Source organism: Leucopleurus acutus (genome assembly GCF_964270905.1).
Source record: "Leucopleurus acutus genome assembly, chromosome: 20".
NCBI classification, from domain to species: domain Eukaryota; kingdom Metazoa; phylum Chordata; class Mammalia; order Artiodactyla; family Delphinidae; genus Leucopleurus; species Leucopleurus acutus.
Window position 1 is genome coordinate 18,418,105 of NC_139162.1, and position 243,367 is coordinate 18,661,471.

Consider the following 243,367-nt stretch of genomic DNA (forward strand, 5'->3'; position numbering starts at 1 on the left):
TGCTGCAATAACAGGCAGCAACTTACAGATCTAATACTAGTCATCTCAGTCTCCTGTAAGCATAGAAACAAAGGATTGAAAACCACTCTGCCATTATAATGTGCTCACTGCTGTTTCTGTACTCATTTACAGTTTGCTAACATTAAAGGGCTGACAGCTTCACACACTGTACCCACTGCAAAAGGGATTAGCACACCAGGAAAAGGATTGAAGGAGATAAACAACAAAGACCTTGCAGAAATTAATTCCACTAGGAAGCTTGAGTGCTGTAAGGAGTCTCTGGCATCCCTCCCTCAGAAGGCTTCCTGGGAGAAGTCTGTATCAGCACAGAGGGGAAGAATGCGGTCACCATCCAGTAATGAGAGGAGGGTGACGGCTCACTAAGCAAGTACTAGGGCACCTGGAGTGTGAGGGCCTTGCTTCCCCCTGGAGCCACTGGGAGGCAACAAGTTCCCGAGATCAGCTGGTCATTTACTTCAATAGAGAAAACTAAAGCCTGGGTCAGGGATCCTTCAAAGACAAGTGTAGTCTGCTTGAAGAATTAGCTCCAGAGGATCCCTGGGATAGGTGCCAGATTGGGTCAGACAGGAGTCATGTTTACACAGTCTGGGCAAGTCAGCCTTTGCACAAGACTCCCTGTTGTCAGGCAAATCCCCAACCCATGACAGTAGGAATGTACTCCCATGTTCTCACAGATGCATGCATGCCCTGAACCAAAGGCAGCTGTGAGCATGCTCACCTAAATTGCCTTTATTGAGCAAGTGTGACCAAGGTTAGTCCCTCGTCTGCAACTGGGGCCGGTTTGGTGGAGAAGAATGGTCAGAAAGGTAGATTGCCTCATAGTTCCCGTCTTTATCATTGACCAATTTCAAAACCTAAGGACAAGAAGCCCATGGGGCATACCAAGCCAGCAGGTTCTTCTGGGTCCAGGATGACAGTGTCTAGAAGCATCACAGGACAGTTGTCCAATCCAGTGCAGCCATGTGGCCCATGAAGGAACATCCATTAGGGCAAACCTACCCCTTTGGCCAGACCTGGGTGCTAAAGCACAGCCTGAGCACCAGAATTAGTTGCTTCCGATCATGAATCTGCTGATGGAGGTTGAAGCAGCTTTATTTCCAGAGTCTTCACTGATCTCCACAGAGAAAATAGAAGTCTCCAAAGTACCAAGCTCTTCCTGAGACTGCAGCCCCACCAGAACTCAGGCAAGGGGAGGCAGGCAGGAGATGAGTGCATTATCCCGATGATCCACACCAAGGTGGCTCAGTTGTAAAACAAGCCTGGTGTCAGGGACAGAAGAGGAGGAGGATGCAGCCTGGTGTGAGGTTTTCAGAAAAATGACCACTTCTAGCACCAAGATGGGCTTGCATGGGCCTGCACAGCAGCCCCTCATACCGGCCCTTACAGAGCAAGCTACTTGTCAGTTTGGGTCCAGGAGATGTTCTCTAAACCATTGACAGCTAAAAGAATTCAAGTGATTCACCTGAATCCTAGGACAGTTTCTCCCCTTTTAGAGTTCATACCAGAAACCCAGGGATTTGCTTTTTGTCAACTAGAACAAAGACCTAAGGTCTCAAGTAAAATAAAGGATTATCTTTCAAAATAGCAATATTACCAGACCTCTGACTCATGAATTTGTTCACCCGTCCTTGTGGAACTTGAGCCAGGTGCTTGTAACATGTGACCTATCTGTATACTGAAGTGTAACTGGTACATGAGTAAAAAATCTTTAAAGTTCACCTCTGCAGGTAAGACTCAACAGAACACTGTGCTAAAACCGAGCAGAACAATCTGTGGTCAGAGTCTGACCCACCACCACCACATAGACACCTCTAAGGTCAGAGGGACTTGCTTTGGGATACTTTGAATTTTTAAACACAATCAGCCTACTGCATCCTGTAGATTAATGAACACCAATGCTTTGCTAGAACTGGTGTCCTGGATTAAATAATATCAATAAATAATAGAATACAACTCTTTCACCAGGGAAGGATTTTGAGCCAGAGGAAGAAAGGTAGCATTTCAGGCCTCTAATGTCAGATGCTTGGACCTGGTCAGAGGAAAACTTCCCATAGAGCAGCCCCTTTGTAGAAACTCCTGGTTCAAACCTCAAATAAATTCGGAAGCCACCAGCCACAGCTATTAACCTAGCACTCCCTCTTCCCCCAATGCAGCTCACCAAGTAAGTGTTTGCAAGGGCTGCACCTACTCACCAGGAACAAAACTAAGCAACCATTCCCCTATTCCCCGAGCCCTCTGCCACCACCACCCTCTGAAGTCCCCACCTTCGGGCTGGCCCCAGACTCTGAGACCCATAGCTTACCGATGAGAGTGACCACCTGAGCAGGCCATCAGCCCTGAGCCCCCTTACATAATGTGGGCCAACAGCCCTCGAGTATAAGAGAGTTGGGTCCACACAGTCTTGTCATCTGGACTTCGGTGGCTGTGGCCACAGGTAGCAGCCTTCCAGGCCTCAGGGGATATCACCTCTGGCCTCTACTCAGTTTTCCTCTCAACCTGTCTCTCTTCAGCTACATCTAGCTCAGTCAGGACACAAAAGCAAAGCTTCTGGGTGACTTTGGTGATAGCAGCTAAATGAAAAGAGAGAATAGAATTTAGCAAACTGACATTTAGCCACAGCCCCAGTCTGAACACCACAGGCTGATTGAAAGCATGTGGTTCCCAAAAAAAAAAAAAAAAAGCATGTGGTTCCCTTCTCACCTGTCCCCTGGGTACCCTGTACCAAGCTCACCCCCAGCAAGCCTCACTGACCTCCATCCCATGCCCCACCAGAGAGTCTGATGCATGACTCCTTGTCTTGCTATATGGACTGAACTTTCAGGAGGGAGTGTTTTAACCCCAAAATACGAATCTAAAGTTGGAATTAAAGTGATCATGTCAAGACCAAAAGGGGCGGCCAGGCTTCCAGCATATCACTAGTATGTGGAAGCTGTTAGCTACCACACCCACCTGTGCATGCATCTTTGTATACACACACACACACACAAGGCCAATGTGTGATAGGCAAAGAGAAGCTCACCAAGGACATTCCGAATAAAGAGTGGTCTCCGGGACTCTGGCAGATAAACACCCAGGAAGTAGATGGGGACCCCAGAGAGGGCAATCCCGATGCCAATGAGGGAATTGATGGTGTCACTGAAGAGGGGCACAACCACCAGAAACAAGGAGCATACGCAGAACACGATGGGAAAAAACAGGCTCAGCTGAAATGAAGGGAGGTGAGATATTAGATAAAGTAGGATGGGGGAACAGGAGAATGGGGTATGGGGAAGAAGTCACCTTGGGGAGATGGCCCACCCCTCCTAGCCTAGAGCCACTGACCTTGAGAGGCCGGGGCCGCTCGGGCTCCTTCCAGCGAAGGTAGAGCTGTCCAGCGACAGACAGGCCCACAAAGAACCAGTAGCTGAAGCTGAAGTAGTTGATGAGCAGGAAGACATCCTCCACAGTGAGGTAGATGAGTGTCATGGTGCACTGGAGGGGGAGAGGTTGGGGAGAAGTGGGCACTGTCACCACCAAGCCACCCAGGAGACTCCACCGTCAAGCAGTCAGCACCAGATCTGCTGACTGCTGACTTAGCTTCACCAGATTACCTCCAGGTCTTTTCAGTGATCCCTTGGCATCAGATAGGTCCATTCTTCACAATGGCCTTCTCTCCTTCTTCTTTTGGGGGCCCTTCCTGCACTCAATGCCTCCCTTCTTTTTGCAAGCACTTCAGTAACAAGCCAGACTCAGTTCCCCTTCTGACGGCAGACAGTGAGGCCCTCCTCACTGCAATGCACCAACCTCAACATGAATCACACTGTGCCCTCTGGAGACTGTTATACGTGGGTCCCAACTACCTGGCATACAAGTGGAGGAAATGTCTTCAGAACTATCTCACTGTCCTGGAGCCTTAGAAATGCAGATTAGCAAAATGGAACCATCCCCCTGGGAAGAAGTATGACAGGATTTGTCCTCTGGAACAAAAGAGTTCTGGAAGACAGGAGTCAGGGACTAGAGTCCTGGGACAAGGTTAGATTTGCTTTAACAGCCAAAGCAGTCTTGAGGGAAAAAAACGGAGCTGGAGGAATAAGACTCCCTGACTTCAGACTATACTACAAAGCTATAGTAATCAAGACAATATAGTACTGGCACAAAACCAGAAATATAGATCAATGGAACAGGATAGAAAGCCCAGAGATAAACCCACGCACCTATGGTCAACTAATCTATGACAAAGGAGGCAAGGATATACAATGGAGAAAAGACAGTCTCTTCAATAAGTGGTACTGGGAGGGCTTCCCTGGTGGCACAGTGGTTGAGAGTCCGCCTGCCGATGAAGGAGACACGGGTTCGTGCCCCAGTCCGGGAGGATCCCACATGCCGTGGAGCGGCTGGGCCGGTGAGCCATGGCCGCTGAGCCTGCGCGTCCGTAGCCTGTACTCCGCAACGGGAGAGGCCACAACAGTGAGAGGCCCTTGTACCGCAAAAAAAAAAAAAAAAAAAAAGTAGTACTGGGAAAACTGGACAGCTACATGTAAAAGAATGAAATTAGAACACTCCCTAACACCATACACAAAAATAAACTCAAAATAGATTAGAGACCTCAATGTAAGACCAGACACTATAAAACTCTTAGAGGAAAACATAGGAAAAACACTCTTTGACATAAATCACAGCAAGATCTTTTTTGATCCACTTCCTAGAGTAATGTAAATAAAAACAAAAATAAACAAATGGGACCTAATGAAACTTAAAAGCTTTTGCAAAGCAAAGGAAACTACAAACAAGACAAAAAGACAACCCTCAGAATGGGAGAAAATATTTGCAAACGAATCAACGGACAAAGGATTAATCTCCAAAATACATAAACAGCTCATGCAGCTCAATATTAAAAAAACAAACAACCCAATCCAAAAATGGGCAGAAGACCTAAATAGACATTTCTCCAAAGAAGACATACAGATGGCCAAGAAGCACATGAAAAGCTGCTCAACATCACTAATTATTAGAGAAATGCAAATCAAAACTACAATGAGGTATCACCTCACACCAGTTAGAATGGGCATCATCAGAAAATCTACAAACAACAAATGCTGGAGAGGGTGTGGAGAAAAGGGAACCCTCTCGCACTGTTGGTGGGAATGTAAATTGATACAGCCACTATGGAGAAGAGTATGGAGGTTCCTTAAAAAACTAAAAATAGAATTACCATATGACCCAGCAATCCCACTACTGGGCATATACCCAGAGAAAACCATAATTCAAAAAGACACATGCACCCCAATGTTCACTGCAGCACTATTTATGGAAGCAACCTAAATGTCCATCGACAGACAAATGGATAAAGAAGATGTGGTACATAGATACAATGGAATATTACTCAGCCATAAAAAGGAATGAAATTGGGTCATTTGTAGAGACATGGATGGATCTAGAGACTGTCATACAGAGTGAAGTAAGTCAGAAAGAGAAAAACAAATATCATATATTAACACATATATGTGGAACCTAGAAAAATGGTACAGATGAACTGGTTTGCAGGGCAGAAACAGAGACACAGATGTAGAGAACAAACGTATGGACACCAAGGGGGGGAAAGTGGCAGGGGCTGGGGGTGGGTGGGAGGGATGAATTGGGAGATTTGGATTGACATGTATACACTGATGTGGATAAAACTGATGACTAATAAGAATCTGCTGTATAAAAAAAAATAAAATAAAATTTAAAAATAAATAAAATAGATTTGCTTTAACTTCAAGAATATGGAGTTCCCCCTACCTGTCTTTTCACCCAAATTATCAACAAAGGATTTAAAACAAGAACAGCCCATTCTAGAGAGAGAAAGGAGACCCTATATTAAGAGGAGAAAAGTGGGGTGGAAGGTGATTAATTTACAAGACACAATGTCAGATTGCCCTAAATTTATAAATTCAGTGCTATTCCAATCAATATATTGAGAGGATATTTTGTTATTTTGATAAAATGATACAAAAGTTCATCAAGACAAATAAACAGGTGAGAATTGCGATGAAAATTCCAGGGGGGAGAGGGGAACTGAAGAAGTACCCTCAGCCCCTCTTTAGTTCTCAAATATTCAGTATAAAGCTAAATAAGGAAGCTTGGTGCCGATGCAAGGATGAGGAAAGATGAGTTGAGATGATTGTACATTTAAGGGGCAAATCACGGTACTTGGCACATAAGAAGCACTCTAAAAATTAGCTATTTTTATATGATAAAAATTTGAAAAATACGGAAAAGTGAATTGTTCAATAAATGATATTTGTACAGTTGGCTAGCCATTTGAGAAAAAAATTAAGTGAATGCCTGCCTACCTCACTCCATTCACCAAAATATAAATTCCAGATGAATCCAAAACATTAAGTAATGAAACCATAAAGGAAAGAACTAAATGACAAGGAAATGAACTATTTTTCAAATCTTGGAGTAAGGCCTTCCTCAGGGTCCCTGTTAGCTTTTACACCTAATAATACCTTAGTGCAAATTAGAAAATGACAGTCCTTCAGGACTCCTTCCATCTGTCAGAATCTGTCAGAATACTTAATAATTTACTAATTTTGTTGAAATAAAACACTTTAATGCTATCTGCTATATATAAATCTATGATGCCTATGATATGAACAGAGGCCCCTAGGTAGCTAGTGTACAAACTTGCCTGGCTTTTCTAAATATGATTTAAAAAAAGAGGAGCTAGAAGAAGGAGGAAAAAAGGAAGCCACTGACAAAAATAGATAAATCTTACTAATTCACTTTTACATTCTTTTGTAGTATTTGCCTTCCCTAATATAACTATGTTTTACTTTTATATTTTTAAAAAATTGTAAGAAAAAGGAAGAAACACTGAGAGGCTCAGGAAGTATCCCAAGAAGCTAGTACACCTCCCCTCAAACAGTCTTCTCATGAAGTTGGCAGGAGTACCACACAGATAACGTCCAATCCCCACACTCCCCAGCACAGCTTACATTGAACAATAAAGCAGGGATGGGTGTAAAACGCTCAACGTGGATCATGGAGAGAAGGTCCGGGAGGTGGCCCTCACGGGAGCCCACAAAAAACAACCTGGAAGGACAAAAAAATGTGTCAGGAGGATCTCTATACTCAGCCATGCAGCCACACTCCTCACTCAGACAAACCAGGCTCAGCTTCAGAAGAAAGCAGGGGGCAGTCTCTCAGGAACCTCCCATGTTCTCTATGCATGACCAACCCAACCTACCCCCATTTTACCCACAGATGTCTCCACCATTACCCATGAATGCTCAAACCCACTGTTACCCACTGACACCCCCAGCCCCTCAGCTATGCAACCCACCATCACCCAATGGATACCTCACCCTGCCATCACCCACTGGCATCACCCATTGGCACCCCACCCATTGGCACCCCACCAGGGTACCCCACTCTGCCACCCCACACATTTCCTACACAACATAATGGCTTTTTAAAGAAGGGCAGCCAGACTTCTGATGGTCTGCCCTCCATGTACCTTCCCTGAGCTCCTGGTATATGAAAAGTCAGGGAGAGCCTGGGGCTCAAAGAGACAACCCAAGCTTTCTCTCTGCGCATAATGAGCCCTACTGACTGGGAAACAGAGCAGCAGAGAAATGAAACGCCATCCAGGTAGTCAGCAGCATCATGGAGCACACAGCACCAGGCTTGGGGGTGGGCTGGGGAACAAAAAGCTTCACAAGAGATGATCACATCTGGACTGGGAAGAAGAGTTGGGGTTTTCCAGAAGGTGAGCGTTGGGTGGAAACACAGCATGGGCAAAGGCAAAAGAGGCTTAGAGGCATAAAAGAGTATAGCCTCTTTGAAGGTGGGTGCTAGAATGCCTGTAGTCCCAGGATAAGGTGTGTGACGAGAGTGCTGGGAAAAACCTGCTTATGAGGCCATGCTGTGGAGTCTGAACACACACCAAGAACCAGCTGTGGCTCTGAAGTAACAGCCTGACCGGATTTGACACAGAGACTCTGGTAATATCACTGAGGCCAACTAAAGCAGGGAGAGGCTAAGGTATGGGGGGATGGCCAGACATCTGTGACAAGGTCCCATAATAGAAGAGGTCTGAATGAGGGTGGACACCCTGGCAGAGGACAAATCTGCTGGTCTTCTGTGTGTGCCCACACGCTTGAGCTGGGAGATGAGGGTGGACTCCAAGGGAAAAAATCAAGAGGCCAAGAGGCTGGGAATTCTCTGGCAGTCCAGTGGTCAGGACTCTGCGCTTTCACTGCTGAGGGCCCAGGTCCGATCCCTGGTTGGGGAACTAAGATTCCACGAGCTGTGTGGTGCATCACCCCCAACAAAAACAAAAAGAGGCCAAGAGGCCAAGAAAGGAGGAATGACGGACCACAACCTCACAGTTGGAGACAAAGCATACGTGGGGCGCATGTGAAGTTTGAGATACTTATGGGCCATCCAGGTGGAGCCACAGGAGTTGATGGTATCATCTGGAAGGATGTCATAGGGCACGATGTTGAAGTTGGCTCACAAGGCTAATATCTGTACTAAAGTAGAGGAGAAATATGCAGAGGGAATGCTGGAGAGGATGTGAAGGTGAGGCAAAGGTGTCTAGTACAAAGCCAAAGACAGCTGCATGGATAATAGAGAAAGTGAAGAAGGTAACACAGGCAGAAATGGTTGTGCATTACCTCGACATTACTGCAGTTCACTTCATGTGCAGGTCCAGATTCTTACTCTGAGTTCCCTACCCTCACCCTCTCCCTCATCCTGTCAATGCCACAAGATAGCTGAGTGAGGCTAGAATATACCAACTACCTAAATATTTTGGGACAATTGGCAGAGTCAGTTGGGATGTCCTGGGCCTCAATAAGGGTGAGGCTATGGGAAACATCATCTTTGAGTGGGCAACGGCAGTGAAAGCCCAGAATACTAACCACTAGGCCACCAGGGAACCCCTGACACCATATTCTTTTACAAGGCCTTGATCTCTTTATTACTCTGGTTGCCCTACAGAGGCCCCAAGTACATGGACTGGGGTGTCAAAATTAGTAAGAAGAATGAATAGGACAAAACTCTCTCTTTCATTAATTCATTCTCCTATCTGTTCATGTGGCAAATATTTATTGAATGCCTATTACACTCCTGGCCCTGGAGACAGAAACATTTATAGGGTGAGTGGAAGAGAAATCAAGAAAGCAGACTTCCTCTTAGATATCAGAGGGTCACAGAAGCCATGGGAATAGTTTCAGAGGAAGAAGGGTGGTAAATATCACTTGCTTCAGGGGTCCAGTAGGATAAGAACTGAAAGCAGGCCAAGAAGGAAGTCACTGGCACCCTTGACAAGAACTTTTTTTTTTTTTTTTTTTTTTTTTTTTTTTTTTTGCGGTACGCGGGCCTCTCACTGTTGTGGCCTCTCCCGTTGCGGAGCACAGGCTCCGGACGTGCAGGCTCAGCGACCATGGCTCACGGGCCCAGCCGCTCCGCGGCATGTGGGATCTTCCCGGACTGGGGCACGAACCTGCGTCCCCTGCATCGGCAGGCGGACTTTTAACCACTGCGCCACCAGGGAAGCCCGACAAGAACATTTTTAAGGTAGTAGAAGCCTACCTATGGGTAGAAAGATGAATGACAGTCAAAATGCAAACCATTTCCTTTAGAAGTATGTCCAATAAGGAAGAGGGGAGATGAGAAACTGTTTTGTGATTTCTCTAAGTGAAGATGAGAGAAGCTTGTGCACAGCTGCCTCCAAATGAACATCTACCAAGGAGAAGGGCCAAGTGATGAAGTGAAGTGCTGAAGAAGAGGGGACGTGCCGGAACCCTGAGACCAGGTAGCAGAATAGCCTGAAAAGGCAGAACTGGTCCTCTCTATGAAACAACTGGAAGGACAGTGCTCTTACAGGTAAGTCTCTGTGCACAGAAAAGAGCTGGAGCCTACCTGTCGGCCGCAGTGTTTTCTGTGATGTGAGGGGCAGAGTCATCCTGTACCAGTACCCAGTATACAGCAAGTGCTCAATAATCATTTATTACAAGAATGAATCCTGGGCCTGCAGCATAATCTGCAGGAGCCTAGAGTCTGGTCCCCAACAGGATCCCTCCTCCAAGCTGCTGCCTTCTTCCCCTCTACCTCTTACCAATCTGTCCTCATCTCACATGGAAACATAAGCGACCAGCACACAAGTGTTGTACAAAGGCAAGGACACGCATGCACACATGCATTCACAACACAGAGTACTAACCACTATACAATCATGGCCACACATGCATACACACACATACACACCCTGCATGTCCGAGAGAGGGATAAGGGAAAGAAGGGCTCCGATGGATTCACCTAGAGCCTCAGAGAATTAAATACTGGTCTGTTATCGGTGAAGCAGAAACACAGTACCTTGATGAAGCAAAGATAGATGCGTTGAGGCCCCCAAAGCAGGACAGGGCAACAGCAATGGGAATGGTCCAGCTAAACAAGCCAAATGTCTGGTCAGCAAATGTCTGGGGACAGAGCACAGAAGGGGCACTCAGCACACGACAGGGTTTCCACAGCCTCCTGCATCTCTCAGGACAAATGCCATCACTGCTGAGCAGCCCACCCTCTGGCACAGACCCACCACCTGGCCCTGCAGAGCTGGAGTGGCAGCAGAAACAAAGATCCAGCCATTCAGTACTATGAGATGACGAGCAAATGGGGATCCCAACAGACTCACCACAGCCACGGCATCACTGCCAAGGACATCTGAAATGCTCAGCACTGTGTAATAGGCCACGTTGGTCAGGATGTAGATGAGTGTCACAATCGGCATAGAAATCCCAATGGCCAGGGGCAAATTTCTGTCAGGACAACAGAAATAGGACTACCTGGAACCAACCTCTCCTTGGGGGTCAAAGTTACCCAGGAATTCCCTGGCCTCTGGATCTTTGAGGCTGACTCCTCTTCCCCATGTAGCCTAAGGGAAGTATGCGCCCCACGCCCCGGGCTCTTTCTCCTGAGAGAGAGAGAGAGACACCCTTCCCTGTGAAGATGGCTCATGATCAATATTTGATCCTCACCCCAGTGGGACCACTGGGTCCCACTGAAGAAGGAGCACTGTCCTCTAGGGACTGGAGGCCAGTCTGGGAACCCGGCTGCCCAGAATAAGCTTCTGGCTCCCCAGGCTTCAGTGTCAGCACCAGAGTGCAAGGTCTTAACATCTCAGCCCCAGCTGCGTTAGCTGCTGCCCACTGAAGGACCTCTCCTCCAGGAAGGACCCTGGGGATCCTCCAGTGTGAATATGAGGCCAAGGGGCCAGGGGTTTCCCACCTTCACTCACTCCCGTCCTCGCCCCTAATCCCTCACAGCTGGTGAAGGGGGAACAGGAAGAAGGGATGAGAGACAGAGGGAGGAGGGGAGGGAAGATGGCAAGCGTGCCCACTATCAGCAGGAGTTCCAGCCAAGTTGGGGAGAGTGAGATCCCACCTTTACCTTTCTGGGTTTTTGATTTCTTCTGTTACAAAATTAAGGGTGTCCCAACCTGAGTAAGAGAAGAGGGCAGAGTACAGGGCGAGAGAGAGGTCTCCCAAGTCCCAGGAGGAACCCTTAAAGGCATCCTGAAAGTGCTCAGAGTGTCCTGTGGGGGCAAAGGCGGAGGTGGGGGGGGGGGCAGCGGGGGGTACAGAGAGGAGAAAGAGGAAGAAGGAGAAGGACAGGAGAGATGGCAGGTGTAAGGAGAAGAGGAAGGAGGGGAGGGGGAGGGGCAGCAAGAAAGAGGAAGGGGAGAGGCAAGAAAAGGAGAGAGGAGGAGGGTCAAGAAAAGAAGGGAAAAGCAAGAGGGCAGGGAGAAGAAAACAAAAAACAAAAACAATTTAATGCCAAAAGAACCACCACCACCAGCTCCCCACACCCCACCCACTCCCTCTGAATAGTTCATTTTCCTTTAGTAGAACTAGACAATCTCAGAAGAACAAAGGCATTCCTGGCTGCCTTCTGACCTGATAACACCTTTTCCAAAGCCCTAGTGAATTTCCATTTCCTGCGGGAGACCACACGGTAGGCCACAGTTCTTATTTTTAGAAAGAACCCTGTTTCACATAAAAGAGTCATTTTTCATTAACAATTAGATCTTCCTGTGGAACTACCTCTCATGGCCCAGACAGTTCCACAACTTGGTCAAATGGGTTTCTCAGTCTCATGGAGAGAACTCTGTTGCTCTACTCGCAGTGGCTATGGTTGTGTGCGGCAGGAAATCACAGGCTTCGAAGGAACTGGGATCTTATTTCTCACGGGGCCTGGGGTAGGCCTGGGCCACCTCCACCTTTGGAGAGGCTGCCTAGACATCTGTCATCCTCCTTGGAGGCCTCCAGAGACTGCAGACTTGCAAGCCAAGGGAACAGCACCCAGCTGTCCAGGAGACAGACCTTCTAGACACATTGGAGGTTTTTAATAAGACCCAGACTTCTAAGGAAGCCTGCTGTCACCCACTGCAGAAAGCCTAGACCCATCCCCCAATGTGGCAAAAAGGGCTGGGTGTGCAACAAAGAGGGGGTAAGTAGAGACTCCCGAACCCCAGGGGTGCCACTCATCACACACAGTAGCTGTTCCCTAGGGCACAGATCCTGGAGGGAGAATTACTCAACTACCCAATTAGACCCCAAGATGTTTCAGAGACTCTAGGAACATCCAGATGGCTGGCTGTACTAACTTGGCACACAGGCACACAGATACTGGACCAGCTGCCTAAGATTCACCCAGGGCGCTTCTTAAAAACACACCTTTTTCTTCTTTAGTTTTGTTTTGTTTTTTGGCCGCGCCACGCGGCTTGTGGGATATTAGTTCCCTGACCAGGGATTGAACCTGGGCCCTTGGCAGTGAAAGCCAGAATCCTAACCACTAGGCCACCAGGGAATTCCCCAAAACACATTTTTTTGAACTCCAAGCCAACCAGAGTTTGATCCAATAGGTCTGAGGTTGGAGTCTCAGCTCCTCAGGGGATTGTAAACACAGCCAAGTTTAGAGACAGATGACCCAGAGAACTGTGTTGTCTAATGATTGAGACACCCTTGGCCAAGGGCACCTCAGGACTTCTCTAAGGGGTCAGGGAATATTGGGAGGCCTGTTACCCTCCCTGTCAGCCTACTCTGATCTGGGAATGAAAAGCTCTCTAAGGCCAACAGGCAGGAAAGTCAGTGCCAACTTCACAATATTTTAATATTTTGCTGAGAGCTGACTTTGGGAGGAAATGCTAAATAAGAGCAAGTCCAGATGAAAAGTAAAGGCTGCAAAATAACCACTCATTTCCAGACCCCATCTCCCTGCCACCCACACACTTCCCACCCCTCTCAAGGAGGGCCAAGCCCTCCTCCCCACTGACTAGCGGTCACAGACCAAAAGCAGGAGCCAGAGCAGGGCTCACTCTATCTCCACTGATTACTTTTATGACCCAATTACAACCCAAGTTTCAAAAGCTCCTAGGCCTTCGGCTGGCTTCTTGCAATGCTCCCCACCACCACAGAGGGAAAGCAGCCCCGAGGGAGGGGCTAACTCATGTCCACTAGACCAAACCAGCCTGGCCCAAGAAGCCCAAGAACAGATTTCCTGTTCTCACTGACACAGTCTAGCACATATACAGAAAGAGCTGAGCAGTAAAGCTAACGGAGTCCCCACATCCTCCTCAGGGAATCCAGGGGAACTCCCGGAGTCACCCACCCTCCTTCTGACCTGGGGCCCTTCTTACCCTGGCACAGTTTAACAAGGCCCATGACAATGATGGCAATGAGTGCCAGGACCTTGGCGTAAGTGAATGTGTCCTGCACACGTGTGCCCCACTTGACGTAGGCACAGTTCACAAACGTCAGCAGACCTAGGAAGAAAACCATAAAGTCAGTGGCAGGCTTGAGCTGAGGGCACCGACGCCCAACCTCTCTTTACAAAGCGCATCATTTCTAACCTGTCTGCCTAAGGCAAAGGGGCCGATGGACCGGTCAGAACCAGAACAGGCAAATGGGGGACATCCCCCATCTGCCCCAGCTGAGAGGAAAACATCCCATCAATGTTGACAAGTAATGATACAAAGGCATGCACTACCACATATTCATGCATTCTGACAGCCCGAACCATTTTTGGAAACTCCCCCCAGGCCCAGGAATGGTGAACTTCACCCATTCTTCCCCACTCAGATTCCCAAAGTTTCAAACCACCTGGGGCACAAGACCTCTCCATGGCCACATTAGCGAATGGGGACAAGAGAGGCCCAACAACAAATAAGGTCAATTTAAATGCAGGTGGCAGGTCACCTAGCAGTTAGGGAGACAATGTTTTGCATGTAATTATTTTTTTAAAAGGCTATCATGTGCCTGACAATTTCACATACATCCTCTCAATTAATTCTCACAACCACGAAACAGACATTCCTATTCTCATTTTACAGATGAGGAAACTGAGGTTGACAGAGGCTAACTACCATTCCCAAGCTTACATAGACCCCCCCTGATCTCCCCCACCCCCATTCCTATCCAAACCTCCCAGTTCTCGGATAGGCCCATGGAAAAGTGGGCTCGCGTCAGCACTGCTGGCTTTCCGTTCCAGCTCCTCACGTACCTCAGTGATACCTGGGTCCTGTGTTAGAGGTCCCACCACCTTACCCCTGCTAAATAGGGACTGCTCTGATCCATGGAGAATATCAGTATCCAAGGGGCTCCACAGTGACACCTCTAGCCTCCAAAAATAGAACTTTTACGAGAACCTCAAATGTTATTACAAAATTTGGGGGCTCATCCTCCAGTCCACGTCTACCTACTTCTACCCATGTTGCACTCTCTCCTTCAGCCAGACTCTCTCCTTACTGATGCCGGATATACACATGAGAGAAATGTCCTCCCCTCCTCCTCCTGCCATAGGCAATAGCAACTCCCACTTTCAAGGTCTAGCTCAGTCCCCACTTCCTCTGTAAAACCTTGCTAAAATATATCAGCCAGCTCCTCCCTGAGCTCTCTCTCCCTGAACCCTACAACATTCTCACTTCACACACAGCTTAGTACCTTGTGCTCTGGTCATATGGACATATGTCTCAAGAAGGTTCCTCTCTCTCCCTCAGGCATCTGGGTGGTACTTCCCCAAGGAGATCACAAATTCTTAGGGGGATACAAAAGCATACTGTTTTCTTAAGCTTACTGCCAAGCAAAGATGGGAACTGATCAACCGTGGTTGGAATCAAGATGGTGATGACTTTCGCTTAACTGCCAATCCCCTGGAGCAAGGCAGTTTTCAGAAAGTTGGACATTCCTCCACTCAAATGGAGAGGAGAGCCTAGGGCCAGCCTGTGGATATAAACATGAGTGGCTGAACAGCCTCCATGGCACTTTAAGAGCTTTCATTCAGTACTTTGGCAAATGACACGGGTGCTTACTAGTCAGTCATATAGGGTGCATGGGGGCGGGGGGTGGGGGAGAAACGAGGCGGTGGGGAGTAAATAATGGCCAAGGGGGAAGGGATAAGACCAAAGGAATGCACACTGCTGGCAGGTCTTCCCGGGGACCTGCCCTGCTAATCAGAGTTCGCTGTGTGAAGCTAAGCCTAGATCAGCTAACATGAGGATTACCTAATAAATAGCCACCAGTAATCCACGGGCCTCTGTGCAATACAGTAAGCATATTTTGAAGTACCTGCCAGGCCCCTTCTTGGGAACTGCTCCCCCTTCCCTATCACGGCTGATAGAGTCCAACAACGGACCCAAGCTGAGCCTATTTGATTATCTCTCCCAAGAATATGGAGTCAGGATACCAAGAGACTGAACCTATCTAACAGCAGCGAAGTCAGGGGCCACAGCAAGTCAAAATCACCTACGAGCCCCTGTAATAGAGGAAGAAAAGCCACAAGAAAGCAGAGGAAGGAAGCAGGACTACAAAAACGAGCAGAAGTGAGAGCAGCTTGTAAGAAGCTGTGCAGCTTGTGAGAAAAAGATTGATGAAGGAGAAAAACAAATACTGTATGCTAACACATATATATGGAACCTAAAAAAAAAAAAGGTTCTGAAGAAACTAGGGGCAGGACAGGAATAAAGACAAAGATGTAGAGAATGGACTTGAGGACCCGGGGAGGGGGAAGGGTAAGCTGGGACGAAGTGAGAGAGTGGCATGGGCATATATGCACTACCAAATGTAAAACAGATAGCTAGTGGGAAGCAGCTGCATAGCACAGGGAGATCAGCTCGGTGCTTTGTGACCACCTAGAGGGGTGAGATAGGGAGGGTGGGAGGGAGACGCAAGAGGGAGGGGATATGGGGTATATGTATATGTATAGCTGATTCACTTTGTTATACAGCAGAAACTAACACACGATTGTACAGCAATTATACTCCAATAAAGATGTTAAAAAAAAAAAGGTTGACGAGGAAAAACACAGAAACATACAGAAGACAGAGGCAGAGGCAAGACAGACAAGAGACAAAGACAAGGAGGCAGAGACAAAAAGATGGAGACAAAAGCAATAGAAACAGAAGATGGACATACACACGGAGAAAGAGGCTGTCTCACAATGTCCTGGCTGTGCTTGCTGTGCTTCTGGTTTGTAGCACTGAAATGTGGCTGCAAAATGGGGAGAGAAGCTGACACACTCCTCAGCCCACTGACAGGCACTCCCTCCTCTGGGTTCTGCTCCTTTTCCTTCCCTCCATCCAGGTACAAACTGCCCCCATGGCTTGGGCCTCTCTGCACACAGTGGGAATTCAATGAGTGAAGGCAGCACCTCAATGGAAGCCCCTGCAGAGCCCCTTCTCAAAGACCGGATGGAAGGATACACAAAAGCCTGGTCACAGCAGCTGCCTCAGGGAGGAAGACTAAAGCTCTGAGAGGGAGGAGACTTTTCCACTGTATACCATTTTGTATAGTTTGACTGACTTACCATGCACATACACTTCTTTCTCAATAAAAGTACTTAATTTAAAACACTCTGTAGGACTTCCCTGGTGGTGCAGTGGTTAAGAATCTGCCTGCCGATGCAGGGGACACGGGTTCAAGCCCTGGTCCGGGAAGATCCCACATGCCGCCGAGCAACTAAGCCCGTGGACCACAACTACTGAGCCTGCGCTCTAGAGCCCACGAGCCACAACTACTGAAGCCCACGCGCCTAAGGGCCGTGCTCTGCAGCAAGAGAAGCCACTGCAATGAGAAGCCCGTGCACCACAACGAAGAGTAGCCCCCGCTGGCCGCAACTAGAGAAAAGCCCACGCGCAGCAACAAAGACCCAATGCAGCCAAAAATGAATAAATAAATAAAATAAATTTATAAAACAATAACAACAACACTATGTAGCCAGGGAGCAGGACCAGGAGTTGAGTAGGTGAGTAAGGAGCCCAGGGCACAAAATTTAAGTAGGCACTCACTGTCGGGGGATGACCTGGCAAACCTGAGAGTGAGTGCATCCTTAAATGCTGGCCCCAGGAGCCCTGCTTGCTTCACTGGACTCTCAGCCCTGCCAGAGAACAGAGAGCTCCGAGAACAGTCTACCAAGCAGAAGCCAACTCCCTCGAATGTTTTCCTGATTCTAATTAAGAAACAAAATTTCACCATCTGATCCCCCACCTCCCCACCCCACCCCCCACCCGCCTCCCAGAACTCCCATTCCCATCTAGCAGCAAGGACTACACCAGAGCTCAAATACAAGACAGCCAGGCTGAGCCTGGAGGCCAGGCACTCAGACTCAACTACCACAATTAAAACATCCACGCCTTCCCTCTTCCTCCAATCTCATTTCCTTGCTGCATGCCTGCACCAATGAGTGTGGGACCCCATGTGAGGGTCTTCCAGGCTCTCTAGGGGCTTGTTGCTGAGAAATACTCAAACAGCAGATCCAGATCCAATCCCTAAGCAGAAATAAATCCCCAAAGTCTCTCTGTGGCAAAGAGGGCTACATATCTTCTAATATCTGTTCTTCCATCTTTCCTTAGTAATAGAAATTTTAGCTGGAGTCTGGCTGCCCAAAATAATGATGACATTTCCCAGCCTCTTTTGCAGGCAGGTATGGCCAAGTAACTAAGTTCTTAACCCAGGGATATAAGCAAAGTGTCACATAAGTAAGACCTTATAGGAGTATCTTTGAAGGGTGAGAGGTGTCTTTCTTTGTCCTTCCTGTCAGCTACAAGGCAGACATGACCGGAGCTTGAGTAGCCATCCTGGACCACCAGCCAGAAGTCACATGCTGAGGATGGCAGAGCAGTAAAACAGAAGGAAGGAACCTGAAGAATTATGAAGTCATCCTACTAGCCCCACGCTGCCTACTTCTAACATGTGAGAAATAAATTTCAACATGCTTGAGCCATGCTCCTTTTGGTTTTCAGTTGTTTGAAACCCACACTAATCCTGAGTAATACATGTGCCCACAGACAAAACTGCAACTCTCATACTCTCCTTCTGATGAGGAGATGGCCTGGCATCTGAAGCCGTAGTTCCAGTTATGCTGACTGTTGCAGCTCCCTTCTCCTACAAGCACTGGGAGGAAAAGGAACCTTCCAATTCCTCCCACAAACAGGCCTTCAAGGACAGAGGAGTGCAATCCTTAACAACGACAACAAAGTGGGAAAAGAAAAAGAAGGGGAAAAAAACATCTACAATTCTCTTAGGAGAGAAATGTTCTACAACAGTCTAGGAGAGGTAAACCCTTCCAAGTGGAGATCCTGGAATCAGAAGCTACCTCTTGGCATGTGTGTGAATACATAATGTACATGTCTTTTTTAAAAGCCTCCTTGTTTTCAATTACACAAGTATACATATTTAATCTTATTATCAAAACATTCAACCTATACATAGGGTTAGAATCCAGGGTTTTTGAGCAACTGTGGTCAAGGCCAGTCCTCCTCAGGCCTGCCATTGTCAGAACATAAAAGCTGTCTATCCATAGCAACAACTGACCAAAATAGAGGAGAGTATCCTTCCTACTCAGAACCCTGCCCAGGCATGAGTCCAAGACAGCAAGAGGCAATAGGAAGCCATTCATACATCACACAGTGTTTCCTCACTGCAGTCTCACCCTTGACAGTCTCCCTTTCCTTCTTCCTTCCCCTCCTCTTCCCTTCCCTGTCAGCCTTACCAAACAAACCCTCAGGGACAATGGGGTCTCAGCTGTGAGCACACCTCTGCTGATGCCACTGTGTCAGTGCTGAACTGACTTCCATGTCAGTTCATGGCAAATACTCTCCAATGATGTATTTGAGGTTACATAACAGACAGAATCCCACAAGGATAAATGCACCAAGACCTAAGCCAGAAACACACACTTCTGCAGACAAATCAAGTACTCCTACAATGCTGGGCACCTGGGCTACTGAGAATACTGCCGGTCACCTGGTCAGAGAAAGGACCTATGGACCTCAAGAAGTGCCATTTTCCCCTACAGTCCCATAAGTGAATAAGAGCCCCTAAGCATATGGGGTTCAGCAGGCAGCCTGAGGCCCCACCCACCACAGAAGAGTCCAAGATCCCAGAATACATAACAGCAGAATGACAGTTTCTCAATCTCAGCACAATTGACATTTTGGGCCAGATAAGCCTGTCATGCGGGGCTGTCTTGTGCATTATAGGATGTTCAGCAGCACTCCTGACCTGTACCCACTGGATGCCAGCAACATCCCTTCCCAGCAGTTGCAACAACCAAAAATGTCTCCAAACCTTGCCAAATGTCTCCTGGGGGGGTAACTCATTTCCAGTTGAGAACCACTGTTCTGACGTAATGAGTACCTAAGACAATCTGAAATCCAAAAAAATAAAAGCTGCTTGGATGTATCTCCCTGCCATGTATAACCTGGGACTGGAGTGGAGGGCTGCTGGAAGCCAGGATCTGAAATAGCAACGCCTTCAGGGCCCGAGAAGGTAATATAAATGAGCAAAGGCAAGAATGTCTGGACATAAAACAAGAGGGAGTGGGGGACTGCAGTCAATGGGAGAATATATGCTCCATTTAAAGGAGTAACCACTACTCAAATGCAGCTGATTGTGTGAGGCTGGAATATGGGTCCAAGTTTCCCAGAACTTTTGATTTTTCAAGAGAAAGGGCAAGTCCTGATTTTTAAATGTTGGCAAGTAATTCAAAATTATTTAGAACACTGTGCAGGCCCAATATATCTGTGGGCCAAGGGTGGCCTGTGGGCCAACAGCTTGCAGCTCTGCCCTAGAGTTAGTTATATGGAGACTGCCTAGGCCCTTTCTTCTAGGATGGAACTTTAATTGTCTAGCTTAGCGTGGATATAACTTCTTTAAGCAGTCTCCCAACTAACCTGGACCCCTCTCATGTCTCAGTTTCAAGACTAATGTAATTCTCCTACCCAAGCCTCACCCAGTATTCAGTGCAGATCTTTGTTTTTTCCCCTAATTATGACATAGTTGTTTTCTTCCAATTTAGGTCTCTTGAGACCAGGCTGCTCTCAGTGCCACCTCTGTCCAAGGAGGCTCCCTACAGGACACCCCAGCTTAGCTGGATGATACATCAGCCTGATTCTACACCCTAATTTCCAAGAAGAGGAGTAAACTGAGCCCTAAACCCTAATCTGTTAGGATGGGACAAGGTTTTAATGACTTGGCACCACCTCTGACAAGTTTCCCGCCCTCAGGCCCGCTTTATGGAAATACCTTGGTTTCTGGAATAGGGGTTTTTGGTAATGCAAATACTGAGTAATCTGTGTAAAAGTACATTTGAATGAAAGAAGTTATATGATACCATAACTTTGCATTTCTAAGGTGTGAGGTCTCTCCTCCAATCAAAAGATCAGTTCCTAGTGTGGGGATGGGCTTCCTAAGAAAAAACAATGGGAAAAATCATAAAAGAAAAAAGATTTAACAAACAAAAATCTTCTTTATGTGAAAAATTATGTACAGAGGTGCCCTTTGATTTGGTTACTCTTGGAATTCATCCTAAGGCCATCAAGGGACCAATGCACAGGCACTCACAGGTGCTCAGAAAAGAGTACAAATTCACGAAATCTTCTAGAAAGCAACTGGGTAAAACACGAAGAAACTTAAAACAGTTTAATTCTTTAGACACAGGGATTTCTCTTTTATAATTTTATCCTAATAAAATATGAAGAAACTCTGAAAATGATTTCTACACAGCAGCATTATTTTTAATAATGATATTATAGGGCATTTACTGTATGCCAGGCAGAGAGAAGTATTGTACTTTATTTGTATTGATTCACTTATTCCTGACAACAATCTTTTCAGATAGGTACTATCAATGAAATGAAAAAAAAATGTTGCCTACCATATCAGTAAACAAAGAATGTTGCAGCCATCAAGCCATCACAAAACAGCTGCTCCACGGAGAGCCCTAAGGGAACTCAGGATAGAAACAGATGCCTGCCACCTAGCAGTCAGCCACCCACTAACTGCAGCCACCCCCGACAGTGCACCCTGAAGAGACTTAGGTTGAGAAACCACAGGACACTGCCCCCAGATAGCTGAGCTACATATCAAAGGAATGATTTCAATGAGCCCTGACTTTTGCATTTTTCCGTACATAGAAAAGAGCTAAATTCCTTAATGAGATATCTGGTTTTCTTTAATTAACAGTAATCTTTTGGGACTTCCCTGGCAGTCCAGTGGGTAAGACTCCAAGCTTCCACTGCAGGGGGCATGGGTTCGATCCCATTTTTTTGGCAGCGAAAAAACAAAAACAAACAAAAAACAGTAATCTTTTAATGTTCCAACTACCTGGTCTTTGTTGCAAAAACTCCTATATATCCCGGCCCCTCCCTTACCTCTTTGTAGCAGTGTCTCAGAGCTATCTGAGATGCTGTGCCCCAGGCTTAAGTCCTCAGTTTTGTCTGCTGAATAAAACATAATTCTCAACTTTTAGGTTGTGCATGTTTTTTTCAGTTCACAGTACAATCACTATTCCCATTTTACAAAATGAGAAAATTAAGGCACCAGTTAACTATCTCCTCCAAGGTCAATAGCTACTCAATGGTAAAGCTGGAATCAAACCCAGTCTGGCATGGGAACCTATGATCTTCCCCCTCCCCCCACCCACTGGCCATGCCGAGAGGCATACGGGATCCTAGTTCCCCAACCAGGGATTGAACCCACATCCCCTGCAGTGGAAGCTCAGAGTCTTAACCACTGGACCGCCAGGGAAGTCCTCTTTTTTGGAATTCTAACCACTAGGCCACCAGGGAACTCCCAAGGGAGGCTATGATCTTAACCACTATATTACACTGCCTGGAAACTACTTGTGTGTCCCAAACCATGTTTTCTAAGAATATTTGGTGAAAGGGATTAAATATTAAATTTTTTTAAATGCAGTATACAAACCACAAAGAGTATTATATCAAGGGTACTTTTTTAAAATGATGGATAAGCAGGAAAAAAAATAGCGGAAGGTATTTCACACAAATAGTAACAATAGTTCTCTGGGAGGTAAAATCATGGGTGATTTTAACTTTCTTTTTTTGCATTTTTCTAATTCTCTGTAGGGTCTATGCATCACCTTTTAATAAAAAAGAAGATATATATATATATATAACTTTAAAAAATGTTTCTTTTGGGACTTCCCTGGTGGAGCAGTGGCTAAGAATGTCACAATGCCACAATGAAGACCTAACACAGCCAAAAATAAATAAATAAAATAAATTTATTTTTAAAAAATGTTTCTTTTGAAGAACATTTCACAAAAAGGGGGGAAATCCATGATATACTAAGTTTAAAAAGCAGAATATCAAGTTATGTGCAAAGTATGATTCCAATTCTATAACAGAAAGAAATGAAGACGTAACTGAACTATTAAAAGTACCCATATGTCAGGCTTCCTGGTGGCGCAAGGGTTAAGAACACGCCTGCCAATGCAGGGGACACAGGTTCGAGCCCTGGTCCGGGAAGATCCCACACGCCATGAGCAACTAAGCCCGTGCTACTGAGCCTGTGCTCTACAGCCTGCGAGCCACAACTACCGAAGCCCCTGTGCCTACAACCCGGGCTCGCAACAAAGAGAAGCCACTGCAATAAGAAGACTGCGCACCACAACGAGGAGTAGCCCCCCACCCCCACCCCATCTCCGCAACTAGACAAAAGCCTAGAGAAAAGCCCACGCATAACAACAAAGACCCAACGCAGCCAAAAACAAATAAATAAATTTATTATTTTTAAAAAGTACTCCTGAGTTTCACTGGTGGCGCAGTGGTTAAGAATCCACCTGCCAATGCAGGGGACACGGGTTCGAGCCCTGGCCCTGGCAGATCCCACATGCCGCGGAGCAACTAAGCCTGTGCGCCACAACTACCGAAGCCCACGCGCCGTGCTCCACAATAAGAGAAGTCACCGCAATGAGAAGCCCGCGCACCGCAACGAAGACCCAACGCAGCCAAAAATAAAAATAAAATAAATTTATTAAAAAAAAAAAAAAAGTACTCCTGTCTAGGGACTTCCCTGACAGTCCAGCGGTTAAGATTCTGCACTCCCAATGCAGGGGGCGTGGGTTCAGTCGCTGCATGACGCGGCCAAAATAAATAAATAAATATTAAAAAAAATAAAAGTACTCATGTCTTGGTGGTAGATTATAGGTGATTTGAGGCTAATTTAAATTTCTCCTGAACAAACATGTTTTATAATCAGAAAATTATTCCCTTTTTTAGAGAGCTTAGTCAGGCTAGAGTACCCCTGGTGAAACCCTATCACATATACCGCTGAGTTCCCACTTTCTCTCCTCCCAGGGGTATCTGTGGAAGAGTTCCCTTTTAACATCTGTCTTTAATAAATTCCTTAAAGTCAGGAGTCACAGCATACTGTACAATCCTTTACGGCTAAGTCCAAGGTACTGTCAGTCTATTTTTAACACTGTGGATAAACTACACATACTGCCAACGCTTTGCAAGCAAAGATATGGAAAGAACAGAGTATAATTAAGTGCCTCTGGCAGCACAGTGCTAAGGAACACAGGGAATTCTGGGCCACTTCTCAGCTAAAACACTAGCTTTACTAGACTAAGTTCACAATAATCTTCTCTCCCTTCCAGTGTTTTCACACAGAATTCCTCCTTACAACCTCATAAGAAAAAAAGGAAAATAAAGAGAGATCCACTGGGATCTCAGGTTCTGCCCTCAGAAACCAAATACAGGGTAGAAGCCACCTTCCTCGCTGGCCGCAGGCAGAGCCTGTTTACAAAGTCAGCATAAAGAAATCTGAAACACCAGTGGGAAACAGCCATCTTGGTGTGGTGCCTGCTGCTTAGATCGGCCTGTGAAGAGTGGCACTGGCAGGAAGGAGTGGTCCTACTGTGAGCCTGTAGGACATAAAGCCTTGGGACCCCCACAGTCTAGAGAAGCCCATTTCCTCACTGATGGCTTTAAACTGGTCTAAGATTAAAAGCTGGGAAGCAAAATAACTTTTTTTTTTTTGGAGCAGCAGAATAAACGCCTCAGCACTGAGGGTTTTTCCTGGGTTAAGTTACAACTAGTGATGTTGACACCAATCAAAATAAGACAAATATAAGACATGCACCAACCTGTCACATAGACTGGGGAACAGAACTCAGGGACACCGAAGAAGGAAAGTGAGGCACCAGAAGCCACAAACAGATTCAGACTCTCCCCATTCCCATCCTTTACCCTTACTTATCTCAGGAACAAATGACTTTGGTGAAATTGCTTCTTCAAAAAGGTAAGATGCCTCTCTTCCCCACAGAAAAAGAAAAGCAAATAATGCTCTTCAAATATAAATTACCATTAGCATTATAAAAATAACCCACAGCCCCACGCATACTCCCCCGCTAAGCCCTCAGACTTACACATGCAGGCTGCAGCGAGGAGACGGCAGGCCAGGTACGGGGGCTCGCAGGTGGGAAAGGAGGGCTGGATGATGTAGTTGGCAAAGGTGATAGCGATAATGGCCTGACTGGTGGGCTCAACAATTAGCAGGGAGGCCCAGAGGCGGATAAAGGCAATGAAGCCCCCAAAGGCCTCTAGAATATAAGCGTAGCTGGCCCCCGACTTGGTGATGGTGGTCCCCAGTTCTGCATAGCAAAGGGCACCCACAACGGAGAAAAGCCCACCAATGGCCCATATGATCAGCGACAACCCATAGGAGGCAGTGTAGACCAGCACGCCCTTGGGTGAGACAAAGATTCCTGAGCCGATCATGTTGCCCACCACCAGGCTGACCCCATTCAGCAGAGAGATCTCCTTCTTTAGCTGCATAGTTTCTGTGGACCGCTGAGGCAGCATGCTGACATCTTCTTCCTCCCTGGGCCGGCTGGCCTCAGGAATGAGATGGTATGTGGGTGTGGGGCTCTCCAGCTCCCTGGCTTCCATGGCAAATAGTTCCTTCACAACTGTGTTTACTATGGCCTGGCAAAGAATATAAGTATGTCAGTCTAGGGTAGTGGCTGATAAGGCTCTAGTTCAGACCTGCAAGGCAGGCAGATTTCCCTGCCTACCTCTTGTGTAGGGACAGCATGACTCATACACAGACCTAAATACAATGAGCCTGTCTGAGTTCCCACCACAGGATACAGAGAAATGGAGGCAGGCTGACCTCCACTGCTCCCAGGAAAGACACCAACAGGGCTCAGACACGACATGAGGGTGACTTCTAACAAGAGTCTTGATGCCCCGGGTAGGCTGGCATTAGGTTTATCCATAGCATGGATTCTCCCTGAGGTGTAGGTTTTGCTCTGTTCTTACCAACTTAAAACCTATAAACTTGCCAGAGTCCCAGCACTAGGTTCACAGCACTAGCCAGCCTGATAGGCCTCTCAGTTTCCATACTCACTCACCTCCACCCAAACATAAACAGGGACTTCTGCAGTGTCCAGCCACATGTGGAGAGGTCTGTAGCTACTCTCAGGCCAGCAAAGAACATGAACAGGTGGTGGGAAGGGCTAGGAAGATGCTAAGACAAGGGCATACCGCTATTGCAGACTAGACCAAGGAGAGAACATCCATGAAAATACACACCCTTGTGTTGCTTTGTCCATTAACACCCACCTCACTTCCCACGTTGCTGCTTGCTCATTCAACACCTTTCTTCTTCTAAAGTGCCTAAAAGAGAGGGATGACATAATAAGACCAGATGAAGAAAGAACATTCAGAGGGCACCCTAATGTGGGACTCATCTGCTATTGGCTTATTTGCTTTCCTCCTCAGCCTGCCTCTCACTACCACCTGGGGCTGCAAAGAGATTCCCCCAAAACAGGACCCAGTAATCTTGACACCAAAACAAAGCTATAAGTCTCCTCTTATCCACAGATCTGGCATTGGAAGGCATCCTGTAGGGAGATGGTGTGCACACGTACATACATGCACACTGCTTCTTTTGGATCAGCATTGGGCCAGTCCAGAAACCTCAAGGAAGTTGGATCCCACACCAACCTATCTATGAAGGACCCAGAATCTGTCGGAGGAAGACAAGCACCTTCCTGACCCTGCACTCAGCAGGACCTTCTCTCTTCCTCAATTTCTGTGCCCTAGGAATTGGGAATTCAGATCCCCAACTCCTACTTCATCTTCTGGAGAAAGGAATCTGGTAAGCCACTTGATTCCCTCCCAGGAGTCAGTCCTTTAAGGTCACAGAGATAACTTCCAGGAATAAGAATGGGATCCGTACATCATCTTCCCAGAACCTTCTCATCTAGTCAACAACAACGGATGTGCTGGAATCTTGCCTCATGGAGCTCAGAGCAAGTGAACCACAGCCACTCAAGACTGAGTAGTTCTCAGGGAAAACTCCAATCTCCACAGGCCCCACTCAAAACTCCTTCCTTACCTGTCCCAGTACCCCTCCAGAGTCTAGACCGGAGCCCAAGTGAAAAAGCTCCTCTGGGGCCATTAATAAGCCTTCCCCCACTCCCAGAGGAGTTGAGCCAGCCTCCTTCTGCTTATTATGAGGCCTGGCTTTAAGGCAGCACCACTTTTCCTTTCCTCCTGGCACCAAGCCATGAAGGTGACTCTATGCAGGCATGTGGGAAAATATCTGTTTTCATGTGTCTGTCAGGTGAGCTCAGATATGCATGAAAACAAAACTAGGAAACACCTGAAGAGCCTGTCTCACATAGAGGCAGGTGCAGGGACTTCCCTAGTGGCGCACTGGTTAAGAATCCACCTGCCAATGCTGGGGACACGGATTCGAGCCCTGGTCCTGGAAGATCCCACATGCCGCGGAGCAACTAAGTCCGTGCACCACAACTACTGAGCCTGCGCTCTAGAGCCCACAAGTCACAACTACTGAGCCCATGTACCACAACTACTGAAGCCCGCGCACCTAGAGCCCGTGCCCCGCAACAAGAGAAGCCACCGCAATGAGAAGCCCACGCAATGCAACAAATAGTAGCCCCTGCTCGCTGCAACTAGAGAAAGCCCGCGCTCAGCAACAAAGACCCAACGCAGCCAAAAATAAATTAAAAAAAAAAGAGTCAGGTGCAGGCTTTTCATCAGTGAGTGCTTCCATGTGTATGCTCTATGCACGTTAATAAACTTGTTTTTCTCTTGTTAATCTGTCTTTTGCCAGTTTAATTTACAACGCCCCAGCCAAGGAACCTAAAATGGGTAGAGGGAAAGTGTTCCCCCCGGCCCCCCGGCACCTTACATTCCTTTAAAAAACAAAAAAGTCAGTGCACAGAGACTTGGGTTGCCCTTTTCCACTCAACCCAACATGGAGGCAAGCAGAGAAACCTGGCCCCAGTGGTCACTCCAGCCTCCCCCTATTCATCAGATCCCAGCTGGTGGGGAGGGGGAGGAGGTTACCAGGTATTCTATTTGGACTTCTGATACCAGACTCTAAGTTTTCTATCAAACAATTCTGCAACACCCAGCAGATCTGGTGTCTGCTACAATTTAATCAATTCTAACACCACCTACCTGGAAATAGCAACAGATTCCTCAGGTTAAGGGCTCAATCTTACAAAATATCCCTCCCCACCCAACTTAAGATGCCAAATCGCAAGTCCAGGTTTTTCCTGTGCTTCTGACCAACTGGCTATGAATCCGAGGTTCCCACTATCCCCTCCTCGGGTTCAATTAATTTGCCAGAGCTGCCCACAGAACTCAGGAAAACAGTTTACTTACTAGATTACCAGTTCATTATAAAGGATATAACTCAGGAACAGCCAGAAGGAAGAGATGCAAGGTATGAAGAGGCACGGGAAGCTCTCCAAAACCTGTCCTTTTGGGTTCTTTATGGAGGCTTCATTACAAAGGCATAACTGATCAAATCACTGACCACTGGTGACTGATTCAATCTCCGGACCCTCTCCCCTCCCAGGAGGTCGGACCTGGACTAAAACTTCCAAACCCTCTAATCACAGGGTTGTTTCCCGCGACAAGCAACCCCCATCCTTAGAGGATCTAGATGCTTTCAAAAAAATCACCTCATTAACAAACTCAGGTGTGTTGAAAGGGGCTGGTTATATGAATAACAAAAGACATCCGTTTAACCTTTACTGATCTGGAGCTATTTCAGGAACTGGGAACAAAACAAATGTTATAACAAAAGATGCCTCTATGGCTCTTATTAGGAAATTACAAGAGCTGTGGGACAGGAACAGTGGACAAAGACCAAATAAATAATCACAATATCACAGGGAGGGAAAAAGAGGTAAACTCACTTCACTGGAAAATTTAAAAATAGGATGAAATGTAACTGCCTTGACTTCTAACTTTCACTTAAGATGTAGAAATCTGGGAAAAGCATCACTCCGACTCCAATGACAAGAAAAAGGCACATAATCTACAGAATTGTAACTTTTCTTGAAATCATGAGAGTGCTGAGGTTACAGGCCAACCAACCAGACTGAGATTTAGGGAAAAACAGATACCTCCCAGAGAGATGCAAGTTCTGGCTTACCTGTGGAGGAGGGAGAACAATGGAACCACCATACAGGCAGGAAAGAAGAATTCAATTCGGGAACAATTTTTAATGAATTACTAAAGGTCAAGTTTGGTTTAGCAAGAGCCGTAGACACTTAGAGGGTTTTCTCCAGTGAGACCTCAGTGGGTGCTCACAAGAATTACTAGGCCAGAGAAAGCCTCTCAGAAGTGCTGGCCTGGAGAAGGAAAGCAGTCACTGCTCTGGGAAAAATATGAAGGTCCACCTGCTCCCTTCTCTAAAAATCTTAAACACCTGGGGAATGGGGAAACTGTCATTCCCAAGGCAGCTGGGACAGGGTGAAAGAAAAAATAAAACAATCCTCTCTGCCTGAGGGAGGAGCAGGAAATTCTGGTCCAGACAATTAGACATGGCAGGCTCACCCAGAAAGATCCAACCCCCCCCCCCGACCCAGGGAAACAGGGCCTGCCTAAGGCTGAGGCTGAACCAAGACAACAGAGAACCCCTCTACTCCCCACCACCAGGTTAGCAAGCACCCAGCAACAAGGCTGTGGTACACTGTGTGCTGAGGCACAGGTGTACAAAGAAGACCTAATGCTGAGGGTGGAGCATAAACACAGAAAAATGCACCCTCAGGGCAAGGAAACACCAGAGGAATTTGGAGCCACTGGTGCACCTAAGGTAATCATAGCAACAACAAAACCCAAACCCAACTCACCTCCTAACTGACTCAAACTCCCACATTAACAGGCTAGCAAAAGAAGATGTTGTACCCATTTCCCAGAATAAAGACTATGTACCTCAATCTCTACTTTTCCACATATTACATCTGACAATCAATAACAAATCACAAGCAACATAAAAAAAGCAATAAAAACAACCCACTATCAAGAGGCAAATTAATCAATAGGACAAGACTTAGAGATGATCCAGATATTGGAACTATCAGACAGGGAATTTAAAATAACTGTGACTGGGACTTCCCTGGTGGTGCAATGGTTAAGAATCCGCCTGCCAATGCAGGGGACAAGGGTTCGAGCCCTGGTTGTAAAAGATCCCACATGCTGCGGAGCAACTAAGCCTGTGCGCCACAACTACTGAACCTACGCTCTATAGTCCATGAGCTGCAACTACTGAGCCCGTGTGCCACAACTACTGAAGCCTGTGTGCCTAGAGCCTGTGCTCCGCAACAAGAGAAGCCACTGCAATGAGAAGTCCACGCACCACAATGAAGAGTAGCCCCCGCTTGCCACAGCTAGAGAAAGCCCGCACGCAGCGACAAAGACCCAACGTAGCCAAATATAAATAAATGTATAAAAAAAAAGAATATACATATATACATTTATATGTGAATCACTTTGCTATACAGCAGAAATTAATACAACATTGTAAATCAGCTGTACTTTAATAAAATAAATTTAAAAATAAATAAAATAACTATGATTGATACATTAAAGCCTCTAATGGAAAATTTGGTCAGCATGCAGGAACATATGTGGAATTTCAGCAGAGAAATGAAAACCATACAAGTCAAAATGTGAAAAAATCCAGAACAGAGCATCTAAGAGTTGTAGGACAATATCAAATGGTCTGAGGTAAATATTAAAGAATATACTTTTTTGATTCTATTAATTGCCTTAGAATATAACTAACTGCCTAAAGCAAAAATAGTAGCAATGCAGTGTTAATATATTGCATAGGTAAAAGTAAAGTGTATGAAAACAATAGCACAAAGATAAGAAAGAAGAACTGGGAGTTATACTACTGTAAGATTCTTATATAATATTACATGTGAAAACTGATGTAATATTATTTAAAGGTAGACTGTGATTAATTAAAGATGTACATTGTGAAACTAGGGCAAACACCAGAAAGTTAAAAACGGTATAAATAATAAGCCAACAGTGGAGATAAAACAGATCATAAAAAATACTCAATCCAAAAGTAGGTAGAGAAAAGAAGAAAAAAGCAAAGAACATATGAAATAAGTAGAAAACAGAAAACAACTAGCAAGGTGGAAGATTTTAATCCAACCATATCAATAATAACATGAAATGTAAATGATCTAAACACACCAATTATAAGACAGACATTGTTGGGTTAGATAAAAATGCAAAACCCAATATGCAGTCTACAGGAAACCCACTTGAACTATAAAGACATAAGTTACAGGTAAAAAGATGGTGAAAAAACATGTAAACACTAATCAGAACCAAGGGGGAGGGCTTCCCTGGTGGCGCAGTGGTTGAGAGTCTGCCTGCCACGGGTTCGCGCCCCGGTCCGGGAGGATCCCGGGCGGAGCGCGGAGCGGCTGCGCCCGTGAGCCATGGCCGCTGAGTCTGCGCGTCCGGAGCCTGGGCTCCGCAACGGGAGAGGCCACAACAGTGAGAGGCCCGCGTACCGCAAAAAACAAAAGAAAAACAAAGGGGAGTAACTATATTAACATCCGACGAGACTTCAGAATAAGAAGTATTGCTAGGGATAAAAGAGAACATTATATAATGATAAAGAGGTCAATTCAGCAAGAAGAAAATTCTAAACGTGTATTTCCCCCAACAGCATAGCTTCAAAATACATGAAGCAAAAAGTGATAGATCTGAAAGGAAAAACAGACATCCACGATTATAGTTGGAGACTTCAATACACCTCTCTCAGTCACCAATAGAACACGTAAACATAAAATCAGCAAGGATCTAGAACACCTGAAAATGGAATGTCCCAACATAGTTCTTGTCTAAAATTATGTGAATTCTGAGGGGAAAAACAAAGAAAGAAAGGCACTTGCAATAGGGCTTACCTCCATGCAGGAGATGGGGGCAGATCAGGGGTGGGAGACAGCCTTCCAACAGGGAAAAACTGCTTTGGCTCCTCAAGTTTCACAACAGAATACCAACCTTACTATCTACTGAGTTGGTTGCTATCAGAGCACAGTTAGAAACCCTTCCTCAGGTGCTGCCCGAGGTCTTTAGGATCAATTCCAACCTTCTTATCAGGGCCTTATCACTAGACCCCCTGCTGCATATGGTCCCTCCCATGGTCCAGCCACACTGAATTACTTACAGTTTACAGAACCTGGAGTAGTCCAGGGTTTCCAGAGCCCATCAGAAAAACACATCTTTGCTCATACTGAGTCCTTTGCCTCTAACACCCTTCTCCTCCCACCATTTTCCTCAACATCCTGGCTGACTTCTTTCTCCACACATATCCTTGTGTCCCTGCATGTGTGTGTCTAGTCTCCCTCTCTCGAAAACACAGTCTCTTGGGAATTCCCTGGCCGTCCAGTGGTTAGGATCTGTGCTTCCACTGCAGGGGGCCCAGGTTCGATCCATGGTTGGGGAACTAAGATCCCGCAAGCCCCTCGGCATGGCAAACAAAACAAAACAAAAGTCTCTAAACTCATTGTTGAAGACAGTGTTCATTAAACAATTCCATACACCCTATAAGTAATTTTCTGCCTTGAGAAACTAGTGTTAAACCCCACTTGTAAGGCCATAACACAGCTTTTAACAGGTTTTCATCATATTTTCCAAGCTCCTGTGCAGCAGATAATAAAGGAATTCACTAGACCACTAAAATTTCCTCATGAAAATTTAACCATGAAACTCTCATATGCAATTTTCAGGGAGAAAAATTGTCTCTTTCAAAGTTCAAACAAAGAATATTTTACAAGCTGTATTCTAAAACTTTTATAATTGATGACTATGAAAAAAAAAACGCTGTTGAGAAAGACACTAAAATCTTAAATGTGGTGAAAACACAGAAGACTTTTTCTTTTTTATACTTTGAGTTTTACAAAATTTCTACAATGAAAATGTATTACTCTTTTTATGCTTAAACTTAAATTATGTGACTCTTTACATTTGTCTTTTCACTTAGGACACCAGGAAACTCAATATCAAATTCAGCTCCCAATCACAGTGAACAGATACCCTCACTTTTCAACAGTACCTGATATCTAGTCTTTTCCATGGCTTTGGTTTCCTATTTTTACTTCCTCATTGCAAGTATCTTTAAATATAAACCACCACAATTATTCTTTAGAAAGAGATATAATAAATATATGTTATTTATATAATAATTATAGTGTTACATAACTGTTAATTATGTGTGAGCCATTCTCTTTACTAGCATTGTACTCAAATAACTAACTAAAACGGTTTACAACTCGCAAAGATCCAAGAAAATTAACGAAGAACAGAGCAATAATATCCACCTGTGAGGAAATAAGCAAACATCACACTTTCATAAGCCACCTCATCGTAAATGGTCAGGTACGAAGAAGAAAATGAAGTCTTCTTAGAAGCTCCATCAGACCCACAGTGGGGTGTAACTGAACACGTGTCTGAGAACCAGCCTGGTCCTTTCAAGTCATGCATGTCTAGACAACTGCTGTTCCCTCTGTCCCAGGTCCCATGAGCACCACTTGCATCACTTTTGTAGTAATGTATCCACACATTCTGGAGGCTACAGCAGGAAGGACAAAGGATAGAAGTCAGGAAATTTCCTGTGTACCAAGAAATGCCAGAGAGATCAGTCACATAACTGCTATTTATTTTTGGTTTGTAATAAAAATATGTCCACAGTCAGAAAGGGAAGGAGGCAGACAGGAGAATATCAGGCCTGTGGTTTCCCACAAATTTGTCAGGAAAGGAAAATCAAATATAAGAACTTTTAATGACAATCTGAGACCAAAGTTGGGAAGCAAAAGCCATTAGCACGCAGTGGGACCTCAGCAATGTAGGCAGCCTGGGCCGTTTCCTCAAGGGCCTCCCAACAAGAACAGAGAGTTGAAAATGATCTCAGGAAGCTCTCACAGGCTTTCGAAAGTCTGCTCCTCCCAGATCTTCAAAATCAGGGAGCAGCTCTCAGAGATAAGCACCAGATGGCTGCGCATTCTGCTAGCCCGGTAGTGCTTTTTCTTCCCCATCAAGGGCAGAGACTGAATTCTTTTTACCAAGCACACAGTCCAGTGCACACAAGAGGTACTCAAAAACAAATGTTAAATTAAATATTGATTCCTGCTTATCACTGGCTATAACACAAGTGGTGCCCAGACTGTTCACTCAGTGCTCTGTGAAGAATTCTCTTAATGTTTCACAAATATCGCCTTCCATTTACGACATGAGATGATCAAACAAGATGACAGGATGTGAAGACACTAAGAAGAGCCATAGAAGCAGGAGCACACACCGTCCTCCCTCCAACAGGCCAGTCTCCCCGCGGCCCCAGGAAGCTCTGCTCAGGTGCTCACATCCTCAGGCTCGTCCCCCGGGCCTTTACTCATTTTCAGAGTCTCTCCCACGCAGCACAGGTTCTTTCTCAGCACCAGACTCACACTGGAGTATCTCACACGGTCTCTTTCACGTTCACAGGGTCGCACTCAGGGCCACTCTGACCGCGGTCTCTCTCACACTCAGTCTCTCACAATCTCCCTCTCTCAGTCCCTCTCACACTCATGGAGTCACCTCCACACTAGGGTCTCTCTCACACACACACCGAGTCTCCGTCACACTAACAGCGTCACCCTCACACTGCGTCTCGCACACTCAGGGTCACCCTCAGACTGACTCATACACACAGACACACACACACACAGACACACACACACGGCGTCCTCCTCACACGCTCAGTCTTACACTCCTGGAGTCCCCCTCACGCTCAAGGTCCCGCTCACACGCACGGCGTACCCCTCGGGCACGCGCTCACTCGCAGCGTCTCTCACGTGCCCGCGGCCCGCCTGCCCCGTGCTGGGTTACGGGAACCGCATCCCGCATGCAGCGGCGGAGCAGAGAGTTCGGCCCCAGCAGAACGCGGCCCCAGCCCGGCTCCCGCGGCCCTGCTCCCACGGCCCGGCTCCCTCGGCGCGCCCGCCCGCGGCCCGTTACCTCGTGGTGGCCCGGCGCCTCCGGGATGCTCGGTCGCGCTGCCACCGCCCCCGCCGCGACCGCTCAGGCCCCGCCCCCGCCACGTCATCCGCCGCCGGATCGCGACAGCGCGCGCCGCGTCGGGACAGGGCGCCTGGCTCCGCGCGGGGCTCGCGGGCGGCGGCGCTTCCGGGCTCCAGGGGGCCGCCGTGGCCTCTGGAATTCCGCCGGCCGCGCTCAGGGGTCTGCAGGTGAGGTCCCAGCCCCCGGAGGGCCGCGACCCGGGCCCAGCCCCACTAGCCGACTGATTGGCTGCTCCGCGACCCTGGAGTCTCTCGGGGCCTCCGAGGGACTCAATACGGGGACGCTCCCGCGGGAACCTCTAAGTGCCCCACACCCGGTTCCTCTGTGGCTTTTGGCCTGGGCCGCACTCCCGGGGGACCCCATACAGCTCACACGAGGAGCTCTAAAGAGCCTCCATACCCCGTTCACAGCCAACGCTCCGCCTGGAGACCCTAGGGAGACAGACCCAGGATTCGTCCTCCAAGTCACAGCTCCGACCACCGTGCATCCTTTAAGGTCCCTGCAGACACATGGACACCGCTGAGCTTCCAGAGCCAACCCCAGGCCTACCTGGGGCCCAGGCTTGAGGACAGTTTTCAGTCCTCATCCTGCCTGACCCCTCTTGGAGCTGCACCCTCCTGTCCTCTTCCTCTCCCTGTGGTTGCTCCTCCTCCATCTCCTTCTAGGGTTCCTTTTCCTCTGGTAGCTCTGGGGCTCCGTCTAGGGCCTCCTGATCTCATGGAAAGCTGAGCCCTACCCCTTAGCTTCCTGTCCACACCTCAAGCCATGATTCTCTTCTGGGCTATGCAGTCATTTCCCCCCAGACACGTGTTCACAACTACACATCCTCTGGTTCCAGACTGCCTACACACAAAACCCTGCTCCCCACCACGTAGTGACCCAGCAGGAAATGTGCAGCACCCTGAACCCTTCCTCCTCCTGCTCCCCCAGGCCCTGCATCTCATGGTTTTCTTCTCCCCAGCCATAATAGCCTCCCAATCCCTATCCTGCTCTCTCTAACCCATCCCCACAGGGTAAGAGGTGCTCCTAAAATACAGATTGGAATGACTTCGTATCTCCTCTGCCTAAAAACCCTTCCATACTCCTACCTATAGACCTGAGGTGATGATCCTTGAAGAGCGTTCACTGGTGCTGCCCTCCTTGTGCTCTCTGCTTGGAATACTTTCCCTAAGTGTGAATGAGAGTACAGGCATAACATGTCTTATTGCTCTGCGCCTTATTGTGATTTGCAGATGTTGCATCTTTTATAAATAGAAGGTTTGTGGCAATGCTGTTTTGTCAGATGATGGTTAGCATTTTTTTGCACTAAAGTTTTGTTTTCTTTTGTTTATTTTTGGCTGTGTTGGGTCTTCGTTGCTGTGCACGGGCTTTCTCTAGTTGGGGCGAGCGAGGGCTACTTTTCGTTGTGCTGTGCGGGCTTATTGCGGTGGCTTCTTTTGTTGCGGAGCATGGGCTCTAGGCACGCGGGCTTCAGCAGTTGTGGCACATGGGCTCTAGAGCACAGGCTCAGTAGTTGTGGCGCACGGGCTTAGTTGCTCCGCGGCATGTGGGGTCTTCCCGGACCAGGGCTCGAACCTGTGTCTCCTGCATTGGCAGGCAGATTCTTAACCACCGTGCCACCAGGGAAGTCCACTAAAGTATTTTTTAATGAAGGTATGTACATTGTTTTGTTTTGTTTTTTTGCTGTACGTGGGCCTCTCACTGTTGTGGCCTCTCCCGTTGTGAAGCACAGGCTCCGGACGCGCAGGCTCAGCGGCCATGGCTCACGGGCCCAGCCGCTTCGCGGCATGTGGGATCTTCCCAGACCAGGGCACGAACCCGTGTCCCCTGCATCGGCAGGCAGACTCTCAACCACTGCGCCAGGGAAGTCCCCATCCGCATTTTTAAGATGAGCAAACCGAAGCTTAGGGAGGTCAGGAGACTCCCCAAGCTACTTGGCTAGAAGTGGTAGAGCTCAGATTTGAACCCCAGTCTGCTGGTCCTGAAGCCTGCTCTGACTCCATACCCTGTCTCTACAGCTGTGAAACTGAGGGTAGAAGTGGGGTTGAAACAGATCAGGGGTGAGAGGGTGGCGGCAAGGCCATGAGTGGGTATGTGTCAGGGCACTAAGAGGCTGGGCAGGATCTGGGGGTAAGGGTTTACTCCCTTTCACGTTGTCATCTTTTTTACCAAGGCCAGCGATGCGGCTGGACCAATGTATTCCTAGTCATCCTAACCCTCTGGGCCACCCATTTTTCCAGGTCTGGCCAATAACTGGTGTAGTGAGAAGATTCAGAGCACCCTCTAGCGGCCCACGGTGTATTGACACCTAAAACCCCGGCTGGCCAGGCTTCTGTGGAGGCAGGAACTGGAGCTTCCACTACCCCCACTGGCCCACAGCTCTGGGCTCTGCACCACAGACTTCTGGCCTAGTCTCCATCCTTACACACGTTTTCCTGTCTCAGACTCTTTGTTCCTCTGTCCTTATCCATCTCCTTTTGGTACCCAGTCTTTCAGTCCCTATCTCTGCCCATCTTGGTCTCTCTCCCTCCCTCCTCAGTCTCTGTTCCCAAAGAGGGACAGATGGCGGGCAGATGAACTGATGAAACAAAGTAGAAGGGTAGCATCCTGAAAAAAATTCAAAGGATGCTGAGACCTGCAAGCTGAGGGAGGACAGAAGGCTGGGAAGCAGAGTCCAGACAGCGCAACCGTCAGGATTGTCCTTGGCTCCCAGCTGTGGGGTGACATTTGGGGCCTGTTGACCACATAGGAGCGGCAGAGTTGGGTGGTGGGCAGGAGCTTCATTCCAACAGGAATGTTTCAGGTCCTGCTTTTCAGTCCTAGGAGGGGAACTAGATCCCAGGAGAGGGTGAAGGAGGATAAAACCCAAAGAGGTGAACAGGAGCCATGCTTTGGTGCTGAGAGAACCCATCAAGGCCCCAGAAAGGTCAAGTTCCAGCCTCTGATTACCTGCCTCGCTAGCCCCCTCACCCTTCCACTGCCTCCTTCCTCTCATGCTCAGAGCAGAGGCTAGGCCAGGGCACTTTACAGCATCTAGAATACTTTTATTGCCAGAATCGAGGTACAGCCTGCTCAGAGCCCCATGTGGGGCCCACCACTCAGGAACAAAGGGAGAGACAGATGCTGGCTATGAATGCAACAGAGAAAATTCTGCTTCACAGAAACCTTGTAGGAGCGAAGCACAGTCCAGCCTGACTGTGGCTTTGGGGCTCCACCCCAGAGGCTAGACCCAAGTCTGGGCCTTTAGGCACTCCCACTTGGAGACCACCAAGGCAGATCCACATCCTCCATCCCTGCTATCACAGGGAGATCCATGCAGCACCTCTGGAGCAGGAATAAAACCCCTAGGGGGCCCCTAAGGCACCTGGCTCTCTCAGGGGCCCACTCAAGTTTCTGGGCAAGTCCCTGCTGACTAAACACCACTGAGCTGCCTGGTGGGGATGGGTGCTGGGCAGAGTGGGCAAGAGTCCTACCTCCTCTCAGTCCTGTGCCAGCCCACATGAATGCTAGAGAGATCCTGGGCAGGGTGGCAATGTGGTGGAGGGTCAGCAAGAGGGCAGCTCAGGGTGGCTCTGATTGGCCTTGGCTGCTTCCTTGAGTCCTCTTTCCTCATAAGTACCTAAAGGGCATGGCACCAGGCTCTGCTCTCATTCTTGAACCACAGCCCCAGGGCAAAGGGAGGCAGCATCAATACTGTGGGCAACAGCCCAACCAAGGAGATCAGGGCTCCTGGGACACAGCCCTGAGAACTGGGGGTCCATCTGCTGCCCAGCCCTGAGCTAGGCTGTTCTTAGAAGGGAGGTAGGAGTGAATGCCCCAGGGCCTGGGAACCATGGAGAGCGTAACAACCCACCCCTGCCTGCAGGGGGAACCGGGCTGCCCCCAGAAAGCCACAGTCAGGCTATGTGAGCAGCTAGGCCACACAAAGACAGCAGCTCCAGCCACCCGTGGCCAGTAGCAGGCTGACTTGTGGCCAATGTGTGAGAAGGTACACCCTAGGGACCAGGAGCCCAACCTAGGGACCACAGTTCAGTAACATCCCTCACAAGAAAGCTGAGGAGCCAGGCCCTGGTGGGCGAGTGTGAAAAGGCCACAGGGGTAGGAGGAACACAAGGCCCCAGCACTGGGGATTGGGGTCAGGTGCCAGCCAATCCACCTGCGGAGCCAGTCCTGAGGTCACAATTCCACCATCAGCAGCATTCTTTCCAAGGGTCCCTCAAGTAACTTCAGACTATGTCTTCCTTCCTCATTCCCAGAGAGGAAGGATAAAAAACCCAGCATTTCCCCACTTCACAACCCAAGATCCAGGGCCTTAGATGATCAGTCACAAACTGCTCAACTCATGGGCCATGGTTGCCCCACAGGCCAGGAGAAGCAGTGGTGGCCAGGCCATCCCAGAGCCCTGCCCAGCATAGGAATCAGGGCCCGAGGAGCACGCGTTTCAGATAGGCCAGGGTAGTGGCGTTGGCCAGCATCGCGATGTGCTCGGTGCCCGGCAGTGCCTGCAATGACACTTCTTGCTCCTGGTGGCCACGCCAGGCCTGGCACTGCAGGGCGCTCTGCAAGTTCACAGTGCCGTCACCATCACCAAAGCAGATTTTCGGGTCACGGTCCGGGAAGCTTTCATAGTAGAAGGAGTCTGGCGTAGGGACACCAGTGCCGTAGAGGCAGTGCAGTCGCACGCCAGGTGGTACCATGGCTTCAACCAGCCCCTCCGTGTCCTGCCGCATAAGCCAGCCGTCTTCGAAGCCGATGTCCTGGAAGAAGCGGCGATAGTCCTGCAGCGTGTAGTTGGCTGTGGGTGTGTGCACGAAGACCTTTTTGGGTGACCAGGTATAGTTGTAGGGCAGCAGCCAGCTGGTGGAGACAGCAGACCGCTGCTGCTCCCGGATCTTCAGGGGCCCAATGACCGGGATCCGGTTGTTGTCTCCTGCGGATAGAGGACTCCAGTCAGTCTGTGCTCGGGAATGCAAGCCAGCTGGGCAGCATGCTCACCGCCAGGGCCCCTGCCAGCCCCCAGCCCGGGCCTGGCCAGCACTCTGGCATCTCTATGCTGTTAATGAGGTGACAACTCCCCTATTTCCCTGTATTTTTGCTCTATCTAGGAAGCACATGACCAAGATTTGTTTCTTTCCTTTTGCATTTTGTCACCAGGGATTTAGGCAGCTCACAACCACAGGGTGATTCATGGTAAAAACAATACCTTCCCCAGAGTACTTATCACCCGGCCTGTGGGTACTGACCTTGTCACAGGTGAATCAGCAGGTGGGCAGCCCAAAGACACAGTCACAGTCCTCTTAATCTTTTATTACATTGAGCTATGTAAACATTTTTCCCCTTCCTAGGCTCAGACCTACATCCAGCCAGCCCTGGTCTCATCCCACCTACCTGCCTGGCACTGACCTGGGCAGCCAGGCCTGCAGGAGACAGGGCAGGAGGGGAGGCTGCAGACAAAGTGAGAGTCTTTCTTACATAGGAATGCCAACAGCACAAACGCATCCACCAGCCAGTGAGATTGCCAGAGGATGAGCTGGAACTTGGGAACAGGGGCCTCTGCCCTGCTCAGGACCCACAGCCACCCATCACCCCACCACTGACTGCAGGCCTTCAGCTCTGCCTGCTGGGGCCTGGCTCTAGGAGCCCTCAGGAAAGGGAACCCCTAGCTAAGGGTCCACGACTACCACCCGTCCTGTCCCACCCCCACTCCCAGACTGCCAGAGCCTGACAGCAGTCTCCCAGAATCTGAGGCAAAGCTCTAACTAAGGCAGGGGTCCCCAACTCCCGGGCCGCGGACCATTACCAGTCTGCGGCCTGTTAGGAACTGGGCTACACAGCAGGAGGTGAGCAGTGGGCTAGAGAGTGACGATTTACCTACCGCTCCCCATCACTCGCATCACCGCCTGAACCATCACCCCTCCCAAGCCCCCCGCCCCCTCCGTGGAAAAATTGTCTTCCACGAAACCATTCCCTGGTGCCAAAAAGGTTGGGGACCACCGCTCTAAAGGGACTCATGGGGAAGCTCTGAAAGGGCCAGTACCTGAACTCCACCATGGTAACCTGTCTCAAACTCAGAAGGGCCCGCATCTCTCCTTTCAGGTCCAGGCTGGACAGAGTAGGTAGCTGTGATGAGTCCTCACTATAATTGGATTCACTGTCCAGCTAATCCAGGGTGACGACTGGGAGAGGACTGATCACAACGATCAGGTGACCAATAAGCAGGTCAGGCAGTGGCAGTCACTTGAGGAAGAAAGCTCATCAGATGCTTGGTACAGCCCTGGCTCACATCCAGTCCTAGCAGAGGGAGGAAAGCCCTGGGGCTACAGATGGTATGTTCTAACAGTCCTGAAAAGGCAGGTGGATTGGGGAGGAACAGGGAAGGAGGTAGTTTTCCCAACTGCCAAGCAAGCAGGCCCAGACAAATCTGCACCTGCTTCCTCTCTGTGTGGCCCACAGAGGCCCCCCGCTGCCACAGAGGGAGGTGTAACTCACAAACAGGAAACTGTAGCCCAGCCTTCCTTCTCTGGGGTGAAGGTGGGGATGAAGAAGTGAGGATGGGGGTAAGAGAGAGGGAGAAGGCTCCTCCAGAGAACTTTGGATCAAACCAAGTAAGGCCAGCCAGGACCAAGCTGTGTGTGTGTGTGTGTGTGTACACGTGTGCCCTATGACCAACGGTTATGCCACTCCGTGTACATGTTGTAAGAAACCTACACAGATAACAAGAGTCATTAGCCGGAGAGGTGAATTTAGTAGTGTTATATTCTCTTTTAGAAAGAGATGTTTGGAAAAGAATACAACTCTGGATAAGGAAGGGTCCTGACCCAAGAGAAGAGACGTGAGGGTGGCCCAGGAGGCCACTGTAGAGGGAAAGAGAGTGTGCCATCTGATACCAGCACCCCCCATGCTGGGCCAGGCAGGGTCTTACCTGAGGCCAGGACGCGCAGGGTCTTGGCCACGCCCCCCCAGGGCGGACCCAGTGCCACAAAGGCATGGATATACTTGTCCTTCCAGGCCTGTGGCTGCTGCTGCAGAAAGTAGAGCGTGTACATGTTGCCCATACTGTGGGCAGCCAGCACCACGGGGCCCCCATACAGCTGGTGCATCTCCTCGATCATCTCGCGGAGGGCCAGGAAGTAGGGCCCGTTTTCATCTGCAGGCCAGAGCCAGGCGGGGGTCAGGCAGGAAGGGTCCTTGGGCCTGAACCACTGACTGTGTCTCAGGCCAGACCCAGGACTAGGTGGGTGGGGAGCGTGTGAAAATCCAAGTGGGGAGGGTCTGGTTTCCCCTCAATTTCCATGAAGGGAGAAGAAGCTCCTTTTCCCCTCCTCAACCTCATTATCTCTCCCCAGGGCTCAGAGGCCCAGAAATCCTGGGCTGAGGGTGGGGGAAGGACAGGACCTGTGATGGCTGGGCTGGATGCCAGAGACACGGGAGAAGGGAAAGGCCCAGGGCCTTTGGTGGCTGTTACCTCCTCCTCTCCACCCCCCTCCCGCATGATCTCAGGGAGGAAATGAGAGCAACCACTTACTTGGAGCTCGGCGCCAGTCATAGGGGGCCCCCCGGACGTCCTCACCTCGTGTGTAGCCCCAGCCCACAAGGCTCTCCACCATGGTGTGGAAATAGGAACCTATAGACATAAATCCATAGGATTAGAGAGAGTACAGTCGTTGTCAGCTGCCCACACCACGCCTGCCAAGGAGACTGTGACACCTACAGCCGGGAGATCCCCGAAGGAGTGCTATAGGGCTCTGTGCCCACACTGATTAGAGACGGTTCACAGGCTACCCCCACTCAAACCAACAGGGCTCCTCCCACTCTCAGAGTCCATCAGAACCTCCATCCCCATTCCCTGGGGGCCATGAGGAAGGGCTACACACCCACACTGCTTTTGCTGGGGTCCAGGAACTCCAGTGAGAAGGTCTTCCCAAAGCCAGGGACACGCACATCCACACCATCAGGAAACTGGGTGGTGCGGGACGTTCGATTGTAGACCAGCCTGCCAGGAGGGGATATTGAGCCAGTGACCCAGAGGTGACACCTAAGTTGGTGTGTCCCAATACTGTCTTGTGTCCTGAGCCATATTCCCTTCCCATCCTCAGGTCTGGTCAGATGTATAGGGGAGACCAAAAAGTAACAAAGCAAATTTGTAAAGCACAGATCAGAGTAACCACATCCAAATGAGGACCCCACCAAGGCTCACTCCAGAGACTGATTCCAGGACCCCTGTGAGGCAATATTCCCTTCTCCTCAATGTCACCCATACTGTCTAATGCAGGTCTTAGATATGGTTAGAGAGGGATCTGGCTGCCAGGCCTGGCTCCGCCATGAACATCACACTTGACCCCAAAAGGCAGGCAGCCTAACTTCGCAGGCTCCCATTGCTCCATCTCCATGGATCCAGCTCCTGCCACCCACCATAACACAACACAGGGCAAAGGAGATGATGAATGCAACACACAACAGAACCAGACAGAGAAACCCCGAGCACCTGTGGCTGCTGTGTGAGTGGGTGGGCAAGGCCTGGAGACATGATGAGGACAGGGTGGTGGAAGACAGGAGGAAAGCCTTATGCCAGGCCAGCAACCCTGCTCTGGCCTCCCTTGATACTAAGGAGGCAAATGTGCCTGAGAAAACAGGCTAGACCTGCAGTCCCCAGTGGTCCTGAGTCCCACCCACCCTTAAAGATCAGCCACAGAAAGCTGACAAGATACCCAACACTGGCCCAAATAAAAGTCCTGGGGACCCACTCTCTCCAGGGCAATCTGTAGATCATCCCAATGGCCACTCAGCAAAGTTCTAGAAAGCCAAAGTACTCTGTGCTGGATGCAAGTCTAAACAGGTCAGAGCCCAACAAAAGTCGGTAAGCCCCTCTCAGTATCAGCCTGTACCTCCAACTGGCAATACCTGAGACCATGCTTCTGCACAAAAATAGAAATGCGGATCAACATCCCAGAAATAACCCTGATCGCACAAGGAGGAGGAAAGAGTCAACAAAGCAGGGGTCATAAACAACAGGGAAAGGCAGGGTGCCCAGAGAACCAGCTAGAACCAGCTAGTGTGTCTCCAGGGGAAAAAACAATCTTAATTTGAAAGACTCCATTCAGCTCAAATATTTATTGAAAAACAATTGTGTTTCTGGTCCTACAGCTTTAAAGATAAAAGAGACACAGTCCCTGCCTTCAGGGAGCTCAGGGTGGGCGGGAACCTTAGTTCAGAGGCACACAACTATGGGTTCAAATTCTAGTTTGTCACTTATTAGCTAAGTGACCCTAAGCAATTTTGTAACCTCTTTGAGCTTCCAGATTTCCTCATCTGTAAAACAGGTCTAAAAACAGCACTTGTTTCACTGGATTGCTGTAAGACTCAATAAAAGAAAGTATGTAAAATGTATAGTGTTTGCATTCAATAAGCAGTAAGTCTCATTACATGATTATCTTATTATGGAAGAAATATCCTAGGAAACAATGTTTGGCAGGCAGGGAATGCAGGTTAGAGGAGCAGGCATGTGGCCGGGGGAAGGGGAGGTTAAGAGCTCTGGAGATGGACTTCCCTGGTGGCAAAGTGGTTAAGAATCCGCCTGCCAATGCAGGGGACACGGGTTCAAGCCCTGGGCCAGGAAGACCCCACATGCCGTGGAGCAACTAAGACCGTGTGGCACAACTGCTGAGCCTGTGCTCTAGAGCCCGCAAGCCACAACTACTGAGCCCATGTGCCACAACTACTGAAGCCCACGTGCCTAGAGCCTGTGCTCCGCAACAAGAGAAGCCACCGCAATGAGAAGCCCACGCACCGCTCGCCACAACTAGAGAAAGCTCACGCGCAGTAACAAAGACCCAACGCGAGCAACGCAGCCAAAAATTAAATAAATAAATTTGTAAAAAACTAACACAGAAACAAAAAGAGCTCTGGAGATTGGCAGGGAGACTTCACAAAGAAAGCAGGCTTGGGTTTTAAAGAGTGAATAGGAGGGAGTTTATCAGGCAAAGGGTGTAAAGGGTGATTCCAGGCTGAAAGAACAGCAAGTGGAAAGGAATCCCCAAGCAGCTGGAAGGGGCAGGTGTGGCCAAGTCAGAGGCAAGGGAAAGGGTGGGGGCCAGGGCGAGGCTGTGAATAGGGGCTGGAGCATAGAAACCACAAATAGGGCCTGAGGCACTGGAGAGGGTAGGGACCGGAGCAGCAGGAAAGGGAAGAAAGTTCTGTCTGGGAGACTGCCAAGGTGGCGTGGACCAGACAGAGGAAATGGGAAGGGAGAGAGGTCAGTGACGCTGAGCCTGAGATCTCTTGAGGCACAGGTGAGATAGAAATGGGCTCTGGAGGCGTCTCTAGGCCGGGTCAGCGAGCAGCGCCCCACCTGTGCCCCGGCCCCCACCTGATATTGTCAATCCAGCAGTCAATGATGACAGGCAGCAGCAGTTCCAGGTTCAGCCAGAGTGTGAAGTAGCTGTCTGTCCTCTTGGAGCAGAGGTAGTGCACGACTGTCGGCTTGTCCAGCTTTGCCTCCAGCTGGTTGCCCAAATCACCGGGCACTGAAGGGGGACATAGAGCATGAATGAGACCCTGGGCCTGGCAGGCCGGAAACCCAAAGGCCTTCTACCCATGGCTATCCCAGGCTGCAGAGTAGGTGATATCTGTGGGGCTCCTAGGCACAAAAGCCTTTCTGTGTTCCCCATTTCTCTGATTACAGGAAATAGGCTTCATTCAGCCTCCATGACCTTTCCTGAGTTCCAACTGGCAGATTCATGCAGTTGTTAATTAGGGAAGGGAGGGGATGCAAGACAAAGGAGAAACAGTCATAGAGAAACCATAGTGCAGCCTTGGGGCAAGGTCCTGGTTCCCCATCAAGGGATACACACACACAACAATATCTTTGAGCTGTTTTGCAGATACTGAAACCCCCACCGGTATGCTGCAGACCCCAGACACGCTGGAACCAGAAGGTTGATGATGTTGACTCCCACTCACCTCACCACCAACCGATCAGAAGAATTTCCATGAGCTGACCACACCCTCTTGAACCATTACTATCAAGCTTCTCACTACCCTCTCCAAGTTGGGACACACAGTTTTGAGGGCATTAGCCTGCTGTGGCCCCCTTTGCCTGGCAAAGCAATAAAGCTATTCCTCTCTACTTCACCCAAAACTCTGTCTCCGAGATTTAATTCAGTGTCGGGGTACAGACGGTGGTTTCGGCTTCATAGGCAGGGTCTTGTATACTCTGAAAGAAGGATTGGGAAACAGGACAGAGCACTGGGCCACTTAACCAGCCAAAAATAAATCCAAACAAGGCACTCCAGGATAGGCTCTGGAGGGGGGCAATGAACAGAAACAGTTGAGAGAAGCAGGCACCTGCCAGCCTACTGAGGTCCTCAGGGCTTGCTAAAGGCCAGAGCCCAGATGCTAAACCCTTCTAAAGGTTCCAGAGTGCACCTCACCTGGAGGGCCCTAGCATCTTAGCACACTTGTGTTGGAAATGACTCTCTTGAAGCAACATACCATTCCAGCTACAGCCCAATGGGGGTGGGTGTGACCAGGCTCCAAGGATGACTTCACTCTACTTATTCAGTCTATACAGAGGCCTGGGGCCCTTGTGACACTCAAACCCATCCCCCGCTCCCCCCTTGCTTCAGTGCCTAACATTCAAGGCCCTTCACAGTCCATTGACTCCCAGTGACTTTTCAGGCCTCACCTCCTCCCGCATGCCATTCTCTTGACACCTTCCAAACCCCATTTAGGATCCAGTGTTTGGCTCTCTGGGGCATTCGCTGGCCTCCAGCTGTGAACACAGCCCTGCAGAGGACAAGCTCTCCTTGTGCACCATCCCACTGTGTCCTCAGTGCAGCCATGGAAGGGAGGTGTGGCACCTGCATTCACCTCCCTTCATGATGTGGTGCAGAAGTGGGGAGTCCCCAGCATGACAGCCTCTAGATGAGATGCTTGTGGACTAGACAGGGCAGTGAAGAAACCTTGGTCACTGTTTCCACCAGAGAGGAAATAGCTGAAAGAGGAAGTCATCTGATCTGCTTTGCCTGGATACCCTTTGCCTGGCCAGGCTGTGTGGCCTCTAAAAATACCAATGGTCACTTCCTGGGTCCCTCTGTGCCTAGAACTAGATAAGAGCCATCCACATGCCTTTCACCTCAAGTAACACTGGGAAGAATATCCTTATTAAGCCTACTTTACAGATAATGAAACTGAGACTGGGAGAGGTGGAAATAGCTTGCTATAGTCCCTTCCCCCACCCAGGGCCTTCAGTATCCCTTCTCTGGCCTCTGCTTCCTCTACCACCAATTTGAGTCCCACCCACAGAGACTGGTCACCCTTGGATGCTGATCCTCTGATGGCCAAGGTTAGGTCCCTGCTCTGTGTCCAGGAACAGCTTGTCTGCTGTCCACCATGGGGTTTCCCAGGATTAATGCCAATAGCCTCATTCTCTGAGAAGCTGGGCAGGTTACGATTCCAGTTGCTCAGTGCCTCTAGGTACAACCCGAGGCTCCTCTGCTGTGATCTAGGATAACTAAGAACTGAATGAATTAATGAGTGCATTTAGCACCAATACAGGTGAAAAGGCCTAGGACCAGTCTGGTCAGAGACCACACACTTCCCAATCCCACACCCTTCATACTCAGTACTCCTTAGGTCCACACAAGGCTCCCTGCAGGCTCCCAAGACAAAGTCCAGATGACCCAACCAGTCACGAGCCCTGCACCATCTACTCCTTCCCCCACTCCATTCCAGAGAGCCTGGACTGCTTAGCTCCCTCCCTCTGATACGTAGTTCCCTCTGCCTGGAACTCTCTCCTGGACTCAGCTCCAGCTGCGTACTCCAGGAAACCTTTCCTGACTGGGTCAGTGGATTCTCTGTGCCTGCCCAGCACAGACCTCACCTCTGGGAATCATCCTGCAAGCTTAGGGAAGGCAAGGCCAAATCTGCCCAAACTCCATGGTGAACCTGGGTCCAGCATTCCCTGGGAGCATTTCCTGGCCCAGAGCTCCTGGTGGAGGACCCCTGGGATCACACTGCCTGCTAACCCTACCCTTCTGTGATCTGCATCATCCCCATTAAAATACTCCCAGCAGAAAGAGCATGGGGGTCATGCTGCAGCAGACTCAGTATGTAATGTATACCTCGGCATGCCTCTGCTTTTAGGAGCCCTGGATGGCCACCAACACACTAGCTCTTCGTGGGAGTGATGGCCTGAATGAGGCACCCAAAGACCCCAAGACAGAGAGGTCTCATCCCTGCCACACCCACCACAAGGAAATACTACTGGCTCCTGGACAGTTGCCTGGGCCAGCAGCAAGGAGGAGGTAGGCAGGGGAGGTTGCCTAGCCCCAACATAGCGTACGGAGTCCAAGTAGGTCTGGCAGGAGTAAGGGTACAGTATGACATCTGTTCATAGCCATTGTCTCAACCCCTCCCTCTGTCTATAGCCATCCTCAGATTCCCTTGGGCCTCCTCCCTCAGGCCCAATGCCACATATTTGATAAGTTAGGGGAGAGCCCTGGTGGCAGGTTAGGAGAGCAATCCTTCCCCAAAGAGCTCCCTTTCAGTAATGCCCTCTGAAACGTGTCGGGCTGGAAGGGTGGAGGGAGACAGCGTCCAAGCCAAGCCCAAGTCAACGCTGAGGCCCCTGAGGGCCAACTCCGAAGCCACCCTACCTCCCACCGGCCCTCAGGAGTGGGGCCAAAGAGCCTCGGTCTTTCCAGCTAAAAAATGGGGATGAGGCGAGGCTTGGGAATGAGATGAGCAGGCGTACCGATGCGCAAACGGGTGGTAACCCTCCCACTTACCCCCATATTCTATAGGGTAAGGTGACAAGAGTTTGACCACAACCGCGCCCAGCATAGCAGGAAGTGGACGGGCCGACCCAGATGACAAGACAATCATACGCTCCCTCACCCCGTGCTTAGAGCAGATGCAGACAGCCCCGCCCGCACCCCATCCAGCCGGACGCACGAGCGAACGGACCCACGACTGGACGCGCGCCTCACCCAGCACCACCGGTGGCGGACGTCCAGCCGGGAGTGCCAGATCTGTGAGCATAAGGAGTAACAGGAGGCCGCTCGGGAGCAGGGCGGCGCGGTAAGGGCAGAGGCGGAGGCCCATGGCAGTAACTGCAGCTCCAGGTCCGAGGCGCGGATTCAGCTCTGGGGTCTCGCGCCTAGGCCCTGGCAGCGGCGACGCGCTTAACCCCGCCGCTCGCAGCCTTCACAGAGGCCGGACCAATCAGGACCCGCCTCCTGCAAACGGCCTGCCAATAGGAACTCTCCTTCCCAGTCGGAGTTCGCCGCCCAGCCCCTACTCATCCCTGGCCAACTCCCTTAACCGCGCTGCACGCCGAGCGCATCGATGTACCGAGGCTCAGCCTGGCTTTCGCGCACGCTCTCAGCTGATCAGACCCAGCTCGCGTCTGCTGGGTACCCAGCCCAGCCCTCGGTACCCTGAGTCCACGCAGCGCAGCCCTCACATCCCCGATTCCTGGCGCCTCCTTGACGAGGGATCTAGAATGCGCCGGGCTGAATGGGAATTCAGGGTCCAATGCTCGCCGCTACTGAACTACCCGGGTCAAAGCAAGAGGAAGAAGGGGAGAGGTGAGTCCCAGGCTGTTCTTGAGCCTGAGGAGACTGACCAGGACCTTTGGGCAACTCCCAAGTCGGTTCTTTGTACCCTGCCCCGAGGGCATCTGGGTTCAAGCTACACTGGCCCAGGGGCCACCTGCTGTCTGCCCGGGAAGGGGCCAGGTCAGCGTGTTTCGCTTCCCAGTGAGAGTTCAGTCCGCCTGTTTCAGGGGCTGGAGTGTAGTATCACCCACCGCCGCGCGCGCGCGCGCACACACACACACACACCCGCCGACTAAACAGTTTGCTCGCGCACACACACACACACACCCGCCGACTAAACAGTTTGCTCGCGCGCGCGCACACACACACACACACACACACACACACACCCGCCGACTAAACAGTTTGCTCGCCGGGTTAAGAGAGGGCTTGAGCCTCAATCCTGCGCCAGCCCATCGGTTAGTTCCCCTGAAGACCGGAAGGGGTGTTGGGACCTCATGTCACCCTACCACTCCCACCCCACGCAAACCGGGGATCCAGAGAGGACACAGACTCTCTGTGCATGGAATCGGGGCGGATAGAGTGGGCAAAGATTTGACAACCAGTAATATTCTGGTACCATGTGTCACTCTGGAATAGGGTGACCAGCATGTTTGGAGACTGGAGGTCTTGATCCTTCACACACCCCCTCCTGAGAGCCAGTCAATACCCTGGTCATCCCTGGCTGGTCCCAAGACCTCTATCCTGCCCCTTCCTTCCTCCCGCCCTCCTTCTCTTCCTTCCTCCCTCCTTCCCTCTCTCTCTTCCTTCCTTTCTTCCTCTTGGTCAACGGCTGACCCTTTCCAGCCTCTCTGCAGTGACCCTCAATGAATCTACTCACCATCTTGGCCTGCCCCTCCTATATTCTTTTAGTGAAACACATTCGTGGTTGGAATACCCTCCTCTCTTAAGGTCCAACTATCTCCCACCTCAGACCCTGGCCCAGTGACCCCCTTTCAAAACCCCTGCCTCCCTCACCTCCATCCCAGGCCCCAGCAGAGGGGCTGCTGAGGACCAATCTGGTGCAGGCCCAGTATGAGAGACAATAGAGACCCTTCTGCCAGGGCTAGGACAGGCAGGAGTCCAGAGCCACGGGTTAAGTGGGGGTAGGGTACGGATCGGGACAGCCTGGGCTGCCTTGGACTCTGGCCACAGTCTGAATGTCTTGTCAGCCTTGCAGCCTCAGATGCCCATGGGCTTCTCAAAGGGTGGCCCTGTTCTTGGGAGCAGTTCCCTGTTGCCCCACTCCCATAGGCCCTGAAGATGATAGGACCATGGCCATTGGGGCAGGGGGTGCCAAGGTCTGGTCAGTAATAACCAGTGCTGGCACTATGGAGAGGGGTCAGAGGGTGAGGTTCCCTCATTTTCACCATGACCCCATCATTCACATGATCCCCTGGGCTGCAGACCCCGGGTCATCCTGGACTAAAGATACCTCCTTGAGTCTCAGACACACAACTAGGTGGTCACCAAGTTTTGCCAGCTCTACCATCCCAAAGCCACATTACCCTCATCTCCATACTAGCCTCCTTACTGATGTCCTAACTTATGCCCTTATTCCTGTGGCATTAAACATTAAATCAGGCCCCATCACTGTCCACCTAACCCCATTTATGACCCTCTCATTGCATGCATCATATGCATCTCACTCACAGTGAGTGAGGACCCTGGCGGGTATTCTGGTTTCCCCCAACTTCTACTCTCCCTCTTCCCCAACTCTCTCATCTCCAGCCTCAATGGCTTCCTTGCTGCCTAGAACAGGATATCCTCATTCTCCCTCAGGACTTCTGCACTTGTTGCACTGGGACCACTTTGCAGACCCCACTTTTGGGGACCCAACTGATTTAGGTCTCAGCCCAGACATGATCACTGGCTTTGAAGCAGCTCCTGCCTAGCTCCCATTAGAATATAATTGCTGGAAGAGCAAGCCCCTCATTTGTCCTCCTCGGTTACCACCTGCATAATCCCTGGCACACAGCAGGTGCTCAATATATGTTGAATCAATGAGTGATGAACCCCCTTCTCTATAACCCTCTCCCTTTCCAAGATAGGGTCCTGGTGCCTGTCAGACCTAGAGAAGAAGATAAGGGACTGAGAGGTCCACAGGTTGGATGTGAATTCTGGGAAAGAGGGAGAGTGTTCCTGTAGAGCAGAACATTCTGAGCAAAGGCTAGAGGTGGGACTGAGGAGCCAGGCCAGTTGTGGTATCTTCCTCAGGTGAGAATCCAGCCAGCAGCCTCTGCCCTCCTCTGTAACTGGGCCCTCTGCAACCACCCCTCCCTCGCCCCAGCTCCAAGCTTCCCTACCTGAACCAGGTGGGTGGCTGGGCTTGGGGCAACCCAATCAACACCAGGGCTTCTAAGCTGGTGTGGTAGCCACAGCTAAGTCTATTTGGAGGCAAATGATTCTCCCTAAAGCTCACAGCTCAGCAGCCTCCTATTCCTCTGCTGCCAGAGCCTCCCTAGAGTCATGAGAGGCCAACACTGACCCAATAATGACAGAACCCTGGGGCAAGGGCCCCAGAACAGGGCCTCTAACCTGGTTTAGGCATCAAGGAAGGCTGCCTGGAAGAAGAATTATTAGAGATGGGTCTTGATGGATAAGTAGGAGTGTGCCAGGAAAACAAAGGGATGATGAGGTAGGTGGGTGCTCCAGGCAGGGAGCTTAGCGTGTGCAGCAGTCTGTAGACCAGAAGAATCACAGCAGTGTAGAGCACAGTGGTGGGTGAAAGTGGAACAGAGCAGTTTGAGGGCCCTGAAGACCAAGCTTAAAATCCTGGCCTATGTCCAGAGAGCCAGGAGCCTCGAAGACTCTCAAGCGGGAGCTAAGTGGCCTGGGGGGCGGTGTCAAGGGCTTCCCCTTTCACCTGGGGCGTCCTCCGGTCGAGCCTTCCAGTGCCAGCTCCTCCTCCCTGCCCCGCAACACCTGGCTCCGTCTACAGAGTCAGTGCGCCCTCTGGTGGGTACTCAGAGGCTATTCGGCGGCAAAGGCGTGGAGATGCGAACCCCAGGGGAACCTAGTGCGCTTGCTACTCTGGAGGCCTGGGAAGTAAGGAAGGGTCGCAGCTGGCCCAGCTGGGGGCCGCTGACCGCGAGGGTGGGGATGGGCCTGGGCCGGCGAGTGTGGATCGCCGCGAGTGTGGATCGCCAAGCAAGCACCCAGTGTCGAATCCTCTTCGATAGCGGAATATTTCCCAGGAGGGAACAAGGAGGGGGTTTTACACCATTCCTACACGCCCTGGAAGTCCACGAGAAGAGCCACACTCCCCTGGTGAGGAACTCCACCCTGTATCTGCCCAGACTTTCACGTACCTGCGGCTGGAGCGCCGGCTGCCTTAGTGGCAGGCTTCCAAGGGCTGAAGTGAGGATGGGATTCCGCTAGCTTGCGGGCAGGCTCGATGGACCAAGTTCCTTTTTCCCAGGTACCCAGAGTACGGTTTGCCGTTGGAGCCTCGCTGATTCCTCCCGCGTACCGTATCTCCGATTCATTCATTCGTGATTCGTGAACACTAGCTAGTAGCGGTGTGGGGCTGGGGGACATTTATCAGTGAAATACAGAAATCTCAAACTACAGTGGGGACCCCTGCTAAGGAGGGATGTGCCTTGAGAGGAAAATTTGGAGGGAGGGCAGAGGTTAACTAGGGCAAGGGTGTGTTGGGAGGGGAGGAAAGGGCACAGATGAGACTCTAGTGAAAGGCCCTGTGGCCCCAGGGAAGGTTACTTTTCATGGATACGGGAAGAGAGCTTAGTCAACCATTCATTCATTCTTGAGCTACTACTATGTGCCTGGCAGGCCCAGTGATAGGCTCTGGGGTTGAGCCTTTCCTCCAGGATCTGATATTCTCGCGGGTGGGTGGATGGTGGGGTAGGGAGACAATAAACGATTTATCTTGTTAGTAGCTGGTTTAGTGCTGGCAGAAAGGAGACGAGAGCCGGCTGGGGGACAGGAGTGCGGGTTGTTTAGCATTAATGGTGTGATCTGGGAGGACCCATCTGAAGATGAGTAAGGGAGCTCAGCAAAGCAGGGGGCCTAAGGTTGTTTTAACGAATTTAGTTTTTCAAGAGTCCAAACATCGGGAATTGTCATATAGTTGGAGGCGGTTGGACAGGTGCACGGGAGTTTTGGGGGAGCCGCCCCACGCTTGGGGTTACTACCCCGCAGGGACCTGTACACGCATGAATGCCTCTCCAATGGGAATGCGCTCAGGACGGCACCTCGAGGGGGAGGCTTCCCCGGGAACCCGGCTTTGAGACCCGCGCTGAAGGAAGAATATGGAAGGGCCCAGCGCGAAGGTCTGAAGGTTGAATGGATGGGGGGACCAGGAAGGGTGAGATTTAGATCAGGTAGCGCCGGGATGGCCCGGGGCTCTGTCGTCTTGGAGCAGAGCCCAGTCTGGAGCCTGACAAGGGGCAATGCACGCCAGGGAAGTTTTAGGAGAGGCTGGGGTGCTGTTGGGGTGAAGTGCAATTAGCTGCAAGGGCGTGGCCGGGAGGAAGGCCCGATTTAGCCTGGCGCACGCGAGCTCCTGGCTAGGTGGGGGAGGGGCCTTAACTCGCAGTTGCGCCCCGCCCACCGAACAAATATTTGACATTCCAAGCTTATCTAGAGGAGGGTGGTACCCGAAGAGCGCATTTCCACCTCCCCCCCGGGCCTGATTGGCTTAGCGCCTCCGGGGGTGGGGTCAAGCGGGTTGGCAGTAGGGTGGCGGTCTTACCAAAGACAGAGGAGCGTGGTTATTCGCCTACACCGCAAGGGGAAGGCCTGGTCGCTCGAAACCGCTGGAAACCCAGTCTACTTACCTCTCCCTTCCAGCCGCCGTGTCCCGGGCGCCCTCAGTCTGTTTATCCGCCAAATGGGGACGCGGTGCAGTTTGAATTAGTGGGCAAGGCCTCGGAGGCGCCTCCTCTACGCCGGGTTCTTTCGCTCTCAGTTGTCTGAAGGTCCGAACGTAGCGCCCAGCTTGTCCGAAAGCGTGAGGTGCGGCTCCCGCCCCAGTTCCGTCTCGGGCTTGGCAACCCTCAGTGTCTGCTCCTGCCGGGCTGGAGCCCCTTCTTCCCGCCGGATTCTTCTTCAGTTTCTCAGTCACATAAACGGGAGAATTCGGGAAAATCCGGGGCGGCCTGGAAACTCGCCGTAAAGGAGCTTCACCAAGCCCGACAGGGCGAAAGTGTGCTGGGAGCCCTCCACGAAGGGCTGTCCGAAGAAGAGATGGAGAATTTGCGGCTCCCTTAGGCACATTGCACTTTTGCCTCTAGCCCCCACCGGCCAGCACGCTCACATCTCCAGGCAACAGGCCTGTTGTCAAGGGGGAAGGGCGAAAAGAGGCGGCAGGCCTCACGTGCGGTAGGGGTGAGGCTTCTTGCCGGGACCATCCGGCTCAGCGCCGGGGAGCCGCTCTCGGGAGCTGGGGCCGGGGATGGGGGAGACGCGCTTCTTCCTTCCCCAGCACCGAGGCCTGCGCACCTCCGACCGCTCTTTGGCACCGCGGGCACTTCCTGGAGCCAGGCTAAGGCCCAGCCTTCGCACTTGTGTGCACAAACCCTTTCCACTGACCTCTGGTGAATACTCAAATGGGTTTAATGATCTCTTGTGCTTCCTGCCACCCTCCCCCCACACCAGTCGACCTCTGGCGACCCCCCTACAAGCCTTTGGGTGATACCTGATAACTCTTACCGGCCCCTTTGACCTTGGGTGACTTCTTTTACCCCTCCAGACCCACCGTCGTGACCCCCACAGCCTCCAGGCTGCCTCCTGGTGATTTTCACAAGTCCAAAGGACCCTTACGGACTAAAAAAGGCCCCTGGTTTTACTCTTTCCTTGGCGGAGGCCCGGTGGGGGAGCGGAGAGGGAAGGGGGTCGCCGCAGAAGTCAGGCAGGGCTCGCTGGGGGAGCGCGAGCCCAGGCCAGCCTTGTGAGTGTGCGCGTGTAGGGGTAGAGTCTAGCGGCCCTCCCCCATGGTTCCCGGGGGCCGCCCTCGGTCACGTGGCCGGCGGGGCCGACAGGTAACTCGCCCAGAGAGGGCGGGGGCCGGTAGCCGCCCCGCCCCGCGGGGCGCCTTGGGCGGGTCTCAGCAGCGCCCACTGCGGCAGCCGGGCCGCAGGTGCCGCCCATAACACACGGTGTCTCGCCTAAGCCGAAACGCGTCTGCCGTCGGTCGGTGAGTGTGTGCGCTTCGTCGGTCCGCGTGTGTCTGTCTGGTCGAGCACACTCTCTCTCTGCGGCCATGACTCCGCCGCCACCCCAGCCACCGCCCTCAGGCCCGAACCCCGCCGCAGACTCCGCTGCCGACCCCCGTCCCGGGCCTGGACCCCTGGTCGTACTGTTCGGGGCCACGGCGGGTGCGCTGGGGCAGGACCTGGGCTCCGACGAGACCGACTTAATCCTCCTAGTCTGGCAAGTGGTGGAGCCGCGGAGCCGCCAGGTAGGGTGGAAAGAGGGCGGTGGGATCTCCAGGGAGCTTCAGGATCCGAGGGGCGCAGCGGCTGATCGGTTTTCCCCGCCGCTCGCAGGTGGGGACATTGCATAAATCGCTGGTACGCGCCGAGGCGGCCGCGCTGAGCCCGCAGTGCCGCGAGGCGAGCGGCCTGAGCGCCGACAGCCTGGCGCGGGCCGAGCCGCTGGACAAGGTGCTGCAGCAGGTGAGCGCTGGGGCCGGGGTGAATGGAGGCCCGGCCGGGCTGCAGGGACATTTCTCGGCGGTAGAGGCGGCAGGAGGCGAGGCCTGGCGCACCACAACCAACTGGCCGGGGCGGTAGGACGGGTTCCTGTTGTTTGAAACTTTCAGCGACTCCCGCGTGTGCGTGTGTCCGCGTGTGCCGGCCATTCCTAGGGGGGCGTCTTTTCAGACTTTCCAGTGGTCCACTCCTACTGAGGGGGTGGAGATGGAGGCTGCGAGACCCCTCCCAGAGTCCCCGGCCTGCGGGAGAGCTAGACTGAGACGCCTCTGGGGACCTGCCCGGCCAGGTCTCTCAGAACAGCAGCTGGAAGCTGAAAGGGCCGAGGGGCCCAGACTTGGCCATAGGTCACGGTCCCTGCTGCCTGCGTCCTCGGCCCACCCATCCGCCAGGAAGACGCTGGAGCAGGGGCGTAGGGCGGTTTCTGCCCAGGAGGCAGGCGCCGCCAGGTGTAAGCTGCTCGTCCAGGCCTGTCTCGGCCGGCTGGCCAGGCGTGGGCTCTGTCCGGACCCCGCCTGGAGGCTACCTGCCTCCTGAGTGCAAAGGCCTGGGGTGCCTCCCGGCCCTGGCTGAAGTGGGAGTCGGTTCCCTTTGCTGTTTTTCATATCTTCATTACTGGGCTCACCCTGTGCCTGACTCTTGAGTGGAATGAGTGAAAGTGCTTTACTAGCACAAGTTCTTTCATCGTCCAACAACTCTGGTGGTTCCTGATGAGGAAACAGGCACAGATTGTAAAGCTGGGGTTAGAAGAGGTTCTTGGGCCTGTGGTTTGTGCTTGTACCAGTTCTCCAGCAGGGATAGAGGATGGGGGAGGGGCAAGGCAGCTTTCCGCCCCCTCTATGAGCAAACAACTCAGTGCCAGCCGGTCGATAAGATCTGGGTCAAAGCTCATGCCGCCCCTGGCGTCCAGGTGTGGAGCTCTGTCAGTTCTGTCCTTGGAGTTTCTCTGCCCCTCAGTTGGTCAGACCTAGGGGCGGGGCTGCCATTGACCATGAGCAGGCCTGCCTCAGGCAGGACTGGGCCTCCTCCACCTGAGGGTGGTGCCTGGTCAGGGACAGGTTTAACCTGCTTTGCCCCGCCCTTTCCCACCTGGCTTGTCCTACTCCACCAGGTGTTTGCTCTGGCCCCATTCCAGACTCCTGGAGTGTGTGATGGGGGCTTGGGTGATATGTGACTGCTCCCATTTGGCCTGGAGAAGGTGACAGTGGACTGGGGGAGAAGGAGGACACAGAGCCAGGCCCAACAGGCATAGCCACCTCCTCCCCAGGCAGGGTAGGGCTGAACATCTGGCTGAACCAGCTTTGCAAGCCTGTGCCCTCCCTCCCCCTGCCCGCCTAGCTGTGAGTCCCTCTGTCTCTCTCCGCTCCCTATTCCTAGTTCTCACAGCTGGTGAGCGGGGATGTGGCTTTGCTGGGCGGGGGCCCCTACATGCTCTGCACTGATGGGCAGCAGCTGCTGCGACAGGTCCTGCACCCTGAGGCCTCCAGGAAGGTATGCCACCACTGAGGGCACAACAGGGGGTAGGGTTCCTAGGACCCCTCTTGTCACGGGGGTGGGCAGGGCAGCTCAGTTTCCCCCATTCATCCCCATTCCCATGTGCCCCCAGAACCTGGCGCTCCCCGACACCTTCTTCTCCTTCTACGACCTCCGCAGAGAGTTCCACGTGCAGCACCCGAGCACCCACCCTGCCAGGGACCTCACTGTGGCCACCATGGCACAGGGTATCTGTGACCTAGCAGGATTACGGTGGAGGGGCGGCTGTAGGCTGAATGTCTCTGAGTATGTGCATGCTGGTGGGTTGAATGAACACATGCAAGTTTACATTACCTGCTGAGTCCCTGACTGCATGTCTCTGTGCCTGTGCACATTTGGAATGTGGGCATATGTCTACATATGTCTGGGCTGGGGATCTTTAAGGGGATCCATGAGCTGGGCCAAAACAAATGTGTTTGCCTGGATTCTGCATGTGTCTGTGTAGGGGACTTGAACCTCGGTGGGACATGCTAGTTGCCCTCTCATGCTGGGATTTCCTCACTGTGAGTTCTCTGCTCATAGACTTGGGGCTGGAGACGGATGCCACCGAGGACGATTTTGGGGTGTGGGAAGTGAAGACAATGGTAGCTGTCATCCTCCACCTGCTTGATGGACCCAGCGGTAAGGTTCCTCTCACCACCTTTCACCTGTTCTCAGGGCTGGGTGACTGCCTGCCTATTACTTCCTCCAAGTTCCCCTCCCCATTTTTCACCTCTGAGAGACCACAAGGTGAAAGCCCCTTTGTTACCTCCTCATCCCCCTCAACTGTCCTCTTTTTGCAGCGCTTGGTGGGGAGACCCCCCTCCACCAGACCCTGCTGACCCCCATGCCATCTCCTCTCAGGTCAACTGTTTTCGAAGCCCGAAGTGGTAAAGCAGAAATATGAGACAGGGCCTTGGTGAGTGAGGGGGCAGGGTTGGGGGTGACACCAGCTGGACAGCTCTGACTGAGCCCCGCCCCACAGCAGCAAGGCCGACGTGGTGGACAGCGAGACTGTGGTTCGGGCTCGTGGGCTGCCCTGGCAGTCATCAGACCAGGATGTGGCTAGATTCTTCACAGGGCTCAATATTGCCAGGTGGGTACAGCAGCATGGGTGGACCCAGGAGGGCAGTCCTACCCAGGAGGCACTAACGCAGCACTGGCTCCACAGGGGTGGTGTAGCACTGTGCCTCAATGCCCAGGGCCGCAGAAATGGTGAGGCCCTCATCCGTTTTGTGGACAGCGAGCAGCGGGACCTAGCACTGCAGAGACACAAGCACCACATGGGTGTCCGCTACATTGAGGTGGGGCTCTGGGCTTGGGAGCGGAGCAGGGCAGAGCTGAGGCCAGGCAAGCATGAAACTCATGGGCTATTCCCACAGGTATATAAAGCAACAGGAGAGGAGTTTGTAAAGATCGCAGGGGGTGAGTGTGCTCCCAACAGCATCTAGATCCCCCTGGTTCTTGATCCATGTCCTGCTTCCCCGACGCCCCTTGCCTTTCTGCTCCCATGTGTGCTAGGTGTGGGTGGGTATTTGGAAGGGCACAAATGAAGTCAGTAGGTGACTCCCACGCCCCCCACCAAGGCACTTCACTAGAGGTGGCTCGTTTCCTGTCACGGGAAGACCAAGTGATCCTGCGGCTGCGGGGACTGCCCTTCTCGGCTGGGCCAGCAGATGTGCTAGGCTTCCTGGGGCCAGAGTGCCCAGTGACTGGGGGTGCCGATGGGCTGCTCTTTGTGCGCCACCCTGACGGCCGGCCCACTGGTGATGCCTTTGCCCTCTTCGCCTGTGAGGAGCTGGCACAGGCTGCATTACGCAGGCATAAGGGCACGCTGGGTAAGCGATACATTGAACTCTTCCGGAGCACTGCAGCCGAGGTACAGCAGGTGAGCCACCCAGGGCTCCCCCCCTACCCCCGTGTGCTTCTCCAGGGTGTCCCTTCCATGCCCTCCTTGGCCCTGCCCTACTTGGCATAACCAGCCTGCTGCTTCCTTCCTTACTAGGTCCTGAACCGCTATGCCTCCAGCCCACTCCTTCCCACACTGACTGCTCCACTGCTGCCTATCCCCTTCCCACTGGCAGCTGGGACCGGGAGAGACTGTGTACGCCTTCGAGGCCTGCCCTACACAGCCACCATCGAAGACATCCTAAGCTTTCTGGGGGAGGCAGCGGCTGACATTCGGCCCCATGGTGTGCACATGGTACTCAACCAGCAGGTAAAGCTGCGTCCAGTGGGGGAGCACACTTAGTTACAGAGGGGTGTGTGATTGGGAGGAAGGCATTTTTGTACACGACAGACTGCTTACAAGATGGTGTGCACAGGGCCGGCCGTCGGGTGATGCCTTCATCCAGATGACATCAGCAGAGCGGGCCCTAGCTGCTGCTCAGCGTTGCCATAAGAAAGCAATGAAGGAACGCTATGTGGAGGTGGTCCCCTGCTCCACAGAGGAGATGAGCCATGTCCTGATGGGGGGCACCTTGGGCCGCAGTGGCATGTCCCCTCCACCCTGCAAGCTGCCCTGTGAGTGTCCCAGGGGGCTGGGGAAGAAGGAGGCATGTGGGGGCCAGGATGTTATAACCCTCACTTTCTACGGTGGGGACTCCCTTCTGGCTGCCCCACCCAGGGCAGTGCTGGGCTCCCTGCAGATACGCTCTCTACTTCTGCCTCTAGGCCTCTCACCGCCCACCTACGCCACCTTCCAGGCCACCCCAACACTCATTCCCACTGAGACAGCAGCTCTGTATCCCTCTTCAGCACTGCTCCCAGCCGCCAGGGTGCCCGCTGCCCCCACCCCGGTTGCCTACTACCCAGGGCCAGCCACTCAACTCTACATGAACTACACAGCTTACTACCCCAGGTACCCTGCTGCTAAGATTACTTCACAGTCTTGCCCCCTTGTCCTGGTTTGGGGGAGGATCATGATCCCCTTCCTGGGCCAAATAACTCAAGGTCTGCTGGAACTTCGACTTTACTCTGAGACGACAAGGGAGTGACAGATGTGGGCTGCCTGATGCCATCTACAAACTAGAACAGAGATGACTCTGTAGAGACAGGGGTATTAGGGAGGAGGAAATGAACCAAACACAAGGCAGAGGCAAGGGAAGAGGCAGGTAGGTCTTGGTCTAGGCCACAGGTGGCACTGCACTATTAAATCCCTGCTTTTCCTACCCTAGCCCCCCAGTCTCCCCCACCACTGTGGGCTACCTCACCACGCCCCCTGCTGCCCTGGCCTCTGCTCCCACCTCAGTGTTGTCCCAGCCAGGAGCCCTGGTCCGTATGCAGGGTGTCCCATACACAGCTGGTATGAAGGATCTGCTCAGCATCTTCCAGGCCTACCAGGTGAGGTGTGGCTGGAGGGCTTGGGAACCTGGCTGAGCCTGGAGCTCCCTGCCTAAATAATCTGTCACTTCTGCAGCTAGCCCCTGATGACTACACCAGTCTGATGCCTGTTGGTGACCCACCTCGCACTGTGCTACAGGCCCCCAAAGAATGGGTGTGTTTGTAGGTGAGGGAGCCAGGAGGTAAGAGCTGGCTGATGTCCTCAGCTAACAGGACTCTCCTGCATCCAGAGAACCAGCGCCCTCAACCTGGTTGGTAGCTTCTTTCTGGCTTGTCAAAATTCTCAGAAAGCCCCCAGAGGAGCTCAAGCCCCAGCTCCATCCCCCCTACTTATTACTCTGCGTGTTCATCCCAAAGATGATGGCTGGACCCTGAATGCAGGGCTGGGGGTGGAATGTCACCACCCTGCTCCCAGTGGTCTGATCTGGGCCTCTTAAGTAGCAGAGAGCCTTTGTTCTGTTTTGGCTATGGTCCATGCCTACAGATTCCATAGGGCTGATGTCCATAGCAGGCTTGCTTTCTTTTTAAAAAATGTAAACCCTGGTGCCTTCAGCATATGACTCCAGGGGGCTTCTGAGTAAAGATCCCAATGTTCTACCTTCCCCTGTCCCTTCTGGTGGGGGGCAGGGGGACAGAGAGCGCTGGCCCCAGTCCCCAGGATACTGACCTCCATGGTCACATTGCACCTGGGGTGGTCCCACCTAAGGATGCTAGTCCCCCTCTAGCTTGACACAAAGAATAACAGATGGCAAAAATCACAGGCTGTTTTGATGGACTGCATTGCAATATCCTCAGAGGACAATAGGGGGCAGGAGGCCCTCACACAAAAACTCAGGCTTGACTTTTAAAGGGACTTCTGCCTACTTTTCATGCACACCTTGGGCAGGTCAGTTGTCCTGAACTCAGCAGACACCTTGGAATGTCCTTTGCACCCATTAGAGGGTGCTGAACTGAAGCTTCGGAAGGAATTTGGAACTCTACCCTCTCCTCCGTAAAATAAACAAAGGTTCCCAACCAAGTGGACTTTTTAAAAGCCAAAGTGCCCTTCACTTTGGCACAGAGTGAGGGGCTCCACACCAGCCCTATGCAGAGGAACACTCAGGCAGATTTCAAGGAGACTGTTGACCTGTCACCGTTTATTATTTCAGCACTGTAACTGAGGAGCCTGAATTGCTGGCTCTTCTTCCCTTTGTATTTGTGTAAGGAGCACTGTACTCCTATAAAAGGTTTTAAAATACAAAATGTACAAGAAAACACAATGTCAAGTGCTGTAAACATAACTGAGAATCAGTTCCTTAATTGAACATCATCCATTTTATAAAATACAAGGTTTCAACTTGAACCCATATGAACCTTACAGATGACCATCTGTTCTGATTATCAAAAACAGGGCTTTACAGCCAGACTCAGCAGAGCTCTGGTGATAGTGGCTAACCCTGGGCAGGGGTGGGTTGCACCCCGGGGGCAGCAGCACCACACTTGAACCCAAAAACATCTGTTCCTAGCTGTTTTCAGCCACGTTTCTCTGTGCATCTCCAGTAAGCAGAAGGCTGCTCATCCCATTCCTCAACCCAAGATATAGCATGGGTTGGAGGGGGAAGGGGTGGGTCCTAGCACATGCCCAGTTGCTCAGTGCTGTTACTAGAAATCAATTTGCATAGTCCAATGGATGTGTGCTGTAACACCACTATGTTGCACAAAAATTAAGGTATTTATCTACAAAACCAAAAAATACTGTCTTTTACACCAAAGCTTTTACAAAGCTGATACAAAACTGCTTACATAGTATACAAAGCTCTATTTTAAAATTTAATTTTTATTTTAAATAGGAAAGAGCATTTCTAGTGCTACAGGCATCAAGGTATTTAAAAGGCATCAAAATTTGGTGCATAGCAACTCTGTATCATAGAGGCTTTTATTCTTGAGGGCAGCAGAGCAACCCCCAAAGGGTCTTGCAAGGGAAGCTCTTGCAAGAACCCCATGTGAGGCAGCTACACCAGGGACAAGAGGGTGGAGGCAAGTCTGGCCAACTCTCTGGAACTTCATCTAAAGGCGGCCAGCTGCCGCAAACCCTCCAAAGGAAACTCTGGGCTTCCAACCACAGTCCCCGAAGCAAATCTCACTATCCACACTGTGACACAAAACTCACTTTCAAAGAAAATGTGACAACACCAGGCTCCAAGAAGGACTAGAGTGATTTGCTGAAGTACAAGCATTTTTTTCTAACTAATTTTAGGGAGAAATCTAAAACATCATGGATTAAAGGGAAAAAAAAAGAAAAAAAAAAAGGACCTTACTTCCTCATCCTGGGTCAATAGCTCCTAACTGGTTGACTAGAGGTGGTAGGCAATGAGCTGGCTCCCTCCACCCAGGCCTCACTTGGCCTCAGTAGACAGTCCTGGCATCTAGGACCCACAATCTCCTGCAATAATAGCATCAAGACTTTGACCAGCCCAGCACACTGTCTCACATGTAGGCACTCAGAAAATTTGCTTCCTGAATAAAAGTACATTTCATTTGAAAACATACTGCAAACTTCAGGGGTGTTGAAATAGGCCCAAGCCTTGGAACAGGAAACTAATCCCATTAAGGGGACGGGTAAGGGCAAGGTTTGAAAAGAGCACCCAAGTCGGGCACCTCCTTTGGTAGACAGCAGGCTGGAGTTTCTTGCTGGCCCCGCCTTGGGCACCAGCCTTACCAGCAGCACCACCAGGACATCTTTGGTGTGGAGGGTCAGGTTTAGAATGCTATCTCAGTTTTGGAATTGCCTCAAAGCCTTTTAGAAAAAGGCTGTTTTTTAGGCCATGCAGATGGGAGGGTAGGCCAGAATCATTTTAGGCTGTAAACAGAATGAGGGAAAAGCCTTCCATGCCAGTGTAAATCTTAAATGCGTCCCATCTGGAATCCTGAATGTTCTCTGCTCCTGTCTTGAAGCATAGCTCATTTGTACTTAGCTTCTGACACAGCCTGGCCTCTAGAGAAGCTAGAAGCAGCAAATTTGCCTAAACAAATCATCACAAGATTGTGGCAGCCAAATGCAGATGCTTCCACTTGGAAAAGGTCTGGGACCAGAGGACACAAAAGGGAAGAGTACTCCACAGTCTACCTGTATGTAGGATGGCAGGAAATTAAAGCTACCAAGCTAAGAAACCCCACCTTTCAAAGTTCCCTTACATGTAGTTATCTTACCCAAGGCCCTGAGGAAAAAAAGCAATTTCAACATGGAGACAGCATGGAGAGATTGCAGGACGATTACCTAGAAAGTTACAAAAATGCTATGCTCTGGAATGTCATTTTATATTCCAACACTTCAATGACTGGAATGGTGTCATTTTATCTAACAGTTTACTTTTATAAAGAGGTATGAGCTACATTTGGCTTTACTTCCTATGAATCTATGAAAGGCTTCAGGACACATGCTGAGTTTCCGAGGCATAGGTGTGGGCTTGGAGGAATAATTTTTTTTTACTGTTTGCCTCTGGAAGGTTTTATCAAAAGTTTCTACTTTAAAAATATCATCAAAGCTAAAGAGTCCTTCAAATGACAATAAAGCAGTACAAATCACCAATCCTAGCTAAGCAACCAGATCACCTGCAAAAGCAGCACCTCTGAAATGGAGAGCCTGCTGCATTCACACTCAAAGCACCCATCATATAAAAGTATCCTATTTAAATATAAAAAGCAAAGCTCATTTCCCCAAAGATCAGACAGCCTGTGCTGCTCCTGTTCTTTTACAAAATCTACACGAGGCCTGAGTTGGAGGAATGCTGCTTTCCCCACATATGGTGATCCCAACTCCTGGCTCCATCCTGAAGGTTGCAGAGTTGGAAGCCCAAGGTCCAAAGAGAGAAACATGCTGAGAAGTACATGATGGTGGACACAAGGCTGCAGTGAACGCTGTTAGAGCCCGTCGGATCTTCCTAAATCCAGGGAATCAGGACCTGGGAGGGGAGCCTGCCTGCTCGCCCCTGTTCCTTGGGAAACAGAAATCTGGGACATGTCTCTCCCAATTACCTCGTTCACTGAAAAACAAGAAAGGGAAGAGTGATTAGTGACCTCTGTGTGACTGACCATATGATGCTCAATGCCAAGCACTATTTCAAAGACATTTTTTCCCTTTCCATTGCTTTCTATAAAGATAAAGGCAGTGCTTGAAGTCTGCTCTTGAACTGGATGGCAACATCACTCCAAAAGTTGTTCCAGACCCCCCCCTTCTCTACCTTTCAGTTCAATTTTGTTTGGGAAGGGGAATGGCTGAAGGAAAAGGTAAACGTTCTTACCCTCACTCTAAAGGCTCTTGCTCTAGCAGAGAATAGGATACTTTTGAAATGTGTTCACCTTAATCTAACTTTTCCTTAATTTCATCCTTTTAGGAGGGTTTTCCCTTTCTGATTCCTGCACTGCACCTGTATATAAAGTAAATGAAAATAAGTGCTTTGATGAGAGTAAACCACTGAGATTTGGGGGTTATTTTGTTACCCTATGCTAATGCAAACATCCTTTATCATGTGGGGGCATTTGTATTATTTCTGATCCTTTCAGAACAGGCTCTTGATTTTGTTGGTTTCTATGATGTGCCAAGCACCTCAGGAAGCACCACAGTCTTCTGTGAGGTCCAGTGCAAAGAGTTTTAATCTTAAGGAGCCAACATAGACGGGAACACCCCAAATAAGAAACTTTAGTTCTCTCACCATGAGAACTCTTTGCCTTGAAATGAAAATTCTTTGCTTTATCAACTAAAGATTCTATTCTAATTCCACTCCTAGGCATATACTCAAGAGAACTGAAAACATACATCCATATAAAAACTTGTACTCAAATGTTCATACCAGCATTATTCATAATAGCTCCAAAGTGGAAATAACCCAAACGTCTACCATTAATGAATGAATAAACAAAATGTGGTCTATTCCACAAAATGAAATATTATTCAGTCTTAAAAAAAGAATGAAGTTCTAATACATGCTACAACATGGATGAACCTTGAAAACATGCTAAGTGAAAGAAGCCAAACACAAAACATCATATATTGTTTGATTCCATTTATATAAAATGGCCAGAACTGACAGAAAATAAATAGATGGTTGCCAGGAGTAATGGGAAGGAAGGAATGGGGAGTGACTGCTCAGGGGTATGGGGTTTCTTTCTGGAGTAATGAAAATGTGTAAAAATTAGATACTGATGATGACTGCACAACTCTATGAATATATTAAAAAACCAATGAACTGTGTATTTTCAAGGATGAATTTTATAGTAATGAATTATATCTCAATACAGCTGTTATAAACAAAAATAGACCAAGACAAAAAAAAATCTCTATAATTAGCATTTGAAGTGATCATAGAGCAAAGGAGACACTAATGATTGTTTAAGAAATCTTCAAGGACTTCTCTGGTGGTGCAGCTGTTAAGAATCCGCCTGCCAATGCAGGGGACACAGGTTCAAGCCCTGGTCCGGGAAGATCCCACATGCCGCGGAGCAACTAAGCCTGTGTGCCACAACGACTGAGCCTGCGCTCTAGAGCCCGCGAGCCACAACTACTGAGCCCATGTGCCACAACTACTGAAGCCTGCGTGCCTAAAGCCTGTGCTCCGCAACAAAAGAAGCCACCACAATGAGAAGCCCATGCACTGCAACAAAGAGTAGCCCCCACTTGCCGTAACTAGAGAGAAAGCACACGTGCAGCAACGGAGACCCAACGCAGCCAAAAAAAAGAAAAAAAGAAAAGATTAAAAAAAGGAAAAGAGGACTTCCCTGGTGGCACAGTGGTTAAGAATCTGCCTGCCAATGCAGGGGACACAGGTTCGGGCCCTGGTCCGGGAAGATCCCACACGCCGCGGAGCAACTAAGCCTGTGTCCCACAACTACTGAGCCTACACTCTAGAGCCCACGTGCCACAACTACTGAGCCTGTATGCCACAACTACTGAAGCCCACGTGCCTAGAGCCTATGCTCCGCAACAATAGAAGCCACCACAGTGAGAAGCCTGTCCACCGCAACGAAGAGTAGCCCCCACTCGCCACAACTAGATAAAGCCTGTGCAGCAACGAAGACCCAGTGCAGCCAAAAATAAATAAATAAATTAAAAAAAAAGAAAAGAAATGGCTTCAAACCCCTTTAAAAAAATCTTCAAATATTAACATCTAATCTTTTTTTAAAATTAATTAATTAGTTAATTTTTTGGGCTGTGTTGGGTCTTCACTTCTGTGCGAGGGCTTTCTCTAGTTGCGGCGAGTGGGGGCCACTCTTCATCGCGGTGTGCGGGCCTCTCACTGTCGCGGCCTCTCTTGTCGCGGAGCACAGGCTCCAGACGCGCAGGCTCAGTAGCTGTGGCTCACGGGCCCAGTTGCTCCGCGGCATGTGGGATCTTCCTGGACCAGGGCTCGAACCTGTGTCCCCTGAACTGGCAGGCAGAATCTCAACCACTGCGCCACCAGGGAAGCCCCCCATCTAATCTTTTTATTGTTTAGGTAGTTAAGAAAAAAATTCTTCAAACTCATATACTCATCATGGCTATAAGGAGAACGGAACTAACATTCGCTCCACAAATATTTATTGGGTATCCATGGGTTAACTTTACAATCGAAATTTATATCTTATTTCAGTTAAATCTTCACATTATTTTAAGATCACTATTACCCCACTTTACATATCAGTTAACAGAGGCTTTGCCAGTTCACACAATTTTCTTAGTAAATGGTAGAATCAGTTTCAAAACACCTGTTCAACTTCTTGAAGGCCAAAAGAGTAGAAGAGCATGGAAATCATTTAGACAAAGATAATGCAAAGGACCTGGACAAATGTGGTGCTCACAGTGAGTGTGGTGATGGTAAGAAGAGGGAAAGAGGAAAGGATTGATTCGCCACTACCACCGTTTTAAGTCTAGGAAGAATAGTGCTGTCACTACTGGAAATAAGCTGAGAGGGAATATAGAGGAGGAAGGTGGTAGGTTAGGTCTGGAATTGGATTTGGAAATTAGAACATCCAAATGGAAAAATCCTATGGGTAAGGGACTACACTCAATGGTCAGAGCAAGAAGAGATGTATGTACCTTTTTACTAGAGACCTGGAAGTATGGGAGCAGTTTCATAGTTCCACTGAGGAGCAAAAGGCTGAAGAAAAAGTGGGAGTAGCCTTGTGATCTGATGAGAAAATAGGACCTGGGAGAGCAAATATGTAAGCAAAGGAATGGCCTGGAAATTAGGTTTAGCTTGAATACAGGCTCTGCCACTAATTCCATGTGTGTCCTTGGACAAATTACTTCATATATCTAAGACTCCCATTTCCTTAGCTATACAATGATGGTGTTAAACTAATAAGGTCTCTTTAACTGTAGAAGTCTGTGATTTGTCATCAGACAAATTTTCAAGTGGCAGTACTCAGAAGGGCAAAGAAGTGAAGGATAAAAATTTGCCTTGGGCTTCCCTGGTGGCGCAGTGGTTGAGAGTCCGCGTGCCGAGGCAGGGGACAAGGGTTTGTGCCCCAGTCCAGGAAGATCCCACATGCCACGGAGCGGCTAGGCCCGTGAGCCATGGCCGCTGAGCCTGCACGTCTGGCGCCTGTGCTCCGCAACAGGAGAGGCCACAACAGTGAGAGGCCCGCGTACCGCAAAAAAAAGGAAGTGGGACTAGTAAAGCAATTATATTCCAATGAAGATGTTAAAAAAAATTTTTTTTAGGGCTTCCCTGGTGGCGCAGTGGTTGGGAGTCCGCCTGCCGATACAGGGGGCGCGGGTTCGTGCCCCGGTCCGGGAGGATCCCGCGTGCCGCGGAGCGGCTGGGCCCGTGAGCCATGGCCGCTGGGCCTGCGCGTCCGGAGCCTGTGCTCCGCAACGGGAGAGGCCGCAGCAGTGAGAGGCCCGCGTACCGCAAAAAAAAAAAAAAAAAAAAATTTTTTTTAAAAAGTGAGGCAAAGAAGTAGGAGTAGAACCTAAAGGAATCTAACTACAAAAGGATGAAGATTAAGCAGTGTTGGCTAGCTCTAATAATCACTAATTGAGATCAATTTTTGAAGGTCATTGGTACAGACTTATGAAGGTCTTTGTCAGATAGAGGATGCTTTTCAAGTAAATTTTCCAGGCTAGGATTTATTGACCATTCATGATGGTTTGCAAAGAAGGACAGAATTAATCTAAACTGACTCCTGACTGCTAGAAATAACTCACTGAGATAGTTTCTATGTAAATGAAAACTTATGGGGATACTCTGCATAACAATACGTTTTCTCTTCAGTTTCCTCATAAGTATAATGGAGATTTTTAAAAAACCTCTTATATAGTAAATAAAGGGACATAAATAGACAAGGCAGCCTTTGGCACCTCTGTCATAACAAGGGAGCAGTGTTTTCAGTGTAGATTCTATGTGTGGGTCTATGGGGTAGTCTCCTGCTAAGAAAGAGCACAAGGATGGCCCGTGATCTCTGTGCGTGGCCTCTAACACTACTCATCGCATTAGATTATCAGTAGGCATCAGTATTACCTGTCTCTTGAATAGCCTGTGAACTCCTGAAGGACAAGGACTTTACTACCGAGGAAACATCAATTTCTAATGACTGAATAAATGGATCATAATCCAGTACAATTACTTGGAAGCTATTTGGAATAGTACCCTGAAAGTTCATTAGGTGGTGGGGTTGGAAAGGGACCAGAGAATGTTATTAAGACTAACACAAGGCATCTGATTTTGATTTTGGCAGTGTCTATTTTAAACAGGTCTCACAGCAGCAGTGGCAAAAAGCCAAATATAGAATCAAGTACCCAGCTCACATTCAAGTCATCTTTCCTGTCGCTTATTCCTTCCAAAGACGGTAACTTCAGAGATGTTCCAGGCTGCCATTAAACACACCTTTTTCAAATCTTGTCTCATTGTTCAAGTTTTAAAACAAGATGATTAAAAATGGTGCTTTATCATCATCGAAAACCATGTGATATATTTTTTTCCTGTGTCTTTATGAGGAAGTCAATGCTTACATTTTCTTGAGGATGAGGGTCTATAACAAACACTATCCACTCACTTACCAAGTACACTTTGATGATAAGGATAAACACATCATTTTCTGAAGAAGTCGGGTGGTGACCTTTATAGCAAAAGCCTGATCGAAGGTATGTTATCTCTGTTCCCCCTTACCAAAGTTCTGCTGTTCTTTTGCCTAGTGTGCGTAACCTCACTTAGTTAAACCAACCTGCAAGGTTCCTGACAGTTCAGGATTTTAAGACTAGGATAAAGCTAAGAAGATTTTCCACAAAGAAGCACTCAAGCCGACTATACTCAAATATACTTTAACATATAATAATCAGAGAGTAGATTTAAGTTCCAAAAGGGCAAGGAACTTGTCTATCTTGTTCTCCATTGACTCCTTAGTGCTTGGTAAATATTGAGTGTTGATTAAAATTCTGTGCCAATTGAATCTTTAATGTAATATGGGACTTGGCAAAACAACAACAAAAATTATGCTCAAGTAATAGCTACTGAATACGAATTTTAGGCCAGGGAGTCAGAACTGTAACAAAGCAGTCCCTTCACCATCCTTTAGCAATAACTTGAGCACAGTGTGGTATCCAAGCCCACTGCTCTCCTTTGCCCCCTCACTTCACACTTAGCCTGGGGGCTCTGGGCTCTGACTCCCACCTCTGGGTTCCTAAGATAGCCTTCTAATGTGACTGGCCAAACTTTGTCAACTTGAGCAAATTGAAATTATTACTGGTAAGCAAATCTATAATGTAATTTACATGTAAATCATTAGCAATCTTGATAAATACAGTACTAATTTCTTCTTTTTGCGGTACGCAGGCCTCTCACTGTTGTGGCCTCTCCCGTTGCGGAGCACAAGCTCCAGACACGCAGGCTCAGCGGCCATGGCTCACGGGCCCAGCCGCTCCGCGGCATGTGGGATCCTCCCAGACCGGGGCACGAACCCGTGTCCCCTGCATCGGCAGGCAGACTCTCAACCACGGCGCCACCAGGGAAGCCCAGTACTAATTTCTTTAAAAAATTAGTGCTTGCAATTTTCACTTCCTTTTGAATGTACATATGCATGAATTTATTGATTTATTTAAGTCCTACTCCACAAAGCATGTGAGTTGGCTTTATTTTTTTTTCACGAATTTAAGGTAAAAACATAAGGAGTTGTTTATGCCCCTACTGTACAATTTTATCACTTCCCCCCTATAAAGAGAAAAGTGAATTAAAAGCCTAGAACAAGGGTCAACAGCCCTCAACACCCGTGGTAACAGGTTATGTAGGTCACAGCATTTGGCCTACTTGTGGCAGCTACCGTCCTTGACTCCCATTACCCCAACACCTGGCTTGCCACAACAGAAGTAGTCAGAGTCATCAGCAATATCTGCTGTAAGAAAAAACAAATTTCTTTTTTAATCCAAGAGATGTTCAAATTAACAGTCCACTGTAATGCTATCTGTACACACAAGAATGAGGTGTGTGAGTAACGGCCTCTTATTTAGAGCTATTTCCAATGCTTACGGATTCAGAGTTAGAGCTGGCAAGCATGGTAGGGTATGAAATCTCACCACCAGGTGGAGGGGCAGGGTAACCCAGGGCACTGCCTTTGGAATAGGCGGATGCACATTGTCAAACACACAAAAGTTCAAAGGGCCTTCATAACTAGCATCTGAGCACCTTGATCACTTTTGTAAAGTATTTTTTGGTATAATCAGTCTCCATTTATGTATACTATTTCATTTTAAAGCTGCAATGAACATTCATCAAAGTTTAGCAAATTCATCTTTTCTTCCTTTCCTTACACCCCAAGATTAAAGGTATAATTCATTCTCTGGGTGAACAATTTTATGGAGATATTATTTTTTATAAAATGAAGGCCATATATAAGTATAATCATTTTCTGAATTTCACTTGAAATGAAGAAATAAGAGAAATTTGTAAGTAAAGGAATAGAAATTATTTTAAATGTATGAGAAACTAGTATTACTTTATGGTTTATTACTCTATAAGCATAGTTTCCCTAAGATTTACTTTTAGGTTATTAGATAAGTTATAAGAATACCATCTAAATGAAATACATAAAATACTGAATTCAACTATTTATAGAATGAGCTGAAGAATTAATTTGCATTTATCAAAATCTGATTAATTTGCCTTTTCGAGCTGAAGACAGAAAAAAGTTCCTGAAAACTTAGAAGGTACCTATGGTAGACTGCTAAATGTCCTAATTCATTCTTCTCTAGTAATTGAGTTTAACTAGTCACAGGGCCACTCAGCTACAGACTACACATTTCCTGGCTTCCCTTTTGTAGCAAGGTATGACCATGTAACTTGCTTTCTCTAATTAAGTGTGAGTAAAAGTGATGTGTGCATCTTCCTCATCACTTGCTCAGTAACCTCTTCCCCTCCTTTTCACACTCCTTGCTTTGGGCTAAGACTCAGTCAACGTGGTGACTCTGCTTTGACAATACCTAAAGAGGTAGAGGAACTAAATGAAACATCTGATCTCTGAATTACCGTAAGGTGTGAGAGAAAATTCCAGTGTAGTTAAGCCACTGTATTTTGGGATCTATGTTATAATAACCTAGCTTACATTATTAACAAAAATAAAACTCACCACCATAAAGGTAAGACAGAAAGAATATTCAAGCATTTTAAGCAAGAACCAAGATAACCAGCTTGAGCTCTATCATAACAAGTTTTTAACTAAGTTATTTTATTCTATTCTATTCCATTCCATTCCATTCTATTCTATTTTTTGGCCGCGTTGTGCGGTTTGCAGGATCTTAGTTCCCTGACCAGGGATTGAACCCGGGCCCCAGCAGTGAAAGCACCAAGTCCTAACCACTGGACCGCCAGGGAATTCCCTAAGTTATTTTAAGTTTTACACTGAACTCTAGATAGCTTCCAACCATAGGACAGATTGAAAATTACATGCACAATGATCAGAAGATACCCTTCACTTTTAACATTAGATTTAATACTACTAAAGGGAAATTATGACACTTTTTTCCACAACTGACTGAGGGGGAGATCAGTCCTGTTATTAAGGGTCCTTTCTTTCTAAGAAACCTCTTATATATGTGATACTATACTAAGTGTCATACAGATCTTTCCTCTAGAAAAAGTTGTAACTCAAAACATTCTACAAACATTAAGTCTCCAGCTGAGTAAACAGTACACAGTTACTTGAAAGTATATTCAAGTATCAGCACGTATGTTTTTGTATCAGTAAAAACTGAAATGTGGGGGGAAAAAAACCCAAAAACAAAAAACTTATTTTCAACTTAGGTTAAGAGGTGAGATTCTGGGGACCTCCCTGGAGGCGCAGTGGTTAAGAATCCGCCTGCCAATGCAGGGGGCATGGGTTTGAGCCCTGATCCAGGAAGATCCCACATGCCGCGGAGCAACTAAGCCCGTGAGCCACAACTATTGAGCCAGCGCTCTAGAGCCCGCGAGCCACAACTACTGAAGCCTGCGCGCCTAGAACCGAGCTCTGCAACAGGAGAAGCCACCGCAATGAGAAGCCTGCACACTGCAACGAAGAGTAGCTCGCGCTCACTGCAACTAGAGAAAGCCTGCGCACGGCAACAAAGACCCAACACAACCAAAAATAAATAAATTTTAAAAAACAGATGTGGGATTCTGAATTTTAGGCCTATCAGAAGACTGTCCTTTTCCTTATTTTTTAAAATTTTGTACGTTTTCTCTGAGTAATCTTGTCCATTTCTATATACTGTACTGTTGACTCCCACATGTGTTGTCTCCAGGGCCCAAACCTGAGCTCCAGAGCTGTAAACCCACATGACTCATTCCACACCTATGCTATGAATCCCATATGCTTGCCTCTTCAAGATCTTGCCCCACAAATTTCCTGCACTCTTCTCTTTCATCAATCTACTCACCAACCCTCTCCTCCTGGATTCTTTTCATCATTGCTTAAATATGGGTAAGTCTCTATCTCAAACAAGCAAGCGAGCAAACAAATAAAAACCCTAGACCCCACATGGCCCTCTATATCTAATTTCTTTCTTTCATTGTTTAACATCTTAAAGGAGTTATCTACACTGCCTGCTGTTTCTCTATTCTTACCTCCTGTTCATTCCTTAGTCATCCATTGGTCTCTTCACTCCACAGAAACATTTCTTACCAAGATCACTAGTGACCAAATTGTTGCTTCATACACAAGAAGGGCAGTGGGGTAAACACTGGAAGAAATAAGCTTTAATTTTGGTTCAGCCGTGATGTGACTAGGGCAATTTAATCTTTTTTCAACTGATCTTCTCAACTATGATACAAGGAAATTCATTTAAATCCTTCTATAACTCTCCTGAGAGTTTTATAGATATGTAGAAATTTAGTGGCCAATGATGTGAGACCAGGGTAGGCTGGCCCAGCTTCTGGGAGAAGCCAGGGTTTTGGTGCCTTATCAGGAAGCTTTAGTATCCTAAATATAAAGATTTGGGTAGTGGACATGATTTCTAAGTCCCCTTCCAAATCCAAATTCATTAAAATGAAATTCAAATGGCATTTTAAGAACTACAATCTATATGTTTATAATTTCTACCACAGACTTTCTCAAGTGGCTTTGAGAGTCTTTGAAGAAAGAAGCTGTGTGAGGGAGAGAGAGTGGTATGGTTGCTTGCTGAGGCACAGAGGACTGAGGCCCAGCCCCCTCCTCACAAGCACTGACTCCTTCCAAATGGAGCCCCAGATGAACTACCAGCGTGCAAACATGGGCCTGAAGGACAGGCTCAAGGGTAAACGATCCAGGTTGCCTCTGGCAAATGGCTAACATTTCCTGCTTTATTTCCACTCCATACTGCCTCACATCAAAACTTAGAGCACCTGACCAGAAATGAGTAGGCTTACACACCTTATCAGCAACCAAATTTACTCCGCATCCAAGCCACAGAATTCATATAGACAGGACTCCCTCTGCTTTGGTTCAATAAATCCAATCAACACTTGACTTTTATTCAATCCCAGACTAAAATTATAAGTGTGAGAGCCTGAGTGTAGTTAAATTTAAAAAGCACTCTTACAGTCAAAGTTTAGTTCCAGAGATGATGAGTGGGGCCCCTACCAAGAAGATGCCCATGTATACCCCCTCCTCTGCAGCACATGCAAATCTGGCCACTGCATGCAAATATCAGACTTGGGCAGAAAAACAGTGACACATTTCAATCAACACTCACCCTCTAGATTCTCCAGAAAGGAGGTGGACATGAGAGCTCACTGTGGTTAGGCCATTTCTCTGCTGAACCTGATGGCTGGTGTTCCAAGTCAGACATAAACTGGTCTGTGTCAAAGAAGACAACATCACTACTGAATGGAACAAACCAGAGGGTAACAATCTACTACATGCCCAGCTTGTTTTTTTCTATAATTAAGAGGAATTTAGTTGTCCTTTATCTGTCAATCACTGCATAAAATGGCTCCCCGCATTTTATTAGATAATATAAATATTGAAGTCCAGAGAGTTTAGGTAACGCTGATTTATTTTCTAAATTTAAAAGAGCAGTTATTTTAAAAAGTTACAATGGTGGTTTTCAGTGATTTTAAAGGACAGATTTAGTTTTAAATAAACTAGTTTTTATTAGATTAGATCTATCAGTGGTTCCCAAATACATGTCTGTGGCTACATCACAGTTATCTGGGCACTTAATAAAAAAAATAAACTCCTGGGCTCTACTTCAGAGCACAGAATCAAAATGTCTAAGGGTACGAGCCCAGAACACTATATGCATAGGTAAATTTGTGGGTCATGGAGGAATATTTTTTAAACTGAAGTTCACATCCATTAGCAGGCTATGAAATCAGTTCAGCAAGCTGAAATCAGTATTTAAAAAAATAAATAGAACAAAATAGAAGATAAGCTACATTTTTTTTAATAAAGGTTAAGGATTGGCTTGTGAGCCTTTCATGTTAGTTGTGTATGTTTTTTGTGTTTGTTTGTTATGTAATAGATCATGCTATAAAACTTACTTCTTATTGTTAGAAGCTGTCAAAAATGTTGAAAGTCACTGTACTCAAGAAGAGTCACTATTACCAGTTTTGTGATAATCGCTGACACACACAGATGCCCAGTTAAAGAGTCCAAAATACAATGAGGCAAAACCTCCTCCTGTGACCTATAAGGAATTATTTTTGGCCTTTGCTGTACGAATTCAAATAAAAGTACTTAACCTTTTATTAGATTCTAGAAGAATGATTATTTTATCTTGGAAGAGAAGAAACTGTAGTCTCTGTGAACTAATTAATACCCTCCTCTTAGGCAGATAAAAGAGGGAAAACAGGGCTTCCCTGGTGGCGCAGTGGTTGAGAGTCCGCCTGCCGATGCAGGGGACACAGGTTCGTGCCCCGGTCCGGGAGGATCCCACATGCCGCGGAGCGCCTGGGCCCGTGAGCCATGGCCGCTGAGCCTGCGCATCCGGAGCCTGTGCCCCGCAACGGGAGAGGCTACAACAGTGAGAGGCCCGCGTACCGCAAAAAAAAAAAAAGAAAGAGGGAAAACAGAGGAGGAGCCAATCTGTTCAAAATGCAGCCTCACCAAAGGGGTCAAAACAAAACACAAAAACCAGAAATCCTTTGTGCATAGGCAAAATTTTTCTGCCTTAAGCTTTTTTATTACTAAATTTGAGATCACTCACCTAGCTTTCAGGGGTGACTTAAGGATTACAGTGTGCATGAAGTATTTTAAAGACTCCAGATATATTGTCAAAAGTCTGCCTTCTGAGGATGCCCAATCTTCACAACTGAGTCCTTCAAAACAGATTCTAAAGTGTAGAACATGTGAGTCCATGTAAATCAGCACATAAATTAGAAGAAAGAAGTCCAGGCCAACAGATGCTGGGGGCTTTTGTGAGTTGTGTGATACAGTGGTAGTTTCAGACTGTGCTTATGGAAACTTGCAGTCCTCGAGACATTTTTCTAGTTCCTTGAAACACTGTTGACAGCTCCAAAAAATACCTGATTTCTCTTCCTATCACAAAAACTTTCACCAGACATTTAAAGAATTAACACTAACCCTTAAACTCTTCCAAAAGATTACAAAAGATTATCTCATTCTAGGGCCAGCATTACCCTGATATCAAGGCCAGACAAAGACACTACAAGAAAAGAAAACTACAGAACATCTCCTGTGAATATAGATGCAAAAATCCTTAACAAAAGTACTAGCAAACTGAGTTCAGCAGCATACTAAAACGGTTATACATCATGACCAAGTGAGATTTATTCCCAGAATGCAAGAATAGTCCAACATACGAAAAATCAATGAATGTAATATAGTATACATTACTAGAATGAAGGGAAAAAAACACATATGATCATCTCAATTAATTCAGAAGTATTTGACAAATTTCAATACTCTTTCAAGATAAAAACACCCAATAAACTAGGAATAGAAAGAAATTTCCTTAACATGTTAAAGACCACATATGAAAAACCCACAGATAACATCATACTCAATGGTTAAAGACTGAAAGCTTTCCCTCTAAGAGCAAGAACATGACAAGGATGTTCACTTTTGCCACTTCTATTCAACACAGTACTGGAAGTTCCAGCCAGAGAGATTAGGCTACAGAAATAAAAGAAAGAGGTAAAATGACCTCTGTTCACAAATGACATGATCCAATACATAGAAAGCTCTGAAGAATCAATATACAAAAAAATGTTAGCACTAATAAATTACAGGATATAAAATCAACACACAAAATTTAGTTGTATTCTATACACTTTTAACGAACAATCTAAAAAGGAAGTTTATAAATCAAGTCCATTTACAATACCATTAAAAAGAACAAAATACTTAAAAATTAACCAAGGAGGTGTAAGATTCATATACTGAAAGCTACACGTTGCTGAAGGAAACAGAAGATCTAAATAAATGGGAAAACATCCCATGTTCAAGACTTCATATTGTTAAGATGATAATACTACCCAAAGCAATGTAGAGATTCAATGCAATCCCTATCAAAATCCCAATAGTGTTTTTGCAGAAACAGAAAAACCCATCCTGAAATTCATATGCAATCTCCAAGGACCCTGAAAAGCCAAAACAGTCTTGAAAAAGAACAAAGATGGAAGACACACTTCCTGATTTCACAACTTACTACAAAGCTACAGTAATCAAAACAGTGTGATACAGGCATAAGGACAGACATACAGACCAAAGGAATAAAATAGCCCAGAAAATGCTCACTTCAGCAGCACATATACTAAAACTGGAATGGTACAGAGAAGATTAGCATGGCCCCTGTGCAAGTATGACACACAAATTCATGAAGCATTCCGTATTTTTAAAGAATCTAAAAAGAGTGGATATATGTATAACTGATTCACTCTTCTGTACAGCAGAAACTAACACAACACTGTGAATCAACTATACTCCAATAAAAATTTAAAAGAGGGCTTCCCTGGTGGCGCAGTGGTTGAGAGTCCTCCTGCTGATGCAGGGGACACGGGTTCGTGCCCCAGTCCAGGAGGATCCCACATGCCACGGAGTGGCTGGGCCCGTGGGCCATGGCCGCTGGGCCTGCGCATCCGGAGTCTGTGCTCCGCAACGGGAGAGGCCACAGCAGTGAGAGGCCCGCGTACCGCAAAAAAAAAAAAAAAAAAAAAAAAAAAAGCAACACCTGGAGGACTTCTGTAAATCCCTCTTAAAATTTATAAATCTGGGATATGGAATCTGTTCCTTTTTAAAAATTTTTTATTTATTATTTATTTATTTAGGCTGCGCTGGGCCTTAGTTGTGTCATGCAGACACTTAGTTGCAGCATGCATGCAGGATCTAGTTCCCCGATCAGGGATTGAACCCGAGCCCCCTGCATTGGGAGCATGGAGTTTTACCCACTGGACCACCAGGGAAGTCCCAGAATCTGTTCCTTTTATAAAAAAGTTTTGAAAAATTAAATATTTATAAATTATGAAATATGTCTGTGGGAAGATGAGCAAAATTTCCCCACTCATCCAAGCTGCCTCTTGACCAAGCTGCTTACTTTAGCCACCTTATCGATATATAGGCTTTTCTGGTTTATACAAACAGACAATGATCTGGTGGGTATTAGAAAAGAAAGGCTTTGGAACCGTAGTGTCGTCACTTACTGGATTGGTGACCTAAGGGAAGTTGTTTAACCCTTGTAAATCTGTTTATTTGCTTGTGAATTTGTTTACTTATTTATTCAAAGTCTCCTGAAATGTAAGTGTAGGCACTCTGCAACATTTTCTAGAAATACAATTATTATTACCTAAATTGATAAAGGCAAGACAATTAAATTATCACTTAATGACCTCATCTAGTCTGGTGGCTTTAACTACCTCCTGCATGCCAACAACCCTCAAATTTATATCTTCAGTCTATAACTCACTTCCAAACTCTAGACTTCAGCCAACTGACTACTTTATATCTCTACTTGAATGTTCAACAGATACCATAAACAAAACACATCCAAAATTGAACACCAGATCTTTCTCCAAAACCTGCTCCATCCAGGGCCTTCCCCATCTTACCTGACAGCAACGCCATCTTTTCAGTTGCTCAGGCAAAACCCCATTGGTGTCATCTTTAACTTCTTTCTCTCACATCTCACATGGAATCTGTCAGGAAATGCTACTGGCTCTACCTTTAAAATACATCAAAAATCAGTCCATCTCTTAGTCCAAACCATCATTTCTGGCCTGGATTACTATAATAGCAACTTAACTGGTCTCCCTGTTTCTGCCCTTGCCTCTCTACCCAGCAGCCAGAGTGACCCTGTTAAAACCTATATCAGGGGCTTCCCTGATAGCACAGTGGTTAAGAATCAGCCTGCCTCACAGTGGTTAAGAATCTGCCTGCCAATGCAGGGAACATGGGTTCAAACCCTGATCTGGGAAGATCCTACATGCTGCGGAGCAATTGAGCCCATGCGCCACAACTACTGAGCCTGCACTCTAGAGCCCTCGTTGCACAACTACTGAGCCCACATGCCACAACTACTGAAGCCCATGCACCTAGAGCCCATGCTCCACAACAAGAGAAGCCACCACAATGAGAAGCCCATGCACCGCAATGAAGAGTAGCCACTCCTCGCCACAACTAGAGAAGGCCCGCGCCCGCAATGAAGACCCAACAAAGCCAAAAATAAATAAATTAAAAAAAAAAAAACCTGTATCAGATCATGATGACTCATCTGTTCAAAACTCTACAACAAAGGCCTACAAGACCCTATGTAAGAGTTCTTAAAAGTGTGATCAAGGACATGTGGGGTTCCCTGAGGACTTTTAAGGGAGTCTTCGAGGTCAAAATTCTTCTTATAATAATAATACCAAAATTTTTTGCCTTTTTCATTATCATTCTCTCCTGAGTTTACAGTGGAGTTTTCCACTCGGAAACAAATTGTATGTGATGACTTCATTGCTGTGATGGGTGATGGAAAGTGTCTGTGTATTCTTTTTTTTTTGGTACGCGGGCCTCTCACTGTTGTGGCCCCTCCCATTGCGGAGCACAGGCTCCGGACGCGCAGGCTCAGCGACCATGGCTCACGGGCCCAGCCGCTCCGCAGCATGTGGGATCTTCCCAGACCGGGGCACGAACCCGCGTCCCCTGCATCGGCAGGCGTACTCTCAACCACTGCACCACCAGGGAAGCCCATGTCTGTGTATTCTTGTTTTCAAAAGTTCTCAGTTTTAACTTCTAATACAAATAAAAACTGATACATACAAACCACCTAAATAAAAGTTCTTGGGGAGCCTCAAAAATTTTTAAGATTATAAAGGAGTCCTGAGAAAGTCTCTTCAGCAAGTGGTGCTGGGAAAGTTGGACAACTGCATGTAAATCAATGAAGTTGATTTACACACCCTCACACCATGTACAAAAATAAACTCAAAATGGCTTAAAGACTTAAACATGAGACATGACACCATAAAACTCCTAGAAGAGAGCATAGGAAAAACATTCTCTGACATAATACCAATGTTTTCTTAGGTCAGTCTCACAAGGCAATAGAAATAAAAACAAAAATAAACAAATGGGACTTAATCAAACTTACAAGCTTTTGCACAGCTGAGGAAACCATTAAAAAAAAAAAACAACGAAAAGACAACCTACGGAATGGGAGAAAACATTTGCAAATGATACGACAGACAAGGGCTTAATTTCCAAAACATATAAACAGCTCATACAACTCAACAACAAAAAACCAAACAACCCAATCAAAAAATGGGCAGGGGCCTCCCTGGTGGCGCAGTGGTTGAGAGTCCACCTGCCGATGCAGGGGACATGGGTTCGTGCCGTGCCCCGGTCCGGGAAGATCCCACATGCCGCGGAGCGGCTGGGCCTGTGAGCCATGGCCGCTGAGCCTGCGCGTCCGGAGCCTGTGCTCCGCAACGGGAGAGGCCACAACAGTGAGAGGCCCGCGTACCACAAAAAAAAAAAAAAGGGCAGAAAACACATGGGCATGCTAACAGATGCTCAACATCACTAATTATTGGAGAGATGCAAATCAAAACTACAATGAGGTACCACCTCACACTGGTCAGAATGGCCCTCATTAAAAAGTCTACAAATAAATGCTGGAGAGGGTATGGAGAAAAGGGAACTACACTGTTGGTGGGAATGTAAGTTGGTACAGCCACTATGGAAAACAGTATGAAGATTCCTCAGAAAACTAAAAATAGAATTACCATATGATCCAGCAATCCCACTCCTGGGAATATACCCAGACAAAACCATAATTCAAAAAGATACGTGCACCCCTATGTTCATAGCAGCACTGTTTACAATAGCCAAAACATGGAAATAACCTAAATGTCCATTGACAGATGAATGGATAAAGAAGATGTGGTACACATATACAATGGAATACAACTCAGACATAAAAAAGAATGAAATAATGCCATTTGCAGCAACATGGGTGCAACTAGAGAGTATCATACTAAGTGAAGTAAGTCAGACAGAGAAAGAGAGATATCACATGATATCACTTACATGTGGAATATAAAATATGGCACAAATGAACTTATCCACAAAACAGAAACTGACTCATAGACATAGAAAACAGACTTGTGGTTGCCAAGGGGGTTGGGGGGAAGGAGAGGGATGGACTGGGAGTTTGGGTTTGGTAGATGCAAACTATTATGTTTAGAATGGATAAACAACAAGGTCCTAATGTATAGCACAAGGAACTATATTCAATATCCTGTGATAAACCATAATGGAAAAGCATATAAAAAAGAATGTTTATGTGTGTATAACTGAGTCACTTTGCTGTACAGCAGAGATTTGCACAACACTGTAAATCAACTATACTTCAATTAAAAAGAAAAAAAAAGGAGCCCTGAGACCAAAAAGTTTGAGAACTGTTGCCCTACACGTTTGGCTCCCCATTACCTCCTTGACCATATCTCCTACTACTTTCCCTCTAGATACCTCATATTCTAGCCACACTGGCCTCGTTGCCATTCCTCAATAAGCCAGACATGCTCTTACCTTAGGGTCTTTCCTCTGCTTGTCCCTTTGGCCTAGAATACTCTTCCCCCAGGTATCTACATTGGTAATTTTCTCATCTTCAAGGTTTTTTCGTCTCATCTTCAAGTTTTTGATCAAATGTTACCTCATCAATGAGGTTTATTTACTGTATTTAAAATTGTACAGACTTCCCTGGTGGCACAGCAGTTAAGAATCTGCCTGCCAATGCAGGGGACACAGGTTCGATCTCTGCTCCAGGAAGATCCCACACACCGCAGAGCAGCTAAGCCCGTGTGCCACAACTACTGAGCCTGTGTGCCACAACTACTGAAGCTCACGAGCCTAGAGCTCGTGCTCTGCAACAAGAGAAGCCACTGCAATGAGAAGCCCGCGCACCGCAACGAAGAGTATCCCCTTCTCGCCCCAACTAGAGGAAGCCCTCACGCAGCAACAAAGACCCAACACAGCCAAAAAAATAAATAAATAAAAAATAAGTAAATAAAATATTTTTGTCCCTGTGAATGATTCATTTCCAAAGGAACTCAGAAACAGGATAAGTATTTTAAAATAGAATACATCTTTAGACACTGGCTTTGTATCTTACACTTGACAGACATCAGAAAGTTACTATGTTTATTGTGTTTATAGAAGTGAGATTATATAAAGTAATCAACGATAGTTATTTCAGAAGCCACTAAACACGTGCAAGACAATCTAAATTTCAGACAGACCTGGATTCAAATGCCAGTCCCAGTGTCTGTGGTCATATAACACTGTGCTTAAACTCTCTCAGCCACATCTCTGAAAATAAGGTTAATAATTCACTTTTTACAGATTGGTGGGAAGAACTAATGAGCTACTAGCAAAGTGCCTACCACAGTGTTCAAAAAAAAAATTTTATTATCAAGAAACAGTAACCATAATTCATTATTATTATTTTTAGATTGTAAAACATTTATCACAGATACATCCAGGTTTCAAAGATGTTAACATGTTTGAAATAAAAAGTGCCCAATAGAATCAATGAAATACATACTATAAATAGTGTTGGGGCAACCAGTGAAGTATTTAAAAACTAAATTTAGATCCCACCCTCAATACCTTACAACTCAGTGTCTTATACTCCAATAAAGTCTAGGTTAAATAAAAAATTTAAATATTAACAGTAAGATCATTCAAGTCCTAGAGGAAAATATAAGTGGGAACTTTGTATAACATTGGGGTGAGATAAGCCTTTCTAAACAAGATTCCCAAAGCACAGATCAAAAAGAAATGCTGTGGAGCAACTAAGCCCGTGCGCCACAACTACTGCGCCTGCGCTCTAGAGCCCATGAGCCACAACTACTGAGCCCATGTGCCACAACTACTGAAGCCCATGTGCCTACAGCCCGTGCTCCACAACAAGAGAAGCCACCACAATGAGAAGCCCGCGCACCGCAACGAAGAGTAGCTCCCACTCACTGCAACTAGAGAAAAGCCCTCGCGCAGCAATGAAGACCCAATGCAGCCAAAAATAAAAACAAACAAACAGAAATCAAAAAGAAAAGATATATTAGGTTGGACCACCTAAATATTTTACATTTCTATAGACCAAAACACTATTTTAAAAACCGGTAAACAAACGAACTGGCAAAATATATATGCAATACATGTGAGACAGAAAATTAATTAATTATTTTTAAATACACTTTTTGAAGTGAATTTATTTTGAAGACTTCTGATATGCTGTGATATGCTGGCTATTTACTGGTAACCTCTCTTGGATTTTTCCCAGTTTATGTATAAATTTTAGTGTCAAGTTGATTCAAGGAAAAAATTTTGTTCATATACAATATAACTAATTTGTGCCATGTAAGATAACACAGACACACCTGATATGAGAAATAAAAGGTCTTCTCAAATGCTTGCTCTTGCTTCACTGGGTCTAAAAATTAAATTTTCTTATTATATGTCCAAGAGTGGTTGTGTCTAAGGTCCTGAATCCCCATCATGATCCATTCTGCATAAGCCATGATCCAAAGCCTACATGGGTATTATTTGTGGGACTTTTTGCCTCTGGAATTACCCATCATAAATATGTTTGAGGCTGGATGGTACATGTATGCCTCCCAGAAGAGTATTCATGAGTTACCCAGAGTCCTAGTTGAAAGAGAAAGTTCAGTATTATCTACCTCCCTTCACTACTGAGCCCCTAAGTGATTCAACACCTCATTTGGGACCCAGTCTCATCATTGGCTATGCATGGCTTTCTTTTGTTTTATTTATTTAAATACAATAAACACCAATAAAGGAGTATCCAACAGGTGGGCTAGCACACTGACAATAATATTTACCCTTCTGCTCCTCCATACCAGTCTCCTGATTTTCCCATCCAAGTTAATCACCTGAATCTTGTATTTATCATTTCCTTGCAACTGGAAAGCAGGTTCATCTGCTTGTCACCTATATAGAACTGCAGCAGCAGAGGTCACGTCTAGAGTCCCTGTTTACAGTCAAATTAGCAATTGCCCTACATTCAGGATCAGCATGTTACTGCACAGAGCCTGCAAGTGGCAGTGTCAGTTTTCACCACAGCAGCAGGTCAGGCTATATTTAACATGTACCCTCTTCTCTACTGAAGAGCTGTAGCTACGGTTCTGTTAGTCTGTGAAAGAAGGAGGACAAGGGGGAATTGAGGGACTCTAATGGAAAGTTCTTACTGGATTCAGCTCAATCACAAATTAAATGGGCCTGTATTTAAAAGTCTAAGACAGTCTAGTTTAACAATACTATAATCTTAATTAAAATGCTCAAAACACAGCTGTGACAATTTCTATATTTTTGTACTGTTTTAATGTATATCACTTGGTCCAAATCTGGGACATACACACCATAATGCACAGAAGTGTTTAGGAAAAATTACAGCTCCAGGCACACAAACTTTAACATCTGCGTAAACACTCACTGATAATTTTACAGAGTAGCACATGCTTTCCAAGCAGGGGCAATGGTACACTTAGGTAGCAAAGAAAAATGAAAGTAGCAAAAGAATTTTGAACAATATTCTAATTGGTTGAGTAAGTATATATTACAGCCTTCCAAGGGGACTGCTTGAAAGAGAACATCAATTGGTAAAGGTCAGTATTCTGCTGCTGCTACTACCCCAAGGAATAATCCCCCTGAGGAGGGAGCCGCATTACTCTGAAAACGAGAAATGCTTCTGGGACTCTTCTGAGTTTGGAAGATTGACATGAGGGGTCAAAATCACCTCAATGAAACTGAACAAGGATTCAGTTTCTGAACAAACTAAACTGCAAAGTTTAGTCCTGGGTTCCAAAAACATATGTAAAAATCCACAGTGGAGAGGTGGGGGGTGGGGATACAGAATGGATGTGATTTAGTTATGACTAATGACTAGCACTTATGACCCACTAAATTAACAGCAAGATGGAGCTAAGAAAATTCCCTGACCTAACACCAAACTGATAAATAAAGTCTTCTGAACAAGGAAGGTGACGGTCCCAATCCACTTTGAGCTGGCTAGAGTGTTCCCTTCTGGATACGCCCTGCGAAAAGGAACTAAACACCAGGGTTCAAACAGAAGGGAACTACCATGTTAGTGAGGCTGAGGGAAGGATGAAATTGCTGGAGTGTTTTTAAGACTTGGGAAAGAGATCAAGATTTCACAGATGTGAAGGATTATTACAGAACAATGATTAGATTTGTTCTGCATTATTCCAGAGGCATCAGAGCCCACATAAAACAAGGGCAGCTGGAACTTAAAAGGCCCTGAGATGTTCCAAAGAATCTGGAGATGAAGAGACCAACAGGAATATAATATCACTAGGGATACCAGAGTATGAATTCCAGTGTGAAAGACAAGGATGGAGCAGAGAGCCTTTAAAACTTCATCTATACTGAGAATCTAGAATTTTAAGATTGCCCTGGCCCCTCTCACAAACCAAGGCTCTGCTAAGAAAACAGCACTTTCTTTCATCTATTCTGCTTGCTCTACATCCACAGTCTCAAACCACAGACTGATGAAAAACATGATTGCAGATACTGAAAAAGCTCTTAGAGTACTGAATTAGGAACCAGGAGACTTGGGTTTTAGTCTTTACTCTGCTATTAAATCAGTGTTACCCTGGATGAATACCTTAAGCTCTGTAAAACTCAGATTCTTTATCTATAAAATGGGGGAGCTGTATTACAGTATTTTTAGTTCTACAAGTCTTGAATTTCTGAGCTGAGGTGCACTAATATCTTCTCTATTAAATGTCACTGAATTTATAATAAAAAATTAAGGTGTTAATGTCCGTATTTCTAAAAGTAACAGTCAAGTAATACCTGAATGATTCTTGACAGACTCCATCTTAATTAAAAATTTCAAAAATTAAAAGGATATTTTATTTGTCTTAATCTTTAATTTGATAAAAAAGGGGTAAATAAATATAAAACAAATAGGATTAATGAAAGTTATTAGGATTAGATGATAAGTATATTTAACTAGTATAACACAAATTTAAAGAAATTACTTGTGTCCTCTAGTTGCGGAGTAGAAATTACTTTGTACTTAATGCTTAGCACAATATAGAAAAGTTAAAATTAAACCTGAGCTCAAGCTAACTGCAAAGTTCACTTTAAGTATTTCTAATCCTTTTTGGTGTGTTTTATGGCTTACTTTTAAAGCTTATCAGAAAGGGGCCATTCAAGTACTACAGAGTTCCAAGTACTGGGGAGTTCAAGGCCTATGAAATATGTTATTATTGTTTTTTTAAAGAATTTATATTAAAACTCTGCAGAACTGTAGGATTTTCTAAGCCTCTAGTTTACCTTCAAAGGCAAATCCCAAAAAAAGAGGCAAATCCAAATAACATAATCAATGAGTCAGTTGGCAAACATCAAAAATTCATTTGATATTTGACAGCATCAAAATGTAAATTGCAAAAATTATACATCCAATAATCTGAGGTGCCCAGGAGTGTATTTTAGTTCTCCCACCCCCTCTTTAATTACTGCTAGCACCACTGAGCTTCTTTTTTTTTTAAGCTTTTTTGTGGCTGCACCGCACAGCATGCAGGATCCTAATTCCCCGACCAGGGATTAAATCCACGCCCCCTGCATTGGAAGCACAGAGTCTTAACCACTGGACCACCAGGGAAGTGCCACCACTGAGCTTCTATCAAGTCTCCTGATAGGTGGCAATAAGGGAATTCATTAGCCAGTCCTTGTCCTCTGTGGGGAACTTTGCTTAATTGTGAATGGAACAAAAATGAAATTGCTTTTATATTTGCCCTCATAGACCTCATTTTTCCAGATTCTCTGTTTCTGCAACATATCTTCACATATTCAAAAGAATCTTGACACATTCGAAAGATGAAATAAATAAAAATTCCATAAAGCCTTTCTTTCCAATTTGCTGTCCCCCCCAAAATCACTCAATCTGTGGTAAATTAGAAAGAGCAGGTTCCAGCTTTGGTCTCTTTTTAGAAAAACAGTCTTCATTTGGAAAGAAAATGAGCTGGAATACCCAGCAGCTATGAGACCTGCTTAATAAATCTTGTGTTTTCAGTGACATCACTGAAGTGGTAGGTTATCACACTCCAGGTCTCACCCTTTGTTTCAGGGATTAAAATTCTAAACACAAACCTTGAAAGCAATACAAGTGTGACAGATCAGATGCTGTTGTGAACATATATTCGTGCAGTGAAATTCTGCACATGCATTCCTAGAGAATGTTCCACTATTCTCTAGGAATTAAAAAAGCTTGGGGGATCCCCTTTAGTGCTGTGTTCTAACCACCACGGCCTGCTGTTGCTGGGGGGCAGCTGTAGTACTGCAAGAAAAAGACTAGACTGAAAAGACCTGCCTCCAGTCTCAGCTCTGCTACTTACCAGTTATGTGATCTTCAGAAAGTCTGATTCTCTAAATATAGCTATCTAGAGAATCAGTAAGAGTTAAATTAGATAACAATGCTATGCAAATTGTGGGTTTTGCTTGTTTACAGCTATACCTTCTGTCTATACACAAATGACCTGGCATATCCCCTTGTGGCTTTGAAAGCCGTCCTCCACTATGCCATCTGCCCTCCAGCCACGGAAAATCATGCTTTCCCAGACATAGCTCTATGTTTCTGCTTCTGTTGTCTGGTTTTCCCTTTGATTCTCATTTACTGATACTATACTTGTTCTTAGCCAAAAGGATAAGAAGTGATTGATCCTTATTTACTGAAAAATATATTCATCCTCCAAGACTGGCTTAAAAGTCATCTCCTCAAGGAAGCCTCTCTGAATCCTTCTAATAGAATCTTTCACATCTCTTTGCTGATCTCCCAATGTGCTTCTTTTATATCTTGGTTGTAAGTGACTAAGACCTACTGCATCATTGTATCCTCATATACTCATCTGACAGTAAAGCCCTGGTGCCAGGTCGGGGCTAGGGTGGGGGCTCCCACATTTTATCATTTTATATACCTTCCTTTTCCCTTATGTTTGGAATTTAAAACCAGCTTTGCAACTAAGTAGTAAACAGTCTCTCCAGATGTATAAAGGAGATGGCTGACCTAGAGTTACTTTTCTACAGATTAATACAGAATCAGAGAGAGAATTAAAATTCTGTGTCCATGTTTCAAATTTTTCATATTGTACAACACTTACACAGGTAGCTTTCACTGAATTCCTATTTCGACAAAATTTCACTACCATATAAATGACAAAGCCAAGAATAAACTCTAAAATTATTACCTGAAAATCCTACCTTGGGGGAATTTTCAATTATTAAAATAATTAATTTCCAGAGTTTGCTGTCCAATTTATGATTTCATAAAAACAGAGGTCTACATACCAACTTGCTACATTTACATAAATAGCTTCTTTTTATCATGGTGCCAACAGCTGTACCAGCAGCAGCAAACCAGTCCCGTCTTGTACCATCACCACTATCTGACTCAGCAAGCTGGCAGGGCCACAGAGAAGCAGGTTCTTTACTTGTGTGAGTCTCCTCAAGGACAAGAACTCTATCCTCATACCTTTCTAGTATTCCTAGCATTTAACTCTGTGCCTTGCAAAGGTTTAATGAATTAACACTTATGAATTCCATTCTCTAGACACTGTGACCTCACTGTATGTTCTGAAAGGAAAAATGCTCAATAAAAGCTCACATCTTCAGTTCCATCACAAATAGGTGGTAGGTTATTACTCAAGGTCTCACCCTTCCCAACAGATATAAGTGGTAAAATAGACTTTAAAGCATATATGTTCATGTCTATCTTCCGAGTCATATATCAACATATTTCTAGTAAAAACAACTTATTAAAAAGCCCAACCATATGCTAATAAACAATCCATGGTAACTTTCTCATGACTCTTAAGGGAAGGAAGTTCCTGGATCTTCACTTCTTCAAAGCATAAAGATGAACTTACCATCATCTAAAGTGATGTCCTGAAGACCAATTGTAGAAAAGTTAGGTTCCTGCTCTTCAGGTTCAGGTTTAATGTTCACAGTTGCCTCATCAGGTGGAAATGAAGCTGGATCGCACAAACTGTGACATAATAAGGATGAAGGTGCAGAAAGACCTCCCTGGCCTGTACTTTGTGCTTGAGTTGAGTGCTGTCCAGAATGCATTCTGGTGGCTAGAGACTGTGATGAGGCAGTTCCTGAGCTAGGAGACTGGTAAGGCATAGGCTGTAGCTGAGGAGATGGTGGCCCAGAAAGTGGTGAACTGGCCAAGGGATGAGAGGTTGCTTGGGAAGCTGTTGTAGCAGTCCCTGAATGTGAAGGACCATACGTAATGGGTTGTAACTGAGGGGAAGGCTGACCTGTAACCTGATCGGCCACTGGAGAAGAAAGAGATCTTTGTCCTGTGTTTGAACAACAGTATCCCATTGACTGCAGATGAGGCAAGGTCTGCACAGAATGAGGTGTGTGGGCTAAGAGGTGTCCTGTTGAGCCTGAATTTGAAGAATGAAAAGGTATGGATGATGGTGGCTGACAGCCAAGATTTATTAAATTAGGAAGAGCTGCATCCTGCTGAAACAAAACTGGATCAAATTCTTGACTAGAGGCAGCATTAACAGGAAGACAAGTTGGTCCATTGAATACGACATTAGTTTGCATAGGCTGATAGGAAGACCCTACAGGAGGTGTTGGTGCGACTTGAAAAGGCTGGTGCACAACTGAAGAAGGTATCACATGCTGTTCTTTACCAGCACTCTCATCCCTACACTGCAACTGTGGCAGATGGGTTGAGGTTACCATGGATGCATATGTTAGCTGGATGGGACAAACCAAGCTTCTCTGTGCAGACAGTACACTGTCATGTAGGTGTCCTGTATCTGAAGAAGGCCTCTGGGTCTGGACAGGATGAGGCAATGATGGAACTGAAGACAAATCAATCTCTTCTCTGTGTTCTTGCTTCATCAAAACTGAAAAGAAAGTTATTAATGCAAATGTTATTACATAATACATAAAATAATTATGAAAGGCCTTCATTCTAGGCTACACAACTGTAGTGCACACACAAGCCAGGGGTTGAAAACTCAAATGCCTTCAGGGAAGACAGATAATATAAAATATGTGAAACCAGTAAATAGAAGACAACACGGAGTGGTTCTTGCTTCAAAAGTATTCAAGTTAAAAAAAAAGAAAAAAACCAATACTGCATAGATCTCTATGAAGTGATATTGGAAAGATCTCTAAGACACGTTGTTAAGTAAAAAAAAAGTCAATTGCAGAACATGTGTATATGTCACAATTCGCGAAAAATATTGTGTATGTATATATACACACGCATATACACATGTACACATGTTTTTGCTTATATATGTGTGGATATCTCTGGAAAGATGCACAAGAAACTGATAACTGTTGTGTTTATTGCTGGGAAGGGAAACTAGGTGAATAGGGGATAGGAGCATGAGGAAGATTTACTTTTTACTGTCTAAGTTTTGGGGCCTTTTGAATGTTTTCCACCATGTATATATATTACTTATTTAAAAATAAATAATTTTTTTAAAACCCCAAGATCATTATGAGGTAGGGATTATTATTATCCCTGCCTTATAGATGAGTGAGTATACTGAAGAGGAGATTAAAGACACTAAGATCTCACAGCAGCTAAGTGGTATCATAAGGACTTGAACACAGGTTTTTCTGCCTCCAAAGTCCATGCTTTTATTCACTGCAGTACACTGTATTACCAATGGAAATTCTACTTCACCATTCCACCAAGCAAGCAGAGGTTACAAATACCAATCATCATCCTTTATGACATTAGAAAAGTAGCAGATCCATGAATTAGTTTGAGTCTACTTGATGAAAGGACTGCTTAAAGTAGGAATCAATGCATTTTGCTTATTTTATTTAATATGCATATCAAAACAGAAAAGAGCCGTTAATTTACTGTGTCAAAACAACTGATGTCATTGTTTCTCTTGGCAAGCACTTCAGTCCATTTTTCTAAAAATTATCTACTTTAGCCTCCTATTGAAGTGCTATAATACATTTAAAAATAATTTTCCTAAATTCACATCTCATTGTTCCTTCCAAGTTTGTACTAAAAATTAACATAATTAAAATTTTCATGATCTTCACAAAATATAAGAAACTCCATTTTATGTCAAAGGAAAATAATGAGACCCAAAGCAAGGTCAAATCTCATCTGTCCATTTATTAAACCTTTGCCAAGTACAAGTCTCTTCACATAAGCATGGTCTCAATCTGAGAAAATGAAGGTAAGAATTAAGATAGCCCTGATGGTATATTTTACTGTAGAAGAGGTAATTAATGGAGCAGTTGTTTGGGGTGCATTTGAGTTCTGCACTTTGCTCTGGCTTCCTAGAAGAACAGGATAGGTTCATTGTTCATCTGCTTTAGCCTCTAAATCTGGCAACTGGTGAGCTCACCTCTAACAATGAGACAACAACCCTAAGGACTGAGAGAAAGGTATATCACCAATCTTGTTGCTTCTGCCACAATGCTCATGTTCTTGACCCAGACCTCCATCCAGTTTCTGATTCTTGCTCAGGTATTTCAAGTATGGTTCACCGTGTCTATTGGCTCCTGACCTCTCTAATGTCTTTTTTTTTTTCGTTTCTTTTTTTTTCCCCCTAATGTCTTGATGCACTTACTTTTCTTCTGACTTTGGCAGAAATAGAACTTTGTCCTTGGACTACTGGATTTTTTTGTCTTCTACTTCAGCTCCTACTCTGGTCTTAAGAAAACTACAGTGAATCCTATATCCAGAGTCATATTTCTACATAAGGAAGGAGAATATCCAAGAAAGCCTACTCTCATCCCTTAATCCTGAATGGAACAGGTGGGGCCCTTGGTTACATAAGTGGTTGGTTATCATGCACTAAAAAGGAGACAGAGGGACTGAAAACTACAGCATAACATCCATCTTTTTTGCATGATCCAATCCTTATTTCTATGTTCCTGACTGACATCTGGGTAGCCAGATTGAGAATTCTGCTCTACTAAATCGAATGCATTTCCATTCTGCCAAATCAAGTATCACTCTTTTTGTCTATAAGAGATTCAGACTCCAACCTGACCAAGCCATAAGAAGTCCTCACTGCTGGTCTATGGTAATTTATTCTTGTTTGGAGGGAAATACAGTTAAACAGATCTTATAATACCTACAATGAGATGAGTTTTAGAAACAGAGTAACTCTACCTTTTGTATTATATATGCTAATTCTCAAACTTAGAATGTTGATGAACAGAGGCATCCAGGAAAAAAAAAAAATCAACTGGTCTAGTGGTTTTCAAACCATGAGAAGCCTCACACTCTTCTTGAAGTGGTGGATGTAGAAGAACAGGATGTAAAGAGAAAGAGCTCTGGATTTCCTTTTCCAGTGCAAAGAGAGCACCCAAGCTGGCTTTCATCCTTTTTCATATACTGGCTTTTTGCATAAGATTTTATTTGAAGAATAAACAACCTAAGCAATATGAAAACCACTGCTTTAGTATTATACCCTCATTTTATAGAGGTTAATCAGTAGGTACAGTCTGTGGCAGAGCTGAGATCTGATCTCCTGACTGTAAGGCATGCTTTTTCTCCCAATCAAAACAACCACAATACAAAAGTCAGTTTGTCCAGTCAACTATTTGGAACACAGGATATACCCTTCCACAGGCAAAATATTATACATAAGAGTTTGGCTCTAATGCTGCTCTGAAAAATCCCCATGATGCCAAAAACCAGAGCTCAGATGGTACCCCCAAGTACAAATAACTTCTGCTGGGCTTCAGAGGGAGACACATTTCCTCTAGGGTGGGGGTAGAGTCTCCCACATTGGAAGTTCTGAAGCTAGAAGCTGGGCAGAAGTTCAGACAGCACCACTAAGGAAGGGCTGTGGGCTCTATTACCATCTGTGGTAAGGGTAATTTGTGAATCATACACATATGCCGCTAACTGTCTTCATTCTACAAAGTAAATGGACTGTGGGACAAATAATACTAAACACAATCCCTAATTTTAAAAAAAAATTTTTTAAATCAGCCACTTGCAGCTAATGATTATTCCTCCATTGGATATTGATATTGGTCAGATCCCTATTGCTAGGGGGTTGCCAAAAAGGAAACAAATTAACAAATCCTTTAATAAAAAACATGCAACTTACAAATATCTAAAACTTTTATAAAATTTAAAAAGGAATTATTGCCCCAACATAAACAAATGGCTAAAATCTCTAATATAAAGAATTCATAAAATTAAAAAGACAAACACAATAATTCTAAAATAACAAAGGGTCATACAGTAGAATACTAAAAAGCTATCAAAATTCTGTTAAACTCTATCTGCTGATAAGGAAAAATAAAAATGTTCAGGTTACAAAATTAGTATATATAATATAGCATGGTCCCATTTCTATTTTTTTCTTTTTTTTTTTTTTTTGCGGTACACAGGCCTCTCACTGTTGTGGCCTCTCCCGTTGCGGAGCACAGGCTCCAGATGCGCAGGCTCAGCGGCCATGGCTCACAGGCCCAGCCACTCCACGGCATGTGAGATCCTCCCGTACTGGGGCACGAACCTGTGTCCCCTGCGTTGGCAGGCGGACTCTCAACCACTGCGCCACCAGGGAAGCCCCCATTTCTATTTTTAAAAGGATGTATCTATATATGGATCAAAAGGATCTAAAAGGAGATAATGACAGTGGAAGAGAATATGGATGTTTTAAAAAAATTTTTTCAACTTGTCTTTTAAAAAAATTCAGTTATGTATTTGCCTTTGTAAAAACTTTATTCAAAATTTCACTTCAGAAAAAAAGTGAAAAAAGCCAAATGTTACAGACAAAAGGCAGTAATCAACCAGAATAAGGACTGTCCAAACACTCCTGTGTGTCCACTCTTCCTTCATTAGTGTGTGCCACCTGATTTGTATTCTGTCAACCATAAAGCCAGTTATGACAGCTCCAGTCCAATCCAATATCTCCCTGCACTCTGGAGTCCCATTGATTTCCATTCTTACATGTAATGCCCTCTAGGACTCTGCCTTTATATTGTCCTCTCAATTCAAGAGCTGATAATGTAAAGGCATTATATTTGCTCCTTTCTGTTTGCCTATTACCACCACTATGGCGGTAGTAATCAACACCTCTAACATGTTGACCCTATTGTTTTTTTACCCCAATTCTAGAAGCTCTCTCCTTTCTTATTCAAGTTAGATTCTATAGTTCCTTATCTCAAAAGAATTTTCTAACATTCTTGGACCCTGTTGTCTTTAGTAACTCTCACCCTGGAAGAGCTCTACTATCCATATTTTACCACCTGCCCTGAAGAATCTGAGTGCTGCTTAAGAAAGTTACATAGCAGAGCTAATTAGTATCCATAAATTAACCAATATCAACATCAAAGGTGCCCTTTGATCATGCCTAGAATCCTATTACATGTCTGTGGTAACTTACTTTTCCCTCTTTACAACAACTTTTTCAAACTTCTCCATACTGTTAAACTGCCAAATCACCGACATTCCCCTCTCTCTGCTCAAAATAGGAGACTTCAGGTCATTCTTTACAGAAACAAAATTGAAGCTATCATATGGAAACTCCCTAAACTCTCCATTACTAAATCTGTAAACCTTCCTAATGTATATCCATCTTGTTCATCTCCTTTACCTTCCCTCTTGTTCCTTCTCCCATTTAAGGTCCATTCCAACTTGCATATTTTAAATCCTATCCTCTCCCAACCTTCCCAGAAACCTGATATTCTTTATCATCACTGATGCTCTCTCCTCTGTATACTCAAAATACTCTAGCTGTCTGAATCACCTTTTTAACCTTCTTGGGCCTCTCCCATATAAATCTCACCCTCCACAGTTAGTAAGTTGAGAAAAGACTAAACTGGTCAATGACATCTTTTAAAGTGACAGAAGAAATATGGGAAAAATTATTTTTGAATTACAAATCTGATCACATCACCTCCCTATTAAAACTCACTTCTTACAACTCTTTTAATACTCTATGATCCAACCAACCATAAGGCCTTTGCATATGCTACTGCCTTTATGTGGAATGTTCTCCCATACTTTATCTAACAATAATTAACAATATAGACTGTACAGCCACACTGCCTGGATTAAAATCTCACCTCTGCCTTTATTAGCTGTGTGATCTCAGTTCACTCACTTGCCAAATGGGAAGGGCAACACTACCTACCTTATAGGGTTATGGGAGGATAAATGAGTTATTATGTATAAACTGCTGAGAATAGCACCCAGCACACACTAAATGCTTTATATGTTTACTAAATAAATGAATAAACAGATGTAGTCTAGGATACGTTATGAGCCCAGACTCTGGAACCAGACTGCCTATGTATGATGTTTGGCTCTAGGAGACCTTGGGCACATTACTTAGCCACTCAGTCTCCTCATTTGTAAAATAAGACAATAACCTATCCCATAGGTTTGTTTTTTTTGTTTGTTTTTTTGCGGTACGCGGGCCTCTCACTGTTGTGGCCTCTCCCGTTGTGGAGCACAAGCTCTGGATGCGCAGGCTCAGCGGCCATGGCTCACGGGCCCAGCTGCTCTGCGGCATGTGGGATCTTCCCGGACCGGGGCACGAACCCGCGTCCCCTGCATCGGCAGGCGGACTCTCAACCACTGCGCCACCAGGGAAGCCCCGCATAGGTTTATTAAGAGGATTAAATGAATACAGAAAGGTCTTAGAACAGTACTAAAACAGAGTAAATGTTACATAATTATAAACTATTACTATTACTTTCCAGTTCTCAACTCCTCATAGAAGTCTTTTCACAACGAGTTAGCCTAGACAAGGGTCCCTCTGTTATTTTCACCCACAGCACTGTTTCCCTTTCCTTAACATTCCTTATCTCTGTTTCTAATTACAAATTTGTAAGTAATTTATTTATTTAGAGGTTTATTAGCTTCTATTTGTTCCACTAGATTATAAGCTCCATGAGAGAAGCTAAGAGAGGTTTTACCCAACTAGTGTGCACCCTTAAACACTTATTGAATTAATGAGTAAATGAAATGGCTAATCAAAATCTTTTGTTTTCAAAGGTTTATATTCTATTTGAAAATTATCTGAAATATTTTATTACCAAGTAATATATTAACAAGATCAAGTAATAATAATTTTCAGATTCTGGAATATAAGTGGCCTTCAGAGGCTCTAAATGAAATACAGCCAGGCTTTAAAGAATATGATGACAAATGAATGACTAATAACCAATACCCTCTCAAATTCATGTATTTGTTCTTTTCATTTACTATAAACCATTTAAAAGTTTTTACAACAAGTTTTGAAGAATAAGGTTCACTATGATTTTTTTTATCATTATATGTTCTGGTGACAAATGCAGCACCTAACACAGAGAAGACCTCTATAAATGTCTGTTCTCTAAGTATGTAAACATCAGCGTGAATTACTGCATATAATATTCATGTGTCACAATCCAGATCTGGAAAATTACAGCACTAGAACTGCTGCAGAAAAAGGTGTGAAAGCCTCCTTTGTTATGGTGTCTCTATAAAATCAGGAATTCTGCCATCAATGTTATATTCCCACAAAGTCAATATATGCTACAGTTGCTGCTTGCCAAATGAAAATTTAATGAGACATTTTCCGTTTTGATTGGGAATGGTTAAGATGAAGACACTATGAAACAGGCACACTGCCTTTCTGCAGTGCTAAGGGCACTGGAAGGGCACAAGGGAAGTTCACACATATTCATAAACACCTACTATTCCAACAGTGCTGGTGATTTTTGATAACTCCTGAAAAACAGACTTCAAATCTATTGATACAATCTTTTAATTTCCTTATAATAAGTGACTACAAAATAACAATTTCTATCAGATCTAATATTTAAAGTCAATACAAACTTTACAGATTAAGCATGCATTGGGATTTTTATTGATTATAGGACCCTACCTTTAAACACTCTAATACAGGATTCATTGAATAACTTTTTATTCATTATGAAAGAAAGCTCTATAGTAAACCATCACAACTCCTCGTACCTGGTGTGTAAGTAAAACGTTGAGACTGGCTTTTTTTCCTCTTGCCATTGCAAAGATAAAAGTGCACCTGCACTGCAGCTGTAACTGCTGGGTTATGATATGGAGGAACTTCAAGGACAATGTGAGCCTAAGGAGCATGGAAAGCAAGATTGTGTTACACTCAGAACTAAAAATGAAATGCACCTGCTAAACTCAACACGTCTCATGAGTCTTAACTATTCAGGCTCGTTATGCGAATAAACTGGTATATAAGTCATCTGGAGATTTACTCTATGGATACTTCAGTCTTAACAGAGAAAAGCTCTTTCAAGTAAACCATTAAGGGAGAAATTGCTTTTCACTCACCCACTTGGGTTTCTAGTTGTAGCAGAAATCAAAAGTCTTACATATTATACAGCCAGATATTTTGCTGTAATAAATATTATGTATTACTATACATCTTAAGTGGAAGTCTGTTCTCATTTTTAATCAAGTTTAATAGTTCCCAAGTTGTGTTACAGTTTAGATTTCTTATCTTAAATTTTTTTTGGGGGGGGGGGCCTCACTGTGCAGCTTGCAGGATATCTCAGTTCCCCAACCAGGGATTCAGCCTGGTCCATGGCAGGGAAAGCACCGAATCCTAATCACTAGACCACCAGGGAACTCCCTTATCTTAAACTTTATATTCAAAATGTTCTAAACTGGCAATACACAAAATCTGCATCTATATTAAGAATAATTTTACATATGCAGGGTGAAAACTTTTAGCCCCAAATCAACTGCAATCCTTTTTTTTTAATCTTTCGGCCGCGCCGCACAGCATGTAGGGATCTCAGTTCCCCGACCAGCGACTGAACCCACTCCTCCTGCATTGGCAGCGTAGAGTCTTAACCACTGGACCACCAGGGAAGTCCTCAACTGCAATCCTTAATCTAACTTCTCTAGGTCTTTGGAGAGCACTGTAGGAAGTGGTACTATCTAGCCCAGAAAAAATTCTGTCTTCATTCCAACCAGGATGAAGGGACCACAACTTTCAGTGCTGATTCCTGGAAGGCTTAATGTGAAGGAGTTGGAAGTAGTGTATTAAATACACAACCCCCCGAGGGCTTGTCCTCCTCCTATTTTTTGCCCACTGTATAAGTTCTTCACTGAATTTGTTTGATCTCTTCACTGAATTCAGAGAAATAAATCAATAACTTCAGTATAAGAACCTTCTAATAATCTTTCATTTCTAATTTCTCCTTTCCCATACACAAAATCGGGGAAGAAAGACACCCAACTGTTTATCTTTCTTAAACTTTAATTTTAGTACCAGGAAAGTATCTATCTCACATCCAAACTTCTAAAAATTCTAATTTACTTTTCCATTACTCAACAGGTAAGATTCCTCATCTATACCATAAAGCAGCATTATCCAATTTTCTCATTAAGTTTCTTACATATTTCTAAAGAAGTAAACTTCTTACCCCTTGACATTTTTCTTTGATTATTTTCCCTTCTACTTCCCACTGAGGTCGTCCATCTATTGACAGAAACAATTTACAGTTAAAAGGAATTCAAGTCAAAAAGCATACAAAATCTAATGTACTTAGTATCACAAATTTATTGGCAAAAGGAATCTTTATCTCGCTGACTTCCATGATGAAAATAAAATGTGTACCCATGGGGAAAAAATGTGGAGAAAGATCTTGGGCTGCCCAAGTTCACAGGGCCCAGAGAGTTTATTCTACTAAGTGATGTTTGAAAATCTTCTGAAAACACCTCTATCAAGTGGTGGTCAACTTCTGCTTGTATGCCTTAAGTAATGGGAAACTCACTCCCTAACCAAGTAACCCATTTCATCTTTGGAATAGTAACTGCTGCTAGAAAATTGCATCTATCTTCATGATAGACGACATCTGTCTCCTACTAGTATCCAACCCTGGTCTAAGCACTATTCCTTATAGCCATCACCCCAAAATCTTGAGCATTTCTGTGAGACAATACTTCAGATGTTTAAAAGCAGCTCTGTTTGCCCGTGTCTCCTTTTCTGCTGGCTAGTACCCCCAGTTCTGCATTTATCCCTTAAACAATATTTTAGCCTTCCTGGTTACTCTTCTTTGAATTTTCCTCCAGTGTGACCGTCCCCCTCCAAATGCACCAGGCTCAGGACTGAGTAGAAAAGGTGAGAAATGATCCAGAAATTATAGAGTGTGACTGAGGCTCTTGCCAAATTCTGTGGAGATGCTGTGTCTCTGTTAATAAAAGTTTTCTGGAGCAGCTACACCATGCTGACTCAAATACTTAGTGTGTGGCCAGCAGTGTCCCTCTGTCTGCCACATTTCCTACTGCCAAGCTCAAGTTCCCACACTGTGTATTTATGCAGCTGGCTTTTTTTTTTAACCCCCAACCCTTGTTACGTTAATTTCCCCCACTAGACTTCATTTTCTAGGATTGCTTGGCTTGTCAAGATCTTCTTAGATACTGATGGTCTTATGAACTATTTCCTAGGCTTTCCAGATTTGTGTCACCTAAAGATCTGGCCAGCACATTTTCTGTCTCTTCATCCCAAGTGAATTATTTACCTGCGGAAAGCCCCACCTGCTACTAGAGCTCTCACTCCAGCATTCTTTTTATGTCATGGGCATTTACCCAGTGACTAACCCATACAAGTATCTTCACAGCTAGCATGACTTCATCTGGTCTGTGAAAATATCAGAAGACTCAATGAAACGCTGTCTAGATTGTGACTATCACCTTCCAGTCCAATATAGCTAAGAGCTACCCTTGTGCACAAGAAATACTACAGACAAATGCTCAGAACTACAGCTCAGTTCAGCAATCATCTGCTGGGTCCCAACATGCCAAGCACTTTGGGTTGCTGAGATAATGGAGATAGGATACCCTGCCTTCAGTTTGTGGATGAAAGGTAAATATAAACAGTTCATTATAATGAAATGTGGTGGTTACAATAACTAATAAAGGTGCATTCTGGATGTACTAAGAGCACAGAGGTCAGGGTCCTTAACCTAGCCTTGGCTACTGTAAATACTGCTGCAATGAACACAGGGGTGTATATGTTTTTTCCAAGTTAAGTGTTTCTGTTTTTTTTCAGATAAATACCCAGAAGTGTACCACTAGATCATATGGTAGTTCTACTTTTAATTTTTTGAGGAACCTCCAAAATATTTTTTTGTAGTGATTGCACCAGTTTACATTCCCACAAACAGTATGCAACGATTCCCTTTTCTCCACATCCTTGCCAACACTTGTTTTTTCTAGTCTTTTTAATAACAGCCATTCTAAGAGGTGGGAGGTGGTATTTCTCTATGGTTTTGACTTGCATTTCACTGATGATTAACAATGTAGAGCGTCTTTTCATATCTGTTGCCCATCTGTGATCTTCTTTGGAAAAAAATGTCTATTGGGATCTTCTGCCCATTTCTTAATTGGGATTGCTTGCTTTTTTGCTATTGAGCTATATGAGCTCTTTATATGCTTTGGATAGTAGCCCCTTATCAGATATATGACTTGTAAATATTTTCTCTCATTCAGTAGGTTGCCTTTTCATTTTGTTGATGGTTTCCTTTGTTGTGCAGACGCTTTTTAGTTTGATGTAGTCCCTCTTGTTTATTTTTGCTTTTGATGCTTTTGCTATTGGTGTCAGACTCAAAAAATCATTGTCAAGACCTATGCTATGGCTTACCACCTATGCATTTTTCTAGTTTTACGGTTTCAGGTTTTACATTCAAGCCTTCAATCCATTTTGAGTTAATTTTTGTGTATGGTTTAGGAGAGTGGCCCACTTTCATTCTTTTGCATGTGGCTAATTTTCCCAATACCACTTATTGAAGAAACTTGTTCTTTCCCCATCGTGTATTCTTGGCTCCTTTGTTTTATATTAATTGACCATATACATGTAGGTTTATTTCTGGGCTCTCTATTCTGTTCCATTGATCTATATGTCTGTTTTGATGCCAATACCATACTAATTTAATTACTATAGCTTTGTAATATAGTTTGAAATCAGGGAGTGTGATGTCTCCAGCTTTGCTCTTCTTTCTCCAGATTACTCTGGCTATTTGGGGTCTTCTACAGTTCCACAGAAATTTTAGGATTGTTCTATTTCTATGAAAAATTCCATTGGAACTTTGATAGGGATTGCACTGAATCTGTAGATTGCTTTGGGTAATATGGACATTTTCACAATATTAATTCTTCTAATCCATGAGCACAGAATATCTTTCCATTTATTTGTGTCTTCTTCAATTTCTTTCATTAACATTTTGTAGTTTCTGATACATAGGTCTTTCACCTTCTTGGTTAAATTTATTCCTAGGTATTTTATTCTTTTTGATGCAATTGTAAATGATATTTTCTTAATTTCTCTTCCTGATAGTACATTATTATATAGAAATACAACATATTTTTGTATATTTGTTTTATATCCTGCAACTTAACTGAATTTATTAGTTTTAACAGTTTTTTTGACAGAGATTTATGGCTTCCTATATATAATACCACATCATCTGCAAACAGTGACAGTTTTACTTCTTCCTTTCCAATTGGAATACCTTTTATTTCTTTTTCTTGCCTAACTTTTCTGGCTAGAACTTCCTATACTATGTTGAATAAAAGTGGCAAGAGTGGGCATCCTTGTCTTCCTGATCTTAACAGGAAAAGCTTTCAGCTTTTCACCATTAAGATATTAGCTATGGGCTGGTCACATATGGCCTCTATTATGTTAAGGTACATGCCTTCTACAACCTTTTTGTTGACAGCTTTTTAAGGTTTTTTTTTTAATACATTTATTTATTTTATTTATTTATTTTTGGTGTGTTGGGTCTTCGTTGCTGCACGTGGACTTTCTCTAGTTGAGGTGAGCAGGGGCTACTCTTCATTGAGGTGCACTGTCTTCTCACTGTGGTGGCTTCTCTTGTTGCGGAGCATGGGCTCTAGGTTCGTGGGCTTCAGTAGTTGCAGCATGAAGGCTTAGTTGCTCCGCGGCATGTGGGATCTTCTCGGACCAGGGATTGAACCCGTGTCCCCTGCATTGGCAGGCGGATTCTCAACCACTGCGCCACCAAGGAAGCCCAACAGTTTTCTTTTTTTTTTTTTTCGGTACACGGGCCTCTCACTGTTGTGGCCTCTCCCGTTGGCTCTGGACGAGCAGGCTCAGCAGCCATGGCTCACGGGCCCAGCCGCTCCGCGGCATGTGGGATCCTCCCAGACCAGGGCACGAACCCGCGTCCCCCACGTCGGCAGGCGGACTCCCAACCACTGCGCCACCAGGGAAGCCCCCAACAGTTTTTTAATCATAAATGGATGATGAATTTTCTCAAATGCTTTTTTTAATCATGATAAAGTGGTGTATCACAATGACTGATTTGTGAATGTTAAACCATCCGTCTATCTCTGGAATAAATCCCACTTGATGATGGTATATGATCCTGTTAAAGTACTGTTGAATTTGGCTTGCTAATATTTTGTTGAAGATTTTTGCATCTATGTTCATCAGGTATATTGGCCTGTAATGGTTTTGATATCAAGGTAATGCTGGCCTCAAAAAATGAGTTTGGATAGTTCCCTCCTCTCCTGTTTTTTTGGAAAAATTTAGAAGGCTTGGTATTATTTCTTCTTTGAATGTTTGGTAGAATTCATCAGTGAAGCTGTCTGATCCTGGACTTTTGTTTGTTGGGAGGTTTTGATTACTGATTCAATCGCCCTACTAGTATTTGGTCTGCTCAGATATTCTATTTCATCATGATTCAGTCTTTGGTAGGTTGTATATTTCTAGGAATCTATCCATTTTTTCCTAAGCTGTCCAATTTTTTGGCATATGATTGTTCACAGTGGTCTCTTATGACCCTTTGTATTTCTGTGGTATCAGCTGTAATATTTCCTCTTTCACTTCTGATTTTACGTGAGTCCTCTCTTTTTTTTCTTGGTGAGTCTAGCTAGAAGTCTGTCAACTTTGTTTCTCTTTTCAAAGAACCCTCTCCTAGTTTCACTTATATTTTCTATTGTCTTTTTAGTCTCTATTTCACTTATTTCTGCCGTAATTTTTGTTATTTCCTTCCTTCTACTAACTTTGGGCTTCATTTGTACTTCTTCTAGTTCCTTGAGGTGTAAAGTTAGGTTGTTTGAGATTTTTCATGTTTTTATTTTTTAAATTAATTTTAATAAGTTAAAAAAAATTTATTGATTTATTTATTTGGCTGCACCAGGTCATAGTTGCAGCACATGGGATCTTTGTTGCAGCGTGCCTCAACGTGGGATATTCAGTTGAGGCATGCAGGATCTTTTAGTTGTGGCATGCAGGCTCTTAGTTGCAGCATGCGGGATCCAGTTCCCTAACCAGGGATCAAACCTGGGTCCCCTGCATTGGGAGTGTGGAGTCTTAACCACTGGACCACCAGCAAAGTCCCTAGCAAAATGTTTTAAGGGTCATCCATGTTGCAGCATTAATCAGTACTTTATTCTTTTTTATGGCTAAATAATATCCCATTGTATGAATATATCACATTTTGATTATCCATTTAGCAGTTGATAAGTATTTGAGATGTTTACATTTTTTGGCTATTATGATTAATGCTGCTAAAAGCATTTGTGTCCAAATTTCTGTGTGACTTATATTTTCAATTCTCTTGAAGAAATATTGGGGGATTCTTTTACTTTTGTTTTTGTTTTCTGTTTTTTTTTTTTTTGCAGTACGTGGGCCTGTCACTGTTGTGGCCTCTCCCACTGCAGAGCACAGGCTCCTGACGCCAGGCCCAGCGGCCACGGCCCACGGGCGAAGCCGCTCCGCAGCATGTGGGATCCTCCCGAACCGAGGTACGGACCCGTGTCCCCTGCGTCGGCAAGCGGCCTCTCAACCACTGCGCCACCAGGGAAGCCCTCTTTTACTTTTGAGACATCCTAAATGAGAACTTAATATTCATATGAAAATTTAATAAATGTTTGGTTTACAGTAAAATCTGTGTAAATGATGCCTATAGCTTTAAGAAAACTATTTTGTGATTAATGTCAGTGAAACATCTGAATAATTCACTTTAACCTTTTGCCCCTTAGTCTAAGTTCAATCAACTCAAATCTTATTTATCTATCTATCCATTTATTTATTTATTGAAGTATAGTTGATTTATAACGTTATGTTAGTTTCTGGTGTACAGCAAAGTGATTCAGTTGTGTGTATATATATATATTTATTTATTATTTTTCGGATTCTTTTCCATTATAGTTTATTACAAGATATTGAATATAGTTCCCTGTGCTCTACATTAGGACCGTGTTGTTTATACAGTATATATAGTAGCTTGTATCTGCTTATCCCAAACTCCTATTTATCCTTCCCCACCTCCTATCCCGTTTGGTAACCATAAGTTTGTTTTCTATGTCTGAGTCAACTCAGATCTTATATTATTTACCTTGTCCTTTTTCAAGAAAGATGATTTTGGATTCTGGAAGAAAATTAGATCCAGTAACAATCATTTCATGACCTCCATTTACAGAACAACTGTTGATACTGTACTTCTCAATATGAGGAAGTTCTTGAGCAGACCGCTGGGCTGTTTTTTTTTTTTAAGAGTTGAGAAGAAACAAAATATTAGTTTACACTCTTTCATATGTAAATGACAAAGTCTAGCTATAAAAGAAGCAACTCTGGATTTTTAAAATGCAAGGCAATGGTAACAATATCCACTAAAATAGCTAAGCTATTTAGAAAACAAAATAGATTTATTAGAGTCATGTGATTTTAAATAATTTTCTTAGACTACAACTATAGAGAAACTAATAAAGAGAAATTAATTAATGCCTACAACTTATATTGACTCCAACACATTCACCTCATCCACTTTTCTCTTTATAGCTTGTCTTATTACATTTCTTCCCCACAACTTGTCTGTTAAAATTGATAAATTTAATATAATTATAAAAAGCAAATTAAATCCGAAGATGCATAATTATATCGCATACAATTAAAAGAAGACAAGTTTCTAAAGGACAAACACCAAGCAGCTCTTTCATCAAGAAAATAACTAGATCATCAGTGAGGCATCAGGATTACATTTTGGACATCTTCTAAATAACTGAAGTATACATGAAGTACACATTTCAATACAGAATTTTGAAAAATGAACATAAATACTTCTTAGTGCACTATACTCTTCCTTCCCAGGGTATGGGAACATAATTTTTCTTAAAGCCTACAAGTCATTATGTAAACTATTAACTTTTCCTCGTTGCTGCCTTTTTCTAATATCTACTGATTTCAAGTTGCTGTATTTTCTGGAGATCCTACTTCTGGCTTTTCTTTCCTTTTTAAAAAATGCTTGAGTTTCAAGCTATACATTATACTTCTTTTGACTGCTTAGGTTCTCTAAGGGTTCATTCCTGCCAAATGCCTCAATAACTAGGTTTCTCTCTGGATTAAGACAAACAAAAAGGGTGGATTATACTTTCTTCTTCACATTTTGGAAACAGGTCTATTTTTAGTCCTACTACTTGGGTGGAAAATTGGTGGCTTTGAGGGTCAGCTGTGTTTTGTTTGGCCAGAACAACATTTTAAAGAAATTTAAACAACTTGACTGCCTTTATGAAGCATGCAGTCCCTGACTATGCCTCTTCCAACTATTTATTTTTTTGAAGATTTATTTATTTTATTTACTTTTAGCTGTGTTGGGTCTTAGTTGTGGCATGCAGGATCTTTCGTTGCCATGCGCAGGCTTCTCTCTAGTTGTGGTGTGTGGGTTTTCTCTTCTCTAGTTGTGGCGCATGGGCTCCAAGGAGCGTGGGCTCTGTAGTTTGTGGCACGCGGGCTCTAGTTGAGGTGTGCAGGCTCAGTAGTTGTGGCACACAGGTTTAGTTGCCCTGCGGCATGTGGAATCTTAGTTCCCTGACCAGGGATTGAACCCCCGTCCCCTGCATTGCAAGGCGGATTCTATACCACTGGACCACCAGGGAATTCCCTCTCTTCCAACTATTTAATACTAAGACACAAAAGGTATATGAATTAGGATCCCAGCCCTATTCAAAGAGAATGTTTCATAGGAGATGGGTCTGGGATTTAGGATGAGCTACAACTTAGAAAATACCAAGCACAAATCTAGATCTCAGAAAACACTTATGTCCTTACTTATGTTCTAAATGGCTCACAAAGAAGGGGCATAAAAACAAGCACTGACTAGCCTACGGAGTAAGACTAATTCAAGTTTTAGATATTTATAGTGGAAACTAGCTATCACAAGTTCATTCAAAGTAACAGCAAAAATGTGTTCACCAAGTGGCACAGCCATAATAAAATATTATGCTTGTGCCAAAAGCATTTTTGAAGAATATTTAACTATATGAGAAAACTCCCACTATAACTACCAAATATTGTGTGCGTGCACATGTGCACACACACACAGACCAAAAAAAAAAAAAAGGAAAAAAATCCAAAAAAGGTTAATAGTGACTATCTCAGAGAAGTGATATTACAAAAAAGATTTTAATGCTACTCTTTGTACCATTTTGCATTTTCTATACTCTCAACAATAATCACACAATAATTTAATAAACTAAAAGAGAAAACAGAAAAATTTTAGAGTAAATTCATCTCAAAAACTCAAACTACTCTATGAACTTAAATTATTTAAATTATGTTGCTAAAAATTAGAGAAATATGTGCTTAAATGGGCATTTGTCTGGCAGGGTAACAAAGATTGTGGCAATGATAGCTGTTTCTAAGAAAGGGAACTAGCTGACTTGAAAATTTACTTTTCACTCTATACTCTTTTACTCTTTTTGAATTCTGTACCATGTACCTGTATTATCTATTAAAAATTAATACAAAAATTACTTCTACAGTGATTCTATTACCATGGATTTGCTCAGTGATTCCCACAGTCGACTGGAAATAGAAAAGTAATACAGTAGGTATGATCCCAAATTAAGAATGCATGTGGTTAACAGAAATAAAATGATATAACATAATCAAAAGAGTACTAAGAAAACCTGTGTTCTAGCCACAGCTCTGTCACACCAACAAGCAAATAACCTGGGAGGAGCACTTCAGATACTTGTGCCTCAGTTTCCTCCTACACAAAATTAAGACATGGAATTAGAACACTTCTAAGTCTGTGCTCTAAAAATCTAAATTGCAATCTCAATATTTCAGTCCTATCAGCTAACCTGCCAGAGGTCCACAGTTCTCAAGGGCTTAAGTAGATATCAGGTTCTAGGCCTTTTCTCATTTCTTGGCTCTGAAAAACCAGGGAAAAAGCATTCACTTTCTCAACCTGGTGTTGTACATAAATTTATGGTAAAAAAAACAAAAACCAAAATCCTGTAAGTCCCTATTCAGCTGAAGTGTCAGCTTGCAGAGACAGGCATCTTCCAACATTTTAATGAAACAAAGATGACCAAGTATCAATGACACTTAATGTCAGAATCATAGCTTCATAATTTGGTCCTCAGGTGTCATCAAGCCCATCTTCCTCATTTATGAGTAAGAAAACTATGGTCAAGAGAATGTCTATAGCCACACAGGCTACCTAGGGTCAAATTATAATGAGAAGCCACTTTCTAACTCCAAGATCAGTACTCCTCCACCTAAACACATAGCTTATTTCCATATAAGAAAATCACACCAGCTATCCAGACCCTGGGCTTCAGTTTACTTTTTAAAAAATTTTATTTATTTTCATTTTTGGCTGCGTTGTGTCTTTGTTGCTGCATGCAGGCTTTCTCCAGTTGCAGCGAGCGGGGGCTACTCTTGGTTGCAGTGGCTTCTCTTGTTGCGGAGCACGGGCTCTAGATGCGCGGATTCAGTAGTTGTGGCACACGGGCTTAGTTGCTGCACGGCATGTGGGATCTTCCCGGACCAGGGCTCGAACCTGTGTCCCTTGCATTGGCAGGCGGATTCTTAACCACTGCGCCACCAGGGAAGCCCTCAGTTTACTTTTTTTTTTGGAAACATTTTGTTAAAAATATTAATTTTATTTATTATCATTTAGTTTTGGCTGCGTTGGGTCTTTGTTGCGCACGGGCTTTCTCTAGTTGTGGCGAGCGGGGGCCACTCTTCATTGGGGTGCGCGGCTTCTCATTGCAGTGACTTCTCGTTGCAGAGCATGGGCTCTAGGTGTGCGGCTTCAGTAGTTGTGGCACATGGGCTCAGTAGTTGTGGCTCGCAGGCTGTAGAGTGCAGGCTCAGTAGTAGTGGCAAGAGGGCTTAGTTGCTCCGCAGCATGTGGGATCTTCCCAGACCAGGGCTCGAACCCATGTCCCCTGCATTGGCAGGTGGATTCTTAACCACTGTGCCGCCAGGGAAGCCCCCTCAGTTTACTGTTGATCCAAACATTACATTATAAACAAAACAGAAAATAACCTATTATAAACAAAACTTTAAAATATCACAGGCTCACTTACAGCATTCAACAGGTATAGAAGCTGTCTGCAGAGAAAGGACTTTTCCATTGGGCTGTGGGATGTGTACACGAAACACAAGTCGTACTCTAGTATTCTTTCTGCCAATATCAGTTTCTCCTTTTCGAAGTTCTATATCTGAATTGCGGAGTTTCAAAATACCTGCACAGTCAATACTAGGGAAAAAAATATACAAATTTTATTTGCTTACTAGAAATTAGTGGTTCTAAACAACTCAGCAAACAGTTATTGTTAATTTGCCAGGAAGAACTATCACTATCTAAAATCAGGTCAAAAAAGAAAGATATGATTGCTGTTTTCTGCCATTTAAATTTTAGGATTAAAAATGTTTTTGTATGACAAAAATGTAATACTAAGTGTGGCATATTGTCTGTAAAGAGGGCTGACAATAATTCATCCCATTCTTGTATTCACATGCCACTTCTCCAATTAAGAGGTGGAGTAACTATTTCCCCTCTCCTTGAGAGTGAGCCTTATGACTTGCCTTGACAAACAGAATGTGGCCAAGTGATGCTGTGTAAGTTACAAGCCTAGCACTTAAGAAGCTCTGTAACTTCCAATTTTGTTCTCTTGGAGCCCTGAGCCACCATGAAAATGTCCAACTAGCATGCTGGAGAGAAAAGCCCATATAAACCTCTACTTGAGCTACCCCAGCTGAGCTCCCAGCCGAATTCAGGGGCATGAGTGATCCCAGCCAACACCACATGAGTGGATCAGCTGAGTCCAACCAACCAAAAGAAGCATGAAAAACAATAGAGTTACTACTTTAAACCACTAAATTTGGGGGGCAGTTTGTGTTACAGAACTAGATGAGTGAAATATAAGGTAAAAGACTCTAATTCTATAGATATAACTAGGCCAGAAAAGATTAACTTATAGGACTACAAATAAGTCATTAATAACATTTAAACTTTTATATGATACATTTATTAATAAAAACAATATCAGGCTTTCATTTCTTTCTTTCTTTTTTTTTTTTTGTGGGGGGGCACATTCGAGGCTTGCAGGATCTTAGTTCCCCAACCAGGGATTGAACCTGCGCCCTCAGCAGTGAAAGCACAGAGTCCTAACCACTGGAACACCAGGAAATTCCCAGGCTTACATTTCTAAGAAATGCACATATAAGATTAAAGTTTTGGCATTTAAGGTCTAAAATTGCATTATCTTCAAAATTTATTACTAAGTATAGCTGCTTAACACACAATCATGGTAGGAAACACCAGTACCTATAACATATCTTTGTTATTTACATATTAGAAGAATAAAGCAAGAGGTAACAAACAATCAAACATTCTAGTTAAAGTTTACTCTCTCTTATGGCATTCCTTATTATCCATCCTCTTACTTTATCTACCCACTCTAATGCTCTAATGTTCCAACTCTAATACTCACTGCCCAGAGGCTAGAGAAGTCACTTTGAAGGATAATATATGTTACAAAGCTAGGTTATCAAGAACCAGTAAAGCTCAAGGAAGAGTTTCTACCAATCTTTCTACCAATCTTTCCCCACCTTAAACAACAGAGCCTTTTTCTTTTTTTTTGGCCATGCCACGTGGCATGCAGGATCCTAGTTCCCTGACCAGGGATTGAACCCATGCCCCTTGCAGTGGAAGCGTGGAGTCATACGCTTCTAGCGTGGACCACCAGGGAAGTCCCCACTAGAGCCTTTTAATACATACCTACAACTCACTTGTGCATAAATTATTTTGAACAACGGTCTTATCATTCGCAATTTTTAAATCTACCACTACCTGAAACTATATTACATTCAGTCACTACAGTTTATCCTAGTAATTAGTTCCTGGATAAAACAGGCTCATTCAGTATTAGCTGCCCTGTTATCTAAGGTACTTAGAAAAGGTTTCTTAGATTTGGGTAACTTCCTAGTTGCTCCTTACTCAACCCTTTCTTGGACACACAGAATGTTGTTGTCACAAACCTTGGTTCCTATAGAATTCCTGTTCCCCAATCTAACAGTTCAGAGTGGACAGAGAGCCAGAGAAGCTTCAGGTGTGTGTATGGCAGAGCAGGGTGGGGTAAGGGGGCTAAGCTGCTTGCTACTAGTAATAATGGTATTTTTACAGCTTTGTTCTTTCTGGTCTGATCCAGGCAGGCAGTATATGCCAGCTCTGGCTGGAGAAGGGAACATGAATCTTGACTACCACCTCTGTTCCATGTGAAAAGGAGGAGGAAGATACATTCAGATCCTACTGCTCTGATTTGTTCACACTATTCTGTAGGTAAGGCTTTCCCAAGTTCTTGAGAGAATGTCTTAGAAACTCACGTACTCTGTTTTCTTTAATTTATTGATTTATACATTATTTTTAAAAAGGATATGAGGCATTTTACAACATAAATACAAATAAGGTCAAGAAGAAAGAAATAGAAAATATTTTTGAATAGAAGAAAGAGGAGATAAATATATCCCAAATCTAGGGTTATATGAACTACTATAATTACTATAATTGAGCTTGATCATGAACTTTGGGAAGCTGAGGCAAAAAGTAAAGATGATAGGGACTTCCCTTGTGGTCCAGTGGTTAAGACTCCACACTCCCAATGCAGGGGGCCCAGGTTTGATCCCTGGTCAGGGAACTAGATCCCACATGCCACAACCAAGCGTCCCACTGCCTCAACGAAGAGTTTGCATGCCGCACATGCCACAACAAAGATCCCGCGTGCCACAACTAACACCCTGCGCAGCCAAATAAATAAATAAATATTTTTTTAAAAAAGTAAAGATGATAAAGCTTTTGTAGGTCTCTCCTTGTCTGGTAAAACAAAATCTACTGTGTCATCAAATACCAACTTTTCTCCTTTAACCTGAAAAGACTGTGTGTGTGTGTGTGTGTGTAATAATGACCAACTTAAGAGATAAAATCTTTTTAACAGTCCGTTAAGTTATAAGCTTCTGGCGATTTCTATTTACTTGATTCAAGTCTACTGCTTGAACTATCCAGAGGAATCAATGGAAACATGGTCTGCAAACTGTCACCTAAGAATCAATTTTATGAGTTCTTAGAAAAAGATAGTTCAAAGTTGAGTTTCAAATTCCCCTCTGCAGCTGAATAATAGTATATTCATATTGCTTTTGATGCTAGATGAAAAAGTACGATCCTAGGGAATTCCCTGGTGGTCCAGTGGTTAGGACACTGTGCTTTCACTGCCGAGGGCCCAGGTTTGATCCCTGGTCAGGGAACTAAAATCCCACAAACCACATGGCGAGGCCAAAAAAAAAAAAAAAGTAAGCTCCTAGAGTAAAAGAGAGGAAGCCTTCTTGCATCCTCATTTAGAGGCTGGCTACCTCACCTTATTTGAAGATTGGTCAAATAGGATGTCTAGAGTCAATGTTTTTCTTTCTTTTTTTTTTTTTCAATTTTTTCTTAAGTGTTTTGCTCAAGTACCTGAACAAAGGATTGGCTGAGAATCCAAAGTTCTTTTTTTAATTATTACAGAACACAGAAATTTAAGAGTAGAGATTATCAACTAGCTGTCTACCTCTGCCATGAAAAAACTCTATTGTAGCCCGTGTAATGACTTAGTGGAGTTGAGTTCTCGAGTACTGTTCCTTTGAACAAAGCAGGCAAAGATAAGGTTTTATTTAAATCAATATTAACTTGTCTTTTCTGGAGATAAGTAGATAAGAGGCAATTCTTATTTTATAATAGTACAATTATGTTATAAGTTACTATGTCCTCAGGGGTATATTCAGTTTACCTAAAAAGTTATTTAAATATAAATTTAAAAGAGAAGAACTCGAGACTGAAATCTGATTTTAATAGGACTATTCTTGTAATAACCTGGGACAGATATCATTGCCATCTCAAGAAAGACCTATATTATAGTTTGAACCAATTTCTCTAACAAACTTCACTGTAAGTTTCACATACCTGGTTGTGGCAGAATAACAGTTGCCTACTAAATATTCTTTTTTTCTGTTTTTCTTAGTAACAGACCCCCATCTTGTTAGCGGTGGCAATGCACTCAGGTAAAAAAAAAAACATACCCAGGTCTTCCTTATATACAAGGATGATCAATGAGATGTAGTAAAGGTGTTGGATAAGTTTCTGGGAAAAGCTCTGTAAAGAGGTCTGACTCAGATGGAAGTTCTCTCTTACCCTTCCTCTTACCCGTTCTTCCTATTCCTTCCAGGATTACAGTTATGATGGCTAGAGCTCCAGTAGCTATTGTGGATCATGAGGCAATCTTGTGGATGGAAACCACATGCTAATAATAGCAGAGAAGAAAAAACAGAAGGAGCTTGGGGCCCCAATGACTTATGGAACCACTGTGCTAGCCCTAAGATGCCTATGTGTATATTTATTTTACGGAATAAAAAATTAAACCTCTAGCTGTTTAAGCCACTGCATTTCAGGTTTCTGTTACAGGTACTATATATATTCCTAACTAATCCACGTGAACAAAACTCTACTGCATTCTCATTCAGAAGCTGGCCACCTCATTTTATTTGGAAATGGGTGAAATGGGACACCTGGAAGCAGAGTTGAAGTTTTCCTCAAGGAAACTTAACAATCATAATTTTACTGCAATTGTTTACTTATTGTCTACCCTATTAGACTGTGAGCTACTTGAAAAAAAGTCCATATACTTTTGTCTCTATCACCTAGCATGATGCTTGGCTGGTACTACATGGTCATAAACTTTTGCTGAATTGAATTTTCTTTATGGAAATGTGGTACCAACCTTAGCAAATATACTATAATTATTTACATAATGTTATTCAGTTAATTTAGAACAATGACTTATTTTTGTACTATAAAAATAAATATACTTTTCTTCAAAGTTATTTTAGAAAAAGAAAGAACAGTCCATTTTGGGATATGTTTCAAGATACCTGGCTGACATATTGTTTTCAGGAAGAAGTGGAATTTCCAGAACCTTTGTGCTGGCAATTATTATCTCTTGGCTTGCAGTAGCAACTGTCTTCCCAGTGATCCGATGCACCTGGTAAAATGCATGAGGCCGTAAATATCGATCATCTGCTGTTCCAATAAACATCTGTAGATTTACCGGCTTTTCACTATAGCCCAGGAGCTAATTTGGAAGAGCAAACACAGAAAAATACAATTCATTATCCATGCATTTTACAATATGCTTACAATGTTAAGTCTATTATATTTATACCATATACTACTGATACATAAAATGTTATTTCAAAAAAGATAATAATAAAAACAAGTAATAAATGAATAGCCCTCTAAATCACAGAAATATTTTAAGAGTTATAAAATGCTGCAATATATTACAAAGGGATGAAGGAGTTTTTCTGGATTAAAATCTAGATCAACCTAAATTTTGAAAAGCCTTGGTAGAGTGCTGTGGAGAATACAAAAGAAATGTTGATTCTGTGCTCCAGGCAACATTAACCATCCAGACCAGACTTAAAGATCAGGGTATGTGGGAAGGTCCTCTAACGGGCTGCTAAAATCAGAGACACTTTTAGCAGAAAGGATCTGAAAAATCCTATTGCATGTTTCCAAGTTAATATTTCAACTGACTTAACAAGCTAGGCTACTTGACTTTCTTTGGTACCCTTCACTACTGTTGAGGTTAAGATGGCTACACAGGATTAATAAGGGTGATGACCAGGAGGTGCTGGAGGTAAAAACAGCGGCCACAAGAAAGCAGGCAGTTAAAAGAAACAGAGCCTAAAGCACTTAGGGAGACTCCTATGTCCAGTCTGATGGCTGAGTAGCACCCACTGGACCCACCTTGAAAGGACGGACAGAACACCAAAGTAAGCAGATACTGGAAACAAACTGACACATGTAAGAAGAGAATAACAAAAGGTGTGTTTCCTGTTTTTAAGGCTTTTAACCTGAGGGAAAGCCACAGTCCAGGCCTTACAGTGAGACTAAAACTACCAAAGAAACCTACAGTCTGAAGGGCTTGAAGAACCAAGGACAGACAGTCTGTCACAACCTCTGGAAAGAAAGAGGCAAATCCCAGAAAAGAGACAGCCAGAGAGGAGGAGCTCCAAATTTTATATATATATAGACTCCGCCCAATCCTTTGGCTGACCTGTAAACCATTCAAGAACAGGATAGATCCAAGCAGCCTAAGGCTAAAATAACTGAAATGAGATTATAAGCTACCACCAACCACAGGGAGACAGGTTTTACAGGTTGACTCCAACCAAGTTAAGTGCCTGCTTAAACAAAAAAATTCAACATTCTTTGGGAGTACATATGGGTGTGCATTTATATTAGTTTTGATGCTGAGTTGTACAAGTTCTTTATATATTCTGAATATTAATCCCTTGCAATTATGTGATTTGCAAATATCATCTCCCATTCTGCAGGCTGTCTTTTCACTTTCTTGGTTGTGTCCTTTGATGCACAAAAGTTTTAAAATTTTGATGGAATCTAATTTATTTTGTTTGTTTTGTTGCCTGTGCTTTAGGTGTCATACTTAAGAAACCATTACCAAATCCAATGTTGAGAAGATTTTTCTCATGTTTTCTTCTAAGAATTTTATAGTTTTAGGTCTTTGATCCATATTTAGTTAATTTTTGTATATAATGTAAGGTAAGGATCCAACTACATTATTTTGCATGGGGATATCTAATTTTCCCAACACCATTTGTTGAAAAGACTGTCATTTCTCCTACTGAATGGTTTTGGAACCCTATCAAAAATGAATTGATCATATATGTTAGGGCTTATTTCTGGGCTTTCTATTCTATTTCATTGGTCTGTCTTTATGCCAGTATCATACTGTTTAAAATACTGTAGCTTTGTAGTATGTTACAAGTCAGGGAAAGGGGGTCCTCCAACTTTACTCTTCTTTTTCAGGATTGTTTCAGCTATTTGAAGCCCCTTGCAATTCCATATGAATTTTTTTTTAAATAAAGTTATTTATTTATTTATTTACTCATGGTTGCGTTGGGTCTCCGTTGCTGTGCGCGGGCTTTCTCTAGTTGTGGCGAGCAGCGGCTACTCTTTGTTGTGATGTGCAGGCTTCTCATTGCAGTGGCTTCTCTTGTTAGAGAGCATGGGCTCTAGGCGTACAGGCTTCAGCAGTTGTGGCACATGGGCTCAGTAGTTGTGGCACATGGGATTAGTTGCTCTGCAGCACGTGGGATCTCCCTGGACCAGGGCTCAAACCCTGCTCCCTACATTGGTAGGCAGATTCTTAACCACTGCGCCACCAGGGAAGTCCCCATTATGAATTTGAGGATATGCTTTTCCATTCTGCAAAAAGGGTTGTTGGAATTTGGGTAAGTATTGCATTAAATCTGTAGACTGCTTTGGGCAGTATTGATATCTTAACAATGTTAATTAAGTCTCCTCTCCATGAACATGGAATGTCTTTCTATTTATTTTTGTTTCATGTATATTTGGATTTTATTTTCACTTTATATATTTCCATTTAGTTTTATTTCTTTCAGAAATATTTTACAGTTTTCAGCATACAAGTCCTTATACCTCCTCGGTTAAATTAAATCCTAAGTATTTAATACTTTTAGATGCTATTGTAAATGAAAACTGCTTTCTTAATGTCCTCTTACGGTTGTTGATCACTGATACACAGAAACACAATCGGTAAGTATGTGTTGATCTCCTACCCTGAAATTTCGTAAACTCATTTATTAGCTCTAGCAGCTTTCTTGGGGATTATTTGGGATTTTTAAAGTATGTGAGCATGTCATCTGTTAATAGAGATAACTTTACCTCTTCCTTTCCAATTTGGATGTCTTTTATTTCTTTTTATTGCCTAACAGCTCTGGCTAGAACTTCCAGCACAAATGTTGAATAGCAGAGGCAAAAGCAAGCATCCTTGTCTTGCTCCTGATCTTAGGGGAAAAGCTTTCAGTCTTTTACCATTAAGTATGATGTTATTAGATGTGGGCTTTTAATAAATGACCTTGATCATGTTAAGGACTTTCCCACTTTCCTTAGTTTGCTGTTTTTTTTTTTTTAAATGATATGCTGTTAAATTTTGTCAAATGCCTTTTCTGTGTCAATTGAGATGATCATGTGGTTTTTATGCCTTCATTCTATTAGTATGGCATATTACAACAATTGATTTTCATATGTTGAATCACCTGCATTTCTGAGGTAAATCCCACTTGGTCATGCTGTATAATCCTTTTAATGTGCTGTTGGATTTGGTTTGCTAGCTTTTTGTTGAGGATTTTTGTGCTTATATTCTTTACGGATATTAGTCTGTAGTTTTCTCTTCTTGTGTCTTTGTCCTTATCATTATCCTTTTGATTAAAAAAATTTTTTCCATGTCTCTATTGAAATTCCTTCATCTCTTCACATATTTAGCCCACCTTTTCTACTAGATAATTTAGCATTTTCATCATTGTTATGTTAAAGTCTCTTTCTGATAACTCCAACCCAGACACAGAGTTAGATTTAGGCCATCTTTGGGCCAGCTTCTATTGAGTGTTTTCTCTTAGCTGTGGTTCACACTTTCTTGTGTGTGTATGTATAGTTTAACATATACTAGCCATTTTGTATAGAAGAACTCTAGGAACTGAAGTAGCAAGTATTTACCTTCAGAAAGAGGCATGCTATTTTTTTTTTTTTTTGGTCAGGTCACAGTTCTTAAGCTGTATCAGCTTTACTGCAGTTTTAGTCAGATTCCTCTGCTTTGAGATGGTGGCTTACGTGCACTTGGTGGAGATCTTACAAATTTCAGACAGATCTTGCTCAGCAATCCCCACTCCTACTTTTGGCCCCAAATACCTCTGGGAGGAAGATGTGCTCTATGGCTGTTTTATTCCATTGAACCAGCAAGGGAGCAATATGATAACATAGACTGCCTAAAGTCAATTTTTTGGTAAGCACAGTGGAGTGCCCAGCTCTTCAAGACAGTAGTGGTGGAGTTTCTGATGCCCACCCAGTCCTAAGCACTGTCCCTGCAAGCTGGGGTTGTGAGTCACAGTGTCAGTGATGTTTTCACTAAAGCAAAACTGGGTAGGGTGGCTGTACACTGTTCTAGGCCACATAGCTTCCAAACCTGAGATTTTATGAGCTACCTAATAACCTTAAAAGAAATTCTCTTCTGTTTCTGCACTACGGTTTTGTAAAGTATCCTGACACATGATAGCAAGTATAGAGTGCCTAGTACAGTGTCTGGCATGTACCTAACAAATGTTAGCTATTAGTTTGCATCCAGATTCTAAGTATGGAATCTAGTCAGAGTTTCAAATATGTAGGAGTTTTATTTGATTATGTTGTCCTTCAGGTGACTGCTTTACTCCCTCCTGCTTGCTCATCCCTGGCTTTACGGTGGAGTTTGTAACCAAGCAACATCATAATTTATTGATTATCCTCCTCTACCCAGGAAAGGACATGAAGTCTTTTGCCTATTATCAGATAAAATAATTTACCCAGGATGATTTTCAGCCCTGTGCCTTTACAGAGAAGCAAATAAAGCCTGGACCATTGCAATAGTCTTATAACTGCTCTCCCTGTTCTTACTCTTGCTCCCTGATAGCCTATTCTCTGTCCAAGAGTCAGAACAACCTTGTAATATTAACCAGATAACTTTACACCCCTGCTCAGAACTCTCTAATGGCTTCCTTCCATACTCAGAACTAAATTCAAATGCCCTATGATGATTTACAAGTCCTGTGTGATCTGGGCCCTGGCTAACTTGTTGCCTTACCTTCTCCTACTCTCTCCCTTCCACAGTCTGCTCTGGCCACCTTGGCCTTATTGCATGAACCACTCAAGCTCATTCCTAACCTCAGGGCCTTCACACTTAATATTTTGTCCCTCTGGAATATTCTTCCCTCTGATCTTCATATTACCTCACTCCTTCAGCTCTACACTCAAAGGTCAACTTCTCAGAGAAAACCACCCTATCTAAAACATCACATTTCTATCCCTTTATCCTGTTTTATTATTTTTCATAGTATTTATCACTATTAAAAGTATTTTAGGGACTTCCCTGGTGGCACAGTGGTTAAGAATCCGCCTGCCAATGCATGGGACACGGGTTTGAGCCCTGGTCCGGGAAGATCCCACATGCCGCGGAGCTACTAAGCCTGTGCGCCACAACTACTCAGTCTGCATTCTACAGCCCGCGAGCCACAACTACTGAGCCTGCATGCCACACCTACTGAAGCCCGCACGCCTAGAGCCCGTGCTCCACAACAAGAGAAGCCACCGCAATGAGAAGCCCGTGCGCCGCAACGAACAGTAGCCCCCGCTCTCCACAACTAGAGAAAGCCTGTAGGCAGCAATGAAGACCCAATGGAGCCAAAAATAAATAAATAAACTAATTAATTAATTTAAAAAAAGTATTTTATACATTTGTTTATATCTGTTTTCCTTATTACCACATAAGTTCCCAAAATACAGAAACTTTGTCTTGTTCACCACTCCACCCCTCCTTCTTTTTATTGAGGATCCATTATGGAAATATCTACACCAAATGTCACTGCTTCAGCCAGTATTATATAGGTGACAATAAAAAAAAAGAACAAAGTGGCATGTATTAAATTTTAAGGAATTAGTGAAGACCTTAAAAGGCAGAAATTTATTAATAATAATAATATAGGGAAGCACATGATAAAAAGCAATTAAGGTCCTGTGAAGGAGAGAAAAGACGAAATCATGGAAACCAGCTAAGAGGCTGAAGCACTAAAATCATGTGTACTCAAAGTTTAAACAAGGGTAGAAGTGAGAACATAAATAGAAATGAAGGAGGATTAATGTAATAAGTCTTTCTCGTGAGATCCTAAAGAGATTTTTTGTAACTGGCTACGTATAGAATAATAAAGAGAAGGGAACAAAGAAATTAGAAGTTCTGAGCTTCAGTACTCAAGAGAATGATGGTATCACTAGCAAATAAAGAAATGAAGAAGTCACTGATTTAGAACAGGTTTGGAAGAAGATAATGTTTTCAATGTTAGTCATGGGGTATTCAAGGTAACAGTGAGACATCTAGATGGAAATGTGAGGCCATATAATACATACATTCTTTTAGCCCAGCCACAGCGTTATTGCACAATAACAAAATACAGTCTACTGTGCTTTAAAAGGATGACTGAAATCCTCTTTCTGTTTGTTTTGACATGATGAGTAGAATGATGACATCATGATGACATGAGTATGCACTGTAAAAGTTTCAGTACTCATAGCACTTTAAACACTACTGAGTTTTAACTGCATCACTGTGATTTGTAGCTCCCTGAGCAGCAGCGTAAAATGATGAGAGTGCCAGTATACTCTCTATCTTAACTACTCTGCCATTGTTGCCCCAAAACAGGCTCAGTCAATTTATAAATGAATGAGTATGGCAACATGATGAGTGAGGTGCATATAGGTATTTAATGGAAAGGGGCCAGAAATTCAAACTCCTATCAATGCACGAGATAATCATTGTTCTTCAAAGAGAGGAACTAGCCTATGTTGCACAGAACTTCAGAACGTCCCATCATATATATTCGTGTATACAGAAACGTTTACGAACTTGGAATCCAACTCCTTAGTATGTATAAATACCACCCAAATCGCAGTTTTAACACACATGAATTTTTCATGAATGCAACTGCCATGTAAACTGAGGTAAACTTTATTTATTTATTTATTTTGGCTGCGCTGCGCGGCATGTGGAATCTTAGCTCCCCGACCAGGGATCGCACCCGCACCTCCTGCACTGCAAGCACAGAGTCTTAACCACTGGACCACCAGGGAATTCCCGAGGTAAACTTTAGCAAGAGTTGATCATTTCAGAAAATCATGTCATTGCTAGTAATGCCACTCGTGGAATTTAGGTTGCTGATCAACACACTTGCCTATGTGCAAGTGTGATATAGTGATGCTGTAGGTACAAGTATCTAATTATTTCATTGTTTTCTCTATAGTCATTACCAAGCCTTTTCATTTTGAAATATAACTTTTTGTTATAATTTGTTTATAACCGTTTTCTAAATTTATTTCCTCTTAATAATAAAAGCATTATATTGGTATTTCTAAAATTATATGTGTAGGCTGATTATATTGTCCTTGAATTTCCATTTCAGGTAAATAAAGTATTATAAAATATTTGTTTAAAATTTTAAAAGAGTGGGGTTGGGTCTGATAGGGTTGAGAACCACTAGCCTTAGAAGATTTGCAAGTCAAGAGGCAGACTGGTATCAGTTTGCCTAAAATAAATCCTCCAGTCTCCTGTCTAGGGAACATAAACCCACTGCAAGCGTTTTGGGTGTTAAGAGGAGTCAAAGCTCTCCCTATTCAGTACACAGACTTTCATTATGCCTCCCCTTTCATCCCCATCCCATTTTCTGTACAGATCCCTCAAGCCCTGCTTTCAGTTATTCTAGAACCTAGAACTTCTATTTCATTCCCTCTAAAGAATAAATCTCCAGAATTCTCCCAAGGTAAGCCAGTGGTTATCACTTCATTATACCACAGAAGGGAGAAAAATCTGGGAAGTTTAACTGCTTCTTTTGTAGACCTTCAACAATATTTGTTTTCGGCCTCACCTCACATCCCACTTTCAGAGACACCAGTGCCTCAACCCCCTGAGCCTTTCCAAGGTTCTTTAGTATAAAATGATTTGTGCTTCTTAATTATTGGTTCTTTCTCTCCAACCAACAAGCTTGAGTTGTAACTGTTTAATGTCTAATGAAGGTAAACACATGTGTTTAACCTAGTATATTTAACTGGAAATTGCAGTTTTCTGTAAATATTTAACTGTTTGTGTATTTAAGAAATCTATCAATATTTCAGTTGTGATTTCTTTTTACATATTTTGGTATAAACAAGTTAATAAATGTTAAAGCTTGAATTGAATGGAAAATATTCCATAAAAAATAAAATGCCAACATGATTACAGTAAAAAAAAAATAAAGCCTAAATAAATCAATAACTAAAGAAGAAATAGTAACAGTGTGGGCGTATGTATGCATATGCACACAAATATGGTTCAGTCACTTTTCCCTTTTGGTTTGTATGGAGGCAGATGGGTTAAGTGATAATGTAGAATGAGAGTCATACAAATTTGGACACAGAGGTGAAAAAGTAACAGTAGAGAGTGGTGATATACTTTAACTAAATTAGTTTATGTAATTCTAAAACTCTTGTGGAGTACATGCCATTTTTTCCAGTTTATAGATGAAGAATCTGAAGCTAAGAAAGATTAAGGAACTACTCCGAACTCATGGCTAATCATCCTTTCTGCTATCCTTATTGTTGCTCTTTCATGTTTAATCCTACATTGAACAAATTATTCTATGGAACCAACTGTTCTTGTAGTGGAGGAAGAAGTACCAACAACTTTACCACTTGCCTCAAAGTACTGTGAGGGGGACAGTGTCATTCTTGTTATCTCCAGAGCCTAGTATAGTACCTACCACGTTATGGGCATTTAATCACTGCTGAATGAATGAATTTTGGAATGAGAGAGTACAATTTGGTGGAACAAAATAACACGAGGTTAGTCAACAGAATTATTTAAATAAGAATTATAACCACTAAAGTAGCTGTTTAAAATGAAGTAGTAAAATCTAAAATAGAAAATACAAACTAAAAACTTTATTGCTATCTATTAAGTTACCCAAATATCAAATAACATACCAGTAAGTACTATATTCCAAAGTATCCCAGTCATATTAGATGACTCATATTAATACCAGCTTGGCAAAGACATAAGCCACCTGTCCTTTATACTTTGATAGTAAAATGAGCCAGTGATGGGGGAAGGTAATCAGGCAGATAAGATTTCAAAGAGAATATATTTCATAACACGTATTTCAGCCAACATCTGCTCCAAGCATATATACTACAGCATAAGAAAAATAGGGCTTCTCCTTTGCAACTCAAGGACTTTAAAAGAACATCAAATAAATTAATTAGACTATCATTCCATCCCATCCCATTTGCTGCCAATGTTATAGGCAACAAATTATTGCTACTGTTAACACTATTCTCTAAAATCTTTCATCTAGTATCAGGATACTTCTCTTCAGGTCACCTTCTGCTTTGTAGAAGAAAGTAAGCCAAGTTGTTTGTTATGTTTCTGTACGTTTCCATAGCAAAGGTCTGTGCCTGCTTAATTTAACTAAAGCTGGAGGGTTAAAGCCTGAAGGTATACGACAGACTAAAGCAGCTTCAATAAGAGGAGTTCTATTATCAGTTCTGCTACATTACTTGGAGGGAGCGGATCTGAATATATTAGACACATGACAACACAATGTAGAGATAATAAAAATACAAAATTAAATTTCCATAAATTGCTTCAAACTGAAAATATACATATAACAACATCATACAAAAAATCATCACCTGGAAATGAATCTTGGCATATAATGAAATACAAAGTCTAGTTATGGAAAAAAATACTACAATCTCCATTTTAACTTTCAGTAACTTTTCGGATAAGACTCAAAATATTTATTCCTTCATAAAACTTATCGCTGTATAATAAAATATGTATGTAATTTTATGCAATTTTATCCCATATGTAGATTCAAGTAACCACCATAACAGTCATGATCCAGAACTCTTCCATTACCACAAAGGAACTCTCTTGTGCTACCCATTTACATTCACAGTCTTCAACCAGTTCCTGTTCCCTGGCAACCGCTAATCTAGTGTCATCTCTGTAGCTCTGCCGTTTTGAGAATGTTATATATATAAATGGAATCACAGTATGTAACCATTTGAGATTGCCTTTTTTTCCACTCAGCATAGTTCCATGGAGAACCTTAGAACTTGTGTGTATCAACAGTTTGTTCCTTTTTATTGCTGAATGGTAGCTAGTGCATTGTATGGATATACCAGTTTGTTTAACTCTTCTTCCATTTGGCTTGTTTCTAATTTTTGACTAAGAGAAATGACACCACTATGAACCTTAAAGGTTATTGTGTGAACAAGTTTTTATTTTTCTGCAATAAATGCCAAATGTGATTCCTGGGTCATCTGGTAAATGCAAGTTTAGTTTTTTAAGAACCTGACAAACTATCTTGCGGAGTGGTTGTACCATTTTATATTCGTAACAGCAGTTTAGGTGGGATAAAGTTTCTTGGCATCCTTGCCAGCATTTAGTATTATCACTATTTTTTTTTCCTGTACGTGGCCCTCTCACTGTTGTGGCCTCTCCCATTGCGGAGCACAGGCTCCGACACACAGGCTCAGTGGCCACGGTTCACGGGCCCAGCCGCTCCACGGCATGTGGGATCTTCCCGGACTGGGGCACGAACCCATGTCCCCTGCATCGGCAGGCGGACTCTCAACCACTGCGCCACCAGGGAAGCCCTATCACTATTTTTTTATTTAACTGTTCTATAAGGCATATAGTGATATCTCATTGTGGTTTTAATTTGCATTTTTCTAATGGCTAATAATGTGGAAAATCTTTTCACATGCTTATTTGCCATCTTATCTCCTCCTTGGCAAAATGTCTGTTCATGTCTTGTGCCCATTTATAACTGAATTGCTTTTTTTAAAATTTTATTTTATTTATTTATTTATTTTTGGCTGCACTGGGTCTTTGTTGCTGTGCACGGGCTTTCTCTAGTTGCGGAGAGAGGGGGCTACTCTTCGTTGCCGTGCGAAGGCTTCTCATTGTGGTGGCTTCTCTTGTTGCTCTAGAGCACAGGCTCAGTAGTTGTGGGTCACGGGCCCAGTTGCTCTGCGGCATGTGGGATCTTCCTGGACCAGGGCTCAAAGCCGCGTCCCCTGCACTGGCAGGCGGACTCCCAACCACTGCGCCACCAGGGAAACCCCCTGAATTGCTTTTTTACTGTTGAGTTTTCAAAGTTCTTTACATATTCTAGATACAAGATCTTTGTCAGATATGTGGTTTGCAAATGTTTTCTTCCTGTCTTAGCCTGTCTTTGCCATCCTTTTATATTTTTTTTGCCATGCTGTACAGCATGTGGAATCTTAGTTCCTCAACCTGGGATTGAACCAGTACCCCCTGCATTGGGAGTGTGGAGTCCCAACCACTGGACCACCAGGGAAGTCCTCCGTCCTCTTAATAGGATCTTTCACAGGGCTAAAGTTTTTAATTTTGATGAAGTCCAATTTATCTATTTTTTTCTTCTAGTATCATGCTTTTGGTTATCATGCCCGAGAACTTTTCTCATAGCTTGAGGTCCTGAAGATTTTCTCCTATGCTTTCTTCTAAAAGTTTTATGGTTTTACAATTCACATTTAATTTCACAATCCATTTTGAATTAATTTTTGTATAAGATGTGAGGTTTAGGTTAAGGTGGTTTTATTTGCTTAAAGATGTCCAACTGCTACAGCACCATTCGTTAAAAAGACAATGTAGGGCTTCCCTGGTGGCGCAGTGGTTGAGAGCCCACCTGCCGATGCAGGGGACACAGGTTCGTACCCCGGTCCAGGAAGATCCCACATGCTGTGGAGCGGCTAGGCCCGTGAGCCATGGCCGCTGAGCCTGCGCGTCCAGAGCCTGTGCTTCGCAACGGGACAGGCCACAACAGTGAGAGGCCCGCGTACCGCAAAAAAAAAAAAAGGACAATGTAAAAGCTCTTAAAGAATATTCATCTTGGTCTATAAACAGTATATTTTTTATTTAAATACAGTTGCCATTACCTATGCTAAATTAAAATTTGATGTAATTTCAAATGATTTTCACATTTTGAAAAATGAGAATAAAATGTTTCTGATAATTCCTAAAATACTAATACTTTTTGGACAAATGAAATCAAATTCTACTGTTGTATATTTCTTGTAATTCATTAACATGCCGTATTTCCTTTGGTCTCAGAGCCTTCTAAATCAGCACTGCTCAACAGAACTCTCTGCAATGATGAAAATATTCTATATCTGCATTGTAAAAAAAACCCCATGATCCATGTCATATCAATTGTTGTGTAAGGTGTGAAGTTTAGGTTAAGGTTTATTTTCTTGTCTATGGATGTCCAATTGCTACAGCATCATTTGTTCAAAAGGCAATGTAGGGCTTCCCTGGTGGCACAGTGGTTGAGAGTCTGCCTGCTGATGCAGGGGACACGGGTTCATGCCCCGGTCCGGGAAGATCCCACATGCTGCGGAGCAGCTGGGCCCGTGAGCCGTGGCCGCTGAGCCTGCGCGTCCGGAGCCTGCGCTCCGCAACGGGAGAGGCGACAACAGTGAGAGGCCCGTGTACCGCAAAAAAAAAAAAAAAACAAAGGCAATGTAACCATTACCCACATTGGCTACCAAGCCTTGAAGTGTTGTTAATGCAAGTGAAGAACTGAATTTTTAATTTTAGTTGCTTTAAATTTAAATGTGGTTAGTGGCTGCTGAATTGGACAGTGTAGCTCTAAACCCTCTCCTCTGCTTAATACTTTCACTTCCTTAGTATTTAGCTTTTCCCTGGCTAATGTTTATTAATTAGCTAGGAACTTCACTCAAATAAGCAGTGCCTGATTCAACCCCTTCATCTGGGTTTTAGGTCCCTATTTGCTCTCAGAGAGATCTGAATTTCCCCCATTAGGGCTTTATCATACTTTTGTTATTATCTTGTTTGCAAACTTCACTGAACTAGAAATTTCATGAGAGTAGGAAACATGTCTGATTCCACTCCCCCTCTTGAATCCCCAGCTACAGTAACAAACTACCCTGAGTGTATTACATATTTGCAGACCATATTAATGAATAAGATTATTTACTTTGAATAAAAGAAAAAGTTAGTTTATTAGTTGGCTAGAAAGTAGGTGGTATTTTTCAACAGCTTCATAGTTTGAGTTTTTAAAATTTCAAGAAATATATACTTCAGAAACTTCTTGGCTCTCACCATATAATTATATTGAGAACATCTGAAATCCTCCTTTGGGGAGTATCAGAAAGATTTCTAGAACTTGTGCTTAAGTGCTTTCTCTTTTCATTTTGATACAACACTGGCCAATGGAATGCAAACACAGCTCTTTAAAATGACAGCAATCAACCCAGATGAATTCTAAGATGCCAATGTAGATATCTTATTCTGCTGCATTTTCTCCATCAGGGTTCACAGAACATTGATCAAGCTGCTAAAAGAAGCCTAAGTAATAATAGCAAATAATATTTACTGAACATTTACTATGTTCTTTACATGCAATGTTTCATTTCATCCCCACATCAGCTCTTAGGTAGGTGATATTATTCTCATTCTACAAAAAAGGAATTGGAGGTAGTTCCCTCCATAATTAACCTCTATCACATCATATTCTAATTTCCAATATAGCCCTTAATACATTCTAATATTATTTTGTTTATTTGCTTATTGTCTCTGCTATTGTCTCTGTACCCATAAGGGCAGGGACCTTTTCTGTCTTTTATTTATCTCTGGATCCCCAGCATCTAAAATATTGCCTATAATGTAGTGAGCAATCAAAAAATATTTATTGAATGAGTGAAAGGATAGGTGAATGAATAAACTAAGCAATGAATGATTCAATAAAAGGTCTAGAAAAGTTAAACTGCTTGGCCAAAGATACAGTACAGCTCAGGATTCAAACCCAAGCAGTATGACTGTAGAGCCCATACCAGTCATTGAGCTACTAGTATTGACTCCTAAATGTACTTAAAGACCAACACCGTATAGCAAATGTGGACGAGAAGACAAGCTGACCACCAAAGATTTACGTATAGAACTGTATAGTATACCTTTCCTAGTCCTCTTGCAAATGAGTAGGGCCACTCATTTGCAAGTGATTACTCCTGGACAGTGAGTAGTAATAATTGGTAATAATTTCCAGGTTCATGTATCTTATGTGCCTTTCCTATACTTTCTTCCCTTTTCCCAGGGACCATGGAGGCTGTGTGCTGAACATGATTGTATCAAAAAATAGACAGACCTTGTATTCAAGAGTGACAATACAAAAGAAAATAAACTTTTCTGTCACAAACCAACAAGAACTAGAGATTATTAGTCATAGTAGTTAGCCTACCACAATTAATCTAAAAGAGCTTAAACTAAAATAATGGTAAACAAGGTCCAAGATTTTTATTAGGAGCTCCAAACGTTGTAGAAACAGCACTTGTCTTTAAATCAAACACCAGGATTTCTAAAAAAGCTTATTCAGAGAATTAAAAGAGATAATGTGAAAGTACTTTATAAAATGAAAAGCACATGAAATTATAAGATAACTATAAGAGGCAGCATGGTACAATGAAAGTGGAACAGCAGAGTCAAAAGACCTGGGTTTAAGATCTCTACCAATTACATTAAGTGTAATCTTAAATCATCTGTACAATGTACTTGCCTTGCCCTTTTCAAAAAACTTTAACAAATATTAAATATAAACTCTGAGAAAACATTTTGTAAACTACAAAGAACTACAAAAAAAATCAATTTTTGCAATTAGCAACAGAACAAATATGCAAAATGTCACTAAATTAGGCAATTTAAGAGCATGTTGGTGTCTAGCATTTTTTGGATAAATGTCAACATTAAACTAAATTCTTTTAAAATTATTTGTTCTACAACCTAAACATTATTCTAAAAGATATGGAGACTCTATACTATGTTAAACCATCTAAAACAAAATTCAGAAAGTTAAGACCTGCAAAAGTCTCTTTGAATCCTAGGACTGAAAATGTGTATTTTCATTAGAGAACTCCAATAAAAGTTATTGACTTTAATTAAACAGACAATTTTCCTAATTTGGATAAGAAAAATAATCTGATTAAGTACTCATTTACACTATGTTAACTTTATTAAAGATTAATTTCCTGACAAGTAAACAAGGTAGTTTCATTTTAAATTAAACTGCATCACTCTATTTACAATAGCCAGGACATGGAAGCAACTTAAGTGTCCATCGACAGATGAATGGATAAAGAAGATGTGGCACATATATACAATGGAATATTACTCAGCCATAAAAAGAAACGAAACTGAGTTATTTGTAGTGAGGTGGATGGACCTAGAGTCTGTCATACAGAGTGAAGTAAGTCAGAAAGAGAAAAACAAATACCGTATGCTAACATATATATATGGAATCTAAAAAAAAAAAAAAAAAAAGGTTCTGAAGAACCTAGGGGCAGGTCAGGTATATATAGCGCCACAGACATAGAGAATGGACTTGGACTTGAGGACACGGGGAGGGGGAAGGGTAAGCTGGGACGAAGTGAGAGAGTGGCATGGATATATATACACACTACCAAATGTAAAACAGATAGCTAGTGGGAAGCAGCTGCATAGCACAGGGAGATCAGCTCGGTGCTTTGTGACCACCTAGATGGGTGGGATAGGGAGTGTGGGAGGGAGATGCAAGACGGAGGGGATATGGGGATATATGTGTATGTATAGCTGATTCACTTTGTTATACAGCAGAAACTAACACACCATTGTAAAGCAATTATACTCCAATAAAGATGTTAAAAAAAATTAAAAATAATTTAAACTGCATCTATTTCTCTATTGTGCTTGTATATTAAGGCACTACAGAAGTTTTTTACCCCCACCACACAAAAACACTGTGGAGTATGTAAAACCCAAAAAACCCCCTAGGAAGTTGGAAGAAGTTTCTTAACAGTGCTCTATAATTCTACAGTCCCTAACCATGAACTATAAAAAGAAATAAGATTATATATATTTTTCATCTATCAGCCCAATTTGATAATAAAAGGACATTCAGTTTCTACTTTGTACTCTCCATCTATAAATTCATCAGATTACAGAAAATACAAGGAAGAAGTAGACACTGGCTGTATGGTTCAGTTTTTTTTTTTTTAATTTATTTTTTAATTTATTTTTGGCTGCGTTTGGTCCTCGTTGCTGCACACGGGCTTTCTCTGGTTGTGGTGAGCAGGGGCTACTCTTTGTTGTGGTGCGTGGGTTTCTCATTGCAGTGGCTTCTCTTGTTGTGGAGCATGGGCTCTAGGCACACGGGCTTCAGGAGTTGTGGCACATGGGCTTAGTTGCTCCACAGCATGTAGGATCACCCCAGACCAGGGATTGAACCCGTGTCCCCTGCACTGGCAGGTGGATTCTTAACCACTGTGCCACAAGGCAAGTCCCCCAGGGGATTTAAAGTAGTGACACCCGCACCTCATTTTTCTTTTTCCCCATCTAAAAGCCACATATTAAAGACTAGGATATTTAAAAAACAACTGAATATCTGGGGAAAATTAGAAAATAATCACCCATGCCCAGGGAAAGGCTCAAAAAAGACCAGAGAAGACCTTAAGTTTATACCTCAGGCTGATCCCTGGCAAAAAACAACAACAACAACAACAAAAAAAACCAGCTTACGACAATCAAAAAACAAAAAAGAGCAAGCCCTGTGGAAGGGGGAGAATCTGATTTCTAGTTGTGAACAAAACTTTACAACTTAAGGAACTAGAAAAAGAACAAACTAAACCTAAAGCCAGCAGAAGAAAGTAATAAAGATTAGAGCAGAGGTAAATGAAACAGGAAACAGAAAAATAGAGAAAAATCAATGAAACCAAAAGTTGGTTCTTTAAAAAGATCAAAATTGACAAACTTTTAGCTCAACAGACTAAGAAAAAAGGAGAAAATACTTGAATTACTAAAATTAGAAACAACACTATCAATTCTACAGAAATAAAAAGGATTAGGGCTTCCCTGGTGGCGCAGTGGTTAAGAATTTGCCTGCCAATGCAGGGGACACAGGTTCCAGCCCTGGTCTGGGAGGATCCCATGTGCCGCAGAGCAATTAAGCCTGTGCACCACAACTACTAAGCCTGAGCTCTAGAGCCCGCAAGCCCAACTACTGAAGCCCGTGCACCTAGAGCCCGGGCTCTGAAACAAGAGAAGCCACTGCAATGAGAAGCCCACGCTCACTGCAACTAGAGAAAGCCCACGCACAACGAAGACCCAACGCAGCCAAAAAAATAAAATTAATTAATTAATTATTTTAAAGAAAGGATTATAAGAGAGTACTATGAACAACTGCATACCAGCAAACTGGATAACCTACATGAAGTGGACAAATTCCTAGAAACACAAACCCTTAAAACTAAACCACAAAGAAACAGACAATCTGAATATTCCTTTAACTAGTAAGAAGATGGAACCGGTAATTAGAAATCTCCTCACAGGGGCTTCCGTCGTGGCACAGTGGTTAAGAATATGCCTGCCAATACGGGGACATGGGTTTGAGCCCTGGTCCGGGAGGATCCCACATGCTTTGGAGCAACTAAGCCCGTGTGCCACAACTACTGAGCCCTGGTGCCTAGAGCCCGTGCTCCGCAACAAGGGAAGCCACCACAATGAGAAGCCCACGCACCACACCAAAGAGTAGCCCCCACTCGCTGCAACTAAAGAAAGCCTGCGCGCAGAAACGAAGACCCAATACAGCCAAAAAAAAAAAAATTTCCTGACAAAGCAAAGCCCTGGACCCAGTGAATTCAACCGAACATTTAAATAAGAACTAATACCGATCTTCTTCAAACCTTCAAATAAATTGAAGAGGAGGGAACACTTCCTAACTCATTCCATGGAGTCAGCATTACCCTGATACCAAAGCCAGACGAAGACAATACAAGAAAACTACAGACCAATATCCCTTATGAGCACTGATGAAAAATCCTCAACAAAATACTGGCAAACCAAATTCTGCAGCATATTTGAAGAATTATACACCATGACCAAGTGGGATTTATTCCCAGAATGCAAGAATGGTTCAACACATGAATATCAATCAATGTAATAAACCACATTAACAGAATGAAGGGGAAAAAAAATCACATGATCATCTCAACTGGTTCAGAAAAGGCATTCGGCAAAATTCAATACCCTTTCATGATAAAAACACTCAATAAGGTAGGAATAGAAGGAAAATATCTCAAAATAATAAAAGCCATATATGAAAAACCCATTTGGGACTTCCCTGGTGGTCCAGTGGGTAAGACTCCATGCTCCCAATGCAGGGGGCTCAGGTTCAATCTCTGGTCGAGGAATTAGATCCCACATGCATGCCACAACTAAGAGTTCGCATGCACAACTAAGAAGTCCACATGCCACAACTAAAAACATGAGGCAATGAAGACCCCATGTGCCACAACTAAGACCTGGTGAAGGAGGGAGGGAGGAAGGAAAAGAAGAAGGGAGGGAGGGAGGAAGGAAGCCCCACAGTAAACATCATACTCAAAGGTAAAAGACTGAAAGTTTTTCCTCTACGATCAGGAACAAGTAATGATGCTTGCTTTCATCACTTCTTTTCAACACAGTACTGGAAGTTCTAGCCAGAGCAATTAGGCAAGAAAAAGAAATAAAAGGTATCTAAATTGGAAAGGAAGAAGCAAAATTATCTGTTCTTAGATGATATAATCTTATATATAGAAAACCCTGGGCTTCCCTGGTGGCACAGTGGTTAAAAATCTGCCTACCAATGTAAGGGACACAAGTTCGAGCCCTGGCCCGGGAAGATCCCACATGCTGTGGAGCAGCTAAGCCCGTGCGCCACAACTACTGAGCCTGAGCTCTAGAGCCCCCAAGCCACAACTACTGAGCCCACGTGCCACAACTACTGAAGTCTGTGCACCAGAGCCCATGCTCCACAACAAGAGAAAGCCACAACAATGAGAAGCCCACGCACCACGACGAAGAGTAGCCCCCGCTCACCACAACTAGAGAAAGCCCGTACACAGCAACGAAGACCCAACACAGCTAAAAATTAATTAATTAATTAATTTTAAAAACAAAGGAAACCCTAATGATTCTACCAGAACAAAAACAAAAACTGCTAGAGATAATAAATGAATTCAACAAAGTAGCAGGACACAAAGTCAACACATGAAAATCAGTTGCATTTCTATACACAAACAGTGAACAACCTGAAAAGGAAATTATGAAAACAATTCCATTTACAATAGCATCAAAAAGAATAAAATACCTAGGAATTAACTCAATCAAAGAGGTTAAAGTTTCACACAATGAAAACTATACAACATTGCTGAAAAAAATTAAAGAAGACATGAATAAATGGAAAAACATCCCATGTTCTTTGATTGGAAGATTTATTATTGTTAACATGTCAATACTACCTAAAGCAATCTACAGATTCAATGCAGTCTGCATAAAAATCTCAAAGACATTTTTTGCAGAATAGAAAAATCCATCCTAAAAGTCATATGGAATCTCAAGGGACACTGAATAGCCAAGACAATCTTCAAAAACAAAGAACAAAACTGAAGACCCACGCTTTCAAATTTCAAAGCTTACTACAAAGCTACCGCAATCAAAACACTGTGGAACTAGTACAAAGACAGACACAGAGACCAATGGGACAGAATAGAGAGCCTAGAAATAAACGCTTGCACATATGGTCAAAGGTTTTTGTTTTGTTTTCTTTACTTTTTGACTGTACCACACAGGGATCTTAGTTCCCTGATCAGGGATTGAACCTGGGCCCTGGCAGTGCAAGTGCCAAGTCCTAACCACTGGACTGCCAGGGATGATATTTAACAACAATGTTAAGACTATTCAATGAGGACAGGAGAGTCTTTTCAACAAATGATGCTGAGGAAACTGGATAACTACATGCAAAAGAATAAAGCTGGACCCTTACCTAACACCATATACAAAAATTAACTCAAATGGAGAAAAGGCCTAAATGTATGATTTTAACTACAAAACTATTAGGTAATCTTTTTTTTTTTTTTTGGGCCACCGCCGTGAGGCTCGTGGGATCTTAGTTCCTTGACCAGGGACTGAACCCAGGCCCTCTGCAGTGAAAGCGCTAAGTACTAACCATTGGGTAATCTTAATCAAAATCCCAGCAGGTTTTTTTTTTTTTTTTAATTTTGGGGGTGTGGTGGGTAGAGATTGACAAGCTGACTCTAAAATTCATACAGAAATGCAAAGGACCTAGAATAACCAATACAATCCTAAAAAAAGACCCACACTATCAAATACCAAGATTTACTATAAAGAAATTGTAATTAATGCAATGTAGTAATGGTACTAAGACAGAACAAATAGTCCAATGGCACAGAATGAAGAGTTAGGGAAGAGAGCCACAGATATATGGCTGGTCACCTGATTTATGACAAAGGCACCAATGTCGTAGAGTAGAAAAATGATGGGCTTTTCAATAATGGTACTGGATCAACTTCTATCCATAAGAAAACAAAATGTATCTTAATCTTTACCTTTAATTCATATACAAAAATTAATTTGACATAGATCACAGACCTATATGTAAAAGGTAAAGTAATAAAGCTTCCAGAATAAAACACAGGAAACTATCTTCATAACCTTGGAGCAAGCAAAGATTCTTGAAAAGGTATGAAAGCACTTTCCATGGAAAACAAGACTGATAATTTGGACTTCATTAAAATTAAAAACTTCCATTTATCAAAAGACACAATTAAGAAAGTGAAAAAGCAAGCAACAGACTAGGAAAAGAAATGTCATTTGCCATACACATATCTGACAAAGGACTTATATCCAAATATTAAAAACTCCTACAAATCAGTAAGAAAAAGAGACAATTTAAAAATTGGTCAAGAGATGTGAACAGACACTTCACAAAAAGGACAGCCAAGTGTCTGATAAACATATGAAAAGATGTTCAACATCACTGGTTATCAAGAAACAACAATTTAAAAAAAAAGAAAGAAAGAAACAACAATTTAAAACCAGTGTGATACCTCCACATCCCTGTCAGAATGGTTAAACTTAAAAGACAAGAACCAAGTGCTGGTATTATTGGTGAGGATGTAGAGTAACTGGAACTTTCATATATGGCTGGTCAGGAGTAAATACTGGTACAGCTCCTTTGAAAAACCAGCAATTCCACTCTGAGACATATAAACATATACCAAAAACATGTGAATGCTTCGTCCATCAAAAGATATGTGTAAAAAAAAGCATACAGCAGCTTTACTCATGATATTTGAAAACTCGATACAAACCAAGTGTCAATGAACAGAACGACAGATAAAGAAATTGTAGTAAATTCATATGATGGAATATTATACAGCAATTTTTTTCAAACTACAAAAAAACCCAAACTGGATGAATTTCATGCTCATGTGTTAAATGAAGCTAGACAGAAAACAGAACACTTTGTATGAGTCCATTTATTAGCAACTCATGAATAAAAAAACTAATCAATGATAATAAATGGTCAGAAGCACAGTTACCTTTGGTTGGAAGATATAAACTGGGAAGGGCACAAGGGAGTCTTCTGGGGTGCTTAAAACATTCTATACCTTAACCTGTTTGTAGTTTTACGTGTGTGTGAGTATGTGTGTGCGTGTGTCTGTGTGTGTATGAAAAATTCATTGAGCTACACATGTTAATATTTGTTTACTTTAATGATGCATTCCCATACAGCAGTAAAACATTTTTTAAAAGTCTGCACATACAGAAAAAAATCAAGGCATTTTTCCCAGGCTTGAGAACCAAGCACACCACTCTTATGTGTAATGGTCAGATTGGTCTGGAATGGCAATTGGTGTCATCCTCTTTCTCTTTCTGAATATTAAAAAATTCTCAGAACATCCAGTCCCTACCATCAGGAAACTTACACAAGCCGCTTAGATAGCCTCATCCACCAGAGGGCAGACAGCAGAAGCAAGAAGAACTACAATCCTGCAGCCTGTGGAACAAAAACCACATTCACAGAAAGATAGACAAGAAGAAAAGGCAGAGGGCTATGTACCAGATGAAGGAACAAGATAAAACCCCAGAAAAACAAATAAATGAAGTAGAGATAGGCAACCTTCCAGAAAAAGATTTCAGAATAATGATAGTGAAGATGATCCAGGACCTCGGAAAAAGAATGGAGGCAAAGATCGAGAAGATGCAAGAAATGTTTAACAAAAACCTAGAAGAATTAAAGAACAAACAAACAGAGATGAACAATACAATAACTGAAATGAAAACTACACTAGAAGGAATCAATAGCAGAATAACTGAGGCAGAAGAATGGATAAGTGACCTGGAAGACGGAATGGTGGAATTCATTACTGTGCAACAGAATAAAGAAAAGAATGAAAAAATATGAAGACAGCCTAAGAGACCTCTGGGACAACATTAAACGCAACATTTGCATTACAGGGGTCCCAGAAGGAGGACAGAAAGAGAAAGGACCAGAGAAAATATCTGAAGAGATTATACTCAAAAACTTCCCTAACATGGGAAAGGAAATAGCCACCCAAGTTCAGGAAGCACAGAGGGTCTCATACAGGATAAACACAAGGAGAAACACGCTGAGACACATAGTAATCAATTTGGCAAAAATTAAAGACAAAGAAAAATTATTGAAAGCAGCAAGGGAAAAATGACAAATAACATATAAGGAAACTCCCATATGGTTAACAGCTGATTTCTCAGCAGAAACTCTACAAGCCAGAAGGGAATGACATGTTATACTTAAAGTGATGCAAGGGAAGAACCTACAACCAAGATTACTCTACCCAGCAAGGATCTCATTCAGATTTGATGGAGAAATCAAAAGCTTTACAGACAAGCAAAAGATAACAGAATTCAGCACCACCAAAACAGCTCTACAACTAATGGTGAAGGAACTTCTCTAAGTGGGAAACACAAGAGAAGAAAAGGACCTACAAAAACAAACCCAAAACAATTAAGAAAATGGTCATAGGAACATACATATCAATAATTACCTTCAACGTGAATGGATTAAATGCTCCAACCAAAAGACACAGGCTTGCTGAATGGATACAAAAACAAGACCCATCTATATGCTGTCTACAAGAGATCCACTTCAGACCTAGGGACACATTCAGACTGAAAGTGAGGGGATGGAAAAAGATATTCTATGCAAATGGAAATCAAAGGAAAGCCGGAGTAGCAATACTCATATCAGATAAAACAGACTTTAAAATGAAGAATGTTACAAGAGACAAGGAAGGACACTACATAATGATGAAGGGATCAATCCAAGAAGATATAACAATTATAAATATAATGCACTCAACACAGAGGCACCTCAATACATAAGGCAACTGCTAAAAGCTATAAAAGAGGAAATCGACAGTAACACAATAATAGTGGCAGACTTTAACACCTCACTTACACCAATGTACAGATCATACAAAATGAAAATAAATAAAGAAACAAGCTTTAAATGACACAATAGACCACATAGATTTCACTGATACTTATAGGACATTCCATCCAAAAACAGCAGATTACACTTTCTTCTCAAGTGTGCACAGAACATTCTCCAGGATAGATCACATCTTGGGTCACAAATCAAGCCTCAGTAAATTTAAGAAAATTGAAATCATATCAAGCATCTTTTCTGACCACAACGCTATGAGATTAGAAATGAATTACAGGGAAAAAAACGTAAAAAAACACAAACACATGGAGGCTAAACAATACGTTACTAAATAACCAAGAGATCACTGAAGAAATCAAAAAATACCTAGAGACAAATTACAATGAAAACACGATGATCCAAAACCTATGGGATGCAGCAAAAGCAGTTCTAAGAGGGAAGTTTATAGCTATACAAACCTACCTCAAGAAACAAGAAAAATCTCAAATAAACAATCTAACCTTACACCTACAGGAACTGGAGAAAGAAGAACAAACAAAACCCAAAGTTAGCAGAAGGAAAGAAATCATAAAGATCAGAGCAGAAATAAATGAAATAGAAACAAAGAAAACAATAGCAAAGATCAATAAAACGAAAAGCTGGTTCTTTGAGAAGATAAACAAAATTGATACACCATTAGCCAGACCCATCAAGAAAAAGAGGGAGAGGACTCAAATCAATAAAATTAGATAAGAAAAAGGAGAAGTTACAACAGACACTGCAGAAATACAAAGCATCCTAAGAGACTACTACAAGCAACTCTATGCCAATAAAATGGACAACCTGGAAGAAATAGACAAATTCTTAGAAAGGTATAACCTTCCAAGACTGAACCAGGAAGAAATAGAAAATATGAACAGACGAATCACAAGTAATGAAATTGAAACTGTGATGAAAAATCTTCCAACAAACAAAAGTCCAGGACCAGATGGACTCACAGGTGAATTCTATCAAACATTTATAGAAGAGCTAACACTCATCCTTCTCAAACTCTTCCAAAGAATTGCAGAGGAAGGAACACTCCCAAACTCATTCTATGAGGCCACCATCACCCTGCTATCAAAACCAGACAAAGATACTACAAAAAAAGAAAATTACAGACCAGTATCACTGATGAATATAGATGCAAAAATCCTCAACAAAATACTAGCAAACAGAATCCAACAACACATTAAAAGGATCATACACCATGATCAAGTGGGATTTATCCCAGGGATGCAAGGATTCTTCAATATACGTTAAGCAATCAATGCGATACACCATATTAACAAACTGAAGAATAAAAACCATATGATCATCTCAATAGATGCAGAAAAAAGCTTTTGACAAAATTCAACACCCATTTATGATAAAAACTCTCCAGAAAGCAGGCAAAGAGGGAACCTACCTCAACATAATAAAGGCCATATACGACAAACCCACAGCAAACATCATTCTCAATGGTGAAAAACTGAAAGCACTTCCTCTAAGATCAGGAACAAGACAAGGATGTCCACTCTCACCACTATTATTCAGCACAATTTTGGAAGTTCTAGCCACGGCAATCAGAGAAGAAAAAGAAATAAAAGGAATACAGATTGGAAAAGAAGAAGTAAAACTGTCACTGTTTGCAGATGACATGATACTATACATACAGAATCCTAAAGATGCTACCAGAAAACTACTAGAGCTAATCAATGAATTCGGTAAAGTTGCAGGACACAAAATTAATGCACAGAAATCTCTTGCATTCCTATACACTAATGATGAAAAATTTGAAAGAGAAATTAAGGAAACACTCCCATTTACCACTGCAACAAAAAGAATAAAATACCTAGGAATAAACCTACCTAGGGAGACAAAAGACCTGTATGCAGAAAACTATAAGAAACTGATGAAAGAAATTAAAGATGATATCAACAGATGGAGAGATATACCATGTTCTTGGATTGGAAGAATCAATATTGTGAAAATGACTATACTACCCAAAGCAATCTACAGATTCAATGCAATCCCTATCAAATTACCAATGGCATTTTTTACGGAACTAGAACAAAAAATCTTAAAATTTGTATGGAAACACAAAGACCCCGAATAGACAAAGCAGTCTTGAGGGAAAAAGACAGAGTGGGAGGACTCAGACTCCCTGACTTCAGACTATACTACAAAGCTACAGTAATGAAGACAATAGGGTGCTGGCACAAAAACAGAAACACAGATCAATGGAACAAGATAGAAAGCCCAGAGATAAACCCATGCACCTATGGTCAACTAATCTATGACAAAGGAGGCAAGGATATACAATAGAGAAAAGACAGTCTCTTCAATAAGTGGTGCTGGGAAAACTGGACAGCTACATGTAAAAGAATGAAATTAGAACACTGCCTAACACCACACACAAAAATAAACTCAATATGGATTCGAGACCTAAATGTAAGACCAGACACTATAAAACTCTTAGAGGAAAACATAGGAACAACACTCTTTGATATAAATCACAGCAAGGTCTTTTTTGATCCACCTCTTAGAGTAATGGAAATAAAAACAAAAATAAGCAAATGGGACCTAATGAAACTTAAAAGCTTTTGCACAGCAAAGGAAACCATAAACAAGACAAAAAGACAACCCTCAGAATGGGAGAAAATATTTGAAAATGAATCAACGGACAAAGAATTAATTTCCAAAATATATAAATAGCTCATGCAGCTCAATATTAAAAAAACAAACAACCCAATCCAAAAATGGGCAGAAGACCTAAATAGACATTTCTCCAAAGAAGACATACAGATGGCCAAGAAGCACATGAAATGCTGCTCAACATCACTAATTATTAGAGAAATGCAAATCAAAACTACAATGAGGTATCACCTCACACCAGTTAGAATGGGCATCATCAGAAAATCTACAAACAACAAATGCTGGAGAGGGTGTGGAGAAAAGGGAACCCTCTTGCACTGTTGGTGGAAATGTAAATTGATACAGCCACTATGGAGAAGAGTATGGAGGTTCCTTAAAAAACTAAAAATAGAATTACCATATGACCCAGCAATCCCACTACTGGGCATATACCCAGAGAAAACCATAATTCAAAAAGACGCATGCACCCCAATGTTCATTGCAGCACTATTTACAATAGCTAGGACATGGAAGCAACCTAAATGCCCATCAACAGACGAATGGATAAAGCAGATGTGGTACATATATACAATGGAATATTACTCAGCCATAAAAAGGAACAAAATTGGGTCATTTGTTGAGACGTGGATGGATCTAGAGACTCTCATACAGAGTGAAGTAAGTCAGAATGAGAAAAACAAATATTGTATATTAACGCATATATGTGGAACCTAGAAAAATGGTACAGATGAACCAGTTTGCAGGGCAGAAATTGAGACACAGATGTAGAGAACAAACGTATGGACACCAAGGGGGGAAGTGGTGGTGGGGTGGTGGTGGTGGTGAATGAATTGGGCGATTGGGATTGACATGTATACACTGATGTGTATAAAACTGATGACTAACAAGGACCTGCTGTTTAAAAAAAAAAAAATTAAATTAAAAAAAAATTCTCAGAATAGTGTAGAAATCTTACACATATTCTTCTTAGTTCCTGGAGAGGGGCCACCTCTGCTGGTGGAAAAAATGTGGTCTCAGAAGTGGGCATGCACAAATAGAGTGTTCCATACAAAGCATACAGCTCTGCAAGTGTGGTAGAGTATGTACAATCAGGAATGTTTCTTTTTCAATTTGGCATGACCTGCTCTCATCATATAATGCTTATTTTCCTCTTGATATTAGAAAAAGAAAAAGAACTTCTGGATAAAGACAATGAAATGAAGTAGTATCACAATCTTCTTCCCCTAATACCTAACAAAATAAACAAAATGTATATGTGTGGGGGGTAGGAAACAGCCAAAAATCTACCAGTAATAACCAAACAAAGAACAACTTTGAGCTATAAACTTCAAAAGGGCAAGGGGGTGGTGAGGACTGTGAAACAGAAGACTCTAATGCAGTGTGGCAGAGCTGCTAACCAATCCATACCTTCACTCACCAGGAACGGTAATAGGAAAAGTGAGCAAATAAAATTAAAGAGTAAATTAATGGAATAAAAGTAATAAAGTGGGAAGATAAAATAGCAGAGAATGCTAACTAATTTGTAGCAAAGTAGATCAAAGTTCTAAGTAGGCAACTCTGAGGCAAGTCAAGGAAAAACTCTGCCTCACGAAGAAAAGATCCTGCATTCTGCTCCAGGGCCTTTGGCAGAGGCAAAAAAGGTCAGAAGTGCTTACATCTTCCAGAACTCTGTGTGGTACAAGAGGAACAAGCAAAGCTCATGAAAATATGATACATACTAACATACTGGGAGTGGGTCACATACATGATATTGTTCACTTTCTTGAGCCAAACCCAACAAGGCCTATCCTAAACTAATTCTCTACCTCTTTACCCCAATCGCCTCAGGCTATAGACCAAAGCTCTCAAACAAAATGGGAGGAAAAGACAAGGCAATTAGGCAACCATAATATACATGGTTTGTTTTTGTTTTTATTTAAGGAAAAAAGTAGGAAATTATGCAAAAGACAGTTGAAAATACAATAAAAATGAAAACAAAACCTCCCCTCAACACACACACACAGGAAACAGAACACAGAAATTGACTGCTGGTGAATGCTCCACACTAAAAGATTCAAGAATATAAATTCAATAAATCATGAGACCAAATATAATGATAAAATATCAAATGAGTGGTAAGTGGAGCCAAGGAACCAATTTAAAATTCAAAACACAAAACACAGTCGCAGGGGGCTTCCCTGGTGGCGCAGTGGTTAAGAATCCGCCTGCCGGGCTTCCCTGGTGGCTCAGTGGTTGAGAGTCCGCCTGCCGATGCAGGGGACACGGGTTCGTGCCCCGGTCTGGGAAGATCCCACATGCCGCAGAGCAGCTGGGCCCGTGAGCCATGGCCACTGATCCTGCGCATCCGGAGTCTGTGCTCGCAACGGGAGAGGCCACAACAGTGAAAGGCCCGTGTACAGCAAAAAAAAAAAAAAGAATCCGCCTGCCAATGCAGGGGACACAGGTTCGAGCCCTGGTCTGGGAAGATTCCACATGCCGCGGAGCAACTAAGCCCGTGGGCCACAACTACTGAGCCTGTGTTCTAGAGCCCGCAAGCCACAACTACAGAAGCCCGCATGCATAGAGCCCGTGCTCCACAAGAGAAGCCACCGCAATAAGAAGCCTGCGCACCGCAACAAAGAGCATCCCCCACGTGCCGCAACTAGAGAAAGCCCACGGGCAGCAACGAAGACCCAATGCAGCCATAAATAAATAAATAAATAGATAGATAGATAGATAGATAAATAGGTTTACTAAAAAAAAAAAAAAATACATTAAAGTATCCCGAGAAAAGAACATAGATATGGAGGACTGACAAAGAAGTCAACATGTGAATAGTAACTGGAGCCTCTGAAGTAAAGACAAAACATATAGAACAGGAAATATATAGATACATAATGTAGAAAATTTTTCTTGCAGGAAGGAAGAATCTCAATTTGAAAGGGAGCATCATAGGTAGTGGGGAAGACTGAAAAAGAAACATCAACCTCCAGACATACTCTGGTTAAGTAATTTCAAGTATAATGAATGATATAATTTCTAAAGAAACAAGTTAGAAAAAAAAATAAGTCACTCACAAGGAGAATATAGAACACTGATAATATTCAAAGTGTTAGTCTCCCTTTAAGCAGGGAGCCCTGGCAGTGGAAGGATCCGAGTCCTAACCACCAGACTGCCAGGGAATTCCCCCGTCCCAGCCCCGATTTTTTTTGGCAGGGAATCAGTTTTTAATTAAAGGAATACTGTGGAAACAAATCAGTTGTACTCCCAAAAGATTTTGTTCATTTAAGCACTTGTAAATAACTTCTTTCAAAAGGCAAAGATATAAGAAATGGGGAATTCCCTGGCAGTCCCAGTGGTTAGGACTCTGCGCTTTCACTGCCAGAGCCTGGGTTCAATCCCTGGTACGGGAACTAAGACCTCACAAGCTGCTCGGTGCAGCCATTTATAAACAAAGGTGGGGGGGGCGGGCTTCCCTGGTAGTCCAGGGGTAAAGAATCCACCTTACAATGCAGGGTACTCGGGTTCGATCCCTGGTCAGGGAACTAAGATTCCACATGTCGTGGGGCAACTAAGCCCGCATGCCACAACTACTGAGCTCGCGCTCCTCAACTATAGCCCGTGTGCAGCAAACTACAGGGCCCACGAGCTCTGGAACCTGCGCACGACAACTACAGAGCCGAAGCGCCCTGCAGCCTGAGCGTCACAACTAGAGAAGAGAAAACCCGGGCTTCCCTGGTGGCGCAGTGGTTGAGAGTCCGCCTGCCGATGCAGGGGACACAGGTTCGTGCCCCGGTCCGGGAGGATCCCACATGCCGTGGAGCGGCTGGGCCCGTGGGCCATGGCTGCTGGGCCTGCGCGTCCGGAGCCTGTGCTCCGCAACAGGAGAGGCCACAACAGTGAGAGGCCCGTGTACCGCAAAAAAAAAAAAAAAAAAATTACACTTAGAGAAGAGAAAACCCACATGCCACAGCTAGAGAAGCCATGAAGAGCCCGCATGCCACAACAAATGATCCTGCATGCCTCAACGAAGATCCTGCGTGCTGCAACTAGGCCACAACGCAGCCAAAAGTAAATAAATAAAATAAAATAAATAAATAACAAACATTTTAAAATAAATTTTTAAAATTTCTGAAAAAGAAAAGAAAAAAAGATACAAGAAATGAAGCAAAGAAACCTTCTCCTAAATTAAGCTGTCATTAAGAGCAAACTGTAACTCTGATAACAAAGGGTAAAATTCCTATGTTGAGTTTTCCTGACCTTTTTTTCTTTGTTTTATTGAGCTATAATTGACATACAGCACTGTAAATTTAAGGTATACAGCATAATTACTTGATTTACACATACTGCAAACTGATTACCATGATAAATTTAATTAACATCCATGACTTCATACAGTTATATGGGGGAGGGGGTTTTCTTGTGATGAGAACTACTCTCTTAGCAACTTTCAAATATACCATACAACAGTGTTAACTACATTCACCATGTTGTACATTACATCCCCACTACTTATTTATCTTATAACTGGAAGTTTCTACCTTTTGACTACCCTCATCCAGTCCCCCCACCAACCCCCTGCCTCTGGTAACCACAAATCTGATCTCTTTTTCTAGAAATGACATTTCTTGCTACAAGTCATTTTAAAACCCACCTAAAATGTAAAGGTTTGTTTGTCAAGAACTATAAAACATGTTTAGATAATGACAATAAATCACAAAGCACGGCTGATATAGGAAATGATAGCCCATAAACTGTATTAGCTCAAATTTACTTCAGATATAATTAATTTCTCCACTACAATACCCAATGCCATAAGACAAGTACTGAGAGAAAAAAATGAGTATCAAGATTATTACACATAGCCATTCTGATGTTTGAGTATATAAAGGCAACAAATAAACATTCTCAATCATGAAAGAATGCAAGGAATATAGAATCCAAAGCCCTCCTTAAACAAACAAAAACACTTGAAAAAGAAAAAATAAAAAAGAATTAGTAGTAATCACTGAATCCAACTATCAACACATATAGGACTAAGCTAAATAACAGGAGTGGTGGGACATGAGGCAGGGAGATGTCTATAGATCTGAAAGGAAGAATAATATAAGCATCAAAATTCAGGAGGTAGAGGGTAGTGTACGTAGGCCTCTCACTATTGTGGCCTCTCCTGTTGCTGAGCACAGGCTCCGGACGCACAGGCTCAGCGGCCATGGCTCACGGGCCTAGCCGCTCCACGGCATGTGGGATCTTCCCGGACCAGGGCACGAACCTGTGTCCCCTGCATTGGCAGGCGGACTCTCAACCACTGAGCCACCAGGGAAGCCCCCATATAGTTTTATTTCTGTTTCATTTTTTAAATGTTTCATTCAAGTAAAATTAAGGTTAATATTCAATTCTTTTTTTAAAAAAAATAATTTTATTTATTTTTGGCTGTGTTGGGTCTTCGTTTCTGTGCGAGGGCTTTCTCTAGTTGCGGCGAGCGGGGGCCACTCTTCATCGCGGTGCGCGGGCCTCTCACGGGCCTAGTTGCTCCGCAGCATGTGGGATCTTCCCAGACCAGGGCTCGAACCCATGTCCCCTGCATTGGCAGGCAGACTCTCAACCACTGCGCCACCAGGGAAGCCCAATATTCAATTCTTATGAGTCAAAACTTACATATTATATTTTATACACTCGAATATTATATAATTATAATAATTTCACTTTAGTTTTATTTTCTAATAAATTCAAATAAAAATTAATTACAAAGATGTTCAACATAATCCTATCCTTAAAAAAAGTCCATGCATTTTTCTAGTCATCCATCTAGTCTTCCACTAAACATACACATAGAGAATTATCTGGAATGTTAATCAAATGTTAACAACTGCTTATTTCTGAGGGGGTTAGATTTTAGGTATTTTATTGCTTTATTCTTTCTACTTTTCTGTATTATTTGGACTTTAAACAAGCATGTATTGTACTTATAAACATAACACAATTTTTTTTTAGATCAGAAAAACAACTATTTGACCATTATAATCTTTCCCCAGAGTTTCACCAGCTGGAGAGTCAGTCCAGGAAGAATATCTTTTAGCCTAGCAAAAAAAAAAACACCTCAATGCGGAAGTGCTATCAACAAGGACACAAAACCTCAATGTAAGCTTTCTAGGTTTGAAAATTTTCTCTCTTCGGGCTCAGCAGTACCTGACTGAATAGACCATATCATTAACAGATGTATGGTATCTGCAGAAACATCCCCAAAATCTCATACCTTCACAACAGGATGTCCCCCAGTAGATGCTTTCACTGCTCCTCGGCTACCTTCAGTTTCATAATGGGCTCGATGATGAGTTTTAGGTTGCACTTCTATTTTCAGTTCATATTGTCCAAAATGAGTTGGTAAAGGCCAGTCTAGTGGAGGTAATGAAGACGTGCTATAAACAAAACACACAAAGATGCATTTCACCACGCTAGTATTGTCAAGCAATGATTCAAATTACTTGCACCAACATTTCTTCCCATGATCATTGAAGCAAAGTATTCAAAAAAAAAAAAAAAACATCACTTAATAAGTTATAACACTGGATATGGTGGGTGTTTAAGAAATAATTCTTTAACCTGAAGAATAAAATCAATTTTATCTACTTTTTAGTTTCGTATATATATTTTTTAAAAGGATAAATTCTAACATTTCATAAACTGTCTCAAATATGTGTATATAATTACAAAAACAATCAAAATTTAAACAGCTTAAAGGGGAGAGGTTCATTTAGATATATTAGCATTGAAAATATGGCATTAGAAAAGAAACAACTTCTACGTCCACAGGTCAAATATTAATGGACCCAAACCTAGAATGATTTGTATTAGAAAGTAATATCTTCTTAATGATTGGTGAAATGGGACTTTAAAGGTCTCTTCTACCTTTGAAATGCTATCATGCCTACAGTAAATTCCTAAATCATTTCATTACTTCCTTGAATGTCCTCAGCCTAGCTTTACCAGCTACTCTGAAGCTCAAAGGTATTAATTTTTATTAGTCTGAAGCAACAACTCAACTTCATCAACTCTCAGCGAGTTTCTGCACTTGTTCAAGCAAACCCCTAAAAAGATTAAGATAATTTTCAGATGCAAAGTGATGGGCTCAAAGGAATCTTCAATACCATAATTCCACATTATATTTTTCTAAAGATCTAGGTCCAGAAATAAACATTCATACCAACAAAAAAACATTTTTAAAAAAAGTAAACAGACCCAACTCCATGTGGGGATTTAATACATGGTAAGTTGTCTTTTCTAATCAATTATAGACTAGATTGATTCTATAAATGGCATTGTGGTAACTGATAAGCCACTTAGAAAATAAAGTCATTACAATAGTCTTTACTCCAGTCCTTAGCCGGACTCACGATTCAAAAAAAAAAAAAAATATATATATATATATAAAATTTATAAATACAAATACTACATATGTTATGTACATATATTATAAAAATTATACATAAAAATTTTGTTAGAAACTCGTGAAAGTTAGATTTTTTTATTTGTAGTTACTTTAGAGTGGGGTAGGCTTTCAAATATAACATAAAATCCAAAAGCCGTGAAGGAAAAGACAAACCTGAATATATAAAATTTAAAAATTCCTCTACAACAACAAAAAAATCACAAACTTATAAAGTAAAAAGACAAAAAAAATTATGGGAAAAACCACTTGCTACAAATATAAAAAGCAAATTTCACTTGTATATTGAGTTCTTAAAAATATAAAAAGCCTATTCCCAAGTGGTTTTTTTTTTTTTTTGCGGTACGCGGGCCTCTCACTGCTGTGGCCTCTCCCGCCGCGGAGCACAGGCTCCGGACGCGCAGGCTCAGCGGCCATGGCTCACGGGGCCAGCCACTCCGCGGCATGTGGGATCCTCCCAGACCGGGGCACGAACCCGTGTCCCCTGCATCGGCAGGCGGACTCCCAACCACTGCGCCACCAGGGAAGCCCCCCAAGTGGTTTTATTAGTAATTTAATTTATACTATAATCAATCTTTTACAAGAAGCTTTTGTGGATAAGAAAATTCCTTCTAGGGATTCTTAAATGTAATTAATTTGCTATTATCTGCAATTCATTATACACTTTGAAAATTATAACTTTAGCCTATCTAAAGACACTTTTAAGACTAAAAGGAAAATAAATGTGGACTTTGTCTGCAAGAAATTGAAGAAAAAAAAAGGAGGAAGAAAAACGGTCAAATAATTCTATATAGATAATGTAGTTACATGCCACCAATAACACATAAACATGAAAAAAGACCATCATCTATTTCCATCAACTCACCGAAATATAGGGGTGTGACCAGGCTTTGGTTTGCTCCAGGTAAAGGGTGAAGGAACTGAAAGAAATTGGTCACCAGATGAATCTTTCTTTAAAGGATACTGAGATCCAAGGCCATCATCTATTGAAGTTTCCCGGGATGGCGAAAGATTCCCTTGGTCATCTGAACAGAGCTCTAATTTTCCTGGTAGTACGGTAGCTTGATCTTCAGAAGTCTTCCTTGTTTTCAGAGGAATATCAGTCTCTACACAGTACTGAAATGGAAAAAGTGCAGGGCCAAGGCCTGATCCACCCTGGACAGAAGCATTGAGCCAGGTATCTTCTGTTACACTTCCCCTGGGGGAGTGACCAGGAGAAGGAACAGGTGAGTGATGAGGCGAAAGGGACCCAGCATAACAAACCTCAGCACTAGAGTGCCGCCGTTTCCCACAAGGGGAAGTAGGCCTTGATGAGGGTCCTGAGGCTGGCCTGGGGCTCAGCCAATTCTCATCAGTGACACTAGATCTAGGAGAGTGGCAAGGAGATTGCCTAGGTGACAAGGAGTGTCCAAGTCCATACTGTTGATTCCAGGACTCTTCTCCAGGGCAGCCTCCTGGGGAGCCACCAGGAGAAGTCAGAGGGGATCCGAGAGTAAATCGGGCAGCAGCTTCATTCAACTCTGAATCCACATCATCATAAATATGTGAAAGAGATTCACAAGAAGACGCATCTGAGAACCAGCTCCTAGAAGAGATGCTGCTGGCAGGACTAGGACTAAGGGAAGACTCCCGGTAGGATGGCTCAAGAGGAAGATAGAGATGATCTCTAGAAGGCCTTTCCAAATATTCCCTTTCTGGGTCATTTATGTGTAGGTCATCTTCATGAGTATCAATTTCTTGATGACAGTTAGGAGAGATGGATGTAATTTGAATACTTGGGCACTCAAAGGGTTTGGGACCACCTAATGGGCTGTATTTAGATTCAGGAATTTCACAAGTTCCTTCATAGTTTTTGTGACCTTGGAGCTGAAACGATGATGACAAAACAGAAGAGTGAGACGGTAATCCATGATGTGGTAAGCAAAGTGGTGAGTTTAAAGTAGATGGAGGTGGATCTACATTAAAGATGTAAATGGATGCACAATCATCTGGCTCAAGATCTATGGGGGTTGGGGGGAGCAAAAAAGAAAAAAATTAACAAAACAAGAAATTAGAAATCTTAGATGTATAAATTACTAGATGAGAACGTAAATAATAATAATCTTGAGAGGAAGAAAGTGGGACATAAAATGTACATTAGCTCCACTGAAGAGTGGTGTATGTGTGTGTGTGTTTTAATGCATCTGATTATTTCTACAGATATACATAATTATCACATATTTAATTTTTTCTCTTTTTCTGTATTTCCGTATTTTCCAAAATAAGAATCTGAAAACAATAAATGCTTTTATAAAAGAAATAATCATATCCATAATTCTAAAAAATACTCACAGAATTATGTAATGATATGATCATATAAATTCAGCCTCATCTGGGGTCTGCAGGTTAAAATGGAGTAAAGGATAAAGCAGAGTCTCTGAAAGGTTTTTAATTATAATTATACACACTAGTTTATTAATGCAAAGTATTACAGACTGATATTCAGGAGACCTAGACACTAGCCTACCTCTGCCATTAGTTGTGAGCTTAGTCACATATTTTAACCTCTCCAAGGCCTCAGTTTCCTTGCAATAAAATTCAAGAAATGTTTATTATGAACAGAAAGAGTTCTTCCCTTCACAGTCACACCATCAAGAATTCATATCTTTGGTCATGGCAAACCAGGTTACAAAAGACACATGACCCCACTGGATCCTTCACCTCAACTAGAAAATAACTCAACAGGGCTTTTAACTATTGATTAATTGTTAAAGTAATCCTCATAAGGGCAGAACTTTTAAAATGTACCCCTTGCTAGAGTATTTAACACTAAACAAGTCCTGCCAAATTACCTACTGAGAGCACCTGCAGCAATAAGGGTATTTTTGCAACTTCACTTTTAGGAAGGAGCAATTATTTTCCATTTTCACAGAGGCAGAAGTAGTACTAACCCCTCATACAAGGTGTTGGTTGAACACCTTCACTTTTTCCAGAGATCATCACTGGGAAACCAAAGACAAAACTGTTCATAGATACAACAAAGAGAAGCACAAATCTGTAGCCTCTTCTCAAAAGTACTCAAGTAGATCACATTATTTAATTACATAAGTACCAGTGGAAAATAACAAACACATGTCTTTAGACTCTTGGTGTCATCATTAGCCAGCATCCTACAATTTAACTACCTCCATAAGTCCTAGATTTGGGAGCTTTTAAGATGTTCTGTGGTTAGTGAACATACTCAGTAAAGAGTTCTTACATATATTAAAACAACAAAACAAAACCCCCTAGGTTTAAACCCTGGCTCTGCCTTCCCACCACTGTGTGAACATGAACAAGTTACTTAACCTGCCTGAACCTCAGTTTTCTGAGGCACTTTTTTCTATAAAACTGGAAGGCTGTGAGTAGAGTATTACCTGAAATGCACGGGACCATTTTAAGGCAAGCAACCTAACACAATGACTAATATTTAGCAAGAACCCAATACATACCTTATTTTTTTAATTCTGAAATATTTCCTAATAAATTGAAACACCTTTCTAAGTATACCACTTACTCCACTCTCTCAACCCACTTACTGAATCAAGAGAAGAAGGAAATCCGAACTCCAAAGAAGAAAACCCATCTGTGACTTAGATAAAAAGCTGAAGGGGGCTTCCCTGGTGGCGCAGTGGAATCCGCCTGCCAATGCAGGGGACACGGGTTCAAGCCCTGGTCCGGGAAATTCCCACATGCCGCGGAGCAACTAAGCCTGTGCGCCACAGCTACTGAGCCCGCATGCCACAACTACTGAAGCCCGCCTGCCTGGAGCCCGTGCTCCACAAGAGAAACCACCGCAATGAGAAGCCCGCGTACTGCAACGAAGAGTAGCTCCCGCTCGCTGCAACTAGAGAAAGCCCACGCGCAGCAACGAAGACCCCAAGACAGCCAAAAATAAAAACAAATGAATAAGTTTATTGAAAAAAAAGGAAAAAAAAGCTGAAGGGAAAAGCTATTAAAAATAAACAACAAGGACTTCACTGGTGGCACAGTGGTTAAGAATCTGCCTGCCAGTGCAGGGGACACAGGTTCGAGCCCTGGTCCGGGAAGATCCCACATGCCATGGAGCAACCAAGCCTGTGAGCCACAACTACCAAGCCTGCGTACTGCAACTACTGAAGCCCGCACGCCTAGAGCCCATGCTCCGCAACAAGAGAAGCCATCGCAATGAGAAGCCCATGCACCACAGTGAAGAGTAGAAAGCCCGTGGGCAGCAAAGAAGACCCAACACAGCCAAAAATACATAAATAAATAAATTTATTTAAAAAATAAACAACAAAATGAAGAGGTCTGGAGGAAAATGGGGAGTGACTGCTAATGGGTATTGGGTTTCTTTCTGGGGTGATGAAAATGTTGTAACAGTGACTGTGGTAATGGTCGCACTATTCTGTGAATAAACTAAAAACCACTAAATTATAAACTCTAAATGGGTGAATTGTATGGTATGTAAATTATATCTCAATAAAGCTGTAATAAATATATAATGAACATATATGTATATTTTTCACAATTAAAAGTATTTTTTAAAAGTTAAAAAATTTGTTTCTTATCTGACTATAAGAAAATCATCAAAGAGATTGTAAACAAGTGCTATCACCTCACATTTAACATTTTCATGTATGTCCTGGTCTACATGGGTATATATTTTATACAGTTGTGACCATAACAGTTTTGGGTTTTTTAAAAACCTTTTATTAAAGGATAAGGTACATACACAAAAGTACACATATCATAAGTATATAGTTTGGGTAAGCTGTCACAAACATACACACCCTGTAATAGCTCCCTTTAAAAAAAAGAACACAGGAGGAGGGATAAATTAGGAGTTTGGGATTAGCAGATACAAACTACTATATAAAAAGTAGATAAACAACAAGGTCCTACTGTATGGCACAGGAAGTTATAGTCAATATCCTGTAATAAACTATAATGGAAAAGAATCTGAAAAAGAATATATATATACACACACACACACACACACACACACACACACATATACATATCTGAATCCCTTTGCTGTACACGGGAAACTAATACAACACTGTAAATCAACTGTACTTCAAAAAAAAAAAGAACATCTCAGAAGTCCCCCTTTGGCTCCCTTCCAAGTTATTACCTCTCCCAAAAAAGTAACCACTATATTGACTTCTAACAGTCTAGATTCATTTTGCCTATTTAACATACAACTTGGTCTTTCAATTTTTTCATATTATATTGGGCTTTATAAAGTTTCTAAACAATTTTCAAGGCCATATAAAATGTCAAGTCAATGATCATAGTTATTTCCTACTTTTTACTCTTATAAATAATGTAGCATTGAACATCTCTATACCTATAGCTTTTTATCTTCTTTTGAAGTAGTCTTCAAGGATAAATTAAGGGCAGAGTTACTAGATGACAGGGCACACACATTTTTAGCACTCCTACTACATAGAGACATTTGTTTCAGAAGACTTGTTTTAATTTGCAACACTGGAGGGACATAAGACAGTTTCTTCAACCAAGATGTTATTTTAAAATTTAGTGTAATTTAGGACTAAAATGGTTCTGTATGAAATATGTTTGTAGGCTGCAAGGAACAGAAAACTGAACTCAAAGTAGCTGAGGGGGAGGGGCAGTATTTTTCATCCAACAATAACACCAGGTCCAAAGGTAGAACATCCCCAGTGTAGGTGTTATTTCTTCAGTTCAACAAAGTCATTAACCAGTTTCTTTCTGTATTCCCATTTTGCCATTTCGCAGGTGCTAACTTTGTCCTATTCACTTTTCAACCATATATGTGTATTTTGCCCTAAAACCACAAGCAATGTGATCATTCATTTAATAAATATTTTTTGAGTAGCTACTATATAGCAGGCATGTTGTAGACATTGAAAACATGAGTAAGCTTTACATATGAGTAAAGTCCCCATCCTCTTAGAACTTATATTCTAGTAAAATGTCAGGTGGTGATATTTGCTATAAGGAAAAATAAAATAAAGTAAGGAGAATGAAGTAGGGAAAAGGGGAAGTTAATTTAGATAGGTCAGAAAAGGGCTCTTTCTCCAATGTTTGAGGAGATACCAAAAGGATATGAGGAATGAGCTATACAGAGATCTAGGGGAAGAATATTGTGGGTATAGGAAATAGTGAGTGCAAAAGGCCTGAGAACGGAGTATTTTTGGAGTTTATGAGAAAAAGCAAGAAGGCCAGTGGGAATAGAGTGAGGAGATAAAATGATAAGGGCTTGGTGGGGGGTGGGGCCACTGGCTACTCAAGTAAGGCCTCATAAACCAGTAGAATGACTGGTTTTTATTACGAGATGAGAAACCACTGGAGGGTAGTAAGCAAAGCAGTGTCATGACTTGATATATATATATATATATATATATATATATATATATATATATATATATATATATATAAAATCTGATATACATTTAAGAGACTTGTTATAAGCCAGGTGCCAAATAATGGAGCATAAGGACCCAGGAGGTGGTGGGTTGTAAAAGTAGAGGAAACATTAAGAAGTGAGTTTTTTCCTAATTATGGTAGAGCTGTCAGAACTCGCTGATGAATTAAATGGGAGAAAGAGGGGACTCAAAGATGACACCAAGGTTTTGGGCCTGAACTATTACAAGAACTGTATTTCTAATTACTGAAATGAAGGAGAAAATGAGAAAGAGTTGAGAGATATGAAATAAAAAAACTTCACTTTGTACATATTAAATGTGAGATTCCAATAAACTTTCCAAGTAGAGATATCAAGTACATAGTTACATTAAAAAGTCTCAGCCTGGGCTTCCCTGGTGGCGCAGTGGTTGAGAGTCCGCCTGCTGAAGCAGGGGACATGGGTTCGTGCCCCGGTCCGGGAAGATCCCACATGCCGCAAAGCAGCTGGGCCCGTGAGCCATGGCCGCTGAGCCTGCACTTCTGGAGCCTGTGCTCCGCAACGGGAGAGGCCACAACAGTAAGAGGCCCGCGTACCGCAAAAAAAAAGGAAAAAAAAAGTCTCAGCCTGGGGACTTCCCTGGCAGTCCAGTGGTTAAAACTCCACACTACCAATGCAGGAGGCACAGGTTCGATCCCTGGCTGGGAGCTAAGATCCTGCATGCCGCATGGCACGGCCTAAAAAAAAAAAAAAAAAAGTCTCAGCCTGGCCATGTAAACTTGGGAGTCTTATGAATGTATAGATAATATTTGAAGCCATAAGACCACAAGAGATGACTAGGGAGTGAGCTTAGATAGAGATAGATATAGAAGAAAGCAGGCCACAGGGAGATCAGCTCGGTGCTTTGCGATGACCTAGAGGGATGGGATAGGGAGGATGGGAGGGAGGCTCAAGAGGGAGGGGATATATGTATGCATATAGCTGATTCACTTTGGTGTACAACAGGAACTAATACAGTATTGTGAAGCAATTATACTCCAATAAAGATCTATTAAAAAAAAGAAGAAAGCAGGCAACTGAGGCATAGAGGATTCCAAACTTTAGCGACAGCGAGACAAAAAAGAATGGATAAGAAAGGAGAAGAGACAGTCAGTAAAATGGAAGAACCAAAAGTGTGGCATACCAGAACCCAAGTGAAGAAAGTGTTCATTCATTCAACAACTATTTATAATGTGATTAGTATTTTCTAGGAATTGTTCTAGATGCTAGGTATAAATAAGACATGCATGGTCCTTGCCCTCATGGAGTGTACAGTCTCAGAGGAGATCGACAAAAACAAAAATTAAAAATTATAAGTATTACTAAGTGGTGGGAAAGAGACTAAAGAAGGAAACTATTTTAAAGAGAGTACAGGGATGGCCTTTCTGAGAAGGTAGCATAGGAACCAGCAAGCAAAGAAAAGGGAGGTGGGGGTGGAGAGGCATGAGTATAAGAGCTCCAACACAGGGGGAAAGTATAAGCAAACACTGAGTCACATAAGACCTTGGCTTCTTTGAGGAAGCAAAAGGCCAACTATGGCAACAGTTAACAACTGAAGGGGGAAAACTGAAAGAAGCAAAAACCTAGAAGGATCATAGTAAGGAGTTTAAATTTTATTCTAAGGATAATATAAACCATCAAAGTTTTAAAAAGGAAATGCATGATCTCTATTATATTTGAGGATAATTTCATTCAGAAATATATAGCAAATCTGGGATTGACCAGAACAGGAGGGTTTCATTTTTTGGATCAAGAGTTTAAAATGGGGACTTCCCTGGTGGCGCAGTGGTTAAGAATCCGCCTGCCAATGCAGGGGACACGGGTTCGAGCCCTGCTCCGAGAAGATCCCACATGCCACGGAGCAACTAAGCCCGTGTGCCACAACTACTGACCCTGTGCTCTAGAGCCTGTGAACCACAACTACTGAAGCCCACATGCTACAATTACTGAAGCCCGTGCACATAGAGCCTGTGCCCTGCAACAAGAGAAGCCACTGCAATAAGAAGCCTGCACACTGCAACGAAGAGTAACTCCTGCTCGCCACAACTAGAGAAAGCCCGCGCACAGCAACGAAGACCCAACACAGCCAAAAATAAATAAATAAAAAATAAAAGAAATTTATATATATAAAAAAAGTTTAAAATGGCAGATTAAAAAACTCATGCCTGCAGGTGCACAAAAATGGGACTATACTTAATTCCACTAAACTATACACTTATAAATGGTTAAGATGGTAGATTTTATGCTATGTATAGTTTACTAAAATTAAAAAAACAAAAATATAAAAAACTGCTGGCACCTTGGTTCAAAGCAAGACAGCAGCACCCAACTATACAAACTGTCACTGAATTATTCACCACCATACTTCTGTAGTTAAAAAAAAAATCCAATTTTACTTAGAAATGTACTTGATAGGAACTTCCCTGGTGGTGCAGGGGTTAAGACTCTGCCTGCCAACGCAGGGGACACGGGTTTGAGCCCTGGTCCGGGAATATCCCACATGTCACAGAGCAACTAAGCCAGTGCACCACAACTACTGAGCCTGAGTTCTAGAGCCTGCGAACCACAACTACTGAGCCCACAACTACTGAAGCCCGCGCACCTAGGGCCCGTGCTCCACAACAGGAGAAGCCACCGCAATGAGAAGCCCATGCGCTGCAACGAAGGATAGCCCCCACTCGCTGCAACTAGAGAAAAGCCCGCACGCAGAAATGAAGACCCAACGCAGCCCAAAATTAATTAATTCATTTTTTAAAAAAAGAAATGTATCTGATGGGCTTCCCTGGTGGCACAGTGGTTGACAGTCCGCCTGCAGATGCAGGGGACACGGATTCGTGCCTCGGTCCAGGAAGATCCCACGTGCCGCGGAGCGGCTAGGCCCGTGAGCCATGGCAGCTGAGCCTGTGCGTCCGGAGCCTGTGCTCCGCAACGGGAGAGGCCACAACAGTGAGAGCTCCGCGTACCGCAAAAAAAAAAAAAAAAAAAAAAGAAATGTACTTGATAAAGTAGCAAAAATTATCAATGTATTAAACTTCAACCCTTTGAGGGGGGGAAAAAGGGTGGGGGAGAAGGGAAGAAAGTCACCCTTGGAAGATATAGTTTCATTAAAATGTAATTATTGTACCAATGCTATTTTGTGTTGAATAATGCTGAAATCCACACCCTTCCCCCAAGTAAACTGTAGATGAAGAAACATTCTATATCAGAATGATGTCTTAAAGCATTGCAGAGATTTGCATGCAAAATTTGGGGGAGTGCTGTTTTATCTTTTTCCTAAATGTCACCACAGTCCAAGCTCTGGAAATGATATGAGCAGCTACTACAATCTCACTATGATAAACAGTCCTACATCTAGATTTCCAACTCTAGAATTCTCAAATTCATGGTGCTTCAGTAATTTGACCATCTCGAGACATATTTGCCCCCTTCAGCCACCAGGGGGCCCCAGGCAAGCATGCAGTAATCTGGGCAACACAGGTTGCCTACAAATGTATTTGCTTAAACTGTAAAGCAGGGGTTGGTAAAATTTAGCCCACAGGCCAAACCTGGCCTACCACCTGTTTCTGCACAGGCTACAACCTAAGAATGGTTTTAAAATGGTTGGAAAAAATCAAAATAGTACTGTTTAATGACACAAAATAATGTGAAATTCAAATTCTGGTGTCCACAAATGAAGTTTTATTGGAATATAGCCATGCTCATTCATTTATATACAACCTATGGTTACTTTCATGGAACAAAAGTAGAGCTGAGTAGCTGTGAGAGATAATGCTTCCCACTGTTACTTGGTGCACTAACAAACTGCAGTGACACAGTTCTATGTGCATTCTGAGTGCAAAGCATATTGATGTATTGCAATATTTTTTAAAACTTACTGGTACATACCTATCACTAAAAAACAGGAAAGAAAAAAAAAACAGGAAAGAGAAAAGTGGACTTCAAATTGAATGCCATGCTTTTAAGGCACAGTAGAGTGTGAGTTATCTTCTTATCAAATTAGATGGCAAAGAATTATGTTTATTGTGCAATAACATTATGGCTGTGCTATAAGAATACCTTATACATCAGCATTACCAGTAAGCATTCATCACAATACTCCCAACTAACAGGAAAACAAGAGAAAAAATGAGAAAAAACAGAATACCTTATCACAGCAGGATTTCTTCAGAAGAAGAAAAAATTAAAATGAGGCTGCAACCAAAGAAAGTTTCTGAATGGCTCGTCTGTTAGGCAAGCAAAGAAAGCCACTTACTAATGGTAATTTACTTAAATTGTGTCTGACTGCAGCAACTGAAGAAACTTCAGAGAAAATAAACCAGTAAAGGGCTTCCCTGGTGGCGCAGTGGTAGAGAGTCTGCCTGCCAATGCAGGGGACATGGGTTCGTGCCCCGGTCCGGGAAGATCCCACATGCCGTGGAGCGGCTGGGCCCGTGGGCCATGGCGGCTGAGCCTGCGCGTCCAGAGCCTGTGCTCCGCAACGGGAGAGGCCACAACAGTGAGAGGCCCGCGTACCAATCAATCAATCAATCAATCAATCAATAAACTAGTAAAGACTATCAGCAAGGATGGTTGGTTGAAAAATTGAGGACACTGGTAGCAACATCAAGAGGTAATTACAAAACAAAAGGTTTCAAGGTTCTCCTTGGCTCCTGCTCTGTAACCAAATGTTACTGATTTTACTTAATTATTATTTACTTGAAGACTCAATGCAGAGTTTAAACTGAAAAATTCGCCTTTTATGAATAGTTTGCATGGAACAACTTCAGGCAAGAATATTTTCAAAGTTGAGAAAATAGTTTAGTACAATCTAAGTGTACTCTGTTAGGATGTGTTATAACTGGTATTGGTAGAAATATGTACGAGAATACTATGAACAACTGCATACCACCAACTTAGACAATCTACAAGAAATGGGCAAATTCTTACAAACACAAAAATTACCAATAATGACTCAGAAGAAACAGAAAATCTCAAGAGACCTATATCAAGTAAAGAGATTGAATGAGTAGCCAAAAAATCTCCCAACAAAAGAAGTCCAGGACAACATGGCTTCTACCAAACATTTAGATAAGAATTAACAGCAATCCTTCTCAAACTCTTCCAAAAAACAGAAGAGTAGAGAACACTTCCTAACATTCTACAAGCCCAGTTTTACCCTGATACCAAAACAAGACAAAAATACCACAAGAAAACTACAAGCCAATACCTCTTATAAATACAGATGCAAAAATTCTCAACAAAATACTAACCAAATCTAATACCACATTATAAGGACCAAATGGAATTCATCCCAGGAATGTAAGGGTGGGTCAACATACAAAAATCAATTACCACATTACCAAAATGAAAGAAAAAACCACACAATCATCTGAATTAACACAGAAAAGGTATTTGACAGAATTCAATACCCTATCATGATGAAAAAAAAAAAGAAAACTCAGCAAACTAGGAAAAGAAGGGAAGTCCTTAAAATGATCAAGGGTGTTTATGAAAAACCCACAGCTAACATCATACTTAATGATGAAAAACAGAAGGCTTTCCCCCCTCAAATCAGGAACAAGACAAAGACGCCTGCTTTCACCACTGCTATTCAACATTATACTGGAAACTCCTAGCCAGCAATTAGGCAATAAAAAGAAATAGAGGGCTTCCCTGGTGGCACAGTGGTTGAGAATCTGCCTGCTAATGCAGGGGACACGGGTTCGAGCCCTGGTCTGGGAAGATCCCACATGGCACAGAGCAACTAGGCCCGTGAGCCACAACTACTGACCCTGCACGTCTGGAGCCTGTGCTCCGCAACAAGAGAGGCTGCGATAGATAGTGAGAGGCCCGCGCACCGCGATGAAGAGTGGCCCCCACTTGCCGCAACTAGAGAAAGCCCTCGCAGAGAAACGAAGACCCAACACAGCCAAAACTAAAAATAAATAAATAAATAAATAAATAAAAGATTCCGCATCTTCCCCCAACGTTGGCTTTCCTTTAAAAAAAAAAAAAAAAAAAGAAATAGAAAGGGGCTTCCCTGGTGGCGCAGTGGTTGAGAGTCTGCCTGCCGATGCAGGGTACATGGGTTCGTGCCCGGGGCCGGGAAGATCCCACATGCCGCGGAGCGGCTGGGCCCGTGAGCCATGGCCGCTGAGCCTGCGTGTCCAGAGCCTGTGCTCCGCAACGGGAGAGGCCACAACAGTAAGAGGCCCGCGTACCGCAAAGAAAAAAAAAAAAAAGAAATAGCATCCAATTCGGAAAGGAAGAGGTAAAACTATCTCTGTTTGCTGATGACATGATTCTATATATAGAAAATCTCACAGAATCCACAAAACGCAACTAGAGCTAATAAACAAATTCAGGAAAGTTGCAGGATAGAAGATTAACACATGAAATTCAGTTGTGCTTCTATATGCTGCAATGAACAATCGAAAAAGGAAACTAAGAAAATTCTATTTACAATAGCCTCCAAGAGAATATAATACTTAGGAATAAATTTAACCAAAAATACTTGCACACTAAAAACTACAAAATTTTGCTGAAAGAAATTAAAGAAAACCTAAATAAATGGTAAGAGACTTCCCTTGTTCATGAATTGGAAGACTTTAATGTTGTTAACACTGCAATACTCCACAAAGCAATATACAGAGTCAATACAATCTCTACCAAAATTTCAATAGCTTTTTCTGCATAAATGGAAAGACCAATCCTCAAATTTATACATAACTGAAAGGGGCCTAGAACAGCCAAAATAATATTGAAAGTGAAAAACGAAGCAGGAGGACTCATACTTCACAATTCAAAACTTACTACGAAACGACAGTAATCAGAACAGTGTGGTACTGGCACAAGGAAAAACATATAAACTAATGGAACAAACAGAACTGAGAGTCCAGAAATAAACCCAAAACATCTACGGACAATTGATTTTTTTAATACCATTTTTAAAGGTTACAGTCCATTTACAGTTATTACAAAATATTGGCTATATTCCTCATATTGTATAATACATTCTTGTAGCTTATCTTACACCCAATACTTTTAACCTCCCACTCCTCCATTCCTATACTGCCCCCACCCCTGCCCACTGGTAACCACTAGCCTGTTCTCTATATCTGAGAGTTTGCTTCTTTGTTGTTATATTCACTAGTTTGTTGTATTGGGTTGCCCAAAAAATTCGTTCGGGTGGTTCCATAACATCTTACAGAAAACCCAAACGAACTTTTTGGCCAACCCAATATTTTTTAGATTCCACGTGTAAGTGACATCATATAGCATTTGTCTTTCTCTGTCTGATGTATTTCACTTAGCATAATGTATGGCCAACTGATTTTTTTTCCTTTTTTTAAAACTGAAGTATAGTTGATTCAAAATGTTGTTAGTTTCAGGTGTACAGCAAAATGATTCAGTTATACTTATATATATCTATTCTTTTTCAGATTTTTTTCCATTATAGGTTATTACAAGATATTGAATATAGTTCCCTGTGCTATATAGTAGGTTCTTGTTGTTTATCTATTTTTTTATATAGTAGTGTCTATCTGTTAATCCCAAACTCCTAATTTATCCTTCTCCACCCTTTTCCCCTTTAGTAACCATACACTTGTTTTCTATGCCTGTGAGTCTATTTCTGTTTTGTAAATAAGTTGATTTTTATCATTTTATTATAAGTGATATTATATGATACTTGTCTTTCTGTCTTACTATTTCACTTAATATGATAATCTCTAGGTCCATCCATGTTGCTGCAAATAGCATTATTTCATTCTTTTTTATAGCTGAGTACCATTCCATTGTATATGTGTGTGTGTGTATACATGTGTATATATATATATATACACACATGTTTACACACCACATCTTCTTTATCCACTCATCTGTCGATGGACATTTATGTTGCTTCCATGTCTTGGCTACTGTAAATAGAGTTACTATGAACACTGCAGTGCATGTATCTTTTTGAATTAGAGTTTTCGTCTTTTCTGTATATATGCCCAGGAGTGAGACTGCTAGATCATATGGTAACTCTATTTTTAATTTTTTAAGGAACCTCCATACTGTTCTCCATAGTGGCTGCACCAATTTACTTTCCCACCAACAGTGTAGGAGGGTTCCCTTTTTTCCACACCCTCTCCAGCACTTATTATTTGTAGACTTTTTGATGATGGCCATTCTAACCAGTGTGAGGTGATACCTCACTGTAGTTTTGATTTGCATTTCTCTAATAATTAGTGTGTTGAGCATCTGGCCAACTGATTTGTGACAAGGGTGCTAAGACAACTCAATGCAGAAAGAACAGTCCCTTCAACAAATGGTGCTGGGACAACTGAATAACCACATACAAAAGAATGAAGTTTAACCCCACCTCACATCATACACAAAAATTAACTCAAAATGGATCAATGACCTAAATATAAGAGCTAGACCCATAAAACTTTTAGAATATAGGTGTATACTTTCATGACCTCAGATTTGACATGTATTCTTAAATTTGACACTAAAAGTATGAGCAACAAAAGAAAAACTAGATGGAATGGACTTCATAAAAATTAAAAACTTTTGTGCTTCAAAAGATACTACTGGAGGAGGAGCCAAGATGGCGGAGTAGAAGGACATGCTCTCACTCCCTCTCATGAGAACACCAGAATCACAACTAGCTGCTGGACAATCATCGACAGGAAGACACTGGAACTCACCATAAAAGATATCCCACATCCAAAGACAAAGGAGAAGCCACAATGAGATGGTAGAAGGGGTGCAATCACAGTAAAATCAAACCCATAACTGCTGGTGGGTGACTCACAGACTGGAGAACATTTATACCACTGGAGTGAAGGTTCTGAGCCCCACGTCAGGCTTCCCAACCTGGGGGTCCGGCAGCGGGAGGAGGAATTCCTAGAGAATCAGACTTTGAAGCCTAGTGGGATTTGACTGCAGGACTTCGATAGGACTGGGGGAAACAGAGACTCCACTCTTGGAGGGCACACACAAAGCAGTGTGTGCATCAGGACTCAGGGGAAGGAGACATGACCCCAGGGGACACTGAACCAAACCTACCTGCTAGTGTTGGAGGGTCTCCTGCAGAGGCGGGGGGGTTGGCTGTGGCTCACCGTGGGGAAAGGACACTGGAAGCAGAAGTTCTGGGAAGTACTCCTTAGCATGAGCCCTCCCAGAGTCTGTCATTAGTCCCACCAAAGAGCCCAGGTAGGCTCCAGTGTTGGGTTGCCTCAGGCCAAACAACCAACAGGGAGGAAAACCAGCCCCACCCGTCAGCAGTCAAGCAGATTAAAGTTTTACTGAGCTCTGCCCACCAGAGCAACACCCAGCTCTAACCACCACCAGTCCCTCCCATCAGTAAACTTGCACAAGCCTCTTAGATAGCCTCATCCACCAGAGGGCAGACAGCAGAAGCAAGAAGAACTACAATCCTGCAGCCTGTGGAACAAAAACCACATTCACAGAAAGATAGACAAGATGAAAAGGCAGAGGGCTATGTACCAGATGAAGGAACAAGATACAACCCGAGAAAAACAACTAAATGAAGTGGAGAAAGGCAACCTTCCAGAAAAAGATTTCAGAATAATGATAGTGAAGATGATCCAGAACCTCGGAACAAGAATGGAGGCAAAGATCGAGAAGATGCAAGAAATGTTTAACAAAGACCTAGAAGAATTAAAGAACAAACAAACAGAGATGAACAATACAATAACTGAAATGAAAACTACACTAGAAGGAATCAATAGCAGAATAACTGAGGCAGAAGAACGGATAAGTGACCTGGAAGACAGAATGGTGGAATTCACTGCTGCAGAACAGAATAAAGAAAAAAGAATGAAAAGAAATTAAGACAGCCTAAAAGACCTCTGGGACAACATTAAATGCAACAACATTCGCATTATAGGGGTCCCAGAAGGAGAAGAGAGAGAGAAAGGACCAGAGAAAATATTTGAAGAGATTATAGTGGAAAACTTCCCTAACATGGGAAATGAAATAGCCACCCAAGTCCAGGAAGCACAGAGAGTCTCATACAGGATAAACACAAGGAGAAACACGCCAAGACACACAGTAATCAAATTGGCAAAAATTAAAGACAAAGAAATATTATTGAAAGCAGCAAGGGAGAAACGACAAATAACATAAGGGAACTCCCATAAGGTTAACAGCTGATTTCTCAGCAGAAACTCTACAAGCCAGAAGGGAATGACATGTTATACTTAAAGTGATGCAAGGGAAGAACCTACAACCAAGATTACTCTACCCAGCAAGGATCTCATTCAGATTTGATGGAGAAATCAAAAGCTTTACAGACAAGCAAAAGATAACAGAATTCAGCACCACCAAAACAGCTCTACAACTAATGCTAAAGGAACTTCTCTAGGTGGGAAACACAAGAGAAGAAAAGGACCTACAAAAAAACCCCAAAATAATTACGAAAATGGTCATAGGACCATGCATATCGATAATTACCTTAAACGTGAATAGATTAAATGCTCCAACCAAAAGACACAGGCTTGCTGAATGGATACAAAAACAAGACCCATCTATATGCTGTCTACAAGAGATCCACTTCAGACCTAGGGACACATTCAGACTGAAAGTGAGGGGATGGAAAAAGATATTCCATGCAAATGGAAATCAAAAGAAAGCCGGAGTAGCAATACTCATATCAGATAAAATAGACTTTAAAATAAAGAATGTTACAAGAGACAAGGAAGGACACCACATAATGATCAAGGGATTAATCCAAGAAGATATAACAATTACAAATATATATGCACCCAACATAGGAGCACCTCAATACACAAGGCAACTGCTAAAAGCTATAAAAGAGGAAATCGGGGCTTCCCTGGTGGCACAGTGGTTGAGAGTCCGCCTGCCGATGCAGGGGACACGGGTTCGTGTCCCGGTCCGGGAAGACCCCACATGCTGCGGAGCGGCTGGGCCTGTGAGCCATGGCCGCTGAGCCTGCACGTCCAGAGCCTGTGGTCCGCAACGGGAGAGGCCACAACAGCGAGAGGCCTGCGAACAGCAAAAAAAAAAAAAAAAAAAAAAGAGGAAATCGACAGTAACACTTTAACACCTCACTTACACCAATGGACAGATCATCCAACATGAAAATAAATAAGGAAACAGAAGCTTTAAATGACACAATAGACCAGATAGATTTCATTGATATTTATAGGACATTCCATCCAGAAACAGCAGATTACACTTCCTTCTCAAGTGCACACGGAACATGCTCCAGGATAGATCACATCTTGGGTCACAAATCAAGCCTCAGTAAATTTAAGAAAATTGAAATCATATCAAGCATCTTTCCTGACCACAACGCTATGAGATTAGAAATGAATTACAGGGAAAAAAACGTAAAAAACACAAACACATGGAGGCTAAACAATATGTTACTAAATAACCAAGAGATCACTGAAGAAATCAAAGAGGAAATCAAAAAATACCTAGAGACAAATTACAATGAAAACACGATGATCCAAAACCTATGGGATGCAGCAAAAGCAGTTCTAAGAGGGAAGTTTATAGCTATACAAACCTACCTAAAGAAGAAAAATCTCAAATAAACAATCTAACTTTACACCTAAAAGAACTAGAGAAAGAAAAAACAAAACCCAAAGTTAGCACAAGGAAAGAAATCATAAAGATCAGAGCAGAAATGAAATAGAAACAAAGAAAACAATAGCAAATATCAATAAAACGAAAAGCTGGTTCTTTGAGAAGATAAACAAAATCGATACACCATTAGCCAGAATCATCAAGAAAAAGAGGGAGAGGACTCAAATCAATAAAATTAGATAAGAAAAAGGAGAAGTTACAACAGACACTGCAGAAATACAAAGCATCCTAAGAGACTACTACAAGCAACTCTATGCTAATAAAATGGACAACCTGGAAGAAATAGACAAATATTTAGAAAGGTATAACCTTCCAAGACTGAACCAGGAAGAAATAGAAAATACGAACAAACCAATCACAAGTAATGAAATTGAAACTGTGATGAAAAATCTTCCAACAAACAAAAGTCCAGGACCAGATGGACTCACAGGTGAATTCCATCAAACATTTAGAAAAGAGCTAACACTCATCCTTCTCAAACTCTTCCAAAGAACTGCAGTGGAAGGAACACTCCCAAACTCATTCTATGAGGCCACCATCACCCTGCTATCAAAACCAGACAAAGATACTACAAAAAAAGAAAATTATAGACCAATATTACTGATGAATATAGATGCAAAAATCCTCAACAAAATACTAGCAAACAGAATCCAACAACACATTAAAAGGATTATACACCATGATCAAGTGGGATTCATCCTAGGGATGCAAGGATTCTTCAATATACGTTAAGCAATCAATGCGATACACCATATTAACAAACTGAAGAATAAAAACCATATGATCATCTCAATAGATGCAGAAAAATCTTTTGACAAAATTCAACACCCATTTATGATAAAAACTCTCCAGAAAGCAGGCAAAGAGGGAACCTACCTCAACATAATAAAGGCCATATACGACAAACCCACAGCAAACATCATTCTCAATGGTGAAAAACTGAAAGCACTTCCTCTAAAATCAGGAACAAGACAAGGATGTCCACTCTCACCACTATTATTCAACATAGTTTTGGAAGACCTAGCCATGGCAATCAGAGAAGAAAAAGAAATAAAAGGAATACAGATTGGAAAAGAAGAAGTAAAACTGTCACTGTTTGCAGATGACATGATACTATACATACAGAATCCTAAAGATGCCACCAGAAAACTACTAGAGCTAATCAATGAATTCGGTAAAGTTGCAGGACACAAAATTAATGCACAGAAATCTCTTGCATTCCTATACACTAATGATGAAAAATTTGAAAGAGAAATTAAGGAAACACTCCCATTTACCACTGCAACAAAAAGAATAAAATACTTAGAAATAAACCTACCTAGGGAGACAAAAGACCTGTATGCAGAAAACTATAAGACACTTATGAAAGAAATTAAAGATGATACCAACAGATAGAGAGATATACCATGTTCTTGGATTGGAAGAATCAATATTGTGAAAATGACTATACTACCCAAAGCAATCTACAGATTCAATGCAATCCCTATCAAATTACCAATGGCATTTTTTACGGAACTAGAACAAAAAATCTTAAAATTTGTATGGAGACACAAAAGACCCCAAATAGCCAAAGCAGTATTGAAGGGAAAAACACGGACAGGGAAGAATCAGACTCCCTGACTTCAGACTATACTACAAAGTTACAGTAATGAAGACAATAGGGTGCTGGCACAGAAACAGAAACACAGATCAATGGAACAAGATAGAAAGCCCAGAGATAAACCCATGCACCTATGGTCAACTAATCTATGACAAAGGAGGCAAGGATATACAATAGAGAAAAGACAGTCTCTTCAATAAGTGGTGCTGGGAAACCTGGACAGCTACATGTAAAAGAATGAAATTAGAACACTGCCTAACACCACACACAAAAATAAACTCAATATGGATTCGAGACCTAAACGTAAGACCAGACACTATAAAACTCTTAGAGGAAAACATAGGAACAACACTCTCTGACATAAATCACAGCAAGATCTTTTTTGATCCACCTCCTAGAGTAATGGAAACAAAAACAAAAATAAACAAATGGGACCTAATGAAACTTAAAGCTTTTGCACAGCAAAGGAAACCATAAACAAGACGAAAAGACAACCCTCAGAATGGGAGAAAATATTTGCAAACAAGTCAATGGACAACGGATTCATCTCCAAAATATATAAAGAGCTCATGCAGCTCAATGTTAAAAAACAAACAACCCAGTCCAAAAATGGGCAGAAGACCTAAATAGACATTTCTCCAAAGAAGACATACAAATGGCCAAGAAGCACATGAAAAGCTACTCAACATCATTAATTATTAGAGAAATGCAAATCAAAACTACAATGAGGTATCACCTCACACCAGTTAGAATGGGCATCATCAGAAAATCTACAAACAACAAATGCTGGAGAGGGTGTGGAGAAAAGGGAACCCTCTTGCACTGTTGGTGGGAATGTAAATTGATACAGCCACTATGGAGAACAATATGGAGGTTCCTTAAAAAACTAAAAATAGAATTACCATATGACCCAGCAATCCCACTACTGGGCATATACCCAGAGAAAACCATAATTCAAAAAGACGCATGCACCCCAATGTTCACTGCAGCACTATTTACAATAGCCAGGTCATGGAAGCAATGTAAATGCCCATCAACAGATAAATGGATAAATAAGTTGTGGTACATATATACGATGGTATATTACTCAGCCATAAAAAGGACTGAAATTGGGTCATTTGTTGAGACATGGATGGATCTAGAGACTGTCATACAGAGTGAAGTAAGTCAGAATGAGAAAAACAAATATCGTATATTAACGAATGTATGTGGAACCCAGAAAAATGGTTGAAAAGATGAACCAGTTTGCAGGGCTGACGTTGAGACACAGATGTAGAGAACAAACGTATGTACACCAAGGGGGGAAAGCCGCAGCGGGGTACGGATGTTGGTGTGATGAATTGGGCGATTGGGATTGACATGTATACACTGATGTGTATTAAATTGATGACTAATAAGAACCTGCTGTATAAAAAAATAAATAAAATTAAATTAAAAATTAAAAAAAAAAAGATACCATCAATATGGACTTCCCTGGAGGCTCAGTGGGTAAGAATCCGCCTGCCAACAGGTTCGATCCCTGGTCCAGGAAGATCACATATGCCACAGAGCAACTAAGCCAAAACTACTAAGCCTGCTCTAGAGCCCGAGAGCCACAACTACTGAGCCTGCATGCCACAACTACTGAAGCCCGCGCACCTAGAGCCCATGCTCCACAACAAGAGAAGCCACTGCAATAAGAAGCCCACACACCACAATGAAGAGTAGCCCCTCCTTGCCACAACTAGAGAAAGCCCACACACAGCAACAAAGACCCAACACAGCCGAAAATAAAAATAAATTAATTAATTTTTTAAAAATGGGCAAAGGACTTGAATAGACATTTCTCCAAAGAAGATACATAAATTGCCAACAAGCACATGAAAATACGTTCAACATCATTGGTCATTAAGAAAATGCAAATCAAAACTACAATGATACCACTTCAGACCCACTAGAATGGCTTCAATTTTAAAACAAAAATAAACAAAAAGAAAAGGAAAGAAAAAACAAACAAAAAACCCGTAGAAAATAACAAGTGTTGTGTTGGTGAGGATGTGGAAAAACAGGAATCCTTATAATGGTTGTGGCCAAGTAAAATGGTGCAGATGCTAAGGAAAACAATTTGACATTGCCTTAAAAAGTTAAACATAAAATTACCACAGGACCCAGCAATTCTACCTCTAGGTATATACCCAAGAGAATGCAAATATATGTCTTCAAAGAAGCTTTGACACAAATATTTACAGCAACATTACTCATAATAGCCATAAGGTAGAAACAATAAAAATGACCATCAATGAATGAATAGGGCAGCAAATTATGGTGCATACATACAATGGAATACTGTTCAACCATAAAAAAAGCGAAGTATTAACAGATGCTACAACCTAGATGAACCTGGAAAACATTATGCTAAGGAAAAGAAGCCAGACAAAAAAGGTCACATACTGTATGATGTCTTTTATATGATATTTCTAGAATAGGCAAAAGCAGATTAGAGGTTACTGAGGATGGAGGGGGAGGAGGAAATGGGGAGTGATTACTTAATGCATATCAGGTATTTTTTTTTTTTTTGTAGTACGCGGGCCTCTCACTGTTGTGGCCTCTCCCGTTGCGGAGCACAGGCTCCGGACGCGCAGGCTCAGCGGCCATGGCTCACGGGCCTAGCCGCTCCGCGGCATGTGGGATCTTCCCGGACCGGGGCACGAACCCGCGTCCCCTGCATCGGCAGGCGGACTCTCAACCACTGCGCCACCAGGGAAGCCCCATATCAGGTATTTTAAAGAGGTGATGAAAAAGTTTTGAAACTAGAGAGAGCTGACAGTTGCACAATACTGTAAATAAACTAAACACTTTAACTGTATTCTTTAAAATGGTTAAGTGTGTTATGTAAATTTCACCTCAATAAAAAACAAAAACAAACTGAAAGAACTTCCACACAGAGAACTGAAAACACACATTTACCCATTCCCTACTGAAACTCCACTAAAGGATAGTAAAAGAATTTTTTTTTTTAAGAATGTAAACTCACAAGAACAAAAAGAACAGCAGATGAAACCATGGCAACAGAACTTCTAGAAGCTGGAATGCAGGACACATGGTAACTGATTTAGCACCTGAAAAAGCTAAAACTTAAGCCAACAGTGAAAAGAAAACTTATTTCCAAAGAACTCCAAACACTCAGGAAATGCACTACCAGGTACTTTTGGAAGTAGAGGTGAAGGCAAAGCTGAAAACAAGACTGGCACAAAGTTTGTTTATTTAGTGAGTCACTAACCACCTCCCCAATTTCCCACACCTCCTAACTCTGCATTGCTGGATGACTGTCCCTCTAGGCAGAAGACTAGAGATTTTCTGAATAGGTAAAACAGGTTAACTGAGAGCCAGGGTAACCATACTGAAAACAGACTGATGAACTAAAAGTCTCTCTAAAACTTGTATATTGAAACCCCCAGCACTTTTCCCTCCCTTGTCACAGTTTAATAATGGACTTATACTCTGCAGACAATAGACTGACATCACAGTTAACCTAGTACAACTCCTACAATGAGGCCTGCAGTTAGCAAGTGCCACTTGTGATCACAGAATTGCCATTAAGATTTTTGCGCCCCGTTTTAAAAAATAAACAGATAGCCAAAGATCATTAAAGATCCGAGAAAAGCTTCAACATTAAAGACAGAGGCAAAAAGAGAAGAAAAGAAAGGTGGAGGAAAAAGACTATGCAATAAGATGGAAACCTCAACAATAAAAGCAAAACCTATCCTCAATAACCTCAGAGAAAAAAAGAAGATATTGCAACCCAGAAACAAGAACATGTGCTGACTTAAAAAGATAAGAGCCCGTAGAAATTAAAAATAACAGTGTGCCACAACTACTGAAGCCCACATGCCTAGAGCCCGTAATCAAGAGAAGCCACCACAATGAGAAGCCCATGCACTGCAATGAAGAGTAGCCCCTGCTCGCCATGACTAGAGAAAGCCCGCGTGCAGCAATGAAGACCCAATGCAGACAAAAATTTAAAAAATAAATAAATTTAAAAGAAAAGAAAGATCAAGTTGAAGAAACTCCTCCAAAGAGTTCAGCAAAGAGACAAAGGAAATGAGAGAGAATATAAGAATTTGTCCAGGAAGTCCCACATTTGAAACTTTAAGTTCCAAAAGAAGAGAGAAGAAAATGAAGAGGAATAAAGGATCACTGAAAGTCCAGCACAATGGGTGAAAACAGATCCATACACATCACCATGAAATTTCAGAATACAAAAGACAAAGAGAAAAACCTAAAAGACTGGGAAGAGAGAAACAGGTTACACATGAAGGATCGAGAATTAGAATGTCATCAGACTTCTCAAAAACAACTCTGGAAGCTGAAGAAAATGGAGAGCAATACCTTCAAAAATTTGAGAAAAAAATTATATCTAATCTAGATTTCTAAAACCAGCCATAATTAAGTGTGAGGAGAGAATAAAGACATTTAAAAATATGTACGGTCTCAAATATTTACCTCCCATTACTTTCCATAAGCTACTGGAGTAAATACTCCACCAAAATGAGTGTGAAGTAACCAAGCAAAAGGAGGACATGTAATACGTATGCAAGACAGGGGAAGAAGGGGAAGAAGCAAGGTGAGGTAGAGGCAGGGTCAAGGAACTACTTTTTCCAGAATAAGCTTTACTGAACAATTTGATTCTTTAAACAAAGGCATGTATAACTTTGACAATACTTGTAATAACTAAAAAAAAAAAAAAAAATAGTACTTTGTAAGAAAAATGAGAGTTAACAGCTATTGGCTAAATTCAAAATGATTCAGTAACTCGGAAAGAAAAATTAAAACATTACCAAAAAATGAGTAATAAAAAAGCAAAATTCTGTGTAAAATGAAATTGTATTAGCACAGCTAGAGTAGAAAAAATAATGCAATAAAGTAGCAAGAGAGGGACTTCCCTGGTGGTCCAGCGGTCAAGACTCCACACTCCCAATGCAGAGGGCCCGGGTTCAATCTCTGGTCAGGGAACTAGATCCCGCATGCTGCAACTAAGAGACGCATGCTGCAACTAAAAAGATCCCACATGCCGCATGCTGCATGCTGCATGCCGCAAATAAGACCCAGCACAGCCAAATAAGTAAATAAATATTTTTTTAAAGAAAAAGCAGCAGCAAGAGAAAGTGAACTAATTTATACCCCAAATTCATTAAGCAGAGGAAATCCACTTCGTTCAAGAACATATTAAGAAGCTAGTACACTGAATGCTAGAATGAATGTGGAATTTCAAACAGGTATTCAATTCCACTGTATCCCACCAAAGCAGAAAGAAAATACTTCCTGAGAAGAGTTTTTAAAAGCAAGGGCCTCCACTGTCTTTAGGTTCTATCATTACTGAAAAATAATAATAAGGAACAGTTGACCAAAGGAATTCTCACAAGGGGAAGAAAAAACAGAAGTATCATTTACTTAGCATTACTATGCTTGATTACAGGGAAAAAGTCAATAGCATAGAAATGGGGCTGCAATCACAGCTTAACATCCACACGCTGGAAAAAATAAATAAGGTCATTTATTTAAATTTAGTCATCTATAGAATATGTACTAGTCTGATTTTGTCCAAAGGAAAAAAAAAAATTGCCAAGGGACTTCCCTGGTGGCACAGTGGTTAAGAATCCGCCTGCCAATGCAGGGGACACGGGTTCGAGCCCTGGTCTGGGAAGATCCCACATGCTGCGGAGCAACTAAGCCCATGTGCCACAACTACTGAGGCTGCGCTCTAGAGCCCACAAGCCACAACTACTGAAGCCCATGCGCCTAGAGCCCGAGCTCCGCAACAAGAGAAGCCACTGCAATGAGAAGCCTGTGAACCGCAACGAAAGTAGCCCCTGCTCGCTGCAACTAGAGAAAGCCGACGCACAGCAACGAAGACCCAAAGCAGCCAAAAATAAATAATTTAAAAAAAAAAGCAAGAACAATTTTCTCCTAAGATAGCCATTATAGTGTCCTACAAGGAGAAAACAAGAGAAAATTAAATCTACCTAGATTATAATAATAAGGCTTTGAGCCCATCCCATGTGACATTCTCATGAATAGGGCAAGAAATCATGGTAGCAATTAGGTAGATAAATTGCTTTGAAAACAGAGACATGGATATCAGCATTTAGAACTTATCCTTTTCAAGTTACTTATGAATAAACAATATAAAGATATCAAATATATATTCATGTTTCCCAATATTATACCATCTGTATTAATTATACATAATGGCAGGTACTACAGAAGACAAAATTCAAATGACCATGAGAAGCTGGGGAAAAATCCCTTAAAAGAAGAGAGAAAACAACGAAGTGTTCTTATGATGATTCCAACACAAATACAGAACACGGTAAGACCACATTAGATGAAAATTGGGTTGTGTATCATATTTAGGAGATAGCATGGACTAACTCAATAAGCCTGGGGGGCGGGAAATCAAAGGAGAAAAATACAATGGAGAACACTGTCTTTGGAGTCAAATATACCACTTACTAGCTGCCTTACCTTCATTAAATTAATTAATCTGAGTTTCAATTACCTCATCTGTAAATTGAGGATAATATCTACACTGAAAGTTGTTGTGAGGATTCTAGATAATCTATATCAACACCTATTATCATATCTGGAACAGATATCAAATAAATGTTAGACTTATTATATATAACATTTAACAGAACAGAAACAAATCTGGGTCTCAATAATCTGCATATTACTATTGACTATAATTTTTAACTCAATGATAAAGTTCCACTACTTAAAAAACTAACAGCAGGGAATTCTCTGATGGTCCAGTGGTTAGGACTACATGCTTTCACTGCCAAGGGCTCAGGTTCAATCAATCCCTGGTCAGGGAACTAAGATCCCACAAGCCACACGACACAGGCAAAAAACAAACAAAAAGACTGACAGTTTATTATCAAATAATAATAAAAGCGTAATATAAGGATTTTAAAAGTAGTCCTCTAATAAACCACACCAGTAATTCCTTTACTACAGTGATATGAATACTAATCCTTATGTCTTCAATGAGTGTACAAGAACCACGGTGTCTAGAAAGAAATGTCATGTAATATAATCCCTCCATTTCTCCCAAACCCAGTATTCTCTTTTACATCTTGTTTCTTCTCTTAATCCCTTATTACTCTTCACTTTTCCCCTGGGCTTCAGGCTACAAATACGGATGACACCTTCCACCCGACTCCTCTCTGCTCTCGATCTCTTAACAGAAGACTCCCTCCCATCCCTATCTCTCAAATTTAAAGTTGGTTCCCTTAAGGACACTGCTTCTCTAGTAGACATCGTAATGTATGGCTGCCCACCCACCAACTCTCAAATTCATATTCTGGGCCCAAAAGATAGAGTCAACACTCTTTCAACTATTCCTACACACCTCTCCCAGCTTTTGGAACATTTCTTACCAGTTTTTGGAAGGCCCACACCACCCAGCTAAATCACCTTCCACCTGTTATTACCAGTATCTAATGGCCTTTAGGTCACTGGCATCTGACACAGGCTTCCTCAACACTCCATGTCTACTTGATCCTAGGTGTCTTCAACATCCTTGCCCTTCACCCCTCACCTTACTTTAATATCCAACTCCCAGGAACCTAACTTGGACTTTGACATTGCCAGAGCCCATTTAACATCTGTAATCTTAAAACTCAAATTCCATCTCTGAACACTAGCCCTAACTATTCATCACTGTCTTCTCTTATTCCATTATACCCACTGCATTACCTCATCTAGATGCACAGTCTCTGAACCCCTCCCTTTTCTTTCAAACTATCTTTCACCTCCTGGCTTTACTTCCTTCCTTATCTAGTCTGTATCTCAAATCCCATCACTTCAGCTGCCTTCTTCCTGGTAGCTCATTTCCATCCACTCTTTGACCTTCCTTCCATACAGCAAATTTCAGCCCAGAATCAATGCAATCATCTGTCTCCTGTTATTACACCTGAACACTCAAATATTGCTGTGGGGGTAGGGAGAAGAAGATAACAACCATCCAGACTGGTAGAAACACAAATCTTCAAACTGCCTACTGAGCTGAGCCCTGAAGGCCACTCAGTAACATTTTTGCTTTTTTCTGCTCAGCTCCCTCTCTTATTTTCCATATCCCAAACGTCTAATCTCTTCAGTCATCGTCTCCATAGTGACACCCCATTTAGCAAGGGATCCTGACCCTACTTGACAAAGAGCCAATATCTCCTATGCCTCAAAAATACATGTATCTATACAAATTCTACCTTTATCCTTTTCATTTCTTCCTTTTTCGTAAGAAAAGTGACTCATCTCAGATATAAAGCTATTCTCTCCACCTATGATCTAATTTCCAGCCCCTAATTCCATCAGCTATCTTCTCTTTCATAACTTCAACCTTCCCCTTCTCTCCTTCTCTCACTGGCTACTTCCTTCAATCTCTCACTTCCTTTAAAAAGCTTCCCTGAGATTTGAGTTCTTTAGGGTCTTGCCCTCCTCCTTCCTCTAAAACACTGGTTTCTCAATAGGGGACAATTTTGCCCCACAGGGAACATTTGACAATGTCTAGAAGCATTTTCGATTGTCACAGCCAGAGGGATACAACTGACATGTGGCGAGTAGGGGCCAGGGATGCTAATGCTGCTAAACATCTTACCCCCTTTTTTTTTGGCCACACTGCGCGGCTTGCAGGATCTTAGTTCCCCAACCAGAGATCGAACCCATGTCCCCTGCAGTGGAAGGGCAAGTCCCAACCACTGGACAGCCAGGGAATTCCCTCAGCTCCCTTTAAAACAAAGAATTATCTAGTTCAAAATGTCTATAATAGGACTTCCCTGGTGGTGCAGTGGTTAGGACTCTGTGCTCCCAATGCAGGGGGCCAGGGTTCAATCCCTGGTCAGGGAACTAGATCCCACACGCATGCCACAGCTAGGAGTTCACATGCTGAAACTGAGGAGCCTACGTGCCACAACTGAGGAGCCCACCTGCCACAACCAAATAAATAAATAAACAAACAAACAAACAAACAAATAATGTCAATAATGCCAAAGTTGAGAGAACTTGCTCTAAAAACTAAATTTTTAGAAACAGTAGTGTACTGTCACTGTCTCCACTTCTTCACTTTCCAGTGTATCTGGCTTCAGATACACTGTACCTGCATCAATTGCCTTGAAAAAGCAGATATTAAACACTCCTCTTTCTTAAAATTCTCTGTTTGAAAGGCAATAATGAAGATGAAAGCAGAAAACAGAGAATAGAGAAAAATTAATGAAACCAAAACGATTCTATGAGAAGACCAAGTGAATTAAAAACTTATGTTCACACAAAAACCTGTATGTGACTCTTCACAGAAGATTTATTCATAATTGCCAAATATCAAGAGGAACCAAAATATCTTTCAACAGGTAAATGGACAAACTGTGATACATCCATACAGTGGAATACTTTATAGTGACAAAAAGGAACTAGATATTTATTCATACAATGACACAGATGAATCTTAAATGCATTTTGCAAAGTGAAAGAAACCAGACATAAAGGTAAGAGGAAGTGGGTGAATTTTTAAAATAATGAAACTGTTCTATATGGTATTAGGGTAAGGAATAAATAAGTCTATGCATTTGCCAAAGCCCAAAGAACTATACATCACAAAGAATGAAACTTTAACCTACGCAACTTTAAAAAAATCAACCAGGGGGACTTCCCTGGCGGTCCAGTGGTTAAGACTTCGCCTTCCAATGCAGGGGGTGAGGGTTCAATCCCTGGTCGGGGAGCTAAGATCTCACATGCCCTGCGGCCGAAAAACCAAAGCATAAAACAGAACCAGTATTGTAACAAAATTCAAAAAAGACTTTAAAAATGGTCCACATCAAAAAAAATCTTTAAAAATAAATAGGGCTTCTCTGGTGGCGCAGTGGTTGAGAGTCCGCCTGCCGATGCAGGGGACACGGGTTCGTGCCCCGGTCCGGGAAGATCCCACATGCCGCGGGCCAGCTGGGCCCGTGGGCCATGGCCGCTGAGCCTGCGCGTCCGGAGCCTGTGCTCCGCGGCGGGAGAGGCCACAGCGGTGAGAGGCCCACGTACCACAAAAATAATAATAATAATAATAAATTAAATAAAATAAAATAAATAAAAAATCAACGAGGGGTATGGGGGATTCTAGGATGGAATGCACACCATGTGAAAAGAATGTACTGCTACAAGCATATGATATAATCTCAAACAGTATCCAGAATACCAGAATATATAAAGAACTCTTAAAACTCAACAACAAAAAGACAAACAACTCAATTTAAAAATGGAAGTATTTTTAGGACTTGCATACACATTTCAGCAAAGAAGATGTAAAAATAGCCAGTAAGCACATGAAGATGTTCAACATTGTTAGTCGTTAGAGAAATGCAAATCAAAACCACAGTGAGAGACCACAATAGAAAAATAACAAGTATTAGCAAGGATGTGGAGAAACTGGAACTCTTGTACACTGCTGATAGGAATATAAAATGGTGCAGCTAGTCTGGAAAACAGTTTGGCAGATTCTAAAATTTATATGGAAAGGCAAAAGGTTTAGAATAGCCAAAACAATCTGGAAAAGAACAAAGTTGGAAAAATGACACTATCTGATTTCAAGAGTTACTATAAAGGTACAGAAATGACAGTGCAGTATCTGTAAAGAACAGACACACAACTCAACATAGAACACAGTCAAAAAATAAACTCACACCACCAACTGATTTTTGAAAAAGGTGCAAAGGTAATGCAGTGGAAAAGGATAGCTTTTTCAACAAATGGGGCTGGAAGAACTGGATATCCGTATATAAAAACAATGAACTTGGGTCCATACTTCACACCATACACACAAAAAATTAACTCAAAATAGAACACAGACCTAAATACAATACCCAAAACTATAAAACTCCAAAAGAAAACCTTGGTGAAAATCTCTGTGAACTAAGGTTAAGCAGATTTCTCTTTTTTTTTTTTTTGCAGTTTATTTTATTTTTTGAAAGTTTATATACTTCATTTATAGTTATTATAAAATGTTAGCTATACTCCCCATGTTGTACAATATATACTTGCAGCTGTTTTTCTATTTAGTAGTTTGTACCTCTTAATCCTCTACCTCTTTATTGCCCCTCTTCCTTTCCCTCTCCCCACTGGTAACCACTAGTTTGTTCTCTATGAGTCTGCTTCTTTTTTGTTATACAGGTTAGGCAAAGATTTCTCAGCTGTAACCAAAAGCACAATCCATAAAAGAACAAATTGATAAATCAACTTCATCAAAACTAAAAACCTGTGCAAAAGACACTGTTATTGAAAAGACAAGCCACAGATTAAGAGAAACTCTTTGCAAAGCATATATCTGATAAAGGACTTGTGTCTAAAAAAGTAAACATTGCTCAACACTCAACAATAAAAAAATTTTTAAAGATGCAAAGACTTCAACAGATGCTTGACCAAAAATGATACACAGATGATAAAAAAAAGATGCTTAATAGTGTTAGTCATTAGGGGAATATCAATTAAAACCATAATGAGATATCACTACACACACATCAGAATGGCTAAAATAAGAAATGCTGATAATACCAAATGCTGCCTAAGATGCGGAGAAACTGGGTAACCTGTGCACTACAGGTGGGAATGTGAAAGTGTGGCAATTCCTTATAAAACTTAACTCACATATTGCAGGTTGGGGGGCAACTGCACTTTTAGTCATCTATACAAGAGAAATGAAAACTTATATCCACACAAAAATCTACACACAAATGTTCACAGTAACTTTATTCATAACAGCCAGTAACAGGAAATAACCAAATGTCCTTCAATGGGTAAAAGGTTAAACAAATTGTAATACATCTGTATCATGGAATACTACTCAGTAATTAAAAGGAACAAATTTAATATACATAACAACTTGGAAGGATCACCAAGGAATTATACTGAGTGGAAAAGCCAATCTCAAAAGGTTAAATAGTACAATATATGACTCAATTTATATAACATTTTTTTAAAATAAAATTATAGAGATAGAGAACAGATTAGTGGTTACCAGGAATTAGAGACTGGGGTAGGGAGGTGGGAGGGAAGTAGGTCGGCTATAAAGGGATTAATGAGATGGAACTTTGTGGTAATGAATAGTTCTGCATCTTGATTGTGGCAGTGGATACACGAACCTACACATGTGATAAAATTGCACAGAACTTACATGGGAAAAGAATCTAAAAAGAGTGGATATATGTATACGTATAACTGATTCACTTTGCTGTACAGCAGAAACTAACACAACATTGTGAATCAATGATACTCCAATAAAAATTAATTTTAAAAAATTTTTTAAATTGTCCAGAACTACACATACACACAGAGAGTGCATGTAAAAATGGTGACAAGTGAATAAGTTTGGTGGATTGTAGCAATGTCATTTTCCTGATCTTGATATTATACTATAGTTATGCAAGAGTTTATCATTGGGAGAAACTGAGTAAAGGATACCCAGAAACTCCCTCTCTGTATTTTTTCCAACATTCTGTAAATCTACAATTATTTCAATATGAAAAGCTTTTTTCAATAGGCAAAAGACTTAAACAGACACTTCACCAAAAAAGACATACAGATGGCAAAAAAGTACATAAAAAGATGTTCAACAGCATTAGTCATTAGGGAAGTATAAAATAAAACCACAAGGAGATACTACTACACACCTATTAGAATGACTAAAATTAAAAAGACTGACCACACCAAAACATAGGTGAAAATGTGGAAATGTACATTTTCACTGCTAGTAAGGAATGTGAAATGATATATCCACTTTGGAAAACAGTTTATCAGTCTCTCAAAAAGTTAAACATACCTACCACATGATCCAACCATAGGTCCAAGGATAAAGGAAAAATGTGCCCACACAAAGACTTATACATGATGTTCACAGCAGCTTTATTTGTAAGCCAAAACAATCCAAGTCCATCAAGAGGTGAATGGATAAACAAAGTGTGGGATATACATACAATGGAAACTACTCTCCAATAAGAATGAATGACCTGGGACCTCCCTGGTGATCCAGTGGCTAAGACTCCACGCTCCCAATGCAGGGGGCCCAGGGTTCGATCCCTGCTCAGGGAACTAGATCCCACATGTCTCAACTAAAGATTCTGCATGCCACAACCAAAAAAAAAAAAAAAGGATCCTGCATGCCACAACGAAGATCCCGTGTGCCCCAAGTAAGACCCAACACAAACAAATAAATAAATAATTTTTTTTAAAAAAAATGAATGACCTATTGATAGGCTCATTAACATGGATGAATCTCAAAATTACAATGTCGAAAGAAATTAGACAAAGAAACTATATACTTCATGATTCCATTTATATTTTTTCTATAGTGATTTCAGTGGTTGTCTGGGAAAAGGGGAAAAGTGTGTGGGTGGGAATGATGACAAAGGACACATGGAAACTTTCGGGGTGATGGATATGTTCACTACCTTTAATGTGATGAAATTTCCATAGATATACATGTGTCAAAACTTGCCAAACTGTACACTTTAAACAAATAGTTTATTATTGAAGGGGATCAGAATATGCTACTCCAAAATATGCAACTTTGGCATAAGGATTATTTGAGTTGAAGTCAATTGAAAAACAGCAAACAGGAAGAACTCTCTGCCCTCTCCCTTTCTGCCCAAAAGCTAGGCATAAATTTCCCTTTATAAAGGTGTTCCCCTCTCCCATACCAGGAAGAGAACTACTCCTATCTGCATAACAAATCTTACAAAACAACCCTTATTTATCACACATTTCCTAGTCACCTACCCACAACTTACACCCCACCAGAAGTCCAAACCCCCTTTTTACTTTGTCTAGTCTCTTCTCCATACTTTATCACTCTTTGGTAAAACAGCATATAAGCCTCCCAGACTTTTCATAGTACCTGGTATATTTTATTAAAATGAATCATCTTTCCCCCTTCCCACCTCCAAATCTGTTTCTCCTATCACAGTTGACCAAAATTAAAAAAACAGAAATAATCCTAGTCTCCTTCCTCTCCTTAGTCAATTGATACCAGTCCTTTTGATTTCTTTCCCCTAAATCTATCTCAGCGTCATTCCCAACTTGCCATCTCCACTCCTCTGCCCATTATCATTTCTCAGAAACAACACTGCTCTTGCCTCCATTCCTACCTTACTCAATCCATTATCCACAGTGTAGCAGAGCACAAATCTGACATTCCTGCCCAGCTTGGAATCCTCTGACAGCTCCCTGTCTTCAATCTAAAATCCAAACTCCTCAATACAGCATAACAGGCTCTCCTTCTCCAGCCACATCTGGATATTATAGCCTGATCTTCAACCTTCCAAAATGAAAGGACCATGCTAACTTGTGTTTTTGGGAGTGGTCATTAATGGGCCTGAAATGTATTTCCTACCCTATCTACCTAAGGCAAATCACTCTACTGGATTCAGGTCAATTGTAACCTCTTCTGTGACCTTTCAAAGTTAAACTCTGTCATTTACGCTCTCAGAGAGCCTTCTCTGTACTTGTATCACTGCTGTATTTAATATACATCCACTCCAATAAACTGAATCATATTCATACATAATAATACTGACACAGTAAGTTTTTCTTTTAATTAATTAATTAATTTGTTTATCTTTGGCTGCATTGGGTCTTTGTTGCTGCGTGCGGGCTTTCTCTAGTTGTGGTGAGCGGGGGCTACCCTTCATTGCGGTGCGCAGGCTTCTCACTGCAGTGGCTTCTCCTGTTGCAGAGCACGGGCTCTAGGCGCACAGGCTTTAGCAGTTGCAGCACGTGGGCTCAGTAGTTGTGGCTCGCAGGCTCTAGAGTGCAGGCTCAGTAGTTGTGGTGCACAGGCTTAGCTGCTCCACGGCACGTGGGATCTTACCAACCAGGGACAGAACCGTGTCCCCTGCACTGGCAGGCGGATTCTTAACCACTGTGCCACCAGGCAAGTCCCACTGCTACCATTTAAAAATGTCTAGAGCAGGCGGGAGTAAGAAGCATCCCTCAAGCGGCCATTCTGAGCCAAAAGCAGAAAATCTAGTCACAGGAACACATGTGTAATTTGTAAACCCTGGCTCAGACATGTTTGAGTCCATGTGCTTCACCATGAGTCTTGGTTTTACCAAACGAAAAACTATTTCTGTACTTAAACTCTTCCTGGGAGGAGACAGGTAAGAGGAATAGTAGCAAGAGCCCAAGTCAGAAAACCTGGGTTCAAATCCCAACCCTTCTACTTTCTAGATGGTCAAATCTACCGTCATTTCTGCTTCCTCAGGTAAAATGGAAACAGTACCTTCCTCTTCAGGTTATCACGAGACTTAGAAATAATGTATATAAGAATAACTTGCACTTAAATAGGTAGTCAATAATATTGGATTAAATATTTACCTAACAACACACAAAAAAGGAACAGTTACAAACATGATCAAAATTATACACTGTGGGGCTTCCCTGGTTGCACAGTGATTGAGAGTCCGCCTGCCGATGCAGGGTACACAAGTTCGTGCCCCGGTCCGGAAAGATCCCACATGCCGTGGAGCGCCTGGGCCCGTGAGCCATGGCCGCTGAGCCTGTGCGTCCGGAGCCTGCGCTCCGCAACAGGAGAGGCCACAACAGTGAGAGGTCCGTGTACCGCAAAAAAAAAAAAAAATTATAGGCTGTGCAAAAACAACTCTAGGATTTTCAAGCAGAAATTAAGCAATTTACTAGAGAAGAACAAAGACTAGAAGCCAGAGATCCTGGGTCTCTGTTTTGTAACTAACTAGTTAAATGACCCTGGGCAAACCATCCTGAACCTCAATTTCCTCTCTTATAAAATGAAAGAATTAAATTAGCCTGAAATTATTCTGCGCCTTTTTTTTTTTTTTTTTTTGCGGTACGCGGGCCTCTCACTGTTGTGGCCTCTCCCATTGCGGAGCACAGACTCCGGATGCACAGGCTCAGCGGCCATGGCTCACGGACCCAGCCACTCCGCAGCATGTGGGATCTTCCCGGACCGGGGCACGAACCCGTGTCTCCCACATCGGCAGGCGAACTCTCAACCACTGCGCCACCAGGGAAGCCCTATTCTGTGCTTTTTAAGCAGTGTCACTCAACTAGCAACAGATATGAATTTAGAACCCAGATCTAGTTCAGTACTACCTCAAAATAATGTTTCTAAATTGCCTCACAAAAGAAAAAGACTATGAAATAATATGTGGATGGCAGAGGCAGTTCAAACAAATGGGTAGAAGGAAAGATTTCATGTTAGGACTGAAAAGAGATAAATAAAACTAAAGATGATGAACTTGATACTAATGTACAGAGTAAGGGATATAAAAAAGGTAAAGCACAGGGGACTTCCCTGTTGGTGCAGTGGATAAGAATTTTCCTGCCAATGCAGGGGACATGGGTTCAATCCCTGGTCCGGGAAGACCCCACATGCCGTGAAGGAACTAAGCCCGCGACCCACAACTACTGAGCCTGCGTGCTGCAACTACTGAAGCCCACACGCCTAGAGCCCATGCTCCGCAACAAGAGAAGCCACCGCAATGAGAAGCCTGTGCACTGCAACAGAGAGTAGCCGCCCCCGCTCCCTACAACTAGAGAAAGCCTGCATGCAGCAATGAAGACCCAACGCAGCCCAAAAAAATAAAAAGGTAAAGCACAATGAGGAAAACGAGTGAAGAGGAGGCAGGTTACAGACACAAGGGAGCAGGAATCAAAGATGATCTTAGCTGTGACTTTCAAAGCTTATTTGGGGGGTTATAAAGTATGAAGAAAAAACTACACAAATCCAAACAGGAGGTGACCAAGACGTGATTTTCGCCATAGAGCAGAGAAAGGGGAAGATATGACTCATTTTCAGGAAGTGGCATAATTTATCAACCAACTAATCCAATAAAAAGACAGCAATAGGGGCTTCCCTGGTGGCGCAGTGGTTAAGAATCCGCCTGCCAATGCAGGGGACAAGGGTTGGAGCCGTGGTCAAGATCCCACATGCCACGGAGCAACTAAGCCTGTGCACCACAACTACTGAGCCTGCGCTCTACAGCCTCCGAGCCACAACTACTGAAGCCCGCGCGCCTAAAGCCCGTGCTCCGCAACAAGAGAAGCCACTGCAATGAAGAGCAGCCCCCGCTCGCTGCAACTAGAGAAAGCCCACATGCAGCAACGAAGACCCAATGCAGGCATTAATTAATTAATTAATTAAAAGACAGCAATAAGCTAATTCAATAAAAAATAATTTTTTAACTGAAGTATAGTTGATTTACAATGTTGTGCCAATCTTACAGCAAAGTGACTCAGTTTTACATACGTATACACATTCTTTTTATAACATTCTTTTCCATTATGGTTTATCCCAGGAGATTGGATATAGTTCCCTGTGCTATACAGTAGGACCTTGTTGCTTATCCAGTCTAAATGTAATAGTTTGTGTCTATCAAGCCCAAATTCCCAGTCCATCCCTCTCCCTCCCTGCCTCGGCAACCACAATAAAAACTAATTTTAAAAAAATGTATTAAAGAACTACAGACATGGGAAATATGGCTTGACTAACAAGAACTTGTCAATGACCTAATAGTTTTAATATAATCAGAACTATGAAACCATCTCCTAGAGCTCTGGTTTTCAAACTGAAGGTAGTGATCTATTAGTAAGACATGACCAACAATGTTTTAAAATAATGAAAAAGAAAATGTGAGGGTAATGCCAGAGTAAAGGTAAATGCTACTTTACTGAAACTTCTATCTCAGTTTTCTGTGTATAAACATGTATGTGTGTGCTGGCTCAAAACATAAAATGTATTTCTTACTCTGCACCATGGTCTAAAGATTTCAAAACTCTGCATTACAGAAATTTTCAAACATAAAGAGGAACTTCCCTGGTGGCGCAGGGGATAAGCCTCCTCGTTCCCAATGCAGAGGGACTGGGTTTGATCCCTGGTCAGGGAACTAGATCCGACATGCATGCCTCAACTAAGAGTTTGCATGCTACAACTAAGGAGTCTTCGAGCCGCAACTAAGAAGCCCACCTGCCACAACTAAGACCTGGTGCAAACAAATAAATAAATGAATAAATATTTTAAAAAGAAAACAAAGTAGAGAGTATAGTATAATGAGTCCCCATACATTTATCATCTACCTTCAATAATTTCTGAATGCCATTCTTTATTGAACAACCTTTACTAAAAGGAAGTAAAAACTCTACGGAAGTGTTGATGGCAGAGGAAATATCAAGTTTCCTTAAAATGCTTATATAGCAATAAAAAAATTAAAAAGTAACATTTAGATAGAACTTTCTATATTTTCCCCAAAGACTTTCCTTATTTAAAGGACAAGGTTAAAACTTGTATTCCTTTAGTATTCAATATGATTCACAAAATGTAAGATATAAATTTCAGATCTTCTTTGCTCTGAAATGTTTACAAATCAAAAGGATTTATATATGTGATATTTTTGTGAATTAATCTCTACTAATTATACAGTAAGATTAAAAATCTAATCTTAAAATTAAGATTGAGTTCTCTAGTTTCATTTCATCATAAATTTAAAAGTTTAAGAGACTGACAATACTTAATAAACATTAGGGGACTTCCCTGGTGGCGCAGTGGTTAAGAATCCCCCTGCCAACGTGGGGGACACGGGTTCGAGCCCTGGTCCGGGACGATCCCACATGCCGCGGAGCAACTAAGCCCGTGTGCCACAACTAGTGAAGCCTGCGTGCCCTAGAGCCCGTGCTCCACAACAAGAGAAGTCACCGCAATGAGAAGCCCGCGCGCCGCAACGAAGAGTAGCCCCAGCTCCCCGCAACTAGAGAAAGTCCATGTGCAGCAACAAAGACCCAACACAGCCAAAAATAAATTAATTAATTAATTTTAAAAAATAAAATAAATAAACATTAGACTGATAGATACAAGCAACATGATCAAACATTAAAAACTTTTTTCAAACATTACAATTTTTTAAAATTTTAAGCCCTTAAATCATTAAACAATAAGTGAATTTATCTGATCCCATATAGTTACTTAGAAAATATTTTAAAAACTAAAAAATACCTACTCAAAAGCACATCACAAGATCAGTTTACTTCCTATTTATGTACACTACTAACATCTCACTACTAATTCTACCCAAAGGGAGAAACGAGTTTTGTAAATCAGACATACCACAACTAGTTTTTATTTTTATTTGTTAAACCAGTTTTCTAAAAAATTACATGCAACAGCAAATTCCATTAACTTCACAATGCTGTTTTTTTTAAGTGCTTATTTTTTCTATCCTAATCTAGAACATTAAAGAGCTTGAGTAGTTTTTTTAATGTCATTTTTAAACTTTTTATTATGGAAATTTAAAAACATACACAAAAGTACGGAGAATACTATAATGCATTCCCATACACCCATCATCTAGCTTCAACAATTTCTGAATGCCATTTTTATTTAAGTCTTTTTTATTTTAAAGTAATACTGAAAAATACTTACATTTAAATATAACTCACAGGACTTCCCTGGTGGCGCAGTGGTTAAGAATCTGCCTGCCAATGCAGGGGACGCAGGTTCGAGCCCTGGTCCGGGAGGATCCCACATGCCACGGAGCGACTGAGCCCGTGCACCACAACTACTGAGCCTGCACTCTAGAGCCTGCGAGCCACAACTACTGAGCCCACGTGCCACAACTACTGAAGCCCGCGCACCTAGAGCCTGCGCTCCACAACAAGAGAAGCCACCGCAGTGAGAAGCCCGCGCACCACAACGAAGAGTAGCCCCCGCTCTCTGCAACTAGAGAAAAGCCCGCACGCAGCAACGAAGACCCAACAGAGCCAAAAATAAATAAATAAATAAATAAATTTAAAATAAATAAATAAATGAAACTCACAAACTGTCCATTAAAGTATTCTGGCCAATGATGGAAAAAAATGTTTTTCGAAATATTTTTACATGTGATATAAATCAACATTATTGAAAAAAGTTATAATTTCAAAGCTCACATAATCCTACCTATTTTCTAATTAAACAGCAAAGCTGATGAAAATTTAATATAAAATTAAGAAATATAAAAATTTTAAGACACTGAAAACGTATTTTAAAATATTCAAAATCTCACCTGCTTCTGAAACATAAGACATATGGAAACTGTACATTTTGTAGGAAAATGAAGCCTTCAAGTTACTTCTCCAGTGTACCTGAGACTTTCAGGCTTTCATAAAGATGTATTTCCCTTACACACAGGAATACCAATATGTTAACTAGAAATGTCCCAACGATTAAATGTCAGCTATCAATTCACAGACAATTCATACAACATCCTGCTTAAATATTACAGGTCTAATTTCTCCTCTCCTCAAGTTTACCGAATTCAGGCAAACAGGTGAGAGTCATGCAATATAATTATATAAACATTACCAGAAATGCTGAAATATATGCAGACTCATGCTATGTTTGAGCTAAAATTATGGCTGTTAAAAAAGCTTGCTACTGCTTGTGACTCTCCTAAGCCTCCCCGAACAAACTCACTCCTCTTAAATTCCACTGTTACTTGAACCTCATATGGCATGCCTGGGCAAATTTGATGACTTGGATTTTGTTTTAGAAGCCAGGCTTACTGCCAAGTCTGCTGTGTCTACTCCCCTGACCCACCAGGACAGCTTTAGACAACACCTCCCTTATTTATGTTACTGCTGTGAGCAGTCAAACTACTGCTTACTATCAAATGAGGCTCAACCTACTCAGGTTTCCTAACTCTCAGGAGTAATGCAATTGACTTCAATATATTCTGGCTTTCTCAACCCCACCTCTTACTTAAAATAAAACATCACCATATTGAATCACCAACTACTCAATACTAAGAAGGAAAGTAAAGGGCATTAAACTTCACAATCAATAACACAACTAATTATCTTCTCTTAAAATATTCCATTTTATATATTAGTATTTTATTTATTGCTTTTTCTGAAGAACAACAAACTCCACAATTTCTGACCAAAAATGTCCTCATGATCACACTTCATTGAAAAAATAAATACAGAGCAAGACACAAAAGCAGAGTTTGGGATATACTTCAATAAAAATACAGTAATTTTAGGTGAGGTTTACTGGTTGCCACAGAAAGGCAAGTCATAATAAGAAGTTGATTCTACAATATACCTTAAGTTAATATCTCAAATGCCCTTAAATACTTAAGATTCAGGCCTTACTAGACCCCCACAATTTCTTAGCAACGTACATAATGCCAACTTTTAATTTTCATATCATCTAATAAAACTACAGTATTACCTCTGCTAATAGTTTAGAATATATACCAAAATATCCCTTCTGTATTGGCAAATGGGAAAATCTAAGAAAGCACAGGTATAGCAATGTTCTTACAATGATAAAGTTTTAACAAAACAATATGACATTGAAATTTTTTCCTCAATTTTTCCCCATACTCACTAAAACACATTTATTCACTAATCTCCATCACAAAATTCTGCTAATACCCTTAGGAGCATCCTCTACCCCTATCAGGAAAAGTGTCAAGGAAACAGAATATTATATTATTCTTCCAAGTGAAATGGTGAAATGTTTATCACTGACTCAATCACTTATATATTCTCACTGCATTCGAGTCTTAAAAAAAAGCTGACCTATGGTATGAAAGTAAGGTTCAGCAGTAATCAAATCTTCCTTTAAGTATCTAATGCGCCGTGCAAACACACCATTAATTTCTACAGGAAACCATACAAGCAACTTCTCTTTTTTCATACTGATTTAAATAGCCAATTATACTTAGTATGGTTAGCAAATTAACCATCCTTCACACCATACTTAGTAACAACTTAATTCAAGAAAGTAGAAAAACGTAATTAAAAGCAAGTGACCTTCAGTACTTATGTTTAGTAAGATATGAGAAAGAAGGTAACACTGAAAATAGAATTAAGAGGAAAAAATAAAAATATCTAAGACAAATATTCCAACTCATCTAAGAAAGGTTTAAAAGACAGGATCTCTCATCTGCCCCTACTCTCTAAATGTTTTAGTTTAGTAGAGGAAAAAGGTCTAGGAAATAGGAGGAAATAAAAAATAATCTATCGTCAGTTTTTGTGTGCTTTTAAAAAAATGTTAACCACCATCACTTAATGAGTATCACTGGGCCAAGGACTGTGCTAAGAGCTTTAAATATATTAGCTCATTTAAAACAAGATAAAACAAAACCACTGAGTATAAATTATCAATAAAAACCAAAAAATGAGAAAATGAAATTATCTAAAAGACAGTAAATTATGAAGAACAGAATCAGATGTCCAAGCACTAAACAAAGTAGAACACTACAGATTAAAGATTAGGACAATGATCTAGAAAAAGTTCCTCAACTTCATTTTTTTAATTTTTATTTTAAATTTTTTTTCCTCAACTTTATGTGAAAAAGGTGTATACTAAACTGGTATCTGATAAAACTACACTTATCATAAAGTAACTTTCTTACAAAAATACATATTGTATCTAAGATATTTCTCCCCTTTCAAAAAGCAGCAGGAGATAAGACATAGCACACCCTCCTCCCAGTGACTCTCATTCAGGACAAAAAAGTCAATGTTTAGTAATGAACAAACTCTGAGAATGAAACTTTGAATTTGAAACATAAAGATTATTACAACATCAAACTAAATTAGAGATATACAATCAATACACTAAAACAGAGCACCAGAAACTGCCCTTTATAATGGCAAAATATAATGGCAAATAATATTAATGAAATACATTAAACACTTACCAATTTTATATTCTCTATTTCCTATCGAGGTAGCTCTTCATTTTGAAACTAGGTATTAAGTAAAAGAAATGTAAATATAGTATTTTGATTCATTATTAACTGGAAAAAAATCAAAGTTAACACTGTCCTTTTTAAAAAAAAAAGCTAAAGACTAGGATCTTAAACTTTCTTTAATGGAAAAATCTCAAAACACCTTAGTAAGCAATAAACTTAAAAAGTCAGTTACTGGTGATGTATGTTTATGTATAGCTCATACACTTTGTTATACAGCAGAAACTAACACACCACTGTAAAGCAATTATACTGCAATAAAGATGTTAAAAAAAAGTCACAACAGGGCTTCCTCCCTAGTGGCCGTGGAGTGGCTGGGCCCGTGAGCCATGGCCGCTGAGCCTGCGTGTCCGGAGCCTGTGCTCCGCAACGGGAGAGGCCACAACAGCGAGAGACCCGCGTACCACAAAAAAAAAAAAAAAAAAAGTCACAACATATTGAACTTATCAAGTGTCAAATCATCTAATTTGTACTTTAACAAGCTTGCTTAGGATATTCACTAAATTCAGCCCCTTGGCTTGTTCTCAGTCTCCACCCACTATCACCCCACCCCCAAATATTTTTCAAAAACCTTCTGTATGGAAATTTAGATGTGATACAAGTACTCTTAAGCCTTGAGAGAGAAGGAAAACCTGCAGCCCAAAATTACCAAGATCTGCTGTCTTACGGAATTGACCAATAAAAGTCAAAGAACTGAAACAAGTCTCATAAACTTCCCCTACCACCAAAAAACAACAAAAAAAACCGTTAAGGACTGACTCAAAACTTAAGTGGTACTTTTTCATTAACTGAACAAATACTGGTTGCCTACTATGTTAAACGCACTGTGCTAGGCATCTATGAACAAGATACAGACATCATCAATGCCCTCATGGAATGTTCTGCTTCAGTGAGGAAGAGAATTCAGAAACAAGTAAACTCACTGATATGACCCAATACTGATCTGAATCCTAGTAAGCAATTTTACTCTCATGGCCTGCTTTACTTCATCTTACCATCCTAAATGTAGGTCAGTTAATCCACTGAGTTCCTTCAAACTACACACTCATAATTATGCATAGTAAAATGAAATCAGGGACTTCCCTGGTGGCACAGTGGCTGAGAATCCGCCTGCCAATGCAGGGGACACAGGTTTGATCCCTGGTCCCAGAAGATCCCACAAGCGGCGGAGCAACTAAGCCAGTGCGCCACAACTACTGAGCCTGCGCTCTAGAGCCCACGAGCCACAACTACTGAGCCCGAGTGGCCACAACTACCGAAGCCCATGCACCTACAGCCCGTGCTCCACAACAACAGAAGCTACCGCAATGAGAAGCCTGCCAAAAATAAAACAAATAAATAAATTTTTTAAAAAAGAAATGGATTTATTTAAAAAATGAAATTAATCTTGTGGACAAATAACTTTGAAACCTTAGTTTTGAATAGCACATCCTTTTCAATAGAATTTAAAAATTAGCTGCTAGGTATTCATAGCAGCACTATTTACAATAGCCTAAAGGTAGAAACAGTTCATGTCCTGTCCATCTATGGATGAATAAACAAATTGGAGTATATATACAATAGAACGTGATTCCGTCATTAAAAAAGAATGACGGGGCTTCCCTGGTGGCGCAGTGGTTGAGAGTCCGCCTGCCGATGCAGGGGACACGGGTTCGTGCCCCGGTCCGGGAAGATCCCACATGCCGCGGAACGGCTGGGCCCGTGAGCCATGGCTGCTGAGTCTGCGCGTCCGCAGCCTGTGCTCCACAACGGGAGAGGCCACAACGGTGAGATGCCCGCGTACCGGAAAAAAAAAAAAAAAAAAGAATGACGTACTGCGATGTTCTACAGCATGGATGAACCACAAAAACACTATGCTAAGTGAAAGAAGCCAGACACAAAAGGTCACATATGTATGATTCCATTTACATGAAATATCCAGAATAGGTAAATCCATAGAGACAGATCCCAGATTAGAGATTCGGCTGCCAGGGACCTGAAGGGGAAAAGGGAGAATGAGGAGCAACTGCTTAGTGGGTTTGGGGTTTCCTTTTGGGGTGATGAAAATGTGTTGAAATTAGATGTGGTGACTGCACAACACTGGGAATGCACTAAATGCCACTGAATCATTCAATTAAAAATGGTTTATGTCATGTGTATTTCAACCTAATTTTTTTTAATTTACAAAAAACAGCTACTAGAGGAGATATGAAGATATATGTATATGTATAGCTGATTCACTTTGTTATACAGCAGAAACTAACACACCACTGTAAAGCAATTATACTCCAATAAAGATGTTAAAAAAAAAACAGACTGCTTTAAAGTGGACTTTTTGTCACAAATAAAACTGCTCAAGTTTAACTTTGGGAAAATCAGTTGTAAATCAAGTTTCAAACCTTAACTCCTCTAGACCCATTTAATATCAAAATGTTTTTTTACGGGTTTTATGGCAAAAATCATTCCTTAAATAGCTGTATTCATAGCATTTAAATGTTATTTAATGTTTTGGATGTACATACAACTCCTACTTGATGATAATTCTTTATTACTCATATGTTTGGTTAACATCTTTATTGATCATATATTTGGTATTTAATGTGCTCTAATCAAGTTTGTGCCCAATAAAGGTTTGCTGACACCATCAACTGTTTATCTTCTTTATAATGAAAATACTCATTCAAACAAGATTTTATTTTGTTAAATCCCCATAATTTAAGTACAATTCAATGCAACCTTCTCTACCAATGCCACTTTCCCCCTGTTTCTACCTCTATTATAAGCTGCACCACCATTCAGTCAGCCTAGTAGCACAGTTATTTGGGTTATGTGCCCCTCATTCCATTTCCCAAGCTCCTTGAGGTACCTCAGTTCTTTCTGCATCCATCATAACACTACCTAACACTACCTTGAGCATAATAGGTGCTCAAATGATGTCAGTGGAATTGAAAAAAACGCAGCCAACAAATAACTACTGTAAATTATTTACTATGTTGAGAAAGACATCTAACATATAAAGACTAATAGGGCTGATAATACAATACAAATATTTCCCAGAGAATCCTTATGCCATACGTTCAGATATGTTTTTCAGTGCAACCCTACAGAACAGTCTATTGAACATCAATAGGAACATAAAGTAATTCACCTAACACCGGAAAAAATAAAAGGGGATTAGTCTTATCCATCTCCCTTTTGAAGTTCACCTGCATAAGTAATAAGGAAACTGAACTTAATGAACCACAGTATTCCAAACCAGGTCACAGGAGAGTCCCCAACCATCCTGTTCCTATTTCCTGATTGGTCTGACCTCCAAACATTATGGTGCCCAGCTTTTCACGCTCTCCTTTAAAACCCAACTCATGATCTCCTTTAAAACATCTTCCGAGGTGAGCTTTTTCTTAAAAACTGACTTCCAGAACTTTCTAGGAAAATTACAAACACGGCACCCCACTTTTAAATATCTTCCGAAACACTTAGCTCAAAAAAAAAAGAAACCCAGTTTTCGGAAAAGTCCCGTTATAGTTACACTTCGAATTAAATGTGGGCCATTAACATGCACAAGTGGAAGTTAACACTACAGCGTAACTCTCCTAGCAGAGTAGGTTTAAACAGACATGTGCACGAATTTTAGAGAGCTCCTGAACTTCCAGAATGCGCATCTTTCAAATGAAGATTGCTTTTAAAACCTAGAATAGATGAAAAACCAAACCTGCTTACACTTCACAGGGACATTTCCTCCGCACCACGCTGGCAAAGCAGCAACAACCAGAGGCCACCTGGGCAGCGACCCCGACCCTCGGCCTCCAAACCCCGGCGTCCACTGGCCACAGGCGTCCCGGAGTCCAGTTCCCCACTAGTTTGCTTCCAGCCTAGCCCGCGGCCACTTCCACGTCGCTGCGACCCACACGCCTCCTCAGCGGTTTAAATCCGCTCTTCACTCACCCCCCCACACACACACATACACACGTTACCACTCACCCACACACACACACGATGTTACCAGACATCACCACACACACACACACACACACACACACACACACGATGTTACCAGACACTCACCCCCCCACACACACACACACACACGATGTTACCAGACCCGCGACAACCAAGGGACCAGGCAGGGAGGGGGCGAGCTCTTGCGAGCGAGAAGAGCTGACGCTCCTCGTTCCCGCCCCGCCCGGCACCCACCTGCAGGCCGCGAGACCGGGGGCGGCGGTGGCGGCGCCCCGTCCTCGCCAAAGACGAGTTTAAAGTCGAGCTCGTCGTGGGCGCCACAGTTTGCAGTAGTCATCGGCGTGGCCCAGGGTGCTGCGGCTCCTCCTCAGGCGGCGTCGGCGGCGGCGGCGGCGGCTCCTCAGCGCCGCTTCATGCCGGGCCGCGCCGGCCAGGAGGTTGCAGCTCCGCAGCAAACTTTCCGGGCGGGGACCGCGACGTCGAGCGTTCCGTTCCGAACTCTAAAACTGGCCGCGCGCCGAACCGCACCAGGAGCCGCCACCACTGCCAGTCGTCGATGCCCAAGCTGCCACGGTCGTCTTAGACGATATTCCCCGCCCCCCTACAGCGGCCGCTACCGGCGCGCTCCCGCGCCGTGCCGCGAGGCCGGTCCCGCCCCCTACCGCGCGCCCATCTGACCCGGCCGCCCATAGGCCACTGGCACCGCGGACGAGCCCGATGGCCCCGCCCCCTCACCGGCCTACCGCGTGACTCCCTCTCCAGGAGAAGGAAGTCACGTGAATATGGAGAGCCAGATAGCCCTACTACCTCTTGGGAGTCGTAGTTTGCATCAACTCCTTCTAAGCCACGACCCGGTACCAGGGTGTGAGGTCGATAGCCCTCTAATTATATTGAGGGGCCCACCACCGGCCAGAGATCCCTTGCCTTATTAGGCAGGCCCGACGTTGGGGAAGGGGCGCCAAGAGCCTTGGGGTTAAGGGTGCGGTGACACGCGGCTGCAGTGTTATTCCTGCCTGGCTGGGTTTGGGGAAGGTAAAAGCGCCCCGGAGGGTTATGTGGACATCACTCACTCCCTCATCCCTTTACCCCAGCCTTAATGGCGGAGTCTCGAGAAGGCTGGGACTGGGTCGGGCTTCCAGCTAAGGTGGGGCGGAGCCGGAGGAAACCTGGGTTGCGCAACGAGGCCCAAGTCTGAGCTACCAGTCGCTGCAGACCCACCCTTGCGGGGCGGGGCCCGCGCTTTGCTGGCTGAGCCTTTGTTTGCTCGCCGTCAGCCGGCCTGGCAGCTGCTCCTTCGAGGACAGCCGGCGCATTCGAGGCCTCGGCAAAGCCTCCGGGGCAGGGTCTGTCCCTGCTATAAGTCAGGCCGACTGAACGGGAAAACCCCGTCGTGAACTCGCACCATTCAACGGGCTCTGTGACCTCTGCATCCCGGCGCACATCGGTTAAAGCGGGAGGGATTGTGTTACACAAACTGAGTGGTTGTTAGGGGGGAGGAAATGACACTGCGTCAGAACAGTTTCACTCTCTGCCCCTCCCCAGCGGGCCCGTCTTGCCTGGAGACTACCCAAGGTGCCTCCTCCTGGGCCCTGGGGTGGAGGCCGGGCCCAGGGACGCTGAGCCTGGCTTGTTTACTTAGGGCTCCTCCAAGGCACAGGGTGGACGGAGAGCCGGAAGAGGTGGCGGTGACCAACTCCCCTAGCTCTAGGCTGCGAAGGGCACAGCATCCCTAGAAGTGTGTTGCCAGAGGAACCAAGTTGCTATGTCTCAGAAACTTGGGTGCAGGTGCAAGAGCCCAGGCACATCCCACGCTGTCCACAAAAGCCGCTGGAAGAGGGCAAGGTGGAGCACCCTCCAGAGATGTCTCAATATGTGGACTGACAACCTGAGGTACCAGGGAGCCCTAGGGAAAGCCCAACTAGGCCTAGGGTCAGGAGGACAGGGAACGTACAGAGCCTTTGACACGTTTATCTTGGACTGGTTCACCCCTGAGGTCAGAAAACTTTTCCTGCCCTGTGCTCTGTACCCATACCTGTGCTGGACCTGGGGAGGCAGAGACAAATTAATCTCCCTTCAGGCATCAGGGAGAGGAGGCAAGCAAATCTATAATCACTGTGCAAAGAGATTAGGGCTGTGCCAAGAGCTCAGAGAAGGCTTATAATCTCCCAGGCTGCAGGTGTCCACAAGGCTAAGTAAAAATTGGAGAGATGGGCAAGAAGTGAGAAAGATGGTTCCAGGCAGAGAACAGATTTCCAAAGACTTGGAGACCAGAGAGTACACGCAGTGAACAGAAGCCAAAGGTAAAGCCAGATGAAGGAGCAGGGTACTGCAAGCCACTGCAAGGTATCTGGACTTTATCCTGAGTGCAGGAGGGAGCCACAAAAGGGTTTCCAGCAGGAGACTTCCATGTTCAGAATTCTGAATCTCTGGATTGGAGTGGGGGAGGGGAAGGTTAGAGGCAGAAGGAGATAACAGTAGTAAAGGAGAGGGAGCAAATGGTATTAAGTGGGTGAAATAGCCTTCCAATAAGCAGTCCTGCCTTCAAAGGATATCCAACCTTGAGGGCCTAAGCATGGAATTTAGAGCCCAAACTCCACACTAACTTTACAGCTTTCGGCCCCAGGCAGATGGTTGGTCTGCCAATTAGTACTACATGTAACATGACCCTTAGTATAGTAAAAGGCCCCAGAAGCTTAGCCAGCTCACCTCTCCTCCTCATAAAACGATGCAGTTTTGGGATGTGTGCCCCCTACCACCCCCCCACAATACCTCCCAGGATATCATCTGGATGGAGAAAATGGACCTTCATCTAACCCCTCTGCCCTCGACACATGACTTTACCTGAACCAGGGGCTCAGCCAGCCAGGCCAGGGGGGAAGGCAAGAGGGAGATCATGGGCCCGTCAGCCCCACCACTGGGAGGGGACCAGAGAAGCTATAGGTGGCTTGAAAAATTCACCCATTCATCAAATGCTTAGCGATGCATCTGTGTTCCCAGCTACCATGCACCTGGAGAACACTTAAAAGGGCTCATGTCTTGGGGAAGGTTTCTGCTCTGGAGGAAACTGAGAACCCTAACCTGGAGTGATGAGGGCTGAGGCAGGGGGTGGGCACCAACTGCAGGAAGAGTGTTACCACCTTTGTAAGAAAGGCAGCAGTGGCTGGGAGCTCTGCAGGCTGTGACGAATCAATACACAGACATCAGTATACAAACTCTCTCCACCCCTTTTCCTTAGCCAGGTCCAGGACCTCCCCCATAAGCTCCTCGTCAGGTCAGCTCCAAAGCTCTCTTAGGTGGCAGGAGGCCATCTGACTCACCTCCAGCCTTCTGAGAGCCCTGTGAAACCAGGAGGCCCAGGGACCCAATGCAACAGATAGAACCCCAGACTTGGCCAGGCTGGTAGACAAGGACTGTGTGGGTCCCCTCTCCCTCCTGTGTGCATGCCAGCCAGGCTCGAGACTGAGGAAAACCATCCCTTTCATCAGCTGCCACAGGCCTGGCCCTGAATTCTCATCGCTGAAGGCTCTCCTGTGGCCTCTTGAGCCATGGAATGGTACAGCTTAGCTCAGTCCAGCCCCCCTTGTTCCACATTAGGGCAAATAGGAGCCTTGGAGGAAAGTCAGAGTTTAGAAAAGATCCTCCTCTCCATGGCACACATCCCCCCAACACAAGCTCTTGTTTGATTTTTCCTCTGTGCCTGCTCCCTACCCCCATGCCCAGGCTGGCCAGAGGGGACACAAGGAGTGCCCTTGAGCAGTTCTCAATCTGGGCAGAGGCGATATGACCAGCCAACTACAATCGAAGAAAGTTAGTTGCTGAAGTCAGCACATGGTGCTGAGAAGACAGGGTCAGCACTTTGTCCTCAAGCGCTAGGCTGAGGAGTTTGGACTTGATCCAGGGGGCAACAGAGAGCCATGGAGGAGTTCTGAGCAGGAGTGACACCTGGAAGGACTGAGTATGCAGGACTGCAGGGGCAAGAGATGACCCACCCATCTTTGCACCAAGTCCAGTCTGCTTGCTGTGGCCTTCAGAAGACCTGCCACCCTCTCCAGCCTTGTCCCTCCCTCTTGTGCTCACATCAAAACCATGTGTCCCCAAAATATGATGAGCTAGGAGGAAGTCCTCAATCAGGGTGGCTGGAATGGATGGATAGGTATGGTGGTTACCAGACCAGAGAGGGGTTTGGGCATCTAAGTGGCCTGAGTTTAAGGTGGGCATGATGAGAACAGTGGGTGGAGCTTTCAGACCTGACTGGGCCCTCCCAGTTGGTCCCAGCTCTTAGGCAGGTCTCTCTGAGACCAGGGCAGGCATCACTGAGGTGTGCTAAAGCGAGACCATTTGAGGGCCAACATATTCAGCCAGGATTTTGCCAGACGTCCTCAGTCAAGGAACACACACTAGCCCCTCCCCACCTGCTCCCCTGTGACTAACCCTTTCCCCTCTACTTTTCCTGGGCCTTCAAAGTCCCCACACTCTAAACTCTATCTTAGCGACTGACCTCTACCCCTGCCTTTCCTTCCCCATAGCCCAGAAATGAACGTGACCCCTCCAGAGAAGGGGCTTGCCCAGGGAAACCACACTGGTGGGAGAAGAGGTCTGAGGACAGAGCCCAACCCCAACAGGGAAGTGGATCTTAAGACTTGGTACCTGGCCCACACAGGGTCCTCCCACAAGTTCTGACTAGCTCAGGATGCCTGAGGGGTCCACTGGGGCCACTCTGTCTGTCCTGTTCCAGTTGGGGTATGAGGAAAGGCAAAGGGGGCATTTTGACTGAAACAGTTTTTTGTAAGAAAAATCAAATAAATTGTGCCTAAAGTTTGATGGCTGAGACTGAACCAAGCCTCAGTCTCTCTCCTGGGTGGGGCTCCTTCTCTGGAAGCACTGGTCTGGGAAGTTAGTTAGGGCAGCCTCGGTATGGAGTGACCCCATTAGCTGCACAGTGCCGCTATCATAGGGCGAGACTATCCTCCAGCCAGCCTCGAGCAGGAAGAGAACAGCTGATCCCACTCAGAGAAGGGCCCTTGGGCCCAGCAAGAACTAGAAGTGACTTGCCCAAGGTCAAAGAGTGATGGGCTCTGGGAGGCCACTGGTATTGGTATCCTTATCTGCAAACAGAAGAGCAAGTGTGGGTGCATGGAGGGGCTGCTCCGGGACTGAGACAGGGGCCTTACCTGCCCAACCCCTGATTCAGGTCATCAGGGCTGGGGGTACTGACTGGCACAGGGGCCTGACCCTGAGTAGATGGGAGAAACAAGGCCTTGACCCAGAGGGGAATCCCCCCCTCCTCACAGAGCTTTGAAAAGGGGAGGAAAAGCAGCATGTTTACAGCTGAGGAAGCAGAGGCGGTGCTGGGCAGGGACCTTTGGTCAGAATGCCCCTCCCAGTAAGTGGGCGGTGGCGGTGGGGGGAGGCCCCATAAGATGTGGTAGCTGTTTGTTTGCTTCTCACTGCCAGAAGGAAATTAAAGAGAATCTGCCACTTCCTTCCGGCCCGAACGGGATGGTGGGGGCGGAAGGGGGGGGTGGGCAGTGGCATGGGCGGGCAATCACAAGGGCCCCAAATTGCTGCCATCAGCAGTCTCCAGTGTCCTCTGCTCAGAGCAGACACCTCACAGGTCTGAGCTCTAGCTGGGGTCAGGCCCAGCACCCCGCCTCACCTGAGCTGGTCCCTTACTAGTGCACCAGATACCCTAATCATTCCCCCAGACTCCATATCACCTCTCATCAGGAAAGCCAACTGACGGCCAGTACCTCAGGTTTACCATCAGGAGAATGGGCTTCTTGGACTTTCCTGGCTCAACTCAAGTCCAGTGAGCATTAAAGGTGATAACCAACCCACCACCTCCATCTAGACTCGTAAGGATGGGTAGGAGAAATGTTTTAGAAAGCCCCAGCTCTGCACAGAGGGTGGAAGCAGAATAATTATGCCAGGACATCTGTCCATGTGTAAAGGTGCCAGGCTGAAGCAACCAGCCATGGGTAAGGGTGAAGGGTGTCTTTATTGCACTGTACCAATGTCAGGTTGGGGAGGTGCCACCTGAAAAGCTCCTGTTTTCAAAGAAAATACTGAGGTCACTGGGAACTTGGCTCTGCTACTCAGACCCACCAAAGGAGATGGGCACTCTGGGGATCCCTTGGCCTGTGCTCCAGGCTGCTGGCCCAGGCCAGAACCTCGTAATTCCTGTCAGCAGTGGCAGCAAATTGTCCAGTGGCACCTGGCTGATGCTCTGCACCCATAGCCATCCTAGGGCCAGGCCCAGGGAGGGGCTGACCAGGGTAGGGACGGTAGTCACCAGCCTTCCAGGGGGCTCTCTTTACCACTTGCCAAGGCTAAAAAGGGCTTCTTGCACAGCTCCCCAGGCAGGACTGGCTCCTGAGCTCTGGGGTCCCCAGTGTCTTGGTCAGGGGCCTCCCGCTTGCGCTTGTGCAAGGAGGGGCCCTCCTCACGCAGCCGACCCTCAGGGAGGCCCTGGCTCCGCAGACAGACGATGGCTGCAGCCTGCTCCGCCAGTTTCTTGGACTTGTCCCTAGGCAGACGAGGCATGGGGCAATAAGGCAGGGAGACAGGCAGACTGGTTACAAGACTAGAGTCTGGGAGGCCTGACTCTACACGCCCTTGGCAGAGATTCTGACAAAACTAGGGAAGGGGTCATCACCCAGGGATGCCACTGCCCAGGTACACCATCCCCCTAACCCTCCCAGGCCAATGCGAGGATCAGGCCCTGTTGCAAGCCTCATGCCCACTGATAAGGAAACTCACCACAAGGTGGACTGGTACTTTTGTTCAGCAACAGTGACAACAGAACAGAAGAGGCGATCCAGGGGCCGTTGAACCTGGTACAGAGAGAGAAAAGGAAACAGGGATGGCTGCATGAGAGCAAGAGGGCCAAGCCCTGGAGGGAAGTACTTCCCACCTAAATCAAATGAAGGCTACCTGTATCACATGCTCCTCCCCAGCAGAAGTGCCTAGTGCATCTTCCAGGGAAGAAACGTAGATACACAAACAGTCAGTGACATCCCAGTGTGTCAGGAGTTCTGTCATGGACCTAAGCAAAGGTCCGTCAGAGCCCTTAGCTGCATGTGACTATGGAGCTTCCTCCTACTGACATCTGGGTGGGCCAGGTGCCCCAAAATGAGAAGGAGTTCACCAGATGGCAAAGCGGTGAGAGGGGACAAGGACTGGGGCAAAGAAGGTACACCTGGCAGAGCGACCAGGTGATGTGGCGGACAGAGAGCTGAGTGGATGTGACCTGAAGCAGAAAGACACATGGGGGTCTCGTGCTCTGGGCTGAGGTAGTAGGGCTTGATCCCAAAGGTGCTGAGGAGCTGATGAGGACGTGAGCAAGGGGGACAGAAGCAAATTCATTTTGGAAAAGTCACTCTGGCAGAAGGGAACCCAAGGCCCAGAAGATACAAGCTTGGAGGTCAGAAGGCCAGTCCAAAAGAGACTAGGCAACCTAAACAGGCCATGGGGACCAAAGAAAGTGAAGCAAGACCATCTCAAAGTTTCCCCTGAGGGGCCCCAGACATGGGGCCCAATTCTGTGCCCCATTGGCTGAGGCCTGGTCCAAAAACATGTCAGTCTAACTTTTAGGTTTGAGCGTCCTTCCTAAGCCAATTGGCCCTCTCCAGAGAAGTCTCTCCTGCCTAAGCAATGCCACTGGAAGGGACTGGCTGAAGCAGCCTCTTACTTAGGCCTCTAGTTCAGTTTTATGAAAGTGGCCAGAACTAGACAACAGGTCCACTGTCAAAGGGAAGGAGCTAGAAGGCAAAGAAGGCAAAGCCAGGCTCCAGCCAAGCAGTCTGGAGTGCACGTACGAGCCGTGGGTGGACTGGGGGTGGCAGCACTAGCCGTGGGAGTGCTGTGGGCTGGATGCAGGGCAGGCCACAGGCAGGAACTCACCGTTTCATACACAGGCTGTGCCAACTTCTCCCTCCGGCACCACTCCAGCAGGCACATCTTGGGGGTGATCTGGGGTGAGTATGCTCTCCTAGGGAAGGAGGGAAAGGTGTCAGGGCCCACCTACCATGAGAACTCCATTCCTCAGCAGGGGCCCTACTCAGTTCCTGGTAGGAGCTGCAGGAACTGAGACAGCAAACTCCTGCCTTCGGACTCCTGCACCTATTCCCTTGAGCTCCCATTTCTGTCCCACCAGTGGCTTGGGGCCTCAATTCTACCTAAAGGGAAGATGGGCTTCAGTTGTTTGGGGAATTGGAATGGGAAGTGAACTCCAGCACTCCGAGCTCCAGCCTGGAAAACAGCCTTCAACAGCCAAGAAGGAAGGTACAATTTGCCTCTCAAGACAATATCAGGAGGGAGTGGGTGGGAGTGGGGACACAGGTGGCCATACAGTGGTCTCAGGATCTAGCTCAGGGCCCACGCTGATTATGTCCACCAAGTGTCAGGGTGATCCGCTGCTGCCTTGGGCACAGTGGACTCCAGTTTCAGAGTCAGGCCATGTTCTAGCTTCCTACCAGGAGCTCTCCCTGGATATGACTGCCCAACAGCTGTGCCTACATCCCTCCTCCCAAGACTCTGTCAGACAAGACTGACTCCTGGTCTGGCCCTGGGGACCCCAGAAAGGTTCAGATTCCAGATTGCAGAGACAAGGATGAGGGCCCCATTCAAAGCTGAGTCACAGTCTGAGGCAATAATTGGCCTGAGGCTATTTCTGCCTAGAGAGGGCACCACAGGGCTAGCGAGGGGCAGTGAGGGTAGGCTGCTTAGCCAGGTGAGGGTTCAGGTCCTGCTGCTATTCTGGAGCTCCCTGCAGGCAGCTAATTCCTGAGGGCCAAGGAGAAAACACAGACTTTGAGGAACAGAGGGGATAAGTCTCCCCAGCCTGAGTTGTGGGAAGGGGTGGGTCAGGAAAAAGGTATAGTTTAGTCACCCTTGGGAAAGCATGCGCAACCCTGACAGCACTGCCTGGGCTTTCAGCGACTGTCTTCTCCAAAGTGCCTTCTTTGGGTTGTTGAAAACTGAGAACAAGCATCCAAACCAAGGAGATGTGTGGTCCCTAAGCTTGGCATTAACCATGGACGGCAGCCAGCTTACTGGCCCAGTCAGACCTGAGGACACGGGCCCTGGCCCAAGCTGAGGCCGAGCTGGAGACCTACCGGTCAAACTTGACAGCCATCTTAATGATACCAGAGGTATCTTCAGCTGGCTCCTCCACCTCCTCCGGGCTCCTGGCCAAGAGTTTGGCCCGCCGGGCGTCCAGCTCTCGTGTGGTCTCCTCATAGAAGGCACCAAGGCCAAAGGCCTCACTATGAAGGGACAAGCAGAGGAGGGGAAGCCCCTTAGTGGAGCCAGCATTCAGGAAACTACTGCAGGAGCCCAGGGCCCCACGACTGAGAAATGCCCCCCACATATACCCAAACACCACCAGGGCCTAGCCATCAGAAGGTGCTTTCTACACACCCCTGTGATCAGCCTGAACTGACAGATGGAGAATGAATGCAGGTCCCTGAGCATGAGCACTGGAGGGCAGGCTGGGCTGGGTGGAGTAGATTCCAAAGGCCACCTGCAGCCTCTCTTCTAAGGAGGAACACACAGGCAGGTGTCCCTAGCCATCAGTGAGTGAGTTGAGCTATACTGACCAAGCGCTGGGGGTATGCACAGCCTTGTCCTCATGCAGGCCCGTGGGAGGAAGACACAGAGGCCTGACCACTGACTGGTTCCCCACTTCCCGCCCTGACCACACACAGGCCAAGCCTAAATTGAGGTACCAGCCAGAGCTACAAAGTGATACTCTTGAGAGTTATCCTCTTGAGTTCACAAGATACTTGGATCGAGCTGGTTAAGCTACATGGGCTAGGGACAGAATGAATACCACAAGCCCAGGGTGAGGAGGAAGGTTCTGGCAAGGCTCTTCCCTCTAGGAAGCATCTTAAGGGCTGGAGGACATTCATGAAGATGGCTGCCTGAGGGCAAGCCTAGTCCAGAAAGGCTTCTCTGGAGGAAGGAGAGTATAGAGAGCTAATGTGCGGGGGAGACAGCATTCACGCAGGAGACCCTGTACAAGCACAGGCAGACAGGGAGCTGTGGGAACAGGCACTAGACCAGGTTGTGAGGGGCCCCAAATGTCAACCACCTGAGCTGTAGCTCTACCAGATCTAGAGGATCAAGGGGTGGCCTCTCAGACTGCAAAGTGATGGGGTGTGGGTGCCGGCTCAGGCCAGGGGCTCCATTCTACAACCCCAACTCTCCTAACCATTGGATCTTGGTGGCCTGGCATGTGACAGATCTGTTACCAGGAAAGCCCCTTCCTCCCCAGGGATTCCCAAGCCCAGCCCTCACCTTCCTCCATCCTACTAGTGCACTAGTTCCCGAAATTCTGCTGCTGAGATCAGTCCAGGGATGGAAAGTTCTAAAGATTTGAAAGTACCCCCTTCTGTGAGGCAAAGCTGTACCACCTCCCCACTCCAGCACATCCACCTCCAGAAGCTGTGTCCTGGGTCCCCTCGTAGAGTCAGCTTAGGGCTCAGGGTCAAGTCTGGGTAATGTCTGCAAGGACAGATGAACAGCCCATTGCCCCTCTCACCAAATTTCCTGGGAAGACTGGGCGGCATGGAGCAACCTCCCCTGGGGCGACTCCAGCTGTTCTCGTAGCATCTGGCACAAGCAGTACTTGGTGTTGGTGTAGTGGTTGTCATACTGCACAGCCTGAGAGAAGAACTGCCATGAGCCCCCCTGCTGCCCAGGCAGGCTCTGAGGCCTGAGCTCTGCTCTGATGGCAGGAAAAGGGGCTCCAAGGGGGCATCAGAGGGGCCTGCAGCCGAGGCAGTGTGACCCCATAAAAGAGCCCTCTCCATCTTGGCGATCTACTCCTCTAGTTAGTGGCACAATGCTTGAGAGTCACAACTGAGACCCACAGTCAGGAGCACACTCCACTGGACAGCCTGACTAAGGTCCACATGCGCCTGGAGCTCCTCCTGCATCAGCTACCACAGAGGACCTGTTGCCGAGCATCTTCCAAGGCAGGGAGTGAGGAACAGCCAAGTTCTGGTGTGGCAGGACCAGCCCCGGGACAGGGGTGAGATTCTTCTACTCCTTATAACCATGGTGAGTGCCTGCCCCTCCCACATCTTAAACAGCCTGTCTCCAATTTCTCCCAACATGGGAAAAGCCCAGCACCATTGACCAAGCATGTTTGCACATGTTACTTGTCACTTCATTGAGCTAAACAAGTAGTTACCACTACTCAGACTGGGAAATGCAGGCTCAGGGAGGCCAGACAACTGCCCAGGGATACCCAGTGGAAGTCGGCCTGGCTGGGGCAGGCAGGAGAGCAGTGGGTAAAGGGTGCCTCAGCCCCCCAGAACCCTCTCCCCGTCTCGCCCCCTATCAAATCTTCTAATACCTCCAGCAAGGCCTATGTCTTCAGTGCCTTGGAGGTGCGACCACATGTTCAGGACAAAGAAGGGATACGTGGGTAAGCCACGGCCAGCAGCAAGGCCTTGATTCAGCTTGTTTGGGACAGAAGGCACCTGGCTGGACCAGAAGCAGCCCTGCCTATGCTTGAAAGCCGCTCCCTTTCTCTGGCCCAACACACCCCCTTGAGGAGTTGCCAAGGGACAGGCTGAGAAGGAAGGATAACATCACCTTTCAGCCAGTGAGCAAGCTTGGCACTACTGAACGTGCCTTGCCTGCCACAGACCTGCCAACCGGCCGACCTAGACTGAGCTAAGCCCCCCTTGCCTCTGGTTGACCCAGGCCATTGGAGAGCCAACCTGCCCAACAGGACACCCAGAACCAAGAGGATGAAGGCTGCAGCATCAAGCAGAAGAGGCTCCAGAACAGAGGCTGCCCAGCTCTGGGCACAGGCCTCAGGGCCTCCGACCACCCCCAGCTTGCACAGCCCTGGGGACACCCACATGTCATGGCAGCCACAACTGCCCATGGCAGCCTGAGGATCTGAGAAGCTCCTGACCCCCCAGGTGGGTAGGAGCTCCAGGACTGAAGAGGAGGGTGGAAGTCTGCTCAGGGTGAGGGCTGCACTCTCTGCTCAGGCCCAACTCACTGAGGAATTTGAGGACCACTCACTATCTTTGCCGACAGACATGCACAGCTGGTCAGAGTCTCACAGGGTGCCGGGGCAGTGCCAAGGAAATACTGCAGGTGTCAAAAAACTCCTTTACAGGGAAATGCCCGGGCACTACCATCAAACCCCGGGTGAGAAGAAAAAGCTATTACCTGAGGAGAGGGTCAAAGTTAGGCTATTTCCTAAGTCAGAGGCTAAAGCATTCTGGGAATTAGCAAGAGAAGACTTTTAGAAGTGACTATGACTGACGACCAGTTGACACGTCTTTACGGAGAGAATCTGTCCTCACAACAGCTACAATGGCTCCTCCTGGCTGTGGCTCCTCTGGTGCCAACCCACTGGCATGAGTGACACAGACACCACTGTCATTGTGCATGCGTGTGTATGTGTAGGGGGGCAGGGGGTGACAGAGACTAAGAGAAAGATATCATGTGTTTGGGGCCCCAACAGCATCCTGGATCCAGAAGCCCTTGCTATGATCCTCACACCTTGAAAGCTTTAGAAGGGGGCAATGATAGGGCCATGCCTCCCCAGCACCCTGCTCTTCACATTGCAGCCAGGGAAACCCAATGCTATGCTACACTAAAAAGAAAAGGAGAGGGACTTCCTTGGTGGCACAGTGGTTAAGAATCTGCCTGCCAATGCAGGGGACACGGGTTCGAGCCCTGGTCCGGGAAGATCCCACATGCCACGGAGCAACTAAGCCCGTGCGCAACAACTACTGAGCCTGCGCTCTAGAGCCTGCAAGCCACAACTACTGAGTCTGTGAGCCACAACTACTAAAGCCCGCGCACCTAGAGCCCACGCTCTGCAACAAGAGAAGCCACCGCAATGAGAAGCCCGCGCACCGCAACGAAGAGTAGCCCCCGCTCGCCGCAACTAGAGAAAGCCCGCACACAGCAACGAAGACCCAACGCAGCCATAAATAAATAAATAAATAAATAATAAATTTTTAAAAAAAGAAAAGAAAAGGAGAGCTGCTGGGGGCTGGGGGCTCACCCAAAGCACTTTCTGCAGCAATGTGGCAGACAGTGAGAAATGTTTGTTTTGAAAAAGTGCATAGACATACGTATCTGATGTACTTCTGCATGACCTCCTCCAAGGGTCGTGGACCCTCCTTGAGGAAGATGGATGGGTTCCACATGGCCGCTCGGGCCACCATCACTGAAGAGGCTGCCGTGGCTTGTCGAAAGTCCTCTATATCCAAATATCCTTGGATGTGGTCGTGAGATCCTCCACTGAAAAGCAACAGTGGGGTGAGGGGTATCCCCATCCTTGTACAAGCAATTTCAGAAAAAGGCAACTCCTAAATCTGCCACTTATTCAGTGTGTGGCTTTGGCCAAGTCCTTCAGCTACGAGAGCTTCGGGACACTGGAGATTATAACACACCCCCCACTGTGGGGTCAGGAGCACCAAGTGAGATAACAAAATAAAGCAGTCCAAACCGTGCCTGGCACTTAAGAGGTACTCCGGAGCGTTTACCTTCCTTCCCCCTCATCCCGAACAGTGGCTAAAGCCGGCCCACATCCGAAGGGCGGGGTCTGTACGTGGATACAGGGATCACAGGAAAACCCCCAGGCTGGGGCACCTATATGCCCACTGACGGCTGGGTCAAAACCCTAGAGAGGGAACAGACGCAGTGGTGGTCATGAGAGGAAGGAAGGAGGCCCGGTTTGGTTGCAATTTCCCTTTCAGCCACCCTGCAGCCCCTTGGAAACTGCTCTTTGTCTGTTCCATTAGGAGCCAGGCAGCAGCCTCAGGCCAGAGACAGCACTGTGTGTGAGAATGGGGGTGGGGGAACCCCCCTCAGGTGGCAACAGCAGCAACAGGGTCCAGGGTCTTGAGTAGCCCTACCCTCTCTCCAAGACACCCCTAACACCCCTTGGCCTGGGGACCACCCCACCCTTAGCTCCCCCGTCCCTGCCTCCAGTCAGGCATGCCTTTTGTCAGGGCTTTAGGGCTTCAGAACTTCTCTGTTCCCAACCTGCCATCAGGGTTGAGCCGGACTCCCGACTGGCCCACACAGGCCAGCTCCCCAGTGGCAACAGGACACTGCTGTCTTACTGCTAAGCCTTTGGGCTGGTCATCGGTACCTCACACCTGCCAGTCTAGGTTCTGGTCCTGTCACTGTCCGGGATGCTCATCTGGGCTTTGGTCTGTGACCTGCCTCATGCTCCTGAGCCATGGCTCTCTGTGCTCTGGCTTGAGACGCCTCACCCTACACCCTACACCCCTAACTCTGGGTGTGATGTCACCTTCCCCTGGGGCTGCTTCAGCAGCCACTCTCTTGCTCTCCCTAAACACTCTCACCTCAACCCGTGCATCGGAATGTCCTGGGCCCCTGTCTACTGCATACCTACATCGGCCACTCACCAGAGGCCAAGGGACACAATGGGCCCTTCTCAGCCTCACTGCCAAGTTCATTTTTGTCACACCCTTTTTTTCTTTTCTCTTACAGTCATTTTTTGATGCTATCGCATTCCATTTTCTATTTGTCAGTTCAAATCCCTTCTGAGTGAAGTGAGGCATAAAAAAATAAACGAGGAAGAAGGGAGGCTTACTTGGCTATGACAGGAATGGAGAGCGTTTCGGCGACAGCTTTGATGGCTTCACAGCTGACAGGGTGCTGAGGTCGCTCCTCCCGCTTCCTTGGAGATAAAGAGATGGGGCTGGGGACTGAGTGCCAAAGGTCACGTCACACTTAGCACCGGGTTATGTCAGCCAAATCCTACTGTCCTCCTTGCTGAACCTCAGGAAGGCCATGTGGCCAGCAGGGACAGGGCTCTGGGCTACAGGGGACGGCTCTCCCTGACATCTGTTGTGCCGGGCAGCAGCAGCACAGGTCCATGCTGAGAAGGCAAGTCCAGCTCTCAAAGGTCTGCAGGTGAGGCATGGCTGCAGGAAGCCGATGTGGGTGGTCACACTGCCACTCCCCAGCTTCCCCTCATTTCTGCCAGAGATGAGGGACGGTGCCTTAAGAATGCTACCCCTACTGCCCCGGTCTTGCCCTCCCAGAGGGACTGGGAACAGCTGCCGCCACTCAGACTGGCCACTCCCACACAGCTGCGTGTGCTGAGGCCAAGTTGGGCAGCTGATCCTGGGGAGAGGCACCTGGCACAGGGTAGGCCCAGCAACCAGAGCAGGCCACAGACCATGGCTGTCACAAAGAGCCACAGGGGAGGCAAGACCACAACCCAGGGCCCCTGCATCCAAGGTCAACTGCAAGAAGCTCTTGTGTATGAGTGAGTGAGTCTTAGGGATGCTAAGGTAAGCCCTAACTTGAGCTGTGCACAGGGACAAGCCAGAGAGGTGGTCGACCAGAAAGCCCTTGCCCAGGTCCTATCTGCATGTGTCCCTCTGCTATACTCTTCAACAAAAGTGTCAGGGGCCACAGGGCCTTAGAAAGCCCTATCAACCGAGCCTCCATCTCCACCTCCCTGCTCCCCCAGCAGCCCAATTCTAGCCCATCTTTAACAACTTTGATGGCCAGAAAGTCCCTCTTTAAACTCACCCAAATCTGTCTTCCTAGTGTTTCCAACTACTGGCAAAAAGGAATAGCTTTATTTATTCAGAAAACACTCTATGCCAGGCACTGTGCCAAGGCTGTATATTCACAATCTCATAAAAGCCTCGTGACAACCCTATCAAGCAGAAATTATCTTAATTTCCAAATGAGGACTGTGGTGCTCAGAGAGGTTAAATGACTTGTCCAAGGATACACAGCCAACAAGCAGCAGACCTGGGATTTGAACCCAGACCTGGGATTTGAAACCAGGCAGTCTGAGCCCAGAGCCTGCTGCCTCCAGGAGGGGCCTGTGTGTACGCGTGTGTGGCCTTTCACCATCCCCTGCTGGCTTCAACACGCACAGCTCTGCTTTTCTGTTTTTATGTGTTGGAGTTCTGGGTTCCCTTCTCTGAAAATGCTGTAATAGATACAACCAGCAAAAAATGCACTGTTCCTACAAGACCCCTGAACTCAAAAGGAACACCACTCAAAAGAGAGGTCACCCTGGCCAAAGTTTGCTGACCTGGGATTCTGTACAAAAGTACATCCTGGATACGGGGAGCGAGTTCGACTGGGAAACCAAGGGTAGCCTTCAGCAATACCTCAGCTCTCAGTAGACAGCAGATTCAAGCACTGTTTAAAGTGGTCACTGTGACAGCTGGCAGTCCAACAAGGGCAGACAAAAGAGGCAGTGCCTTTAAAAGAACAGCAATCTGCCTGGGGTCATTCAAGGGAGGAGCTATTGCTGAATGTAGTGTAAAGAAAATGAGATTCAGAGAGTTCTAATTCCACCACTTCCTGGCTACGTGATATAATTTTGAGCAAATCATTCATTCTCTACCATTTACACGTCTTGAGGGTAGGGGTGTTTCTCCTTCCCATTGGTCTCTCTGTATCTCTAAAGCTCGGTGTAGTTCCTACCACCAGTAGATGCTCAATGAATGAAACAAAGAAAAATGCAACCCCCATAAAGAGTTTGACTGCCCTCTGAACTTAGGGGATATCAATGAGCTATGCAGAGCTAGGCTGTGTATGTAGAAGAGAAGCTGGTAGTCACCTGGGGTCTGGTGAAGAATCATTAAGATGGCTAGGGTCCTCCTTGCAAGTCAGTCACTAGTAAGGCAACCACTCACCTCCCATGAACCGCGATGGCTGCAATGCCGGTCCTCTCTATCCGCTTAACAAGGCTCAGGGTATCTTCCAGCTGAGGGACAGGACCACACAGGGTGTTTACTGAAGCCACAGAGGGAGCAGCTGCCAGCTCCTAAAGTGGGCTCAGCTCTACCCCCTCCTCCAAACATAACTCAGCCCCACAAGAATCATTCACACCCCCAAATCAGCATCCCCAGAGAAAATGGACCTTCAGATGTAAGATCTTTACCGATGGCAGGATGCGAATCTTGCAGGTCACAGGTCTCTGTGTCCCTTTAACAAGAGTGCTGAGGATCTGCAGTGGGGAGAGTACAAGAGCATCTGCCTCTTCTGGAACAAACACCACAACTGCTTGTACTAATGAATTCTGCTCCAGACCTGTGCGGCGCAGTGGCATGGACATGTTTATGTCCATGTACGTGTCCATGTGAATGCGTCTGTTGCACGCATATACATGGAAGCTCCATGAGGGAAGGAGTTCACCTCTTTCTCTGCTAGAGCCCCAGCACCAGCAGCCCCTTGCCTGGTACCTAGCAGTATACATATATTTGGTAAATGAACGAATGAGTGAATGAATGCATGAATGGATCTGCATGCATGCTTGTACAGAACACAGTGATCCTTTGCCAGGGCAAACATCAGAATCACCTGGAGAGCCTAAGAAATACAGAATCTTAGATTCCACCTCATCTTTCCTGAATGAGTCTCTAGGGACAGGGCTTAGGAATATGTGATTTCAAAAGACTCTGCCCAACACATTCCCTCCACAAAATGATTCTGAGGCCTAACCCTGGTTGAGAACACATGGCTCACAGCTCCATTCCTGATAGAAGGCATGTTTCCTGAGTGCTGTTCCAGGATCTGCCAAGTGAGTGAGCAGGAAAGTTTGAGCAGGTCCTGGGCCCTGTCCTCAGGTACCCCCTCTCTTTAGGGGAGTCAGATATACAGGAATGAAACTGGCAAAGGAAAAGACAGCATAGTCAACATATTTTAAAGTGTTTATTTTGCACAGTAATTGCAAAGGACTCCAAATAAAGATCAAGAAAGTCACACAGGAAAGTGTCAGGGAAGTAGCAAGTCCAGACAAAGAGTCAGACATCAAGAAAGGTGTAGATGACACTGCATGTCTGTGACCTTGCTATCTTTATCTTCTTCCCTCATCAAAAATTTTGGGCGAGGCAAGCTAGGGGGAAGGTGATGCCAAGAGCCCTCTTCCAAGAAACTGGATCCCTGTCCAGCAGAGCAGAGGGGACATCCAGGCAGCAGCTGCCAGTCTGGTTCTAGACAGGTGGGGGCAGCAGAGAGCCAGGTCACAAGAACCAGTGAAGGAGGCCTTTCTCTCAGGGACAGGCTAAGGCAGGCCCCTCCAGGAGACATTAGACCAAGAGCCTGGACTGATAGGACAGATCATGGGCAAGACAGGGCCTGCTGGCCCAGGCACAACTGCCAGAGACTGACAGGAAGGAACAGTCCCCAGGTGCTGCCCCAGGAGGCTGACTGGGCCTGAGGTCCTAGGGTGACTCTGGCAGGGCTTAAAGGGGCACCTACTCTTTAAGGGAGGAAGAGGGACTGCCAGATCCATCAAGATACACAATAAAATTTCCCACTCTAGTCCTGTCGTTCAAGCTGACAATAAAATCTCTGGAGGGTTCCTTTGCAAGTGCTGACTCAGAATCCTCTGATGTCTGGTGATTTAAGCAACATCAGCTGGTTTGACCCAGTTCTCTGTTTTGCAGAACTTCCTCTTGGTGTATTTTATCCAAGCAACTCTAAGCACCTTCTTCAGTTCATTTTCTGTTCATTTCACGTGCATGTTCAGGACCAGGAAGGAAATTAGTAACGAAAAGTCCTAGCCCTTTGCAAGAGTCACACTGAGAGGAAAGGGCAAATAGAGTCTGTCTTTCGGTCAGACTCTAGCAGAACCTCTCCTGGACCCAACTCTCCCAGATCCAAGCCACACCCCATGTCTCTGTGGCATGAAAAGTCTGTGGGGGAAAAGGACCTGAGACAGGCCCGTATCTGGGCACATCTACCCACGGGCAGGCACATCTCCCCAGATCCACTGGTTGACTCAGGAAAAGCAGACTTTGGCTCCCCTGGTTGTTGGGGAGGGGGCAGGGAGGAGGACAGGAAAGCACAGGCCTGGGAATCAGTGAGAACTGAGCTCAAGTCCTGGCCCTGCTGATTGTCAGCCATGGCCCAAGTGCAGTGCACACAAGGGGATGCCCTGAGCAGCCGGGGGCCCAGGGAATGTGGGGCAGGGGTCAGAGAGAGGCTATCACTGATAGAGTCTTAAACTGAGGTTCTTAATCCAGGGAGGGTACACCAGAGTCACCTGGGAAGCTTTTTCAAAAGACTGATACCCTCTCCCTGCCTCTGTCTACCCCAAGAATATGCAGAATTCTCAATAGATAGCATCCTTTTTAAAAAATTATTATTGTGGTAAAACATATATAACATACAATTGTCTGTCTTAACCATTTCTAAGTGTATAATTTAGTGGCATTAGCTCAAGATGTCATACAACCATCACCACTATCTATTTCCAAAAACTTTCATCGCCCCCAAACAAGCAGTCTTATTTTGAAAAAATCTCTAAGGTGGTCCTGAGATGTTCCCACAGATGGAACCATGGACCTAAAACACCAAGCCTGGAAGGACCTACAAAGCTCTCATCCAGCTCACCCAGTTTGCCAGCACAATTTGAGCCTGAATCTAATCCATCCCACTCTTCCTGAGTCTCATTTGGCTTTACTGTGGAAGCCTGCATCCTCTCTTTCACAAGGCAAACCCAGTCCACTAGCCCGACCTGGCTCAACCGACCACCCTGCCAACCAGAGAATTAACGAAATGAACTGAGCTTCTGAGGGGTAGTGTTAACTCTGCTGCCTCACGTGTGAAATGTGCCCAAAGAAGGGCAGTAGCGAGGACAGAGCCAACAGCATGGGTGGGAGAAGCCAGGACGCCAGAGGATAACAGAAATGCCTGTATGTATGTGCTGTGAAGCAAACCACCCGCTACTGAGGCCCCTTCCCTAAGTGTGGAATCCACAGTAGTCCACATCCACTCCAGCCTGCATAGAGGTGTCTGACTGGAGGTCATTACCTGTGCCTGTCCACACACGGGAAAAATGAGGAGGCACCTAGCCCATAAACACACGAATTTTCCTAGATCCCAGACACAGTAGGGCTGGAAGAATAACAGGGTTGAGCTGCTGACACAGCAGTGGCAGGTCTTAATGGTGGTGCCTTATCCCAAGTTGCTCTAGTCTATGGGAGGCACTAGGAGGCTTAAAGCCCAGAGGTGGAAGTGGGGATGGAGAATGAGAAGGAAATCAAAGGAGCTAAGGGGAGCAGCAAGGAGAAAGCTGGTGAACTGCGAGAGGAAAGTAAAAGGTGCATGTGGTATGGCAGAAGATGTCACTCCCACATGTACTGGCAGCTCACAACACTGGTGGCAAACATCAACCTGACCCTAAGGCCTCATAAACCTGGCCACCAGAATCACCAAGGGAAGGAGATCAGAGGAGACCAACTTCAGCTTACCTTGTATGGCCCTGGCCTGGCCTGCTCTCATACTGATGGTGGACTCTATCAGTGTGCAGGGCACCCATTGATGCTCTCATCAAGCCCCCAGGGAGAGGCCAATCCCCTACATCCTGACACACACAGCCACTGAGCCTGCCCACCACCCACAGGTAGCCTGGCATGTGCTCTCATGATCTTCTCAGAAGGGAGAGAGGCAATACAGAAGCGGCTCTGAATGAGTCCCTCAGGACCCCTGGCTCTCTACTGACATGTCCCTAGCCCTGGGCTTTTAAGGAACTCCAAGGCTACTGCAGGCTGGCTCAGGGGTTTCTGAACCTGGCTATATGTCAAAGTCACTGGAAAGCCTTTGAAAAAATTTCCAGACCCCAGGTGGAGTGACTGATTCTCTAAATTTGGGGGAAGGGTAGGGGAGGTGTTCCAGGCAACTCTAGTTCATAGGCATGTTTAAGGACCTCTGCTTTCACTCATGCAGGACTTACCTTCTCAATCTTGTCAGGATCTGATAGCAGAGCAGCTCCCATTCCTCCCTAAGGAAAAGCACACAGAGGGGCTCTTACAGCTGGAGGAGGGTGGCTCCTCCCTGTGGTATGGCAACCTGGCAGTACCCCAGCACTTGCCTCCAAGGAACCAAGGTCCACTGGCAAATCACCTGTGCCCACAACATCAGGGATCAGTTTGATGAATTCTAAGAGCCAGCACTCTGATCCCCTTAGCAAGACCCACAGATCTATCTAGAAGTGGGTTCTAAAAAATCATTTTTCAGGACTGCCCATTTCCTACTCAGGGTCTCAGTGCCTTAATAAACTAAACCCCACCATCTGCCAAGCCCTTAAAAAAACAATGGGTCATTCTTCCTTTGAAATGAGATCAAATGCGACTTCTTCCTATCCTACTGTCACTTGCTTGGATACCACCTCCGCCAGCAAAGCCACTCAGAGGCACACAACCTCCAAACCTTGTCCAGGCCCTGATCCCCTGCCAGCAACAATGGCCAGCCCAGTCCTGAGCACCCAGACCAATGTCAAACTCTAACAAAAGCCCTAGCTAATGGAATCAACAACCCCTGGAGTCACTTAAATCTCAGCATTAACACCAGGGGCTGTCTCTTAACGGTGTGATTACTGGTGATTTTATTGTTCTTTTTTGTACTTTTCTGTATTATCCAAGTCCTGGGCAATGGTATGAATTACTTTAATAAGTGGAGCAGGGGAGAATGTTAAAAATCTGAACCCATTAAGAGTGAGGTGAAGGGGAGAAAAACAAATCCAATAAATATATGCTGTCAAGTATATAGACTACGTACTAATGAATGCTCAAGGAATGTGCTCAGAAGGTTTAAATTCAGTTATTACAGTTTAATTTCATGTTGAAGAACTACACATTAGAACCAGAGAGAACCAGCGCAGACTGAGCCTGCATTTCAGAGGAGAACTAAAAGAACAGAGCTACCAGCCCTGGGCTACCTCCAGATACAAACCTTACAGGCCTTCAGGAAGCCCTGGCCACTCACCCTGACTCCGTCTGTTCTTCACCTAACACATGATTCAGCCCTTCCTTGTTGAATCACAGGATCTAAAATCCAGTCTCACTGCCCCTTCGACAACAATGGCTTTTCCAATTGGTATTTCCTTCCTTCCTCCCTTTCTATTTAACTTCTTAACTTGCTTTTTAGAATAGGCAACATATTAAAAATCTTAAAGGTTCAAAAGGATAAAGAGTAAGAACTCTCCCTCCTTAGAAGGAGGGAAAACTATTCAATTAATTTTTTTAATATGACTTCGGTTTTTGAACCATGAGAAGAGAGCAGATATTCAGCTGGCATGTACTGGTACGGCACACTGGGAGGTATCTCTTCTGACTCGCTGCCAGTCTTTCCTCCCTCTACCCCCACCACTCACCCTGCCTCCCACTCCCAGTCCAATCATTTGCCAGCCAAATCCTATCAAAGTCTGCTCCAATTTGGCTTCTCTTGTCTCCATCCCTGCTCTCTCCTGTGGACCCAAAACACTCATCTCCGACATCTGTATCCTGACCTTTGGCCTCTTTCCACTTGAATACACTAGACACATGGCTTTCAGATTAGTATTTCTATTTATAGAATATATTTGGAAAGACACACAAGCAACTAGTAACATTGGTTTCCCCTGGGGGAAGAAACTAAGTTTCTGATCACAAGCCTTCTCTGTTCGAAAAAGATCAGAGGCATTTAAAATCGAAGTTCAGCTAATCTGGTCCCAACCAAGATTTTCAATCCTGTGTTCCTCTGCTTCCTCTTCACTACCCACTTCCCAACCCTCTGGTCAAATCAAGGTTCCCTGCCTCTACTTCACATGGGCCTCTGGGTCCCTGCTTGTGCCACTCCCTCTGCCTGCAGAGTCCCAAACCTCCTCATCAAGGACTACATTTCCCCACAGGATCCTGAGTTTAAGGGCTGCCCTTCTGCTGCTTTCTCTGAGCTCATAGCAGTCCTGTCTGGTCTCTTCTGATATGACAGTGGGGACACATGTATTGCATCCTCTATTTTTATTCATGAAAAAACAAAGCCCTGTTCACATTATTCTTTCTTTTAACATTTACATCATTTGTTTTATTACTTGGGCACAAGTGCTGTGTGTGTGTGTGTGTGTGTGTGTGTGTGTGTATTTATTTATGTATATATGTATATGTTTGTGTGCACATTGAAAATTTTTCCTGAACCATTTGAGGGTAATTACATATATCATAGCCCTTGACCCCTAAGTATTTCAGTGTGTATTTTCTAAGAATATGGATATTCTTACATAACCACAGAAGTTATCAACTTCATATATTTTCACTGATACAGTATTTTTAGCTAACCTACCATGGTCTATATTCCAATTTTGCCAGTTGATCTAATAATATCCTTTTGAGCATTTTGCCCATTAGTACAGGATCTAGTCCAGACTCAGGTACTGTACTTAGTCATCACCTCTTGTCAGTCTCCTTTAATCTGCACCCTATATTTGTGAAGAGTATAACAAAATCAGTTTACCTTGGTGGAATACTCTTTAGGACAGCCCATGTTGACGTCGATACCAGCCACATCATTTTCTCTGGAAAAACATGAAGGAGGAAAGATAATAAATATTCAACTTGAGGGTAGGACATAAAGTCAAAGGTATGCGTCTGTGCTCATGAAATTCTTAATGTTCCCTGACCCTCTAAAACACACCAACCCTCAGAGACAGAAGCTGAAAAATCCTGTCTCTAAAATGTGCAACCGCCTATCCTCCTGGGTAGAGCTCCAGAGGAAGAACATAACGTGCTCACACATGTAGGAAGGGCTAGTTGTAGAGGATTTTGCTAGTTCTGAGTTGTATCAGATAACTCGAATATCGAATGACAGCCACACTGCACCCCATCCCAGAGTTCCAGTTCTAACTGGGTAGTGAAAGCCATAATGCACAAAAGTGACATAAGCACAAAAGCCCTTTCCCAGAGCACTGGTTCTGGAGGAAGTGGAGGACTGTCTTTGCATGCTAGGCTGCACAGCTGGCTTCCTCCAAACAAGTCTCAGATGTAGAAAGGACCCTTTCCTCATCATCTGCTACATACACAGTTACCAGTCTGTGACCAGCAGCAAGGACTGCCCAAGCTCCTTCTCACCCTTGTTGTAATTAATAACAATAGCTAACAACTTACTAAACACTCACTACGTGCCACATACTGCAAAGACATTTACATGCATCATTTCATTTACCTTTCCCTATAACGCCAGAGGGAGGTGGTACTATTGGTATCATTTTATACATGAGGAAACTAAGTTCTCAGTGAGGTTAAGTAACTTACCTAAGGTCACACAGTCAGCAGGTAGCAAAGCCAGAATTCCAACCCAGGTCTAAGTCTAAAGCCCCTCTCCTTAACCACATTACTCTCCTGCCTTCATTAATTTAGGAAACAGTAAGTCTTACCTACACTTCATGAGATTTAAAACCTCAGAGTTCATAGTCATGAGAGTCTCTGCAAAGGAAATCTCACAAATAAACACTAAAAAATAGGCTCCCACCCAGAGGTTCTCTGGAGTCCAGACACAGTGCGTTCACATGAGTCCCAGGGCAGCCCTTGGATGCAACAAATAGAGAAGGGAACCTGAGGCTTTTAACCTGGAAACAGAAAGTAGTGGACTAGGAAGCAGGAGGGTGGTCACCGCCAAAGTCCCCAGGAACAGTAAGACCTCACAGCCCACAAGAGAAGCAAAGACAGTACCAAACAGGGAAGAACTTACACAAGCCTGGCCACAGCAAGAGCTCGCTCTGCGTCTGAAGTCCCCTGGGAACACAAGAGGCTATATCAACCACTGCCCTGATACAGGTCCACATGCATAGACAAACACTCAGGCACGCCATGCACACACACAGACACACACACACATCAGCAAGTGAAGTCCAGCTGGCATTCTCTCAAACAGCTAGCCCACGGGACTAGCTCACTGTTGGAGGCCCAAAGTGGACCTGGAAGGCTGAGAAAATGTCATCAATGCTGGGAATACTTTCAAACATACAAAAAAGTTGGAAAAATTTTATAGTGAACATTCATATACCCACCACTTAGATTCTACAATTAACATTTTGCTATATTTGCTTTATCGTAAGGCTACTCATTGTTATCAATTTTTTACAAACCTAAACATCACTCAGGAAGTATTTCTGAAAAAATACCAAGAAATGCCCAAAGTGAGAGAAGAGAACTAGAGAATCACTACAATCCTAACACAAATCTTAACTACTCTTCAAGAAACTTAATTTCTTTTTATGGGAGATATATACAGATTACACAAAACAAAGACCATGATCTGAACAACCAATGCTAGGGAATAAAAATATACAAGTCATGCCAAATAGACAGTCCCTACAATGAAGGAAATTAAATTAAATTAAATTAAACTTGAGACTGGAGGCACGTAACAGACTGCTAATAGCTTAAACCATCTCCAACAGTGTAATCGCTCATGAGCAGATCTCTGAAAACTGTTTAAAGCAGGGTCTTCAGGAAGACTGAAGGCCACTGTGCAATGGAGCCCAGGCGTGTAACACTGGCCCGGCACAAGGCATGAGACGGGAAATGTGCTCTGTCCCGGGATATGGTACCATCTGGAAGACGACCCTGCTCTGCTCTCTTTCGCAGGTGCGGAAGACTACTCGGTCGTCGGGAGCAACAAAGTCGACTGTGCTGAGCGCCTCTGCAAGAAAAGACAAACACACAGGGCCACTCAGTGAAGAAGCAGGTTCAACCTCACCTAACCCCTGGAAGAAAACACAACAAAAGTATCACCTTGAAGGGAAAAACGGGATGCTAGAAGTACACTATACTTGAGAGAAATCAGGGTATACGTGGGAGACTTCTGAGGTGCTCATGATGGTCTATTCCCTGACCTAAGGATGGTGAGTTACATGGTCCCTCGCTTTACAGTTATTTATTAAACTGTGTGCTGTGTTTTATGCACTTTCTCTGCATGGTGTTTACATTTTGTAGTTTTTTTTTTTAGAAAAAGATTTTTTAATGAATTATTCATTGCTTTGGATTCCTTCTTTCTGCAATGTTTACTTTATTATGGAACCCTCAAAATAATGCAAGATACAATATATTGTGAATATCTTTCTCATATATAATTGAGTTTTTTCCCACATTTCCTTCAGTCTATAAACCCAGAAATGACCTTTTTAGAAGAAATTTTTCTGCTCAGCTACAAGTGACCTCATGAATCTTTGGAATCATCTGTACTTTACATTTCTTTAAGAAAATTTTATTGGAGTATAGTTGGTTTACAATATTGTGTTAGTTTCTGCTGTACAGCAAAGTAAATCAGTTATACATATACATACATCCACTCTTTTTTTAGATTCTTTTCCCATATAGGTCACTACAGAGTACTAAGTAGAGTTTCCTGTGCTATACAGTAGGTCCTTATTAGTTATCTATTTTATATATAGTAGTGTGTCTACGTCAATCCCGATCTCCCAATTTATCCCTCCCCCACCCCTTTCCCCCTGGTAACCATAAGTCTGTTTTCTACATCTGTGACTCTATTTCTGTTTGGTAAATAAGTTCATTTGTATCATTTTTTTAGATTCCACATATAAGTGATATCATATAAGTGATAACATATGATATTTGTCTTTCTCTGTCTGACTTACTTCACTTAGTATGACAATCGCTTGGCCCACCCACGTTGCTGCAAATGACATTTCGCAATGTTTTTAACATTGAAAAAAAAGATGTACAAAGATAAGAGGAACCTTATCTTTTTGCTTCAGATTTTGCCCAAATTTTCCCAGAAGATGTCACTCTGAAGTTCAGCAAAGTTGCTGTTCTTAATTACTTATCTATCATGTGCTAGGTACTGTGAGTGGAGACTTACGATATTACAGTTAATCCTCATTATTTGCAGTTGCGTATTTGCAAATTTGCCTGCTTGCTAAATTTATTTGTAACCCCCAAATCAACACTTGTGGTGTTTTCATGGTCATTCACAGGCTGCAAAAAATTTCTGTCACCAATGCACACATTCCCAGCTGAGGTTAAACAAGGCAACATTCTGCCTTCTTGTTTCAGCTCTCATCCTGCAAACAAGTGTCTTTATGGTGGTATATTTAATGCCACTTTTTTTTTTGCATTTTTGTGCTTTTTGTTGGTGATCTCAATGTTTAAAATGGCCCCAATCATACTGCTAAAGTGCTATCTAGTGTTCCTAAGCATAAGAAAGTTGTGGTGTGCCTTACGGAGAAAATACATGTGTTAGACAAGCTTTATTCAGGCATGAAATCATAGTGCTGTTGGTTGTGAGTTCGATGTTAATGAATTAACAGTATATGTTAAATAATGTGTCTTTAAACAGAAAGACACATAAAACAAGGTTATATATTGATCTGAAATACATAATGAAAGAGCGTGACCAGAGGCTTACAGGAACCTAACTCTGTATTTCCCCTATAATACAGAACAATGGTTCTGTATTCGCTAATTTGGTGTTCTTAGCAACTTTATAGAACATAACTATTGCAAACAACAAGAATCTCTCATGCTCTTCATAATGAAGTTCTACAATAGGTACTAACATTATTAGCTTTCAAAGATGACTATCACATGTAAGGGTCCAATGTGGCAGATGGGAGAATATGCCTATCTCAAAGGCTATTCTGAGAAATAAATGGTATCTTTAATGCACGTAAAGCACTTCCATAAAGGGAAGCTGTTATTATCATCCCAGCAACAAACAGATTAGAAGGTTAAAAAGGTGGGGTAACAGCACTGACATGTTGGGAGAGGTAATCGAAGTGATCACCAACAGCAGAGACTTCTCATGACTGGCAGTAAGCAGTCTGTGAGAAGAATGACAAAAACTGAGTGTGTTTATACTATGCTTTTCTGTTTAACATCAAAATACTGAAACCCCTGTTAAAGCATTGGCGAAATCAATTCTGGCACAGTCGTCTATAGGTATTGACATGGGAAACTGTCCTAATAGAAAAGTAAGTGGCAGGAACTTCCAGGGCAGTCCACTGGTTGGGACTCTGCGCTTCCACTGCAGCAGGCATGGGTTCAATCCCTGGTCGGGGAACTAGGATCCCGTGTACCACGCAGTGCGGCCAAAAAAAAGAAGAGAAAAGTAAGTGGCAAAACGTGTATCATGATCCCAAGTGTGTGTGTGTATAGGGGAGAGAGTATATATAAACATGTCATATTTTTATACACACACTTTATGAAATGTGTAAAAAGTACATGTTAATTCTCCTTGTGATTACTCTTCAAATATGGGATTATGGGGGATTTTCATTTTTTAGGTTATATACATCTATAACACTGAATTTTTCATAACACAAAGAAAATATAAATCTAAAACAAAAGACAAAATTGACAAAAGTTCTAGTGAACTTATATTAAGATTTCACAAGCGTGTATACTTTTCAAAAACCTCAAACAATACTACAACTCTCATCAAAGCAGAATCAGCCTCATCAATAAAGTATAAGCAAAACCATAATTCAGCACAACCACTTCCATTTGCAAAGGTCTTACATGTCCTTTATCTTATTTGATCTTCACTCCAACCCTGTAATTTAAGTAAAGCAGGGATTATAATTTTCCTTTTACAGCTAAAGGAACTGAGGCAGAGAGGTCAAGTGACTTGCCCAAGATCACAGTTAGCGAGAGGCAGAGCCAGGATCAGTGCTGAAGCCATCCTGACCCCAAAGGTTCCTCCTGTACTATGAAACCTGGTGATTTATATGTCAGCAAGCCTGTGGGTAGAAGGCATTCTCAGCCTGTTTCACATCTGGCTATTTGTCATGGTCTCTGGAGAGCAGTGACTACTCTCAAGAGAGCATGTGGGGACTTCCCTGGTGGCGCAGTGGTTAAGAATACACCTGCCAATGCAGGGGACATGGGTTCACGCCCTGGTCCGGGAAGATCCCACATGCTGCGGAGCAACTAAGCTCGTGTGCCACAACTACTGAGCCCACGTGCTGCAACTACTGAAGCCGGTGCGCCTAGAGCCTGTGCTCTGCAACAAGAGAAGCCACCGCAATGAGAAGCCTGCGCGCTGCAACGAAGAGTAGCCCCCACTCGCTGCAACTAGAGGAAGCCCATGCTCAGCAATGAAGACCCAAGGTAGCCAAAAATTAATTAATTAATTACTTTTTAAAAAATTGGCTTATAATCAATGTATCTTTAAAAAAAAGAGAGCATGTGATCCACAAAATTACACAGGTAAGGAGGACCCTGGAGGTAACTGACACCCAGGCAAGGGCAGTGGTAGCACAGTTTGGGCATGACTGGGCATACACACAGTCCTGGGACCACAGCTGCACTCACCATTGACAACTCTCTTGCACTGAAGCATCTTGAGGTCAATCAGCTCCTGCAGAGGAATCAGAGGGCACATGTCAGTCCTGGACACATAGGTCCTGGGCATAGTGGGGAAGACCTTCATCACACACCTGATGGGGGCTACTTTGCCTGTCACCCTACTACCAACATCAAATCATGGCTTTGGGGACACGTAGTGCTGTCCTCCCCAACCAAGCATGGCAAGCATGGGCCTAAGTGAGCTCCCCTCCATCAGCTGCTCTTCCCAGGGACCTTGCAGAGTCTCGGGCCTAGAAGGATTGAGCCACTCAGGGAATCAGAGATCAGACAATAGCCTAGGATGTGGACACCTGGACTTTTCTCACCTACTAGTCTCAGCTCTAGCCCATCCTCTCAAAGAACCTCCCACCTCATCCATATGCAAATGGCAAGATGAAGGGCTCCCAGGAAACGTCTAAGGACAAAAGTGGGGCCAATGAACAGAAGCACAGGGAGGAAGATTTGAGATTGACACAGGAAAGAAAAGTCTAAAACCCCTATTCAACCTGGGTCACACTATGTGGAAATGAAAGGGGTGAGCTCCTCAGCTCTGGAGATATTCAAAGACTAAGGAAAGAAAGGAAAAAGGGAGTTCTTCAAAACCAGGATCATAAAAAACGAAAGGAAATTCAAGTCTCCTAAAGGGTTGACATTCTCTACGTCTTGGTGGGAGACAAGGCTGCTCTGCTTTGTTCAGTGATCATTTCAATAGATGTGGAAGACAGATCTGAAGAGCCAGGAACCTGTCACACTGCCCAGAAGCTCCTGCCCAGGGGTTCTGGGAGACCAGAAGAAGATAGAAACTCAGCCCTGGAACTCATCGCCATACTGACTCCCTATAAGCCTCAGCAAGTCACAACCCCAGCCAGGTGAGCACAATGGCCTTTGCTCCCTCATGGGAGCATTTAGGGCTAAAGTGGCCAAAGGTGTCCTATGGCATCCATGGGGCTCCCCCCAACATATCCACCATCCAGGTTAATACATGCTTTATGGGACTTCCCTGGTGGCGCAGTGGTTAAGACTCAAGCTCCCAATGCAGGGGGCCCGGCAAGCCACAACTAAGGAGCCCGCCTGCCACAACTAAGACCTGGTGCGACCAAATAAATAAATAAATGATATATATTTTTTAAAAGAATTAAAAAAAAAAGCATGCTTTAGGTATTTCTGTGGCTATTCTCTCTATGCTGCATCCAGGTCATCAAGTATCTGACACTCACCAGGCCTGACCACACAAATCACCACCACCAAGCAGTATGGATGCACGGTTGGCATCCAAGCCCCAAGAATCAGTGTGGTGTCCCAAGGGACGGACAGACCCCAACACAGAGCCCCTGTAGGCAGTGATCCTGGTTGCAGGGGCAGGCAAGAAAGCAGGTGGACAAGTGGGCAGCACTGAGTGGCCTGTGCTTATAAAAAGAAGGTTTGCAGCCAGGCTGAGCTTCGGCTAAGAACAAGCAGGGGAAAGTGAGGCAAAACCTTGCTGGGCCCCCACTCCTGCCAGCAGTAACTTGTCCTCCTTGGGATTCCTCAAACCCCCTGCCCAGTCTACCTTCACAGGCTGACCACTTCCTCTTTGTATGCTAGTTACAGATGCACCTGTCATACCTTTACCATTAGACAACAAACGCCCTGTGGAAGGTTCTCGCTTCACATAAAGGTGGGCTTTGAGGACGCTGACCAGGGCCTCCTCAGGGCCCCAAGAGGAGGAGTTGAGGCAAAATGGCCCTTGAATGGTCTTATTTTCTTTTCTGTCTCCCCACTACACTGAAAGAGACTTTGGGACCTGGACACAGTCTCATTCATCTTTGCATCGCTAGCACCTAGCACGTTGCTAGTGCTCACTGAACATCTGCTGGAGCCACTTCAATGCCTTACATGCAAGCAGATGCTCACCTGGTTGTTAAGTGGAGAAATTAAATTGTCATCAATAAAACCACACATGTGCCTGCTCACCCACACACCAACACTATTGTTTACCAATTTTATTCATTTTAGTTAGCTCTTTGGTTATAGAGTAGAACCTCACAGGTTTTTTTTCACTGCATTTCCTTAATTGGTGAAAACAAACATTGTTTTTCCACGTGGTAGAGTGTATCATCCAGGCATCTTCCTACCAAACTGCCTTTTACATCTATACAAGTTGTGCAGAAAAAAAACTATCTTTTGTCAAATGGGATGTTATTTTTCTGTCTCAATTATCACAAATATTTTTCCTTTATCAATATCACTTCCTCAATTTTTATCATACATATCATTTTATTTCTATAGAAGAGACAACTCCAATTTTGCCACAAACAATGCCTTCTAGTTCCCAAATCTATCTCCATCACAGTTAACAATATAATTATAGGGCTCCCCTGGTGGCACAGTGGTTACGAATCCACCTGCCAATGCAGGAGACATGGGTTTGAGCCCTGGTCCGGGAAGATTCCACATGCCGCGGAGCAACTAAGCCTGTGTGCCACAACTACTAAGCCTGTGCTCTAGAGCCCACGAACCACAACTACTGAGCCATGTGCAACAACTACTGCAGCCCACGTGCCTAGAGCCCATGCTCCACAACAAGAGAAGCCACAGCAATAACCCCACGCACCACAATGAAGAGTGGCCCCCGCTCGCCACAACTAGAGAAAAGCCCGTGTGCAGCAACGAAGACCCAATGCAGCCAAAAATAAATAAATAAATAAATTTAAGAAAAAGCATATAATTTTGATTGGTTTTTCTCTTCCTTTTAAAACTAATTTGCTTTTTAACTTATCTGAAAATTAAGGCCCTTTCTAAGTCACTTTTTATTCATATGGCTACCCAATGTTTGAACAGCATTTAATTTTAAACTGCCTTATTATATACGGGCTTATTCTTCCTTGTCTGTCACATGTTATGTTCCTATTACATCCTGCTGCCTTCATCTCCTCCATTCCACTTGGCTTGCTTTCTCTATCTGAGCTGATCTTGCTTATCACCAGTGTCTCTCCATTCTACCTTTCCATCCCCATCTCTGACCTATCTTCATAGTCTTTTAACCTCCAGTTTGGTTAAAGAATCTTTGGTATATCTCTGTTTTCAGAAACACAGATAAACTCAGATTGACAAACTGTGTGACTGCCCACTCAAAAAAAAAAAAAATCACTGCCAAAATGAATAATGGGAGTTGCAAAAGGAGAGAAGGGATAGAATAAATATTTGAAGAAATAATGGCAGAAAATTTCCCAAATTTGATGAAAAACATTAATCTACACATCCAAGAAGCTCAACAAACTCCAAGTAGACTAAACTTAAAAGAGATCCACACCTAGACACATCACAATCAAACAGCTGAAAATCAAAGACAAAGAGATAATCTTGAAAGCAGCAAGAGAGAAGTGACTTACCATGTACAAGGGATTCTCAATAAGACTAACAACTGATTTTTCATGAGAAACAATGACAGCCAGAAACCAAGGAGGTGATTCACTAAAAACTATAAAATATTGTTTAAAGAAATTAAAGGAGATTTAAATAAATGAAAAGATATCTGGACTTCCCTGGTGGTCCAGTGGTTAAGACTCCACGCTCCCAATGCAGGGGGCCTGGGTTCGATCCTAGTCAGGCAACTAGATCCTGCATGCCACAATTAAAGATCCCGGATGCCGCAACGAAGATCCCCTGTGCCCCACTAAGACCCGGCACAGTCAACTACATAAATAAATAAATATTATTTAAAAAAAAAGATATATCATGTTCAACGACTGGAAGATTTAATATTGTTAAGATAGCAATATTCCCCAAACTGGTCTGTAGATTCAACACAAACCCCATCAGAATCCTAGCTGCCATTTTTGCAGAAATTGACAAGATGATCCTAAAATTCATATGGAACCTAGAATAGACAAAACAATCTTGAAATAGAAGAATAAAGTTGGAGGATTCACACTTCCTAATCTCAAAATCCACTAGCAAACTATAATAATCAAGATGTATGGTACTGGCATAAGGATAGACACATAGACCAATGGAATAGATTTGAGAGTCCAGATACAAACCAAAACATCTATGACCAACTAATTTTTGACAAGAGTATCAAGACAATTTATTGGGGAAAGAACTGTCTTTTTAACAGGTGCTGGGACAACTGGATATCTACATGCAAGAAAATGAATTTTGATCCCTACCTCATAATGTACACAAAAATTAACTAAAAAAAAAATTAACTCAAAATGCATCCAAGACCTAAGTGTAAGAGCCAAAACTATAAAATTCATAGAAGAAAACCTAAGTATAAATCTTTGTGGCCTTAGATTAAGCAATAATTTCTCAGAGATGATACCAAAAGCACAAACAACAAAGGAAAAAATTAGGTAAATTGGACTTCATTAAAATTAAAAATTTTTGCATTGATGCAAAAAAATTTTGCATCAAAGGATACTATCAATAAATTGAATCAGGGACTTCCCTGGTGGTGCAGTGGTTGAGAATCCACCCGCCAACAAAGGGGACATGGGTTCTATCCCTGGTCCGGGGAGATCCCACATGCCACAGAACTGCTGAGCCCGCGCACCACAACTGCTGAGGCCCGTGCACCTAGAGCCCATGCTCCACAACAAGAAAAGCTGCCACAGCGGGAGGCCCGCACACTGCAACGAAGAACCAATGCAGCCACACACACACAAAAAAAACAAAGTGAATCAACTATACTTAAATAAAATTTTTAAAAATAAAACTAAAGTCTTTTAAAAAAAATAAAGTGGAAAAGACGATCCACAGAATGGGAGAAAATATTTGCAAATCATATATCTGATAAAGGTCTAGTATCCAGAATATATAAAGAACTCTTACAACTCTTAGAATAAAAAGACAAATAACTCAATTTAAAAATAGGCATAGCATAAAAAGAAACGAAATTGAGTTATCTATAGTGAGGTGGATGGACCTAGAGTCTGTCATACAGAGTGAAGTCAGAAAGAGAAAAACAAATACCATGGCTAAAACATATATATGGAATCTAAAAAAAAATGGTCTGATGACCCTAGGGGCAGGACAGGAATAAAGATGCAGGCGTAGAGAATGGACTTGAGGACACAGGGAGGGGGAAGGGTAAGCTGGGAAGAAGTGAGAGAGTGGCATTGACATATATATACACTACCAAATGTAAAATAACTAGCTAGTGGGAAGCAGCTGCATAGCACAGGGAGATCAGCTCGGTGCTTTGTGACCACCTAGAGGGGTGGGATAGGGAGGGTGGGAGGGAGACACAAGAGGGAGGAGATATGGGAATATACGTATACATATAGCTGATTCACTTTGTTATACAGCAGAAACTAACACACCATTGTAAAGCAATTATACTCCAATAAAGATGTTAAAAAAAAAGATATACTGATGGCCAAGAAGCATATAAAAACATGCTCAACAACACTAATCTTCAGAGAAATGCAAATCAAAACCACAATGAGCTATCACTTCATACCCATTAGCATGGGTACTATCAAAAAAAAATAGCAAGTGTTGGCAAAGATTTTAGAAATTGTGGACTGCTGGTGGGATTGTAAAATGGTGCAAAAGACAGGGAAAACAGTATGGAAGTTCCTCAAAAAATGAAAGTATCCTACTTCTGGGTATATATATATATATATATATATCCCAAAGAATTGAAAGCTGGATCTCAAAGGAGTATCTGCACACCTACATTCACAACACTATTCAAAATAGCCAAGAGATAGAAGCAACCCAAATGTCCATCGACAGATGAATGGATAAGCAAAAGGTAGTATACATATTACATAATATGATATTATTCAGCCTAAAAATGGAAAGAAATCCTGTTACATAGTACAACATGGATGAACCTTGGGGATATTATGCTAAGTGAAATAAGCCAGTCACAAAAAGACAAATATTGCATATTTCCACTTACATAAGGTAGCTAAAGTATTCAAATTCATAGAAACAGAAAGTAGAACGGCGGTTACCAGGGGCTGTGGGGAGGGGAGTTGTTGTTTAATGGGCATAGAGTTTCAGTTTTGCAAGATGAAAAAGTTCTAGAGATCTGTTTCACAACTACTGAACTGTACACTTAAAAACGGTTAATATGGTAAAATTTGTTATGTGTTTTTTGCCACACAAAAAAATTTAAGTACCCATTTTGGTAATCACAGTCTCTTAAGAATATTGCCTTCTCCCTTCATCCTGCCTATTAAAAGGTAGGTGTCCTCTCACGTCTGGGCCACTGGAGTCCTGTTGTTTTTGGTTTTTTGTTTTTATTTAATTTTTATTTGAGTGTAGTTGATTTACAATGTTGTGTTAGTTTCTGCTGTACAGCAAAGTGAATCAGTTATACATATACATATATCCACTATTTTTTAGATTCTTTTCACATATAGGTCATTACAGAGTATTGAGTAGAGTTCCCTGTGCTATACAGTAGGTTCTTATTAGTTATCTATTTTATAAATAGTAGTGTGTATATGTCAATCCCAATCTCCCAATTTATCCCCCTCTCTTTCCCCCAGGTAACCATAAATTTGTTTTGTACATCTGTGACTCTATTTCTGTTTTGTAAATAAGTCCATTTGTACCATTTTTTTAGATTCCACATATAAGTGATATCATATGATATTTGTCTTTCTCTGTCTGATTTACTTCACTCAGTATGACAATTCATGGTCTGTCCATCCATTGTTCTTATAAAAAGGAATAGGGGGCTTCCCTGGTGGCCAGTGCAGGGGACACAGGTTCGAGCCCTGGTCCAGGAAGATCCCACATGCCACGAAGCAACTAAGCCTGTGAGCCACAACTACTAAGCCTGCGCTCCAGAACCCACGAGCCACAAATACTGAAGCCCGCGCGCCTAGAGCCCATGCTCCGCAACAAGAGAAGCCACCGCAATGAGAAGCCCATGCACCGCAACGAAGAGTAGCCCCCACTCTCCACAACTAGAGAAAGCCCGCACGCAGCAATGAAGACCCAACGCAGCCAAAAATAAAACAAATAAAATAAATAAATTTTTTAAAAAAAGTAATAGTTAAGTGACATCTGATGAACCCCTAGAAAACTCTGTCAATAGGGCAGACCTTGGTGGGGAATCAGACTACTGCTCCCTTAACCTTTGCTGAGCTGGTTCATCCTTTCTTCACCTCCAACTGCTGAGGGTTCTGCAGGCGTTTTAAGGAGGTGCCTGTATGCCTGGTATGCCCTAGGTCCTACACGAGGTCCTGAGAGGTGGATGGTGTGGTTTGACGATCTAACCCACAGATGGGTCACCTCAGGGGAACACAGTAAGTTCATCTACACAGCTGGCCTGCAGAGCAACTCTGGATCCACCAGGGGGCACCAGGTGCCATGCTGTGCCTTTCCCAGTACTCAGGGCCCAGTTCCCAGAGACCTACTCACCACAGGCAGGGGCCAGCTGGCCTGTCCACCGGCCTCTGCTCCACAGCAGCTAGGTCTGGGTAAAGGGCCTAGGTCTCTTCTGGCAGAGGTCCCTTAATTTGTTCATAAGCTATATTGACTCTCCCAGAGCAAGTGCTCATCAAACATACAAAGGGTTTTAATCAGTATTTACTCTGCTCCAAACTCAAGAGCCCTGGAAGAATGGATTAGTCACAATCATGAGGAAAACCAAGCTTTGACCAATTAGGAGAGTCACATTCTGAAGTCACCGCATAAATCCTGGGACCATGACTTCCCAAGTGCTTGAAAACAACCCTAAGAATTCTCAACAAAGCAGCTGATGAAGCATCCGGAATCTGCGGGTCAGCTCTGTTTCTCACTACCCAGCTTCCGTGACCTCATCACAGACTGATTCCCCCAGGGCTATAAACATATAGTGGCTGTCTAGAGCAGACACCGTGCTGTCATACACTCACTCACTTCCATCCTGGTGTCTCACTCCACAGTATCTCCAGGTGAATACAACTCCACCCTCTGGGGTCCCAGAAAAATGCTGCTCGCATAGCAAAAGTAAAGGCCAAGGAAGCTGAATATGTCAATGTAGGCACTACTGCCTTTTCCTCAATTTTAGCAACCCTCAGAATCTTACCCCAGAATAAGTTTGAGCCCAGGTGAGCTGATGCTTTAAAGGCCTGAAGGCTTTACCACCACTTGGTCTAAGAGAAGAAACCAGCAGGATGGCCACCGCAGAGACATAAATGAATCTGAAAACAAAGGGTTAGCACTCAATGGACCCACTCTTACTTTTCGTGACAGCACAAGATTAGGGAGAGTAGGGACATGAAGGGTCATCAGAGTAAGCAAATAATTGATGGAGACAGTATGCGAAGCACGGGTAGAGAGAAGAGGGACACTATACATCCCGGGCCTTGAAGCAACCATGCGGGGGCTACAGCTGGACAGAGATGGAGTTGGGGCAGCAGGGAAGAAGCAGGGGGCTTCATCCTTGAGTCTGAGTCACCCCACAGGACCCTATTGGTAAACATGGACTAAGTGGATGAAGAGCTATCATGCACCCTCTGTCCTGGGGTAGAGGAGAATCACAAGTAATGAAAGGTAACAGCTGTTCTCTGGGATTTCATCTTTTTGGTTCCCAAGACCTCAGAATCTGAGTCCCTGATTCATCATAGTTCCTCCTCTCAATCCCCTTCCAAATCCAAGAGGTTTTTTCTGGAGGCCAAGGAGAGTGCTGGCCAGGAAAGGCTATACCTAACCCATGGCTGACCACCCTGGGGCCAGAGTGCAGGCTCAAGGGTTGAATGACCAGATGAATATGCTCAGCACACTACCACATTCCCCTGGGACTGGCCCCTGGGAACAGGCTCCTCCCTGCCGTAGGCACGTTCTGGCAGCCTGGAAGATTTATGGATGTACACTAACAGCCCATTTCACATGTTTGGGACCTCCTCACCTCTACTTCGACAAACCACTTAAAAGTCAGGTCTTGGGTCTCTGTGACCCTAAACTCTGGAAAATCCCTTTCTGACTCCCACCTTTGGACAACACATACTCCCTCCTTCCCATTTCACCTTGTCAGCACCCTAGATACCTCTGCCCCTGCCCTGCTGTAGATACTGGCATGCCAATCCCTGACATGGGCATCCCCCTGCCAGGCTTCTCAAGCTCTCCTTCCTATAAAGCTGCAAACCAGTATCACTGTGCCCACCTGCCTGCCAGGCACATCTCCCAGTGCCCACTCCCTATGGGAATAGGACCAAAACACCTTCACTTCCTTTCCTCAGGTCCCTAGCCCACACTTGCCACCCTCATTTCCAACAGAAGACTGACTTCCTACATCTTGTAAAACAAGTCTCTCAGGCAAAACCCCTCAGTTTCCCTCCCTTTCATCATCTTCACCCTCTCCTCCTTGCCCTATCTCAGTGGAAGGCAGGTCCTACCACCTCGTCAAGAATCCTGTCCCCTCCAAGACCTGGCCCTACAAATCCCCCTAATGCCCCAAATCTTCAGGCCTCCCCTCATTGTTAAGCCCTTCTTCCTACGCTACAAACAAGCAAGTTACCAACAAACAACTCCATTCACCCATCTTCCCTCACCTCCAGCTATACACTTCCTCCCTTCAGCTCTTGAATTTCTGGGGGGTAGTCAGCAGACTTATTTCTACTTCCTCATTTTGCTGCTTACTCCTCAATCCATTAACCCCTCAAGTGTTCACATCTATGTGCCACAGCTGTCCCCTAATCAGGTAATTTTCTTTTTTAAAATTTATTTATTATTTTATTTATTTATTTTGGATGCACTGGGTCTTAGCTGCGGCACACGGGATCTTCGTTGCAGCATGCAGGCTTCTTAGTTGCGGCATGCAGACTCTTAGTTGTGGCATGCCTGTGGGATCTAGTTCCCTGACCAGGGATCAAACCCAGGCCCCCTGCATTGGGAGTGCGGAGTCTTACCCACTGGACCACCAGGGAAGTCCCTACACCAGTGTCTTTCTTTTCAATTAAACTTTATTTTCTTTAATATTTATTTATTTATTTTGGCTGCACCAGGTCTCATTTGCGGCATGCGGGATCTTCGTTTCGGTGTGTTTAGTTGCAGCATGCGGTATGTTTAGCTGCGGCATGCGGGCTCTTAGTTGTGGCATGCAGGCTTCTTAGTTCAGCATGCGAACTCTTAGTTGCGGCATGCACGTGGGATCTAGTTCACCGACAAGGGATCGAACCCGGCCCCCCTGCATTGGAAGCGCAAAGTCTTAACCACTGGACTACCAGGGAAGACCCTACACCAGTGGCTTTCTTTTCAATTAAACTTTTTATTTTGAGATAATTGGAGGTTCACATGCAATTGTAAGAATGTGAGATTCTATGTACCCATTGCCCAATTTCTCCTCATGGTAACATCTTGCAAAACCGTAGTACAATATCGCAACCAGGATGTTGACACAGAATAGTTCTACCACCACAAGGATTCCCTGTGTTTCCCTTTTATAGCCACAGTCCTCACCCCACCGCCGGTGGCTCTTAAAGATGGAAATATCAGAAGCACTGGGGTAGTTTCTCTAACCTCTCACACCAACTAGAGGGACATATCAGGATTGGGGATTGCGGGGGAAACTGCCCAGATAATTCTGATGCATGCCCAACTGAGAACCACCGCTCCCAGTCCCTACCCAATATCAGCTACTCCTGTAACTCTATTTTTCCTAGAAGATGCTTTCTAAACCTGGGTCTCAAGTCTTAATATTCTCCACAGCAGCCGGCCAGTAGCTGGTCCACTAGCTACTGCCACCAGAAAATCCTATGGTTCCCAAAAGCAACCCCATCCAGCTTCCCTGGCCTGAATCTGGTCCTTTTCCTCCTCTTCCTGATCTTGAGTTCACTCATTCATGTACTGAATGTGTATTAACTCCTATGGGGGCCACAGCAGTGACCTGACACGATGCTCATCTAGCCACCTGGCCCAGGTGTCCCACAATGCCTCCGTGCTGCCCAGCCTCCTGGTCCTCAGCAGGGCTCACAGGACTCCTGCATGTTTGTGTTCTGCTGCCTTCAGTGAGCACCTGTGAAGGGAGAGCCCATTCTGCCTCCTCTGACTCCTGACAGCTCCCACCCACAGATGGGGAGGCTGCACCTGTGGAAGAGCTCTCCAGGAAGATCAGGAGCCCCTTACCTCACAGTACACAATGTCCGCTCCATAGTCCAGGGCCAGCAGCCGCATTGGGAGAGTCCCTACCCGAACCATAGGGGCTAAGATGAGTTTGTTGTGGTAGCACAGAGAGAGGCTGTTCACAATCATTCCTAAAGAAAGAGAGTCAGAAATTCAAATGGAGAAAATCTCTTCTGTTATCCAGAGAAGGCTTCCCTTCTTCTTTCCAACACATAGTATTTGGTTTTCCTTTTCTTTTATCGTAAAAATAATGCATGCTCATTTATGCATCCAACAAATATTTATTAAGTGTCTACTCTGTACCAGTCACGGTCCTAGTCTTTGGGGATACATTAGAGAAGAAAACAGACAAAGATTCCTACTCTGGTAGAGCTTTCATTCCAGTGGGGAAAAAGGCAAAAACAATAAGCATAATAAATAAATTACATAGTATGATGGAAAATTGATAGTGATATAGAGTAAAAAAAAAGCAGGGAGAAAGGAGATTAAAAACTGCAGATGGGTTAAAATTTTTTTCCAGTTTCATTGAGATAAAATTAACATATGATATTGTATTAGTTTAAGCTGTACAACATAAAGATTTCACATATGTATATATCACCAAATGATTACCACAATAAGTTTAGACAATATCTATCACCTCACATAATTTTTTTCTCATCATGAGAACCTTTAAGATCTACTCTCTTTGCAACTTTCAGGATACAATACAGTATTACCGGGACTTCCGCGGTGGCACAGTGGTTAAGAATCTGCCTGCCAGTGCAGGGAACACGGGTTCGACCCCTAGTCTGGGAAGATCCCACATGCCGCGGAGCAACTAAGCCCGTGCGCCACAACTACTGAGCCTGCGCTCTAGAGCCCGCGAGCCACAACTACTGAGCACACGTGCCGCAACTACTGAAACCCGCGCACCTAGAGCTGGTGCTTCGCAACAAGAGAAGCCACCACAATGAGAAGCTTGTGCACCGCAACGAAGAGGAGCCCCCGCTCACTGCAACTAGAGAAAGCCCACGTGCAGCAACGAAGACCCAACACAGCCAAAAATAAACAAATAAATAAATAAATAAAATTTAAAAAGAAACAATACAGTATTGTTAACCATAGTTGCCATGCTGTACATTACATCCCAGAATGTATTTGTCTTGTAACTGGAAGTTTGTATCCTCTGACCACCTTCACCCATTTCCCCCCCACCTCATCCCCAAAGGTTAAAATTTTAAATAGAGAAGCCCAGATAAGCTTCAATGAGAAGATGACATCTGAGCAGAGATTTGAGTTAGCCAAGTTGGTATCTAGTGGAAGAGTGCACAGGAGAAGAAAGGGCCAGTGCAAAGACCCTGGGGCAGGAGCTTGTCTGGTGTGTTAGAAGAACAGGAAGGAGGCCACTGTGGTTGCAGCACAGAAAGGAGAAGAGAGTAATGGAAGTCAGATACACAATGGATGGAGAGCAGTAAGCAGATAGGACACAGTGGTCAGACCCCGAATGGCCTTGTAGGACGCTCTGCGGGCTTTGTTAGCTCTTCACAATAGGAGCCAGTGAAGGGTTTTAAGGAGAGGAGTGGCATGACTGATCACATTCCCCATTATCACGGTGACTGCTGTATGAAAAACAGACTGTGGGAGCCACGGTAGACACAGGCGGATCAGTTAGAAGGCTCTTCACTCACCGATGTCAGAGATGATGGTGGCTCAGGACAGAGAGATAGCAGGGGAGGTGGTGAGAAGTGGTCACATTCTAAAAATATTTTAAAGGTAGAGCAACAGGAGTAAATCGAAGAAAATCAAAATCCCATGTCCCAGAGATAACTGTTAATTTATTTATTCTAAGCAAACATGGTCCCCTCTAAAAACCACAAAGCTTGCTAACTAACTTTTTACTCCTCAGCCTACTCTGGCCTGGCCTCCCCCTCTGCCACTCTCCCAAAACTGCTCTGATTAAAGTCACCAATTACCTCGAAGTTGCTCAATCTACGAGACACTGACCTGTCCTCAATCTTGTTTTGCTAGCAGCACATGGCATGGTTGAGCCTCCCCTCTTCCTTGATCTCTCTCCTCCCTGGGTTCGTCGACCACACACTCTCCCAGTTTTTCTCTCTACCCCTGCTTTTCAGTCTCTTTTGCTGGTTTCACCTCCTCCCCTCACAGGTTCAGGTTGCTCCTTAGTCGTGGGCACTCTTCCCTTCTAATTTCACACATCCTCCCTCACAAATTTATTCACTCCCATGGTTTAAAATAGTGGCCATGATCATCTCCAAAGGCATCCCAACCTCACACCAACTGCTCAAAACACATCCCCACTGGGATGTCTTAAGGGCATCTTCTACTCAACATGTAGAAAACAAAGCCTTGATCTTCCCTCCTAAGCCTTGTCCTCTGTCTCCAATTATTTATTCAACAGACACTTACTGAGCCCCTAAGATATGTCAAGCACTGGTAGGCACTAGAGATAAAATGATGAAAGGGATACTTACAAATATGTTATAGAAAGGGAACTTACAAATATGTGTGAAATTAAAACTGTGTATGGTGCTATGAAGGAGCAGTTACATAAGGCTGTGGGAGTCTATGTCAGCAGGAAAGAGACTCATGGGGGTTGAGGAGGGCCTCCCTTAAGAAATAATCTCTGGGGACTTCCCTGGTGGTGCAGTGGTTCAGAATCTGCCTGCCAGCACTATTTACAATAGCCAGGACGTGGAAGCAACCTAAGTGTCCATCGACAGATGAATAGATAAAGAAGATGTGGCACATATATACAATGGAATATTACTCAGCCATAAAAAGAAACGAAACTGAGTTATTTGTAGCGAGGTGGATAGACCTAGAGCCTGTCATACAGAGTGAAGTAAGTCAGAAAGAGAAAAACAAATACCGTATGCTAACACATATATATGGAATCTAAAAAAAAAAAATGGTTCTAATGAACCTAGGGACAGGACAGGAATAAAGACGCAGACACAGAGAATGGACTTGAGGACACGGGAAGGGGGAAGAGTAAGCTGGGATGAAGTAAGAGAGTAGCATTGACATATATATACTACCAAATGTAAAATAGCTAGCAAGTGGGAAGCAGCTGCATAGCACAGGGAGATCAGCTCAGTGCCTTGTGACCACCTAGAGGGGTACGATCAGGAGGGTGGGAGGGAGACGCAAGAGGGAGGGGATATAGGGATATACGCATGCATATAGCTGATTCACTTTGTTATACAGCAGAAACTAACACACCATTGTAAAGCAATTATACTCCAATAAAGATGTTTTAAAAAAACAAACAATCCGCCTGCCAATGCAGGAGACACGGGTTTGCTCCCTGGTCCGGGAAGATCCCACATGCCGCAGAGCAACTAAGCCCGCAAGCCACCACTACTGAGCCCACGTGCCACAACTACTGAAGCCCGCACGCATAGAGCCCGTGCTCCGCAACAAGAGAAGCCACTGCAGTGAGAAGCCCGTGCACCGCAATGAAGAGTAGCCCCTGCTCGCCGCAACTACAGAAAGCCCACGCGCGGCAACGAAGACCCAACGCAACCAAAAATTAATTAATTAATCAATTAATTAAAACTTATATTAAAAAAGAAAGAAAAAATCTCTGCTGGGAATTTCCCAGTGGTCCAGTGGTTAGGACCCTGTGCCTCCAGTTCAGGGGGCCTGGGTTCAATCCCTGGTTGGGGAACTAAGATCCTGCAAGCTGGCGTCACAGCCCAAATAAAAATGAAATAAAATAAAATATAATAAAAGAAAACAAGAAAGAATCTCTGATTCAAGGTCTAAAGGGTGAGAAGGTGTTTATCAGGTCAATATGTGGGGAGAAAATTTTTCCCGTTTCAGTAAGTAGCACCTCCATTTACCCAATTACACATCCTTAACCCACATTCCCCACATCCAATTCATCACTATCTCCTATTCACCTCCAAGCCATCACTAACCTTCCAAATATGACTCTAACCTGCCTGCTTTACTCCATCTGCAAGGCCACCACTGTGCACAAAGCCAGTCTCCTAATGAGTCTCCCCAAATCTACTCCTGCTCCCTCCTATCCATTCTCTTACAATAGCCAGTATGGTGTCTGAAAAAGGCATCTCTGCTAACACCACTTCTCTGTTTATACCCTGCAATGCCTTCCCACCAAATTTAGGATAAATCCCAAACAGATGATGGACTGGAGGTTGAAAGACAAGAAGGAGGTAGGGTGTTAGGTTAGAAAGAGGGATAAAGGGTCTAGGCAAACAGCGAAAAGGGCTGAAAAGAAAATGATCAGCACTTGTACAACAGTCCTGATGCAGGCAGGAAAATGCAGGAATAGTGAAGGAATACCAATAGCCACTTTTTATTTCTGCAATGCCTTTGCAATTCCCAAAGTGCTTCATTTATAACTGTGATTCTCAAACCTAGGTGTACATTAGAATCATCTGGAGAGATTTCTAAAACTACCAATGGCCAGGGCTCACCCCAAGCCAATTAAATCAGAATATACAGTTCACTAGGGCAGGAATTTTGTCTGTTTTGTTCACTGTCCATATGAAAAGTACCTGGCACATACATGGTGCTCAGAAAATATTTACTAAATGAATAAATAAATGAAGGAATGTACCACTATCACCTGAGATCCAAGGAAGAGTTCTTCTCAAACCTTAGGGAGTAAGCAGGCAACGTCAGTTACCATGGCAGCCCTGGGAAAAACATTACCGAGTGACACTAACACTCCCAGGAGCCTACATTTGTTTCCACAATAAGTAAACCTTTCTCATTTCTAAAGTACTATACTGTGAAATATGCATCTCAGTAACAACTAGAGGTTACTCAATGTCTGCTGTGAGCAGGAGGAAAAGAGAAGGGCCTTACACAGTAACTAAAGCAATGACAAGAAGAAACTAGGGGCCATGGGCAGAGACAGACAGGCTCAGACAGGCTCCAATCCCTATGACATTCTGAGGTGATCACATTGTAAGGGCTCAAGCATGAGAAAGCAGCCACTAACCAGCTACCCTGTCTCAAATATTTGGAGAAAGTCAATGCAAATACATACCTATGTATTATTCTTTTCTGATAATTCTTTCAGTGTATCCCTTCTGGCTTTGTGCAAAGCGATTCTTTGTTTTGTACCTGAAAAATGAGTGGCACATGTAAACAGATGAAACATGTCAGAGCAGACATCCAAGGAGCTCTTCAGCTAACGAACGAGGAGCTCCGAGTTCTGGGAAAGAATCGTAAAAGTAGTGTAGAGTCACAATATCTTAGAGCATCCTTTATATCAACTCCCCTCTATCATATCACCAATCAGTGGTCATCAGCCTATACATGAACTTTGCAGTGACAGAAAACCCAGCACTCTCTAGACAGATCTAGGCATTTCTAGTTGCTACGGCAGTCTATATCAAATTCAGAATCTGACTCCCTGTCAAGCATCAGTCCCAGTCTGCCTTCTGGAATGGTACACCCCATGGCACACCTCATCTCTTTTCCATCTGGCACATTTCCCAAACACATGAGGACAATTTTGTTCTTCCTAAAGTCCTCTTCTCCCACGTCACCCTCCTAAATCACTCCTTCCTGTGTTTATAACTTTCAGGAGCCCCCAAGGTTTTCTCATCCCAAGGACATGACAACCACGGCATCAGTGTGCCTGCTACAGATTCTGGGAAAGGGGCAGGGCCACACAAGAGTCTGGCAAATGTGACTGACCACCTGAAGTGAGAGTACCTGTGACAACCTCAGCCTCTCTTCAGTCCTCAGCCTCTATCCAAGGTTTCTCCAAAGCACACTATTGACATTTGGGGCCAGATAATTCTTTGGGGTGGTGGGGAGGGCTGTCCTATGCCTCGTACGATATGTAGTAGCATCCTGGCCTCCACCCACTAGAGGCCTGCAGCACCCCACCCGACCCCCCGGATGTGACAAAGAAAAATGTCTCCAGCCATTGTCAAATGTCCTGGGGGAAGGGTGAGGGCAAAATCACCCTCACGCAAGAGCCACTGCTCTATCCAATGACTCTGTTCACCCATGAGTACTCAAAACTCTCTCCTCTGCTGGTTTAACAGGTAACTCTCCAGAAAGTCTATCGTGTATCAAAATGCTATTTGAAATTTAATAGTATTTATCTCTATAACGGTATCTAATGAAAGTAAAACTCTTTCTCCAGATGTTAAGAACCTCCCAGGTGGTTAATCCACATTTACCTTATCTCCTACCCCAGGCACTGGAAATTACAGAAATGATCTGACACCCATTTTCGGGATCCGTTCAAGAAGTACCAGTAGTGTAAGCTTTTGGGCAACCTGAACAACTGAATTCAAGTAAAATATTCTGCCTGACCGTGGTTTTGTGAGAAAAGCCACAAATCTGTAGCAGGACCCTCCTCGCTGCTATTTACGGAACTGAGGTATCTGACTGGAAAGCCGGTGGAGGTGAACTAGCCAAGAAAGCAGTGGGTTCAGGATGAGAAGCTGGAAAGGGTGACAAGGGAGGGGAGAATGACCCTCGGCTGAAAAGAGAGGGGAAAAGTACCAAGCGATGAGTTCTCTGGACTGAAGAGAAGATACGCTGAAGGCCATCAGCTTGCCCTCGGGGCCCTCAGCTCTCTGGGGAGCTCTAAGGGAAGGGTGAGCCTGGATCTACGACTCCGGACTCCTGGTCTCGGCCCCCAGGCCTGACCATTCACTCAGACTCTCAATAAATACTTGTAAAGTTACAGGGGGAGACCCGAACTGGCCAAGCCATGACAGGGGCTGTGAGGGCGACAAATGAGCGTTGCAGGGATCGGACATCGGATCGCCACAAGCCCTCCGCCCTCCTGGTTCGTAATGCCAGGGCCCCATCGCCGCGTATCGCCGGACCCCGGTCCTGCCTCCACCGCGCATCCTTCCCCAAGGTTGGCCGGGGCTTGGAGTCACCATCCCCTGTTCGGACCTACAGACCTCGCCGCTGCTGAGCTCTACAGATCCCGCTCCTTCCACACAGTTCGGCAATTCCGCGGGCTCTACTGAGCCGCGCCAGCCACCGTCCACGAGGCCTTGGCGCGCCCGTGACGTCACTGTCATGCGCCTCTCCCGCACCGAGGGGAGTATGGCTCTAGCGCGGCAGCCGCGGCTGTTGTCGCTCGTGGCTCGGTTGCTTCTGGCGCCTCGCCGGGACCTGACGGTCCGCGGTCCCAACGAGCCCCTGCCCGTGGTGCGCATTCCGCGGGCTCTACAGCGGCGGCAGGAAGAGCGGCAGAGCGGGCAGCGGAGCCCCCCGCGGCCGGTGCTGGTGCGACCTGGGTCGCTGCTGATCTCAGCGCGGCGACCGGAGTTGAACCAGCCGGCTCGCTTCACGCTGGGCCCTTGGGAGCCCGCGCCACTCGCTTCGCGCGGCTGGAGGAATCGGCGCGCCCACGGGGACCATTTCTCCATCGAGCGCGCGCAACATGAGGCTCCAGCGCTGCGGAACCTCTCGCCCAAGGGCAGCTTCACCGATCTGGGTCTGGAGCACCGCGTTCTGAGCGCACTACAAGAGGCTGCTCCCGAAGTTGTTCGGCCCACAACCGTGCAGTCGAGTACCATTCCCCCACTCCTCCGCGGTCGCCACATCCTCTGCGCCGCAGAAACCGGCAGTGGCAAAACTCTAGGATACTTACTACCTCTCCTTCAACGGCTCTTGGGCCAGCCAAGCCTGGACCCTTGTCGTATCCCTGCGCCTCGAGGCCTGGTTCTTGTGCCTTCTCGAGAATTAGCCGAACAGGTGCGGGCCGTGGCCCAGCCCTTGGGCAGCTCCTTGGGCCTCCAGGTGCGGGAGTTAGGGGGAGGCCATGGCATGAGTAGGATCAGGCTGCAACTGTCCAAACATCCTCCAGCAGATATACTAGTGGCCACTCCGGGGGCTCTGTGGAAGGCCCTGAAAACTCAACTGATCAGCCTGGAGCAGCTCTCCTTCTTGGTGTTGGATGAGGCAGACACGCTGTTGGATGAAAGCTTCCTGGAACTGGTGGATTACATCTTGGAGGGGAGCCATATAGCAGAAGGCCCAGCTGACTTAAAAGACCCCTTCAATCCCAAAGCTCAGTTAGTGCTGGTGGGGGCCACATTTCCCGAAGGTGTAGGCCAGCTGCTGAGTAAAGTTACCAGCTTAGACTCTCTAACCACTGTTACCAGTGACAAGCTCCACTGCATCATGCCTCATGTCAGACAGACATTCATGAGACTGAAGGGAACAGAGAAGGTGACTGGGTTGGTGCCGATCCTCAAGCAGCGTGACAGAGCATATAGGACTGGCCCCGCAGGAAGTGTTCTGGTGTTCTGTAATTGCTCCAGCACTGTGAACTGGCTGGGGTATATTCTGGATGACCACAAAATCCAACACTTAAGACTGCAGGGACAGATGCCAGCCTCAATGAGAGCAGGCATCTTCCAGTCCTTCCAGAAGGGCTCCCGAGACATACTTCTCTGCACAGACATCGCCTCTCGGGGCCTGGACAGCACCCAGGTGGAGCTAGTCATCAATTATGATTTCCCTCTCACCCTACAAGACTACATCCACAGAGCAGGGAGGGTGGGCCGGGTGGGGAGCGAAGTGCCAGGCACTGTCGTCAGCTTTGTGACCCATCCCTGGGACGTGAGCCTGGTTCAGAAGATTGAGCTGGCAGCTCGCCGGAGGAGAAGGCTTCCAGGACTAGGTCCTCAGTGAGACAGCCTTTGCACCAGCAAACCTTATTGCAGCAGGCTTATATATGATGCCATAACAGGGACCTTTCCCTCTGTGCTGGATGGCTGAGCACACTTGTCAGTAGGGTGCTCTGGGCTGCCTAGTCACCTTCTGAAGGCCCGGGCTGCTGTCTGCCTTCAAAAGGTAAGCTGCTGGCCAACACTGGAGGGTGAACTACTGAGCATGGCTCTCTGTAGTCTTTCACATGAAGAATAAAGTCGATCTTGGCTCTGTATTGTGTCATGATTTCTTACAGTAAGCAGTGTTTCTATGGGTGTCCCTTAATAACAGTTTCCACTGGAGCAGAATTCACTAGACTCTGAGAAGATTCACACTCCAAACTACCACACTTAGGACGAAGGCTCTTTCAATTGATGTTTTAGTTTAAATTTTATTTCCTGCCCCCAAACATCAATTAAGCCCTCAGGAGAAGGAAAAGGGGATGCGACTAGCGATAGAGAGAAACTTGCTTCACAACAATGGCCATGGCAAGCTTAGGCACTTTTGGTGAAATCTCTCTGGGAAGTACTGGCAGAGGAATAAAAGGCAAACTGACACAGAAGTATTGCTTGGTGTGCATTTCCAGGCTCTGCCTTCTTTCTCATCTCTTGGTGGCAGGTGGAGGAAGAGGAGAAAAGGTTAAACTTTTTTATAAGCCGGCAGAATAAGCTTATAACATCCTCTCACTATCTCTGCATAGGTTCTAGTCTCTGCAGCACTACATAAGCTTTGCCCAAAGTAATGAGCAGTTAAAAGTCAAATGTAATACTTCACCAAACAACTTAAAAATGCTTGCACACTGGAAAGGATTAAGTTGCAGAGAACACAAATGGACCCAGAGCAACTTTTGCCAAAAGAGAATATTGTGCTAAATGTACAGCCATAGCTCTTTTCTATATAAAGAAACAGAAGGATAAAAGAACTTGGTCAAAATCACATAAGTAAGTAGGACAGAATCTGGTCTGTCTGTCCTAAGGGTTGTGTTCTTTAACCACCAGGCTAGCTTTTCTCAAATCTGACTCATGCATAGAATAACTATACACCTCTGTTTGCCTTGAATATTCCCTGTTTATATGTAT

The 243,367-nt window shown here is 44.0% G+C and overlaps 6 protein-coding genes across 12 annotated transcripts; 2 read left to right on the forward strand and 4 right to left on the reverse strand.

The window, feature by feature from the left end:
* Positions 1-2,496: 2,496 nt before the first annotated feature.
* SLC7A6 (solute carrier family 7 member 6) lies at positions 2,497-25,971 on the reverse strand (the record flags this gene model as incomplete). Its single annotated transcript, XM_082862296.1, has 10 exons — positions 25,916-25,971; positions 24,718-25,276; positions 13,688-13,813; positions 11,440-11,584; positions 10,685-10,808; positions 10,369-10,472; positions 6,984-7,080; positions 3,343-3,492; positions 3,041-3,224; positions 2,497-2,591 (listed from the first exon to the last, which is right to left on the reverse strand). The coding sequence occupies exons 2-10, from the start codon at positions 25,238-25,240 to the stop codon at positions 2,497-2,499; spliced, it is 1,548 nt and encodes a 515-aa protein (XP_082718422.1). The 5' UTR covers positions 25,241-25,276; positions 25,916-25,971.
* Positions 25,972-37,754: 11,783 nt separating this feature from the next.
* Positions 37,755-55,192, reverse strand: PLA2G15 (phospholipase A2 group XV). Of its 3 annotated transcripts, XM_082862592.1 has the most exons (7): positions 54,096-55,192; positions 52,608-52,825; positions 45,066-45,222; positions 42,574-42,692; positions 42,225-42,323; positions 41,622-41,846; positions 37,755-39,629 (listed from the first exon to the last, which is right to left on the reverse strand). In XM_082862592.1, exons 2-7 carry the CDS (start codon positions 52,786-52,788, stop codon positions 39,118-39,120), a joined length of 1,293 nt encoding a protein of 430 aa, XP_082718718.1. In that variant the 5' UTR covers positions 52,789-52,825; positions 54,096-55,192; the 3' UTR covers positions 37,755-39,117. The 3 variants fall into 3 exon arrangements, with proteins under 3 accessions (XP_082718718.1, XP_082718719.1, XP_082718720.1); XM_082862593.1 differs by lacking the exons at positions 52,608-52,825; positions 54,096-55,192 and adding an exon at positions 48,688-48,955; XM_082862594.1 differs by lacking the exons at positions 52,608-52,825; positions 54,096-55,192 and adding an exon at positions 48,688-48,955 and having other exon boundaries at positions 39,281-39,629; positions 41,622-41,721.
* A 196-nt stretch (positions 55,193-55,388) lies between these two features.
* Positions 55,389-61,227, forward strand: ESRP2 (epithelial splicing regulatory protein 2). Of its 2 annotated transcripts, none has more exons than XM_082862887.1 (15): positions 55,389-55,717; positions 55,806-55,934; positions 57,348-57,461; positions 57,577-57,691; positions 58,026-58,124; positions 58,347-58,401; positions 58,468-58,578; positions 58,654-58,786; positions 58,865-58,907; positions 59,069-59,370; positions 59,488-59,700; positions 59,807-60,005; positions 60,156-60,342; positions 60,659-60,824; positions 60,901-61,227. In XM_082862887.1, exons 1-15 carry the CDS (start codon positions 55,520-55,522, stop codon positions 60,988-60,990), a joined length of 2,154 nt encoding a protein of 717 aa, XP_082719013.1. In that variant the 5' UTR covers positions 55,389-55,519; the 3' UTR covers positions 60,991-61,227. The 2 variants fall into 2 exon arrangements, with proteins under 2 accessions (XP_082719013.1, XP_082719014.1); XM_082862888.1 differs by having other exon boundaries at positions 58,471-58,578.
* Positions 61,228-62,553: 1,326 nt separating this feature from the next.
* NFATC3 (nuclear factor of activated T cells 3) lies at positions 62,554-193,799 on the reverse strand. 2 transcript variants are annotated; one of them, XM_082862882.1, is made up of 10 exons: positions 193,681-193,799; positions 147,955-149,089; positions 145,899-146,061; positions 113,939-114,138; positions 109,066-109,238; positions 105,084-105,224; positions 99,144-99,199; positions 97,699-97,825; positions 89,633-90,634; positions 62,554-64,846 (listed from the first exon to the last, which is right to left on the reverse strand). In XM_082862882.1, the coding sequence occupies exons 1-10, from the start codon at positions 193,781-193,783 to the stop codon at positions 64,725-64,727; spliced, it is 3,222 nt and encodes a 1,073-aa protein (XP_082719008.1). In that variant the 5' UTR covers positions 193,784-193,799; the 3' UTR covers positions 62,554-64,724. The 2 variants fall into 2 exon arrangements, with proteins under 2 accessions (XP_082719008.1, XP_082719009.1); XM_082862883.1 differs by lacking the exon at positions 62,554-64,846 and adding an exon at positions 74,864-75,109.
* A 5,648-nt stretch (positions 193,800-199,447) lies between these two features.
* Positions 199,448-240,557, reverse strand: DUS2 (dihydrouridine synthase 2). Of its 3 annotated transcripts, XM_082862668.1 has the most exons (17): positions 240,527-240,556; positions 238,639-238,715; positions 233,616-233,743; positions 222,528-222,573; positions 218,804-218,895; positions 217,942-217,985; positions 216,709-216,769; positions 214,175-214,222; positions 210,377-210,442; positions 210,129-210,199; positions 208,052-208,138; positions 206,559-206,727; positions 203,990-204,111; positions 202,563-202,712; positions 201,349-201,436; positions 200,206-200,279; positions 199,448-199,972 (listed from the first exon to the last, which is right to left on the reverse strand). In XM_082862668.1, exons 3-17 carry the CDS (start codon positions 233,739-233,741, stop codon positions 199,735-199,737), a joined length of 1,482 nt encoding a protein of 493 aa, XP_082718794.1. In that variant the 5' UTR covers positions 233,742-233,743; positions 238,639-238,715; positions 240,527-240,556; the 3' UTR covers positions 199,448-199,734. The 3 variants fall into 3 exon arrangements, with proteins under 3 accessions (XP_082718794.1, XP_082718796.1, XP_082718795.1); XM_082862670.1 differs by lacking the exon at positions 238,639-238,715 and having other exon boundaries at positions 240,527-240,557; XM_082862669.1 differs by lacking the exons at positions 201,349-201,436; positions 202,563-202,712.
* Positions 240,558-240,674: 117 nt separating this feature from the next.
* Positions 240,675-242,447, forward strand: DDX28 (DEAD-box helicase 28; the record flags this gene model as incomplete). The annotated part of the gene is made up of 1 exon (XM_082862667.1): positions 240,675-242,447. One exon carries the CDS (start codon positions 240,675-240,677, stop codon positions 242,268-242,270), a length of 1,596 nt encoding a protein of 531 aa, XP_082718793.1. The 3' UTR covers positions 242,271-242,447.
* Positions 242,448-243,367: the final 920 nt, after the last annotated feature.

What these genes read in the sequence shown, in the direction of transcription:
- DUS2 (XM_082862670.1), bottom strand. Translation starts at nt 233,741, where the DNA reads ATGATTGTGAACAGCCTCTCTCTGTGCTACCACAACAAACTCATCTTA. An exon ending in GCAGGGTCGTCTTCCAGATG is followed by an intron (nt 217,986 to 218,803) that starts GTACCATATCCC and finishes TTGTGTTCCCAG; the next exon opens with GGGACTTCAGACGCAGAGCG. An exon ending in GCCATCGCGGTTCATGGGAG is followed by an intron (nt 208,139 to 210,128) that starts GTGAGTGGTTGC and finishes TTTATCTCCAAG; the next exon opens with GAAGCGGGAGGAGCGACCTC.
- PLA2G15 (XM_082862592.1), bottom strand. Translation starts at nt 52,788, where the DNA reads ATGAATGAATCGGAGATACGGTACGCGGGAGGAATCAGCGAGGCTCCA. An exon ending in AGCCGGCGCTCCAGCCGCAG is followed by an intron (nt 45,223 to 52,607) that starts GTACGTGAAAGT and finishes GTCCCCCTTCAG; the next exon opens with TGCCCGGTGATTTGGGCAAC. An exon ending in CCCCAGCAAAAGCAGTGTGG is followed by an intron (nt 42,324 to 42,573) that starts GTGTGTAGCCCT and finishes TTATGTCTATAG; the next exon opens with GTTCCTATTTCCACACCATG.
- ESRP2 (XM_082862887.1), top strand. Translation starts at nt 55,520, where the DNA reads ATGACTCCGCCGCCACCCCAGCCACCGCCCTCAGGCCCGAACCCCGCC. An exon ending in TGGGTGTCCGCTACATTGAG is followed by an intron (nt 58,787 to 58,864) that starts GTGGGGCTCTGG and finishes CTATTCCCACAG; the next exon opens with GTATATAAAGCAACAGGAGA. An exon ending in GTTTGTAAAGATCGCAGGGG is followed by an intron (nt 58,908 to 59,068) that starts GTGAGTGTGCTC and finishes CCCCCCACCAAG; the next exon opens with GCACTTCACTAGAGGTGGCT.
- NFATC3 (XM_082862883.1), bottom strand. Translation starts at nt 193,783, where the DNA reads ATGACTACTGCAAACTGTGGCGCCCACGACGAGCTCGACTTTAAACTC. An exon ending in GGGGACATCCTGTTGTGAAG is followed by an intron (nt 114,139 to 145,898) that starts GTATGAGATTTT and finishes CTTCCAAATTAG; the next exon opens with CTCCTGGGCTATAGTGAAAA. An exon ending in GAAAACAATATGTCAGCCAG is followed by an intron (nt 109,239 to 113,938) that starts GTATCTTGAAAC and finishes TTTTTTCCCTAG; the next exon opens with TATTGACTGTGCAGGTATTT.